General features: G+C 48.7%; 4 protein-coding genes, 2 long non-coding RNA genes, 13 other non-coding genes and 1 pseudogene across 29 annotated transcripts; 3 read left to right on the top strand and 17 right to left on the bottom strand.

Annotated features, from left to right (window-relative positions):
* Positions 1 to 471: 471 nt before the first annotated feature.
* LOC128352740 (5S ribosomal RNA) lies at positions 472 to 590 on the bottom strand. The gene has a single exon (XR_008320634.1). It is a non-coding gene; the product is annotated as a 5S ribosomal RNA (ribosomal RNA).
* A 776-nt stretch (positions 591 to 1,366) lies between these two features.
* On the bottom strand, positions 1,367 to 1,485 carry LOC128352564 (5S ribosomal RNA). Its single transcript, XR_008320494.1, has one exon. It is a non-coding gene; the product is annotated as a 5S ribosomal RNA (ribosomal RNA).
* A 783-nt stretch (positions 1,486 to 2,268) lies between these two features.
* On the bottom strand, positions 2,269 to 2,387 carry LOC128352739 (5S ribosomal RNA). Its single transcript, XR_008320633.1, has one exon. It is a non-coding gene; the product is annotated as a 5S ribosomal RNA (ribosomal RNA).
* A 776-nt stretch (positions 2,388 to 3,163) lies between these two features.
* Positions 3,164 to 3,282, bottom strand: LOC128352563 (5S ribosomal RNA). Its single transcript, XR_008320493.1, has one exon. It is a non-coding gene; the product is annotated as a 5S ribosomal RNA (ribosomal RNA).
* A 785-nt stretch (positions 3,283 to 4,067) lies between these two features.
* On the bottom strand, positions 4,068 to 4,186 carry LOC128352579 (5S ribosomal RNA). The gene has a single exon (XR_008320508.1). It is a non-coding gene; the product is annotated as a 5S ribosomal RNA (ribosomal RNA).
* Positions 4,187 to 4,972: 786 nt separating this feature from the next.
* Positions 4,973 to 5,091, bottom strand: LOC128352568 (5S ribosomal RNA). The gene has a single exon (XR_008320497.1). It is a non-coding gene; the product is annotated as a 5S ribosomal RNA (ribosomal RNA).
* A 783-nt stretch (positions 5,092 to 5,874) lies between these two features.
* Positions 5,875 to 5,993, bottom strand: LOC128352591 (5S ribosomal RNA). Its single transcript, XR_008320520.1, has one exon. It is a non-coding gene; the product is annotated as a 5S ribosomal RNA (ribosomal RNA).
* A 778-nt stretch (positions 5,994 to 6,771) lies between these two features.
* On the bottom strand, positions 6,772 to 6,890 carry LOC128352744 (5S ribosomal RNA). Its single transcript, XR_008320639.1, has one exon. It is a non-coding gene; the product is annotated as a 5S ribosomal RNA (ribosomal RNA).
* A 786-nt stretch (positions 6,891 to 7,676) lies between these two features.
* LOC128352732 (5S ribosomal RNA) lies at positions 7,677 to 7,795 on the bottom strand. The gene has a single exon (XR_008320627.1). It is a non-coding gene; the product is annotated as a 5S ribosomal RNA (ribosomal RNA).
* A 783-nt stretch (positions 7,796 to 8,578) lies between these two features.
* LOC128352589 (5S ribosomal RNA) lies at positions 8,579 to 8,697 on the bottom strand. The gene has a single exon (XR_008320518.1). It is a non-coding gene; the product is annotated as a 5S ribosomal RNA (ribosomal RNA).
* Positions 8,698 to 9,475: 778 nt separating this feature from the next.
* LOC128352593 (5S ribosomal RNA) lies at positions 9,476 to 9,594 on the bottom strand. The gene has a single exon (XR_008320522.1). It is a non-coding gene; the product is annotated as a 5S ribosomal RNA (ribosomal RNA).
* A 778-nt stretch (positions 9,595 to 10,372) lies between these two features.
* On the bottom strand, positions 10,373 to 10,491 carry LOC128352721 (5S ribosomal RNA). The gene has a single exon (XR_008320614.1). It is a non-coding gene; the product is annotated as a 5S ribosomal RNA (ribosomal RNA).
* Positions 10,492 to 11,278: 787 nt separating this feature from the next.
* LOC128352668 (5S ribosomal RNA) lies at positions 11,279 to 11,397 on the bottom strand. Its single transcript, XR_008320565.1, has one exon. It is a non-coding gene; the product is annotated as a 5S ribosomal RNA (ribosomal RNA).
* Positions 11,398 to 12,181: 784 nt separating this feature from the next.
* Positions 12,182 to 12,300, bottom strand: LOC128352610 (uncharacterized; annotated as a pseudogene).
* Positions 12,301 to 31,563: 19,263 nt separating this feature from the next.
* On the top strand, positions 31,564 to 90,447 carry VWA5B2 (von Willebrand factor A domain containing 5B2). Of its 6 annotated transcripts, XM_053310327.1 has the most exons (23): positions 31,564 to 31,969; positions 38,649 to 38,763; positions 46,254 to 46,430; positions 49,469 to 49,630; positions 50,850 to 51,081; positions 53,292 to 53,446; positions 59,313 to 59,444; positions 61,113 to 61,237; positions 63,216 to 63,392; positions 66,980 to 67,090; positions 70,014 to 70,216; positions 72,999 to 73,113; positions 74,914 to 75,099; positions 75,997 to 76,195; positions 76,681 to 76,976; positions 79,568 to 79,793; positions 80,765 to 81,118; positions 82,700 to 82,837; positions 85,728 to 85,847; positions 86,974 to 87,048; positions 88,115 to 88,184; positions 89,258 to 89,369; positions 89,727 to 90,447. In XM_053310327.1, the coding sequence occupies exons 3-23, from the start codon at positions 46,292 to 46,294 to the stop codon at positions 90,387 to 90,389; spliced, it is 3,990 nt and encodes a 1,329-aa protein (XP_053166302.1). In that variant the 5' UTR covers positions 31,564 to 31,969; positions 38,649 to 38,763; positions 46,254 to 46,291; the 3' UTR covers positions 90,390 to 90,447. The 6 variants fall into 6 exon arrangements, with proteins under 6 accessions (XP_053166302.1, XP_053166304.1, XP_053166303.1 ...); XM_053310329.1 differs by lacking the exon at positions 38,649 to 38,763; XM_053310328.1 differs by lacking the exons at positions 31,564 to 31,969; positions 38,649 to 38,763 and adding an exon at positions 41,932 to 42,739.
* A 502-nt stretch (positions 90,448 to 90,949) lies between these two features.
* ALG3 (ALG3 alpha-1,3- mannosyltransferase) lies at positions 90,950 to 105,406 on the bottom strand. Of its 3 annotated transcripts, none has more exons than XM_053310332.1 (9): positions 104,976 to 105,406; positions 102,335 to 102,434; positions 101,604 to 101,751; positions 100,192 to 100,352; positions 98,631 to 98,751; positions 96,238 to 96,443; positions 95,026 to 95,102; positions 94,720 to 94,862; positions 90,950 to 91,359 (listed from the first exon to the last, which is right to left on the bottom strand). In XM_053310332.1, the coding sequence occupies exons 1-9, from the start codon at positions 105,175 to 105,177 to the stop codon at positions 91,120 to 91,122; spliced, it is 1,398 nt and encodes a 465-aa protein (XP_053166307.1). In that variant the 5' UTR covers positions 105,178 to 105,406; the 3' UTR covers positions 90,950 to 91,119. The 3 variants fall into 3 exon arrangements, with proteins under 3 accessions (XP_053166307.1, XP_053166308.1, XP_053166309.1); XM_053310333.1 differs by having other exon boundaries at positions 94,720 to 94,865; positions 95,027 to 95,102; positions 104,976 to 105,405; XM_053310334.1 differs by having other exon boundaries at positions 105,013 to 105,149.
* A 1,857-nt stretch (positions 105,407 to 107,263) lies between these two features.
* On the top strand, positions 107,264 to 141,745 carry EEF1AKMT4 (EEF1A lysine methyltransferase 4). Of its 3 annotated transcripts, none has more exons than XM_053311651.1 (4): positions 107,264 to 107,279; positions 112,048 to 112,153; positions 122,333 to 122,616; positions 138,396 to 141,745. In XM_053311651.1, exons 2-4 carry the CDS (start codon positions 112,099 to 112,101, stop codon positions 138,681 to 138,683), a joined length of 627 nt encoding a protein of 208 aa, XP_053167626.1. In that variant the 5' UTR covers positions 107,264 to 107,279; positions 112,048 to 112,098; the 3' UTR covers positions 138,684 to 141,745. The 3 variants fall into 3 exon arrangements, with proteins under 3 accessions (XP_053167626.1, XP_053167624.1, XP_053167625.1); XM_053311650.1 differs by lacking the exon at positions 107,264 to 107,279 and adding an exon at positions 107,455 to 107,592; XM_053311649.1 differs by lacking the exon at positions 112,048 to 112,153 and having other exon boundaries at positions 107,268 to 107,592.
* On the top strand, positions 127,960 to 129,628 carry LOC128351786 (uncharacterized). Its single transcript, XR_008320040.1, has 2 exons — positions 127,960 to 128,666; positions 129,011 to 129,628. It is a non-coding gene; the product is annotated as an uncharacterized LOC128351786 (long non-coding RNA).
* Positions 141,746 to 159,536: 17,791 nt separating the features above from the next.
* Positions 159,537 to 162,713, bottom strand: CAMK2N2 (calcium/calmodulin dependent protein kinase II inhibitor 2). Its single transcript, XM_053312579.1, has 2 exons — positions 162,240 to 162,713; positions 159,537 to 161,407 (listed from the first exon to the last, which is right to left on the bottom strand). The coding sequence occupies exons 1-2, from the start codon at positions 162,400 to 162,402 to the stop codon at positions 161,337 to 161,339; spliced, it is 234 nt and encodes a 77-aa protein (XP_053168554.1). The 5' UTR covers positions 162,403 to 162,713; the 3' UTR covers positions 159,537 to 161,336.
* A 7,542-nt stretch (positions 162,714 to 170,255) lies between these two features.
* LOC128351508 (uncharacterized) lies at positions 170,256 to 173,205 on the bottom strand. Of its 2 annotated transcripts, none has more exons than XR_008319812.1 (3): positions 172,996 to 173,205; positions 172,212 to 172,360; positions 170,256 to 170,627 (listed from the first exon to the last, which is right to left on the bottom strand). It is a non-coding gene; the product is annotated as an uncharacterized LOC128351508 (long non-coding RNA). The 2 variants fall into 2 exon arrangements; XR_008319813.1 differs by lacking the exon at positions 172,996 to 173,205 and adding an exon at positions 172,759 to 172,796.
* Between the last annotated feature and the right edge of the window lie 35,622 nt (positions 173,206 to 208,827).

Raw genomic sequence — 208,827 nt, 5'->3', positions numbered from 1 at the left:
CCACCAGGCCACCGGGACCCAGCCCGGGAGTCTGGAATCAAGACCGGGCCTCTTCTTCCTCATGCAGAGGTGGCTCGGGATGCTTCTCGCCTAACTCCCAGTGCCATCTCCTGCTGAAGCAAGCAGCCGGGCAGGCGGATGAGGCAAGCCGCCTGCCCAGCCACCTTCCGCCAGTGGGAGGCGCAAGGACACCCCACCTTTCCAAGCCTCTTCTTCTGGGGCCAAGAGAAGGAGGAAGGAGGCCACCTTGGAAGCAGAGGCGGGAGAGCGGAGTGGAAGAAAGAGGCCAGCCACACACCAAAGGCAAAGGGCTCCATCCTTTTCTCATCTCTCCCGCCCCCCCCCGAGACAGTGCTGAAAGGGGAAGCGAAGGTTGGTCTCGCGGGCGCAGGGGGTGTTGGTGTTTGGGGGGTAAGAGGGAAAGATGTTGTCCACTAGGAAGTGTGCCAAAAGCAGCAATCATGACTAAAAAGCCTACAGCACCCGGTATTCCCAGGCGGTCTCCCATCCAAGTACTAACCAGGCCTGACCCTGCTTAGCTTCCGAGATCAGACGAGATCGGGCGCGTTCAGGGTAGTGTGGCCATAGACGCTTGCTATGCCTGCTCTGACCCATCTTAAGCACAGTGGCGCCAGTGACTCCGCCTACCACCAAGGGAGACGGCAACACAGGCTCGCCTCTCCCTGCCACTCAGCCTGCTTCCACCCAAACAGGACCCACCTCGCACCCCCCAAGTTGCCTCCGCCGCTGCTGCTGCTGCAAGGGCCCAGGCACAGCCCTGTGCCAGAAAGACAGCTGCATTGGCTGGCTGCGCCTGCTGCCAGCTGCAAAGACCCTCTGCGGCGTGCCTCTGGCCCCCGGGATGGTGCTGGAGTCTGCCTGCGAGTCGCAAGCAGGACCACCGGGCCACCGGGACCCAGCCCGGGAGTCTGGAATCAAGACCGGGCCTCTTCCTCCTCATGCAGAGGTGGCTCGGGATGCTTCTCGCCTAACTCCCAGTGCCATCTCCTGCTGAAGCAAGCAGCCGGGCAGGCGGATGAGGCAAGCCGCCTGCCCAGCCACCTTCCGCCAGTGGGAGGCGCAAGGACACCCCACCTTTCCAGGCCTCTTCTTCTGGGGCCAAGAGAAGGAGGAAGGAGGCCACCTTGGAAGCAGAGGCGGGAGAGCGGAGTGGAAGAAAGAGGCCAGCCAAACGCCAAAGGCAAAGGGCTCCATCCTTTTCTCATCTCCCCCCCCCCAGGAGACAGTGCCGAAAGGGGAAGCGAAGGTTGGTTTCGCGGGCGCAGGGGGTGTTGGTGTTTGGGGGGTAAGAGGGAAAGATGTTGTCCACTAGGAAGTGTGCCAAAAGCAGCAATCATGACTAAAAAGCCTACAGCACCCGGTATTCCCAGGCGGTCTCCCATCCAAGTACTAACCAGGCCTGACCCTGCTTAGCTTCCAAGATCAGACGAGATCGGGCGCGTTCAGGGTAGTGTGGCCGTAGACACTTGCTATGCCTGCTCTGACCCATCTTAAGCACAGTGGCGCCAGTGACGCCACCTACCACCAAGGGAGACGGCAACACAGGCTCGCCTCTCCCTGCCGCTCAGCCTGCTTCCACCCAAACAGGACCCACCTCGCACCCCCCAAGTTGCCTCCGCCGCTGCTGCTGCTGCTGCAAGGGCCCAGGCACAGCCCTGTGCCAGAAAGACAGCTGCATTGGCTGGCTGCGCCTGCTGCCAGCTGCAAAGATCCTCTGCGGCGTGCCTCTGGCCCCCGGGATGGTGCTGGAGTCTGCCTGCGAGTCGCAAGCAGGACAACCGGGCCACCGGGACCCAGCCCGGGAGTCTGGAATCAAGACCGGGCCTCTTCCTCCTCATGCAGAGGTGGCTCGGGATGCTTCTCGCCTAACTCCCAGTGCCATCTCCTGCTGAAGCAAGCAGCCGGGCAGGCGGATGAGGCAAGCCGCCTGCCCAGCCACCTTCCGCCAGTGGGAGGCGCAAGGACACCCCACCTTTCCAGGCCTCTTCTTCTGGGGCCAAGAGAAGGAGGAAGGAGGCCACCTTGGAAGCAGAGGCGGGAGAGCGGAGTGGAAGAAAGAGGCCAGCCACACACCAAAGGCAAAGGGCTCCATCCTTTTCTCATCTCTCCCGCCCCCCCCCCGAGACAGTGCTGAAAGGGGAAGCGAAGGTTGGTCTCGCGGGCGCAGGGGGTGTTGGTGTTTGGGGGGTAAGAGGGAAAGATGTTGTCCACTAGGAAGTGTGCCAAAAGCAGCAATCATGACTAAAAAGCCTACAGCACCCGGTATTCCCAGGCGGTCTCCCATCCAAGTACTAACCAGGCCTGACCCTGCTTAGCTTCCGAGATCAGACGAGATCGGGCGCGTTCAGGGTAGTGTGGCCATAGACGCTTGCTATGCCTGCTCTGACCCATCTTAAGCACAGTGGCGCCAGTGACTCCGCCTACCACCAAGGGAGACGGCAACACAGGCTCGCCTCTCCCTGCCACTCAGCCTGCTTCCACCCAAACAGGACCCACCTCGCACCCCCCAAGTTGCCTCCGCCGCTGCTGCTGCTGCAAGGGCCCAGGCACAGCCCTGTGCCAGAAAGACAGCTGCATTGGCTGGCTGCGCCTGCTGCCAGCTGCAAAGACCCTCTGCGGCGTGCCTCTGGCCCCCGGGATGGTGCTGGAGTCTGCCTCCGAGTCGCAAGCAGGACCACCGGGCCACCGGGACCCAGCCCGGGAGTCTGGAATCAAGACCGGGCCTCTTCCTCCTCATGCAGAGGTGGCTCGGGATGCTTCTCGCCTAACTCCCAGTGCCATCTCCTGCTGAAGCAAGCAGCCGGGCAGGCGGATGAGGCAAGCCGCCTGCCCAGCCACCTTCCGCCAGTGGGAGGCGCAAGGACACCCCACCTTTCCAGGCCTCTTCTTCTGGGGCCAAGAGAAGGAGGAAGGAGGCCACCTTGGAAGCAGAGGCGGGAGAGCGGAGTGGAAGAAAGAGGCCAGCCAAACGCCAAAGGCAAAGGGCTCCATCCTTTTCTCATCTCCCCCCCCCCAGGAGACAGTGCCGAAAGGGGAAGCGAAGGTTGGTTTCGCGGGCGCAGGGGGTGTTGGTGTTTGGGGGGTAAGAGGGAAAGATGTTGTCCACTAGGAAGTGTGCCAAAAGCAGCAATCATGACTAAAAAGCCTACAGCACCCGGTATTCCCAGGCGGTCTCCCATCCAAGTACTAACCAGGCCTGACCCTGCTTAGCTTCCAAGATCAGACGAGATCGGGCGCGTTCAGGGTAGTGTGGCCGTAGACACTTGCTATGCCTGCTCTGACCCATCTTAAGCACAGTGGCGCCAGTGACGCCACCTACCACCAAGGGAGACGGCAACACAGGCTCGCCTCTCCCTGCCGCTCAGCCTGCTTCCACCCAAACAGGACCCACCTCGCACCCCCCAAGTTGCCTCCGCCGCTGCTGCTGCTGCTGCAAGGGCCCAGGCACAGCCCTGTGCCAGAAAGACAGCTGCATTGGCTGGCTGCGCCTGCTGCCAGCTGCAAAGACCCTCTGCGGCGTGCCTCTGGCCCCCGGGATGGTGCTGGAGTCTGCCTCCGAGTCGCAAGCAGGACCACCGGGCCACCGGGACCCAGCCCGGGAGTCTGGAATCAAGACCGGGCCTCTTCTTCCTCATGCAGAGGTGGCTCGGGATGCTTCTCGCCTAACTCCCGGTGTCATCTCCTGCTGAAGCAAGCAGCCGGGCAGGCGGATGAGGCAAGCCGCCTGCCCAGCCACCTTCCGCCAGTGGGAGGCGCAAGGACACCCCACCTTTCCAGGCCTCTTCTTCTGGGGCCAAGAGAAGGAGGAAGGAGGCCACCTTGGAAGCAGAGGCGGGAGAGCGGAGTGGAAGAAAGAGGCCAGCCACACGCCAAAGGCAAAGGGCTCCATCCTTTTCTCATCTCTCCCGCCCCCCCCACAGGAGACAGTGCCGAAAGGGGAAGCGAAGGTTGGTTTCGCGGGCGCAGGGGGTGTTGGTGTTTGGGGGGTAAGAGGGAAAGATGTTGTCCACTAGGAAGTGTGCCAAAAGCAGCAATCATGACTAAAAAGCCTACAGCACCCGGTATTCCCAGGCGGTCTCCCATCCAAGTACTAACCAGGCCTGACCCTGCTTAGCTTCCGAGATCAGACGAGATCGGGCGCGTTCAGGGTAGTGTGGCCGTAGACGCTTGCTATGCCTGCTCTGACCCATCTTAAGCACAGTGGCGCCAGTGACTCCGCCTACCACCAAGGGAGACAGCAACACAGGCTCGCCTCTCCCTGCCGCTCAGCCTGCTTCCACTCAAACAGGACCCACCTCGCACCCCCCAAGTTGCCTCCGCCGCTGCTGCTGCTGCTGCTGCAAGGGCCCAGGCACAGCCCTGTGCCAGAAAGACAGCTGCATTGGCTGGCTGCGCCTGCTGCCAGCTGCAAAGACCCTCTGCGGCGTGCCTCTGGCCCCCGGGATGGTGCTGGAGTCTGCCTCCGAGTCGCAAGCAGGACTACCGGGCCACCGGGACCCAGCCCGGGAGTCTGGAATCAAGACCGGGCCTCTTCTTCCTCATGCAGAGGTGGCTCGGGATGCTTCTCGCCTAACTCCCAGTGCCATCTCCTGCTGAAGCAAGCAGCCGGGCAGGCGGATGAGGCAAGCCGCCTGCCCAGCCACCTTCCGCCAGTGGGAGGCGCAAGGACACCCCACCTTTCCAAGCCTCTTCTTCTGGGGCCAAGAGAAGGAGGAAGGAGGCCACCTTGGAAGCAGAGGCGGGAGAGCGGAGTGGAAGAAAGAGGCCAGCCACACACCAAAGGCAAAGGGCTCCATCCTTTTCTCATCTCTCCCGCCCCCCCCCCGATACAGTGCTGAAAGGGGAAGCGAAGGTTGGTCTCGCGGGCGCAGGGGGTGTTGGTGTTTGGGGGGTAAGAGGGAAAGATGTTGTCCACTAGGAAGTGTGCCAAAAGCAGCAATCATGACTAAAAAGCCTACAGCACCCGGTATTCCCAGGCGGTCTCCCATCCAAGTACTAACCAGGCCTGACCCTGCTTAGCTTCCGAGATCAGACGAGATCGGGCGCGTTCAGGGTAGTGTGGCCGTAGACGCTTGCTATGCCTGCTCTGACCCATCTTAAGCACAGTGGCGCCAGTGACTCCGCCTACCACCAAGGGAGACGGCAACACAGGCTCGCCTCTCCCTGCCACTCAGCCTGCTTCCACCCAAACAGGACCCACCTCGCACCCCCCAAGTTGCCTCCGCCGCTGCTGCTGCTGCTGCAAGGGCCCAGGCACAGCCCTGTGCCAGAAAGACAGCTGCATTGGCTGGCTGCGCCTGCTGCCAGCTGCAAAGACCCTCTGCGGCGTGCCTCTGGCCCCCGGGATGGTGCTGGAGTCTGCCTGCGAGTCGCAAGCAGGACCACCGGGCCACCGGGACCCAGCCCGGGAGTCTGGAATCAAGACCGGGCCTCTTCTTCCTCATGCAGAGGTGGCTCGGGATGCTTCTCGCCTAACTCCCGGTGCCATCTCCTGCTGAAGCAAGCAGCCGGGCAGGCGGATGAGGCAAGCCGCCTGCCCAGCCACCTTCCGCCAGTGGGAGGCGCAAGGACACCCCACCTTTCCAGGCCTCTTCTTCTGGGGCCAAGAGAAGGAGGAAGGAGGCCACCTTGGAAGCAGAGGCGGGAGAGCGGAGTGGAAGAAAGAGGCCAGCCACACACCAAAGGCAAAGGGCTCCATCCTTTTCTCATCTCTCCCGCCCCCCCCCCGAGACAGTGCTGAAAGGGGAAGCGAAGGTTGGTTTCGCGGGCGCAGGGGGTGTTGGTGTTTGGGGGGTAAGAGGGAAAGATGTTGTCCACTAGGAAGTGTGCCAAAAGCAGCAATCATGACTAAAAAGCCTACAGCACCCGGTATTCCCAGGCGGTCTCCCATCCAAGTACTAACCAGGCCTGACCCTGCTTAGCTTCCAAGATCAGACGAGATCGGGCGCGTTCAGGGTAGTGTGACCGTAGACACTTGCTATGCCTGCTCTGACCCATCTTAAGCACAGTGGCGCCAGTGACTCCGCCTACCACCAAGGGAGACGGCAACACAGGCTCGCCTCTCCCTGCCGCTCAGCCTGCTTCCACCCAAACAGGACCCACCTCGCACCCCCCAAGTTGCCTCCGCCGCTGCTGCTGCTGCTGCAAGGGCCCAGGCACAGCCCTGTGCCAGAAAGACAGCTGCATTGGCTGGCTGCTCCTGCTGCCAGCTGCAAAGACCCTCTGCGGCGTGCCTCTGGCCCCCGGGATGGTGCTGGAGTCTGCCTCCGAGTCGCAAGCAGGACTACCGGGCCACCGGGACCCAGCCCGGGAGTCTGGAATCAAGACCGGGCCTCTTCTTCCTCATGCAGAGGTGGCTCGGGATGCTTCTCGCCTAACTCCCAGTGCCATCTCCTGCTGAAGCAAGCAGCCGGGCAGGCGGATGAGGCAAGCCGCCTGCCCAGCCACCTTCCGCCAGTGGGAGGCGCAAGGACACCCCACCTTTCCAAGCCTCTTCTTCTGGGGCCAAGAGAAGGAGGAAGGAGGCCACCTTGGAAGCAGAGGCGGGAGAGCGGAGTGGAAGAAAGAGGCCAGCCACACGCCAAAGGCAAAGGGCTCCATCCTTTTCTCATCTCCCCCCCCCAGGAGACAGTGCCGAAAGGGGAAGCGAAGGTTGGTTTCGCGGGCGCAGGGGGTGTTGGTGTTTGGGGGGTAAGAGGGAAAGATGTTGTCCACTAGGAAGTGTGCCAAAAGCAGCAATCATGACTAAAAAGCCTACAGCACCCGGTATTCCCAGGCGGTCTCCCATCCAAGTACTAACCAGGCCTGACCCTGCTTAGCTTCCGAGATCAGACGAGATCGGGCGCGTTCAGGGTAGTGTGGCCGTAGACGCTTGCTATGCCTGCTCTGACCCATCTTAAGCACAGTGGCGCCAGTGACTCCGCCTACCACCAAGGGAGACAGCAACACAGGCTCGCCTCTCCCTGCCGCTCAGCCTGCTTCCACTCAAACAGGACCCACCTCGCACCCCCCAAGTTGCCTCCGCCGCTGCTGCTGCTGCTGCTGCAAGGGCCCAGGCACAGCCCTGTGCCAGAAAGACAGCTGCATTGGCTGGCTGCGCCTGCTGCCAGCTGCAAAGACCCTCTGCGGCGTGCCTCTGGCCCCCGGGATGGTGCTGGAGTCTGCCTCCGAGTCGCAAGCAGGACTACCGGGCCACCGGGACCCAGCCCGGGAGTCTGGAATCAAGACCGGGCCTCTTCTTCCTCATGCAGAGGTGGCTCGGGATGCTTCTCGCCTAACTCCCAGTGCCATCTCCTGCTGAAGCAAGCAGCCGGGCAGGCGGATGAGGCAAGCCGCCTGCCCAGCCACCTTCCGCCAGTGGGAGGCGCAAGGACACCCCACCTTTCCAAGCCTCTTCTTCTGGGGCCAAGAGAAGGAGGAAGGAGGCCACCTTGGAAGCAGAGGCGGGAGAGCGGAGTGGAAGAAAGAGGCCAGCCACACACCAAAGGCAAAGGGCTCCATCCTTTTCTCATCTCTCCCGCCCCCCCCCCGATACAGTGCTGAAAGGGGAAGCGAAGGTTGGTCTCGCGGGCGCAGGGGGTGTTGGTGTTTGGGGGGTAAGAGGGAAAGATGTTGTCCACTAGGAAGTGTGCCAAAAGCAGCAATCATGACTAAAAAGCCTACAGCACCCGGTATTCCCAGGCGGTCTCCCATCCAAGTACTAACCAGGCCTGACCCTGCTTAGCTTCCGAGATCAGACGAGATCGGGCGCGTTCAGGGTAGTGTGGCCGTAGACGCTTGCTATGCCTGCTCTGACCCATCTTAAGCACAGTGGCGCCAGTGACTCCGCCTACCACCAAGGGAGACGGCAACACAGGCTCGCCTCTCCCTGCCACTCAGCCTGCTTCCACCCAAACAGGACCCACCTCGCACCCCCCAAGTTGCCTCCGCCGCTGCTGCTGCTGCTGCAAGGGCCCAGGCACAGCCCTGTGCCAGAAAGACAGCTGCATTGGCTGGCTGCGCCTGCTGCCAGCTGCAAAGACCCTCTGCGGCGTGCCTCTGGCCCCCGGGATGGTGCTGGAGTCTGCCTGCGAGTCGCAAGCAGGACCACCGGGCCACCGGGACCCAGCCCGGGAGTCTGGAATCAAGACCGGGCCTCTTCTTCCTCATGCAGAGGTGGCTCGGGATGCTTCTCGCCTAACTCCCGGTGCCATCTCCTGCTGAAGCAAGCAGCCGGGCAGGCGGATGAGGCAAGCCGCCTGCCCAGCCACCTTCCGCCAGTGGGAGGCGCAAGGACACCCCACCTTTCCAGGCCTCTTCTTCTGGGGCCAAGAGAAGGAGGAAGGAGGCCACCTTGGAAGCAGAGGCGGGAGAGCGGAGTGGAAGAAAGAGGCCAGCCACACACCAAAGGCAAAGGGCTCCATCCTTTTCTCATCTCTCCCGCCCCCCCCCCGAGACAGTGCTGAAAGGGGAAGCGAAGGTTGGTTTCGCGGGCGCAGGGGGTGTTGGTGTTTGGGGGGTAAGAGGGAAAGATGTTGTCCACTAGGAAGTGTGCCAAAAGCAGCAATCATGACTAAAAAGCCTACAGCACCCGGTATTCCCAGGCGGTCTCCCATCCAAGTACTAACCAGGCCTGACCCTGCTTAGCTTCCAAGATCAGACGAGATCGGGCGCGTTCAGGGTAGTGTGACCGTAGACACTTGCTATGCCTGCTCTGACCCATCTTAAGCACAGTGGCGCCAGTGACTCCGCCTACCACCAAGGGAGACGGCAACACAGGCTCGCCTCTCCCTGCCGCTCAGCCTGCTTCCACCCAAACAGGACCCACCTCGCACCCCCCAAGTTGCCTCCGCCGCTGCTGCTGCTGCTGCAAGGGCCCAGGCACAGCCCTGTGCCAGAAAGACAGCTGCATTGGCTGGCTGCTCCTGCTGCCAGCTGCAAAGACCCTCTGCGGCGTGCCTCTGGCCCCCGGGATGGTGCTGGAGTCTGCCTCCGAGTCGCAAGCAGGACTACCGGGCCACCGGGACCCAGCCCGGGAGTCTGGAATCAAGACCGGGCCTCTTCTTCCTCATGCAGAGGTGGCTCGGGATGCTTCTCGCCTAACTCCCAGTGCCATCTCCTGCTGAAGCAAGCAGCCGGGCAGGCGGATGAGGCAAGCCGCCTGCCCAGCCACCTTCCGCCAGTGGGAGGCGCAAGGACACCCCACCTTTCCAAGCCTCTTCTTCTGGGGCCAAGAGAAGGAGGAAGGAGGCCACCTTGGAAGCAGAGGCGGGAGAGCGGAGTGGAAGAAAGAGGCCAGCCACACGCCAAAGGCAAAGGGCTCCATCCTTTTCTCATCTCCCCCCCCCAGGAGACAGTGCCGAAAGGGGAAGCGAAGGTTGGTTTCGCGGGCGCAGGGGGTGTTGGTGTTTGGGGGGTAAGAGGGAAAGATGTTGTCCACTAGGAAGTGTGCCAAAAGCAGCAATCATGACTAAAAAGCCTACAGCACCCGGTATTCCCAGGCGGTCTCCCATCCAAGTACTAACCAGGCCTGACCCTGCTTAGCTTCCAAGATCAGACAAGATCGGGCGCGTTCAGGGTAGTGTGGCCGTAGACGCTTGCTATGCCTGCTCTGACCCATCTTAAGCACAGTGGCGCCAGTGACTCCGCCTACCACCAAGGGAGACGGCAAGACAGGCTCGCCTCTCCCTGCCGCTCAGCCTGCTTCCACCCAAACAGGACCCACCTCGCACCCCCCAAGTTGCCTCCGCCGCTGCTGCTGCTGCTGCAAGGGCCCAGGCACAGCCCTGTGCCAGAAAGACAGCTGCATTGTCTGGCTGCGCCTGCTGCCAGCTGCAAAGACCCTCTGCGGCGTGCCTCTGGCCCCCGGGATGGTGCTGGAGTCTGCCTCCGAGTCGCAAGCAGGACCACCGGGCCACCGGGACCCAGCCCGGGAGTCTGGAATCAAGACCGGGCCTCTTCCTCCTCATGCAGAGGTGGCTCGGGATGCTTCTCGCCTAACTCCCAGTGCCATCTCCTGCTGAAGCAAGCAGCCGGGCAGGCGGATGAGGCAAGCCGCCTGCCCAGCCACCTTCTGCCAGTGGGAGGCGCAAGGACACCCCACCTTTCCAAGCCTCTTCTTCTGGGGCCAAGAGAAGGAGGAAGGAGGCCACCTTGGAAGCAGAGGCGGGAGAGCGGAGTGGAAGAAAGAGGCCAGCCACACGCCAAAGGCAAAGGGCTCCATCCTTTTCTCATCTCCCCCCCCCAGGAGACAGTGCCGAAAGGGGAAGCGAAGGTTGGTTTCGCGGGCGCAGGGGGTGTTGGTGTTTGGGGGGTAAGAGGGAAAGATGTTGTCCACTAGGAAGTGTGCCAAAAGCAGCAATCATGACTAAAAAGCCTACAGCACCCGGTATTCCCAGGCGGTCTCCCATCCAAGTACTAACCAGGCCTGACCCTGCTTAGCTTCCGAGATCAGACGAGATCGGGCGCGTTCAGGGTAGTGTGGCCGTAGACGCTTGCTATGCCTGCTCTGACCCATCTTAAGCACAGTGGCGCCAGTGACTCCGCCTACCACCAAGGGAGACGGCAACACAGGCTCGCCTCTCCCTGCCGCTCAGCCTGCTTCCACTCAAACAGGACCCACCTCGCACCCCCCAAGTTGCCTCCGCCGCTGCTGCTGCTGCTGCTGCAAGGGCCCAGGCACAGCCCTGTGCCAGAAAGACAGCTGCATTGGCTGGCTGCGCCTGCTGCCAGCTGCAAAGACCCTCTGCGGCGTGCCTCTGGCCCCCGGGATGGTGCTGGAGTCTGCCTCCGAGTCGCAAGCAGGACTACCGGGCCACCGGGACCCAGCCCGGGAGTCTGGAATCAAGACCGGGCCTCTTCTTCCTCATGCAGAGGTGGCTCGGGATGCTTCTCGCCTAACTCCCAGTGCCATCTCCTGCTGAAGCAAGCAGCCGGGCAGGCGGATGAGGCAAGCCGCCTGCCCAGCCACCTTCCGCCAGTGGGAGGCGCAAGGACACCCCACCTTTCCAAGCCTCTTCTTCTGGGGCCAAGAGAAGGAGGAAGGAGGCCACCTTGGAAGCAGAGGCGGGAGAGCGGAGTGGAAGAAAGAGGCCAGCCACACACCAAAGGCAAAGGGCTCCATCCTTTTCTCATCTCTCCCGCCCCCCCCCCCGAGACAGTGCTGAAAGGGGAAGCGAAGGTTGGTCTCGCGGGCGCAGGGGGTGTTGGTGTTTGGGGGGTAAGAGGGAAAGATGTTGTCCACTAGGAAGTGTGCCAAAAGCAGCAATCATGACTAAAAAGCCTACAGCACCCGGTATTCCCAGGCGGTCTCCCATCCAAGTACTAACCAGGCCTGACCCTGCTTAGCTTCCGAGATCAGACGAGATCGGGCGCGTTCAGGGTAGTGTGGCCGTAGACGCTTGCTATGCCTGCTCTGACCCATCTTAAGCACAGTGGCGCCAGTGACTCCGCCTACCACCAAGGGAGACGGCAACACAGGCTCGCCTCTCCCTGCCACTCAGCCTGCTTCCACCCAAACAGGACCCACCTCGCACCCCCCAAGTTGCCTCCGCCGCTGCTGCTGCTGCTGCAAGGGCCCAGGCACAGCCCTGTGCCAGAAAGACAGCTGCATTGGCTGGCTGCGCCTGCTGCCAGCTGCAAAGACCCTCTGCGGCGTGCCTCTGGCCCCCGGGATGGTGCTGGAGTCTGCCTGCGAGTCGCAAGCAGGACCACCGGGCCACCGGGACCCAGCCCGGGAGTCTGGAATCAAGACCGGGCCTCTTCTTCCTCATGCAGAGGTGGCTCGGGATGCTTCTCGCCTAACTCCCGGTGCCATCTCCTGCTGAAGCAAGCAGCCGGGCAGGCGGATGAGGCAAGCCGCCTGCCCAGCCACCTTCCGCCAGTGGGAGGCGCAAGGACACCCCACCTTTCCAGGCCTCTTCTTCTGGGGCCAAGAGAAGGAGGAAGGAGGCCACCTTGGAAGCAGAGGCGGGAGAGCGGAGTGGAAGAAAGAGGCCAGCCACACACCAAAGGCAAAGGGCTCCATCCTTTTCTCATCTCTCCCGCCCCCCCCCCCGAGACAGTGCTGAAAGGGGAAGCGAAGGTTGGTCTCGCGGGCGCAGGGGGTGTTGGTGTTTGGGGGGTAAGAGGGAAAGATGTTGTCCACTAGGAAGTGTGCCAAAAGCAGCAATCATGACTAAAAAGCCTACAGCACCCGGTATTCCCAGGCAGTCTCCCATCCAAATACTAACCAGGCCTGACCCTGCTTAGCTTCCAAGATCAGACGAGATCGGGCTCGTTCTGGGTAGTGTGGCCGTAGACACTTGCTATGCCTGCTCTGACCCAGCTTAAGCACAGTGGCGCCAGTGACTCCACCTACCACCAAGGGAGACGGCAACCCAGGCTCGCCTCTCCCTGCCACTCAGCTTGCTTCCACCCAAACAGGACCCACCACGCACCCCCCAAGTTGCCGCCGCCGCTGCTGCTGCAAGGGCCCAGGCACAGCCCTGTGCCAGAAAGACAGCTGCATGCCCCCAGTAGAAGACCCCTGGAAAAGTGTGGTTTACCTGCACCTCCCACTGGCTGAGGATGGCTTGGCTGGCTGCTCTCTTGATCCATCTGCCCCTGTTGTTGAAGTTACTGCTTTTGAAAAGAACCTGCATTCTTAGTTTGTGCAGTTGTTGATCTTTAAGTATTTTATTGTTGCTGCTTTGGGTCCCATCAGTAATAAGGTTTAGGATTTCTGTAATTGATCTATTTAGATCTACTTGTGATTTTCTTTCATTCAATGCCAACACAGTATTTAATGTTTCTTTTGGAATGTGCTGTCTCGTGAAATAAAAGCCTCCCTATCTCGACAGTTGTAATAAAGTCTTTAAAGATGCCTCTGTACACCCAGGCTTTTAATTAATATTGTTTTAACTGTTTTAAGTATTATTTTAATTTTTTACATTGTTTTAATGTTTAAACTTTTTGTTTTTGTTTTAACTAATGTTTTACGTTCTGTTTTTATTGTGTTGTAAACCATCCAGAGATGTAAGTTTTGAGTGTCATAAAGATATGTTAAATAAATAAATTAAATTAAAATAAATTATAGAAATCACTAACAGCTTAATTAACCTTCTCCACTAACTAGAATCGGTTCCATAGTTTCCCCCCTAGATGGTGCTAAGCCTTCAGCTTTCCGAAGAGTCCTGCACAAATGCATGTTTTATATATAGCATGTTCTGATTTCTGAGAGCATTTCTAGATTATGGTGGGCAGTGTTGTGTGTAATTTTATCTTGGATATTTTGTAGTACCCAGCCTTTTCCCCTTATTACTTCTCTCCTCTATATATTGAATAATATGTCTGTGTACTCAAACTATCATGTCCTGTTCTACTGAGTATACAATATCCCCTGTGGTTAAAGCCTTCGTATACTGAGATGTTTTTTGCCCTTATTTTCATGGCTTTTTGTATTGAAGTGCATAAGAAATGGAGTTCCTACACTCAGTAGTTGTTGCTGTCAGTCTTTCCCTTTCTACTTAAGTCAGTGAGTTTTCCTTCCTCATTAGATATAGGCAACTAAGTAAAGCTCTTTCCAGGGACAAGGATCAATTTACCACCTCGCCTCGGTGGGCCCACCCATGGGCCAGGGTCCACAACCTTTTTTCCCTATTGCACCTAGGTAATGTTGGTGCCTGGACCTAAAGGCCTTTGGAGCCCGCCCACACCTGCAAGATAAGCATCACCCAGCAACATACACACACATTGTGACACACGTAGTATGCTTGACACCTAGGTCCTTGAGTGCACAAATAGCAGCTGAACTCACAAGAATGTAATTATATAAAACACATATATTTATGCAAATATGCATTAGCAGAAAGATTTCAACACGCAACTTAACATAGACATATCCCACATATTTCTTTCCCCACGCCATGCTCTCTGTTTTCCATCTAAGAATTCCTGTCTACCTCATAATTGCACTTGCTGGCCGCAATCCTATACACACTTTCCGGTTAGTAAACCCATTAAATATAGTGGGACTTCCTTCCATTTAAAAACGGTATACTGTATTGCTCAGACCACCATTTCCCCCTTTCCGAGCTTCAAATATTTATGTTATATTGCTGTTTTTACACTGTTTGATTGCTAGCTGGGGGCAGCATGAACAATCTAGCACAAGGCCAGAGCCGGATTACCCTAGTTGCAAATGTAGCATTTGCTATGAGTCCCGCATTTTCAAGGGCCCCGCACTAAATGCTTACAAGTTTTTCTCTTATTCCTATAACCTCCTCTCCTGTCTGGAGATCTCTCCTCCTCTCTGCTTCTGCAATCCACCTTAGGTGGGAAAAGAGCCGTTGCGGTCTTAGTGCTCACCAGTCACCCAGCCCTCACAGCTTCACTCATTCCTGTTGAAGGGAAAGTTTGCTTTGCTGCCCAGGCAGTGTCCAAACGACGAAAAGCCCGAAGGAAATAGCCTGTCCATTTCTTGGAAATTTCTTGTCATGCTCGCTTTCCTTACGATGCCGGATGAGATGGTGATGCCTATGTCCCACCGCCCCACCCCCGTACCTGAAAGATGCCAATAGCCTTATCCAGTGTTTGCACATTAAAATAGTAGCTTTTTAAAAAGCTGATCCAAGGAAAAACCATCTGCTGTTAATATCAGAGCAAGATTTACTCTGGGGATGAATTTGAATATTTGTTTTCATTTGTTTTATTCATTCATTCATTCATTCACAACTCAAGTGAATTACTTTACTATGCAAGTAAATAATTTATGTTTTAATATTTATGTGCATTTTAAAAAATTTTTAGGGCCCCCTTATAACATATGCTACAGGCCCCACACTAGCTTAATCTGGCCCTGCACAAGGCCAGTTTTATCATTATTATATAGTGATGAAACTATTCTCCTTTAAAATAGTTTTTTAGTCTATTACTAAAACGCCTATTAGAAATCACTAAAATGCCTGTGACTGTTTTATTTAATGACAAACTGGGATGCCAAAATTTCAGGTATTGTGACCCTTTCAGAGGGTTTTGTTCCACCCATATTTCAAACAAATAATTTTGAAACCTTTTTGTTTTGTCTCAGATTTGAACAAAGGTTGAAGGCATGCTAATTATTTGGAGGAACATGATGTAACCCAAACTGCACTACTGGGGTCACTCCATCTCACAACCTTTTTATTTCTTGGCAGAGTGCTATCAAATTTGCATGCATGGGTTACTTTTCTGAGGCAATGGTGCCCCTCAAACTTTAGAGAAATAGCTCCAGTGGTTTCCATGCAGGCATACTTTAACATTTTGAGGTCTTTTGTCATTTAATTCACTGTGATCACAATAATCATTTGTTTGTTTTCTTTAAAAGTCCCACTTGTTTCCCCCAAATTCATGGTAAATAAATAGTGAATACAGAATAAATGTATTAAGTGAATTGGGGTTTTTATAGGAGTAGTGATTAAAAACCACAGGATGTGTTTGATGTCATGCAGATGGCTGTAAAATTCACCATAACAATCAGTGGTCAAGGTAATAAAACACCATCTGGAAGGGCCTCTAAAATGTTGGTACTTGACTTTTAAAGAGAGAGAGGCAATTCTCATGATCAGTGGAAAGTGGGCTAAGGGAGCTTAGCCTGCTTTCCACGGACCATGGGAACTACCGGGCCAGCCCGGTTTCCCCAAAGCAGGTAACCCGCTTAAATATCCCTCCCCTTAGCCCAGGTTAGCGGAGCGAGTGCATTCCAATCGTGTATTGCGCCATGGCAACGGTTGACGCCATCTCGTTTGGTGGCAACTCGGGACCGGGCAACTCAGGACCGGGACCAGGGCTTTGGAACACGCTCCCTGCTGAAATAAGAGCATCTCCTTCTCTGTTTGCTTTTAGGAGGACCCTGAAGACTTACCTGTTTTCCCAGGGTTTTAACTGAAATGTAAATTTTAATCTACATTTTTATCTATTGTGATTTGTATCTGTTTTTATGAATTTTAAATGTTTTACATTTTATATTATGTTTTAATTGTACATTGCCTAGAGATTTCTATATTAGGTGGTATAGAAATTCAATAGACAAATAAAATAATACTCCCTGAAATAGCTTTCTCCTGACAGAACCTCCCTCTTTAATGACTTGGCTAAAATTCTGTGTGCTCCTTCCAAGAAGTAGGCAGTGGTAAAGTGTTTGAGGCTGAGGCCTATGAGGCTTTGAGGCTGAGCCTACCCTAAAATAAATTAAATAAAAAAATATATCATCTACCAGAAACCTACAACCAGGAATCCCAAAAATATATTGTATCGTCGTATTTCCTGATTCCAGTTACATCTGCAACGTTGTCTTGAACTACAACTAGACCACACCCTGTGTTCATGAGGCTGACGAAATCCAGCCTCTATTAGGAAGCTCCATATAGTGGAGGAGCTAGTGATCAGCAGGTGGAGGCCATGGTGGGGGAGCCTTTGCCCAGCTTCGTCTGGTGCGCCACCTGCAACCTTACCTTGCTGACCTGGACCAGCAGGCCCTGCCAACTGTGACTCATGCCCTTGCCTTTGAAGATGACTCAGAAGCTTCAGCTGGCCCAAATTGCCACAGCCCGGCTGCTTATGGGCAGCAGAAAATATGACTATGTTTCAGCTTTGTTGCAGTCACTGCTTTGGTTGCCAGTTCGCTTCCGGGTCCAATTCAAAGTGCTGGTTATCACCTATAGAACCCTTCAGGGTTTGGTGCCTGTGTACCTTCAGGACCACCTCTCCCATCCAATTAGTCCTTTTAATTGATGTACAGCCCAACCTGAAAACCCATGATTCTCCTTCCCTCCCTTTCTAGAGAGGAAGTCTCGTTAACCACAATGAGGTTTACATCTGAGTAAACATGAATGGAAGTGGGGTTTTATTTAAAAAAAATAAAAATATAAGGTGGAAACTAGTAACAGTGATAATGCTGGCCTCAGTTTAAGGGGAAAAAACACTACAAAGGAGACCACAAGTAAAGGGACAAAGTTGTGCTCAGGTGCAGATGAGAGAGGGCAGGCCCTTCAGAGCCAGCTCTCTGATATGTCACCACCTAGCCATAACACCACTGTTCCTCAGACCCAGACAAGTAGCACTGTGGTCTGCTTACACCTTTGCTCATCATACAATGTATTCGCTGTTCTGACCAATAGAAAAAGAGAGGTGTTTTAGAGAGAGAGAGAGTGCAAAATGCATACACGAGATGCAGGTGATGTTATAAAGACAAGTCATGGAATTCCCCCTCACCTTCAGTGTTCATGATGGAATACATACACCGATGTCTGGAAAGGCCCTGAGTTTACTCAAATACTGATGAATAAAACTTGGATGGAAAAATGGTTGTTTCTTTAAAGGCATTCTGAATGAAAGGGTGCAAAGAATTTCATCTTCTGCTGCTTAATTTGCAAATTAAGTATAAAGGCTACCAATACTTTCCAAACATGTCAATGTGTTTTCTTGGGGTTCTTTGTGTTCCTGGTGGGAAATATCATCCGTTGGGCGAGGTCATCAGGAGATGTTGTGCAGGGTGTTATCAGTATGCCGATGACACCTAAATCTATTTCTCCTTATCATCATCAGTAAATGGCATTCATTCCCTAAATGTCTACCTACAGGCAGTAATGGGCTGGATGAGGAATAACAATTGAAGCTGAATCCAAGCAAGACAGAGGTGCTCATTGCAGGGGATCGGAATTTGAGGGATGAATTAGATCTTTCTGTGCTGGATGGGCTTACACTCCCCCAGAAGGAACAGGTGCGCAGCTTGGGAGTGCTCTTGGATCCAGGCCTCACCCTGGTATCTCAGGTGGAGGCTATGGTCAGAAGCACTTTCAATCAGCTTTGGCTGATTCGACAGCTGTGTCCATTCCTTTTCCATTTCTTGAAGAGAACGATCTCAAAACAGTGGTGCATCAGCTGGTAACCTCCAAGCTTGACTATTGCTATGTGTTCTATGTGGGGCTGCCTTTGTATGTAGTTCAAAAACTTCAGTTAGTTCAAACTGCAGCAGCCAGACTGGTCTCTGGGGTAAATCCAGAGAGACCATATTATGCCTGTTTTAAAACAGTTGCACTGGCTACTGATATGTTTCCAGGAAAAATACAAAGTGCTGGTTATTATCTTTGAAGTCTTGAACAGCTTGGGTCTGGGTTACCTTAGAGAGTGCCTTCTTCTGTATGATCCCCATTGCACATTGAGGTCATCTGGAGAGGTCTGTCTCCAATTACCACCGATATGTCTGGTGGCGACTCAGAGCCGGACCTTCTCTGTAGCTGCTCCTGGCCTATGGAATGCACTTCTGGCAGATATCTGTAATTTAAGCTCGTTGTTGGCCTTTAAGAGAGCCCTAACGACTTACTTGTTTGGCCTGGCCTTCCAAGGTTTTAAAATGGTTTTTTAAGTATTTTAATTGGTTTTAAATGGTTCTTAATTGTTTTAAAGTAGTTATGTTGTTTTGGGCAGTGTGTTTTAAATGGTGTTTGTTTTTAGCCTACTTTCCAGTAGGCTTATGAGATCACCCGGCATTCTCTGTGTGTGTCCATGTGTCCGTCCGTGTGTCCCCCGCCATCAACTTCGCAATGCCTGGATCAATATGAACCAAATCAGGTACAGTAGTAGGGGCACATAGGGACACAACAGTGTAGTTTGTGATGATGTCAGCCAGCTCGATCCAAGATGGCGGACACGTAAACGTTTGAGGCGCAAGTGGGCTAAGTTGTGAACCAGCTAACCAATTTGAACCAAATTTTCTACAGCTGTAGGGACACGTAGGGACACCTCAATGGCATAGTTTGTGATGATGTCATCCACCCCAATTAAAGATGGCGGGGCACAAGTGGGCTAACTTGTAAACTGCTTAACCGATTTGAACCAAATTTGGTAAAGCTGTACAGACACATAGGGACACCTCAATGGTGTAGTTTGTGATGATGTCATCTGCCCCAATCTAAGATGGTGGTTGTGTGAACGTCTGAGGCACAAGCCGGCTAATCTGTGAACTGTCTAACCCATTTGAACCAAATTGGGTGCAGTTGCAGTGAGTGACACACAGGGACACCTCAATGGCATAGTTTGTGATGGTGTCATCCACACTGATTCAAGATGGCAGACACATAAACTTTGGAGCCACAAGTGGGCTAACTTGTGAACCACTTAACTGATTGAAACAAATTTACTACAACTGTATGGACACATAGGGATGCCCCAGTGGCCTAGTTTGTGATGGTGTCATCCACCCCGATCCATGATGGTGGACATGTGCACTTTTGAGGCACAAGTGCACTGAGGACTGTAACTGATTTGAACCAAATTTGGTATAGTTGTAACGAGTGACACCCAGGGACACCTCAATAGTATAGTTTGCAATGATATCATCCATACAGATTCAAGATGGCAGATGCATAAACTTTGGAGGCACAAGTTGGCTTACTTGTGGACCTCAATTTGAACCAAATTTAGTCCAATTGTAGAGACAGTGAAAGGAAATTAGTTTGATTAGTTCTTGCTAGAACAACTTGTTATATTTTTTAGATTTGTTGTGCAGTGCCCAGAGCTTTTGGATGGGGCGGTCTAGAAATGTAATAAATACACAAATTAAACAGTAAAAACCATTTTTATAGCAGAGTTTGAGTTGGGTAACATCTATTGTCTAACCCACACAGATATAATACAGTCACTTTGTTTTAAGCACAAAGTCCCCTGATCTTTTATTCCAGGAAGTCATGTGACCCCTGCAGAACACCTTATTCCCTTTGGTAGCCTCTGGATTAACAGATCCCTGTCAATTTGCACCTTCTGCTGCTTAATGTCAAAAGCCAAGGTTACAGTTGCTACAGCAACCTCACAACAGCTGTGTGAACCCATCTGCATAGGATTTACTTTTCCCTGATTAAAAGTCCATGAAGCAGATCCCTGGCCCACTACACGAGAGGCCATGGCCCTGTTCTGCTAACCATGCATATCACCTGCTAACTGGGCAAAGAGGCACCTTTTACTGTAGTGATTCTCTTTATTTATTTATTTATTTTATTTCTATGCCGCCCTTCCAAAAAAGGCTCAGGGCGGTTTACATAGAGAAATAATACCCAAATAAGATGGATCCCTGTCCCCAAAGGGCTCACAATCTAAAAAGAAACATAAGACAGACACCAGCAACAGTCACTGGAGGTATTGTGCTGGGGTGGATAGGGCCAGTTACTCTCCCCCTACTAAATAAAGAGAATCACCACATTAAAAGGTGCCTCTTTGCCAAGTTAGCAGGGGTTAAGAGTAACTGGCCCTATCCACCCCCAGCACAGTACCTCCAGTGACTGTTGCAGGTGTCTATCTTGTGTTTCTTTTTAGAATGTGCACCCTGTGGGGACAGGGAGCCATCTTATTTATTTATTATTTCTCTGTGTAAACCGCCCTGAGCCATTTTTTGAAGGGCAGTATAGAAATCAAATTAATCAAATCAAAATAATAATAATAATAATAATAATAATGTAAAAAGATCGCACAGACTGACTACAAACAAAGGCATGACAAGGTAGCAGGGATGATACAAGGGAACATCTGCAAAAAATACAAGCTACCTATAGCCAAAAATTGGTGGGACCATCAAATTGAAAAAGTTGAAGAAAATGAAGATGTAAAAATATTATGGGACTTCCGACTACAAACAGACAAACATCTGCCACACAATACACCAGATATAACTGTAGTCGAGAAGAAAGAAAAACAAGTCAAAATAATCGACATAGCAATACCAGGGGATAGCAGAATAGAAGACAATTACAAAAAACTGCTTTACTGGGAACAGCCTATATTCTGCGACAATATCTATAACAACAGCAACAACATTGACAATAAAATTCTGGCATCCCAGGTCCTTGGGAAGGACTCGATGTCTGTATAAAACAAACCAGTCAATAACACCTGTCTGACTGTGTAAACAAGAAATGATATTCCATTCCAGCTGTGCTCTTGTTATAACGGGAAGGTAGAAGGTTGGCAGCTTACTCCAGCATAATCCATTTGAAAGAGGAGAAATAACATACTGATGACTGGACTGGCATCATGGACAGCAACCATGGGCAGCTGCTGAGGTCCCAGGCCCATCAGGAGGACCCTCTGCTGACCTCTGAGACCATCTTTCTGCCCATAGCTCTTGGGTGATGGTGGTGGAGCAACGATCTCAGGGGCCATCCAGGAAGGAGGAGGCCCATGCAGGGCAACGTGTTGAGGGCCCCCGAAAACTGGAGCTGGCCTTGATTTCCCATGAGCTAATTCAGGAGTGATGATCCCATTCTGATTTGTCCTTCACCATAATAGGGCCCATGTCCACTGTATATTTTTTTCTTTCTTTCTTTCCATCATTTCTTATTTACACTCTCCATGGGTATTATGTCATGAAGCAAAATGTTATGTCACAAACAGATCTTAATATTGTTGACTATTGATAACCTTATCATTCTGCCCACACATGTCTTTCCCCATACTTCTAATTGGATTTGATTATTTAGCTGACTTTATCTTCAAACAGTGGATGTTAACACTGATCCTTAGATCCTTTCCAGTCTGGCTTCTGACTTGGATATGGGACGGAAACTGCCTTGGTCGCCCTGGTGGATGACCTATGCCGGAAGATAGACAGAAGGAGTGTGACTCTGTTGATCCTCCTGGACCTCTCAGCTGCTTTTGATACCATCGACCATGGTATCCTTCTGGGACATCTCTCTGGGTTGGGACTTGGGGTCACGGTTATATGGTGACTCCATTCCTACCTAGCAGGGTCATACTCAGAAGGTGGTGCTGCAGGATGCCTGCTCCACCCCTTGGTCTTTGGCCTATGGGGTGCCACAAGGATCTATTCTGTCCCCCCCATGCTGTTTAACATTTACATGAAGCCCCTGGGAGAGGTCATCCATAGCTGTGAGCTGTAGTACCATCAATATGCTGATGACACCAAGCTCTACCTATCTTTTAAGTCAGCAGACACCAGGGAGGCAAAGGATGCTCTGAACCAGGGTTTGGAGGCTGTTCTGGACTGGATGGGGGCAAACAAGCTGAAACTCAATCCAGATAAGACGGAGGTGCTCTGGGTTGGTAGAACCGATCATCCGAGTAATGATATAAATCTGGTCTTGGAAGGGGTCACACTCCCTCTGAAAGACAAAGTCTGCAGCTTGGGGGTGCTTATGGACACAACACTGTCCTTGGAGGCGCAGGTGGCGGCAGTGTGAAGAAGCGCCTTTTACCAACTACGGCTGGTACGCCAACTGCAACCCTACTTGGAGGTCGGACCTGACCTCAGTCACTCATTGGTAACATCCAGATTGGACTACTGCAATGCACTCTATGTGGTGCTGCCCTTGAAGACTGTTCAGAAGCTTCAGCTGGTTCAGAATGCTGCTGCAAGGATGCTCATGGGTGCAAGTCGCTTCACAAGTATGACATCAATCTTGCGTCAGCTTCATTGGCTACCGGTCTGCTTCCCAGCTAGATTCAAGGTGCTGGTATTGACCTTTAAAGCCCTACACGGCTTGGGGCCGGGGTACCTGTCGGACCACATTTGCCCATATGAATGTGCTAGGGCTCTCTACTCATCATCTCAGGCCCTGCTCATGACCCTGCCACTAACAGAGATCCGGTTGGCGGGGACTAGTGACAAGGCCTCTTCGGTTGTGGCCCCTCAGCTTTGGAACGCCCTCCCTGAAGAGCTTCACCATGCTCCCTCCTTCAGTGTTTTTAAAAAACATCTTAAAACACACGTTTGTAAGGAGGCTTTTAAATCCTCCATTATTATTTTGTTATATCTGGTATGTTCTTTAGCTTTTTATAATTTTCAGTTTTAATTTGAACCTAATAATTGTAATTTGTAATCTGACTTTTTTTTTAAAAAGTAGTTAACTTTGTTACTTTTATTGTATCTGTGTCTATTCTATTGTTGTGAGCCGCCCTGAGCAGTAGTGCACTGGAGGGGCAGGGTATGGCTGCCAGGTGCACTGGAGGGGCAGGGTATAAATATTTTAGACAAACAAACAAACATACATACATACATACATACTGGGTATATGCACATTACAAATTTGAGTTTAATTTAAGTGCAATACAATTGTCTGAAAAGGCTCCAAATGTTTGGAAAGGAATGAACTTTATGTTAAATTTGGGAGTTCAGCATAACCTACCAATTGTGAGCAGAAAGGGCAGGTATCAGCTTAAAACAAGCTTTTAAAAAAAATTCCAAAAGTTGCTTATGCAACTGTTGAACAATACTAAAATGTGTTTGCATGGTGAATGCAGCTGCAAGGTTTCCACCTGGAGAGAGTACCTCTATCCTTTTAAATCTGCCACTGACATGAGATCATTCAGCTGCAGCTTTTCCTACCTCGGCCTCCCTGGCCTTCCCATCCACCCCTTCACCTGCCCGCTGTAATTAACAAACAAACAAACAAACAAACAATTCCATGTGTGCTGTACAGCAGGCAGAGGGGTGAGTGAACCTACTGACAGGAGAAGCTGTGACTGCGTCCTATTCCTGGTTTAAAGGTACAGGGAGAATCTCTGAGACCTGCAACCCTATTGTCAGTGAAATGCACTGCAGTAAATTCAGTGCATTTCAGTAAATGCCCAAAGTATTCAGTGATCGATTGGATAGCATGTTTCAGCACTGGAGAAGTTGTGGGAAAGGAAATACTATAATATGGACTGACACATTCATGTCCAAAGGAGAGGGAAATACATAAGGTACAACACTCTAGGTGCAAAGGAGCAGAATGCTACGGTTTATTTTCTGTAGTGTATTACTACATTTGTAAAGCATGGTGATGAACTACAGCAGAGCCTGCTCAATGTGCCACTCAGGGCCGGCTCTTACCAGTAAGCAGATGATGCACCGCATCGGGGTGCAGTCTGCAGGAGGGCATTGAGCCAATGAGTCAGGGCGTTGCTTCCCAACTGCGAGGCGCACCTGTGCAGTTAAGTCTCTTAACTGCACAGGCACGCCTCGCAGTTGGGAAGCAATGTCGGGCCAAGCAGCAGGCCACGATATTGCTCTGATATCTTCTGCCACCGGGGGGGGGGTAGAAGGACACACACGCACCCCTGCAGCCATCCCCTCAGCTGTGCGGCGGCTCGAATTGGCGGGAGGCGGCGAGAAGAAAATGGCCCCAGGCGCAGTGATGATGGAAGAGGGAGGAGGAGAAGGAAGCGGCCGGCGGCCTCATAAAGGAGCCTGGCGAAGGGCGGGCGAAAATGGCAGGGAGGGAGGGAGCCCAGTGGGGAGAGAAAGCACTGTCGGGGGCGGGGGAAGCTGCCTCTGACAGGATGTGGACAGGGACCTCCAGAACAATGGGGAACTGACTCTCTCTCTTCTTATTGCCAAGAATGCTCCATCCTCTCTCTCTTTCTCTCTCTCATTCAAGTCAAGACTGCTCCATTCTCACTCACTCACTCAAGCCAAGACTGCTCCATTATCTTAAATACCCAGGGCCTAAGCTGTGTAGGGCTTTATAGGTTATAACCAGCACCTTGTATTTTGCCCAGAAGCATATTGGTAGCCAAATAGCTCTTTAAGTATAGGAGTAATATAATTATAATTATATTATATACATATTATGTACATAATTATATTATATACAATGCTATGTACATAATTAAGTAAAATCTTTGTGTATTAAATTTTGAATACACACTAATTGTAATTATTTTGAATTTTTATTTTTTACTATGGGGGGGGGGCGCTCAACATAATGTTGCATCGGGGCGCCAGATCCCCCAGAGCTGGCCCTGTGCCACTCCCTTACAGCAGATACAGGCGTGTGCTACAGTATATCAAGTGCAATTGGTTTGCTAATGCAAACTCCAGTAGTGAAATTGGTGTGTCTGCTGCTGAACTGCATGTGCAGATGAAATGTGTATTCATCAGGGGTGCAGCCTAAAGAAAAGCTGCTCCTTCCACTATAGTCTGCGGGATCTTTCTCATCTTGAAGTCAGCAGAATGAGTTGTGTGACCACATGGAGCAAAGTAACAGGTCAGCAGGCCCTGCACTCCCCCTTCCATGTGTACTGGAGACAGAATACACACACACACACACACACACACACACACACACACACACAGTTTTTCATAAATGCACAAACAGGTTCTGCAAGGATGGTTCCACAGCTAGCCATATTAGTCCTAAGCAACAGCAGCAGGCCAAACGAGGCAGAGCAGTGGCTGTTCTGTGTGTGTTTAAACGAAGGCCTGTCCAACACACAGTGCAGGTTCAAGGTTGACAGCAAAAGGAGTATGTGGGGTTAAGAAGTACAGAATCTTTCTCTTGGTCACATGTAGTGGACTAAAGCCTTTGACTCAGAGCAGCTCACATAAAGGGAAAAAAATGCTGAATCATCCCTGGCAAGCTGCTTGGCTTGCCTTCTCCTAAAACGAATTTATATAGCCAATAGAATTAAAATGCTGCCACCAAGCACCCTAAAGCTTGTAGAGAACTGGACCAGTGGACTGGGTGCTTTAATCCAAGATTCCTCTGTAACTGGGTATTGGGCAAATACAAAAAACACCTTCCACCTGTATGCCTACACGGGATGATGGGCGGGGGGGGGGACAAACCTGATAGCTGCTGAGTGCTTGAGGATGCTTTTGCACCAGATAACCCCTCCCACCACCACTTTTTCTTGAGTTAAAAACCAACTCTGAGAGGCTTGTAAAAAACAGTTTTATTCTATTACTACACTCCGCTTCCATTTGAGGCTTTTAGTTTTAGATACATTCAAAAATACTTAGTTGGTTACAAAAATAGGTTGTCTTAGGCTTCAGTTGCAGTTTGCATTTAGGCATGCTTAGAAGTTTATAGTCTTTTGCAACGCCTTAGGTGGGTTGAGCGTAGGCTAGTGTATCTTATTTTAATTATGTTGCAGGTAAATAATAATAGAATAGTATCAGGAATATGCAAAGCATGTACACACAATAAATAAATAAATTTCTCACTCATAATCTAACAAACTGTTCCCTATGCCGAATCCCCTTTTCCTTGAAAACTCACCCAACACCTGATGAGAATCAAGCTTCCTGCAGTCCTGTCTCTCAAGAATATGCAATTATTCCATGAGAGAACCTCCATGCTGGCTTTCACCATGAGGGAGCAAAAACTCATGCCCCTTACTAAGCCTTTCCACACACGCTTCTCTCCAACAAAGACAACCCTTCTTGTTCCCAGAATTCTCAGCAACCGCTCTCTAGGTCCCACCCACTTGGTGTACTGATTGGCTGCCCTGGAGTTCACCAGCCTGTCAGTCGAGACAAGGATTCACTCCCTGTTAACGCTTTAGAGGGAGGGGAGGCTGATCACTACATCACAGTTCAGCTCCCTTTGCCGGGCGCGTAACAATGATAGGGCAAGGGGAGACAGTTGTCTGGGGGCCCCACTGCCTGGAGGGGCACCCCAGAGGCACCTCATGTGACTCCCCATTGCCCCCTGCCCAGCCCCATAGCCTCTCAGCCAGTTGCCCTCTTCGCCGTCTCTCCTGCTTGTTCTGCTGGCCGCAATCGAAGCAGCAGACAAGCTGCAAAGAGCTCCTTTTCTCCCGCCTTTCAGCTGGTTGGCGGGTGGGCGGGGCTTCCACGGAGGCCTCCGTGTAGGCCGCAGTGAAGCCTGAACTCGAGTAGGGCCCAAGCCAGCCAGGAAGGAGGAGGCAGCCAGAGTGTTCTCTGCAGCAGAAGACCCCTTGCTGCCCTGCTTAACCCAGACCAGCATTTGCCAGGTAGAGTGTGAACTCCTTTTTGTGGTTACCTTTCCCGCCCCCCCCCCATATATAGGGATCTGCTTGCCATAGGGCTTGGATATGGGGGGGGGAGGGACCGAGAAGTCTCTGAATATTTATTTTGAAACAGCTTGGAAAATTTGCTGACTTTAAAAAAACTATCTAAAAAGTCCTATAAGTGGCTTGTTTCATGGCAGAAAATTGCAAAAACTTCTGGAACAGTATTTATTAATTTTATTTATTCATTCATTCATTTATAAATGCACTTATGTTCAAGTTGTTTTGCAACCCAGAAGGTCTGAGTGAGAACTGTGAAGCATGTGTGGTGCTTTTATTTTATTTTTCTTGTGTGTGAACTGCTCCCCAATAACTTGCAGGGACTTCAGGGTAAATCTGGCCAACATGTGAATGCAGCACCTCCATTCCAGAGGAGATGTGTGTTAAAGGGCTTTAAAAGCCTCCTGTGAAAAACCTCCTGCAATCAAACTTGACTGAATTTGTTCAGAATTCTGGGAAAACAAACATAGGTTCACCCTGCATGGTTGAAAGTCTCCTTTGCTAATCTGCAGCGAGGGGCCCATTTTAATAATTCATCTTTCTAGTGTGTTCTGGGCATTAAAAGTAATACAAATGTATAGTACTCAATGTATATCACTATATATTGTGACGTGTGTGTGTGTATTCAGTGAAATGTATTTGCAGGCAGCATACTTATTTTGGAATATCAGACTTAAATCCTTGGGGGCCTGGAGTGTGCGGAGGCCCTGGACTTTGGGGGGGGGCATTTTAAAATCTTGTCTCTGGGCCCACTCCAACCTTGCTACGCCCCTGCCCTTTGCCCTTCTTTCCGCGCCTTTTTCTTCAAGGGGAAGCTCTGATATGCAGAAGTGATGCTGGCTGAGAGAACAGCAGTTTGGAAGAGGGGCTACCAATTTCTCTTTCTGTTGGGATTTTATCACCCCCACCTTTCCCTCTTACAGGTGTCTCACACCAAATTGGACTTCCCTTTCCTCTTCACAATACGGTTTATGTGACAGTATCAACAATAACTTCATGTATTATTCATTTATTAAAATATTTATATTCTGCCTCTCAGTCAAAATTTTCAAGGCAGCTAACAACATGTATTGTTACTGTAACTAAGCCTAAGTATGTGTGCATGAAATAATTGTAAATGCTTTTCCAGTTTATCTCTACTTCAACTTCCTTTCCCTTCCTCTATTATCTCCTCTGTGTCAGTTTTAGATTGTGAGTGCATTGAGACAAGGATCTGTCTTCTTATTGCTTGTAATGCAGTGATGCTATAATATGAATAAACAAATGATTCTTAATAATCATATATAAAAACAACCATCAACAGTAGCATTGAAAAACAAAAATTAAACAATTAAAGCAGCACATCAGCAACAGTCTTACTACCAAATGCCAATAGAAGTCAGCAATAATAAAAACAACTTTTATCTTTCACCTGAAAACTCTCCGCAACAGTGTTTGTTGAATGCATAAGGGGAGGGAATTCCAAAGATGAGGCACCACCACTGAACAGGTCCTCCCACTGTAGCTCAATAGGTGAAGGGCACTCGGAGCATGGCCTCTGAAGTTCTTAGTTGTCAGGGAAGCTCATATGTGTTGTCCTTCAAATGCTGCAGTCCAAGTCATTTAGGACTTGACAGGGATGTATTGCTAGGTATCAACACCGGGAAAGTGAGAAGGTACATTATTCATAACAGTTAAATATTGTGTCTTATGATTCACAGTTTCAGGGCAGAGATAAGTCCTCCATCTGTATAGTTACATATAAGCCAGTGGCTGTTGTGTTGTGAGTGCTGGAATATGACATTTTGTTGCCAACACGGCCTCTGCAGGCTACCAGAAGCCTCCCTGCTGATGTCTGGGACTACAGGCTTGTAGTTCCCACTCTTAGCGTGCTCAGAGCCTATGATCGTGGGCTCAACAGTTTATGGGTACATGGAGACAGTTCACTTAGCAATGTGGGACAATCGAATCGCCCCCAGGTTCACCAGCTATCGCGCAAATCCAAAGGGGATTAGCCTCACACCGTTCCCTCTATTGGGAATGTCTAAGCAGAGCCAAGTTAGCTTCTAAGTTAACTTCAAGATCTCTCTGTCCAAAGACTGACCCTGTTACTCCCTGCTCCAACAAGCTAAACTAATCATCTGAGCAGGAAAGCAGATAAGGTACTGCGAATGCCACCCCCCTCCCCAGTCAAGGAGGAGGATGGCCACAGAACCTTGGGAGATGAGATGAGGTGCACTCATTAAGAAAACCTGATCAGTTTACTGGGTCTTTTCAGCTTGACAGATAAGCCCTTGCACATCCATCCAGTCCATTTATATACAGGTTATTTTTGACCTTTTCACACCATTGTGCTTACTCTAGCACAACCAACAAAGACAATGGTTTCTTTGGAGATCCACAGGAATTCCCCTCCTCAAGTCAGCATTTTGCCCCAGGGCACGTTTTGGACTATAACCGGTCCGAGTTCCATGAACCAATGTGTTTCCCTTGGTCTCTACACCTTGGAGCCACCCACTGTTTGGGTGATTGGACTGACACCCACCATAACACCAGGCCATGAGGCTCTACATACAAGTCGTGTGTAGAGCCTGGGAGGGTTCGGCGAGGAGAGGCTGCTCACCCCACAGATGATAGGTCAGGAAGCCCTGGGCAGCTGCGTCGGCTGCCCTCACTGCTACTGGCTCCGTCACTGAGCCGGTGGGGGCCGCGGGGATCAGGGAATGCCCAGCCTCCAGAAGTCCCAGGATGCCCCGTACATTCTGGGGAGACCCCTGAGGCCGGGAGGCTGCTTGTTGCCTCCTGGTTGGGGGTCTACTCGTGTGTCACTGTGCACTGCGGTGGCACATGATTAAAAAAGCTAAGGTTAACAGAGCCCTTGCTCCATTAACCTTGTTTAAGGGGAGGGGGAACCACCAGGCTCATCCGCGAGCCTGGTGGTTCCGACGATCACTTGAAAGTGGGCTAGGTTCCCTTAGCCCGCTTTCAAGTGCTCATGGGAATAGGCTCCAGGTCTTGCTCTTCACACAATTCCTGCTCTTAGCCTCCAGATCAGCCTTCTTCACTGGCCCGGTCTGCACAACACGCCTCGCTGCTACTAGAAGCTGGCCACATGAGACCAGACCCCTCTTGGATTTATCCCTGTTGCCTAATCCCCAAATGGTGTTTGGTTCTCTGCTGCTGCCTCTCGGCTTCTGGTCTGTTCCTGAGGAAAGAGGTCTTTTGGCTGCATCTGAGCCATAAGGAAGGTAGTATAAGCACTGTTCCCCTCTGGGCCTCTTCCTATCCCTTGTTCTTTTCTAAATCCAAAAATCTGTTTCTTGAAAGCCTTCTTTCTCTAGCCAGCTTGGAGTAATCTAATTCGGATACCAAGTTAAATGCCCTTTTTGCAAGCTACCTGGTTAATCTCTGTGACGCATTTTAGTAATGACATTGCCGTAATAAACTCTTTTTCCACTGTACCCCCAAACCCTTCAATAAACCAATTGTATTTGTGAATCTCAGTCTACTCTCTGTCAGTTCATTTCCCTGGGACCAGAACTTTGCACAAATTTATCCTGATGTGGGACTGCACCATTCTAGTTTGCTAATTCCCCCACACAAGTCCCAATGCAATTAGAGTGTTCGCCAGTCACTCTGGAGCAGTTCCATTAACAATCCGGGTGCTAACACAGTTCAGCAATGATCCAAATACAGGACCAAACACAAATCGTATCCCTTCCTGTCAATCTCTCAGCTCCAACTTTCTCAAAAGCCTCACCTGGAAAGAAGTCTCTCTCAAAATCCCAGCTGCCTCATCGGTATAGAGAGATTCCTTTGCTTGGAAAGATGCTGGTCTAGCATCTAAACAATAAATAAAAATAATTGTAAAGGAAGGAGGACCTTGACGATGTAAGAATCTCATTTGGAGGCCAGAATTAGAGGCACAGAAGAGGCAGAGACCTCCTATCAAAGAAGTTTACAAGAAGTTAAAACACAAGTTACTAAAGGGTTAGGGTTAGTTACTAAAGGGTTTAAATTAAAACAATTTAAAATGTAGATTAAAAAGCTTGGGCAGAGATATAAGTTTTTAGGGACCTTTTAAAAGTTTTCAGAGATGGGGGAGGCTCTTATCGCAACAGGGAGTGTATTCCATTAGTAAGTTATGTTAGTCGTTGCTGATTTGTCTTATGGATTTCAGTGGTGCATAGTCATGACTAAATCATCTGGATGTTGCCCCAGGACTTCTGCCATCTAAATCAACATCCATCACATGATCAGCCTCGTTCTAACCTGTCTGTTTTGTGATATCACATGACATGATGACTGTTTGCATCCCAAATGTGTAGACGCCACAGCTGTATAGTACAAAATCTGTTTGCTTGTTTAGACAAGGAATATAACATCTGGAGACTCTCAATTTTTTATTTCTTTTCTAGCCCTCCTTGTTGTGTCCAGCTTCAAAAAGGGACGATTGAAACAAGGCTGCTTCCCTTTACACAGTGTCCTGCAGCGGAAACTCTGCCACCCCAGTCCTTGTCAAAATATTCCAGAGCCACAAAAACCCCTACATTGTCCAGAAAAATAAACTATGCAGATTCTTGCAAAGGAGCAGAAGTATGCTGAACCCAGGATTTGCCCTTCCTTGCTGGAAAGTTTGGAGTCTTTTGGTCCAAAGTTGTTGGGGTTTGTTTTATTTGCACAGACTGTGGCCTTGTCTATAATATTAATATACCTTTCTGAGGTTTTTGCCCTATTGCTTATTTCCCTCTGGCAAGCTGTCTGCATCATACTGAGAAGAAGCAAGACAAGCCTTGCTGAGCAGTTGCTCTTGCTCTTCTCCCCACCACCCCCAGGACTGTTAGATGTGGAGGCAGCCTGGCCCTTTAATTAGGCCAGGCTTGGAGCTGCTTGGTTTCCCTTACTTCTGGCACTGAGGAAGCAGAGATGTAGATGTTACGGCACTGAGGAGGAAGCCAGTTCTAGAGAGAGTCTGCAGCAGAGAGGGAGTGTGTGTGAGAGAGAGCAATCACACAGGGAGGCAGGGGATTTGCCAGCTGTCCTCTCTGAAAAGGAAAAAGGCAGAGGCTGAAAGACTGGGGAGAAGAACTAGGCTTCTGGTCAGTCTGGATGACAGGAGCCCCGTCCAGAAATGCACTGATTTCATCCCTATTTATTCACCCCAAACCAGGCACGTTAAGACTGCAGACAGTGTGTCATTCTCCAGGTAAGCCCTTAATGTTCATTTGGGTCGGGGAACTTTGCAGGGCAGCAAAAGAGTGGGTGATGTGGGTGAGGCTGAGCAGCATTAGGAGACACAGCAGATCTATGGGACCCTGATTCTTTTGGGGGTATCCTTGCATGTGTGATCCCTATGCAAGCAGGGGTAACTTTAGCTTATCGGTTTTCCATCCTTTCATTTCAGTGTTTAAAAACATACTTGTTTCCTGACCGAGAGGCTCTCAAAAATTTGTCCTAATGACCGAGAGACATAGATTGCAGATGTGACCCACATTTTGTGAGTAAAAATGGAACATGGCACACCAAACCTTTCAGCTGTGTTGGCAGTTGCTCTTGGTGCTGCATCACAGACAGCCCTGCAGTTATGTATTGTACATGTACCATATTAATTATTTACTGTAACTCATCATAGCGTATTAGTAAATGTTCCTGCTGCTCTCTGTTGTTAAAAGTCCTCGGCTGGCGGCACATAGGACTTCCGTTCGATAAACCTTCTGCTTCACATCTTGTATCGAAGTAGAGAGGAAGAACACTAGAGGACTTCCTTTTATCCCATGTGATTGGGTTTGAGGTTCAGCTGGACAGGGGGCACCCCCCAATTTCCATATTAGCCAACTTGTATGTACAGTCAGATGTTCCGCAGTTTTACTAAAGGTAAGTCCTAGGTGGTCTTGGATCAAATTTGTCCCAGCCGCTGGCTGAAAAAAGCTCCTCTCTTAAGTCAAGCTCTGTGCAAGTTTGGCATGATGGGGGCATCTCAGCTCAGAGTGACTTCTGGGAGGAAAAATTTCAGTTTGTGGCTTTCATGTTCTTAAAAAGAAACTTCTCCTTCCTGTCCGAATAGCAGAGCTGAGGACAGATGGTGGACCCCAGCAGGAGGTTCCATCTTAATGCCTGACATGTCTATTATAACTATGTCAGTGTGTCCAGTGCTCTGTTTCATCATTTTTGAACTTCTGCCCTGGTCAGGAGGGAAGGATACTATGAGTGGGTATAAGAAATTGGTTGGCATAACCATCACCCTCAAAAGTTGTGGGAAGGAGCAGGGTAAATTGGGGTGTGTGTGTGCGTGTGCGTGTGCGCTTAGCATAGTAATGGCAGTCTCAGGGCAGCCAGATAACTAGATAATCCCTGTTTAGATTAATGCCCTTATCTCATCTGTCCGGGAAAGAAACCTCTCTTCAGCTTGTGCTGGTGACTCATTGTTCCTGATTCTACTCCATGTTTCAGTTGCCAAGAAGGTGAGCTAGAATGTTTGTGTGTCCATACATAAGCACTTGTTGCACCTGACAACTTCTTTGGGTTTGCCAACAGGTACTGGCCTACCTTCCGTACTTCTGTCTTTGTCTGTTTTCAGAGTGTTGTGTGGGTGATGGTTTATAAAGTTACAACTTATCTGAAGCCCAGATACTGGTCTGAAAGTGCCTGAAGAGGTTATGCCACTAGAACTAAACAGGAGTGGACCTAGTCAGCATCTGGAGAAGATACTATCTAGGAACTCTGTGTATGCTGTGGCCATCTGCTTGGAAGAAGGGTGCAATGCAAATTATTGTCTCCAGAGAGCGTGCTATTTTAATCTGGTAGAGCAAAAACAACAGAGACCAATGTATTTATTTGAAATTATTGTTTAATTTCAAAACAATTTTCTGTCCAGTGATGCTCAGAACAGTGAACAATAAAATCATTCATAAACATAAAAACAAATCATAAAAACAAATCTAAATAAAACTCAGCATAAAGCTCCACGCTGAAATTTCTAGGTAAATACATTCTAATGACATACCTAAAATTAAGCAGTGAGGAGGCCTGACAGACCTCCCGAAAGAAAGTTATTCCATAGCAGTGGTGCCACTGCAGAGAAAGTCCTGCCTTGGGCATATTTTTTGAAGGAAAGGTACCTGGTGTGATATAATCCTGGAAGATCTCAAAGGTCAGGTAGACTTACTGGAAAATTAACAAATTGACCATCAACTGGCCTGAGTTTTGCTCTCAAAATAGAATTCATCTATTTTTATACTTTAAAAAAAATATTGCTGGATAACACTTCCCTTGGGGCTATGTGTAATCTTTGTACCCCACCAAAAATAAGCCTGTGTGAGGAAAAACCAGATTTCCACATTCAGCAAATTGCAACTTCAGCAGGCTATTGTAACTGGGGAAATGGCTATACCCTCCTCCTTTGCCAGGTCAGTGGTTTTGATTGAATTCAGAGCTCCCCTCAGCTGCTACTAAACTTCTGGGGGGAAAGCTGGGGATCCAGTCACAGATCTCTCAATGGCCCATCTAGTTTGACCCTAAGTATGCAGGATCAGATTTCCAGAAACCTGTAAGCAGCTGTTTTTATTCTTTAAAATATATACCACTTTTAAAAAGAAGAATTCACAAAGTTGACATTATAGCAAATAAAATGGGGGCAGGGAGGGTTTCTTGTCTTCAAAAAGACACAAGAAAACAGTCACTTGGAAAAATATTATGCTGGAATGAAAAATTTCTAACTCCCACCCCTGGCTAAATATCAAAGAACCGCCACTTGTGCAAGTGATTGTGTGAAGATGCACTTGTTGAGTCAACTTGAAGAAGATGCCACTTCCTTAAAAAGCGGTGGCATCTCTTCTTGTCCCTTGGACAAGTGAGAGGTGATCTCTTGCTAAGGTGAAAGTAGCAGAAATCTAGGAGCTTAATAAGATACGTGCAGCCCCCTGTATCCCCAAGGACTAACAAGGGAGAGGAGAATCACTGGGAGAGAACCTGGGGATCTGTGTTTATTCATTTGACTGCCTCACAGCCACCTGCATAAAACATGTAAAGACCAGATGGGTCTTGTTTACTTAGGTACGATAAATGCAAAGGGTACTGATGATTAAAAAATAAAAAAATAGCAGCCAGTGGAGTCTCCATGATAAGTCCTTGGTAAACAATTCAGTGAAGCTATAGTCACATGGCAAATGGAGGGAACACATTTGTTGCACATTAACAACAACAACAACAACAACAACAATTTATATACCGCTTTTTAACAAGAGTGTCCAAAGCGGTTTACATAGAGGAATAATAAATAAATAAATATGGCTTCCTGTCCCCAAAGGGCTCACAATCTAAAAAGAAATGTAAGGTAGACACCAGCAACAGTCACTGGAGGTCCTGTGCTGCGGGTGGAGAGGGCCAGTTACTCTCCCCCTGCTCAATAAAGAGAAGCACCATGTTAAAAAGGTGCTTCTTTGCCAAGTTAAGCACATGTTCTTGAGAATGCATGGAGGCTTTACACACAGGGCTTCTGCCCCGAGTCTCCTTTGGGAGAGAGTGTGTGAGTTCACACACCAGCCAAACTTACCCCGAAATCCCGTCAAGATTCTTGGACCCACTCCACACACAAGTTGGGCTTTGTATTGCATGCTCTCTTCAGAAAGACAGATCTATCTCTGTAGGGAACTCCCCCCCCGCCCCCCGGCATTGGCTAGAAGGAAAACACTGCAGCCTGCATGTGGACTTGTTTCAAAAGAAAACCGAGAGCAGAGGGGAGGGGCTGCTTCCCTCACTGCCACGAGTGCAGTTCGAAATGGCTTCGCTCAACATTTACCCTGAAGCCAAGTGCGAATAACTCCATGGAGAGGCTTTGAGGCAGGATGTGTCTTTAATGGCCTCTTTCAGTTCCATGAAGATCTGGGAATGGAGAAAAAAGCTTTATTGTTTCCTGAGGAGGTTGAACCAAAACTCACTAGCAAGTGTTAAAGGAGGTGCTAAGAGATACTCAGTTTGAACATAATGGCAAATGGGATTCAGTGTGTACAGTGGCTTGGAGTAGGGAGTAATCTTCCTGAACCTGGTAATAAGCTTCAGCTGGTTAAAGGAGAACAAGACAAGAAAAGTGTCTGCTACATCTCCAGCCTCGACTTTATAAGGTCGTGTGTCTACCTTAAAAAGTCAAGGTGGAAGGAAACCATGTTACAGGTAATGCTCCTTATCACAACAGGAACAGTGATTCTGTACCAATTCCTTATTTCAGGACAGTAGCTGAGTGGAAAATCTATGTTTTGAAGTTCAATTTCCTAGAATTCTCTTGGAAAGGCATGCTTGCATATGCGTTGAACTAATCCACATATTCATCTTGCTTGCTACTATACCATGTATTACAAATGTTTCATTTGTTTAATAGTAACAACTTTATATAGCTGCCCCATAACAATTTTTCTCTGGGCAGCTCACAAAGGAAAACAATAAAACAACAGTAAAATAAAGCATACAATTAAAAACACATCGTTCCAAACAAAAACAACAATAAAATGCAACTAAAAGCAGGAGAAACACATTTTTAAAAGCCCGGATGAACAAAAGGTTCTTCACCTGAGTGCTTTCCAGATTAAACCATACAACAGTGTTACTACGGACCTGCCAAGTGTGCTTCCGTACTTCCTGTGTTGTGATACCACAGTCCCTACACTGTCAGCAAGATGCCGTTCACATTCCCAATGCCTAATTTTGGATTTCACCTTTGCATTGTAGTGCTACAACGTTGCATGTGTGTCGCAGAAAAGTAGCTGTATGTTCCCGTTTGAGATTCTGAGGGTTGTTTTCAATATGATTCCGCCAAGCCAAAGCATTTTACCCCTGTTGTAGTGTGTAATCTGGAAGGCACCCCAGCCCAGAGTGAGCATCATTAGGGGGTGGCCCATGGGGCACAGGGCCCCAGTGAATGGCGCAGAGCCCCAAATCCTATCAGCCACCTCCCTCCTCCATAACCTCTTCCAGAGAACAGGTGCAGCAGTGGAGGCACCTGCTGCAGAGAGCTGGGGAGAGAGAGCACAGCCTCACCTAGCTTTCTGCTGCTTCCATCTTCATAGATACTGTATTATAATATTAGATACCTATTAGATAGCTTAAAAAAACATATTCTATAGCAGGGATTTCAACATTGGGTCCCCAGATGTTATTGGACTTCAACTCCCATAATCCCCAACCAAAGGCCACTGGGGCAGGGGATTGTGGAAGTTGAAGTCCAATACCATCTGGAGACCCAACATTGAGAATCCCTGTTCTATAGTATCCCCGCCAGTGTTCCCTCTAACAGGGATTCCCAGATGTTGTTGACTACAACTCCCAAAATGCCCAGCTGCAATGGCTTTTGCTTGGGGATTATGGGAGTTGTAGTCAACAACATCTGGGAATCCCTGTTAGAAGAAACACTGATCCCCACCCCAAATTACTCTTTGGGAGGAATATGATAGAGTTTAATGATCAAAAGGAAGCTGAGGGCCCAGGCCCTGGATCTTTTAAGCACCTAGCAACACCAGCGCCACTGGGTCAGGGCATTTGGAGCTGGGCCTCCGTAGAGAATTGTAAAGGCTGGTTAGGGGCATATGGACTAAGGTGCTCTTTCAGGTCCCATTTTGGACCAACTGCAGTTTCTGAACCATTTTCAGAGGCAGCCCCGGTGCAGTAATCTAAACGTGAGGCTACCAGAGCATGGGTCACTGTGGCCAAGCTTTCTCCACCCAGCTAAGGTTGCAACCAGCATATCAGCTGAAGCTGATGAAACGCGCTCTGAGCCACAGAGGCCACTTGAGTCTCTAGGTCTATGAGCACTCCCAGATGTCGAATCTGGTCCTTTTGGGGAGCGCAACAGGCTGAACATCACTCACCCGGACAGATGAACCACCAGCCAACAGTACTTATTGTTTGTTTGTTTGTATGATTGATTTCTATGCCACCCTTCCAAAAATGGCTCAGAGCAGTTTACACATAGAAATAATAGATAAATAAGATGGCTCCATGTCCCCAAAGGGCTCCCAATCTAAAAAGAAACATAAGATAGACACTAGCAACAGTCACTGGAGGTACTGTGCTGGGGGTGGATAGGGCCAGGACTATGCCTTGTCCCCTCCACCCCGCTCAGATTCATGTCTTGTTTGGATTGCATCTCAATTTATTCATCCTCATCCAGTCCATTACTGCACGCAAGCACTGATTCGAGACAGTCACTGCCCCACCTGCAGCTGATGAAAAAGAGAGACGCAGCTGGGTGTCTTCCGCATCGTGATAACCCTTCAAGCCCAATCTCTGGGTGACCTCTCATGCAGTTTCATGTAGATGTTAAACAGCAAGAGTGAAAGAATGGAGCCCCACCGAACCCCAGCCCAAAGCATAACTGCCATAGTTATAAGCATAACTCCTCCAGCACCACATTCTGGAAACGGCTATCCAGGTAGGAGCAGAACTACTGCCAAGCAGGGCCTGCCACACCCAGTCTGGACAGCCTGTCCAGAAGCATACCATGGTTGAAGGTACTGCATCCTCTGAGCAATCTGATGGAATCAACAGGGTTGAAAAACAAGTTTGTCATATTTCTTTCTCTCAGATATTGGAGAGTTGCAATTTCTAGCATAAAGAACAATACCAGAAAGGAGAGAATCTGCTGTTGCCCATTTCTACTAGCCTTCAGGAATTACAAAACGTATAATTGCAAAGGTTTATAAAAATTTAAGGCTATAAACATGGTTGCCAACCTACCAGGAAAAATAGTATCAATTCCCCAGTCGTGTGACCATATTTTTTTAGGGGAGAGGGATGTTGCTTTGGAACCGTTTACCAGAAGAGCAAGGATCAAGTGGCCTCTCCACTTAAAAAAAAAAAAGCTGTGCGCCTCATTGAACAGTCCTCTTTTTCACTAGACTCTGCCCCCAGATCTGCCAAAAACTGCTGGACTTGACCCCACCTCTTCTACCTTCAGACCTGCTCTGGACATCTCCTCCTGATTCAGAGGATTCCTGTTAAGACCCTGCTCAGGTACCAGAATTTTTAATTTCACACATTGGCAACCTTGAATACAAGAGCTGTTAAGGGGGTTTGCCAGAATTGTGGTTTGTGAATCCTCTTCCACTTGGAAACATACAATAGTGAGGCATACAGAAACTCACCTTTGCAAGAGGGCATGAGTATCTCACCTGTCTACTTGCAAACTGCCATTGCCATTAGACGAGTGACTGTGACAGTGTAGGATATTCACAAGCACTCATATTGCTCAGAAAGGAAAAATATTGAAAAATATGAGTCAACAACAGAACTTTGGCAAACTACAAATTAATTCTGTCAAGGGGGTGAAAAGCCAGTTTGGCTGGGAAACTGAGTGGAAGGAAGGCCTAAGAGGTATGAAACAGATATGAACTGGTGTCTTGGGTTCTCAGTGGCTGCCAAAAGTATATGAAGGGCTGAAAGCATGCAGCTGAGGGCAAGGTAGGTGAAGGGGGTAGAATTCTAGGAAAGGAATGCATGGAACTGAGTAAACCTAAACTGGAAACCCCTGGATTAACCAGATAGGTTTGTTTTCAGCCTGTTAATCCAGGGGTTCCCAATCCCAACCTAAATTGGGTCCCCAAATGTTCTTGGACTGAAATCCCCAGCCATTGTGGCTGGGGATGTTGGGAGTTGTAGTCCAAGAACATTTGGGGACCAATTTAGGTTGGGATTGGGAACCCCTGGATTTACAGGCTGAAAACAAACCTATCTGGTTAATATGGTTAGTTACCATATACCAAAATTTCAATACTAGTCTGCTTTGAAGAGAGTGCAAAATAAGTTACAACTTAAGAAATAAAATTTGCCACTCTTTAGAAGAAAAGATCATCTTCCAGTATTTCCCCTTCCTTATCACCATGTACATCAGAACTTAAATATCCTTCAAAAACAAAAAAGCTTGCCCTTAACTTGTAGCCCAATCAATTAAAATTGCAGCCCAATTAATTAACTAAAGGTTTAGTTGATTAATCTACCAATCAAAACTTATAATTCTAGTTCCTATAACTTGTTTCTCTAACTCCATTGTTTTCTATTGTTAGACCTCATACTTTCCACTTATGCTTCTATATATCCTCTTTATTTTGTTGCACTTACGAAACGTATCTTCTGTGACTGTGCCTTATAAAACCAATTGTTTGAAAGGGAACTGGCTTGGTCGTTCTTCTTGTGAGAGCAGTTTCTAACCATTCTAACGGTGCTCTAACAAAACAGCAGTCCTCGCAGTCTGTTTCATCGGGTCACAGTTTACCCAGAAAAGGAAGCGCATACAGAATCTAAGCATATTCAGGGTTGATTAGTTGCTTTGCACAGTATCTCTGTTTGTTTTTCCATGCCACTTTTCACATGAGCAGCAGCTGCTCGGAACCTCTCCAATGTAACCAGTGCTAAATGTATGGCTGTATACAAGGTCACCAGGAAACGAAGAAGATTTATTTCAGAATATGGATCATCCTGCAGTTCACTTGAGCTGTCAATGGGGCCCAGACATTCTAAGAGACCAAAGCACAGAAGGTTGCTTGTTGTCAGAGGGCAGCACCTGATGTTTCCATCGCCTACAGAGGTTACCTGGGTGACTTAAACACACACTATGTGGGGGAAACAATCGAGAGTAGGTTGGAAAAGGGAACTGGGCTATTTGATGGGGGACTAATAATAATAAGAAATGTAAAAGGTGAGAGACCATCAAGTGAAGAGTTAGTGAAGGTGCATGGATACCAGCAGCATCTTGGATCATGGATGACAGTCCACTTCAGATCACAGGTGGATCACTTCAGATCACAAGTTCTGTCTATGTTCTCCTTGTGGACACTTAACCCTGAGAGTAGATTTACAAAACTATTTTCAGGTGGACTTAGTTAAGCTTCTTGCCCCTCCCTCCTTTATTACCTTGGCAGTTGATCTTTTGAATGCTCTAACACCTTTGGGAGATTTTTAATATCTTTCATCTAATAAATTAATTTCCAGGTGTGTGAATCATCTTCTGTCTTTAAAAAAGTGCTCAAGGTGATGGACAGTCTTTAATAGTTCAAAGCAAAACATAAAAGATTTGCACTGAAAATCCATCCTCCAAAAATTCAACACCAGAGAGAGAGAACGCATCTGCTTAACCACCATGTTTCAGATTAAAACGACAAGAAGACAAAAAAGGAAAGGTCTTTGCTGAACAGTTAAAATTAAGTGGACATGAAGTGGACTGAGGGCGCTTCATTGTATTTGTTAGGACAAGATCAAGATAAAGCATCTTAACCTGGCTCAGCCAACGTTTTGAAAGCATCTGGGTGGGTAAGCAGACTGATGACCAAGAAAGCCACCACCTGATTGCATTTTTGCAAGATTGCTTCAAGAGGGCCTTCTCTGTCTATGAATTCTTAATTAAGAACTGGGAGATGTTCTAATTATTCCAGCAGCTGGTACTACACTGCTTTAATCCATGTGCTGACATGGGAAAATTCCCCAAAGAGCATAGATAATGATTTTTGTGCCTTTTTGGTAGATGAATATGACTTCAGTCTTGTGTCCCTTTTTCTAGAATACCTGTGGTCCACCAATGTGTTTGAAATTAACAAAGCAAGAGTATGAACGCGGCACCTCTGCATAGTTAAATATATAACTAATCTCTGTTAAGTGATTCTGAGCATTCTTAAGAATTATTTATTTATTTATTTATTTAACATATTTTTATACCACCTAAAACTTAATGTCTCTGGGCGGTTTACAACAAGATAAAAACAACATTAAAACATTAGTTAAAAACAAAAACAAGAAATTTAAAACACAACAATTTAAAAATTGTAAAACAATATTCTAAAACATTAAAAACAATCAAAACAGTTATCAGTTAAAAGCCAGGTGAACAGATGCGTCTTTAAAGACTTTTTAAAAATTGTCAGAGATGGAGAGGCTCTTATTTCACTAGGGAGTGCATTCCAAAGCCTCGGGGCAGCAACGGAGAAGGCCCGTCCCTGAGTAGCCACTAGACGAACTGGTGGCAAATGCAGACAGACCTCTCCTGATGATCTCAATGGGCAGTGGGGCTCATAACGAAGAAGACGTTCTCTTAAATACCCAGGGCCCAAGCTGTTTAGGGCTTTATAGGTTACTAGTATTTTTAAGCCCGTTAAAATAACGGGTGCTAGTACCTCCCCCCCTTTCTTCCTTCTCCCTCTCTCTTGCCCTCCTTTCCTTCCTTTCTCTCTCTCTCTCTTTTTCATTCCTTCCTTTTCTCTCCCTCCCCCTCTTTCCTTTCCTTCCTTTCTTCCCCCTCTTCTCCTTCCCTTCTTTCTTTTTTCTTTCTCTTTCCCTCTTTCCTTCCTTTCTTCTTCTCTCTCTCTCTCCATTCCTTCCTTCTTCCTCCCTCTCGCCCGCCTTTCCTTTTTCTCTCTCTCTCTCTCCCTCTTTCCTCCCTCCCTTCTCTCTCGCTCTCCCTCTCTCTCCTTTCCTTCCTTTCTTTCACCTCTTCTCACTCCCTTCTTTCTCTTTTCTTTCTCTTTTCCTCTTTTCTTCCTTTAACGGGCTCGCTCTTTGGGGCTGGCTGCTCCTCCCTCCCTTCTGTTTTTCTTTTGTCCTTCTTCCTCACTCCTTTCTCCTTTTTCTTTCTCCTTCCTTCTGTTTCCTTCTTTCCCTTCCTCCCTCCCTCCTTCTTTCTTTTGTCCTTTCCCCTCCCTTCTCTTTTTCTCTCCTTCCTTTTTTCCATCTTTCTATTGTCCTGTCTCCCTCACTCACTCACTCCTTCCTCTCTCTCTCTCTCTCTTTGCCTTCCTCCTTGATGAAGTAAGCATGCTAATTGGAAGCTTGATAATATAAACTGTTTGTTGGCATCCATTATGGGGTTGCTGTCTTTTAGCAGCATTAAATCATTGCATGGGAGCACTGTCAAAGAACCTCTTCATTTCCTTTTAGTGACTTCTTACTGCCCCCAGTTGAAGTTTAACAGAAAAGGAAGGACATGATGTAGTTTTGATGACAGGTAACCAATGCCTTCCAAATGAATAAATTCCATCACTGGCTGCCACAAAGTGTGCTAATTATTTCCTCTGATATATTTAAAGCCATGAAAGTCTCTCTCTAAAGCGTGCAGCTTACAGTCATAGTCTGCCCTACTGCTGTACTGAGAGTTGATATAAAACTGTTTATTTTAATGTAGTAAACACTCCTTTATTTTTTTTAGCAAGTATGTCTTCTGTGTTTATCAAATACAGTATGTGTTAATTCCCCCCCCCCCCTTCTTTTAAATATATGTGTTTGGATTCTTCCCACCCCCCCCCCACCCGGATTTTCTTTTCTATTTTTTTCTCAAGTTTTTTTTCCTTCTCACCTCAATTTTGTGAGGAGCTTTATCAACTCTTATCCCTGCCACCTAGCCTAAGTGCCTGGAGCCAGGCTCATTTATGTAGCTGGGTTAGATCTAATTAGAATGGCCAGCAGTCGTGTTGGGCTGTTTTGTGCTTTTTCCCTCACTCGCGGCTCGGCTGGGCGAGCGCAGCCAGCGATTTCCTTTCCTGGCCAGGGAGTTCTCTCTTCTCTGGCTCTAGAGTGTACTCTGTGCTTGAGGGAGAAGAAGGGTTTTCTCTTTGTGGAGGACACAGGGCTTTTCGCAGTGGGCTTTTTCTCCCGCCTTTTCCCCCAACTGAGAAGGCGCTGTGGAGAAAGAGCTTCTGAGCGGCTGCTCCTGTGTACTGTTGGTCTCGTGGCGGCCGTTGGTTATATCGTTTGCGGCGTGCATGCCACCGCCGTCTTTCCCTGCTCCATTCTCCAGCTCTGCTTCCGACCATGCCATCCCTCTCTCAAGCAGCTCCACGGCTGAGGAGCCGCAGAATTTGTAGAGGTACGGCTGCTCCTTCCCGCTGTTCGCTCTCCTCCTCCTCCTCTTCCTTCCGTGCGGTTTACATTGTGTGCTTTTTAACCGCCTGGTCCCTGCCGCTGGGTCCCTTCTCCATTCTGTGTCCGCCGCTTTTTAAGTATTTGCGGCTGTTTTCCGTTGCTCCCGCTGCCCTCCCAGTTCCCTCGCAGCCGCCTCTGCCTCCAAGCGGCTGTCGCAGCCATCTTTATCTGCCGCCCATGGGTGGTCTGGTCCCGCCGCCGTCTCTGCCTCCCAGCGGCTGCCGGAGCCGCACCTGTCCTCCCCGTGGCCAGGCAGAGTCAGAAACATGGCCGCCTGGTGCCTGTCTCCGTTTCTGCCTCGGCCGTTCTGCGCATGCGGTCCACGCATGCGTAGAACGGCCGAGGGAGGCACGGACACACGCTTGGTTGTCCACGGACGGACACCAAGCCTTTTATTAGAGAGGATAACTAACCTAGGTGGCTTTCTGGATCAAAGCAAGATCCACCCAGTCCATCATTCTTCTCAAGAATCCCAGCAACCCACAAGCGCTAGGTGGTCCACCAGAAACTGGCCAGTGGACCATAATCCATCCTCTGCCGCTCCCATGAGCTATAATGCCTGAGCTCTGAGTACCAGTTGCAGGAGAGTAACAGCAGGAAAGTGGGCATGCCCTCAACACCTGCCTGTAGGCTTCCAGTGGCATCTGGTGGGCCACTATGTGAAACAGGATGCTGGCCTTGAGCCCGATCCAGCAGGGCTGTTCTTATGTTCTTATGGTCTAATGCCAGGTAGTTTCTTTACAAGAAGACACGTTTCCTGAGTTTCCACTCCTACAGTGTATGAACTGTCACTGACTTAGAGCTCTCTTTGTGCAGCCTGTCCAACTGACAAACGTCTGATATTATTGTACTGCCTTTTCAACAATAAAGTTCTCAAAGTGATTTCTGTAGCAAAATAAAAGGAAAAGATGGTTCCCTGTCCCAAGGGAGCTCACTGTCAATAAAAGGATACAGTGGAGACACCAACAACAGCCCCTGGAGAGGCACTATGTTGGATTGGACAGCAACAGTGGCTCTCCCCCTGCTAAATATGACAGCCACCACTTTGAAAGGTGCCGCTTTGCCCAGTGGTGTTATCTTCATAGCACAAGAAATGCTGCAGTGCATGCCGCTTTATGCCCTCCAGAAATGCTGGGAGATCTAGGCCATATGGAAGGAATCTCTACAAGGCCCCTTGCCACCATTGCCCAGGAGTTTTTCACTCAGGGCTTTTAAAGCCCTTTAGCTCGCATCTCCTCTGGAATGGAGGGTGTGGGTTCACATATCAGGCAGATTTACCCCGAAATCCCTGCAAGCTATCAGGGAGCATTTCACACACAATTTGGGTTTTTCACTGCACCTTAAGTGCAGCCCAATTTATATCTGGGGTTTTTTAAAAAATCCACTTTTTGTGTTGGTTTTTTGGGACAACTTCAAGTTCTCAGTAAAGACTCTCAAAAAGCCTGCTGTGTGAAGAACTCCCTGGCTTCTAGGAAGAGCAACACTGGGAAGGAGGCTCATTATGGGCATTTCCTATGTGACTTAGACGATACTGGAGCAGAATAGGAGTAGCATCACACTACAACAGCTACCATGCTTCAAAGCTAACATTAGGAAGGTCCCCCAAGGAGTATTTAATCTATTTTTTTTTTGTATTCAACCTGTTGTTTAAATTAATCCTAACACATTTTGTAGTTGATGGTGGTCATTGCAATTTTGGAATTTATATTGTTGGTTTGCTACCCTGGTTTTTATTGTCTGGGCCACCGATCTTTGGAATTATACAGGTAAGCAAAAACAAAACAAACCAGCAGACAAAAACCTTCTGGTGGCACTCACTTCTCAGATGTCGGCTGGGCAGCTTGGCACCCCCTCAGGCCAGACGTGAACTGTGCCAATCAATCACTATGCTGATTGCTTCTAGTTCAGAGATGCTAACAGGATTGCTATGGGAAATGGGTGTGGGGGCAGCAGTAGCTTTGCAAAGACAGCAGCTGTACCTCAGACCCTATTGCAGCTCAGATTCTAACTTGATCATTGTAATAGCAGACAGGCCATTGTGCAACATTTCCCTGCCGGATATGTGAATGAGGCTTCAGGCTTAAGATAACCTGGTTATGCCCTTGCTCTCCACCACTAGGTCCTGAATTTTTTTAAATTATGTTCCTGCCTTTATTTCTATGGCAAGCTGCAAGTTCTAGCAGTTTAAGTGGGAACATTCGCACAATCTTCAGCAGCACACAGGCATCATGAGTGTGTCTCAGTTCTTATTTAGGCTGATAATGTGGCAAACTGGTCACAAATTCAGTCAGATTTGCTGTTTGCCCTGGGGCTCATGATAAGGTTTGTACATTTTCAACAACAACAACTAGTCATTTCAGGCTGATGAACCAAAAGAGCAAGTGGTGTAACAACCGCTTGACTAGGCCAGTGCATGTTTAAAATAAGGATCACATCAACCCATGCATGCAAAGTGGTCCAGTTTTGTAAAAAGCAAGTGATCTAAATTAATTCTAGAGGCCGTTTTAGGATCTTGACTGCTCCCAAAGCTAATTTTTCACTCTGAGCTGTTTCTGCCCATGTCTTCTCCATCAACCTAACTTTCCCCCTTATCTCCTTAGCTGGAGGTGGAGGGGCTTGATAATTGCACCTGAAGATCATGCCAGGCTTGTACTGCCTGCCTGCCTGGACTGCCCTCCCTCTACAGAGCTCGTGTGTGAAGGCCTGTGCCAATGGGTATTCTCTGGGACTCACTGCTCACCTTACTTACATCAATTTGGAGCCGGAGCCTGTGGAAGGTATGAGAGCTTTTTGGAGCTACAATAGCATGTTGTGCTTGCATGGATGATAAATTCTGTTTTTGATTTAAGATCGTGGTTGTCCTTGACGTTTTTTCCTGTGTTGTATTCTGCCTAGTAATCTTTTATGTTTTGTTGTTGAGAAGTTTGGATCCTGTAGGGGGGGGGGTGGAGTGAGAAAGGAAAAGAGAGGGAAAGGAGAAAGAGAAAATGGAGTTGTTTCTGATAAACCTTTAGCTAAATCTACAGTGAAGTAACTTGCCTAGGGAGCAAGAGGTTGCTGGTTCGAATCCCCACTGGTATGTTTCCCAGACTATGGGAAACACCTATATCAGGCAGCAGCAATATAGGAAGATGCTGAAAGGCATCATCTCATACTTGCAGGAGGAGGCAATGGTCAACCCCTCCTGTATTCTACCAAAGAAAACCACAGGGCTCTGTGGGCGCCAGGAGTCGACACCAACTCAACGGCACAACTTTACTTTTTAAATCTACATAGGGGCCACCTAATGGTGCAGCAGGGAAGTAACCTGTCTAGAGACCAGGAGGCTGATGGTTTGAATCCTTGCTGGTGTGTTTCCCAGAATATGGGAAACTCCTATATTGGGCAGCAGCGATATAGGAAGGTGTTGAAAGGCATCATCTCATACTGCACAGGAGATAGCAATGGTAAACCCCTCCTGTATTCAACCACGAAAACCACGTGGCTCTGTGGTCGCCAGGAGTCGGCACCGACTTGACTGCACAACCTTTCCTTTCCTAAATCTACATAAGATTTATTTGTGTCTATGAGGGAAGCCGCTATAAAGCATCCTGCTGCTTCAGATGTGGGGCTCCTATATTCCTTTATCTATAGTGTATAGTCTGTCATATGGGTGTGGTAGTAATAAGTATAGATACAGGGTGGGTGTGCATGACACAGAGAACTGGTGGCGAAACTGCTAGAACGCACATGAGAGCCTGATTTCCGGTGTCAGGAGATGCTGACAATATGCGTGTCATTTGAACCGCATATTCTACTCTGCTTGTGGTTCTGAGCTCTACATGTGTAGCCTAGATTTAAAGGAGGTTACAGATGAGTGTGGAAACACAAGTAGGGTAGAAAATGTGGACATTGCCAGGTGCAGATGACACACTCCATGTCGGAATCTCCTTCTTGACACCAGAGGCCGGGCTCCCGTGCATGATCTGGGAACTGGTAGTTCATCCATGCTGCCAGTTCTGCATGACATGTGAACCTGTCTGTAGTCTAGTTCAGTAGTTCCCAACCTGGAGCCTCCAGATATTGCTGAACTATAATTCCCAACACTGCTCTAGTTCATTGCTGACATAGATCAGCCACTACTTAACCCTTTTCTGAGCAGTCTTGTTTCCTGAAGAGACCAACAGAAAGTAAACGTTTTAGCAGCACCCTTTGTTGAGGTAGAGTTCAGATGAGTTAGAAGGCTATAACGTTTATTTATTTATTAAACATTTCTTGTATACCGCCTCCTCCAAAGACTCTAGGTGGTGAACAACAACACCAATAACAATTTTAAAAAATTAAAGGGCGAAAGCCTGGCGAAACAGGTAGGTCTTAAGAAGGGCCTTAAAAGCAACTAAAGTTTAAACAGGGCAATTGACATGCAACAATGGGAATACCAATGGAAAGTGAACATTAAATTTACAGCAAATACTGCCTTAAAGGAAAACTGGTGCAAAATTTATTTCCATTGGTATATTACTCCTTTGATGATTGCAAAGATGGATAGCCAGCGTGGTGTGGTGGTTAGAGTGTGGGACTAGGACCGGGGAGACCTGAGTTCAAATCCCCATTCAGCCATGAAACTAGCTGGGTGACTCTAGGCCAGTCACTTCTCTCTCAGCTTAACCTACTTCACAGGGTTGTTGTGAAAGAGAAACTCAAGTATGTAGTACACTGCTCTGGGCTCCTTGGAGGAAGAAGGGGATATAAATGTAAATAAGTAAGTAAGTATATAGTCATTACTCTGGAGATTGTTGGGAGAGCCATGCGGCGACATCTTATTATATGTGGTGGATGTGTGGTGGGTGCAACAATACTGGAAAAAAATTCACCATAAAATGCAAGAAATTTTCATTATAAATTTCCCTTATTCACTAGAGGCTTTTTTTGTTGTTGTTAAATATGACTAGATCTTATATTTCTACCAAATATATGGAGTTGTCTCCCCCCCCCCATGATTGCTGCAGCTAGGATTTTATATGCTGCTAATTAGAGATTACAAATAATTCTGGCTCTAGATGATTGGCTATTAACGCTATGGGAATATGCCTCCATGGCTAAAATTACTGCTTATTTATGAATACTCCCAATGAAACATTTGCTTTGATCTGGGAACCTTTTATAAATTATAACATAGCACATGGTCAACACCCGCATCCAAAATGTGGTTTCTCTTTTTAGAACAAATGGTTAATTAAAACATTATTTTTTTTAAAAATTATACTTGGTATAAGGGTGTTTTGTTGATAACTGAGGGTTGATACCTGAGGGCTATTGAATTCCTGATTGATATATGTAATCATGAGATGTCAATGTACGGTAACTGCAAAGTTACTTTTATCTTTCTTTTCTTTCTGTCTTTTTATTCTTTCTATGGTCCCCCCCCCCATTTCTGTTGTTTTGTTGGAAAAATAATAAGATTTTTTTTAAGCAACTAAGGAGTGGGCTGAATGAATCTGGTGGGGGGATAGTATTCCAAAGAAGAGGGGCGGCCACAGAGAAGGCCCTTCTATGGGCCCAGGCACTACACCAAGGCCCGAGACACTAAGGAGGGCCAGCTGAGAAGACCTCACAGGTTGGGATACAACCGGCCAAGAGAGGTGACCCCGGAGATATACAGGTGCTAAGCCCATAAGGGGTTTTTTTGTGCATAAAGCTGAGGTCTCTTGCCCTTGCTACACCTGTATGGGATTGGATGACACAGTCTGTCACTTCTGCATGTTACAAAAAGGCAGGTAAGCAGAATGCAAGGATGGACTACCTGTTGGAGATCAGCCTGGTTTCTCTCGCCCAGGAGTATTTGTTTATCCACTGGAGGAGTCGGAGGTGATAGCAAGCTTTGAAGCGGTGACTGGAAGCAGAACATCCACCTTCCAGATTCAGAACCGGCCGCGAGTCGAGGATTGCTGCCTTGACTGCAACTCCAGCCTGCCCCAGCCCCTGCACTGCAGCAATGGTGGGTTGTGGTACCGATATAGATATTCTTGTTTTTTTTTAAATCTATGAGGCTTCTTGATATAACATGTTTGACTGTGAGGTGACAGCAACTGACATCCAGACGAACGACACGCACACGTGCAGCAAAGGAAGCACTGGTGTGGTATGGTGTGGTGTGGTGTGGTGTGGTGTGGTGCATTGCAAACTTAAGCAGTGTTGCCATTCATGCACGGGTGGGGGAATTTTTGCTGCTGTCCCCTCCGAAGCACTCTGTGCCACCCCAAGGGTCATGCAGCCTCAGGGACACATTTTAGGGTGCTTTGGAGGGAAGGGGAGATCGGCAAAAATCCCGCCAGTGCTGCTTTCGTCTCAAATGCTGCATGCTGCACATCGGCTGCATTCGTGGACATCAGCCACTCATTCTTGTCTTCCTTCCCACACCAGTCCGGTGGGACTCTAGGTGGCTCAGTCAAGAATGTGTGTCTTCTCAGACCACCTAGGTTCAAAATCCCACTTTGAGCATGCTTCTTGGATGGCCTCAGCTAAATCATATAGTCTCAGCCTTAAGTCTTCGGCTGTAGAATAAACCACTGAGTTGATGTGGGGGGTGGGGGACCAGCAATGGCTGTAATGATTTTTTACATGATAAAGTGGCATTTGAAGTTAGTTCCACTACTCTTTTGATTTTAATGATCAAATAAGAACATTAATTATTCTGTGTTTTATAGGGGGTAAGATCACATACAGACATCCATACTAGAAATGTAGACTGGTTATTACACTTGCAAGGCTTGCAGATTGAATGTCCGTGAAGTGCTTTTGAGCTCTTAGGAAATGTGCTATAAAAATACTCTGATTTATTATCTCATGGAAGTTTCCAAGCTCGCATTTATGTCCCGCCTATCTATGCAGACACTGAGCAGACTGCGAGGTGAGTAAAGCTGAGAGGCATAGCTTTGCAATGGCCATCCCGTGGTCTCCATGGTGAGCTCAAAGCAAGCCACCATCCCAAACCCAGCTACAACTGCACACGCCAGCCAAGCCATTCCCTTCGGATCTTATTTCATACATGGGAACCAGAAGTGAAGGCTGAGTGTCACTCTCATTTTTTCTTTGCTCTGTGAGTTGCTCAATGGGAGGCATGGCTTCAAGACAGCAACACAAAGAGGCTACCTATCAGCACTCTCTCCCTTGAGGGTAGGGAAGGCGCCTCACCTGACTGCCTCCTCTCTGTGCAGGTCACTTGCTTCTTGATGAAGACTTGGCACGCTCCACGTTCATCATCAGCACGGGCCCCGTTGGGCCCTCGGAAACGTTGACGGTGGTATTCAGCAGCAGCCAGGAGCTGGCGACCCGGCCCAATGGTGCTCTGCAAGTCCTCTTCCCCTCTGTGCTCACGCCCTTCGTCGTCTCCATCCCTGAAAGTGAAAGTGAGGCGAGAGGCTTGTGTGACGACAGGTTGGCCCTATGGTGATTTTCATGGCTTTCTCAGAGTATATGCCATACAGAGAGAAGGGAGGAGAACTGAGAGTATGGGGACCCAACCTTTAAGAGCCAGCAGGCAGCTGTAAAAGATGGGCATTTGGAGCTCTCCCGATTGCTCATTCCAATTCTCCATGTGCACTCTAGTTTCACTAAATATAAAGAGCCTCACACTGTAGGACCTTCTTCCCAGTATGGCCTCCCACATTCTAGGTAGCTTTCTTTGTTCTTCCATCACCCTGGGCAAAGCTTCCCACCGATTATCTAGTGCAGGTCTGCTCAATTTAACCACCACCCCCTGCTCTTTTTGGACTACAACTCCCATGATCACCAGCCACAGTGGCCAATAGCCAGGGATTATGGGAGTTGTAGGCAAACATCTGCAGGAGGGCTGAAGTTGAGTACCCCTGATCCAGTGGGTAAATATAGAAATGAAGAAAGATTTGGGATGCCTCTTCTTTTAAGGAGGAGGTAAGGAGCTGGGCAGGATCCAGAGATGTCAAAGGCCTTGAAAATAATAGAACCTCGAAAGGGGCAGAAGATTCTAATTTTGCTTGCTGTTTTCATGGTGCTCGGTGAGCTGAAGGGCAAAGGAATTGTGCTCAGAGCTGAGCAGAGTGCCTGGATCCACAGTCTGGATATAATGGCATGCTGGCCCCGTTGAAAACTTGTTGGTAGCCATGTGACCCTGATTCAGCATGTTCATTAACGGAGTCTATACCGGGGCATCCCTTCCATGTGGCGAGGTGAGATGGTTGCTTCAGGCAGCAGATTATTGGGGTGCCAATGAGGGGGCAAGATGTCCTCCTGCCCTCCCCCTTTTTTTAAAAGGGGCAGTGCGGAGGGCATGCACAAAGGGGAGTGGTGTTTGGTGCCCTGCCTCAGGTGCACAGAGGTCCTGAGCTGCCACTGGTCTGTACAAAGACTAGACTGGTGGATTTTTGCACTGTAAATCATGACCCGTTGCCACAGCAGGAATGAGAAACTGGACTGCTGACCAGTGTGCAGACCTGGCCCCACCATCTCCTCTATGCCAACTCTCTTTCTCATGGAGCCAGTTTACATGACCAACCTCGTGTGTTTGGGAATGTGGACTGAGTAGACATCTGTGCTGACTTTGGCATGCGGTGAAATAGCAGGGCTTGTAGTTACCACAACAGAAATATGCCTCACCCGTGTTTCAGTTCGTATTTGCTGTGCTTTTTCAGAGTTGCCCAAACAGGCCCTTACCCCGCGGGTTACCTGAAAGCGTGATTTGTCCCCCTAGCTAAGCAGGGTCTGCCCTGGCTGCATATGAATGAGAGACTAGAAGTGTGAGCACTGTTAGATCTTCCCCTCAGGGGATGAAGCCGCTCTGGGAAGAGCAGAAGGTTCCAAGTTCCCTCCCTGGCAGCATCTCCAAGAGAAGGCTGAGAGAGATTCCTACCTGCAACCTTGGAGAAGCTGCTGCCAGTCTGTGAAGACAATACTGAGCTAGATAGACCAAGGGTCTGGCTCAGTATATGGCAGCTTCCTATGTTCCTGTGTAACTCCCTGTAAGTCTTCCCTGATTAATTGTGCTTCTAAATGCATCCTCATGTGGTGGATGCAACCACAGAAATTATCCCACTGAAAACAAATACATGCTCACTCTCTCTCTCCACGTCTTTCTTTTTCATGATGTTGGAAATCTTCATTTATATGGAGGAAGGGAACAATGGTCGATTTTTTTTTTAAAAGCAACAAACTTGTAATGAGATTTCTCTCTATAAATTCCTCTATAAGAATTTATAGTGTCAGTCAGGGGCGCAGATTCCCCCCCCCCCCCCCAAGCATTTGAGGAGCTCCCTTCCCTTTAATTTTACTGTCTTTCTTCTCCGCCCTGCCACAAAAAAATAGAGAGAGAGAGAGAGAGTAAGTGAGGAGTTGCTCCCTAAACTTTCCCTCTGGCTGTACCCTTGGTCTAAATTTATTTTATAGCTCTAGCATTCCCTGCCCCCTCCTCCACGCAAGCTAGGAAAGAACAATTGTGCAGCTTAGACCTATCCATGAGGAGGCCTCTTCGGGGATCTTGTGAAGCAAATATACTCCTTGCCACAGAATGGACCATTTGCAGGTCTTGCAGGATAAGGCCCGAGATCCAGCTGAGCCCTGCCCTGATGCATGCCAGGCAGCCCTCGTTTGTGACTTTTCTCTCTCTTCTTCTTCTTCTTCTTCAGTTCCACCAGTTGTTTTGGATCCTCTGGGGTGAAGAATGAGCACCCTTTCCTCATACCTCCCAAGGACACCGACATCTTCAGGGGCGAGGTCTACAATCCCTTCCCCTACGAGTTCAGCTTTGAGATGCTGGTTAAGGGACCCTGTTTGCTGGCAGGTATGATGGTGGGACATCTCCCCCCCCCACATTCTGAAGGGTCAGTACCACTGACAAGGGCACATCCCCATGCAGATTTGGAAAGAGTGTAGACATGCAGCTAAAGAGTGTAGACATGCAGCTAGGGACATAGGGACATCAACTGAATCAAACCATTGGTCCATTTGGCTCAGTGATGTCTACTCTGGAAATGGCTCTCCAAGACTTCAGGCAGGAATGTTTCCCGCCCCCCCCCCCCCAGTCCTATCTGGAGATGCAGCCAGAGAATTGAGCCTGAGACTTTCTGCATGCAAAGCAGAGGCTCTACCACTGAGCCCCATCCCCAATGGAGGAACTTCCCAAATGTCTGCAGTACCCCTTTCTTTTCTGATCCGGGGGTGGGGAAGGAGTCAATTGCTTTTTTGGTGTGGCTTGCCAGGAACGGAAGGGGGGATTTTGTGCCTGGCAACCTGCACCTCTAAAGAAAATTGATCAGGGACCAACTGCACAACTGGCTTTCTAGTCCAAAAGCAAGAAAAGGGTGCCTGCTTTACCTGAGAGGTTTTGATGTCAGCTTTTGAGTCTAGTGATTAATAGAAGAAGAAGAAGAAGAAGAAGAAATGCGGAATCTGCAAAGTTTTTTGTGCAAAGTTCCAAGTGCACTCTTACTCACCATACAGATGTTCTTGTGGACTTCCACACCCCTTCCTGGTGCAGTTTTACCTTTTGCCAAGCAGGGACCTTGCACGATTTCTGCAGTGCCACCTGCTGGCCAGCTCTTGCATTCTGAGAAGAACACACCCCTTCCTCCAGTCTCTGTAAACATAGTAATGAAAAAGAGTGAGTTCTTCTCAGAATGCAAGAGGTGGTCAGCAGGTAGCACGGCAAGGTCCCTGCTTGGCATGTGTACAGGGGGCAACATTGCGCCAGGAAGGAGCATGGAAGCCTGCAGGAGCATCTCTACAGTGAGTAAGATCATGCTAGAGGCTTGTGTAAAGGTTTTGCAGACCACCTCCATACCTGATTGCCATCTGGAAGCCACTCACCCCCCTGGTGGCAAATGACTGTATTACCAAAGCATATAGCAAAGACAGAAACACACACTCTCTCTGGCTGCATTCACACATAACGCCAAATCGGAGTTAAACGTGGCCAAGGTTGGTACTCCAATACACCCGAATGCGCCAAACTGCAGTTACGGGCTGAAAGTGACCTCCGGTTTGCCACTCCAAATTGAATCTTTGGTTATCTCTGAAGTTCACTGCTGAGACCTGAGGTTTTGTTGCCGAAGCATTATATTCGACTTCTGGAGCAGCTATCACTCTGGTTTTGCACAGATTTTCGAACCACAGTCACAGAGGCGGCAACGCTGACCTGCCTGAGGACATGGCTGCCACCTGACCATCCCTTTCTGATTTAGTAGCAGGATGTTCCATAGAGCAACGCCAGCTTGGCCCTTCTTCCTTCCAGGTTGAGGGGAAATGCAGTTTGCTCACCTCCCCCCCCTTCATGTCATGCATGATCTCAGAAAATTGGATACTAGGATAATAGAAGAGAGATCTTGTACCAAGGAGAGCCAAAGCAATAAGGCAATGAATGGAGCAATCACAGAAGTGCTTTCTGGATAACTGCAGCATGTGAAGGATTGATGATGTCGCTTGTTGAGAGTAGTTAGGGTGGGGTAGAATATATTCTTTTTCTCTCATGAAAGAATGATGGATGTGGGGGCAAAAGGAAGCCAGGGGAGAGCAGGGTTGGGGTGGTCGGAAACAACTTTGGAGAGTCTGGAGCATATGCTCGAGGCAGACAAGGGAATTAATCCCATTAGGAGCTGGCTCAAGGCCCACCTTCCTTGAGATGCTGCACTCCTGGCCTCGCTGTGCTTCAGATCTGTCAAAACGTCATTTGGTGCTGGGGAACGGCTTCTTGCTGGCCTGTGCACCACGTGAAAATTCTGTGCAGAAAATCTCCCCCGATCAATGAAAGCAATACAAAGATGCTGGCGACGTGAAAGCCATAGCGGCTTATGCATTTTTTCCATCAATGTGCTTGATTAACTTGCTGTGTTGCAAACCTAGAATTTAATGCTTAACCAATGTTGGTTGTGGGAATAACGGAAGAGAGCTATGGATAAAAGAGGGGCGATGGGTGGTATTTGTGGGGGAGACACAGTACCTGGGCTGTGTCTACTTGGTGCATGGCTAACAACACTCACACACACAGACACGTACATGTGCATGCACACACCCCAAAAATTATGTGCCAAGGAAATGGCCTGTGTCAGTTACTCATTTATTGATATCCCCCCTTCCACCAAAGAGCTCAGATCAGCATACGTGGTTCTTCCTCCCATGCTCCCATATTTTATTTTCACAACAACCCTGCAAGGTAGGTTGGAGAGAGAGAGAGAGAGCGAGAGCGAGCGCGCGCTCACATGGAAGTGACCCAAAGTACTCCAGTGAGCTTCAGAGATTTGACACCATGTCTCCCCAGTCTAGCTCTAATTTTCTAGCCCCTGCACCACGCTAGTTTACACTACCGCACTCCATAGAGTAGGGACCTCGGAGGCCTGTGCATAGATAGGTACACAATGTATGTCTGCATATATTTACTTTTCCTTATGCAATTCCTGGCGAGGGATAGGAATCTCAGCAGAAGGCTGAAGCCCCACGCTCTGGCCACTGGAAGTTCTATAGGCCTGTTCTGGCTTCTGATTTTTCACCGAACACTGCCCACAGCTGTGGGGCCATTAACATGACCTGGTGGGCAGGAAGGCAGGGGGAAGGCTTTGCAAACTTTGCCTTCCACCCACACCGCCCAGGCGATCATCCTGTCCTTGGTGGGAGCACGCTCCACTCTGCGCTCCCACACAGTCTGCACTGTTCCATGTAGCACAGAGCAGAACGGATTGCTCTGAGGGTGGGACTTGTGATGCCGGCCTCCGGGTATCGCACAGTGCGCCGAACGCGGTGCACAGTGGGGTTCTCCCAGGGGACGGGCACTCTAGGATGCAAGCAGGCCCGCGCTGGCACATGATCCCAAAAGGTTTGAGCCTTTCACCTTGGCTAAGGGCCAGGCTTCGGCACTGGGTTTGGTGCCGTGGGGCTGCCGGGATCTGCTGCTTGAGCTTGGGCTTGGATGCTCATGAGAACAGCCTCCATCTCTCTGGAGCCATAGGGGCTAGAAACTTGCTTTGTTCTAAGTGAAAGCTGAGAGTCCCAAGCTGCTGAATTTTGCATCCAATATCTGACTCTTTGTTTTTTTCTTGTAGTTTAGTGGTATTGTGGCATCTATGCAGCCATGAAGTACACCTCTCATTTCTTAGGATTCAGCGGGGAAACAGAAGGGCTCTCAGTTACCTCGGCAATAGCATAAGCCATTTACACTTGCAAGTTTAGTTTTCTTCCAGGTGTTGTTGCGTGTTGTGATTTCAGAATGGAGTTCTGTAAGTGAAATGAACTTCTCTTGGCAAACTGAGAATCTCATACATTACTGTGATATCTTTTATTTTAGTAAAGTTCTACTGGCAAATAGCCATCCACTGCAGCTGAGAATTAGACTGTATGATTTACAATATCCTAACACAGAATGTTATTTCTAAGGGTTGATTCACACATGCATGTTTACCACTTGGTGGCTACAACATCATGACTTGCATGTGTGAAATAGCCATCACAAGTTAAGTACCACAGGCAAAACTTTGATATTTTCTCCCATTACCTCGGACATAATGCTATTAAATAGATGAATAGGTGAATTGCCTCCCTGAGACATCAAGTGATTAACATGCATAACATGAACTAGCCCTACGAACCCAAAACAATCATATCATTTTATAGAAAAATGCAGATGCCTAAGAGAGGGGCATGAATCTCTATATTATTTTTTTATATTTTATATATTTTACATGCTATAAGACCTGTAGATGGTATATTAACAAAATTTAATAGAATAACTTCGCTAAAATTGCAATATGAAATAGTACGCATAGAAAACAATAATCATAATTAGTATACATCAAAACCAGAGCACAAGTGATTCTGATGTAATATAAACCCAAAATGTCCTCCTTGACTTGCGTCTTCAAAGTAAATAGTGATGGAGAAGGAGTCTCACACTTGTAATCCAATCTCTTACAAGAGTCCTTTTGAAGTTCTAAATGTCCAGATTAGCAAATGGGTAATCCAATAGATTTTTTTTTCTTGTAGGACCAAGGTTCAACCACAAATCGTGCAAGGAGATAGTTCTTCTGAACTTTTCTTAAAATGCCAAACACGTTTTGGTCTTAACATGGACATCTTCAGTGGCATTTACCCACACAATAGGTTGTCCTATTGAGAACAGGAAGTATCGGCTGATAGTCATGGGAGTAAGACATTAGTGGTTATAAGACCTTGAAGACTACATTTAGTATTTTTGTTTAGTTATCATTAGAAGACTTTCAAGGATTCATTGGGTGAATGACACTGAAGACCTTCTTCATATACTACTTTATATTGCTACTTAGTAAAGTTATTCTGCCACCTCACTGAAGCTCAGCTCATGAAGTAAAGAAATATTAAATGAGGCTGAACAGTGGTAACAAAAAGCATAGTAAAATTTATATATATAAAAAACCCTATGTGCCACAATAGAACATCATCCTAAATTATTTTTTAAAAGGTTTTGTAAATTGTGGACGATGCAAGTCATTTAATGGTACTAGAGAAAGACATGCTGTTCTGGTCACTCGGGGTCTTCACACTCACATCCATTTCGGAGGATGAATACAACTGAAGGAAGCCCAGGCGGATGCACGGCTGGGGGAGTCAGTCATGTGACTTGCCTCTGGGGGCCCGCCAAGGCAGTTGGCCCCCAGACAACTGTCTCCCCTTGACCTATTATAGTTACACCCCTTCCCCACACACTTGTGTGAGGCATCCTGGAACTTCCGGGGGCTGTGCAACCCCTGATCCCCACAACCCCTGCCAGCTCCGTGACAGAGCCGGCAGTTGTGTGGGCAGCCGATCCGGCCACCCAGGGCTGCCTGAATGATCATCTGCGGGGAGAGCGGGCTAAGCCCTATTGATCGTGAGACTCGCCTCAAAGACTTCCAGCCAAACGTGTGAACTGTCTCCCTTTATACATTTAAGTGTTTGGATTTTGACATTTCTGCTTGTGATTCTCGTTGACCCACTGAAGTCCTCACATGATACCAAGTCACTGGGTGAAGAACAGCTGTGTGAAGCAATCCTTGATTGATTGATTGATTGATTGATTGATTGATTGATTGATTAAGTGCCGTAAAGTTGGTGTCGACTCTTAGCGACCACATAGATAGATTCTCTCCAGGATGATCTGTCTTCAACTTGGCCTTTAAGGTCTCTCAGTGGTGCATTCATTGCTGTCCTAATTGAGTCCATCCACCTTGCTGCTGGTCATCCTCTTCTCTTTCCTTCAACTTTCCCCAGCATTATGGACTTCTCAAGGGAGCTGGATCTTCACATAATGTGTGCAAAGTATGATAGTTTGTGCCTGGTCATTTGTGCCTCGAGTGAAAATTCTGGATTGATTTGTTCTATGAGCCATTTATTTGTTTTCCTGGCTGTCCATGGTATCCTCAAACGTCTTCTCCAGCACTAAAGTTCAAAAGTGTCAATACTTTTTCTATCTTGCTTCTTCCAAGTTCAGCTTTCGCATCCATAGAGTGTCACGGGAAAAACCATGGTCCGAACAATTCTAATCTTACCCAACTTAAAAAGCAAATGGAACTGTTTGCAACAGAAAAGTGTTAGAGAGGTTCTAACACAGAAAAGTGTTAGAAATTGCTGCAAGTTAATGTGCAGTGTGCAGAGCAGACAATGAAGTCCTGTCTTCTCTCTCCTCCCCCACTCTTCTTTCCTTGCAGGGTTGGAAAGCCCATCCCATGCTTTGCGAGCTGATGCCAATCCATATGCCAACTCTGCCTCAACAATATGCATTACCTTGGCAGAGAGGCACAGGTGTGACAGGAACCTGGAGATTATCTTGTATCCTTGTGGTAAGATAAACCTTTTCTGCTGGGAATAGCTGCAGTGACCACAGAACCCTCTAGTGCATATCACAAGGAAAAGCACAGAGGACCCTTTAGTTGGCGACCCAAACTGGTAGGGACGAGCAGTTAGATTGTTCCAGATTTTGCCACAAGATGCCCACAGAGTCTTCCAAGTCAGAGCCATTGGCTGACATCCAAACTAACAAAGTACTTGCGCCATGAACCAAGTTGTGCTAGTTGCGCAGCTGCATGACATCATTAGGATGCCTGCAAATCATACAAGGCACGCCACAGGTTGTGGACCTTGTTGTGCATGCACAAACATGATTGCGCTTATGCAACAGTAGTCTGGACGACAAGCTCCAGATTTGGTGCAATTAGCTAGTGCAACACACAAGCACATTGTTAGACTGGATGTGGCCTCTGGACTTCCAATTATAGCTGAGGGGCATTGGAAGAGGACATTGTAACAGATGCCACACTGATTGGGTTGCATCAGAAGGGAATCTTTCTTTAGTGCAGGGGGAAAGCAGAAGGTCTTTGGGATGCACTCCACAGAAAGTTAGGTATTCCAAGGGTTGGAGCTCACACAGTGACCATAAATGGTCTTAATGACTTAAAACGGAAGCTGGAATGACTGAATTTTTGAAAACAAAATTGCTCTGCATGGTGTCTGCTGCTGTAGAGTGTTCTTGGGCAGTAGCTGTGCAGAAATTTTCTCCCTACCATCACAAAAAGCAGGGCTTTCTGAAGAGAGGGACTAGAAAGGCAGTTGCCCAGGACCCCATGCATACAGCCCCCCCCCACACTCACTGCAGCACAACAACAGCGATTCTAATTCTAAGATATTCTTTTCTAGTTCTAGCAGGGCTGGAACAATATTTATTCATTGGATGGGCTGTAAAAACTAATAGCCTGCAAACAGTTCCAGCCCCCACCTCTCCGTTTTATTATTATTATTATTATTATTATTATTATTATTTTACATTTTATATCCCACTCTTCCTCCAAGGAGCCCAAAGTGGTGTACTACATACTTAGGTTTCTCCTCACAACAACCCTGTAAAGTAGGTTAGGCTGAGAGAGAAGTGACTGGCCCAGAGTCATCCAGCTAGTCTCATGGCTGAATGGGGATTTGAACTTGGGTCTCCCCGGTCCTAGGCCAGCACTCTAGCCACAACACCACACTGGCTTTAAATGATTTCGGGTAGCAGAGTTGGGAAGAGACCTCTCCCTGAGGTCTTGGAGAGATGCTGCCCATCAGAATGGATAGTACTAGGCTAGATCAGGCCTGCTCAACTTAGGTCTCCCAGATGTTTTTGGACTACCATTCCCACAATCCCCAGCCCCCAGTGCCTGATAGTCAGGGATTGTGAAAGTTGTAGCCAAAGTCTGCAGGAGGGCCCAAGTTGAGCAGCCCTGGGCTAGATAGACCAGTGATCTGGTTTGGATTCTAGGGCGGTTTCATGCCTTCATTACTGCTCTGTGGGAAAAGGTGAGTCTTGCTCCTTTTTGACATGTAGTGAACTGTGGCTCAAATAGCATGAGTCTTCCGAGGCCACCCACTGAGTCCATGCACAACGAGGGCTTTGAACCCAGGTCCTGGCAGCCTGGTCTTCTGTGCAGCGGGCCACTCTGATGCTCATGGCTCTCTACAATTTCTCTCTCTCAAAGAACCTCACCGTCCACATCTCATCATCGAAGAGGGTGCCATGACGTACCAGGAATACGAGGCGCACATCAGGAACCGCCGGGATTATGCTCGTATTGCCAAAAAAGATAACGATGGGGAGAGACAGGTGACCAGCTGGGGAGGAAAATGGTGGTGGTGTTGTTTTTCCCACCCTGGATGGGCTAAGGATGGATTTTAGTGATCAGGACTGCCAACCCAGGAGCAGCTTCAAAGCTTGCCACTTGACACCTGTAAGGATATGGGGGGAGCAATAGTTTGTAGGCTCCAACCAGATGGCTAAGTACAGCATTGCTGTGCTGTAGCTCCACAGCCTTTGCACTAGCAAAGCAGTAGAGCAGCAGCATGTAATTATGTGGCTGGAGGGAACAGATGACCACCTCACAAAGTGGTTACAGATGCCAAGTGGTAAGCTTTTAATCAGGACCAGCCATAGGATAAATAGCGTCCTGGGTGAGGAGTGACTTCGGCACCACCACCACCAGCCTGTGGTGAGTTGATCAGTGTCCCCAAGAGATGTGACATGTGCAGGTTGCGAAACCTAGTGGTGTCACACGCTCTGCTGCTGTTCCCTGAGGTGCATGTAGAAAGGGGCCAAAGCAACTTCTCTGTATCCTGCTACTTTGCTGCCAGTGCTCTCCTGCTCTGCTGTTCCTGGATCCTGTTGCGGTCTCACAGGCCTTCTGCAACTGCAGCTGCTTCCCTCTATCCAGGGCGCTTTCCAGATTACACGCAGCAACAGTGTCACTACGTGTCTGTTAAGTGTGCTTCCATACTGCCTGTGTTTTGACATCATAGTCCCTGTGCTGTCAGCAAGGTGTCGTTCATATTTCTGATGCCTTCTTCCCGGTTTTATCTTTGCAGTACTGTACTACAACCTTGCAAAACAAAACAAAAAACCAAAAAAAAAAAACAAACCTGTATTTTTCTGTTGTAAGAGGTTTGTGCAAGCTAGAAAAGACTTTTCCCCCTGCTGGTGGCTTTGTGCAACACCCTTTATTTATGGTTTCAATACGATCCTGCCAAGCCAAAGTAAACTACCACTGTTGTAGCATGTAATCTGGAAAGCGCCCGGGGTTTCCTCTCCATCTTCTTCCCAACCTAGCTCTCCCCCTCTCACTGTAAGAAATAAGTTAGGCAGAGAAAATTCTTTCCTCGCTCTACTTTATTTTCTCGATAGCTCTCTGCAGACAGTACACTCAACAAACAGCAAGCCACCAAGTTCAGTTTGGTGACCTTCCAGTCGTCCGAATCCACCCCTGTTGAATGTCTCAACAGCAGCGTGCCTTACTCCCCCTTTATTTCTATAGCAGATCTTTGGGAGTGCTTCAAGTGTTTGGGGGTGGGGGAGGGATGGAGATCATTTTCCTCCCGGACCACTTATATACCCACCATGGAAAGGCTGATCATGGAGATTTGCTCAAATGAATGAAAAGATGACATTTTCTTTATAAAAGACACACAGGGTGTGGCTAATTTATGGAGTTCTCTGCCACTAAAGAGCAGCAAGGATACTTTTGAGCTGGCAGGGTCATCTGGTTGAATGCTGGTATGGAGGGGCAGTCAAAAGTATGTTGCTGCTTGAGGCAAAGGACAATATCATGACACCCGCTACCCTCTGAACTGCAGGTGGGTGCCTGGCATTCTCAGGGCATACTGCCAAGCGAGGCCGTGGTGACAGAGGCATGCCATGCTCTCACTGGGGGAAGGAAGGCAGGAAAGAAGATCTTTGCCCCAGCAGGGCAAGGGGTGGGGAAATGAACAGCATGTCCCAGTGGGTGGCAGTGGGTACCCCCGTGGGTGGCCTGCAGGGTGGTGCCCTTGGTGGCAGGGCCTCAATAGCCATCCCTTGCGCCTCTTCTTACACCTGTGGCTGAGGCAATTGCCTCCCCTCGCCTGATGGAATTGCTGCCTCTGCTGTTTCAAACCAAGTGCTGGACAAGATGTACTCCAGACTCCTTCAGCAAGGCAGTCCCTGTAGAGCTGAAGTGCTGAAGCTTCAGAAGGGCCACACGCATGAGGCTGTGTAAGGATCAGAGGAGAAAACGTGGCGGCCTTGGGTTTTTTCCTTCTTCTTCACTTCTTAGGTAGCTTTTGTCCAGAAGAGGTTCCACAAGGACATCTTCCACAATCCTGTGCTGATGCTGAATTTCTGTCCTGAGGAGGGCATCCTTCCCACTGATTTCCAGACAGTCACTCGGGAGATGCTCTTCCTCATAGACCGCAGTGGGAGCGTGAATGGCCCCAGCATTGATGGGATCAAGGTAAATGAGCCAGCAGACTAGTCAGTGTGTGGAGCGGGCAGGCTGAAAGGAGAGAAGACACGTTTCTGTGGAAACTTAAGCCAGGGAAATCACATGAGGCCTTAACGGGTGAATTCTGTTTGCCAGAGTGCTCAGCGGATGTCGCCTGGTGCCTGGTTCTTTATGTGTTCATAATGAGTTCAGACAGATAGTCTCCTTATGCTTTGCTAATCAACAGGAAATTGGCATTGCAGATGAAGCAACATTGCAATTCTGCAGAAAAAGGCACAAGAGATGTTATCGCCCCGATTACCTTGTTATTTTCAGAAGAGCCTTATGTCAGATTTTCCTTGTAAAGTGTCTCCCGAGAACTGGATCAAAATGGCTCGCTTCCTCCATTTAAAACCTTTTGCTCCACTATAGGCCCATTCACATGTTCTGTTCAACACTCAAACCATGGGTGTACAGTGTGCACACGTACAGATCTGTTCACAGGTGCATTCACTCACTTGTTATGCTGAATGCAGGTATAGAAGTCCTCTTCCTGTCTATACCATGCATTTGAATGGTCTGTATCCAGGTTCACATTTATTTGATTGACTGATTGATTGATTGATTGATTGATTGATTGATTGACTTCTATACCACCCTTCCAAAAATGGCTTAGGGCGGTTTACACTTTTAAAATGAACACACAAGTACAGTCATTCACACAGACACACGTACAAGTGTACAGACATCTGTACACTCATGGAGCATTATGTCTGAATCAGGCTAATATCTTCATGATAACCAAATGGGTGCCTGGTGCCAATGCCATGATGGGAGCAGAGGTGAATGAAGCTAGTGAGGGTTGGTCTGCAGCTGGCAATGAGATAGTTGGCACAGTTTGGAATGGATCCCTGTGGGTCACTTGTTTGCAAAGGCAGTTACCAAAGTTTGGGTGAGCAGATAAGTGTGGAGGAGAGCTGGTCTTGTGGGAGCTAGCATGAATTGTCCCCTTTGCTAAGCAGGGTCCACCCTGGTTTGCATTTGAAAGGAAGACTACACGTGAGCACTGTAAGATATTCCCTTTAGGGGATGGGGCCACTTTGGGAAGAGCGCTTGCATGCAGAACGTTCCAAGTTCCTGGCTCTCTTCTGTCCATCAGAGAAATCATCAGCCCTACCTCTGGAGCTAACCGGCGGGATATATGCTTTGCAGCAGTGCTCTGCACTTCCAAGTTTTCCAAAGCCTCCAGCTGACAATCACATCAACTGCTATTACGGATATTTATATACTGCTTATCAACAAAATTCCTCAAAGTGGTTTACACAGAAAAACAAATAATAAGTACATAAGATGGTCCCCTCTTCCAAATGGGCTCACAGTCTAAAAAGAAACACAAGGTAGAAACCAGCAATAGCCACTGGTGGGATGCTGTGCTGGGGGTGAATTGGGCCAGGTGCCCTCCCCCTGCTAAACATAAGGTGCCTCTTTGCTTAGTTGACAGGGGTAACTGATATTTTTCAGATGCAGATATTAGAGCAGTTTGGAGCAGATGCAGATATTTGGAGCAGATGGTGGAATGAAGCCAGTCCTGGCTATAGAGAGTGTACAGCAAGGGACTTTCCCTCAACTAAGGGAGAAAGTAGGAAGAGAGCCCGTCTTGCGGTAGCTAAGCAGGGTCCACTTTAGTTTGCATTTGAATGGGAGACCACATGTGTGAGCACTGCAAGGTATTCCCCTTAGGGGATGGGGCCGCTCTGAGAAGAGCACCTGCAAGCTTGCATGCAGGAGGTTCCAGCTTCCCTCTGTGGCATCTCCAAGACAGGGCTGGGAGAGACTCCTGCCTGAAGCCTTGGAGAAGCCGCTGCCAGTGTGTGCAGACAATACTGAGCTAGATGGACCAATGGTCTGACTCGGCATAAGGCAGCTTCCTGTGTCCCTATGTAACTACTGCCTAGGTCCTGAGAGGGGATAATTAATACTTTGTGCCAGTGTGCACAATATTTTGTGCATGAATGTGCACGAAAGCATCATTTCTCCCCATCCTTGATGAGCAACAGTTGCAAAATGTTTATCAGCAGCTGCAATTTTGCCATATGCCACTTTTGTTAAAGGCTATGTGCAAATACTGTGTGTACTATGCAGATTGCCAGTGCCTGTCCACATTATTACATTTATCTGGAAGACCCTCTAAAAATATCTGCCCCTGGTGTCAGAGGGAAGATGCTCCAGTTTCCCCAGGAGTCCTGGATTTTATTCCTCCCTGTGAGCATGGCCTGGGCAAAGGCATTCAGTACCTGGGCCCTCTCTGCTTTCAGTAGATGTGGGATGTAAGCTGAAGAGGAGCCCCTGTTTGACTGCCCAGATCCATTCTTTCCTTGCAATTTGCAGTGAAGAGCAGATGACACTCGATTCAACCTCTTGTAAAATCTTAGGAAGATAGGAAGCTGCCGTATACTGAGTCGGACCATTGGTCCATCTAGCTCAGTATTGTCCACACAGACTGACAGCGGCCTCTCCAAGGTTGCAGACAAGAGTCTCTCTCAGCCCTATCTTGGAACTGCCAGGGAGGGAGCATGGAACCTCCTTCTTCTTCCCAGAGCGGCCCCATCCCCTAAGGGGACTATCTTACAGAGCTCACACATGCAGTCTTCCATTCATATGCAACCAGGGCAGACCCTGCTGAGCAAAGTCATGCTTGCTTCCACAAGACCAGCTCTCTTCCCTTAAGACCAGCTCTCCTCCTCTTGCTTACAGCTGTAATTCAAGGATGGCTTGGATGTTGGCCAGTCTTGCTTGATTAATGGTTGGAGAAGCTGGTGGATGTACTATAGAGGAGGGGCTTGGAGCCATGCAGAGTTGTTTCCTGGAATTGTCTGCTTAGAGAGAAGAGGCTGCCGCACTCTTGAATCATCAGTTTGAATTTGCACTTAAGTCCGATGGATTTTCCCGCGCTGGAGATAAATGCCAAGCAAACACAGAACCTTAAACACTATATATATAAAAAGAATAAAAATAAGAGAATCTACCCCCCTAGCATGGGTGGCAAGAATGGGTGTTGTGTCACTCATCACTAAAGAGGTCATGGGTCTTGTGGTGCCGGAACAGCCACATTTAAAAAGATTATTATGGACATTGATATACTACTTTCAACAACAAAACGTTCTCAACACAGCTTACATAGGCAAATAAACAAGATGGTCCCCTGTCCCCAAAAGGCTCACAATCTAAAAAGAAACATAATGTAGACCCCGGCAACAGCCACTGGAGGGATGCTGTGTCGGGGATGGATAGGGCCAGTTGCTCTCCCCGTGCTAAATGAAGAGAATCACCACTTTTAAAAGGTGCCTCTTTGTTCAGTGAGCAGGGGTTTCCACACACAAAGGCAATATTCCCACAGCCTAAAGATTACAGAAACGTCATCTGCATATACCCTGCAAGAATATATCTTAGTTCTGATCTTTTCTTTCTTTCTTTTTTTAGCAAAATGTATACGCATCACGGTGTGCATGCCAGGAACTCCAGGGTCATGAGAACTGACCTTGTGATGAGCCTTTACTTTCCACAGTTTTGTGGACACTACCCATTTAATCTTGACTCTTTCCCCCCTTCCTGTGCAGGATGCTTTGTTGGTGGCTGTGAAGAGCCTCCCTTCCAGCACCTTGTTGAATGTTGCTGGCTTTGGCTCCAGCATCAAGCCCCTCTTCACTGCAAGCAAGCCCTGCAACAGTGTGAGTACTCGCTCCGTGTACTGTGGCTTTTCATCCCACTTTCTACCCCCTGGCTGGACTGGCTCTTAACTGGATCTGGCCAGAATTCCATGAGCCCACAGGGATGCCATGGGTCAGTCCAGCGGCATAATTAGCCCCTGGAGAGCTGGCCTTTTGGTAGCAAGCATGAATTGTCCCCTTTGCTAAGAAGGATGCACCCTTCTGGGAAGAGCACCTGCACATGCAGAAGGCTCCAAGATCCCTCCCTGGCAGCATCTCCAGATAGGGCTAAGAAAGAGACTCCTGCCTGCAACCTTGGAGAAGCCGCTGCCAGTCTGGGTAGACAATCCTGAGCTAGATGGGCCAAGGGTCGGACTCAGTATATGGCAGCTTCCTATGTTCCTGTGAAACTGTATGCTCAGTTAACCCAAATTCTGCAACAAGGGAAGCTGGATTCTGTGATCTGTGTATAGTGTGCAAAACTTGCATAGATTGGTTTATTCTGTACAGTTTATTTGGCTAGTCATGGGCCAGTGAACTATGCTGAGTGCTGAAGATCTGTCTCATGACCCCTTGACTCTTCCTCAGACATAACCGTTTCCTTTGTTTCTGATTCACCAGCCATCCCTACACATTTTCAAGCCTGCACATGAGATAAATGCTGGGAACCAGCTTCTCTGTTTCTGTTGCAGGATGGGACTCTGGTCAAAGTGGAGCAATGCTGAAAACTGAACAAGGCTCATGAATACAGAATTTAATGTCTTGCTCATCCGCCTCCTAGAAACTTCAGAAGTTCCTTTACCTTTATGGCTGTGGAGATTAGCTTGTAAACCTATCGACATTGCCTGACAAAATCTTTCAGAAGCTAGGGAGGGAGAGAGCCAGAATTTCCTATGGGCTTCAGTGCTGTCCTTTCCCCATAGGGCTGCCCTATGGAAAAGCAGACAGGTCTCCTGTATCTTTAAGGGATGCACAGAAAAGGGACTTTCAACTGGTGCAGCTTGTCATGCATGGGAAACAAAAGCTGCACCTGCTGAAATGCTCTCTTCCGTTCATCTTTTTTTCCAAAAAAAATTTTTTTAATTCAGTTTTTCCACAATACAAAAAGGAAAACACAAATAGAACAAACAAACAAACAAACAAACAGAAAAAGGAGGAAAGAGCACATAAGGACTTTCATCTCATCATTGAAACAAGTATCAATAACAATACCCAGGTCTTGCCTGTAGTTTCATCGTTCTCCCACCAGTAAATCATACAGAAATCAGCTCAGACGTTTTTTAAGCATTTGTTGTTACCCCTCGAAGGCCTGATAAAAATTCACTTTATAATGTGTTTTAAAATAAACAAGAAGAGGGTCCGAATCCCTTTTGAAAACTTCAAATTTATTTCTTAATAATGCTGTTAATTTTGCCATTCCTGCCAATTCTAATATCCAGTCCTCTTTACATCTTCCGTACATCTTTTAAAGGTTCACCAGACCTGTCTTCTTTTCCATAAGGCAATTCCATTCACCCATGACTAGCAGGTCTATGAGAGTATGCAGACCATAATGCATTCAGGCCATGGAATCCGGCTCTTCAGGTACAGTTGAGCGAACCTACCACAGAACTGGAAGGTTCACTGATTGCCAAGAAATGTAGATTGCCAAGAAACAAAAGGAAGTACCTTTTCATCAGCTTGTGGAATTCTCTGCCACAGGATGTGGTGACTGCCAGCAGTCTGGATGCCTTTAAGAGGGGTTTAGATACATTCATGGAGGACAGGTCTATCAGTGGCTACTAGTCTGGTGGCTGTGGGCCACCTCCAGCCTCTGAGGCAAAATGCCACTAAATACCAGTTGCAGGGCAGCAACAGCAGGAGAGAGGGCATGCCCTCTGCTCTTGTCTGTGGGCTGCCCAGAGGCATCTGGTGGGCCACTGTGTGAAATGGGATGCTGGCCTGGATAGGCCCTGGGCCTGATCCAGCCGGGCTGTTCTTGTGTTCTTAGAATGTATGGGTTTAGGTATCTGTGGTGTGGAGGTGGGGAAGACCCCTCATGGCAAGCGTCTGGCTCAGGGTCCACTTGCCTAGCAGTGTTCCTTACCATCTGCCCGCCCTTGTCCTGTCCTGTCTCGGTTGCTTACGAGGCAAAGGCGAAAGCCGTGGAGGTGACCGTCTTCAGAACCTTGGAGATGCTGTTTACTCTCTAAGTCAAGAAGGGGACAAATTGGCTCAGCGCAACTCAGAGGCAGACTGAACCCTTAAGTATATCCGCGTCCAGACTACCCTTCTGAGCTTTGCCTCTCTGGAAAACCTCAAAGGGGCAGCCCACTGGAGCCTGGTACTTCTCTGCCACTCGACCAACTCCTGCCAAGCTTGTTGATCGTGCTGGCATGCAGACGTTTGCAGGGGGGAACATGATGGTGTGGGAGAGGAGAGCTGGTCTTGTGGTAGCAAGCACCCCTTAGCTAAGCTTGTCCCCTTATCTAAGCAGGGTCCACCCTGGTTGCATTTAAAAGGGAGACTAGAAGTGTGAGCACTGTAAAATATTCCCCTCAGGGGATGGAGCCGCTCTGGGAAGAGCATCTAGGTTCCAAGTTCCCTCCCTGGCAGCATCTCCAAGATAGGGCTGAGAGAGATTCCTGCCTGCAACTTTGGAGAAGCTGCTCCCAGTCTGTGAAGACAATACTGAGCTAGATGGACCAAGGGTCTGACTCAGTATATGGCAGCTTCCTATGAGAGGACAGTTCTGTAGTGGGCTCAGGTTATGGGGGTGCTGCCCCAGGGAGCCCAAGGCCCTGAGGAGCTTCCTCAGCGGGACCCCAGCTGGCTGGGGCTGTCTCGAGTTCCAATCTGGTGTCCTGATCCGGGGCTGGGATGGGCCCTGCCTCCTCAGTGCAGCTGCAGTGAGCAGAGGCTGCAATAGGCTGGCCCACATGACACTCACCCCTTATCTCTGCAGGAGACTCTCAGGTTGGCCTGCGAACACATCCGGAAGCTCCGAGCTGACATGGGTGGGACCAACCTCCTCGCGGCTCTGACTTGGCTCTTGGGGCAGCCTCTTCACCGCGGTTATCCACGGCAGCTCTTCCTCTTCATGCACTCTGGCATTGGCAACACGGGCAAGGTCATTGAGCTGGTCAGGAGGCAGGCAAGCACCGTCAGGTACGGATGGATTGCTTTCAGCCACACACACATCCTGCCCCGGGCCTTTTCTGATGTAGGGGTTTAACTCTAGCTTGGTGTGTGCAAGAGGCCCCGTTTATGGGCCTTGATAGGGCAAAGCGCAGTGTTTGGGTTAAAATCTTGGGAAGACCAGGGTCATCAGAGCATAAGAGTGTTGGATCATCTAGACCAGGGATTCTCAACGTTGGGTTCCCTGATGTTATTGGACTTCAGCTCCCATAATCCCCAACCAAAGGCCACTGGGGCTGAGGATTATGGGAGTTGAAGTCCAATAAACATCTGGGGACCCAACATTGAGAATCCCTGATCTAGACCAGGGATTCTCAATATTGGGTCCCCTGATGCTATTGGACTCCCATAATCCCCAACCAAAGGCCACTGGGACTAGGGATTATGGGAGTTGAAGTCCATTAAACATCTGGAGTCCCAATGTTGAGAATCCCTGATCTAGACCAGCTTTTATAATGGACTGAGGCTCTGTGCCTTCAATAGATTCATGACTGGCTCAAATCAATAATACTTAGCATTTAAGTAGCACTTCTTAGTATTGGCAGCACTTCACACATACATTGTCTCAGAGCCAGCATTGGGGGGCAGCATTGTTGGGCAGCTGCTGAGAGCCCGGGGCTCTGAGAAGGTCTCCCTGCTGATCCCTGAGACCTCCTCTTTGCCCAGAGCCTTCATGAGGTGGTGATAACAGAATGCCTCTCTCAGGGCCTACCCAGGGTAGAAGGGGACCTGTGGTGGGCAGCTGGCCAAAGACCCCTTGAAACCTGGCCCTGGCCCTTATTTTCAGTAATCCTTACCATGATCCTGTGTCTCCATATTGCTGATATAGAGGCTGATGCAGGGCAAGAGAGAGAGTGGCTCACCCAAGGCTAACTACAGTGCAGTCCTATGCAGGGTTACTCGGAAGTATGTCCCATTGAATTAATTGGAGCTTACTCCCAAGTAAGTGTGCACAGGATCGCAGCAGCCCTAGAGAGTTTAATGCTAGGCATGCTTGTGCTCTGGTGAGTTTCAGCTCTAGAGCTGTTAAGCTCTATATGGCACTAGCTGTCTGTGACTCAGTCATGGGAGGATAGTCTTCATGTGTTGATTTCTGCCTGTCATGCCGTGTCGAGGGCCCAAAATCTCTGTCCATAAAATTCCCTCCAAAGTGAGAATAAGGAGGCTATTCAAGGAGGATATATAAGGATATTCAAAGCTTTTGTACAGAAGCATTCCAATTAGGATCAATCACTAGGGTGGGGGTTGGGGGGAGTGTTACTTTCATCTCCTATTGACTTCTCCCTGTAACACAGGGCATCATTCTGTACTGACAGAGTGGAGGGGCCTAAATGGGAAGAGAGAGTGCATCTACCTGTAGCAAAGCTCATGAAAGAGAGACTGTGGATAGCAGCCAGACTAAGTTACTCATGAGTCGTCCCACTGAAATTATGGGACAAATTACTACTGCTGCAACTACTATTTATCTACCACTTTTCAACAAAGTTTCCAAAGCGGTTTACAGAGAAAAATAAATAAGATCCCCAAAGGTCTCACAGTCTAAAAAGAAGCATAAGGTAGGAAGGATGCTGTGCTGGGGCTGGATAGGGCCAGTTGCTCTCCCCCTGATAAATAGAAGAGAATCACCACTTTAAAAGGTGCCCTTTTGCTCAACAATTAGTCATGACTAACTTGTCCCATTAGATTTAATGGGACTACTCATGAGTAACTTAGTCTGAACATCAGCCAGTGTGGTTTAGGGTTAAGACAGATGTAACATTTCAGCAGTGGCCACAGCTGACAGCAGGTTCTTCTCCTGTGATGTGATCCCAACTTCACAACTTGCCTTACCTACCAACAAGTCAAGTACTGGATCAGCCACCCCCCTTGTTCCTCCCCTCACGCTTGAGGCAGGCTATCTGCTTTTAAAAACAATTTTTGGAAGTGGCATATGTGTGTATATACACTTATGTGTTCATCCTCTACTTTATCAGAAACAATTACAAACATCTTAAACAGTTGCAAAAGTGCTCTAGGAACTGGGTGTGTGTGTTGATGAGACCGTAGGTACTAGCCAATGTGTGCTGATGATATCATAGGTACTAGCCACTTTTCCTCCTTATTCAAACTGATCCACTCTGTAGACTTGCAGAGCCAATTTTTCAGACCTTGCCCTGGGAGAGAGAAAAGTTATGTTTGTACTGAACAGGGTGCTTTCATCACGCTGCCTCCACTGCTCTTAAAATGTTACAGCTGTCTTTCTGCCTAGAGGATGTAGTGTTTGAACTCAAATGTGCATGTTTGAACTCATTGATTGTTTGAACCCTGGACTTCTGGGCCAAAGTCCAGGGCCTCCACACCCCCTGGCGGGCCACCAAATCCTTTTTAGTCTGTCCTGAGTGGTGTGGTTGCATTAAAAATGTGTTAAAAATACTGTGTAGGGCCTCCAAAAGCCTTTAGGTCCAGGTTCCTAAATTACCTAGATGCAATGGGGCCTGCGAGATCTTGGTGCAGATCCTTCCTCAGCTATGAAGTGGCTGAAGCAAGTCTTGGCCTCAGTTCCCCATATGGAAAATGGGGATTATAGCAGTCACCCTATATATGACATTTGTGAAGTCAAAAAAGGCAAGCAACATAAGCACTCTGCATACTGAGTGCTGCATTCAGAATGACTTGGTAGTCCACCTCCCAATGGGATGGACTCTTGCCCTGAAAAAGGCTGGGTGGCTCTGTGTCCACATGTCTCTGAAGCTCGGGGACTTGTTTCCCACAGATGTTTCACCTTTGGCCTGGGCTCTGGTGCCTGCCGTAGGCTCTTGCGGGGATTGGCGAAAGTCAGCAGAGGTCGGGCTGAATTCCTAAGCCCGGGAGAAAGGCTGCAGCCCAAGGTATGTGTTTTGCTTCAGTGCTAAGCCTTTGCTTTTGGTAATGGGTTCAGAAATGACAAATTGCCATCGAAACACCTTGTTGAATATGTTTCCATGCTAGTTGGGAAAATGATTGAGCGGTTTCACACAGCTGTACACATTAGCTACGAAGGGTCTACACTGCAGCTTGGGAACTCCAGTTATGGTGCTGGCTTTTGCACAGGGATCATGGACCAGGCTGGTGTCAGGTCATCCCTGTAGAATCCAGAGTGAAGACTTGTGGCACACAAAAACAAGACGGTGGAGTTGAATCAGGAATATTAGCGGTTTAATGAGAGAGATGTTGTTTACAGAGAGGCAAGGGCAGTCTGCCTTCAATGCTCTTGCTGCTGTTTGTTTGTTAGCCCTGCCTAATGAAAGTAATTAAAGCACCATTCAAAAGCTGGTCTGGATCAATGAATGGATTAACCAAAAAAAAACCCCACCACAATCCCTTGCCTGACCGTGTCAGGATCACCTTTCCCTAGTAACCAAGAACTTGCCTGCAGCAGCAGCAGGAGGCGAGAGCAAAGGTGCAACAGAGACATACATTTATTTATTGTTCGATTTCTGTACTGCTTTCCATTGAAATAATCCCAATGCGGCAGGGAAAATCTCTGGTGCTGTTCGCCTCTTCAGTTTTAGTGGGGATGGTTGTAGTTATGACGAATGGCCACTATCCTAGTGTTGCGCGTGTGCATGGCTGCGCAAGTGCTAGCACAAGACTCTTAGTTGTGCTAAGTCTGGAGCTTGCATTGCAGACTCGTGTTGCACTGACACACAATGTTTGTGCAACAAGAGGCACAACCTGCGACATGCCTGCCTCACGTGTTTTGCAGGGAACCTTTGCACAATCGTGCAATTTTGAGTTCCCTGAGATATCATGCGCCTACGTGAAGATGCACTAAATATGCACTAGTGCACTAGTGCAAAGATGCACTAGTGCATCTGTAACTTATTATTTAGTCACTGCTAATAATGCTTCAAGTCCTATTCTGTTGGTGACTATTTATTTATTTAACACATTTCTATACAGCCCATCAGCAAGTCCCCAGCCGGGTCACACTCCAAAAACACAATTAAAACATAAACACAATTAAAACAGCTTAAAATACAGATTAAAACTCTAAAACTTAAAGCTTTAAAACTATAAAATAAATGCCTGACTACATGTCTTCAGGTCCTTCTTAAAAACATCCAGAGAAAGAGAGGCTCTAAATTCATTAGGAAGTGCGTCCCAAAGTCCTAGGTCAGAGGTGTAGCTATAATTGAGCAGATGGGTTCAAAGAACCCGGGCCCCCCAACTCCTGAGGGGCCCCCAGCTCCACCCCTCCCTATTTTCTTCATTAGCTCCCTCACTCCTAGGGGGTGCCGGGGAGAGGGATGGACACGGGCCTCCTCTCCCCTAGCTATGCCCCTGCGTCGGGTAACCCTAGAAAAGGCCTGGTACCAAGTCACCACCAGCTGAACTGGTGGCAACTTCAACCAGACCTCCCCAGATGATCTAATAGTCAGTGGGGTTCATGAAGAAGAAGGAATTCTCTTAAATACCTTGGACCCAAGACATTCAGGACTTATAGGTAATAACAAGCACTTGGTATTCCGCCCAGAAACTTATTGGCAGCCAAGGTAGTTCTTTTAAAATGGGTGTGATATATGATCTCTTCAGGCGACCCCGGAGACCAACCAGGCAGCTGCTTTCTATGACAATGCCATAAACTATGACAGTACATGCCTGAATAATCTGACCATGAGTCCGGAATGTCTCTGGTTTCCCCGCAGCTGATAAAGTCTTTGAAGAGAGCCATTGAGCCGGCCGTGAGTGACATCACCATAGACTGGTATGTGCCTGACACCATGGAAGCCCTGCTGTCGCCCAACGAGATCGCAGCCCTCTACCCTGGAGATCGGCTCATCAGCTACTGCACCCTTTACCACATTGCCAGTTTCCGGGACAAGAAGGCAACAGTTGAGCACCCTTTTCCCTTAAGAAGTGCAACCCGCCCCCTCTGAAAAGCAGCGGCCCACCTTTACTTAGCGGCCAACTCCTCCTCTGGTTCCTTGTTACACGCGTTGCATCCGCTGCTGGGTATATTGGGGCCAAGAAGGCATACTACAAATGCCCAGAGAAGTGTGGGCTTCTTTTCCTTCTCATGTATATTGGTCTTCTTTCGACCCCATCACTATGACCACTTCATTCCTCTCTTTTGTGCCTAGTCCACACAAAACGCAATTGAGATGGGGAAACGGTTCCAAGACTGTACAACTTGGGGAGGGGAGGAGTGTCACAGGATTGAACACTGCCGAAGGGCAGCCGAGAGAATTTGCGTTTTGGGCAGTATAAAAATATGCTACATCATAAAATAAATAAATAGATGGCCAGAGTGGCACCTCTGCTTTGCACCTATGGGAGTCTCAATTTAATCTCTGTTTCAAGGGTTGTTGGGTTTTTTGCTAGCTTGATCCTCAGTTGAATAATACAGGGATTTCACTATAACGACAATTGTCCTCTGCACTCTGTTGGTTTTGCCTCCCTCATCCCCAGACTGACTGGTGCTATAATGGAACTTTCTGCAGTCATTTTACAGCACATTGGGAAGAGATGCAGTGTTCCCTCTAGCAGAGATTCCCAGATGTTGTTGACTACAACTCCCAGCATTCCCAGCTGCAATGGCTTTTGCTTGGGGATTATGGGAGTTGCAGTCAAGAACATCTGGGAATCTCTGTTAGAGGGAACCCTGAAGTGCTGACCTTTGTGCTGGTGTTCACTCCTCCCTTTCATCTGGCACCCGTCATAGAGGCTCTTTGAATGCCTGCCGAGCAGTATGTCTGTTTGCTTATATGGTCATCTTCATTCTCTCCCAGGGCAGAGAACAGCTATGCCGTAGCCTCTCCAGGAGCTCTGCAGGCTCAGTGTTCCAGTCCCAGGATGAGGCGGTGGGTCAGGAAGGAGCCCATCCACCCCCGGCTGGAGAGAGCGAAGACATTTATAGAGCCCTTCATGAGATTTCCCGTGAGATATCGCTAGAGTTTTCGGCTGGAGGCACCGAAGAGTCTATGAAGAGTGAGCAAAGGCCTTGGGGGTGGGCATCCGGTTTGGAGAAGGAAGTGACTTCTTTGGGCCTTTCCCCTCTTGGACTAGGCAAGATGGGAGGTGCAAACTTTGCTCCAGATCTACTGCGAAGGAAATGGTGGTTCTGCCCTTTAAGTTGTGGGCGTTGATTAAGTGCTGGTGAAGGGCCTTAACGCACTGGCAGAGCACTGCTTTGCATGTGGCAGATTCCAGATGCAGTGTTTCCTCTGACTGGGATTTCCAGATGTTGTTGACTACAACTCCTAGAATCCCCAGCTGCAATAGCTTTTGCTTGGGGATTATGGGAATTTTAGTCAACAACATCTGGGAATCCCTGTTCGAGGGAACACTGCCCAGATGCAATCCCTGGCACTTCCAGTTGAGCTGAAGATGTGGGGCGTGTTGGCTGTCTACGAAGTTCCCATTTCTTGCCTTGCCTGCTCCGTGCCAATCACTGCACATCCTCTTCCTGACAGGTGGGGACCCTGTGTCCGGAGGAGACATCTGGAAGCGGATTTACCAGCCCTCCTACATCCAGGAGCAGTACATGCTCACCCACTGCTCGGTTAGCACCGACCGCAGCCAAGGCTTGCTCTCCCACAGCTCCACCAGCAGTGAGTCCACCGGCTCTAGAGACGTCCCTCCAGAGGGAGATTCCGTAGCACAGACTCTTGAAAGCAACTCTCAGCAAGGCCAGAAGAGCGTGTCCCTGTGCAATTCCTCCACCAAGTCTGCTCCAGTGGCCCAGGCTCAGCAGATTGCTGGTGCTAAGGTGAGGCATGCTGAATCTGCGGATGAGCCTTTCCCTTGCTTAGTATGGCTTGGGTATTCTGCCCCGCCACAAGAGAAGCTTCTACCAGAAATGTAACAGGAGATCTTTTGCAGCTGGAGACATCTCAGGTGGAGACATCTGCAAAATGAATTTATCCAGCCCATAAGCCCCGAGTCTCAATCTACAAGCTGTGTTTCCTCTAACAGGGATTCCCAGATGCTGTTGGCTACAGCTCCCACAACCCCCAAGCAAAAGCCATTGCAGCTGGGGATTCTGGGAGTAGTCGTCAACAACATCTGGGAATCCCTGCTAGAGGGAACACTGTCTACAAGTTACAATAATCCCGTGGACACCACATGAAATGGTCTCCACCTGAAGGCTTGCCCACTGCCATAATATGCAACACAAATCCTCATGATGCTCTTCCAAATCCATGTGGAGCATCTCCATGATCAGTACCAATATGATGACTGGCTCCGTGCATTTCAGTGACTGTGGAAATGGTCCTCATGCAGAGGCCACTGCAAGTGGTGTCCACATGAGAGTCATTACTGGCGGTCCAAGCCTTAGCCCTGAGGTTCTGGAACTTGGTTGTCCAGATGTTGTTGAGACTACAACTCTTATCATTCCCAGCCGCTGTAGCCAAAAGCCACTGTGGCTGGGGATGATGGGAGATGTAGTCCCAACAACATTTGGGCACACAAGTTTGAGGACCTGCCCTGCCTTAACGTCTTCACATGTAATATGGGGCAGAGAAAGAGGAGGATGCATGAATGAGTTAAATGTCCCTTTCTAGGCTCCTTTTGTCTTGTGTGAAGGGACAAGAGAGTACTTGTGTGCACCCTGCTAACTGAGCAAAAAGGCACCTTTTAAAAGTGGAGATTCTCTTTATTTAGCAGGGGGAGAGCAACTGGCCCTATCTAGCCCCAACACAGAAACCCTCCAGTATTTCTGTTGCTGGGGTCTATCTTATGTTTCTTTTTTTCAGATTGTGAGCCCTTTGGGGGAGAGCAGCAATTTTTTTATTTTATATATATGAACTTTTGTTGAAAAGCAGTGTGAAAATATTTGTTGTATTTATATACCTCTTCCTGTGAGAGACGTGTGTGCTCTTGATCCTGGTATATCTCCTGCAACTTCTTGCAGTGGGAGAAATACATGAATTCCTCCTTCATCTAAGGCACAGGAAAGGTGGAAAGAGAACGCAAGCTTCTCTTGCATATTCTTTCCCTGCATTCTTCCTTCCATCCTTCCTCTTACAATTTTGCTTTCATTCTAGTGCCTGAAGGGCAAAGAGGGAAAGTCCTAAAGGACTGAATTTGTTCGTGCCTCATAATGAAATTTCATTCACTAGAAGGCTTTGGGGCGTTCCCAGTGATTGATTTGTTTACTTTAGAATGTGACATCCTACCTTTCTTTCTAGAAAAATCAAGATGGCATACTTAACAAAAATTTAAAAACTATATACAATGTACAGCAATATAGAACACAATAAAGGTATTCTACCAGACAACAAAAACAGGGAGAAAAACAAAAACAAATATCAAGCAAACTCAGGGAGAGCCAGTCATAAAAGATGGGTTGGGCATGGAGTTCAAAGTGGGCAGGAAACTGAATTTGCCAGCATCCAGTTGTCCTAAATGAGGCAGCTGGGTTAATGTACTTAAGGGTTGCTGTCTCATCTTAGCTGATCCACACAGTTCTAAAGAAAGGTATCTTAAGATCCCCATCTGGCGAATGCCAATTTTATGGCAATTCCACACCAAGACCAAACTTTTGGGTAACCATGCAAGCCTCCAGAGCAGAACAAGATCAGGACATCTGGTTTGCATGTATCGGGCCTTTCCAAAATACTTTTGATTAGAATATCTCCCTAATTCTATAGCACTTGGGAAGGGAGGTGTGCTTAATAAGGCCTTGCTTGTCTGCTAGGCATAATGGGTATAACTACCCAAACTACTCATTGTGAATGGTTTAAAGTAGCTTCTGCTTCAGCCAGATATATAACCTAAATCCCCCATTGAGCAATTTTAAGCTTCACATGTGAAAACTCCCAGAATCAGGCAGTAAGCTCTCTCAGCCACCTCTTGTAGAATATTTAAAAGTGCTTTTCTTAAGAGAGGGCGGCAGTGGAAACACACACCCTAGGGTAGGGGCTCTCAAGCTTGAATCCCCAGATAGTGTTGGCCTACAACTCCCATCATCTCCTCTGTCCACTGTGGCTGAGGATGATGGGAGCTAGTCAACAACATCTGGGGACTCAAACTTGAGATCCCTTGCCCTAATTAGTTCCTCAAGTATGGGGATGACCAGCTGCAGGGGAGTAACAGCAGGAGAGAGGGCATGCCCTCAACTCCAGCCTGTAGGCTTCCAGCAGCATCTGGTGGGCCACTGTGCGAAACAGGATGCTGGACTAGATGGGCCTTCTTGGGCCTGATCCAGCAGGGCTGTTCTTATGTTCTTATGTTCACTGGCCCAGTGATGGATGTATGAAAGGGAAAAGACTCTGCTAGTCTGAGCGATCTTAGGGTTGGTTCCCTAGAGTTTTCTTGGCCTTGGCTCACCTCCCTCTCACCTCCCCTTCCCTTAAGGTGTCTGTGGCCCTGAGCTCGGAGGAGCTGGTGCGGCGGAAGAAGGCGCTGGCCCGAGCTGCCCTGTCTGGACGTAGTTTCTCATCTCCACATGGTGAACTGGATGCCCATCGGCTGCGCCGGGCCCTGGAAAAGGTGTCCCAAAAATGGAATCGATCTCTGGAAGGGAAGCTGGATGAGATCGGTCCTGAGCCACAGAAGATGCGCAAGAGCATTGCTGATTCCAGTGAGTGATGGATGGGGAGGAAGGAGGCTGAGGCTGGCAGCCCATTGGGAGATCAGAAGGGGCAAGAAGCCACCCTGAGATAAAAGAAAGCAGGCATAACTGAGACCAGCAAATGGGGTGCATATCCATAACCACTTATTAATTAATTAATTAATTAATTAATTAATTAATTAATTATTGTTGTTGTTATCATCATCATCATCGTTATCATTGTTCTTATTTATGTTACGTTAATATTATTTATTGCCACTTTTTAATGACAAAGTTCTCAAAGTGGTTTACATAGAAAAAGGAAACAACCCCAAAGAAGAAAGTTCCCTGTCCCCAAGGGGCTCACAATCTAAAAAGAAATACAAGATAGACACCAGCAACAGCCATGTGCAGAAACACTGTGGTGAGGCTGAATGGCGACCATTGCTCTTCCCCTGCTCAGTGTAGAGAGAGAATCGCCACTTTGAGAGGCCCCTATTGGCCCAGTTAGCAGGGGTAGCTATGCTCAGTTCCCTGGGGGTGTGTGTGTGTGTGAATGCACAAGAGAGGCAACTTGTCTGTTTTGTCTGGCCAAGCCGTGGTGCAGGAAGCCTTGCTGTATCTCTGCACCCAGCTGCAACATGCGGTCCTAGCACGATGTGATAAAACACACCTCGCCACTTGGCCAGACGGACTCCCCCCCAGTGCCCTATGGTGAGTTTACAGATGGCCACCGTGCCATCAGTGGCCACTGCATGCTTTCGCAATTGCTTTCATTCTCTGATTGCACAAGTTCTCGAAGCATTTAGCCACTGTGGTAACACAGAGAGCCACTGTTCATTCCATGGACCAGTTGCCAGGGACAACCAACCGCCGCCTCCTGACTGTGCTTCCAGAGATGCTTGTGTGCCTATAGTGCAGCGCTCTGTCCTGTTGCACGCTCTGACCTCTCTCTCTCTCTCTCTCTCCCATCCACCCCATCATGCCTTGCTCCCTCCTAGGCAACTTGCTCTCACCAGCCCACCTGGACTGGGACACACTTTTGGAGCCCCCATACCTTTTCAGCCCATCGCCAGCAGCAACTGAGCGAGGAGAGTGTGAAGGCAGCGCCTGGCCTTCTCTCCGGTGCCAAGTCGTCATCCACGCGCTCAGTGCAGGGAAGCCGGTCTCCTGGGAAGTGACGGCCACCCTGGATTCCCTGCTCCTTCTTGCCACAGACAGCCCACCCAAGGAGGAGCTGCCCCAACAGCAACCACAGAATAAGGTCTGGGATAAATTGCTTCACCGCCTGACTGCTGGCTCTGTCATCCGGGATAATGAGAATGTGGCCCAAAGAGAAGCTGAGCTAGAACATGGTGAGCTTCCCCTGCCCTCTCTTGTCCCTTTGTAGCTCTAGAGATCCACTTTAAAAAGAGAATGGAGGGGAGCAGGCTACCCTCCCCATCCCCCAGTTCACACAGTGGGTGGCCCTATTGCCACAACCCCCCAGGGTTCTGCATATTTCTCTTGACTCTGTTTCTGTTGGGAATTCTCTCTGGTAAGAGATACCCTTCTATTACAGCAGAGTGCACAGAGGCAAAACACAGCGGAGTCTGCCTAGGCATGCGTGTATGCCGAGAGTAAAAGAAAATTGGATCCAGTTCATAGCTTTAAATCAATATAAGGAGTCTTTATTGGAGAACTCCATTCTAGATAGCAAAGTGGAGAGATAGGATCTCTAATCTAGCTAGGTGGATACAGAAGGATGATTTCTGAATCTCTGCACACATGGTGCAGGGAGCGTGGGTGTTGCAAGGGAGAAGAAAGTGAAGAGGAAGTGGCAAGGCAGGCAGGCAGGAAGGGAGGAAGTCCCTGAGAGTAGCAATCTACATATCGAAGGTATAGTGTCAGAGCAGTACAGAAGGGATGACCAATGTCTTGACCCCTCTAGCCCTCTGACTCACTAGTCTGTCCCTCTCTGTCACTGAGACACGAGACAACACAGAGTCCTTCACTTCCAACTGTTTCAGCAGTTTGGAAGGTCAGCTGGGGACCCCCCAGGATGGCTTGATTTGGATCTGGGGACTACATTTGCCAATCTCCAGTGGTCAGACTGGTCGGAAGGAAGGAAGGAAGGAAGGAAGGAAGGAAGGAAGGAAGGAAGGAAGGAAGGAAGGAAGGAAGGAAGGAAGGAAGGAAGGGGGGGGAAGCCACTCAGATTGATAGCAATACAAGTCGGATTCCACACCTTGCATCAATTAAATTGGGACATCTGGGGCTTAGTTTTTGTGCAATTTTTCTTTTGTTCCTGTTACCTATGGAGGATGACAAAAAGTTATACAGAGCACTTAATCCCCCACTTCTCTGATTACTGCTATTCTCGGTCAACCCCTGCTGGATTCTGAGATCTTCAAGCTTATCTTTCAAGCCATAAGGACTAGAAAACTGCTCTTTTAAAAAATGGAAACTGAGGCTGGCTATGCTGAATTCCAAGATACATACCAAAGCTACATGCTTGTGTGGTGCAATTACCTACAAAGACACAGTTCAGCTCTCCTATATCCAGGGGTGTAGTGGAGGGGGCTGGTTCAAATCCCCGTAGGTACTATATTGGGCAGCAACAATATAGGAAGATACTGAAAGGCATCATTTCATACTGCACGGGAGATGGCAATGGTAAACCCCTCCTGTATTCTACCAAAGAAAACCTGATGGCTCTGTGGTCACCAGGAGTCGAAATTGACTTGACGGCACACTTTACCTTTAGTGGAGGGGGGACGCGCAGGGATGGAGCACTGGTACTTCTCAGCTTCTCTGGCTGATGAGGTGAGCATGGCCATGGAGCTGTCATGGAGAGCACCTGCACTTCCAAATTTGCAACTACATCACTGCCTATTTCGCAGATCCATTTGCCCTCCTAAACCTTAACCATCAGAGTGACTGTCTGTCTCCTGCAGGTTTCTCACGAAGGTTCCGCCTTAAAGCTGTCCAGTCCAGCAAGGCATGCAATACACCCTCCATCTATACCTCCATGGTGCCTGTGGACTCTTCCACTCAGGAAACTTTGCCTTCTGCCCTTGAAGTTCGCAGCAGAGGTAGGACTCTTCTATCTTGAGTAGATGTTCACAGCCCTGTTTTTAGGTCAGTATCAGAATCCCTGGGGTTTGCTGGGCATCTGCTGATCACCATTTATGAGAGATTCTATCACAGAGCTAGAGATCCGATGTTTTTTGTTTGTTTGATTTCTTCCCACCGTTCTGAGAATCCAACAGAAATCGCTCAATAATAACACTTTGCTATTTCTTCTTGGAGTTGTTGCAGTTTTGGAGTAGCCTTCTCTTGGATTCTTTTTCTTTGGAGGAGAGAGAGCACTTGGTATTTAGGATGCCCAGTCTGTTTCAGTATAAATAGTTTGAGGAAGAATGAGGGCTGCCTGCACAGGATCTCAGATAGGTCCCCCAAAGACTCCATGCTATATGATTGAAAGTTCAGGGCAAAACTAGTTGCTTTTGTCAGGAGGTTTTTCACACATGGCTCTATGCCTTGGGATATCTGAAGAGCGAATCTGCTTCGCAGAAGCCCTGGAGTTTTTTCCCCCCAAAGCTGCTGGAAATAGAGGATTTTTTTACCCTGTACATAACTTGGGCTAAGCCAGAACTGCAGCCTCCATTCGGGGAGAATCAAAGTCTTGTCTGTCCTGGTCCCTGATAGCCCACAGGGAGGTCAGATTAAATCCAGCGAATATTTGGACTGGCACACGCCAATCAGGACTGGATTCGGGAGTGGGGGGAAGCCCTGTTTGTAAAACCTCCAGCTTCTCTTGCTAGCAACTGCTGTGAGCAGCCCAAGTTTTTGCTGACATGGTAGGTCTGTGTTCTTCATTATATTTTAAGCAGGGGCCACTTCATTTATTTAATTATATTTATTTAGCACCTTTTTATACTGCCCTATAAGCAAGTCCCTGGGCAGTTCACAATCTAAAAACATGATGATTAAAACCTTAACCCAATTAAAATGGTTTAAAATACAGGTGTGTGTGTGTGGGGGGGGACCTCTAAAACTTTAAAATGAAAAACAAAAAGCCTGACTAAACAGGTATGTCTTCAGATCCTTCTTAAAAACACCCAGAGAAAAGGGGAGGCTCTAATTTTGTTAGGAAGCACGTTCCAAAGTCCTGGGGCAGCCCAGGCGCAGTTTCGAGTCGCCACCAACCAAGCCAGTGGCAACTGCAACTGAATCTCCCCAGATGATCTTCATAGGCCATGGCGTTCATGGAGAAGAAGGCAAAGAAAACCCCCAGACCCTGCAACGTGGGAACCACAGTGTGAAAGACCTCCACACAGGACTGTACTTTTTTCAGGGCTGGGTGGTGGCAGGGAGGGCTTTAAGACCAATGAAGCCCTTCAGAGGCCCAGCGCCATCTTGGAAGGGGCACACGGAGTCCTAGGAAATGTAGTCCTTCCCAGGTGTTCCATGTGTGCTTTCCAAGACAATACTGGGGCTTAAGAGGGCCCCATTTTCCTTACAGGAGCCCTCTTAAGCCCAGAACTGGGCAAAGTGCAACACCGCGTCGTGGGAAAGTCACCTGTAGGTTTTGCCAAGGGGGATGTGTGGGGTATTCAGCTTCCCCAGACTTCACACAGATCTAATAAACAATCCGTCTGGGAACTGCAGTTCGGGTTGAGGGGAGCGGCTAATGGCTCATGGGCCTTGCAGTGAAGACCTGCTGTAAGTGGATACACATTTTAGATAAGTCCAGTATATTCTGGGTATGGTCTAGCATCTAGTGTCAAATATTGAGGCAATCCTCACAATCAACAGAGTGGGTGGGTGGGTGGCGGTGGGAAAGGCAGGGTATACCTTCCCTTCCCCACAGACGAGCAAGGTGAAGGTCGTTGGAGTGCAGGCAGCCCTGCTCTGTGAAGCTCCGTGAAGCACATAGCAGGGCGGAGGGACCTGGGGCCGGAACTTGTTGTTCCGGCCTCCGGGCATCCCACAATGCACCGTGCGGCACATGTGTTGCATTGGGGGATTCCTTGTCAGATGGGCACTCTATGTACCTGTCTCTGTGTCTCCTGAGGCTGAACTCAGCCCGTGGAGACACACGATACCCGGCAGCTGGGTTAAGGGTGCGAGTGCACCCTTAACGTCGGCTAACAGCTGGGTTATTTAGGAGGGTTAGGCAGGCAGGAAGCAGAGGAATCCGTGAGGATCCTGCTGCTCCTTACAATCAGCCTAACCCAGGCTGGGCTGTCCCAGGCTGGGTTAGGCTGGTCATGAGAACAGCTGATTTCTCTTGCTGCTGTTAATTGCATCAGCTCTGGACCAGACTTGACTGGAGGAGGGAGGATTTCAAGTGGCAGACAGGAAGGCCGCATTCGCACGTAACGCAGAACTGAGGTTGCAGGGCCAGAGGTTTCCCTACTGATACATCCGAATGCATGCGACTCCGGCCCGTTCCTTCAGCAACCTGAGATTTCACTCCAGAGACTCCAGTTTGAACCCTGGGTTTGTAGTGGGTTTTGCTGCTCACTAATGGGGTTCCCTTCTGGGAGTGTCACATGTGAATGCAGCACTGTAGGCTGCATTCGCTTCATTGAGGAAGCTCCTTCCTCTCTCTGGGCATGATTGTCTGTGTGAGTTGTCAAGCAACAAGGGAGCCCACACAGCCAGTTCCCCCTCTTCTCTGTAGTCTCTCTGACTGCAGAGAGGGTGCTCTCCATTTTGTCCAAATGTGGACAGGAGAGTGGGGTGGGGGGTGGGGGGGTGGAACTGCGAGTCTATTGGACCTACACTTCTATGTTACATGTGAATGCAGCCGAAGTCCTCTGTGCTTATAGAACAGAAGTTGCATTTACTAGTCGTACAACTACTACACTATGCTTTAATGCCATGAAAGGAATGAAGGGTTCTGCAAATTCACCTGTGGCACAGTGATAGCCAGTCTGGTATCTAACCATTCTAACTCAATGTACTTTCTTCTAGGGGGCTTATCAAGCCACCAGCAAGAGTCCCGATCTGGCAGCCGGCGTCAACGTAGTTATTCAGCCGGTCTAGGACAGAGGCAGGATTCAGAGGAGCTGGACGATGCTCCTCTTTCTGCAGGTACCAGCCAAGCTTCATCTGTCTAATTTTCATCTGTCTAATTTTCATCTGTCTAATAAACCCTTCACCTGCAACTGCACTTGCAAAGGGATCTCGGTGTCAGTGGACTTTTTCTTCAAACATGCTATTACATGTTCACCACTTAGGAGAGGTGCCATAGGTCAGAAACAGAGCATATGCTTTGCATGCAGAGGATCCTTGGTTGGCCCATATCACAATTTCTGGGCAGGAATAGCTGTTTCCTCGCTGCTGCAAGGGGCAGTTTGAGTGCTGGGAATGTGTGATTTCCTGACAATGGTGGGGCTTGATGGGGTGTTGCTGTCTTGGTGGATTAGTGATGACTGCACAATCTGCCTAGAAAAAGGCAGCAATCCTCTGCAGCAATCCAATACAGTTCCTCACCACTTTTTAGCCTACTTTCCAGTAGGCTTATGAGATCACCCAGCATTCTGTGAGTGTGTTTCTGTCCACGTGTGTTCCCACTCCCCATCAACTTTGCAATGCCTGGACCAATACGAACCATATTGGGACACATAGAGACACCTCAACAGTGTAGTTTTTTATGTCATCACCCCGATTCAAGATGGTGGACATGTAAACTTTTGAGGTGCAATTGGGCTGACTTGCCTAACCAATTTGAACCAGATTTGCTACAGATGTAGGGATACATAGGGATGCCTCAACGGCGTAGTTTGTAATGATGTAATCCACCCCGATTCAAGATGGTGGATATGTGAACATTTGAGGTGCAAGTAAGCTAACTTGTGAACTGCCTAACAGATATGGACCAAATTTAATCCAATTATAGGGATAGTCAAAGGAAGGTAGGCAGATTAGTTCTTACTAGAACAACTTGCTGAAGACAAGTTGTGCACACCTCTGAATCATTTGAAGAGGTCTTTTATCATACACTTCTTCATGTATCAGTAGCAACCTGTCCTTTCCAGTTTTGACTAATTGGCATGTGCTTTGTACCTCCCAATTTCAGTTTCTGGTTTGTGGCTTCTAAGATCTGCTTTACTTTTACAGGTAGCCTGCTAACACAATAAAGGACCAACTTCTTAGATGTCTTCCAGTTCTCTACAGGTTGTTTTAACCATCATATCTTTCCTTTCTTCTTTCCCAGAACGAGAAGAAATGCCTCCGGCATCTCCTGTTAATCTCATTTCTGCCAGCCAAGAAAAGCCAAACTGCCCTGATGGTAAGATAATGTAGTCCTTGAAAAAAGTCCAAAACCTGCACTTGACACAAAGTGCTGCAGCAGCTAGACAGCTGACAGCAGCTCAGTGGTTTGATCATATTGTGCTGGTCGAAGGTGGACAGAGCAGGGTCACGGGACAGGACCTTCTTGTCAGTGGCCCCCAGATGGCAGGACACTTTGCCCTGGGAGACTTGGCTTGCCATCTCCCCGGGTGCCTTTCAGCAGCAAGTAAAGACATTCTTGTTGAAGCTTGCATTTTATGGAAATGCTTGCTTTGATTGCCCTGGGCAGTTGATCTGGCTGCTGTTTTGGCTTTTTCTTATCGCTACTGGTGATAAGATGGTTCCCTACATTGTTCTGATGATTTTAGTGTGTGATACCTGAATTGTAAGCCACCCTGAGGGTCCTACAGCAATGGAAGAGATGGGATAAAAATGTGTTTAAAATATATAACAGAAATTAAACGTGGAGGGACCCTTGATAGCTGGGCAAAGAGGCACCTTTTAAAGTGGTGACTCCCTTATACTAAGCGGGGAAGTCTGCTAAATACAGGTTGAACAACCTGTCCTTGTTCAACCCCAGCACAGTATCCCTCTCAGTAGTTGTTGCTAATTGTCTCCCTTGTGCTTCTTACAAGACTGTGAGTCCCTTTTGGGTGAAAAGCACAATACATATATAATAATATGATTATTATCAGATTTATCATAATAGTAATACATAAAAATAAATATAAGGCCAGTGTAGGCCTGACATTTAAACAAATAAAAACTACATGCCAAGGTGATCCAAATACTGCACCAAGAAAAACTAGATTTGCAGTGGATGACACCAGACAAAGTCAACATGTCTGCATGCGTTTGCTACTTTGTGTAGTTTATTCTACTTTTGCTAAACAGAGAAAGGGACCAACAACCAATGCTGTGCAGAGCACTGAAGCCTCTGCTGGAAGATCCTTGGCATCAAGGTGCAGCTTTGTGAATGAAACTGCAAGCATAAATAGCCCTGTGTGGTCTCAAACTCTGCTATTTCCCAACTCCTAGCAAAGCTCTTTCTCTCACTGCTGCAGGTGCCGATTCCAATCCCTCTCCTGTCTCTATGGGCTCCCAAAAGTCGATGGAGAACTTTGTAGGCTCCAGGTGACTCTTTCAAGATTGTTCTCTTGGAGGTGGTGAGGGGGACACTGAATACCCAGGAAAGCCGTTCTTAGATCTACAGTGCAAGGACGCCACCCACAGATTGCAGCTGCCCATCTTTCCAGGATCCACTCTGCCAACAGCGATAAGTTTGACGGCTAAAGGGAACCAACCGCCATACCTCTGAGTCCCAGAGAGAGCTCTGGTCTTTGTGCTGCTCTGCCTGGGCATCCAGCGGAAACAGAACTCTAGACTATAGCTCTCTTCAGATGTTATCCAAAAGCCACTTCGACATGAGTAGAGCATCTAAAGCCAGGCCGGAAGTCCCACCCCATCCCCGCCAGTCATGCCTGTGTCTCGCTCACGGTTCGAGCAGCGTTCCTCTGAAGAGAAACCTGCATCTGTATGGCAGGCGCTTCCGTGATCAATACGGTCATGTAGAGCAGGGTTTATCAACGTTGGGTCTTCAGATGTTATTGGACTTCAGATCCCACAATCCCCAACCAAAGGCCACTGGAGCAGGGGATTGTGGGATCTGAAGTCCAATAACATCTGGGGACCCAATGTTGAGAATCCCTGATGTAGAGCAGTGTTTTTCAACGTTTCTGGAGTCATGTACACAAAGTACAGTCTTTGTGCACATTTTCCCAGACTAGCAGTTAGTAAAGGGGTTGCCCCCACTCAGGCACCACCCAAAACAATTTCAAGCCGGGGCGGGGCGGGGCACCACTGCTGGGAGCTCTCCAGGGCTCATTTCTAAGCAGGCAGCCCTCGCTGCTGGGATAACACTCATTTAGCTTCCTCAAAATGAATGTTATCCCAGCAGTGAGGGCTGCCTGCCTAGAAATGAGCTCTGGAGAGCTCCCAGCAGCAGTGGCCCCCACCATCTTGAAATTGTTTTGCGGGGGGATTAATTCCTCATGGACCAGCATCGGTCCATGGACCGGTGGTTGAGAAACACTGATGTAGGGTGTAGACGGCTTTTGGATAACGTCTGGAGAGAGCCCATGTAGACCTTTGAGATGCAAGGCAGTTCTTGCATCTGTGACATCTAACTGGAATCTTTGTCTCCGTAGGTTCAGCATCAGCCGGCGGAGGGGCCAAGTCTTGGCGCTACGCCCACAATGCCTGACCCCTGAAAGTGAACTCGCTTCTTGCGACAGTGCCATTCATGACTACCTCCCACTGGTAAGGACCCCCAGCATCCACGCCCTGCCCTCAGAGCAGCCATACTTTTTAGCCCCAGGAATGTGGGAAGTAGCAGAAGTTGCCTCGTCTCCCTGGTTGCCCTTAGCAGTGCGAAGTGGGGATGAACTACGCGAGATCAGTTCCTGCCCTGTGATGGTGACATCCAGATGAGGTCATGACTACGGTTGCATCTTCCTCCGAGTGTGTCTGATCCTCATTTGAGAGTCCCGGAGTCAAAATCTATAGGAGACTCTCTCACTGAAATGAATGGGAAAATGGGAGCTCCCCACTGGGTAGGGTCCCAGGAACCCAAAGTTAAGTCTAAACACCCACTGTCCGTTTCCCCCATCATGGCAGGTGCGTCTGCAGCAGGCCCCAGGCATGTTCCAGCTGACCGAGAGCTTCTCTGAGGTTGTCCAGATTCCACTGGACCGCCTGTGTCGGGCCTCTCCCTACACCTCCCACCGCGCCAGCCTCAGTCCGGCCTCCAGCACCTCCCCTTGGGCGCTGATTGCCAAGAGCAGCCCCAGGCCGACAGCAAGCCAACCTGCCCCCGGCGGCGGCGAGGAGGGAGTCGGAGCAAGCAAGGAGGCGGTGATGGAGCCCAGCTCACCGCACTCGCACAGCACCTGCTCGGAGGTGCTGAGTGCGGCTGTGTGGGCGCAGGCGGACAGCGGGCGGGGCTCCGAGACAGACGCCTGCGACCACTCGACCGATGCCTCGGAAGCCAGCCTCAGCCTTCTGGAGGCGGGCCTCGAGCCGGAAGACGGCGAGCTGGAGAGCATGAGCTGGGCCACGGCCGTGGCGCTGGCCTGGCTGGAACACCGCTGTGCTGGCTTCTTTGTGGAGTGGGAGCTCCTGGCAGCCAAGGCGGACGCCTGGCTGCGGGTGCAGCAGCTGCCGGAAGGGGTGGACGTCGCTGCCCTTAAAGGGGCAGCGCGCCAACTCTTCCTGCTGCTGCGCCACTGGGATGAGAACATCAAGCTGAACATGCTGTGCTACAACCCAAACAACGTGTGAGAGAGCAAGCGGGCGCACTGGCTGTGTGGGTGCCAATAAAGAAGATTGGCTCAGTGTCTGAGTAGTGTTCGCATGTTCTTTCCTAGCTCACCTCTGCTGGTCACCCTTTAAATTCACACTGGCCATTTGGGGTGGCTTTCTTTTCTTTTCCCCCTTAAATTTCCCAGGATACAACCTAAAGCACACTAAAGATAGCTCACACTAAGGGGTGTGTGTGCGAGAGAGAGAGAGAGAGAGAGAGAGTGTGTGTGTGTGTGTGTCAGGGCCAGGAGGGAGAGCGTATGTGTGTGCATCAGAGCCAGTCTTGGATTCCCTGAAGCATGTGCCCATCTGAAATTCTTGCTAGCTTTATTTATGCAGGGAAGTGGTTTCCAAATTGTGCTCCATGGAACCCTGAACTTCCTGGATGAAAAGGCCCTTGTCCGCCACTGCCAGGCAGAGCACTCTGAGGAGATCTCTTGGTCTCTGTAGCACCAGCAAGCATGAGCTGCCCCCAACGGAAACGGAGCACATCCAAGACCAGCCCAAAGGGTAAAAACACAAACTAGAGAGGCCTCACACCAGGCCCTGGCTGCTTTATTAAAAGTGCTCCACCACTGCTGCTGGCAGGTACGTGGACCACACACTTTCTCACCCCGCTCGAGGAAGAGGCTTTGTGGGGGCAAAAGGCCGTGGCTGCATCTGAGTAACAGGTTCAGGAGAGATTGGAAACTGACCATGAGCAGCTGCCCTAAAGCAACCCCATCCCCGATGAGCTGGTTCTGGCTTTCACTGTGGGAGGCTGCTTTTGTCCAGTCCTCACGCCGCCTTTTTCGAAGGCTGTTTTTCTTCCGGAGGGGCAAGGGAGGACGTTGTGCCATACCAGAGCTGCAGAAGGATGATGCCATGACATACGTGGAGGGAGGCTGAGCTGTAAACTGTCGAGGGATACGTGTTCCACGAGAGTTCGATCAAACCTAGGATAAGCACCCTGGAGCGGCATAAGGAAAAGCAGCAGGATGTAGGTCAGCACTTCACTTTGACAGTAACCAGTCAGAAGGTCACACAAGGTTGTGCACAGATGGACCTGCCAAGGGGAGCACTGTGGGTTTTTCTAATTCCCTCCCCTTCGCTCCTAAATGCACATATGTACAGCTTCTGGAAGTAATCTGCTGCGTCCCTATCCTCACGCTTCAGGTTTCTGTTTTCAAGCATCTTGCAGGTCTATCTGCTCAAACACTTCTTAGATTTGTTTAGCAATAAAAAAAAAAGCCCCCCCACACACAATACTTTAAAAGCTACTTTGAGAATGAAGGGGGTGGGGTGTGTGGCTTTGCACTTGGCACAAGGGTCAGCCAATCAGTGTGCAAATCTGGTTTTTGCAGAAAAACAGGTTTCCACTGAACTTGATCTGAGAGAGAAGGTTGTGTGTGTGCGCTCAAAGGGCAACAACTGCACTTTTGCTGCAGACTTACTGCTCAAATGGTGTGTGTCTGTATGCACCAGCAGAAGTCCACAACACTGGACCGGTGCACAAAATGATTTATAAATCCAACAAATAACTAATGTCCCAGGATGTGTTTCAACTATACAAAAAATAATAAAACTGCATCAATCACATGTAGTAATTTTAATATAAAAACTAGGGTTTTCCCCTACGATATTCCCTTGAAGCTCCCACCCCTTGATCTGTTTTCTCTTCCTTGAACTTTTTGCTCTGTTCACTCTACAGCCAACCCTGCTCTATATCATAGTTACAAATAGAGGGCTTTTAATTTGCTAAGAGATGAAAAACCCCTTTCCTTGTTTTGATCTTCACAACCACCCCATGTGATAGACCACTACTATTCCCATTTCACTAACAGCAGACTTTACTGTGGGTTTTCTGCTAGACTTTACTGCGAGCTCAAAGTGATTTTTTTTGCTCAAGATATAAATCAGGCTACACTCTAATGTGCAATTTAAAAAAATGCAAATTGTGTGTGAAGTGCTCCCCAATAGCTCGCAGGGATTTGGGGGTAAATTTGGCCGATACGTGAACGCACACCTCCACTCCGGAGGAGATGCGAACTAAAAGCCGGATGTGAAAAACTTCCAGAGAGGGAGATGGAAACTCAGCTGGAAAGAAGACCATACTGCTGTAGGAAGGATGGCGGGAATGTATAGGAGACCCTCCTGAATATTCAAGTGCTATAGACATGCTACATTTTATTACCAGCGTCAATTAACTAGACAGGCTCACGGCTACGGTATCAGTGCAATCCCAGGCATACTTATGCAGATGAAGATTCCACTCAATCTAATGAGACTTACTCCCAAATAAGTGTGCATAGACTTAAAACCAGAGGCACACCTTCAGCTATGACTGAGCCACAACAGCTTTCTCCATCCTCAGGATTTTAGGTAATGGAGGATGTCTCTGCAATGTGGAAATCCAAACTCTGAACTCCATGGCATAAATGAGATCAGCATATTGGAGGAAGAGATCTGCTAAAACTGCTTCTCATGCTCCTTGACGGAAACTGTTCAAGCTTTAAACAGGCAGCAACGATTAGATCCTAGGGCTTGGGCAAAGGCAGGGTGGCTGGGGAGATTTTTGCATTTAAAAAATAATAATCAGATCTTCCCGGATTCTTCAAAATCAAGGAAGACTGCATCTACCACTTAGGTTTGCTGGATGGCATTCTGGCTGCAAAATGCACAGTTCTCCTACGTGTCCCTAGTCGGCCTCCTGCTGAACCGCTATACCGTGTTTTCAGTGTACAGCCCAGACTACAGCTCTTCATGTAAGTTACCTTGCCATCATTACAACTCTGCAAAGGAGGTCAGTATCACCACATTGATAATTGAGGGGTGAGGGGGCAGGGCTTGAACCTAGAGAGCTCACAACCGAGGTAAGATCCAAACCAGTTGACTTCCCAATCCATAAATCGGCTAACCATTATGCTACACCGGAATATTTTCTTCGCATTCTTGTGTCAAGGACTATACGGAGGATTGGCAGAGGAGGCTGTGCCTTGTGGAATATTAGCTTCTAAGCAGTATCTTAACTTTCCGTTTCATGAGGACTAGAATCTTAAAGACACAGGCACATGCCCTTGTATGCACTACAGTACTTGGATTCAGATTATAAGTCACATTGAATAGTACGGGTGAAACTCGGAAAATTAGAATATCGTGCAAAAGTCCATTAATTTCAGTAATGCAAATTAAAAGGTGAAACTGATATATGAGACAGACGCATTACATGCAAAGTGAGATAAGTCAAGCCTTAATTTGTTATAATTGTGATGATCATGGCATACAGCTCATGAAAACCCCAAATCCACAATCTCAGAAAATTAAAATATTACATGGAACCAAGAAGACAAGGATTGAAGAATAGAACAATATCGGACCTCTGAAAAGTATACAGTGTACTGTGCTTGATTGGCCAGCAAACTCGCCTGACCTGACCCCATAGAGAATCTATGGGGCATTGCCAAGAGAAGGATGAGAGACATGAGACCAAACAATGCAGAATTGCTGAAGGCCGCTAATGAAGCATCCTGGTCTTCCATAACACCTCATCAGTGCCACAGGCTGATAGCATCCATGCCACGCCGCATTGAGGCAGTAATTGCTGCAAAAGGGGCCCAAACCAAGTACTGAATATATATGCATGCTTATACTTTTCAGAGGTCCGATATTGTTTTATTCTTCAATCCTTGTCTTCTTGGTTCCATGTAATATTCTAATTTTCTGAGATTGTGGATTTGGGGTTTTCATGAGCTGTACGCCATGATCATCACAATTATAACAAATTAAGGCTTGACTTATCTTGCTTTGCATGTAATGCGTCTGTCTCATATATCAGTTTCACCTTTTAATTTGCATTACTGAAATTAATGGACTTTTGCACGATATTCTAATTTTCCGAGTTTCACCTGTACTTACGGGAGGAGGGTTGCTAAGAATTATCCTGAGCAAGGCCTTTTCTGTAAATGTAATAATTGCCACAGGAGCATGAGTTGGCTGAAACTTGATGCACGTGCCAGATAGCTGTTTGTGTTCTCCGTGTGATCCCTCCCTTGTATGGCATCACAGGAAGAAAGCCAAACGTGTAAGGGGCTCTACATACGTCCATCCTGTAGCAGTTAAAGCCATTTCAGTCATCACAGCTGCCGCATCAAGTGCCATTGTGATCCCAGGGATACAGCTACCTGCTACAAGCTGTCTCCAGCTGCCGCCTGGTTCACAATGACACTTCCGCACTGAGTGCACAAGCAGCCGGCTGGCGTGTGCAGACTGACACTCACACACGGTACCTCCTCTTGGAACCTTCCCCTCCCTGATCCACGCAGGTACCTACCTGAGCAGGTGAGCGAGCTTCTTGGCAGGTGTGGACCACAGCAAGTAGGGCAGAGTGTGGAAGTACCAGACATAGAACTGGTAGTGCAAGGAACGGCTGAAGCAAACGCCGATGAAGTTGGAAGTGAAGAGGGCGAAGACCACCTGTGACCTTCTGTTAAGGGAAGCCTGCACTGCTCAGAGGGCATCTCCAAGCCAACAAGACCCTGGGCCACTGCCCGTGGCCATCACGGGGGTTCTTCCCACGCCATCCCTTCAACCAAGCAGGCCTCGGGTCGCCCGCCACCTCACTTCGGTAAAAGGATATGGTTGGCTGAAAGGGGCCGGGCAGGGCTCTTCCTCTCTGCTGGATCCTTCAGCAGCGACAGAATGCTTTCGTCAGACCTGGGAAAGGGTGGGTGGGAAGGAAAGAGGCGGAGAGCTGTGGATGGCCACTGAGAAAACAGGCATCCTCCCTCCCGCTGCAACAGCCGCCAGGATGAGATTATTGTTATCGTCAACTGCCCCCCCCCCACTGGAGATGCCACGTGCGCTTCAGTCCCACCTCCCTGGCAAAGCAGTCCATAGATAGGTTTGCTCAAACTCTGGCTTATCTGATCCCCACCATTCTGGCACCCAGAAGGAACACCCCACAGCAGCTCACTCTGAATCTTTTGTGCCTTTCCTCAAAGTGGAAACTGAAGCTGTTCTGTACCGCCAATTTAGGGCATATTTTGTATGGCCAGGTCCATTTCGTTACCACTTAAACCCAAGTCCTATAAATACCCTTAAGCCAGGGGGGTCTCCAATGTGGGTCCCCAGATGGGGCTGGACCACAACTCCCATCATCCCCAGCTGCAATGGCCAAAGGCCATTGTGAGTTGGGGTGGCCCAACATCTGGGGAGCCAAGTCGGGGAACCTCTGGATACAGCTGTTCTTGGGTTATATTTGGATCACGAGAAACCTGTGAAGTGGCCTTCCACGATGAAAGACAGCCGTTAGTAAATCATGATTTTAAAAAGCAGAATTTCCAAGGCAAATCTTCCTCTCTCTGAACACCAGATACTCAAAATTAACCAACAGGGGAGAGCAGCTGCATTCACGCCTCACTTGTAAATATCTGGCTGACCCCTATTGGAAACAGAACACTGGACTGGACGGACTTTGGCACTGGTCCAGCTTTCTTAGGCCTGAGCTTGGAACCCCGGACTCCCTGGCTCTGCTCCCACATCCCATGCACTGCACCACACTGAACCCCCTCAATGCCAGTAGGACAGGATTGCCCATGTTCAGCCCTCCCGCACATGTTGGACTCCAGTCCCCATCATCTCTTACAATTAGCCGCTGTGGCTGGGGATGATGGGAGCTGTAGTCCAAAATCAGCTGGTGGGCTGAAGTTGTGTAGTCCTGCAGTAGGTACTTGTGCGACTACAGCTGGAACATTACCAAGGAAGGGATAAGCTCTCCCCCCGCCCCAGACCTGGGTCCCCCCTGTACCTCCTTCCTCTAAGGAGCCAAGGAGCCATGTTGACACCTCACCTGTGCCACCGATTGAGTGCAAAGAGTCCCAGGGCAGTCAGGTGGGCAAACAGCAGTGCCATGTGGAACGCCCGGTGCTGGAAAACCTCCTCTGGCAAGAATCGCCAGTTCACGGTCCACTTGAAGAGGAACTGGCGGCCCAGGTCGAATGAGCGGGTCAGGTACCCAACTGGGTTCACCAGCAGGAAGGGCATCCCCAGAGCGACCTGCAAGACAGACCAGGACCTTGAAACGCCTTCCCTGAGAACTTCATGGGCAGGACCTTCTGGTGAGTGCTGGGTGGGGTGGCAGAGCTGTGAGCGAAGAGAGGGGTGTGTGGACACTTGGCACAAAATTGGAAGGTACTGGCAAGGGGAAAGTTTGCACTGGACGTTCCTGCCTGCACCACTGTCAGTTTTCTGAGGAATGTTTAGTCAGTGAATATGGGCTACTGGTCCTTGCAGCTGTCCTTTCCAGAGGGAAATGAGGGAGCTGAGATCATTAGAGGCTCTGGTTTTTCAAATCCTAGCAGGTGGAACTACCAGTGACGATTTCTGTTTCAGGTAGGATTCAGCAGCAACCAGGTTGAAATGTGGGGTTCTATTAATGCAGCCTTGCCTTTCAAAAATGCAGGCAGACACAATACCATAATTCATATGCCCCACTGCACGTTCCTCCAGAAAACGCTTTTAATACCGATGGCATTCTTGCAGTACTGGGCACATACTCCAGGAGTTCTCAGATGTTGTGGGAATACAACTCCCATCATCCCCAGCCATAGTGACCAAAGGTTGGGGACAAAGGGAGTTGCAGTCCAACCACATCTGGGGGCCCAAGTCTGAGAACCCTTGGTATGAATAGTTCACAGCTTTTGCTGCCTTAAGACTGCAGAGCAAAAACTACTGTGCAGCTGTGAGGAAAACACGCAGAAGTGAAGGCACTGCACACTCGTATACCTCCAACTTCCGCCAGTTTTTGGGATCGTCTGTGCTGCTGCTCAGCCCCACACTGTGTCTGTTCAAAAGACCTGCTGCATTTATTGTTGGCAGCTGACCCTTAATTGCTGCGGAACTGTAAGTGAACCCTCTGCTTACATCGCAGTGGGCTACTCCCCTTGCCAAAAAGGCTTTTTCCAAGCTTTGCCAAAACAACTTTCTTATCCAGTTTTTGCTGGAGGGCGGATGCAATTGCTTGCATCCTTCAGCATCACCTCTCTCTTCCCCCAACCCTGCCGTTTATGCAGCTGAACGTTATTCTATGCATCTTGTGCAACTGCTCATAGGAACGTAGGAAGCTGCCATAGACTGAATCAGACCATTAGTCCATTTAGCTCAGCATTGTCTACAAAGCCTGGCAGCAGCTTCTCCAAGGTTGCAGGCAGTCCTATCTTGGAGATGCTAGGGAGGAAACCTGGAACTTTCTGCATGCAAGCATGCAAGTGCTCTTCCCAGAGTGGCTCCATCAACCAAGGGGTATGTCTTACAGTGCTCACGCATGTAGTCTCCAAGGGCTGGCCCATGCACCACAAACACCGCAGCAGGGGTTCTTAACTTGGGGTCCCCCAGATGCAGTTGGATTACTACTCCTATCGTCCCCAGCAACAACGGCCACATGAAGACTGTTTTTAATTCTTCCACCGGCAACTGTGTGGAGCTGTTTGAGAGCAACCGTGAGCATGGAGCAAATTTTGTCATGCCAGCATGAATGAGCAGCAGAAAAGTCTGTGCTGCAATTTGTCCCTACAGATTAATGCAAATAAATAGTTTTACTGTGAGATAACTGCCCACGTGAAACAATTTAAACAGCCCAAGGAGAGGAGGTCAGCAGTTCATGTGGTTTACAGTGCAGTGGGGAGCAGAACATATTGTGCTCAACGCTGTCGTATGCTCACTACACCTGAGAATATGCAGGTGCCTTCGACTGAGTCAAGCCATTGATCCACCTAGCCCAGATCTGTCCACTCTGAGTGGCAGCGGCTCTCCAGACAGGGAGAGGGCCTTTCCCAGCCCTGGGCGTTTTTCACACAGGGCCTTTAAAGCCCTTTAACTCGTATCTTCTCCGGAATGGAGGGGGTGCATTCACATATCAGGCAGATTTACCCCGAAGTCCCTGTGAGATATCGGGGAGCAGTTCACACACAAGCTGGGTTTTCCGCTACGTGTCAGCGTGTAGCCTGATAGATATCCAGGGTTAAAAAAAAAATCCCACTTTGTGTGTCAGTTTTTTGGGACAACTTTGAGTTTGCAGGAAAGCCTGGCAGTAAACTTGCAGGAGAGCCAGCTGTGTGAAGAACGCCCTGCTGCTAGGGGGCCTTTTCACTGGGGACGATGGGGGTTGAACCTGGCCATGGCTGCATGCCAAGTACACACGATTCTGCCACGTACGGCCCGGCCTGGCCCCTCCCCTCCGCTTACCTGTAGTGCTGCACAAATGGTGAGCTTGGGGATGGCACCCAGCAGGCCAAAGCGCCGCAGGAGGAGGTAGAGCAGGCCTGGCGCAAAGAGCAGGATATTCATTTTAACAGATACAGCCAGGCTGGAGGAGGAGGAGGAGGAGGAGAGAGAGGTGACATTAGTGCTCCGTTAGCAAAGGATTTTCACTGGTGGGCTCTCAGTGGAAACCAATGATTAGGCTGCACATGCCCAGGTTTCCTGGGGTGGGTAACCTTGGGAAACGTGTCTTCTAAGCCAAAGCCACAAATGAAAAGCAGAGGAAGCGAGCAGAGGAATTGGACCAACGACAACGATGACTATTTATATACCACTTTTCCACAAAAAGTTATTTCCTTTTTATCAGAAAAGAACAAACAAACAAGATGGGTCCCCGTCCCCAAAGGGATTATAATTGAAAAAGAAACGTAAGCAGCAACAGCACTGGAGAGAGACTGTGAGAGGCTGGATAGGGACTGTTGCAGGGAGGCAGGGAGAGGAGAGCTGGTCTTGTGGTAGCCAGCATGACTTGTCCCCTTAGCTAAGCAGGGTCTGCCCTGGTTTGCATTTGAACGGGAGACTTCATGTGTGAGCACTATAAGATATTCTGCCTAGGGGATGGAGCCGCTCTGGGACAAGCATCTAGGTTCCAAGTTCCCTCCCTGGTAGCATCTCCAAGATAGGGCTGAGAGAGATTCCTGCCTGTAACCTTGGAGAAGCCGCTGCCAGTCTGTGTAGACACTACTGAGCGAGATGGACCAATGGTCTGACTTGGTATAAGGCAGATTCCTATGTTCCTCTCCTCCAGCTATACATAAGAGAATCACTTTAAAAGCTGATGCGCTGCGCAAGTCAGCATGGTTAAGAGTGTTGGACTACAACCGGGGAGACCCATGAGATTCACCGGGTGACTCTGGGCCAGTCACTGATTTCTCAGCCTAACCTACCTCACAGGGCTGTTGTGAGGATAAACATAACTATGTACACCACCCTGGGCTCCCTGGAAGAAGAGGAGGATAGAAATGTGTTTGTTTTTTTAAATTAGCAGGCGCTTTTAAAATGTGCCGTCGAGTCGTTTTCGACTCCTGGCGACCACAGAGCCCTGTGGTTGTCTTTGGTAGAATACAGGAGGCGTTTTGCCATTGCCTCCTCCCACGCAGCATGAGATGATGCCTTTCAGCACCTTCCTATATCGCTGCTGCCCGATATAGGTGGTTCCCATAGTCTGGGAAACGTACCAGCGGGGATTTGAACCGGCAACCTCTGGCTTGATAATCAAGTCATTTCCCCACTGTACCCACACCCCACCCCACCCAAAAGGGTGCGGGGAGATGAGGAGAAACACAGTGGGCCAATTTGCAAAGGGGAAAAGTTGACAAAGCCATGATTTGACATGCATGTCTGATGCCCCATGTGGAACAAAAGCAGGACTCTGCAAGTCCCCACTTTGGACCTTACACCCATCGTGGGAAGTTATCCACGCTTCTATGAGAAGGGTGCGCGTCTGTTTGATTCAGCAGGCGGACTGACTCCAAGGAGACCTCACCTGAAGCAGAAGCAGCCCCAGGCCCAGCGATCCTCCAGGAAGAGGTTGACCGCTAGGAAAAGGATTGCCATGGCGACGGGGTCATTGAAGAGGCGCAGGATGAAGATGGAGTGGATGCGGTAGGAGGCGCAGCACATGAAGAAGAAAACATAGGGGGGGACCTGCGGCAGAGGGGGCAATCCATCATCAGACCCATCTCCCATGGGCACACTCCCAGCTCCATCTGCCAAGCTGCTCCCATCCTACCCAGGCACACCCAGCAACTGCACTTAACACACAGCCCTTTTCTTGCTATGTGCGCAGACTGCTAGTGTGGATTCACAGAGCCTCCCTAGGGTGGAGGCTAGGAGCTGCACCGAGCAGAGAGCACAATCTCTCCCACAACTGGGAACAGAGCCAGTGTGGTGTAGTGCTTAGAGTGCTGGACTAGGACCGGGGAGACCCGAGTTCAAATCCCCATTCAGCCATGACACGTGCTGGGTGACTCTGGGCCAGTCACTTCTCTCTCAGCCTAACCTACTTCACAGAGGAGGAACTTAAGTATGTAGTACACCAATCTGGGCTCCTTGGAGGAAGAGCGGGATATAAATGTAATGAATAAATGAATAAGTAATAAATCTGTACACACCGAAATGGTGGGACCTGTCCTCACTTATTTGGCAAGCACTCCACACAATATGCCAAAGCTTTCCTCTAAAACTACAGAGGGGAACAATTCGCTCTTCTCTTAAAATGCAAGGTCAGATTCCCAGGATTCTCAACCCCCAAAGCAACAGGTAATTGGCAGAGGAACCGTTCAGCTCACCCAGTGGTGGGCTCTCCTTTGCTGCAGGCCTTCAGATGTGGCACAGGCATCAATCAGGGATGCTGGAGCAATCTCCTGCACCGATGAAGGTGCTGGACTACTAGAAGACTCCAGGGTCCCTTCCAATTCTAAATGATTCTAGATGAAAGAGAGCTACAGCTCCGGAAGTGAAAGCCTGGAGCCACATGAGAGTGCATTTAATACAAACATTCATCTCAAACCAAAATCTCTTACATCACCTTGTAAAGGGCCAGACGCATGGATAGCTCTACTTTAGGGTTGCAGAACTTGGACCCTCCAGCTCTTTTTGAACTTCAGCTCCCATCATTCCCAGCCACAGGGGCCAATATTCAGGGATGACGGGAGTTGTAGGCCAACATCTGCAGGAGGGCCAAAGTGTGGCAACCCTGCCTACCTGAATAGTGGATGATCTGCCCCTTCATCTGAACCTGCAGTCTCTCACCCTCCAATCTTTGGTCCTCAGTTTCAGGTCACAGTGGTTCTGCACAGGGACAGATGTGCTCGGGTGGGGGTGGGGGTGCCCTATATGTGACAGGTAAAGAGGTGTGTTTTCCTGCTCCTTTGGAGGCTGCAGCTGGCTACTGACCTTACTGGTGCGGCTGTAAATACGGAAGACGAGCAGCAGTGTGATGAGGTACAGGGCAGCAAAGAGGTACTGGGCCAGGCGGAGGTTGGTGCCATGGCCAGTGGCATAATACAGGCCCAGGAAGATGTAAACAAAGCCAGCGGGGTAACTGCAGGATGAAAGGAACAAAAGAGAATGGGGGCATAAGTACAGCCCTGCTGGATCAGGCCCCAGTCCTTATTCTGTTTCCCACAGTAGTTCACCAGGTGCCTTTGGGAAGCCCACAAGCAGGCCATGATGAAGGCACGCCCTGCAGTTGCACCCCTGCAACTGGTAGCCACCCAGAGACCTAAGTTTGGGTGCGGTATACATTTAATAAATAAATAGATAAATAAATAAATAAATAATTTGGAGGCATCCTGCCTCTAGAGGTACCCTACAGCCATCAAGACTATTAGCCATTGATAGACGTGTCCTCTAAGAATTTATCTAACCCTCCTTTAAAGCCATCTAAGGTAGCGGCTACCACAGATTAGCATGCTGCATGCAAGAGTGTTCCCTTTTATCAGTGCTAAATCTCCTGGCAGTGGTTTTCATAGCATGACCCTTGGGTCTAATGGCGAGAGAGGGAGGAAAACTTCTCTCTATCCACTTTCTCCACACCATCCATAATTTTTGAGCTTCAGTTCCAGCCCTCTTGACCTATCGCCCTTTCAAAGCCTTGTTATGCCAGAGAGGTCACTAGTACTTACACCAGGGGGCCTGTGTCTCCCTTCAGTTGGGTGTAATCCAAGGTCCCATTGACAACTCCCTCCACCTCATCCATGTAGGCCTTCCAGTCGATCTCTGTATCTGTCAGAAGAGCACAAGAGAAGCTGCAACATCAAATGAGAATGTGTGTTCAGTTCGTCTTATTGAAAGGTTTGAGCCCAATCCCTGCTATTTGGGCAGAAGGGGTACACTGTCCCTATTCAATCACACAGCATCCATCCTGTGGCTGTGGCTGGCATCTCCCTCATGTTTATTTTTAGATTGGGAGCCCTTTGGGGACAGGGAACCATTTTCTTATCCCTTCTCTTTGGAAACTTATTTTTAGACTGCATGAATCTGTAAAAGCATGAGATTGTTTGCCATGCGTGCAGGTCACAACTGCACACACACTGCAAGGCTGCCCAGATGTGGGTTTACACTGATGGCTAAGCTAGGCATTAAGTTTTACTGTGAGCTGAGAAGGAACTGAGAAGTAAAGCCAGTCTTCATTGCAAACACTTCCATATAGTAGGGACATCACAAGGAGCCCATACCAGTGTTCCCTCTAAGGCGTGCGTATGAGTGCACTCTCATAATGTCTGCTCAATTATAGATCCCGCTCGGGTTGAATTGGGAAGGCCCCACTCTGAATTTGCATGCACATACACTGCCTTGATACTGCATCCCAGAACAAAACATTCCGCACACAGATGAAATTTTTTTTTAGAGAGAACACTGAAATTCTCTGAAAATCTCCTTCCAAAATGAAACGTTCATGCTGCCTGAATCATTTAGTTTTTATAGCTCATAACCACCATTCCAGCTCAGGACCACCCTGCATCTGTGTTCATCCCCTTTAACCTAGGAGCATAGGAAAGTGCCATATACTGAGTCAGACCCTTGGTCCATCTAGTTCAGTATTGTCTTCACAGACTGGTAGCGGATATCTCCAAGGTTGCAGGCAGGAATCTCTCTCAGCCCTATCTTGGAGATGCTGCTAGGGAGGGAACTTGGAACCTTCTGCTCTTCCCAGAGTGGCTCCATCCCCTAAGGGGAATATCTTACAGTGCTCACAAATCAAGTCTCCCATTCATATGCAACCAGGGAAGACCCTGCTTAGCTAAGGGGACAAGTTATGCTTGCTACTACAAGACCAGCTCTCCTCTCCAAGACCAGATCTCCTCTCCTGGATGTACAGTCCTATTCTATCTGTCCCTCCCATTCCTCTTGGTGCCTATCAGTCATCATTTGTGGCCCTCCTCCCCGGAATCCTTTTTATCCCGCCCCCACTTCATCCTAAACTCTACCACCAATAACCCTAAACCCAAGCAGCCCTGCCGTGTACGCAGCTATCAAGCGCCCGGAGCTACCTTCCAGCTGCCCTCTTAACAGCAATTACTTTCCAACAGGCCATGCCTTATAAGAACGTAAGAACAGACCTGCTGGATCAGGCCCAAGAAGGCCCATCTAGTCCAGCATCCTGTTTCGCACAGTGGCCCACCAGATGCCGCTGGAAGCCTACAGGCAGGAGTTGAAAGGGGCATGCCCTCTCTCCTGCTGTTGCTCCCCTGCAACTGGTACTCAGAGGCATCCTGCCTCTGAGGCTGGAGGTGGCCTATAGCCCTCCGACTAGTAGCCCTTGATAGACCTCTCCTCCATGGAGTAATCCAAACCCCTCTTAAAGCCATCTTGGTTGTTGTCTGTCACCACATCTTGTGGCAGGGAATTCCACAAGTGGATTATGCGTTGTGTGAAAAATGACTTCTGTTTGTTGGTCCTAGATTTCCTGGCAATCAATTTCATTTAACCCTCCCTGACTAGATTCTCTGCAGCCACCTCTTGTTGACCTGAAAATCCCTAACAATGATTCTGTGTTTGAGGGGCAGGGAGAGAAAGTGCTGGCTGTGTCACCCATTGAGGAATGGAAACCACTCTGTGTAAGCTCAAGGGCACTCTTAGAACATAAGAACAGCCCTGCTGGATCAGGCCCAAGGCTTATCTAGTCCAGCATTCCACTTCACACAGTAGCTCTTAATACTTCAGCTGCCCAGGATTCAACTCGCACATCGGGAAGTGTCCCTAGCGCAAGCCCCAGACTCAGATCAAGCCCTTGCCCCACGTTAAGGAAAACCTCCCAGGTCTCCTGTCCCCACTTGCTAGCACACCTCAACCCCAACTCACAGTCTCAGCGTTCCCTCTAACAGGCAGGGACTTCCAGAGGTTGTGGACTACAATTCCCAGAATCCTGAGTTACAATGGCTTTTGCTTGGGGGTTCTGGGAGTTGTAGTCCACAACATCCGGGAATCCCTGTTAGAGGGAACACTGCAGCACAGCCCCCATCTAGCCAGTGTTCCCTCTAACAGGGGCTCCCAGATGTTGTGGACTACGACTCCCAGAAACCCCAGCTGCAATGGTTTTTCCCTGGGGGTTCTGGGAGTTGCAGTCCACAACATCCGGGAATCCCTGTTAGAGAGAGCACTGCACCTAGCCCGTTCCCGGTCACTCTCCCAGCTCCCAACACACTAGTCATCAAGACCGGCTGGTCTCGCCCAGGCGCCCAGCGGCCCCTCCGCGCTTCCCTCCCTAGCTGACCCTCGCCCCCCCACGGACCCCTCCCCACCGGCGGGAAGGAGGCCACTCACATGCCACCCTGTGGATGACCCAGTGACAGACGCCCACCTCCGCCAGGCAAAGGCAGGCGGCCACCAGCGGCGTGTACTGCGGCTCAAAGAGCAGCAGCCGCTTGTCCTGCCAGGCCCGCCGCAGGAGCGGCGGCAGCCCCAGCGGGTTCAGCCCCGCTGCGGCGCCCTTCTTCCGCAGGAGCCCCCCCGCAGCAGGAGCCATTGCCTCGGCCTGGCCTGCCCACCACCGGGCCCAGCTGCTGGTGCGGCGGGCAAAGCGCTCCTCTCCCTCCGGCGTGCGCTGCTGCGCACAGGCAGTTCCGGCTCTTGCCCGGGCCCGCCGCTGCTGCTATTGCTGCTGGTGGGGTGTCCTGCTCGCCCAGCAGGGCTGATGAGTCGAAAGGGCAGGGCTGAAAAGAACGCCGTGGAGAGATCCAGCCGGATCGGGACTGTAATGGGGCGGCGGAGATGCCTCTAAGGAAGAGCGGCCGGGGAATGCCGCGCTGGAGCCCTCCGAAGCTTAAAAGGCCCCGCACAGCATTGTTGATTATGTATCGTTATTTTATTGAACATATTTGTATACCGCCCAAAAACACAAGTCTCTGGGCAGCTTACAACAAAACAATATAAACAAGTAAAAAGGTTACAATAACACGTTACAACAATTTATTTATTTATTTATTTATTGAATGTATATACCACCTAGTATAAAAATCTAAATTAAATTTAAACAACGTTAAAACTATTAAAATCCATCATCAAATTATTACATTACAAAAATATTATTAATTATATTATTATTATATTTTATTATTTTAACAAAGAAGTCAATGAAAATAGAAATAATAGGGCTTTATGCTTGCTTGGCAAGATGCAGTGGAAGACTAATACCGGTAATTGACAAAGACAGTTATCTTGCAGTAAGTCCGGTTGCATTAGAAATCCCTTTATATGAAAATATATATCATGGCGTACAGGGCTGTAAATGGCTACTAGTCTGGTCGCTGTGGGCCACCTCCAGCCTCGGAGGCACAATGCCTCTCAATACCAGTTGCAGGGGAGCAACAGCAGGAGAGAGGGCATGCACATACCTCTTGTCCGTGGGCTCCCCAGAGGCATTTGGTGGGCCACTGTGGGAAACAGGTTGCTGGACTAGATGGGCCTTGGGCCTGATCCAGCAGGGCTGTTCTTACATTATGTAAAACTTGGGATTTAGTTGTCTGGTACTCAGAGGCCGGCCCCCTGTCAAGGGAGGTCCTTGTTGTTGGAAGTTGCAATGGTAGCATGATTATTCCACGAAAGTGACGTAAAGGGTTAATTTCATCTCTGGAGGGGAAGGGATGTGGGTGGGGGGTTTCATGTCTGAATGGATTCTCTCCATACCTGCTTTTGTGTCAGCTAGGCACACAGACACAGACTCACACAGACTTCTTTCTCCAAATCTAACTCAACTAAGCCTTTTCTTACTTTCTTTTAAAGTAAAGTTGCTTATGGTCATTAACTCCTGTTCTGAGCAGCTGTTTCAGAACTCAATAGCCCTAAGCTGTCGCTTACATAGCTTGTGCCTAAATCCGGCCCTGGAAAGGAGACTTTCCTTCTCTTGCTGACACTGGGAACTGGCAAGGAGGAGACGCAGGTTCCTCCCTCACAGAGCCTGGCTGTAGATGTGGGGTTCCATAACTGAATACTCCTTGGTATGAAATGCACACACAGAAGCTCCCCACGGAGCCAGGGGGAAAAGTTTTTCGCTTAGACTTCTCCCAAAGTACCTTAGGAATATAGGACGCTGCCTTCTACCAAGTCAGACCCTTGGTCCAGCTCACTCAGTATTGTCTACACAGACTGGCAGCGGCTTCTCCAAGGTTGCAGGCAGGAGTCTCTCCCAGCCCTTCTTTGGAGATGCTGCCAGGGAGGGAACTTGGAACCTTTTGCCTACAAGCATGCAGGTGCTCTTCCCAGAGCGGCCCCATCCCATAAAGTGAATATCTTCCATTGCTCACACATGTAGTCTCCCATTCAAATGCAAACCAGGGCAGACCCTGCTTAGCAAAGAGGGCAATTCATGCTTGCTGCCACCAGACCAGCTCGCTTCCCTTTCGGTGAGCCATTTTTGTACAGAGAAGGGCATCTAATCCTGTGAAGCCCTGACGAATTGCGGCCTGAAACAATACACAGCCCAGACATCCGTTTTCTGTAAGGACTCCGCCGCAGATTCCCCCATCATTCGCTTCGCAGACAGCTCAGGAGAAGAACCCACAGACAGACCTCAAAGGATTGCGTTTCCAACCGGGAGCTTTTCATTGTCACATCGGTCTCGACCAGGAAGTAGGGACCGGAAGGTCCACGTGGGTTTTGCGGGAACACGTGTGGCGGGAGGAGTGTGGAGGCGGGAGGAGGTCTGGCTGGCTTTTCTCCGCCTTCTCCGGCAATGGCTCTGCCCACCTTGCCTGGTGCAGCATGGAAGAGCCCCCGCGGCGGCACTTGCCGGATTCCAACGCGCGGTACCGGGACAGAAGCTTCTGGGACTCGCGGTATCGAGAGGAGGGGGCCCGCCCGGCCGAATGGTTTGGGGGCTTGGACAGTTTCCGCGAGCAGCTGGAGGCGGAGCTGAAGCCGGGAGAGCGGATCCTAGTGCTGGGTGAAGTTCCCTTCCTCTCTCTCTCCCTCTTATGTGTGGCTGTGGACTTCGAGGCTGCATGTTCTCATGATCCCTTCCTCCGCATTCTCCTCTTCTATTTATTTAGGAGTATTGGTGGGGGGAGAGCCGTAGGTTTGCTACCTTACACATCGCCTAATATAGGGGTTTCCAACCTGTGGTGCTCCAGAATGACAACTCCCAACATCCCTAGCTACAATTTATTGTGGCTGGGGATGATGGGAGTTGTAGTTGGGAACTGTGTTCCCTCTAACAGGGATGCCCAGATGTTGTTGACTACAACTCCCAGAATCCCCAAGTAAAAGCCGCTGCAGCTGGGGATTCTGGGAGCTGTAGTCAACAACACCTGGGAATCCCTGTTGGAGGGAACACTGGCTGGGAACCCCTGGAAGGGCAGCTAACTTGGAAGGGCTCTCTAGCTATACTACAACTCCCATCATACCCACCTGCAATAAATTGTGGCTGGGGTTGATGGGAGTTGTAGTCCAGCTGGAGAGCCTCGGGTTGACATCCTTAGCCTTACAGATGATGAAGGCAGTCTCGCCTGTTACCCATGTCAGTGGGGCAAAACAGTCATCACCATCCAGGGCTTGGCTATGCTCTTTCCCAAGCAGCTTCCACTTCTGGAGCAGGCATGTCAGGGAACGAGCTCGTGGGGTTCTGATTCTACAAGACATCAGGTCTTTTTTCCTTTCTTTTTGGAATGGAGAATTCTTGTTTCATCAGTGGCCAGCCTGGCTCTCCAGCTGTTATTGGGCTGCAACTTCCATCACCCCCTGCTGCAGTAAATTGTGGAAAGGGGTGATGGAAGCTGTAGTCCAGCAACAGCTGGAGATCCGCCGATTGTTTCACCTCTGCCTTTTTCGGAACTGCCGTTGGAACTGCCTGACACCTACGCCATTGTAGGAAGATAGGAAGCTGCCATATTGAGTCAGACATCTGGTCCATCTATCTCAGGGCTGCTCAACTTGGGCCCTCTTGCAGATGTTGGCCTGCAATTCCCATAATCCCTGGCTATTGGCCACTGTGTCTGGGGATTATGGGAGTTGTAGTTCAAAAACAGCTGGGAGGCCTAAATTGAGCAGGCCTGATCTATCTCCACGTTACTGACACTTGACTGGAGAGTTCTCCAGGATTCCAGACCCATTCAAGCCCTACTTTGGGGTGCCCAGAATGCAACCTGGGACCTTTCTGTATGCACAGCAGAAGGTCCCAGCCCCAGCTCTACCACTGAGCTGTGGCCCCATCCCCAACTTGGAGGCTAGTGTCCTTCTCAATAGAGTGAAGGGACAGGTTGTGGTTGCTGTTCTTACCCTCTCTCAGGATTACTTTTATTGAGGACCAGTTCTAGGTTATAGGAGCTCAGCTCCTTTGATGGATTCCCCATCAGTGTTCTCTCCCTTGTAACAGAGACTCCCAGATGTTGTTGACTACAATTCCCAGAATCCTCTGCCAAAACCATTGAAGCTAGGGGTTCTGGGAGCTGTAGCCAACAACATCTGGAGATTACAGGGAACACTGCTCCCAGTGTTCCCTCTAACAGGGACTTCCAGATTTTGTTGATTACAATTCCCAGAATCCTTAGCTGCAATGGCTTTTGCTTGGAGGTTATGGGAGTTGTAGTCCACAGCATCTGGGAATCCCTATTAGAGGGAACACTGACTGCTCCCCATCCTCCTCCTTGCTCTCACCTGTCATTCTAGTCCTCCCCACTGCCAAGACAGAGGATGAACCGGTGGTTAGAAGCAGCAGGTGTTGTTTGCTGTTATAGACAAACTTTCAGCCTATTGGTTGTATATTATCTTTTACTTCCAAGAGCTTTGCTGAGATACGAAGACCAGAACTATCCTGAACCAGCCTGGCAACTGCTGTGCTCTCCAAGAAGACTGTGAAATATCCTTTGTAGGGTAGAATACTGTATGCAAGTCATAAAGATGGCATGCAAATGCTGCCACTAGAGGGCAGCAGCAACACACAGTTGGTGGCTCCGGTATTACAAACGCTGTAGGAATCAGTGCTCTGGCCAGTCATTATGGGATTTTTGCTTCTTAAAACTAGTTTACAGGCAAACCTCCATCATTCAGACCCCATTCGACGAAGCACAGTGCTCCTCCAAAGCCAGTTTCAAGCTGGGTAAAACGTAATTGCCTAAGCCAGGGGTTCCTAACCCTGGTTCCCCAAATGTTGTTGGACTACAACTCCCACCAGCCACAGTGGCCAAAGGGATTATGGGAGTTGTAGTCCAAGAAGATTGTGTTTGGGGGTGATGGAAATTGTTGTCTGACATCATCTGGGGACCCAAGGCTGGAGACCCTTGACCTAAGCTGAGGATGTGGGTAGAAGTTTTGCCTTGGTGCACTCCTTTCTGCTAGCAAGATGCCTTTGCACATCCACTGCACATACTTGCTGCACTTGAGGCATCGTCTCAAAGGGGGGAGTGTGTGTGTCAAAAGCAGGCCTGCACAACATGAGGCCTGAGGGCCAGATCCCGCACCCAGAGACTTTTTTCCTGGCCCCCAGGTAGGAATATTCTGCAGCATCATTTTTTTAAATTTATTGATCATATTTGTATACCCACCTGATAAGTAAATCTCTAGGCGTGTACAAATCCCAGCACTAAAACCACAGGTTAAAATACATAAAACACGGTAAAGACAATATAAAACAAATTATTAAAATGGTTAGAATTCTACTTAAAAGCTTGCGAGAACAGGAAAGTCTTGAGGGTCTTCCTGAAAACAAACAGAGAAGGAGATGCTCTTAGTTCAGCAGGGAGTATATTCCAAAGCCCTGGGGCAGCCACAGAGAAAGCACCTGGTTGGCCCAAAATATGTGGTTGGTGGACCATTGCATGTAGCAAGAGTTGCCACCAGACGAGCCAGTGGCAACTGCAACCAGACCTCTCCAGAAGATCATAAAAGGTGGGCAGGTTCATGACCGAGGAGGCTCTCTCCTAAATAGCCTGGTCCCAACTGAACTGCCTTCCAGTTCCATCCTATGTAGCAGGGATTCTCAACGTTGGGTCCCTAGATGTTATTGGACTTCAACTCCCATAATCCCCAGCCCCAGTGGCCTTTGGTTGGGGATTATGGGAGTTAGTCCAATAACATCTAGCGACCCAACGTTGAGAATCCCTGCTATGTAGGTTCACACATCCCACGGGATGTGGGGAGTAAACAGCAGTTTAGGGAGAGGAAAGGACGAGGCATTTGGGGGGGGCTGGCATGCATTCCAGGTGCCCCACCTATTCGGCAGGGATATAAGATCTTTTTTCTGGCCAGTATTCTTGGTTAAAAATTGTGGGTCCCTTCATGGATGGTGAGGGTGGGGGGTGATGGACAATTAACTAAAATGGCTTTCACTTATAATTATAATGTAATAGTTAATCTGCTGAAAATTGACCTCAACCCCCCCCCCCACACACATATCCCAGGTCAAAAGGAATACAATAGAAGATCCTATCCTGCCAATGGTTGAGCCTGGCTTATAATATGCAGTTGGCAGAGTGGGTTGAATAGTGCAGACTGCAGGTGGAAATGCAGTGTGTGTGTGTGAGTGTGTGTGTGTGTTTCTCTCCCTCCCTCCCTCTCTCAAACACCTGCAAGCAGAAAACCAGCACAGCATGGAGTAGGCTAAGCAGAAGCTTTTAAATATGGGGGAGTGTTGGGAAATGGAATATTGCGCTGGAAATGGTACAGTCCACGTCACCCCCTCAGGAATCTGCCACCTGATAGATGTGTAGAGACCAGACCTGGTCTGTGTATTCTGCAGTTTGGACGGAGATCAAGCGTCAGCTACCGGGATGAATGGTGCAAAATAGTCTTGCCAGCCACACAGGTCTTTTAGCTTTGCAGCAGTCAATCTTCGGGTTTTAAAGTGTTTTGATCCTTTTGAGGGAAGGGGTGATTGGGAAAGGCACGGAGATAGTTTCTGCCTCTCTCCTACAACCCTGGGGACTAGGGACATCTTTTTCTTCTAAATGAAACGGGGTGGTGGTGGTGGGGTGCGTGCGTGTGTGTGTGTGTGTTTTTAATGGATTCAATTTGGAAGATTTGGTGCTTGTCTGGAAAAGACAGAAGCAGAACTTGGCACCTGCTGCCTTTACAAGAGAGGTGGTCTCCCTCTGCTTCTCCACCCCACATTTCCCCATACCTAGAGGGAGGGTCTTCAGTCCTCTTGGACTGCTGGAGGATCATACTTCCCCAGCCAGACTTGCAGTGATGTGCACAGATGCCTCAGGTCATGGAGAGGAGGCGAAGGAACTGAGAATCTTTATGTTTCTGCTGCAGGGGTGACTTTTTTTTTGTCAACAAGCAGCCTCTGGTTCTTCCTGGCCACCACTGGGGGGCATTGTGGCACCCCGGAACGGATGCTCTAAGGCTAAGCTAGCTTTGCTTGCCAGCGTTCGGAATCTCAATGATGTTCTGTCCCTTTTAGGGGCTGTTCCTGACGGAGGTACAGCGTAGGAGGCGCTTTTATCAATATTAAATGATGGAGTCGGTCTGCGCTGTGGTGAGCCAGTCCTTCCTGGAGTCTGGCAAAGGTTAGCGGCATCTTCCTTAGTATGGGGAGCCCTCTTTTCTCTATAGAGGCTTTTATTTGGTAATTTCTATCCTGCTTTCAGCATCTCGAGATCTCAGATGGACCGTTTAGAGCAGGGCTGCAGAACTTGAGTTCTTCAGCTGCTGCTAGACTACAGTTCCCATGACCCCAGCCGTAGCGGCCAACAGAGATGGTGGTGAGAGTTGTGGTACAATATCTGCAGGAGGGCCAGAGTTGTGCAGTCCTGGTTTAGAGAATCACAACAACAACAACAACAGATATTTATATACTGCTTTTCAACAAAGTTCCCAAAGTGGTTTACATAGATATAAACAAACATAAATGGTTCCCTGCCCCGAAGGGCTCACAATCTGAAAAAAGAAACATAAAATAGATTATGATTAGAGTACCAAGAGTATCTAATCAATAGATTAGAATATGAAGGGGAATAACAAAAACTTCTTTAAAATTCTCTGCCACAAGATGTGGTGACAGCCAACAACCTGGATGGCTTTAAGAGGAGTTTGGATAACTTCATGGAGGAGAGGCCTATCAACGGCTACTAGTCAGAAGGCTGTGGGCCACCTCCAACCTCAAACGCAGGATGCCTCTGAGTACCAGTTGCAGGGGAGTAACGGCAGGGGAGAGGGCACGCCCTCAACTCCTGCCTGTGGCTTCTAGCAGCATCTGGTGGGCCACTGAGTGAAGCAGGATGCTGGACTAGATGGGCATTCTTGGGCCTGATCCAGCAGGGTTGTTCTTATGAAATGGAAGGGGCCTTGGGCAGTGCATACTGACTCGACCCCCTGACTGCTGGGCAGTCTGAAGGAGGCCTCTTCCGTACTAAGAAGCATTGGCAGACAGAAGCCTTCAGTGGAACCTAGGAAGCTGCCTTCTACAGAGTCAGTCCGTTGGTCCATCTAGCTCAGTATTGTCTACACAGACTGGCAGCAGCTTCTCCAAAGTTGTAGGCAGGAGTCTCTCTCAGGCCTATCTTAGAGATGCTGCCAGGGAAGGAACTTGGGACCTTCTGCATGGAAACAGGCAGATGCTCTTCCTGGAGCGGTCCCATTAAGGAGAATATTTCACAGTGCTCACACCTGTAGTCTCCCATTCAAATTCAAACCAGGGCAGACCCTACTTAGCAGAGGGTCTGGCTACCACAAGACCAGCTCTCCAGTGTTTGCATACTTTCTCTGTAGAGTCAGGAACAGTGTTCCCTGTAACAGGGATTCCCACATCTTGCTGAATACAACTCCCATCATCCCCAGCAGTGACGGCAAACACTGGCCATGAAGGCTAGTCGCTTATTTGTGTAAATCCCCTCCAGGATTCTAGATTCTCAGATATTACCAGGCTCTGTTCTCCATTGTGCTGGTGGTATTACTGCTAGATGGAAGACAACCCACTTAGCAGAATCCTAGCTTTCATTTGCCCAACAGTTACTTTTCTGATCCATATGCCTGCAGGGATTGAGGTTGAAAATATAGACATGGATGCACAAGAAAGGTTGGACATCAAGAAGCCAATTGAAAAGCAGCCCCGGTCTCCTTGTTTTCCTGGCTCTTGAGAGCTGAATCCATCTGTCAGGATTTTTCCGAGGCTGACTCAGGCTTTTCACACTGTCGGTTAATCGTAAGAATATCAAAGAGTAAGAGCAGTATGTCCGCCAACTCTGATTTAGCATCTGCCATGGAAATGATATGCAGATTGTTAATTGCATGTGCCTTAAATATGCACGTTGGCTTTGGCTGGCTGTCTCAGGTATATTTTTATAACTCTTTTAATATGTATCGACAAATGGATATCTGTTTAAATATTTATGTTTCAAATTTATATCCTGGCTTGAGGCCCAACCAGGATTCTCAAGACAGCTTAATCTGGTATAGAAGCCACTCTGCCCTTGAACATAGCCTTGTTTATGAAAATCCACCCTCTCACACTCACCGCCTCCTTTCTCCTCCCAAACACACAAACACGCATACCACTTGGGGGATTGTCTTTTTGGAACCCATTCCCACGGTGACAAGTTGGCGAGGCATAAAGAAAGAAGTAGTCACCTGCAAAAAACTCTCACAGTCCCAGTTCACCCCTTGTTGTGACTGTCAACCTGAACCTGCTAACAAGTGTATGGTCAGATCTGAGCCCCTTATTTGTTTGCTGACATAACAGAAGTGTGTGACTTTGGCCCTGTTGCACATGGCTGCATAGACCTGCTAGCCAATGCAGGTTGGCTTGCTAGCTTGAGTCTTCTCTAGTTGTCTGCCGTGTGTCTGCTCTGTTGCATGCTGCAATCTGAACTTTGTGGGCGAGGTGGGCTTAAGTGGCTGGTGCTCCCTGGCAGCACGAGCTTGGTCTAGATGACCTCTTGGTCTCTCCCGGCTTATGTGCTTATGTATGTCTTGGTCTCTCCCGGCTTGTGCCACCAAAATGCATTGTTGAGGTTCTTTTTGGTGGGGAGGGGGACAGTGGTCCCTCTTAATTTTTTCCATTTCTGTGTGGAATGAGTTTTGTTCTGGGCGGCAGTATCACGGCAGTGAGTGCGCATGTGCATTCAGAATGGCGCCTTCCTGATTCAGCATGAGCGAGATCTAAGATTAACTAAGAGGACATTAAAAAAAACTTGTGAGTGCACGCACATGCGCATACCTTAGAGGGAACAGGGGAGGGGGAGAGAGAGGAAGAGAGCTGGTCTTGTGGTTGCAAGTCTGAATTGTCCCCTTTGCTCAGCAGGGTCTGCCCTGGTTTGAATTTGGATGGGTAACTACATGTGAGCACTGTAAGATATTCCCCTTAAGGGGATAAACCCTCTTCCAATGTATTGTGGCCAGGGATTATGGTTTTTTTTCCCCTTCAGCAGCAGCTGAAGGGCAAAGTTTGGCCACCCCTGCTGGAGACAATACTGAGCCAACCCCAGGTGGGCCAATGGTCTGACCCGGGTTAATCCAGCTTCCAGTGTTCCACCAAGTACTGGACTCTGAACGAAGCGTCCAACTGAGTGAGCATTCCAGCACGATAAGCAAAGAGGCCCCGCTCATTTCCTGTGCTGGATTTGCAGCGCTTGGATTGTGGCCCTTGGATTCAGTGCTGCCCGGTGGGAACAGCTCTGGCCCCACTAGCTATGCAGAGCTCCGTGCTGGTCAGCCCATCTCCCCCTCTCTTGCACTAAGCAATATCAGTGCCCCCGCCTTCGGCCCCATGCTCACTTCACCGGAGCTCAGCAGTATTGTGCACCCGCCTCATCCCCCCAGCATCATTGTCACTGTCAAATTAACAGCGTCCTGGTGGATTGGTTGGGAAAGTGTACTGATGGAGAGGAGAGGGCTCTGAGGGCCCCGTTAATCCCACCTGATGCTTTATCTATCTCCCTGATCTGACTGCTGCCGCAGTAGCTTTTAACCTGGTAGTTCCTTAATCTGATCTAGGGAGGGAGGCTAGAGCTTCCAAGCAGGTTGGGATTAACGGGCTCTAATCGCCTGATCCTGTTAGAGGACCCGTCTGCCTGATATATGATTAACGGCGGCCAGATCTTTGGCGGGCTGGGGAGTGTGGAGCTGAGGGGTGGGCGAAGGTCGCAGTCACGAAGGACCATTGGGTTGGGTTTGTGGTGCTTCCTCTTTTGCTCGAGGCAGGAAGAGTGGGATTTTGTCTGCTGCACTATCAATAGGAGGAACATAGGAAGCTGCCTTCGACAGAGTCAGACCCTTGGTCCATCCAGCTCAGTATTTTCTACACAGACTGGCAGCGGCTTCTCCAGGGTTGCAAGCGGGAATCTCTCTCAGCCCTGTCTTGGAGATGCTGCCAGGGAGGGAACCTGGAGCCTAGATGCTCTTCCCAGAGCGGCTCCATCCCCTGAGGGGAATATCTTCCAGTGCTCACAAATCAAGTCTCCCATTCAAATGCAACCAGGGCAGATCCTGCTTATCTAAGGGGGCAAGTCATGCTTGCTACCACAAGACCACCTCTCCCCTCTTAAATGTGATGTGGGAGCCAGACCACTGGACTGGTGGTTTTGAGGCGTGTGCGTGCTCTCACACATTTTTTTTTTGAAGGTCCCACTCTGAACGTACCTGTGCAGACCCTGCCTTGATACTGCCGCCCAGAACAAACCTCATTCTGCACACAGATGAAGAAGGTTAGAGCGAACACGGCATCTAGCTCAGTGCTCATGACTCTGACTGACAGTACCTTTCCAAAGGCTCAGGCAGAGAGAGGTCCTCCCCAGTCCACTGTCTGCCATCCCATGTAACTGGAGATGCCAGGGATTGAGCCTGGGCCTTCTGCCTGTGCCCTGCCACCTGAACGATGGCCCCTTACCCAGATATATACTCTGTGGCCATGATCCACAGCATCCCTTCAGGTGCTTGTGCCCACCTTTTCCTTTGCCACAAAGTCTCTTCTTGCCCTGCTTTGGAGGTCACTTCCGGAGTTCTTCAGATTTGGAGGGTGGTTTGCAAGGCAGCATTGGGTCCTCTGTGGGTGCTTTTTTTTTCTTTCATAAAGGAATTTTGGGGAGCCCTGCATGTGTAGAAGTCACCATGCAAACCTTTGGATTGGGACCTGGATGTCTATCATGGAAACCTCTATAACTGCAATGGTACCAAACCTCTCTTATACAAAAATCGTCCGAAGCGTGAGGGATAGTTCAAGAATGAGGAATGTGAAAACGGGGGTCAATTTGTGACAAATATGCTATCTATATTCAAAAATATAATTGCTGTTTCTTACCTTTTATGGACCCTTTGCAGAGTAACCCAGAGCTTTGGGATGTAACACTGAGTCATGGTGTGGAGAGAGTGGTTAGGGAGACGTTCCTCTCTCGCATCACTAGAACCAGGGATCATCCCATGAAGATAGAGAAATAAATAATTTTCAGGATTGCCATCATAGAAAAACTGTGTTGTTGCAATCCCATTTCTTCCCAAGACTGATGCTTTTGGAGTCCAGTTCTTCTTACCTGCAGGGTCGTGAGGTGAAATGGATAATTAACTTTGTATACTACCTAAAAGTGTACTGTCAAGCCGATTTAGATTCCTGGCACCCACAGAACTCTGAGGTTGTCTTTGGTAGAATGCAGGAGGGGTTGACCATTGGCTCCTCCTGCGCAGTAGGAGATGATGCCTTTCAGCATCTTCTGATATCGCTGCTGCCTGATATAGGTGTTTCCCATACCAGCGGGTATTCGAACCGGCAACCTTCTGCTTGTTAGTCAAGCATTTCCTCGCACTGCCACTTAAGGTGACTTGTACACTGCCTAGAGATGTCTATGTCAGGCGGTATAGAAATATGATAAATAAGTGGTAATTCCTGGCCTTTCTGGAATAACATGATAATGTGGGGCTTGACGGATCCCAGGCGCAAGGGAGCCTTGGGGTCTAGAGATTTGACTGTGGTGCCTAGACTAGGATAGTCAGAGCTAGAGTTACTTAATCTATTATATTAATTCTCGAAGACGTGCCTCTGTGGGGATGCATCCCGGCAACGCAGCAGATTGGCTGGGTGGTGGGAGCGCATGAGCGGCAGGAGGCCGTTAATTTGAGCTGCTGCGGGGGGGGGGGTGGCAGCGGCCCCAGCGAGGACACAGCGGTGGCCCCAGCCGGGCGTGAGCTCCTGCCGCCCAGCCAATCTGGCTGCTTATTGGCCCGGCTGCTGTGAGGAGGCGGCGGCGGCAGCCGCAGGCCCAGCCCAGCCACGGTTGCAACCGTCGGCGGCCGTGGCCTGGGCTGGGCGGCGCCGGGAGGCAGGAGGACAGACTGGCCCTGGTGGCGCTGGCAGGGGTGAGCGGGGAACAGGCGGTAACGGTGGTGACGGGACCCTTTTTGGCTGCCCGCCTCCCGGTGAAGCTCTGTGTGAGGGGAGGGGAGAGGAACGGAAGGGGGGAGAGCTAGAGAGTGTGGGGCAGGAGTGGGGGGGAGAGGAGAGACTGGGGCAGGAGGAAGAGGGAGGGGAAAACAGCCGGCCCCCAAGTGCACAGATGCTCTGTGCAGGGTCGGCTAGTACAAGCTCTATTTGGCGTCTGTTCTAAGTATGTCATTTAAAGGGCATGTTATGTGAAGGGGAGCAATTGAAGCTCATTGACCCTCCCCCTCCACAGTGGCTGTCACCAAGTCCGATAACTTTGTCAAGTGCCCGTTATCTGACTCCTAAATTTTGGGGACTGACTCCGAGACCCAAAGAAAAACTTGTCAAGGTCTGAGATAATGGTGATTCCCTCCAGCATGCATGTAGGTTCTCCACGTTTTCTAAGGGCTGCAGGGAAAGCAGGCGGCTGTGGCAGGGGTTATCATGCTGCAGGGTGGCCACATTCCTTGACACTCGTAGCTGGTATGGGTGGTAAGCTTTAAAGTGGATTACCCGGACTGCAGTTCCCCATTTCAACCCAAGTTGACTGTACGCACATGCAGGCACACATCCCTCCCAACCATTGAACAGTAGGAATTCCTGCACTCTTTTGCCGTGACAACCTGTTTTTTCCAAGCTGGGCATGCAAGAGCTCCTCTCCACATTCATAAGGTCTAGGAACGTGGAAAGAACATTGAGGCTCTGAGCTAAATTCCACACAGGCTGCTCTGCTTCTCCAGTGTATCTGAAGAGGCAGTCTACCGCAACTCTGCCTGCACCCCACTCCCAGCATAGTACATTAGGACTGGCGGGAGGGAGAAAGGGCGAAGGCTGATGCAGGTGTGCATCCTGGGTTGCTCCCCTGGCCTTTCCTCATGTGCCAGGCTCTCAGTGTGTTTCCCTCCACATTGTATGTGTGAGTGCCAGGCTTACGAACACCAAGCCCAGGGTAAATGTAACGGAAGCGTCTTTTGCAACCTGCTCATTAAGCACTGCTTCCTCTCTAATTAAGCTAATTGTGATCTGCAGCACCCACTCGGCCCTGCTTTCCTTCCCCCACCGCCGCCTGTGTTTTCCGGAGTCAGTAGGCTGCCGAAAGGGGAACAGTCTGCAGGGCCGGTTCCTAGGGTTATCTGGGTTGGAGTTAGGAAGGAGAACTTTGGGTTTCAGGGTCTTGTTTTTGGCACGAAAGAAGTGCCACAGCTCAAGCCTTGCTTGGAGTTGCATGCAGCTCTGCTCCCTAAATGTATGCACACGCTTCACATGCTCGGAGTGCTCTTTTCACGTCCCAAGGCTGAATCCGGCTTCAGAGCCTGGACTAGTTTCTTTTTTTTGTAAAGAGGACACCTGGCACTTATGCAGCGCATCATAGCATTCAAAGCACTTGGCATATTTTTATCTCAGAAAGCCTAACAGCAGCCCTGTAAGGTGGTCCAGCATTCTTCATATGGCCTGACAGAGAGAGAGTGGTTTGCCTGAGGCCAGTCGATGAGTTCATGATGGGTAAGATCAGAACCAGGGACTCTTACCCCCTGTGTTATGCAAACACACACATTTTACTCTCTGAACCCATGGTATGCACACTCTGTGAAGGTTGTCGACTATTGTGGCTTCCCAGCAGGACTGAAGAATAAGCAATCAGTGGACACACAGTTCCTACCCAGAAGTGCCCCCTGTGTCGATGGCAGAGGCAAGATTTGAACGGGAGACTTTTGGATCACCACTCAGTCTCATAGGCATTATGCTCAATTCTTTTTTTCTTTCAACAAAACAACCACAAAAACCCCGAACACTGAATGCTAGTTCTCACTGGGGTGATAAAACCTGTGTTTGTCTGTACTACTTCAGGTGGGGATTCATTTGACTGAATGCTCCTCCATACAAAACATGACTTGCATATAGAAAGCTAGTATGTCAAGGAGAAGGGTTTTTGGAGGAGGAATCCTTGCTCTGTGTGCTGAAGCTCCCAGGTTCAACCCCGGGCAGCAAATCCAGCCCGAGCTGGGAAAGACCCCTGCTGAAACCCCGGAGAGCCACTGCCAATCAGGGAAGACCATCGTGAGCTAGATGGACCAAGAGTCTGTCTTAGTAGAAGGAAGCTTTGGACACATGACAAATACATTCCACGCACTGCCTTGTGTGAGCAAATACACAGTAGGAGAGGAGAGCTGGTCTAAGGAGAGGAGAGCTGGTCTTGTGGTAGCAAGCATGACTTGTCCCCATAGCTAAGCAGGGTCTGCCCTGGTTGCATTTGAATGGGAGACTTGATGTGTGAGCACTGCAAGATATTCCCCTCAGGGGATGAAGCTGCTCTGGGAAGAGCAGAAGGTTCCAAGTTCCCTCCCTGGTAGCATCTGCAAGATAGGGCTGAGAGAGATTCCTGCCTTCAACCTTGGAGAAGCCACTGCCCGTCTGTGAAGACAATACTGAGCTAGATAGACCAATGGTCTGACTCAGTATATGGCAGTTTCCTATGTTCCTATGAGATCTGAGTGCAACTGGCAGTGACCTCAGGGAAGCAAGGAGATAGAAGCTTGCACACACAGAGAAGGGTTGCTTCCTCCACAATCTAGTGAAGGGCTGCTCAACCTAGCACCGCCCGCCGCAGCTGTTTCTGGCCTACAACTCCCATAATTCCCAGCCACAGTGGCCCATAGCCAGGGATAATGGGAGTTGTAGGCCAACATCTGCCGGAGGGCCGAAGTTGGGCAGCCCTGGCCTACTGCGGGGGTTCCCAACCTGTGGTCCTCCAGATGTTGCTGAACTACAACTCCCATCATTCCCAGCCACAATAAATTGTGGCTTAGGCACTGGCCTTATACCACTGGTCCATCCAATTTAGTATTGTCAGCATGGGTAGGCAGCAGCCCTCCTGGGTCCCAGGCAGGGGTCTTTCCCAGCCCTAACGGAAGATGCTGCCGGGGAGACAACCCGACGCCTTTTGCATGCCAAACAGATGCTCTTCCACTGAGCTATGGCCCCATTCCTGAGTTTGTCTTTCCTGATTTTACGGGGGAGCTGTTGTGAAGCGTCTAAGAAATCTCAAGATCCCTTGGAATAGAGCTGGTCTAATGGGTGAAAGCCTCCAATATCGTATTGGTGGAAGGGGTGATGGGGATGGAGAATGGGTACTGGCCTGCTTGATGGACGTGGAGAGGAACTGGGGATGGGCACCTGCGCTCCCCCGGCAGGTATTGAAGCTTGGGTGGGATCTTTGTGCTTTCTGCACCTTTGCTTCTGCCTGCTTTCCAGGGCGCTGTGTTTCCGCAAAGGGAACATTTCCTTCTCTCTCTGCACCTGTGCAGATCCAGTAAACAGGGCTTTTGATACTCTGCATCAAAGATCTCTTTATCCCCGCACAGCCTGAGATTATCAAAAGCGTTAACGTCAGTTAAGCCTGCAGCAAAAATGCTAGATATTTTCCCTCCATTGGTGTTCTTGTTTGTTCAGTTTGTGTCTGGATATCCTACCTTACCCCTCCATCTTCAGGTGGTTTGCAAAATGCTTCGCTATCTAATTCTTACTGCTAAAGGAGAATTGGCCTTCTGCATACAGGCAAGACGGCACTGTTTTCTGCCACAGGGGAGCAGATTTCCTTAAATTACTCCATCTTGAGCAAGGTTGTGTTTTGTTGGTGCATGGACCACACATGTCAGAATTCTGCTACAAGAGGAGTTGAAGTCTGCACGCCTGTATAAAATATGTAAACATGTATACATCTGTGGCTTTATTCTGCTGCTTCTAGCCATAAAAATGTGCTCTCTAGGCTTCTGAGTTGTCATTCCATGACTACAAGGAATGCTCAGACCCTTATCGCCCCCTTCTGAGTATTGTCCACACACGCTTAGGCCTATCTTTGGAGTCCGAATAGCTACAATTACGCTGCTGCTTCTTTTTAATGAATGGATTGGAATTCTTAAAATTTTGACTCGGGAACATAGGAAGCTGCCTTATACCAAGTCAGACCATAGGTCCAGCAATCTGGCAGCATTCTCTCCAAGGCTGCAGGCAGGAGTTTCTCCCGGCCCTATCTTGGAGATGCCAGGGAGGGAACTTGGAACATTCTGCATGCAAGCAGACAGGCAAGTGCTCTTCTCAGAGAGGCCCCATCCCATGCAAAGGCCATTACAGCTGGGGATGTTGGGAGTTGTACTCAACATCATCTGGGAATCCCTGTTACATTGGGACTGGGAACACTGCTTCTAGCTACGGGGGAGAAGCAGAGGACATGGGTGACTTATGCCTCCATGTAGTTGCCCTAATATGCTGCTATATATATATGGGAAATGGCTAGTGCCACTTGAGTATAACTAACCCAAGACTTCCATGTGTCTCGCAGGCTGTGGGAACAGTGCTCTGAGTTACGACCTCTTCCAGCTTGGTTATACAGACATCACCAGCATAGACTATTCAACAGAATGCATCACAAGCATGCAGGACTACTATGCCCACTGCCCGGGCTTGCGTTGGGCAGTGATGGATGCCCGCTGCTTGACCTTCATGGACGAGAGCTTTGATGTGGTGTTGGAAAAGGGCACCTTGGATTCCATGATGGTGGAAGAAACTGATCCATGGAATGTATCTTATGAGGCAAAGGTACTCCTGGACCAGGTGTTAAGAGAGGTGAGTTGTACAATCTCCTGCCGGCAGATGTATGCATGGCTTGGATTGGGTGGCACCCTCCTCTACCATTTACACATATACAGTAGCTGCTGGAGCCCCAGGTGATTTCCTGAACCACAGTCCAAAGGCATTAGGCATCCCTGCTTGTTTTCCCCCTCTCACTTGCTTCTTAATGCTGCTGCAGAATCTCAGTATAAAAATGTGCTTCCAGTCCTTGTGGTTATGGCAGATTTTAATACCATTGGCATTGTCTGTCCGCAGTTGCATCTGTTTTGAAATGAATGAAATTTAAGGTCATCAGAGTGTGGGCTGGATGGGAATGGGACTGCAGCTCAGTGGTGGACCATCTGCTTTGCATGCAAAAGGTCCCAGGTTCAGTCCCTGGGAGCATCTCCAGGTTGGGAAAGACTGCTGACTGAAACCCTGGAACACTGCTGCCAGTTAGAGTAGATAACACTGAGCTAGATGGACCAAGGATCTGACTCAGTACAAAGAAGTTTCCTGTGTACCCATGATTTTGAGCAGTGTTTGCAAAGCTTCTGATTGGTGTCTCAAAGAGAGAACTGTCCGTCCCTGGTGGCCTACCATTGTGTTTTTTCAACTTGCCCATAATCGGGGCTTGGGAAATGCACACGTCTGCTCGTCAGTGACAAGTGCAAAATGAAGTCAAGACGGGTGTAAATGCAGCCTTCCCACCTTGCAGCCTCAATCCTCGTGCTATCCCTGAGGGAGGAGGCTGGGGAGAGCCCAATTATTCACGGAGGCAGCCCCACCCCCGCTTCCTTCCATGGCTTGGATACAAACCGCATCGGAGGAATCCAAGCATCCAAGCCGTGAGACAGGAAAGCAGAGGGAAAGGAGGGATTGCCTCTGCGACTGGACTCTCCCTGTAGGCAGCAGAGCTTCGCCTCCCCCTCCTTCCGAGAAGAGACTCTGCCTGCATGACTGGTCTCTACCTATGGAGGGAGCCCGATTGCCAAGGCAACTGCCTCTGACTGCCTTTCCTCCAGGGTGGCTAGATGCTGTGCTGCGGAGGAAGCAGTTGGCGGGGTTGGCACTTGCCTTGGTGACTGGACTCTCCCCTTGCAGAGGCCTCCTCCTCCTCTCTCCTCCTGCTTTCCTCCATGGCTGTATGCATCCCCACTTGCAGAAAGAAGCTCTCCCCACCAACCAGCCAACAATGACATTATCATCATCATTGACTGGGGGATTGTAAATTGATTGCTTCAGAGTAGAGTATGTGTGTTGTTTACAGCAGACTCACTGGAAGAATAGTACTCACATTGCAGTGCGATTGTATGCATGTCTGCTCAGAAGTAAGTCCCATTGTATGTAATGGGGCTCACTCCCAGGTAAACAGATACGATTGTGTTTATGCAACTTAGCAGGCTAGTGTAACTTCTTCCCAACAGTCGGCATGCACCAACATAGCTTGAGGAACCATCTGACCAGTAAGATTTTTGTCCAGCTGGTGAACTGAGTCAACATTTCTTGACCACTGCCCCATGTATACATAAGGACATTATGCATAATGTCTTCTCTGACATGAACCCCACCGCCCAATGAGATCATCATTGAGAGCCAGCGTGGTGTAGTGGTTAGAGTGCTGGACTAGAACTGTGGAGACCTGAGTTCAAATCCCCATTCAGCCATGATACTTGCTGGGTGACTCTGGGCCAGTCACTCTTCTCTCAGCCTAGCCTACTTCACAGGGTTGTTGTGAGGAGAAACTTAAGTATTTAGTACACCGCTCTGGGCTCTTTGGAGGAAGAGCGGAATATAACATGTAAAATAAATAAATAAATAAATATAAAATCATCAGGAGAGGTTCTTCTGCAGTTGCAGGGGTGGGCCTTCTCCATTGCTGCCCCGATGTGCTCCCTGCTGAAATAAGAACCTCCCATTTCTGACAATTTTTAAAAGGCAGTTAAGACACACTTGCTCACCTAGGCTTTTAATTAGATACTTTTAAAATAGTTTTAAACATTGTTTTAAGTTTTAAATTATTGTAAAGTTTTAACCTTCTTAATTTTTTTTGTTTATATTCTTTGTTGTAAACTGCCCAGAGACATAAATTTAGGGCAGTATACAAATATGTCTCCATTCTTGGGGACCACCATCCTGCAAAAGTCAAAATATCCAGTTTAGAGCAAGGAAGCAAAGTGAGTAAGCTCTGGCAGAATAGGAACATAGGAAGCTGCCATATACTGAGTCAGACCATTGGTCCATCTAGCTCAGTATTGTCTACACCGACTGGCAGCGGCTTCTCCAAGGTTGCAGGCGGGTCTCTCTCTCAGCCCTATCTTGGAGATGCTGCCAGGGAGGGAACTTGAAACCTTCTGCTCTTCCCAGAGCGCCTCCATCCCCTGAGGGGAATATCTTGCAGTTCTCACACATCAAGTCTCCCATTCAGAATGTGCAACTACTTTTTTGGTGCTCATGAATTCATTTGAGTGTAAAGTTTGAGTTGTTGTAGGGTAGAATGTGGATTGTGGCTTAGCCTGACTAGCCCAGCAGGATTTTTTTTTTTAATTTGCCCTTCATTCATCGGTACCTTCTATTTCACCAAAGACCAGTGCTGGAGAGGACCATGCTCTCTATGCCTGGTAGCTGCATTGCTGACTTGGAAGTCCTGCTGGTTAGTCCTTTGAGAGTGGGGGACAGGAGGTGGCTCTGGCTGCTCATTCATGAGGGGGTGGCACTCTGCATATGCTCAGAGAATACCTGAACGTTATTTCAGTGTGCATAATAATAATACTCTTTTAGGAGCCCTTACCAGTTGTCCCTTTCTGGTGAATGTCAGTTGCCTGGGGGTCGTCTTCATCTTTCAGATCTCTGTTTGGTTTTACCAGAATGCATCTTACTTAAATGGGATTGCATATCCCATATTTTCAGGGCTGGGCTCTAGCACTGAAATCAGCTTTGGGGATGATTCCTGGGGCCCCTTCCCACAAGAACCTCAAAATCCACATGAACTCTGAGCCCAACGCATTCCCTGCCTGTCTTCATGGCAGATGGGAGTCATAGTGAAGGCTGCCTGGCCTAGGCTTAGCCCCAGCTATCCACCCAGAGTTATCCTGTGTGCCTTCTGGTCTGGGGGGACAGTTCTCAAGGAGATGCCCCTGCAGTGGTCTGCTCCCAAAGTTACTGGTTGGCATGGTTTGTGGGGGGCAAATTAGTCTAGGTATTGTGGAGGTTGGATGGAAACGGAGAGGTGCATCTTTCCCAGGCAAGCTTTTTTTTAGGGCAGGGTTTCTCAAGCTTGGATGCCCAGATGTTGTCGGACTACAACTCTCATCATCCCCAACCAAAAACCATTGTGTCTGGGGATGATGGGAGTTGTAGTCTGACAACATCTGGGGACCTAAGTTTGAGAAACCCTGTCCTAGGACATGACAAGAACACGCAGCCAGACAACTACTGAAGAGACTGCAGAAGTGATCGCGTCCGTGGCAGGCCATGCTTGTTTGCAACCTCTAAGGCCATGCTCACTTGCATCCTGTTTGAATTTATGAGCACCAAAAAAGTAGCTGCACATTCTGCCAGAGCTTCCTCACTTTGCTTCCTTGCTCTAAACTGGATATTTTGACTTTTGCAGGATGCTGGTCCCCAAGTAAGGTGATGGGCAATAGCAGGAGGAGGTTAATTTATTTATTTGACATATTTATATACTGCCCTAAATTTATGTCCTTGCTTGCTTGCTCACTGTCAGAATGGCGTGACCCCTTGGCTCTCCTCATCAGCATCCGCGGAAAGTTAAAACACTTCAGTGCCTCGCACACTAAAGAGTGAAACTTCTCCCCTCTCCTCTCCCCACGCCAGAAAAAACATCCAGTTTAGAATCCAGCTTGAATGGCCCTGGTTGCCATGACGATGGCTGGGTCCCTGTCAGAAATGGCGGCTTGCAGATGGCACACTTTCAGTCAGTAAAAAAAAAAAAAAAGCTCTTTTTATGTTGCTTGATTAAGGCTGCAGTCCCAGGGAAGTACCCTGCAGCACTGGCAGGTGCACGCAGGCCGAATCCTCAAAAGGCCGCTAGCCATGGCCGGCTAGACCTTGGAAGCCTTTGCTTGGAAAAGGGGGTTGTTGCTCTGTCCACAGTGGCTTTTGTGTTGTTTTGTATTGCTCTCACTCTCTCTCTCTCTCCCCCCCCCCACCCTTTGTCTGACTTTCCCACTCCCCCTCCCCAATTCCGTCTCATTAGTTTAGTGGTTCTCTTCCCCCCCCCCCAAGAAGATTTGACCAGCTAGTTCTCCCTGTTTCCATGGAAACGCTCATCCATATTGACTAGGCCGTGGTGTTGCCATGGGGACAGGCAATGCCTCCAGGCCATTATTAATTGGCATGATGTGTCCAAAGCAACAGGAACCATATTGAATTTGGCTGCGTGTGTTTTCTGGCGGGGGGGGGGGGGGGAAGCAGGGGTTAGGAATCGCTGCTTATTATGGCATGTGTTGCGGGGGGAGGGAGGAGGATGGGAATGCTGCTGCTTCTTTCTCTCCCCCCCCCCCCCCGTTTTTTCCACTGTCCTCTTTTGCTGCTGCATTTAAAGCCTTCACTTTCCTTGTACTTCCAGCTTCCTTTTTGGAAGGCGTAATGGCAGTTGGGAGCTGGCTTGCAGGGAGCCCCCACCTGGAATAGCATCCGCTCGGCAGAGAGAGAGAGAGAGAGAGGCCCTTTCCAGAATTTGCCTCTGGAGCAGCAGGAGTCATTTTGCAGGCCATTTCTCCCTTCCATGCTATTTCCCACCCTGCCAGTCCTCTGCTTGAATGCATTGAGTGGGTGATTCCACGGGTCAGTCCCTCTTACCCCACCCCACCCTCTGCCCTTGGGGAATCCTGTCCCATGGGCCCCTCGTGGGTCTGTGCCAGAAGCACACAAGGGATCAATCCTTGCAGCTTCCCTCCCCCAGAGGAAAGGGGACTTCCTCTCCCCAAGCCCCAACTTCCCTTAACTGAACCCTGGCTGCCACCCACTAGCTCCCGACTGCCTCCTCCAAAGGGACTAGGAACCTCCCTGTAGGTGGAGTTAATGCCTCTCGCTGGCTGCCTGGCGGCATCCCCAGCTGACCTCTGCTGCTGCGGGTGTGTTTGCTGGCTGTGCTTCTGTTTTCTTTGGTGCTAGACAACTAAGCTGCAACAGCAGTGCAGGCTTCAAAAACGACCCTGGGATCTCTGCTTCCGTCTCTGGAGCTAATTGAAAGGGAAATGGCGGAGGGGGAGGGCAGTTTGCTTTCAGCTGGAGGCGCCTGAGACTTGTTACGAGAGCAGAGGGGGTGATGAAGTGGTACCTGCTGAGCTTATGCACTAGCCCCTCCCTACATCGTGGTGCCAAAGTGTAAGTGCATTGAAGGAAAGTGCCTGTGGAACTCCAGGAGACTAGAATGTCTGATCTAAGCACCTAGGAAAGATATAGGCTGATATAGGAATGCTCTGCTCTGAAAAAGGAGTTATTCAGGAATCTGGTGACTTCCCTTTTTGAATTACCTTTGCATGTTACTATGGGGGCTGCCCGTTCATCCACGTAGCCTCCGATTCATGTTCTGCCCCTCATTTACTAATTTTAATTTGCAAAGTACTTTGCAGTGTACGAAGTGCTTTGGGATGATCTTATTTTTCCTCATGAGAAGTAACGACGACTCTGGCTTGGGCATGATGGGAGTTGTGGTCCAATAGCACTTGAGAAGCCTTGGGTTAAAAAGTGGGGCTGTAGATTGTGTCTGAAGGATACTGGCAGGACTTGGAGAGCAGGGAGGAGATGTGTCAGCTTGAGACTGTAAGGTGTCCTGACCCATGTGGAGAGAGATGAAGCCCATTCTACCAGACTGGACATCCGCTATCATCTTTGGCTGTGGCTCACCAATCCAATTCCTTCATTAAGAGATCTTTTCCCCTTTAGCTTTGCTTCCTGAAGTCCCTGCAGTAAAAATGTTTGGGTTCAAGGTCTGGGGCCAGGTAGAGATAATTGAAGGAGTGTTGGCAGAGAAATATACCACAAAATGCATGTCGCATAGCGGTTGAATCTCTGTTCAGAAATTACACACTATGAGTGTATAGAGTGTTTGTATGAATGACTGTACCTGTGTTCATTTAAAAAGTTAACCTGGGTACAGGTCCCCCAAATGCACAGTACAATTAGGAAGTGTACTGCTGTTTCTCTGTTCAACACAACATTAGAATAACTGTACCTGTGTACTCCGTAAACTTGTATGAGTGTTCAACATAGCATCTGAATAGGAGTGTTGTGTTGAACACTTATATGACGAGTATACAGTATAACCAGGTACAGTTATCCACATGTTATGTTGAACACAAGTACAGCAGTAAACTTCCTATCTGTCTGCACCGTACATTTGAGGGACCTGTACCCCGGTTCACTTTTAAAATGAATGCAGGTATAGTCATTCATGTGAAAACGTGTGAGTGTACAGATATCTGCACACTCAAATGGCATAATGTCTGAATAGGGCTTGAGTGGGGAAGTTCCCAGTTCAGCCCTTATCTCCATCATGAATTTGCAATGTGACTGGGTATCTTTTAACCTCAGGCCCCCTTCAGCAACAGTACAATATGGTACAGTTGCACCCTCCAAACTGAGCAAAGCGGCACCTTACAAAGTGGTACCTTTCAAAGTGGTGATTCCCTTACCGTATTTACCTGGATAGAACATGACTCTGAATTTAAAAAACCAGAGGTTAAATACAGGATATATCTGTATTTACTCCAAAGAAAGAGGACTCTGAATTTAAGACACACACACACCCCGATTTCTCACATCAAATAACTTAGAAAAAAACCTAGTCTTGGATACAGCAAAGTGCTGTATTTAGTAGGAGAGAGCAGCTATCTCTATCCAACCCCAGTATAACAATGTCTTATGTTTCCTTTTTAGCTTGTGAGCCCTTTGGGGACAGGGAACCATCTTAGTTATTTTTCTGCGTTGCACTTTGAGAACTTGTTTGCTGAAAAATGGTATATAAATATTTGTTATAATAAAAGCCCTACTGACCTACCATATAGGATTGTTTGTAAGGAATACTGAGTTAATGTTTGCTAAGTGGCTCTAAACGCTCTAAAAATGCTATATAAGTGCTCGAGGGTGGTGGTGTTATTCAACAGGGAGGGGGAACACAGAGTGCTTATGTGGGTAGCAGCTGATCTTACCTACTTGTCACTTTCACAGATGTGTGGGTGGGAGCAGGCAGAAAATGGCCAGAGGCAGAAGCCTTTAATGTCTGAATGATCCAAAGCTGACGGCCAGACGGGAGGCCCTTTGCCAATTGCCCTGTGGCGGGCTGGTTTTAACTCCCTAAATCTGCTGGAAAAATCTATTGGGATTGACTTCTGTGTTTAAACATGGTTGTATGTGAATTTGTCTCCAGTCTTAAGAGGTGAAGGTGGAACGTTTTCTGTGGGATATTCAGGTAGGAGTTTGGGAGGCTGAACTCGGACATGGGTTCTCAAATTTGGGTCCCCAGAAGTTGTTGGACTACAGCTCCCATCATCCTCTGCCACTTTGCCCATTGTATCTGAGGATGATGGAAGTTGTAGTCCAACATCATCTGGGGACCCAAGTTTGAGAACCACTATGATATGCTGCTTTCTAATCCCAGGCCTCTTAATGAAATGGGATCCTCTTTACTGAGAAACAGGAATACAAAGGGTTTGTCAGCATGTTAGATGTATTCAACAGTTATTTCATGTGCTCTGTTATATATTTCATGTGCTCCATTGCAGCACACTGCAGTTAGCCCCAGTAGTCCACCTCTTGCTTCTAGCACAGGACTGCTGAACTTCAGTCCAACAATTGTTGTTGGACTACAATTCCCATCATCCCCAGCCACAGTGGCCAATTGTCAGGGATGATGGGAGTTGTAGGCCAACATCTGCAGGAGGGCAAAAGTTGTGTAGCCCTGTTCTAGAGGATTAATCAAGACACTTCTTAAATTTGGATTACATGCAGGAAAATGGGGTAGTAGAATTTTAAGGTGGTAGACTGAACTGTACCGCTTCAGGTGCGGATACACTTGTTGAATTTCCCTGCAAATTTCCCTGCAAATTGAATTTCCCTCCAAATTTCCCCTGCTAACTTGGCAAAGAGGCACCTTTTAACATGGTGATTCTCTTTATTTAGCAGGGGGAAAGTAACTGGCCCTGTCCACCCCCAGCACAGCATCCCTCCAGTGACTGTTGCTGGTGTCTATCTGATGTTTCTTTTTAGATTGCGAGCCCTTCGGGGACAGGGTTCCATCTTATTTGTTTGTTATTTCTTTGTGTAAACCGCCCTGAGCCATTTTTGGAAGGGCAGTATAGAAATCGAATGAATGATTGAATGAATGAAATATTTAACCAAAAAAAATCTCTAGCACATCAGCATAGAGCAGTTGCCCAACCCATATTCTGCTGTGCTGGTTTTCTGCTTGCAAATTCTGTGTTTGGGATTCTTTCTTTCTTTTACATGGGGAGCATTCAAAAATGTGAACTCCCACCCTGCTGCCTGAAATGGTACAGTCCAGAATTGTACCACCTCATTCCCATCAGCTGCATCATCTGTATAGTCCAGACCTCAGAGCCAGTTTGCAGATTGCACAGAATGAGGTGGTACAACTTCGGACTGTAGCATTTCAGACTACACATGGGGAGCTTGAAAACCAGCATTTCAGAGGGAAGACTAAACTGCAGACTTTTTCCTTGACATGCTAGTCCTTTACCTGCAAGGATTTTTTATTTTTTATTTTGCAAGGGGGAGGATTGAACCATGTTGCTGTGCTGTTTGTGGTTTCCCGCACCTCCAAGCTGCCTGAAGTATCAGTTTACCAGCTTGGTGAAGAACCAAGTCTCTGTGTAATGTGTCGCTTGACTCCTAAGTTGAATTAAATGGATGAGGCCTCTCGTGGTGTTTTACCTTTGGCTTCTTTAGCATATATGGAGTCATCTTAGCCCTCTTCAGACATGATAGAGCGCAGCAGTGCTCATGTCATGGTTACAACTCGGAAAGCATGGAGGAAGTCCCGCCCCAGAGCTGCCACTCACCCCTGGCCACTCAAGGTTATGGCTCCGTTTGTCTGAAGGGAGAAGCACCGTAGCCGTGATGGCCGGCACTTCTGTGAGCAGCAACCTCAGGCAATCTAGGTTGCTACCCATAGAGGCTGTTCTCACGGTCATACCAAATGGGGCTAAGGGAGCCTAGCTGGATTTGGTATGCCCGTGAGAACCACCAGGCTCGGCTGTGAGCCCAGTTGTTCTCAAGCGGGTCGCCCGCTTGAATACCCCTCCCCTTAGCCGAGGTTAGCGGAGCAAGTGCTCCGCTAATCCGGCTTTTTTTATTGTGAGTTGCCACACCGCAGCAACTCACAAGGAGACCCCCGGCGGGGAGGCTAAATGGAGCCTCCCAGCTTGGGGGGTCTCTCCAGTCGCGCAGGACATGCTGGAGTTGCACAGGAGTCGCGCAGGGCATGCACTCACGCAGCTGGAGGCGCACTGGAGACACGCAAGGCATGCACTCACGCAGGGCATGCTGGAGCTTCCAGGGGCCTCACGGCCCCCGAACTCCCCAGCCTCCGCCAGCTCTCCTTGCAAACCCCATCTCGGCGGTTCCCACTGATCGTGGGATACACCTCACAGTTTCCCCCCTTCAGACAAATGGAGCTGTAACCATGAGTGGCCAGCTGGAAGGAGTGAGTGTCGGGTCCGAGGCGGGACAGCCTCCCTGCTTTTAGAGCTGTAACCACGAGCACCGCTGTACTCTGTAATGTCTGAAGAGGGCTAAAGTTTTGTAGGTGTAGGGGTGTGTACACACATACACTCCGGAGTCTTTGCCCTAGGAGCAGTGCCTTATTTTACTCCCCCCCAACCCCATCAAGCAGTCCCCCCAGAGACTCTGCTGTAGCTGCTACTCGGCAAAGCTCCATCCAGCTGTCTCCAAGCAACAGCCTTTCCTGTCCTATTAACTGCAAGCTTTGCAGTTAACTTTGGGGTGGGGATATTGGATCCTGTTCAGTGAGTCCTACTTCAGCTCTTCCGTTTTATTCCTCTCCTCAGTTCTTGCCTTTTTGTGAAGCCTGGTTCAAGATTTCGTCAAGACCAACCCTGAATTTGCTTCTAATTCCAGACTCGTTCGTATATGTCCAGTTGGGAGAATCAGAAGTTGAAATGCATTGAAAATGGCAGGAGCGTTTGGCAAGGACAGAGGGCTGTTGGCCCTCTTTTGTTTTATCTTGAGGGTAAATAATGGTGTAAGTTGGCAACGACTAGTTATCAGCCCAGCAGAGCAATATGTTCTGGCCCCTTGCACACCCCACAGGTGTGCTACAAATAGATAAATTAATAAAATGGTGCATGCTGGTTTTCCCCATAAGGAAAAGGAAACCCTTTTCAGAAGGGAAGGGTGGGTGTGTTGCCTCTCTCTTTGGGGTTTAGCCTGCATTGCCTTGTCAGTAGCTATGAGAAGACTATATCATAGACCCTGCTTGTACATAAGCAGGGTCCAGTTGTGCAGTAAGGGATGAAATGGGACCATGGCTCATTGGTAGAACATTTGCTTTGCATGCAGAAGATCTCTGTTTCATTCTCTGGCAGCATCTCCAGGTGGGCTGGGAAGGACTCCTGCCTGAAACTTTGGAGAGCTGCTGCCTGTCTGAGTAGACAAGACTGAGCTAGAGGGAACAATGGTCTGTCTCCGTATAAAGCAGCTTCCTCTGTTCCATCTTGGTCCCACGGATTGCTGTTTGGAAAATGCTTCCTCCTCCATCCCCAACTCCCCATCCAAGATGTTGAGCACCCTGGCTATAAACAATTGCAGGACAGTCTAATCTGGTGGGTGGCCCAAGACTGGAAGGGATTGTGGCTCCTGAAATGTTTTGGTTGTGTAAACAGCAGCAAATTGCATTTTGACCGTGCAAACAAGCTCCGTATTAGAAGCATGATTGCCGCAATCTGTCTCCTGTTGCCCCCATCACGGGGTTGTAAGCAAACCTCCTGTATTAACGGGGTGAGCAGATTTCACGCTTACAGGATCTGGTTTGTTTTTTCTGGGAACCTCAGGTGTGCCAGCCAGTGCCAGATGCAAAACGACATGCTGGCTTCTGCATATGGAAATGGCTTCCACAGCTTTTCTGTACTGGTGGAGAACACACACTGGCCCACAGCTATGGAGTTCCAGGAGTGCCCTTCCTCTTGGTGCAGCAAGGCGGCTGTTTTGGGTAGGCTTGGTTTTCGAAAAGGACAGTTGAAAGGGGAAAAGGCTGGGGTGTTGAGTCCGTCTCTCTAACCCCGTGAGATGCTAGAAGGCAAGAGGAGGGGAAAGGGCAGAACTCAAAGGCCAAATGTGGCAATGTCTTTCTCTCTCGCTGCCTCTCCGTTGCCATAGTACTCCCTGTTTCTCTCATGCTGTGTTTCTCCGGCTGCTCCTTTCCTCTGTGGCCCAGGTCTGATCTTGCAGCTGCTTTTCCTCCTGAAATCCATCCCCAAATGGGTCGGGTGCATTCCCCTTTTGCTGGCACCGAGTGCATTCCAAATCATGATGACACAACGCCCACCCCTTGGTCAACCTCTGTACAAGTGCACTGATGTCAGTCCACCTTATGCTGCCAAGGCTCCAGTTTGCCCACCTTCCCGTAATCCCCCCCCCCCAATAAAAATCTTCTTCCTGCTAGGTCATTCCCTTGTAAAGATGGAAAGAGAAAAGATCGCTTTTGCTCCCATGGCTTGAGAGCCATTCTCTGATGGTCTGGGCTTGTGAAACCTTCCTTGGCATGCAATGTCTCTCCTTTTGGCTGAGCCTCCTGTGCTCCCTGCCCACACTCTCTCTGCCTTTGGCTTTAGTTTTATCCTCACTTGATCCCAGGGCTTCATGCAATGAACCTGCCATCACTCGCTTCTTTTCCTCCCCTACCCCAGCACCTCCCTCACCAGGTACCAGGATTGTTTGTATTCCATTTACATATCAAGAGGGGACACTTTTGCAATCCAGCACAGAATGTGTCATACTGGGAACCTTGATCTCTGTTTTCTAATTTTGGCCACACACGCCAAAGCATGATGCTAGCCCTCATTATGGGAAGTGTCAAAGCCAGGAGAGAGACTTCTTCACACAATGCAGTCACTGCCCCACATTCCAGTGATCGCCAGTAGCTGAACTGGCTTTTTTAAAGGATTAGAGAAATGCATGGAGGATCAGTGTGTCAGCGGCTAGCCACAATAGCTTTATGAAACCTCCATGTTCGGAGGCAGTATACCTTGGCATACTCATTGCTGGAGAGAAACGGGAGGGATGTTGCTTTGACGCCTTGCTTTTGAGCCCTCCACAGTCTCTTGCAGGCTGATGTTGGAAATAAAGGCTTGAACTAGACGTGCCTTCTCTTGGTCTGACCGAGTAGAGCTGCTCTTATGCCTTTTTGAGGGATCAAATCAGTATGTGACTGGAGAGGGCTTCCATAAGGTGGGAGAGAGGGAGGGGGGTCTGGAGGGGGAAATGAGGAGTGTGTGTGTGTGTGTGTGTGTGTGTGTGTGTGTATTCACATTTATATATTGTCCTCCCCCAAACCCCGGGGTTGATTTGATTTATATCAAATTGATTTCAAGGAGCTCAGTACAGTATATGGGGTTATTCCCTTTTAGCCTTCCAACAGTCCTGTAACATAGGTTTAGACTGAAAGATTGTTCCCATCTTGAACAATTGTGGTGGCAATAGTCACGTGCCAACCCCCCCCCCACCATATCTTTAGCCCTATTCAGACATTATGTTGTATAAGTGTACATATGTCTTCAAGCTTGTTCATGTTTTTGTGTGAATGACTGTACCTGTGTTCATTTTAACAGTGAACGTGGGTACAGGACTTGCAAATGCATGCTACAGATGAGAAGCGTACTGCTGTACCTGTGTTCAACAAAACATGAACACCTGTGTACACTGGACGTACAAGTGTTGAATATAACGTGTGAATAGGGTGTGTGTTCCCAATCCCCTATTGTTTCCCCGCCCTGGGGACACCCACCACTGACCATACACCTCCTTGTTGTTTTCTGCCCTGTATAAATTCCCTCTTCAGCTGATAGCATCGGAATAGATGGTGCCTTCCAGACAGTTGGCGGGTCTGATTTCCAAGGCTCGTTTAACCACTTTGCTAGGTACTTGGCAGGGAAGGGTCTGGAATCAGCTGGAGTCCCCGTGTGATATTTAAACTACCTGAAACTTTTTCTCTTAGTGGAAATCTGCACTTCTTGTTCTTCTTTCTCCCATTAGAGGCATGTTTAAAATTCCCACAGCATATAATGTAGTGTCTGTTTGCTTATCAAAAGACAGTGGAGTGGTGGGATTTTTTTCCTCCTAGGGTGAAGAAAATGTAGAATTCTATTTGGATGCTCTCTGGACCAAAGAAGATGGTACAGGGCAGGCTCAAACCAATGCAAGTGGATGTGGCTGAATGCATAACTTTATACTTGCACAAGGGGGAGATGTCTGATTTGGGACAGAGCCCCCCAGAATATAGTAAAGCAAGGACCCTCCAATCCTTTAAATCTGGCCTTTGAAATACAGCATGGATTTGTGTGTTGGGGTGATTAAGGCATCTGTCCATCCTCTCTGCTTTAGCAAGCTCCCTTCCTCGCCTAATCCTCTTCCCCCCGCTGCAGAAGCACTCAGCATGCGCACGCCTTTCTCCCCTGTGAACCATTCTGAGAGGGCTGTTCCATCCTTCCGCTACAGGCTGTTCTGGTTAACCGGTGAGTCATGAGAGATGAAGGGCATTCAATTCCCCACCTGTCACGGGCCCGAGTGCGGGGGTGTTTCCCAGCCCTGCTTGCATCGGCAGGAGCTGTGCAGCAGCAGACAGTGGGGCGAGGGGAAGGGACGCGGCCAAGTGCCGGCTGCCGAGAGCCAGCGGCGGAGTTAGTATGCCGAGCACGCGGGCGCTGGCCGTAAATGCCTTTGACTTTGGATAAAGCCAAGCCAGAAAATTGATGTTCTTTTCCATCCTATTAGCAAGAGCTTAGTTCTAGCGAGGAGAAAATGATGATTAAAAGGGTCAAGTCCACTCGGCTTCAAACAAACTGTACCTTGGACACCATGTCTCTTTAAGATCTTGGCGCGGGAATGTTCTGGTGTGCGGTTGAGGACAGGAGGGAGTCCTGGAAGCTGAGGAGCCTAGTGGCCACCCCCCCACCCCAGAAAGGGCTAGGTGACTGCTGGACACTGATCTGGTTCACACAGATGTTCAAATCTTGGTTTAATGTGGGTTACCAACATTAACATGATTGTGTGAACCCACACCGAGGCAGATTCATCTCAGATTCATCTTGGTCCATTAACTACCTTGGCATGGGTTCACACAATCACACAAATGTCAGTAACCCACATTAAACCGAGACTTGAATGACACAATAAAATTAGATTTTGTGAACCAGGCCATTATTTGTGGGGAGGTCTCATATTACATTGGGTATAGAGCACACACCTTTAATGCAGAAGGTCCCAGGTTTGATCATTGACCTCTCTCCAGTTGAAAAGGATCTCACCTCGTAGGACTGGGTGAGGTTTCTAGGCACGTTGCAAGCAGAGCGTGAGGGGATGATGGCCTCCTAGTACCTGGTATTCAGAGATATACTGCCACTATGCATGGAAGCTCCACGGTGGTCTCTGTGTCAACGTGAATATATTCCAGGGACTGAACAGGGGACCTTCTGCATGCAGAGCAGATGCGCTTCGGCTGAGCTATTGCTACTCCCCGCTGGTCCTCTAATGTTGTCTCAATCAGCCTTGTAAGACAGGTGGGTCTTGGAATATCCATTTTGCAAATGGTGGGGATGGAGGCTAAGAGAGAGAGTAGCTTGCCATAAAGCAGGGCTGCAGCGCTTCGGCTCTCCTGCCGCTGTTGGACTACAGCTCCCATCATCCCCAGCCAGAGAGGCAACTGAACAGGGGTGAGGGGAGTTGCAGTTGAACGGCAGCTGGAGATCTGGAGTTGTGCAGCTCTGTTCTAAGGCCTCCTCCTGGGATCCCAGGAGAGGTAGCTTTTGAACCGGAATCATCCTGGTTGACAGCTTGAGGCATTGGGCCGCTTCGACAGTGGCGTGGTTCCGTTCTGCATGCTTGGATGTCCTTGCTGTTAGCGATGACGAGTGAAGGGTGCCATCTTTGGTGATTCCCTGGACCTTCCCTTGTCTGCTGATGTGTGTACAAACACACACACACACTCCCTCCCTCCCTCCCTCCCTCCTTCCTGGATTCTCTCATTTGCCCTGTGGCAAGGCCAGCTGTGATCAATGGGTGACCTGGGAAAGCTGGTCTCTTTCAGCGCTGGCTACTGGAATAATGGGCTACTGTCAGGACAAATGTGACTTACAGAACAGGGGTTCTCAACCCTGGGTCCCCAAATGTTGTTGGACTACAACTTCCATCGCCCCCAGCCAAAATGGCTTTGGCCATGGATGATGGGAGTTGTCGTTCAACCTCATCTGGGGACCCAAGGTTGGGAACCCCTGTTGTAGAAGATTGTACACCAAAAGAGCGGCATACATAATAGCAAAGGTATCTGCGGAGGGCCGTGGAAGGGGCTCCAGGATCCTTCCCCCCGATGTCCTTCCTGTGGCGCACACTTGTGCAGACGTGCACGTTTAACGTTCTCTCTCTAGTCATGATGAGAACTAGAAACCTGGACCGGTTTGTATGCCAGCACTGCTTTAGGGGACCGAGTGGGAGGTGTGCGTGGGTGACATGGGGGAGCAGAGCAGACCCCAGCCCAGCCGAGAGCCCTCTGTAACGCTGTCCTTCTTTTCTACCAGGTCAGCAGAGTCTTAAAGCCTGGAGGGCGGTTCATCTCCATCACCTTTGCCCAACCACACTTCCGCAAGCGTCACTACGCCCAGCCTGCGTACGGCTGGTCCGTCCACCATGTGACATACGGCAGCGGCTTCCACTACTTCCTCTACGTCATGAGGAAGGGCGGGGAGCTTTCCCCTCCTGAACTGGCGCTGGGGCAGAGCCTCCACCTGCGTCCCAGCACCCCGGCCCCCGTATGCTACCTCCAGGACTCGGACAGCGAGGACTTTCTCTCCACCATTGAATTGTGACCCACTGGGAAAGAATGAGGGCGGGGAGTGAGGCACCCCACGGGCTTGCGGGGAGGGATACCCACAAGTATCGCCATGTGCCCGTTTGCCCGATGTTCGAGACCCACCGCCAAAATGTCTCCAGGTCGCTTTGGGTGACTCCTGCATATTTGCAAAAGAAAACACCAGTGCCGCCTTTGTAGTTGGCAGCAAGAGTCCATTCTCCGTGGAACTGGATAGGAATGGTTTCTGCTGCCAACTCTGTTGTAGAAAAGAACATTTCCCACCCCCTCCGAATCCTCTCGTCTGCTGCTGCTTGCATCTCCAAGCTGTGAACCTCTTTGTGGAAAGGGGGTGGGGTGCTAAGAATCTCTGGAACTGCTTTTTAAAATCTTCTCTGTCATCAGTGTTTCCCCCCATCTGTTCTAGGACAGGAGTTCTCAAGCTCAGGTCCCCAGATGCTGTTGGACTACAACTCCCATCATCCATAGCCACAATGGCCAAAGGCCATGCAGCTGGGGATGATGGGAGTTGTAGTCCAACACCATCTGGGGAAGCAAGCTTGAGCATCCCTGTTCCAGGATGATCTAAGTGGGCTTATAGTTTCCCAGCAAGCCTCTGAAGAGGAAGCTCTAGAGGTGGTCTCACTCTCCCGCCTTCTGAGCTGGGGATGGCTTTAACGGTGCTTCACTAGTTTTTGAAATAAATGGCACTGCCAAATGTTGGGTACCATCTCGACTTTTTCCTTCACATCTGGCCAGTGGTTGCCCCCAGCTATGATAAAGGCAAGATAAGAGCCCAAGGCAGTTCTGTTGGATTCCTGCACCCTGTGTTGAATCCCTGCCTGCCGGTTCTCCTAAGTAGGACATTAAAATATCCCAAATTCTGCCACCTGAGACCAGAGCTCACTGTTTTCTGAATGCATTATGCAGATTAAGCATACACTTGCGAATGTACTTGTATGCTTTGTTTGGGGCATCCTTTGTGTCAAATCTAGGGGTGGGGCCGCTGTCTCATATTAGGGGAGGAGTATCAAATTCGGGGTAACCAGCTGCAAAAGAGGGTGGGGCTCGTGTATCTAATAATTGTGTAGAACAACTTCAGCCCTCCTGCTGTGGCTGGACTACAACTTCCATTATCCCCAGCCACAGAGGCCAGTAGTTGGGGGTCATGGGAGTTGTAGTTCAGCATCTGCAGGAGGGCCAGAGTTGTGCAGAAAATGAAATTGTAGGGGCCGATGCTTGTAACATGGGTGAAAAGTGGCACCTCCCGAAATTCTCTCAGCTCCACACCCATTAAAGGTACAGTAACTTCACAAAGCATTATTGCACCAAGGAATTGAGGATAAAAGACAATGGGATAGAAACTGAAGCTGCTGTTTGTTGACTTGGAATGGGGAGAGAAGCTCCAGTTACCAAAAACTACCTTTAAATCCCTCTGTTTTCAGACTGCTTAGTGGGAGATACCTCTGTGCAATTAGCCTTTTAGTCCTCGTTGGCATTGACAACAGAGGATAAATTATGCTTAAAACGAGAGCATAAACATTTGCTGGATTAATATCGGGAATTCCCACTTTGGGTTCCCAGATAGACGGCAACTCCCGTCATCTTCAGCCACAACGACCTTTGGCCAGTAACATCTGGGGACCAGCGTTGGGAACCCCTGACTTGTATGCTTTATACAGGTTAGAAGGTAAATAAATAAAATGGCTCCCTGTCCCCACTAAAGGGCTCACAATCTAAAAAGAATCGTAAGACAGACATGAGCAACAGCCGCTGGAGGGATGCTGTGCTGGGGATGGATAGGCCCAGTTGCTCTCCCCTGCTCTTGTTCAGTTATCAGAGGTCAGCTTCCTTGAACACAGAACTTAAAAACCTTAGTCCATGGCCCACTCTGCTCTGGATTGAGGATGGAATCCGATACCAGGCAGAGGCAAGACAGAATCAGTCCCAGCAACAGGCTGCAAACCGGATTTCAGGACAGGCTTGTGCCAGCCTTCAGCTGTGGCTCAAGGTAGGTAGGTCCCTTGACAGGTGAGCCAGGGAAGTTCAAGGCAACGGTTTGCTGGGAGGTCTAGTCCAGCGACTCCGTAGAGAAGCAGCTAGCCCAGCTGCTGGTGGCAGGCTCCCTTCTCCAGCTTCCTCTTACCAGGGCTGTGCCCAGGGCAACGGAATCTAACCCGACTCTGGCTTCTGCCAGCTGTGTGCTCAGCTCCAAGCTGGCCGGAATTAAGTGGTTCCTGACAGGTTGCAGCTTGCGAGCTACAAGGAGGCAGAGCGGCACCTGCAACCCCACGGCAGCTCTGCGGAGGCCCAGGGCAGGCCAAGCAGAGCGGCTCGGCAAGCAGGGCCCCCCGCCTCATTACCTCTGTGCCCCCCACCTGCCTCCCTTCGCTAATTCTGGAGGAAGTCCAGCTGTCTGCTCTTTGTGGCTGTTAATGAAACGGCCAGAGAACCTGTGAATCATTCTAATTCTCTCCATCCATCTTGGGCGAGGGAGAGGCGAAGGGGCCAGAGCTGCCTCCGTATCTCTCTCCTGCTCCCTGATGCAGATCTCGCAGGAGCGTAGAGGGCAAAACAACGAGCAGAGATGGGGTTTTTATTTTTTATCCGCTGCCACAAGCAAATTGCCTTAATCCTGTTTCTGTCTCTTGAATAATTGTGAAGACCAGCAGCAGGGCAGAAAAGGGCAGCACAGGGTTCCCCGTTCTCCTCTCGGCCTCCTCTCAGCAGTGATGCTCACTTAAAGGACTGCCCCCTCCCCCTGATATATCCCGATGAAATATTTCTTCCCAGCAATCTAGAAGTGATTTAATGGGTTATTTCTCTCTCTCTCTCTCTCAACACACACTGAGCACAGTCATGGCGCTAATGATGATCTTTGCAGAGTTCACAGGCTCTCTCTAGCAGAAATAATGCCAGTAAAGCTGTGATATTCGCAATGGAATCCATGGTCCCTTTTGCAGGCAGGGCACAATTGGTACCCCTTGCCTGCTTCCAGCCCTCCTTTTGTACAGGGCTGCAAATGTTAATTGACATAACACCTGCCTTTAATTGCAAATTAAAAGTGGATTTTTAATAAGATCTAATCAGAGTTGTCTGCTTCTTTCTGAAAGGGTGCCCACGGTTGTTAGCATAATCTGTGTACCTCCCTCTCTCTCCCTCCCTCCCTCTCTCTCTAAATGTTACAATTATATAAATGACACGGAGGTGCATTTAAAGGCAGAATTTGCACAACCCAATTTTTCTGGACTTGCAATTGAGAAACAAGTTACTGTAAAGTTGTGCCCGGATGGAGCTGCTTAGTAGATGAGCAATTGCTTTGCATCCAGGAGGCCCCAAGTTTCATACCTGGCATCTCCAGGAAGGGCTGGGGAATATCTGCCTGAAACCCTCACTTGCCAGTTGGTTCAGGCAAGCATGACTTGTCCCCTTTGCTAAGCAGGGTTCACCCTGGTTTGCATTTGAATGGGAGACTACATCTGTGAGAACTGTAAGAGATTCTTCTTAGGGGATGGGGCCGCTCTGGGAAGAGCATCTGCCTATTTGCATGCAGAAGGTTCCAACCCTTCCCTGGAACCTCCAAGATAGGGCTGAGAGAGAGACTCCTGCCTGCAACCTTGGAGAAGCTGCTGCCAATTTGGGTAAACAATACTGAGCTAGATGGACCAATGGTCTGACTCTGTTTAAGGCAGTTTTCTATGTTCCTAGATAGGTGAATTGTCTAACTCTGTATAAGACAATTTCCCTTGTTCCTCATATATGTAACCTTTGGATGATCCATATACATTTCTTGAGTCAGGTAATGCATTCCAGAATTATTTATCAGTGAAACATTTAAGGTGCTGTTTAAGGAAGGGAAGCCCTAGTCCCCATCAGAAGATGTAGCATTTTTTATTTTTTAAGAAAAAGTAATAAATTATATTTTATTAGACTCTAGTTTACACTTCAGAGCTATTGAGAAATGAGTCATTCAGACTTAAGAGGTCTGGATTCAAATCTTGCCCATGTTGGGGATTATTGACGTTGCTTTGGCCTAATCTGTACATAACCATGAGAACAGCAGCAGTTTCCCTGGCAGAGTGAATACAAAATTGTGAAGCAGGGCTGTACAACTTTGGCCCTCCTGCAGATGGTGGACTACAACTCCCGTCCTGTCTGATGACTGGCCACTGGCTGGGGATGATGTTGTAGTCCTGAGAAAAAACTTGTAAACTAGAATTCCCTTATAGCAATCCGAGCCTTCCAAACACAGGGCTGCATACATGTGATAAAATTAAAATTAGGATATATCGAGGAGATTCTCACGATCAGCAAAAAGCAGGCTAAGGCAGCCGAGCCTGCTTTTTGTGGATCGTCTGCTGCCACGAGATCATCTATCTATCTATCTATCTATCTATCTATCTATCTATCTATCTATCTATCTATCTATCTATCTATCTATCTACCTATCTACCTATCTATCTACCTATCTATCTATCTATCTACCTATCTATCTATCTCCTTGCTGTAGGGAGCTATTAGCTACACCACACCACAGCTTGTATCTTTGATCAACAAGGGCTGTGCTTCTTTCACTTCTTTCAGAGTTTTCTTTGTGTGCCCGTCCCGTATTGGCTAATTGAATAGCATGGAGTGTCCTTTAAGGAGGAGGGTTGGTTGTTGTTTTTTTTAACATTTTCGCTGTAGAATAGAATTTACTGTTTGAAAACTCTGGATGGCGAGGCCGCTCCTTCCTTTTGTCTCTTGAGGATGGGGCTGTAGCTCAGTGGAAGAGCCGCTGTCTTGTATGCAGAAGGTCCCATGTTCAGTGCCTGGCGGCATCTCCAGGTAGGACTGGGAAGGACTCTCGCCTGTAACCTTGGAGAGCTGCTGCCAGTCAGTAGACAATGAGGCCATTCACACAACCAAAGCTGTGTTCTACCCAAGCTTGGCAGCTGCATGTGCTCCCAATTTGTGGTCGTGTGGAAGCAAGGTTAGAAGAAAACCTGGGCAGAAGTGATTGTGTGGAAGCGAGGGAGGAGGAAAACCTAGGTCGCCTTTCCTCTTACCTTGCTTCCACACAATCACTTCTGCCCAGGTTTTCCTCCCATCTTGTTTCCACACAATGAGGTGTTTCACACAATTAGTGTGAAGTGCCGGGAGGGTTGGTGTGGGGAGAGTGGGCTTAGCCCGCTTTCCCTGCACACGAGCGGAGTGCGCACTCTGGGCAGCCGAATCAGTTGCTCACACAACTACTGGCTCCGTCCTGGAGCTGGTAGGGGTGGCGGGGATCAGGCCCAGAAGTCCCAGCATGCCCCACGCAAGTGCGCAGGGCATGCTGGGGAGACCCCCAAGACTGGGAGGCTTGATGGAACCTCCTGGTCGAGGGTCTCCTCACGAGTTGCTGCAGCACGGAGATGCACCGTGGCAACTCACGACCCCAAAACCCGGGTTAGCGGAGTGCTTGTTCTGCTAACCTGGTTTAAGGAGAGAAGGTTTTAGGCCGGCTAGACGCCAGAGAACCACCGGGCTCACATTAGCCCGCTTCCGCACGGTCGTGTGAATAGTTTCAACCACTTCTACCCAGGTTTTCTTCCTAAGTTGCTTCCACACAAGTAACAAGTGGGAGCTCACCCAGCTCCCAAACCCCGGTAGAACACAGTTTTTGATCGTGTAAATGATCTCAGTGAGGTTGATGGAGTGAAGGTCTGACTTGTCGTAATGCAGCTTCCCATATAAACCAGAATGAAAATGGCTTTAATTTCTAGCCATTACATTTTGCACACAAACTCTCTCCTTACATTTTTAGGGCTTATTATCTTTAAGGCCTATTACTAAAAGCTCCCCACCGCCTTTCATCCTGTTTGGGGGATGAAACGACTAAGAACAACATATTGGCACATCAGTGCTGGCTTCATGTTTCTGACCACAGAAAACACTTGAGAGGGAAAAGCTCCCACAGTGGATCATGAGTCAACACTGTGATGAGACTTGATACACAAGTCCCTGTTGAAAGAATGGCAATGTGTCACTTGTTTTAAAATTAGAATCAGCTCAAAAACCACCCTTGGCTAATCAATCCTCTCTTTTAATTGCACATCGTAAATTAAGAAATAAATACCTGTTACCCCTGCTAACTGAGCAAAGAGACACCTTTTCAAGTGGCGATTCTCTTATATTTAGCAGGAGGAGAGCAATTGACCCTATCCAGCCCCAGCACAGCATCCCTCCAGTGACTGTTGCTGGTATCTGCCTTGTGTTTCTTTTTAGATTGTGAGCTCTTTGGGGATAGGAGGCCATCTTATTTATTTATTGTTTATTTTTCTATGTAAAGAGTGTTGGACTAGGACCGGGAAGACCTGCGTTTGAATCCTCATTCAACCATGAAACTCACTGGGTGACTCTGGGCCAGTCGTGTATCTCTCAGCCTAACCTACCTCACAGGGTTGTTGTGAGGATAAAAATAACCATGTACCATAATCTCTTCAGAGGAAGAGCGGGATATAAATGTGAATAATAAATAATAAAAAAATAACTGCTTTGAGAACTTTGATTGAAAAGCGGTATATAAAGATTTGTAGTAGTAGTGAATACCAGTGAACCCATCATGGCTAACTGGTATTGTTAGACCTATCCTCCCATGAATTTGTCTCATCCCCTTTTGAAGCCATCTAAGGCAGGGGTTCCCAACCTGGGGTCCTCCAGATGTTGCTGAACTACAATTCCTATCATCCCCAGCCACAGCTCGGGGTGATGGGAGTTGTAGTTCATCAACATCTGGCAGCCCACCAGTTGGGAACTTCTGATCTAAGGTAATGGCCACCACCCCATCCTGTGGCAGTGAATTCTACAAGCCAACTACTTTTTTTTAAAGTACTTCACTGCGACCCTCCTGAGCCTTTTGCCAGCAGAATCATTGTGTAACTCTGAGTACTAGTATTGCATATGTGCGTGAGAGAGATTTTCCCCCATTTATACATTTTTATAAATGGTAAGAGTCTAGACCACTCTCATCCGCTTTGGGGTGCAGTTATAAAGATTCCTCCACTTTCCCTGCTAGCTCTCGTCTTCTTTTCAGTCTTCTGGGCTGCACAACTTCGGTCCTCCGTTTGTTTTTGGACTACGACTCCTATCATCCCCAGCCACAGTGACCAACTGTCAGGGATGATGGGAGTTGTAGTCCAGCATCTGCAGAAGGGCCCTAGTTGGGCAGCAGCCCTGGTCTGTGTGCACCTTCTGGGGCTGGTCCATCCAGCACCTTTCCTTGTTGCTTTATGGGAGCCTGGAAAGTTCTGCAGTGCAGTTCTCTTGTTAGTCATCCGGCCATCTCCCTCATCTTTGCATTTCCCAGAGATGCCTCTGCAGCTGCTGAGCTGATGCAAAGCGCCCGGCCGCTCACGCAGGCGCCATCAGAACGGCGATGCTCCCTAGTATTTCTATTAGCTCTGCATTAAACTAAACTGAGCTACAATCTGTGTGCACAATGCCATTAGTGTCACTCATGACCTAGATTTATCTTTCTCTTTTGGACTGAGCGGGTGGTGGAGGAGATGTATGCCGCACTTTCCCCGCTGCCACTTTGGGAATAGTTGGAGTTAATTAGGTTGGTTCCTTTCCCATGAGCTCTCCAGGGGTTTGTCAATTCCATCCTGAAGGTTTGGCAGCAAAAGCCAAGGGAGAATTTGTTAGCGCCGGTGGAGATATATTTCCTGAACGATACAATGATGTTTCGGATGGGAAGCCTGGGGGCCTGGTGGGCATGCATTTGAGCCCTTGGGGCAGCCAAGAGAAGGGCAGGGCCTCTTGCCTTGATACCTCCATGGATGGTGCAAGCCGGTCCAGAGTTGGACCTGGCCCACACTTGGAAGCAAGGCCATTGGTCAGTTCTAAAGAGATCCAGGGCCCCGGGGCCCCCTTTTGAGCCCCGTCTTGGAGGAGAGCTGGTCTTGTGGTAGCAAGCACAAATTGTCCCCTTTGCTAAGCAGGGACAGTTCTGATTTGCATTTGAATGGGAGACTAGATGTGTGAGCATTCTAAGATATTCCTCTTAGGGACTGGGGCCGCTCTGGGGAGAGCACTACTGTTACTTATACACTGCTTTTCAACAATACTTCACAAAGCAGTTTACACAGAAAAAGAATTTTTTTAAAAAATGAAGATGGCTCCCTGTCCCCAAAGGGCTCACCAACTGAAACATAAGACAGACAGCCCCTGGAAGATTGCTTTGCTGGGGTTGGATAGGGCCAGTTGCTCTCCCCCTGCTTAATATCAGAGATGCACCACTTTAAAAGGTGCCTCTTTGCTCAGTTAGCAGGGGGCCAGCACCTGCCTGCTTGCATGCAGAAGGCTCCAAGTTCCCTCTCTGGCAGTTCCAAGATCGGGCCGAGAAAGACTCCTGCCTACAACCTTGGAGAAGCCGCTGCCAATCTGTGCAGACAATACTGAGATAGATAGACCAATGGTCTGACTCAGTATAAGGCAGCTTCCTATCTTTCTATAATGAATCATCCTCCACACACACTCACCAGGAATAGTTGCATGTGTTTTTATAGTCTTTAATATTAGAATACGGCACCTATGAAGATGGAAGCAGCCGAAAGCCAGGGGAGGCTAAGCGCTTCTCTCTCTCTCTCTCTCTCTCCTGCTCTGTGCAGCTGACTCCACTTCTGCACTTCCTTTCTGGAGGAGGTCAATGGAGGTGGCTGGCTGATGAGATTCGGGGCTCACTGGGGGCCTGTTGCCCCTACTTGGAAGAATCTAGGAACATAGGAAGCTGCCATATACTGAGTCAGACCATTGGTCTATCTAGCTCAGTATTGTCTTCACAGACTGGCAGCAGCTTCTCCAAGGTTGCAAGCAGGAATCTCTCTTAGCCCTATCTTGGAGATGCTGCCAGGGAGGGAACTTGGAACCCAGATGCTCTTCCCAGAGCGGCTCCATCCCCTGAGGGGAATATCTTACAGGGCTCACACTTCTAGTCTCCCTTTCACATGCAACCAGGGCAGACCCTGCTTAGCTAAGGGGACAAGTCATGCTTGCGACCTCAAGGCCAGCTCTCCTCTATTTGTGCAATCAATGCAACAACAGAGATGGGGCCTTTTGTGAAGCTGCCCCCCCCCCACACACATTCAAAACCCAATTCCTGTGCATAGTCAGCAAGCAGGAAACAGCCTAACGTTCTCTGCATCATGCTCTTCATTAGGCATTTCTTTAGCCCTACCAAATTAATAATAATAATAATAATAATAATAATAATAATAATAATAATAATTTCCATTTTATATCCTGCTCTTCCTCCAAGGAGCCCAGAGCGGTGTACTACATACTTGAGTTTCTCCTCACAACAACCCTGTGAAGTAGGTTAGGCTGAGAGAGAAGTGACTGGCCCAGAGTCACCCAGCAAGTCTCATGGCTGAATGGGGATTTGAACTCAGGTCTCCCCGGTCCTAGTCTGGCACTCTAGCCGCTACACCATGCTGGTTCAAATATGACAATGAGACAAATATTTATATCCCGCTCTTTTACAAAAGTTCCCAAAGCGGTTTACATAGATATAAATAAATGAAATGGCTCCCTGTCCCCAAAGGGTTCCCAGTCTAGAAAAAGACACATAAGAGAGAGACCAGCAACAGCTACTGGAGGGATGCTGTGCTGGGGATGGATATCAACGTGCCTGGTCCCAGAACAACACCAAAAAGATCGGCCCTAATGCCTTGAGCATGCAATCTAAAATTTGACACAGAGAGACAACGGCGGAAGGCAAAGGTGAGTGGGAAGGATATGCATTGAGTTCAGTTGCATGTCCTCAAGCCTGAGGGCCATGGTGACTGGAGCTGATGGGAGTTGTGATCCAGCCGGATCTGGGGACTCAAATTTGAGAACCCCTGGACTAAGAGGAACTCTGCTGCAGACCTGTGCTAAGAGCCCTGCTAGGGAGCTGTTCAATGCACCTGTTGTTATCCTCAAGCCCTGTGTGGAACTCAACCGGCAACACACCTGCCATGGCTATGCAAGGCCTCTATCGGACGGGACCTGGGTGTCTGCTAGGTCCATGGTGCAAAGAGCTGCTGTGGCACATCCAGGTGCAATTTGTACCCATCCTGGAGCCCTGATGAGATCACCCAGATACTCCGTTCCGGTTACTGCGGGCGCAGCATTGCTTCTGCTGGTCATCTGGCCTCTCTCCTACCTTCTGCCTGAGGACACAGCAGCGCCTGCAGGGGACGGGCAGTGGCTGGCGGCATCAGCCTTCAGCGGCAGCAAGCAGTGAGGAGTGTGTGGTAAGTAAAGAACCATGTTCTGTCAAGCCCTTTCAAGAGCACTTGGAGATGTGTATCAGGGGGCCAGCGAAAGTGTTACTATCATCCTGGCAGTTGGCAGAGACTTGGCATATCTCAGGGCACTGCAGGCCAGGGCTATCGTTTATCACAAGCCTCAAGACCCCCCCCCCCGTGCTGTGGTCCAGGAGGGCCAACTTTGCCGCAAATGGCATCGATTGTGCAGCAGGCTCTGGAATGCGGATTAGAACCATTTGGAGGTGATCTGTGCACGCCGGCAAATTGCACAGAGCGAGCAGGGCCTGTAGCTCACCGGCAGCACATTGGCATGCAGATGGTTCCCTGTTGGCATTGCTAGGTTGGGCTGGGAGAAATCCCTGCCAGAAACCCTGAAGAGCTGCTGCTGCCCCTCACTGATCACACTGATTGAGGCAAGGGAGTCTGCAGGAATTGTTCCAAGGGATGGGGCAAAGCCAGCAATCCAACACCCTCCCCCCTGAGAGTATGCCCCATTGAATTCAATGGGAACTGGCTCAGTTCAGGGGCAGGGGGCAACTGCCCCCACCTCACCCTGGATGTCCATGGACCCAGATGGACCAATTGGCTGATTCAGTACGAAGCAGCTTCATACACTCACATGACACATCTTTTCTATCCAGTGCTGATTTCAGCTTGTGTATGGGTATGGAGGAGAACTGATGTTGGGATCTCCCTCCGAAATAAAATCCCCTGCACCTAGAGAGCTAACTTGTCAGGGGGGTTAACTCAGAACTGTTCTCCTGGACACAGTGATTTTCTGTGTGTGGGCAGAGAATGCTCTGGACCAGGGTTTCTTAACCTTGGCCGCCCAGATGGTGTTGGACTACAACATCTGGGGGCCCAAGGTTAAGAAACCCTGCTCTGGACAATGGCTAATTCGTACAACGAGAGGTGCCAGAGTTAGTCTATATATGCGATTTTCATCCCAGATGTGTGCAGGCCGATGATGATTATATTTGAGGGTGAAGTAAACTGCACTTTGGAATTACGCTTGTCACGATTGTTCAGGAGCCATTCTTTCATGAGGCGAGGCAGTTGCCTCGGGTGGAGGGGGGGATTAGTGACACACCAGCAACAAGATGCCCCCTCTTGCCACGACTAAAGCAGCAATTCAGGACTGATCTGACCCTTGCAAGCTGTGACAGGAGCGCCTCTCCTCACGCAAAGCCTGCAAGAAGCACCAGGAAAAGAAGCTGATGGCAACCTTCTCTCCTTCCCGTCTTCTGCACCACTTTGCAAGCTTGCAAGGGTCGGTTTTGCCACATGCCCAACCAGGGGCATGGGGCAAGGCAGCATTTGACACCCTACCTCAGGCACAGCAATAGGAACACAGGAAGCTGCCATACTGAGTCAGACCCTCGGTCCATCTAGCTCAGTATTGCCTTCCCAGACTGGCAGCGGCTTCTCCAAGGCTGCAGGCAGGAGTCTCTTCAGCCCTCTCTGGGGATGCTGCCAGGCAGGAACTTGGAAACTTCTGCATGCAAGGATGCCGATGCGCTTCCCAGAGCAGCTCCATCCCCAAAGGGGAATATCTTACAGTGCTTACACTTCTAATCTCCCTCTCATATGCAACCAGGGCGGACCCTGCTTAGCAAAGGGGGCAAGTCGTGCTTGCTACCACCAGACCAGCTCTCCTTGTGCTCTGCCCGCATGCTATGGTCGCTCCATATTTTCCAAGGCTGAGTCCTAGCAGTGACACCAAATCCTAGGACTGAACCCCGGCAACATCTCAGCCTGGGGCCCGGCCCGTGAAAGCCTTGTTTAGCAGCCAAGGCGGAAGAGAGCAGCTGTACTAGCGAGAGTCAGAAACCCATGAAGGGCAAACCGTCCATCACTGCTGGGAACATTTCTCGGCACTGGAGAGGAGTCTTCCGTGCCCTTTCTTCCCGTGAGCATTTCCAGTCCTCCTTTGCTGCTTTGCAGCCTTTAGGGTGGGGGTGGGGGTGGGGGTGGGGGAAATGGAGAGATGGGGATGCAGGAAAGGGGGAGCCTGAGATGTGGTCGAAGCAGGCGCAGCGGGGAATCCAGGCAAGCAGGCAGGATTTTCCATGGAAAGTGCCGGAAGCCGCGGTCAATTTGATAGCATCAGTGGGTGCTCAGTTGAGCAGGAGCAGTCATAATGGGTGATCGGCTAACAGGGCTGGGGTGGGCTTGGCGAATGGGCAGGCGGGCGGGGGGGGGAGCATTGGCCTGCAGGGGACAGTGCCGTCCTAAGGATTTGCCTGAGTTTTGCTTCCTTCCCTGCTGCACAACCTTTCCTTCTCCTTCTGTCCTGCTTTGACTTGCTGCTTCCTCAGTCGGGATCGGCTGTTCTAGAAAGGCACTGAGTCGTGAAGAGAGCCTCTGTGGTCCCAGGGTGGGGAGTGGGGAAGATGCCGAGAGAAGGGCCATGTGCCTGCAACCGCCGCTCCAGTTCTTGCCCTGGGATAAACCTGGGTAATAGTCACCTGCACGGCTTCTGCACTCGCGAAGGTGATGCAGGTCACTGCTGCACAGTTTTATCCATGGGCATCCACAGGACCGTTTCTGCAAAGACTGCACTCCTATACCCACTTAACTGGGGGTAAGCCCCCTTTTATTCAACAGGGCTGGCTCAATCCAGGGCAAGGCAACCAACCCTCTCCCCACCGCCCACCCCCCACCCCGGATTTATCACAGAGCAAGTAAAGTGTGCCGTCAAGTCAATTTCGACTCCTGGCGCCCACAGACCCCTTTGTGGTTGTCTTTGGTAGAATACAGGAGGGGTTGACCATTGCCTCCCCCCGCACAGTATGAGATGATGCCTTTCAGCATCTTCCTATATTGCTGCTGCCAGATATAGTACCAGTGGGGATTCAAACTCGCAACCTTCTGCTTGTTAGTCAAGCATTTCTCTGCTGCACCACTTAAGGTGACACACTTGTAGTAGTGAGCATGAATTGTCCCCTTTGCTAAGAAGGGTTACATGTGAGCACTGTAAGATATTCCCCTTAAAGGTAAAGTGTGCTGTCCACTCAATTTTGACTCCTGGCGCCCACAGAGCCCTGTGGTTTTCTTTGGTAGAATACAGGAGGTGTTTACCATTGCCTCCTCCCTCACAGTATGAGATGATGCCTTTCAGCATCTTCCTAGATCACTGCTGCCTGATATAGGCATTTTCCATAGTCTGGGAAACATAACAGCAGGGATTTGAACCAGCAACTTCTGCTTGTTAGTCAAGCATTTCCCTGCTGTACCTCTTAATAGAAAGTGGGCCACAGGGTCCTCTTGCTGCCAAGTGCGGAGAGAGAGAGAGTGCTCCTGGCCCCTCCAGGAGACTGCTGTTTGCCTTAACCTCTCACTGCTTAGAAGTTGACCTGCAGTTGCCTAGAGGTAAATGCAGCAGTTAAGCTTTGATGCAACCGTCAACCCACAATTGTGATTGCAAGTTGGATTTGACTCAAATATGCAATTGGGAAAAAATGCATTAGAGTATATAAGCTTCATTTTTTAAAAAACCAAAAACCGATTTTGAATGCAAAACATTGGGGGTTTGGGTTGGGTAGGACTTAGGAACATAGGAAGCTGCCATATATTGAGTCAGACCATTGGTCCATCTAGCTCAGTATTGTCTGCACAGACTGGCAGCAGCTTCTCCAAGGTTGCAGGCAGGAGTCTCTCTCAGCCCGATCTTGGAGATGCTGCCAAGAAATGAACTTGGGACCTTCTGCATGCAAAGCAGCTGCTCTGCCACTGAGCTATGCCCACATCTAATTACATATTATTCCCCTTTACCCTTGTCTCAATTCCCTTCCCTTCCTGTATTGCCTCCTTTGTGTCCATTTTCTACATTGTTGTAAGCCCCTCAAGGCCAGAAACTGGCCTCTCATTCTTTGCAAAGAGCCAAGTTTATGTATGTATTTTATATGCATATTCATATTTTGTATATGCATATTAATAATTTCCACATATTTTGCCCTGGTTTTCTGTATAAAATATCCACAGTGGCTCACATTAAATAATAATGGTAATAGTAATAGTATGTATTAAAATAACCAACAACATAAAAGCCAACAGAAGAATTTTAAAAAATAGTAACAGAACTAGACAGGTCAAGGACCACCTCTAGCCTCAGAGGCAAGATGCCTCAAAATCCCAGTTACAGGTGAGCAACAGCAGGAGAGAGGGCATGCCCTCAGCTGTTGCCTGTGGCTTCCCTGAGGTATCTGGTGGGCCATTGTGTGAAACAGGATGCTGGACTAGATGGGCATTCTTGGGCCTGATCCAGCAGGGCTATTCTTATGTTCTTATGTAAGGACCATAAGTAAGTTGTAATTGCCCTTAGAAAGGCAGGAAACAATGAAAGCAGGTTGATCTCCCCTAAAAACGTGTTCACTGTTTAGGTGCCACTTGAAACGAGGGCTTCTCTGGTGCCCTTACATTTATTGCATGTATTTTGAGGTCCCCCTTTCCCCCTTTCTCTTTCCTAAGCAGCATTGTTTTGGAGTCCCCAGACTGTTTGTGATGTAACAGAAGCACCAGTGTTAATGCTGGAGGGCCACCACTCTTTCAGGTAAGCTTCTGGCTGGACTTGTGTCTCCTGAGCCAGTTCTTAGAGTTCGGGAGTTTGCATGGCACTTCTGCCTGCTCACCAGCAACACTCCTCCATGCATCAGTTCTTCTGTTCTCTGTTAACAGCCCCTTGGTTTCAACCTTGAAATGATTTGGGTTGAATCAAGGACAATTTGCTGTTTTGACCTCAAATAGAATCACCCTCAAAATAGAGTGCCCGATTAGGGCTCGAGGAGAACCACCCCCAATTTGACATGAATCAATTTGAGTTATTTGGGTGCCATTTTGTGGCCCATTTTGCTAGAAAAATGGGCCTCAAAATAGCACTTTTTTCTGGGGAGAGCTGGTCTATCAACTGGGGTCAACCTTCAGTTGGTAGACCAGATTTCCCTGGAAAAATGGTGATTCATTGAGACAGCTGGCCAAACCGACTGTTTTCAATTAATCAATTTGATGTTTTTTTATTTGATTCAATAATCGAATCACAGAATCTGGTTTATGCACAACCCTAGTGCTTATGGGAAGAATGATTTTGTCCTACCGTACAGTGCTGTTGTAAGACTTATTGAGATATTGCAGGTGAAGCACTGCGTTATGCATAATGCAGTGTTAGACTTGAATTCAGAGGTGCACAGGTAATTTTGGAGCCTGGACCTAAAGGCCTTTGGAGCCCCCCACCCCCATTGCAAGTTAAGCATCATCCCCCTCCACATACACATCGTGACACACACAGTATTGTTAATTCATGGGTTCTTGAGGGCACAAGCAGCAACTGAACTCACAAGAATGTAATATAAAACAGGTATATGTATGCAAATATGCATTAGCAGAAACATTTCAACACATAACTTAACATATTCCCATCCCACATATTTCTTTTCTCCACGCCCCACTCTGTCTCTAAAGTACCCAGTACAGGTCACTATCACTTATGAGGCAAGGCTACAACACCTGGGGCTATTTAGTTTAGAAAAAAGACGACTGTGGGGAGACACGATGGAGGTCTATAAAATCATGCATGGTGTGGAAAAAGTGGAGAGAGAGAAATTCTTCTCCCTCTCACATAACACTAGAATCAGGGGTCATCCCATGAAATTGATTGCCAGGAGATCTAGGACCTGCAAACGGAAGTACTTTTTCACACAACACATAATCAACTTGTGGAATTCTCTGCCACAAGATGTGGTGACAGCCAACAACCTGGATGGCTTGAAGAGGGGTTTGGAGAACTTCTTGGAGGAGAGGTCTCTCAAGGGCTACTAGTCGGAGGGCTATAGGCCACCTCCAGCCTCCAAGGCAAGATGCCTCTGAGTACCAGTTGTGGGGGAGAAACAGCAGGAGAGAGAGGATGCCCTCAACTCCTGTCTGTAGGCTTCCAGTGGCATCTGGTAGGTCACTGTGTGAAACAGGATGCTGGACTAGATGGGCCTACTTGGTCCCTGATCCAGCAGGGCTGTTCTTATGTTCTTATCACACTTGGCCACCCAGTGCAGTGCAGGCCAGCAGTGACCACACCACCCAGGACAGACTAAAGAGGATTTGGAGGCCTCTAGGGAGTACAGAAGCCCTGGACTTCAGCCCCAAAATCCAGGGGTAAGAGCGCCATTCTTCATCATCACTAACTGGCTAATTAATGCTGCAATCGTTCAAGGATATTTCACCAGCTAGTTCCACTAAGATGGAAGCCTGCATACTGGACTAGAGTTGCACTGCTGCAGCAGGGTGCATTTGTGGCATGCCTTCTGCTGTAAAATCTCTTCTTCCATCCAGGTATGTTGCACGGAATGATAAAAAGCTATCAGCCATCCATCACACGGGTGCAACTTCTGTGCAAGCAGAACAAAGAGTGCCAGAGACTGAGCAGTTCTGAGTATCTCTACAACTTTGTGACCTTCTTGCTTTGGTATATCTTTGTTCATTGCACTAGTGCCACATTAGCCATCATTATCACTATCACTATCACTATCACTATCATTATCATTTAACAAAGTGGTTCCTTAACACAATAATTGCCTTATTGGATCAACAACAAATACTTATATACCACTTTTCAAAAAAAGTTTTCAAAGCGGTTTACTTACTTACTTACTTACTTATTTATTACATTTATTTATTTATTACATTTATAAACCGCTCCATCCAGAGGCTCTGGGTGGTGTACAACAATTTTTTAAAAAACATAAAAATACACAGTGCTAAAAACAATATAAAAACAATTCCAAAACAATTAAAACCATTTAAAACCAATTAAAATACTTTTAAAAAACAACAACACTTTACAAGCCTTGGAAAGCCAGGCTAAACAAATAAGTTTTTAGGGCTCTCTTAAAGACCAACAGCAAGCCTAAACTGCGGATATCTGCTGCATTCCATAGACCAGGAGCAGCTACAGAGAAGGCCTGGTTCTGAGTCACCATCAGACGTACCCCGGTGATAACTGGAGACGGATCTCTACATAGAGAAAGAAAGAAAGAAAATAATCAATCAATCAATCAATCAATCAATTAATAAGATGGATCAGTCAGTGTCCATCTAGCCCATCATTTGATTTCAAGCAGAGACTATGCAGATGTCCTGAGTGTTCACAGGCAGGACATGAAAGTGATAGCTGTCTCCTGTTGCTTGTCTCCAGTATCTGGTCTTCAGAGGTAGAACTGCCTTTGAACATGGAAGTTCCACTTAGCTAACCTTGCTGTTGATGGGTCTATCTTCCATGAAATGTTTTTTAAAGCTGTGTAAGCTACTGGCAATCTGCCACAAGATGAGATGCTGTTCTTGGAGAATTATCTCTCTTCGGACTCAGCAGCTGGGTGTGAATGAACTACTAACAGAACGAACTACTGCTCAGAAGCAGAAAAACGGAGGTTACCTAACCCCTTTATGCTTCCGTAAAGATGCCAGCAGGAGCAAAATCTGAAGTACAGCTGCTCTTGATACTGTTTAGTGGTATCGGGATGCTTCAAGATGCAGGACAAACCAAAATCCATTTAAAGGAAAAAAATATATGAGCAAGTGGGCTTTCAGAGATACATTTAAAACTAAGCTATGGGGCGGGGGTGGGTGGGCATAGCTCAGTGACAGAGCACATGCTTTGCATCCAAGCAGACTCAAGCTCAGAATCTCCAGCTAAATGGATCAAGTAGTGAGTGATGGTCTCAAGACCCTGGAAAGGCACTGCCAGTCAGAGCACTGGGCATGATAGACCAATGAACTGACTCAGTATAAGCAGCTTCCTGGATTCAAAGAATGATGCTCAGATTTACAGACTCAAAAGAAAACCAATGCCTATTCCTTGCTTCTTTGGCCTTCACCACCTTTGATTAAGGCCAAAGCAATCATAGTATGATATGCACTCACTTCGTTTTTTAATTCCAGTTACCAAATGTTCTCTGTTCCATAGTTCCAGGTTTTAGGTCAAAAAGGAGCCACTGTGGCACCTAGGGGCCCGGGTTCTACATCTTGAAGCCAAAAGACAGTCGTTTTCCCCCACAGGCAGCTTCAGGGACCAGCACCAAACTTCTTCCTCAAGAATCCTCATTCCACAGTGTGGAGAGATATGTGACCTCATAAACCATGTGGTTTCCTATGTTAATTTTGACCTGTTTCCCATGATCAGGTGGGTAATAAAATGAGTTTGCTCAGGCGCTAGAAACAATAACCACGGAGAGACCTCAAAAGCCCGTTTCATCTCAGAACTAGAATTCTAACAGGCTTTCTCGGCTGAACCCCAATGAGATGCAGCAACAAACATAGGAAGCTAGCTACCTTGTACCGAATCAGCCCATTGGTCCATCTGCACTAGCTCTCTGGGGTTTCAGGCAGGGTCTTGCCCCTCTCTGGGTAGCCCCTCTCTGGGTAGCTTTGGCCACTTCCCAACGGGTGCGCTTCCAAGAAAACGGAGAGTGAAGGGATTGCCCATGCATACATGTCAGAGTCTCCAAACAAATGATCCTTGAGACGCCAGGAAGGCTAGTAACTCATTCAAATCCATGTTTCCCCAGAGAGTGTCACTGAACCAAGCAATGTTTTGACAAATGACTGTTTGTTTCAAAGCGAGCAGGGCAAATCTTAATTTCTGCAATGATTTCTACAGATACAGAAAAATCAATGCCACTCTATCATGACGCCATCACCCATATGTTGTGGCAACGCATCCCATCCGTTAATTGTGCCTCGTGTGGAGAAGAAAGTTGGTACGGGAGGGTTGGAGGTCAGGGATAACTGGTTCCCCCCTTTCTGTTGATGGGGCCGCTTGCCTTCTTCATGACCTCTGAGAAGATGTGGATGTGACTCCAGCAGGCGGGCAGCCATGATATCTGGGGATCTTGGGTGCTGGGTATTATGATTAATTAAATGCTAAGGTTCAGGAGGGGGAATTGGCCTGTGAATAAAAATGTCTGATTGTCAAGCGCATCCCCATGCAAAGCCAGCTGGGGCAGAGAGGAGCCCGAGGCATTAGGAGTAGCGTCACTGGAGACTGCAGCATGCCAGGGAAACTGGTACAGAAGACAGGGGCTGCGGGAATGCATCCCTCATGCACAAACCAAGGAGGACCCCAAGCCCCAGAACTCCTGGATCCATGGGCTTTCCCCCAAGCAGAACTCCCTTAAGCTTCCCAGGGTCTGACATTCTGTAAACCTCCCCTTGCCCTTTTGCAGGGGGTTGTTCCATGCCATGGAAGACAGTATATCCGGCTTGGTTAGAAACGAGTGTCCACATGTGTGATTCTGTATGCGTAGGTTATCATGCACATGCCCGTTGATGTGGGCATGGCAGCTGTGCATGCAGCATGTCGTGGTCGTTTGTAGGCATGTAGGGTGCAACCTGTTCGTGTGTGCATCCGTCATCCTTTCTGTGCATCTGTGGTGCCGAGTACCTGTGTTAATGACACAGCTGTTGTATATCGGTTGAAGGATACGTGCACGCCTGCATGCAAACAGTGGTGTGCGTGCTGAATGCCTTATGCTGTGTCTCTGTCTGGCCCGGAATTCATACATGCGACCACCCTCTGTGTTGTTCATCAGTGAGCATATGCATCCCTAGTCCTGCATGTATATTGGATTGCGGCATGCTGTGTTGCATTATTGACATTGGCAGGGGCTTACTGGCTGCAGCTATGCAACATGATCCTTCTGAGATCCACACCCCCCACAAAAGCAGCAGCATGCTAGTATTGAAAGAGGAGTCGATACCAATCCCAGGCTGGATAGAAAGACAAATAAACATGCCTTTCTCCTCCAGAGTCCCCTCTCATTGCATTTTCTGAGACTTTGAAGGACATTCTCAAGGCCTCCTGCTTGGAATGGTTCCCTGAAGTTTATTGATGGGCTCCATTTTGTCTGCAAGGCAGGTAACAGCAAGGAGAGCCCTCAAAGGGCCTGCGACTGATCAGGACCATTGCTCCCTGTCCCTGGGCCACCCCTTCTCCTTTGCTGCGGTTAGCCCACCTTTGTGACAGGGCGACAGACAAAATGCAGCACTGCTATCCCCTTGCTCTCCAGGACAAGGCAGGTGTCCCCAAGGCTGGCCTCTCAGCAGACTCCTGCACCACCGCCTCTCTCCTCAGAGTCCTTTCCCGCTCCCAAAGGCAAAAAGGGCAACTCCTTGGAGAGGCTCTGTTAAAATATTTAACATCCACAAGCTGCTCAGCTGCTTGAATTTCTATTTCTGTCTATAAAGCAAAAACTAGGTCATTTAGTTCTTGCCATCTCAATCAGGCAACTGCAGAGATTTAGGCTTCAATAGCGAGGATCAGTGTCCGGAAACCTGGGTCTATCTGCGCAGTTCCTTCACCCTAAGCATCTCACCCAAGAGGAAAGGAGAAGGGGTACCTGTACCAAGGTCTCCAGCTTAGCACTGCTCTCAGTGGGGTTCCAAATTATTCCCCAGAGAACATTCCGTAAATGCATTTAAGCCATCTCTCAGCCATTTCTGCCAATGGATTAGAGTCCTTGGCCAGCACTTGCTGTGACAGGTTTTGCATAGATGTCAACTGTCTTCCAGATCATACTCAGTCTTTGCCAAGGAAGACACCCAGAACTGGCTGCTTCCATTTCGGTACATGTATGTATTTATTCATTGAGTTTTGTTCACCAGTACAGTGAAAAATGGCATTAAACTTTACAATGGGTCATTCTTAGAATGTCATGACTTTTTTTTTTTTTTGCTTCATTGTATTCATAAAATGTCACTGTATATTATTGAAAAGATGACGGGGTTTTCATGCACAATGGACAAGAATAAGCTTCTTTTAAAAAAAAATTAAAGTACAAAATTAAAAACAACTCTGAACATCCCCTCCTAAGAAAGAGGCATCAAATAACCAGCAAGTTATCTGAACACATTCATAAACAGTGCAATAGCATTTTTTTTTCTAAATTCATCATGTTCCTACGAAGTCCATCAACAAAGCCATGGATCACAGTATAAGACTCTTAAATACATTTCTTGTTAACGATGATGTGTGCAAAACCTGGAACACATTCAAGAAGTCCTGTCCAATACTGATATATAATTGAGAGAGCCAACGATTTCGAAATATCTGCCTTCCAGTGGGAAATCCATCTTATAAAACCATGTCTGCCTTCCTTATGGAAAAAAAATATAAACAATCTTTTGATGCAATGTTTTGACATTAGACATTAGCAGATTGTTGTTAACAAATATTCAGATATAAAAATACAAATATGAGGAGTTTCTGTTAAAAAGAAGCGTGCCATGGTGGGATGACTAGAGGCACCAAGACGTGGCACCAAGACCAGGAAGCTCATGCAAAAAAGATGGAGCAAAAATGTCTCTCGACAGCAGAACAATCACTGTCTTTTATATTATAGTCCATCCACGTCAGAACTTCTGTCTTCCACTCAGCAATGCTGGCTTTGGGTTTGCTTCCAAACTGCTGGTATTTTGCAAACTGCTTGGGTTTTTCGGGTGGGTTGGGAGGGGGGCTACTGTGTCTTACGGAATGGTTGTTGGTTTTGAAACACAAGATGACTGCAAACACAATGAGCTGGTTATATTTAGAGACATGTGTCTGTATAGGTGAGAGTGTGTATGCGGTTCTATGTCTATGCAGGTGTCAGCTACACAGCCACCCCTTAAAAAGTGGAAGGTGTAAAGTGCATCACTAAAAGAAAAACCCCCCACCCTAAAAATGGAGAGCGCTGGGCGATCCCGTGGCTCAGGGCTCTCAGAGGAACAGCACCTTCATATCGTGGCATGGGGTCACCCAAGATCAAGTGGGGACTCTATACTGCTGCTGAGAACTGGACGGAAGGAATGGGAGGGGGCGGGGGGGGGAGAGAAGGTTCCAGCACATGGGAAAAACAGGCAGCAACCCAGCATGGGCGCAGGGAAGGCTGCTGCAATGGACAGCGGCACAGCAAGAGCATCCCAAGAGGTGGCGCCGAGATCGACGGCTCTCCAACCGCAGGAGGATGGTGCTAGCGCCGACAACTTCGCGGGGCGAGCGGCGGTGCTGAAATGGACAGCTCCCCAAGGCGCAAGAGCTCCGTCCCACCCGAGGCAGCTCCTTCTAGAAGGGTGGTTGTTGTTGACTATGCAACTCCGGGGTAGGGCGTCGTGCATTGGTAATCAGGACAGAGAGGTGGGTGACAAGATCGCGGCGTCCCTTTTCTCTCGGTGGGATGCGGAGGAGGGTGAGATGACCCCCATCAGTAACCTCTTCGGGTTGGGGTCTGGGTTGGGGGTGGAGGGTGTTGCCAGCAGCCTCATCTCCTTCCTTTGCTTTCCCTGTTGTCCACAATCCCAACAAACATGCACAGCCAAAAGTGCTTAAAAATTCAGGGATCCGTCTGCAGCTGGGTGCAGGCGCCTTCGGTTCGGATTTATACCCCGGAAGGCGACTTGTCTGTCATCCCCTTCAGCACCTCGTCTATTCTATCATCTTCGATCACAACTGCAGGGACAGGAGAAGAAACAAAAATAAAATAAAATAAAGGGGGAAAAGAACAGAGCGTCAGAAGGGGAACGGGGGCGAGCAACCGGGCATGCATGTCCCCTGCCTAGGGGGTTTGCCCCTTCCCCCGGGGGCTACTGGGGGGCTCAGTGGTGCTCTCCCTCCTTGCCCAGTTCAACATCTGGCAGCGAAAGCCGCTCCAGGAAAATGGCTCCCGGTCCGTTTCCAGATGGTTGCCGGGGAGCGCAGAGCCAGCTAAGGTGATTAAAGAGGGAGGGCAGCCAGCCGAACGTGCGAGGGGAACCAGAGAGGCAGGCGGGAGGAGACGGGGCGGGAGGCGCCGGGCAGCCGCTGGGCTGAGGAGCAGCGCTGGGGAAAGGAGTGGGGAAGTGGGACCCATGCGGCAAAGGAATCGCAGAGAAGCCCCGTTGCTGCCTTTGGAAAATGAGGATCGCCAAGAGCGCGGGGTGGGATGGGGGCGCAGGGGACCAGGGAGGACCCGATCCACTGCCCTTCTCTGCGGCAGCCCGGTTGGAGTTACAGCGCCGAGCACCCAAAACACTGGTCCCTCAACAAACCAAAGGAGGAAAGCCAGCCAACCCCCCACCCCACCCCACCCCCGCCCCCCATCTAAGGGCTGAGCTGGGGCTAGTCCAGAGAAGGCTGCACAAACATCCCATTCCCTGGGAGGGAGGGAGGGAGGGAGTGCCTGGACACCCCATCCCGTCGCCTCCCGTGGGCAGCAGACGGGCAAGGGGTGTGTGTGGGGGGGGGGGGGCGGTCAGTATGGGGACGATGCCCCGAAGGGCAGGCGGCGGCCGCCGGCGCTTACCTCGCTTGGCCCTGCCAATTTGGCCCAGTTTGGGGGGCCTCTTGGACTGGTTGCCCCAGGAGTTGGTGTCCTGGAGGCGGCAGCTGAAGGAGATCTCGCTGACTTCCGAGTCGGTGCCATAGCGGGCCACTTTCTCGTCGCTGTAGGGCAGGATCTCGGACATGGTGGCGGCTCTGGTCGGCTTCCTCGGAGTGGTACAGAACACACGGAGAGAGAGGGAGAGAGACGGGCAGTCTGTGCAGCGGCGGCGCAGCTGGCGGGGGGCGGGAGGGAGAGCGCGAGCGAGGGGGGAAGGAAGGAAGGAAGGGCGCGAGCCAGCCAGCCAGCCAGCCAGCCAAGGGAGTGCGGCGCGCAGCAGCCTCGATCAGCGTCTGAGCCGAGCGCTTGGGACAGCCCTACATCATAAAGGAAACCCGGGCGGAAGGATGAAGTCATCCATCCGGGGCTGGGCGCGCCGGGCCCCTGCTAGGGAAGGTCCTCCCCCATCCCGCGCGCCTCCCCTCCCCACCTCGCGTGGCAGGAAAGGGAGGGAGGAGGGAGGGAGGAGGTGACAGCGAGAGGCGAGGACACGGAATGACAATGAGGCTGCAGCAAAAGCGCGATGGCCGGGCGGGGGGAGGGAGGGAGAGCAGGCGCGGGGGGGGAGTCCTTTCCTCCCGCCGCCCCTGAGCCCAAAGACCCCCGGAAGCAGCGTGGCCCGCTGCAGCCCCCTCCCTCCGCAGCTCCCTTGGGGAACCCCCGCGGGCTGCCGAGCCCTGTCCCGCTCCCCCCCCCACCCTCCTTCCAGGCGTCACTGTATTCCCCCTGTTATGCCACAACGGACGAGGAGGACGATCCTCCTTCCCCTCGTCAGCAGCGGGGCTTCCGTGGAGCCAGAGGGCACAGCAGGGCTCAACCCCGCGAGGCTGGGAGTCATGTGCTGCTTCTGGGCATGTGCAGAGGGCTCTTCCCTCACCACTAAATGGCCACAGCGTATGCATTCTCACACACATACATTCCCAGGTCAGATATCATGGGAGGCGGGCAGATTTTAATCCCGCACCTCCTGGCTTTCACCATTGCACATTTAAGGGCATTTTTTAAAATACTGAGTCAGATGCTTTGTCCAGCATACAGTATACTGGCTGGCAGCAGCTCTCCAAGGTTTCAGAGAGGAGTCTTTCCCAGCCCTACCTGAAGATGCCAGAGATTGAACCTGGGACCTTCTGCCTGCAAAGCAGACGCCCTGCCACTCAGCTATGGTCCTTCCCTTTGAATTCATGGTTACTCTCTTCTGAGCAAAAATGCATGGAACCTTTCTTCTGTGAAACTCAGAGCATCATCTATGGGGTTTCCAAAGAATTTAGAAGAATTTGGGGTTAGAGGGTTCCCCCTTTAACCAAAACACAGACCTGCTTAGTTTCACAAAAATGCCTTCAGACCATGGCCCTGGGCAGGAGTGTCATTAGGCGCTGGTCTATGGGGCACTGGACCTCAATGCATGGCTCAGAGCCCCAACCCTATGAGACAGCTTTATCTTGAGTCAGGTCTTTGGGCTATCTAGCTCAGACAGGCTGTGACTCCCTGCCTCCAGTGGTTTCAGACAGGATATTTTCCAGGGGTTCAGCTAGAATTGAGCAAAAGGGCTCAAAGAACCCAGGGCCCCCGGCTCCTGAGGGCCCCCCAGATCCACCCCTTCCTATTTCCCTATTTTCTCCATTATCTCCCTCACTCCTAGGGGGTGCTGGAGAAAGGGGTGAACACAGGCCCCCTCCCCCTTAACTATGCCCCTGGGATTTTCAGTACCCAAAGATAGCAGGACTTGAATCTGGGATCTGCATGTAAAGCAGAAGCTCTACCATTGAGCTACAGTTACCATCAACATATGCAACACTTCAAAAAGCACAAGATTCATCCACAATCCACTGTCCAAAGTCCACAGTCCAAAGTCCCTCGGGTGCTCAGCCCCAAGGGACTTGGTTTGGTTGGGTTGCCTTTATATCCTACTCTTACTCCAAGGATCCCAGAGCAGTGTCCATGGTTATGTGTATCCACACAACAACCCTGTGAGGTAGGTTAGGCTGAGAAAGAAGTGAATGGCTCATAGTCTCCCAGTGAGTTTCATGGATGAATGGGGATGTGAACTCAGGTTTCCCCAGTCCTAGTCCCACACTCTAACCACTACACCACAAATATACTTTGCTTTGAGTTAGCTGTACTCGGGTTTTGTCACAGGAGGGAAGGCAGGCTACGGGGTTCTGCCAGAGGCTTCTGGTAGCTCCGTGGTGACTTTATGTGTGTGCAGCATTTCTTAATGAAATATGGATGTTTTCAAGCACCTTCTAGCCCTGCTCTCCCTGTGCCTGCTGGGCTCTGCTGTGCAGTAGATCCGAGATTCCCAACTCTGAGGTCCCCAGATGTTGTCGGACTTCATCTCTCATCATCCCCAGCCCAAGGCTGTTGTGGCAGGGGATGTTGTGGTACTACAACAACAACAACAACAACAACAACAAATATATACTGATTTTCAACAAAAGTTCCAAAGCATTTTACATAGATGAATAAATAAATAAGATGGCTCCCTATCGCCAAAGGGCTCACAATCTAAAAAATAAACACAAGATAGACAGCAGCAACAGTCACTGGAGGCACTGTGCTGGGGGTGGATAGGGCCAGTTACTCTCCCCCTGCTAAATAAAGAGAATCACCACATTAAAAAGGTCCCTTCTTGGCCCAGTTAGCAGTGGTCAACAACCTCTGGGGAATCCAGGGTTGAGAACTCCTGCAATGGATTGTGGATGAATCATAGGGTTTTAGAGGTAGACGGTCCCTTAGAGGTCTTCTATTCCAACCCCTGCTCAGAGCAGGAATCTGTTAGCAGCATCTCTGACAGAGGCCTCTCCAGCTCGGAAACCTGCAATGAAGGAAAGCCCATCACCGCATGAGGCACCTCATTCCACTTCAAAGAGTGCTTCCTGTTAGGAAATTCCTCCAAATGTCTTCTCTGAACTTGCTTCCTTGTAATTTCAACCCACCGGACCTTGTCCATCTCTCAGGAACAACGAGGAACAATTCCTCCTCTTGTCTGGAATACCTTCTCAAGATCTCTGTGTGAGAAGGTGTATTGAGAGGGTCTCCCAGTGGTTGTGTTGACACTTTGGGGAAGCATGTTTTGGTCAGCTGGTTGTATTTTTCAGTTTGGCAAAAAGGAATGTGTTCTACCATATCTAGATCTCTGTAATTGCTGTATTATTATGGGAATAATAAGTTGTATTTTGACCCCCCCCCCCTTTGTACATCACCTGGAGGCTGTTGCAAAAGGCAAGGGTAGAAAATGCCTTAGATAGATAGATAGATAGATAGATAGATAGATAGATAGATAGATAGATAGCCCTTTGCTGGGTCTCACATTAATTGACCCTTGTGACTTCCTTTCCATTCAAAACATGGCTCCTAGTGAAAATTAGTGGCCAGTTATCTTTTCAGATTTTAGGCCTGAATACTCTACATTGGGATGGCCAACCTGAGGCTCTCCAGCTGATGTTGGACTACAATTCCCATCAACCCCGGCTGCAATTTGCTGCTGTGCTGATGGGAGTTGTAGTCCAAGAACAGCTGGAGAACTTCAGGTTTGGCCACCCATGCTCTACACACACATACCTTGTTTGCGGGGGTGGGGTGTGTGTTATCCCTGTATATCCTAGTTTTTACCTCTCTATCCTTTTCTGGCGCCTCTGGTTGGAAGGATCCAAAAGTATAGAAACTTCCAGTAAGGCTGCCAATTTTTGAACCCCTCTCTGTGGCTTTAACAGCAGCTTGATCTGAACCAATTAGTAGGCAATTGTGTTCATCTCAATGGCATGAGAAGTTCCACCTGCTAATTCCTGCAGAAGATGAAACTGCTGTTGGAAGAAGCAACATTTTTCTCATGGCAATCTGGTGCAACGACTTTGGAAGGAAGTCTACTAGTCAACCAGAATTGTCATTAATTTGCCCCCACGTATCTGAGTTATTCAGTTGTGGTCTGAAAAGGTAACCACCTTTTGCCAAATAGAGGCTTCCTACCTGCTCACCTGGAGACAACTGTAACTCACACAACAGGTACCCAAGGAGGGGCTATTTACACACCTGTGCTTCAGTAATAAGACTGCTGAAGTGACACGATTCAGTAAAAGTCCACCTGACCTTACAGCTGTTCTTTCAGCTGCTGTTTCCTCATATTTTATACTCCTTTTCCCTGACAGTTTTCCAGCAGCTCAATACTGTATGATTAGATATTTGCACTAATAGATATGCAATTCAATAGCATTGCAAATAATTATAGAGGATGCAGCTGTTCTCTCTTTGAGCCTTACAGGGCTTTTGATGCTAGGAAAGGGGAAATACTACCCATGTAGTCATCAGAGTGTAGTGCTAACACACTGTCACCCTATATATTCTGCCCTGCCCATTTGGGGCTAGTACCTACCCCACTTAAAGCACTGATTTGCCCCACTGGGGATTTTTTAAAATACAGAAACCAAATAGGCCTCTGCATTTGTGGTATGACTGCTTCCACTTAAGAATAACATATTGTTTTAGGAAATGACATTTTATGGGTAGAATTCTGTGACAGCTCAGGCCTATTCACATGTTATGTCCTACACACATACGATGATTGTACAGTGTACACAGGTACAGATCTGTCAACAGGTGTAGTCATCCACATGGTATGTTGAATGCAGAGACAGAAGTACACATAGAAACAGAGGAAGCTACCATATACTGAGGCTATTTTCACGATGGAGAGAAACTGGGCTAAGGGAGCCCAGCCCAGTTTACCCCCATCGTGAGAACCACTGGGCTTGAGGTCAAGCCCGGTGGTTCAACGGTGGCTAGCCACCTAAGAACCCCTCCCCTAAAATGAGTTTGGCGGAGCACGAGCTCCGCTAACCCCATTTTACTGGCCGTGTGCCACCACGGTGCAGCTTTGCACCGTGGCGACACACAAGTAAACCCTCAACTGGGAGGCTACAACAAGTCTCCCAGCCTCGGGGGTCTCCCCAGAATGCCCCGCGCACTCACGTGAAGCCAGCGTGGTGTAGTGGTTAGAGTGCTGGACTAGGACCGGGGAGACCCGAGTTCAAATCCCCATTCAGCCATGAAACTAGCTGGGTGACTCTGGGCCAGTCACTTCTCTCTCAGCCTAACCTACTTCACAGGGTTGTTGTGAAAGAGAAACTCAAGTGTGTAGTACACCGCTCTGGGCTCCTTGGAGGAAGAGCGGGATATAAATGTAATCATCATCATCATCATCATCATCATCATCATCCTGGGACTTCCGGGAGCCAGGCGGCCCCCAATACCTAAGGCCCCTACCAGCTCCATGATGGAGCCAGTAGCTGCGTGGGCGGCCGATCGGGCTGATCAGGGATGGCACTCTGCTCGTATGTGGGCCTGCTCTCTCTGCTGGGCCTGGTTAGGCTCCACACGTTGGTCGTGTGTACAGCCTCACTGAGTCAGACTATTGGTCCATCCTGCTCAGTATTGGCTACACAGACTGGCAGCAGCTTCTCCAAGGTTGCAGGCAGGAGTCTCTCTCTCTCAGCCCTATCTGGTGATGTCAGTGAGGGGACTTGGAACCTTCTGCATGCAAGCCGGCAGGTGCTCTTCCCAGAGCAGCCCCATCCCCTAAGGGGAAAATCTTCCAGTGCTCACATGTCATCTCCCATCCAAATGCAAACTAGGGCGGACCTGTTTAGCAAAGGGGACAATCCATGCTTGCTAGCATAAGGACCAGCTCTCCTCCCTTATAACTTACGATCTGCACCATGCATTTGGAGGGATTATATCCAGATTCGCTTTTAAAATGAACACAGGTGCAGTCATTCATTCACACAAACACACGTACGAGTGTTCGGACGTCTGAATGCAGCTACAACATCATGTCTGGATAGGGCTCTAGTGCCCGCCAAAAGTGATGGCTTTCCAAACTCCACCCACTTGTCCCAAGTTTCCTTTGGTTCAAGATGGATTCTTCACCCTTATTATGCTTCCGCAATCCTTAAGAAAATCACCCTTCAGCTACTATGACTGTGAGCATGGCAGGGTGCTTCAGGGTAGCAGGGGTAGGTGAAAACCAATGGCAGCTCAAGTCTTCTGTGTGCCTGAGGCAGGGCACCCTTCTACACACCCTCCTCCTCCTCTTCTTTTTTCAAGTGTGTGTGGGTGGGGGAGAGTATCTTGCTGCCTCTCTGGCACCCCAATAATCTCCTGCCTGAAGCGACTGCCTCACCTCGCCTCATGGAAGGCCGACCTGGCAAAAGAAATGATTGATTTGTGGGAGGAGTTCATTAGAAGCAGGTAAATGCTTCTTAACCCAGGGCTCAGAAATGCTCAATCACTAGGGCCAGCTTGAAAGAGCGGGTCTGAGAGATTTGGGGGACAAATTGGGGGCGATCAAGGCAAAAGGGGGGCAAAACCTGGCACCCCTTTCCCCTGGCTCCCCTCCTCTTTTCCACCCCCACCCACTCACTGTTGCTGCCATTTTTGTCCCCCAGAATGGGCTCCCCTTGTATTGACTTTGGCCCCATACATCAAAATGCCTCGGGCCATTCCTTCAGTCATGAATAGGCCTGCCCACAAACCGGTAGCTGCTGCAATTGCTGTAGGACAGCGATGTTGTTATTTTGTGCAAACCATTTTAAATAGAAAAGCAGCCTGTAAAAGTTTGGAATAAGTAAATAAAGCTATAGCATACATTGAAGTGCCCATCTAGTTCCAGTAAGGCACCAACAGACTGTCAGCATACCATCAGCTGCATAAAAATGTGGCTGGGCCTGAGGACCTGGGGACCTGGGGACGGGATGCACATGGGAAGGTGCAGCCCACTCAAAACAAGGCAATATGGAGAGGCTGCATCCTCACGAAGGTTGTGGCCTGCTGTTCCAAACCGGCAGCTAATAAGTGCCAAGTAGCAGGCCTGTTTACACACCTAGATCTCTGCAGCTGGATCAGGGTGATATGAAATGAAGAAGAGGGAGGCATATAATGAAAAGCAATATGAATTGGAAAATTAAACTTTGATGGACAGAGGGTTAGCTCTGTGGAGTATCTTGAATCTATTTCCAAAAGAGTAGGAAATGTTATGGTCTGTATGGATGTGTATGTAGAGCACCTGAACGCAAGAGGGAGATACCAGCAGACTCGGGGTAATCTGCACATGTGTTGGTTTCACAAAAATCGGGGGAGGGGGGATGAAGAGCCCCCCCACCAATGCCACTCCAAACTGCCCCAATGTAATTCAATGGAGCAGAATGTTCACAGATGCAAAGGGCACTTAACAGACAACCAGATGGGCAGAGCTAATGGAATTCAGTGGTACGGCCGTGGTGGGGAAGGAGGACTTGAACAAAAAGAGTGGGAAGTTTCTCAAGTTGAAGAATACAGTCTGTGTTTGGGGGGAGGGGGGAGGTGTCTGAATCTCTTTAGTTTTCTCACCAACACCTTCACAATGTTGTATTTCTGCGGGGGAAGGGGTTTGACACATTTAAGGATGGCGGAGATTAGCCACCCCCAACTAACATAAAAACAACTGTTTGTGCCCTGAGGAACAAAGGGGGAAGTTCAGTTGTACAAGAAGCAAGACCCAAATTACAGCCGGGAAGGACTCCTCCTTTGCTGCTAACTTTTGTTTTTTCACCTGGCTCAGCTACAGTCAGGTAACACCTGCACACCAGGGATATACTGCAGCATTTCTGCTGTGATCCCACACACTTGTATATACCATCTCTTCTATTGTTCATTGCCTTTTAAAAATGTTTCCTCTTAATGAGGAGCCATTGAAGCTTCAAACGCCTTGGGGAACATGAAGAGCGAAAGCCCCTTTTCTTTTTCTTTCTACTTGAGGCCTTATTTTTATAAGCAAGAACAAGAGGGGAAAGAAGAGCCAGGTCTTAAAAGTATGTCCTCGCCGTTATCTCTGACGAGCCTTCTTTAGCAACTGTTCCTTTGGACAGAGACAGGACACGGGCCCAAGAAGGAAACCAACAACACTGAACTCGGGGCCATTTTTATGTCAAAGATGGATCAGCCAGCTGTTCTTTGTGAAATCTTTTTGTGAAGCATCAAATGCTTGAAACACAGAAGCAGCCCAGTGATGAATCAGGCCTTGCACAGCAGGAGGGTGGGCTGGGCGGTGGGGGGGGGGGGAGGAAGAAGAGCTCCACCATGTCAGGAAAACTCTTGAACTTGGGTCCCTGCTGTTCCCGTAATGTCCTGTTCCCATAATGTCCTCGGAGCCACTGTCAGGTGGGCAGCCTTTTGTACTGCTTCAGTCCGCAAAACGGATCCCTTCCTGTGCCGTGTTTGTTAACAGGGATATAGAAGAGGCAGACAAATGCCGGGTTGCCAGAAGAATTCACGCTGGTCCTAAGCAAAAACAATCATTATATGTTTCCAGTCTGCTCTCATACTTTCAACGTATGACCTCAGCAGGATCAGCAGGTAGGGCTGAGAGAGAGACTCCTGCCAGAACCCTTGGTGAGCCGGCTGGCTGCCAGTCACTGTAGACCACCTTGAGCTGGACAGACCAAGGGTCTGACTTGGTATCGGGCAGCTTTCTACATCCCTATGGTGGGGACCCACGTTTCAGAGCCCTAGTGTGAGAAAATGCAGATCTCCATCTTAACTCAATAAGGTATCCCACTTTGACTCCACCCTGAGTGCTCTGAATGAGGGACATTCCTCCCTTTTGCTATTGAATGTGGGCAATCCTTGCTTTTTGTCTGGAACCCTCTTTCACAGCAGGTAGCCACCTAATGGCGCAGCAGGGAAATGCTTTGCCTAGCAAGCATAAGGAGAGGTCTATCAACTACTAGTTGCTATAGGCCACCTCCAGCCTCAAAGACAGGATGCCTCTGAGTACCAGTTGCAGGGGAGTAACAGCAGGAGAGAGGGCATGCCCTCAACTCCTGCCTGTGGCTTCCAGCGGCATATGGTGGGCCAGTGTGGAAACAGGATGCTGGACTAGATGGGCCTTCTTGGGCCTGATCCAGCCGGGCTGTTCTCATGTTCTAATGGAGAACTAGCTCTTAAAGGAGAGCTGGCCTTGTGGTAGCAAACATGAGGGAGACTTGTAAAAGAATATTCTCCCGCATTATTGCACATAGGAGAGAATATTTTGGAGAATGATTCTACCCAGTCTATTAAATGTATTGGAGAATATTCTTTTACAAGTCTAGCATGAATTGCCCCCTTTGCTAAGCAGGTTCCAGCCAACCTGAACTTTGGGGAGAATTACTCATGTCCAGGCTGGTTAGTAGCCACAGTAGCCTTCACAGTTCTCTGCACTTCCACCCCCTTGCAGCCATTACTAGTACTACTACTACACTACTACTACTACTACTTCTCTTGCTACTATGACAGCAACAAATAGCTCAACTTTTTGACAAAAGTTCTCAAAGTGGTTTACATAGAAAAATAACTAATAACTGAATAAGATGGTTCCCTATCCCCAAAGGGCTCGAAATCTAAAAGGAAATATAAGGCAGAGAAGAGCAACAGCCACTGGAGGGTTGCAGTGCTGGGATTAGATAGGGACAGGTTCCTCTCCCCTGCTAATTTTTTTTAAAAAAATCTTTTTTTCCCCTTTATTGCAATAAGTTGACAGTATATAGACATATCAAGGCTGATAATGATACATGTCAATATAACTAAAAAGAAAAGGGAAAAAAGAAAGAAAGAAAATATAAGGGAGTCAGCCACCTAATGGTGCAGCGGGGAAGCAATGTGCCTACAGAGCAAGAGGCTTTCAGTTCAAATCCCCTCTAGTATGTTTCCCATACTATGGGAAAACACCTATATTGGGCAGCAGCAATCTAGGAAGATGCTGAAAGGCATCATCTCATACTGTGTGGGCGGAGGCAATGGTAAAGCCCTCCTGTATTCTACCAAAGACAAACACAGGGCTCTGTGGTCGCCAGGAGTCGACACCAACTCAATGGCACACTTTACCTTTAGTGGTCTTTAGTTTTTTCTCTGGGTCTTCTCTGATCTAGGTCAGTATGCCCCACCCACAATTCTCCCTTATTCTAGTTGCCTTGCAGTTTTCCAGAGGAGTAACGGTGGTAATCTTTTGCAGGAAAGTCAATGGTCCTGTGGCACTGTGAAGATGAACAGATTTGTTGTAGCATAAGATTTTGTGCAGCAGGGAAATGACTTGACTTAGCAAGCTAGAGGTTGCTGGTTCGAATCCCCGCTGGTACTATATTGGGCAGCAGTGATCTAGGAAGATGCTGAAAGGTATCATCTCATACTGCGAGGGGGGAAGCAATGGTAAACCCCTCCTGTATTCTACCAAAAGAAAACCACAGGGCTCTGCAGTCTCCAGGAGTCAACACCAATTCGACAGCACAATCCCTCTCTCTCTCTCTCTCTCTCTCTCTCTCTCTCTCTCTCTCTCTCTCTCTCTCATATCACTTTTATAAGGTGCCTCTTTGCTCAGTTAGCAGGGGTACCTGCCCCCACCCCTTTTCTCCACTTAAACCCAACAGCAGCATACTCATTCTTCCACCCATTCTTGCCCCAGCTCCTCTCTGCAGCTCTCATTCTTGCTAAATGCCTTCAAAACGCAGTGAAAAATAGAATCTCAGGAAGAGATTAAGTACAGAGAAAGCCACTAAATCTTTGTGCAGCTGTATTTCATGTGCTCAGTACACTCAGCATCTAAGAGTGTGGCTTCCGTTAGGGTTTGGACTGCCCCCCCCCCCTCACCACCTTGCTGCCTTTGAGCACGTACCTGGAACTACTGAGAAGAAATTAATAAGCTCTGTCAAAGCCTTGGTCACTCGCTGGCGGGAGCTGGGTGGTGGGATCCAGTCTACCGCTAGGACTTTCCCCAATGAGGCCAGCCAAGCCAAGGAGGGAAGAGGGACCGACCAGGTCTGCATATGGTACCCCAGCCTTGGAGCTGAGGAACAGAGACACAGGCTTCCCCTGGGACCCAGTGAGCAGATTTTGGTACTGGAAGGAGAGTTGCAGGGTCTTCTTTCAGCATGTTCTGAAAGAAGGAGTCTCCAGAGACCTCGTCCTAAAGCAGGAAGCAAGGGGTGAAATACGGAGCTCTTCAGCCTCATTTTGAGTGAGGAGTCAGAGCTCACTGGCACAGCGTGCATTTTTGCATGCGGAAGGCCTCAGGTTCCGTCCCTGGCAAGGGCTCTCTTGTAAGAAGGATCTCAGGTAGAGGCACTGGGAAAGACCTCCGCTTGGGAGCAGCGGCCACTCAAGGCAGACCAAGGGTTCCCCACCGTGGGTCTCCGGGTGTTGTTGGACTACAACTCCCATCATCCCAGCCTTTGGTCACTGTGTCTGGGGGTGATGGGAGTTGTAGTCCAACAATCTGAGGACCCAAGGCTGAGAACCCTCAACTTAGACTCCTGTAGCTTTAAGATTACGGATTGAATGAGGCCCTGATCCACAGTGGGGAGCAGGTGCCCTACTCCTGTGTCGGGGGCACAACTCTGTGAGCCTCAGTCTTGCAGTATTGAACTATGGCATTTCAGGCAGGGAATGTGCTCATCACTGAGGCGGGTCTCACGATCGGTGAGACCCACTCTGTAAGGGTGAGTGGGGAGGGCAGGCTTAGCCCCCTCTCCCCACACACAAGCAGACAGTGTGTTCTGGGCGGCCGAACAAGCTGCCCACACAACTGCTGGCTCTGTAACAGATCCGGCAGGTGCTGGGGAGAGCAGGGGGGTGATCAGTTCCCAGAAACTCCAGCATGGAGAGACCCCTGGAGCTGGGAGGTGGCTTTTCGCCTCCCCTCCGGGGGGGGGGTCTACTCATGAGTAGCCGTGCCATGGAGCTGCGCCACAGCAACTCACAATTGGAAAGCCCAGGTTAGTGGAGCGCTTGCTCCACTAACCCGGGCTTAGGGGAGGGCTGTATAAGCAGGTGACCTGCTTTGACTCAACCAGGCTTGGCTGAGTCTCACGATCGGTGGAAAGCGGACTAAGCACCCTTAGCCTGCTTTCCACTGATCGTCTCATAGAATAGCTCCACTGTCTCATAGAATTTAGTTGCCACTTTATTTGTCATCTTCGGCTGCAAAAGGGCTCCCTTGCTGCCCATTAGGCCTGGAATTCTCCTAGATCTCCTACTCAGTGCCAACTCTCTCTCTTCCTTAAGATCTCACCGCAACACCCACTTTTTTCTGTGATGCCTTTGGCTTAACCCTCATGCTCTGAGAAGATGCACATACTTAGGTACACACAGAGTCAGTGTGGTGTAGTGGTTAGAGTGCTGGACTAGGACCAGGGAGACCCGGGTTCAAATCCCCATTCAAATCCTGGACTAGGACCAGGGATTCTCGAGTTCAAATCCTCACTGGGTGACTTTGGGTCAGTCACATATCTTTCAGCCTAACTCACCTTGCAGGGTGGTTGCGAGGATAAACATAACCAGGTACACTGCTCTGTGATCCTTGGAGGAAGAGTGGGATATAAATGTAAAATAAGTAAGTAAATAAAATAACTTTAGCCCAAGCAAATGCAACGACATTTCCTCACACTCATCCCATGTCACCCAGGTTAACATCCTCTCATTTTGCCATCTCCCTCTCTCCCAAAATGTAAGCGGTAAGCCCTTCAGGACAAGGCCTTTACAGCAGGAGTTCTTAAACTTGGGTCCCCAGATATTGTTAGACTACAACTCCCATCATCCCCTGCAGTCCTGCCAACACCCTGCCAACAGAAAAGTCCCGCTAGGGCTGCTGCTCAGCTTCAAAGGCAGCCCTGAGAGTGCGCACAGAACATAGAACCTACAACAGAGAAATCTGCCTTATACTGAGTCAGACCATTGGTCCATCTAGCTCAGTAATGTCTACACTGACTGGCAGCAGCTCTCCAAAGTTACAGCCAGGAGTCTCCTTAGCCCTACCTGGAGATGCTGCCAGGAATTGAACCTCGGACCTTCTGCTTGCAAGCATGCAGATATTATATCCCCACGACCCCATCCCTTAAGGGGAATACCTTACAGCACCCACGTGTAGTTTCCCATCCAAAGGCCAATGAGGGCAGACCCTGCTTAGCAAAGGGGACAATTCAAGCTCACTGTCACAACACCACCTCTCCTCTCCAGCAAGGAGGCTGTTGCAGAATGAGGTTAAACCACCTGCAGGCAGGACTGCAGTGCTCCTTTCCATATCTATGGATGGAAGACTGTGGGTCATGTTGGCTAATAATAATAGTAGAAGTAGCTGACATAATGCACAGCAAGCCACACACTAAATAGAGATGGGGGCTCACTGCTTCCATGCCAGCACACACCGAGTACCATTGGGAAAGATGGGGTTTGGTCACAGCGGTGATGGCACACAGCTTTGAGGGCATGGAGCCACCTCCCCCTTCAAAAGGGGTGTGTGCGGGCTCTTGTCTAACACGGAAACAATCCTTCTTGGATGCACAGTTCACTGTGCACTATGTCAGCTGCTAACTCCAGGGGGGTTGGGGATTGGGAATGTGAACACCTTTTATACATTTATGGGGTTTGGGGGGTGCATCTATTATGCAACCATAGGTCTATCATTGGCTACTAGTTGGAGGGCTATAGGCCACCTCCAGCCTCAAAGGCAGGATGCCTCTGAGTCCCAGTTGCAGGGGAGTCACAGCAGGAGAGAGGGCATGCCCTCCCCTCTTGCCTGTGGGCTTCCAGCGGCATCTGGTGGGCCACTGTGCAAAACAAGATGCTGGACTAGATGGGCATTCTTGGGCCTGATCCAGCAGGGCTGTTCTTATGTTCCTATGTTTTGGTGTCTCCGAATGAAAGGTGGTATATAAATGTGTGTATATATAAATAAATGCAGCTTCTTGTCTCAGAATAGGCAGTTGAGATTCCTTCCAGTGCAAAGATTCTGACATCAATACTTCATTTAAACACACACACGCTCACAGAGACAGTACAATATTTTAATAATGGTAGAATTGGGAACGAGGTATCCCGCTGAGACCTGCCCTTTAACCTCCGCATCTTCTTCTATCCTGGAGCGTCTCCTCAAACAGAGCCACTGAGAACAAAATTAACTTTATTTCATTTTATTCCTTATTCATTCCAGCAAGCCAAAGCTACAAAAAGAACGAAAAAGTCCATTGTAGCCTCCTGAGAGAATCTAGGACTCCTTTGATTACAGCTTATTTTTCCCACACTTGCTGGCTGGGTTATGAAATGCACACAGGATGAATAGACGGAGAACCGGATGGAGTTCTGAGAATGAAATTTTTCTCTTTGTTTGAAATACTGATCATAAATCAAAGTGGTTTCTTCAGAAGCCTGAGCAAAGGGCTGAAGACGGAGGCGCCCCAAATGTGGTGGGCCATGGCTGCAAGAGAGGGAGGAAGGGACAATGGACCATATGGTATGGATAAATCACTGTTCCGAGCTGAAGGGCAGGTGCTAGAAAGCATCACTTTGTGTGGCTTCTGGCTGGAATGATGAAGAAGATTAACAAAATACAGGCCTCTTTTAATACAGCTTTTAATAGAACTGACAAGGCAATTGAGTTTCCTAGAAATTTCCCAGGATCAGCTCTACTTAAACAAATAAAAACAATTAAATACTTACCCCTTCTCCAGTGCATATATGTGGATCCATGAAATAACCTCCTCTTCTCTTAGGGTGCAGGTAGGCATGACACAGGGACAGGTGTGATCAGAGCTCATACTGTTTTTAAAAGTTGAATAGCGACTGTTTCCCTGCCCCCTCAAATCCAATTGGGACAGTGCCCTTCCAGAACAAGGAGTCGTTTTCTTATTTTTATTCCTTTTTGCTATGTTTGAAAACTTATTTTTTTGTTTTCAAAATAATAACAATAATACTAGGGTTTAGAAATACACCAGGAAGTTTTTACACATGGGGCTTTTAAAGCCCTGGAACTCTCATCTCCTCTGGAATAGAGGGGCCAGATTTACCTCAAAGCCCCTGAGAGTTATTGGGGAGCAGTTCACACACACACAATTCAGGGTTTTCACTGTGCATTAGAGAGTAGCCCGATCTATATCCGGGGTAAAAAATTCCACTATTTGCATTGGTTTTTGGGGGAGAATTTCACAGTAAAGCCTCCCAGTAAACTCACAGTAAAGCCTGCTGTGTGTAAAAGTCCCAGGAGTCACTACAGAACTAGTTAAATTTTGTGACTGTTAGCCAACCTTTTCTTTGTTCAGCAGATTACATAAATACATAAGAACATAAGAACAGCCCTGCTGGATCAAACCCAAGAATGCCCATCTAGTCCAGCATCCTGTTTCCCACAGTGGCCCACCAGATAGCAATAGCAATAGCAATAGCAATAGCACTTACATTTATATACCGCTTTATAGCCGGAGCTCTCTAAGCGGTTTACAATGATTTTAGCATATTGCCCCCAACATTCTGGGTACTCATTTTACCGACCTCGGAAGGCTGAGTCAACCTTGAGCCCCTGGTCAGGATCGAACTTGTAACCTTCTGGTTACAGGGCGGCAGTTTTACCACTGGGAAGCCCACAGGCAAGAGGTGAGGGCATGCCCTCTCTCCTGCTGTGACTCCCCTGCAACTGGTACTCGGAGGCATCCTGCCTTTGAGGCTGGAGGTGGCCTATAGCCCTCCAACTAGTAGCCAATGATAGACCTCTCCTCCATGATGTTATCCAAACCCCTCTTAAAGCCATCCAGGTTGTTGGCTGTTACCACATCTGGTGGCAGAGAATTCCACAAGTTGGTTATTTCTCTTTCTCCACATCATCCTAGTGAATTGTCATTTGGTTTTTCATCAGTGGGAGATAGTGGTTGGGAGATGATCTCCTGATAGCTGCAAACCTCTGTTTTAGATTAAGATACCCATCAGAGCTTGGAGAAAGTGACATGGGAAAGGGGTGTGTGTGTGTGTGTGTGAGAGAGAGAGAGAGAGAGAGAGAGAGTGAGAGAGAGAGAGAGAGAGAGAGAATCATTTTTGAAGGGACATAATCTCTTTCTGGGGATCTGATGTGAAGTAGTCAATTTGTTGCTTTGTAGGAATGCACATGCTATTTGTCTCCACTGATGCTCTGTCTACTTGTATATTTCAAAAGCTTCAGTGGAGACAAATAGCATGTGTACTCCTACAAGACAAAAGTTCGACTACTCCACATCAGATCAGATCAGATCAGATCCAAAGAAAGAGGAACTTCTCTTTCTCTGGGGCAGCGGAAATGCAGAATAACCATATGTGAAGTCCAGGTCAGAGGGCTGGTCTACCCACCAACCCCAATTGGTAGAGCAGTTCTCCCCAGAAAAAATGGTGCTCGAATTGATTCGAGGGATTCGAGGTCAATTTGTCAAAACAGCCAGCCAAGCTGGCTGTTTCAATGAATCGATTCAAGGATTTCGTGATTCAATTTGAGCTCTTCCATTCAAGCTTGACTCGAATAATAAAACTCTCTTCATGCACATCTCTAGTGTCTTTGGATCGTTGTTGTTGTTGTGGAACTGGCTTTGGTTTTCCTGGTTCTCCTGCTATGGGGGGTCCTGGTGCTGTGGGGTCTCCTAAGGCCTGGGTCATAGGCTCTCCCCACCTTGTCTCATCCCCTGACTTGTCATCCCAAGTGGGGTGGCCCCAGATTTGGGTAGTGACACCTGCTACCCAAGCAGTTCTATTTAGCTCCATAAACTTATTCTTATTTGGTGACCACTCATTGCTTTGAATGATGGCATGTTTTTTATGGGTAAAGGTTTGCTGATTCACTGTATTGCTTCAGGTAAGAAAACAGAAGCCCGCATGAGATCTGTTCCCTGCTGCGGTTCTGATCTGCACTATGCATGGCATTTGGAGTTGATAATTGGGCTGGGAGAATTCCAGCGCTGCTGATTCCACCGTGTTCTGAACATGACTCAAAGTTGTGATAATGGGGCCCAAAAGGTCAGTGCCATTTTGGATTGTGTTAACAGAAGCGTCCTGTCCGAGATGGAAGAAGTGATGGCACCATGCTATTTGGCACCAGCAAGCTACCTTGGGGTGTGGTATTTCTAAGGGGGCTGAAAACTGGTAAGGACTTAGAAGAGAGCTCCAAGGAAGACCACAGGCTATGTCAAGAAATGTTTAGAAACAGAGTACATTGACCTGCTTCAGTTTTATTTTAAAGTAAAGGAGGGACATGTTGATATGCTTTGATTACTTAACTAATGGTACAAAGAAGAGTGAGATACATTGTTTATGAGATCCAGTGTGGACTGGAAATAAAGTCTATGGATTTCTAGCTTGCTCACATTCATCTCATGATACCCAAGTCTATCCTGTCCCTGCCTTTTCAGTAGCCTTTGCCCATGTCCCCCACTGTTGACATTTAGATTGTAAACACCTTGGGACAGAGACTTGGTGGGACATTTGTTTGTTTGTTTGTTTGATGGGTTTGGGGGTTTGTTTGTTTGTTTGTTTGGTGCCTGTATTGAAGTGTCATGTACTTTAGTAGAATGCCCTCTCCAGAGAAGCTCACCAGGCACCAACTCTGAGGTCCTTCTGGTGCCAAACAGTGTTCCCTGAAACAGAGATTCCCAGATGCTGGTGACTGCAACTCCCATAATCCTCAGCCAAAGGCAATTGCAGCTGCTGATGCTGGAAGTTGTGGTCAGCAACATCGGGGAGTCCCTGACAGAATCTGGGAACATTGGTGCCATGCGAAAACTCTCTCGCTCACTCTTTTTGCCCAGTCCTTCCAACATGTGGGGTAGCTGGTATAATTAGTATTTCATGGTTCTGCTCATTTTTGTCATTCGCTGATAGCTTCTGCGGCTTCTGCTGAGATTTTGTGATGCTTTATAATTTGTACAGTTTCTGTTGTATTCCTTTCATCTTTTGGCTGTACCCTGCCCTGAGAGCTTTATGCTGAAAGGCAGCTGACACATTTTCTTAATTAATTTTTAATTAATGTTAATTAATTTTAATCTTTTGATTTGACTTTTAATTAGAATTTTAGAATCTATCACTGCAAATTGTTTTAATGTTTTAACTTTGTTTTTAGTCTGTGTTGTTTTATGTAAATCACTCCGAGGTGGGAGATTTGAGCAGTATACAAATATGCTCATTAAAAATAAAATAAAATAATAATATTAATATTAATAATGCAATAGGCTTCCTTTGATATTTTCAAGCATATCCTGGGCAGGGCAGATGTCTGCCTTGTATGTTTTAGCTCTGGAAATCCTGTCTTAAGACTGGAAGCTGGGATTGTGTGTGTGATGCATGGGGTTCCTCTTCCATCTTTATGCCTTTGAACTGTATCATTTATCCCTCTCTGGGGCCCTTCTGTTAGCAAGAGGAAGCTGTCTATCATGTGCTGGAACCAAGATTTGAGGCAGACCCATAGCCAGTCTAAGAGGCATGCCAAATAAATTAGGGGGGCAAGCAACATTCAATTATTTAAAAATTATGTCTTTGTTTAAAAAAAATGGGGGGGGAGCAGGCCTGCCCTAGGCCCCCCCCCCCCCCAGCTATGGGTCTAATTTTTGCGACAGGCTCGTTTGCCATTGTTGTTGCCACCAACGGTTGCCCCCAACTCATTTGGTGGCAACTCAGGACCGAGCCTTTTCTGTGACTGCCCCAGGGCTCTGGAATCCACTCCCTGTTGAAATAAGAGCATCTCCTTCTCTGTTTATTTTCAGGAAGACCCTCAAGATGCACCTGTTTTCCCTGGCTTTTAGCTGAAATTTTAATTTTAATCTATTTTTATCCCCTGGAATTGTTTTTACCTGTTTTATGAATTTTAACTGTTCTATATTATTTTTATATTGGTTATGTTTTAACTTTGTAACCCGCCTGGGGTTGTCAATATCAGGCAGTATAGAAATATGATTAGATAGATAGATAGATAGATAGATAGATAGATAGATAGATAGATAGATAGATGAGAGGTGGTTCAAGTTAGGCACCCAGCATCAAGGTAACAAGAGGTGCCCCAAATCTATCTCAGCCCCAGATTTATTCTTGGTTTGTGTTTTTATAGCAGATCTTGCCTTAAGCAAGGAAGCCCAGTGGGCCCCCCCTAACCTGCAAACACTGGGGGTGTGCAAACTGAGAATTCTTCCGTGCTGCTCCCTGCATTTCTTGGGTGCTCCGTGCAAAGGGAGAAAATGAGGCTGTGGGGCTTTTTCCCAGTAGGGGTGAGGAGGTGCCCTGCCATCCATGGGCACCAACTTTGGAGGTAAGCAGCAAGTGAGGCGGGGATGGGTTCTGCCAATGTCTCTGTCGCTTTTGCCTATGGATATATATTCAGATCGGGAGCCTTTCCAGTCTGTCAACCCTTGAGCTCAAGAATGAGCCCATCCTGCCATTCAGCTCTCAGAAGACAAGGCAATAAGTTCAGGATCAAGAGATGGACAGAAGGCCCAGCCCGCCTTTTAAGAAGCTGCACAGACAGCCTGCAGCATTTAAGTCTCAGAGAGCACTCAAAGATCCTGACTGAACATTCAGGACAGGAAATGCCACAACCGCTCACGGAGAAGCACTTTGCTTGTCAGACGAGGCCATCAAGTCAGTGCTGGTGGGGAAGGAGCAGCCCTTTGAAAGACATGTAATAGCATCCTGCTAGCACAAATGTGGGGTGAGAAGAAATATCCAGGAATAGACATGGCGACAATTGGCACTGCAGACCACAAAATGGATCCTTACTGCAAAAGCATGCCAGAGTTTGCATGGAGCTCTACTGTAAAAAATAAAGTGGCATTTCCTCTCATGGCTCATCAGCACCATCTGCTTAGTATGGCTGGAGTGCATGGAACACGTGTACATTGTTGGGAAAGGCCATCACTCAGTGGGAGGCCACCTGGGTGTGTGTTTGTGTGTGTGTGTGTGTGTGTGTGTGTGTGTGTGTGTTTTCCTAGTTTTGGTCCCTGGCATCTGCAGGATAGGAGCAAGGGCACTCTCCCCGCTGGACTTCTGGACCGAGGTCCTGGGCCTGCACAATCCTTGGGGGCTCCCAAATCCTCTTTAGTCTGTCCCAGGTGGTGTGGTTGCCACACTGCACCACCAGCCTGCATTGCACCAAGTGGCAGAGCATGACTGTGACCCGTGCCAGGCGGCTGAGCGTGACCTCTGTCTTAGAGACAGAGGAGGGCGTGAGGAAAGAAATATCTATCTATCTATCTATCTATCTATCTATCTATCTATCTATCTATCTATCTATCTATCCAATTTGTACAACACCCCAAACTTTCATCTCTGGGCAGTTTACAGCGACATAAAACAGGTTAAAACACAGAAAACTAAAAATCTTCAAACAATTTAAAACCAGAGTCAGATTAAAAAGCTTGGGTGACGCGATAAGTCTTCGCTTTCAAAATGTTTTCAGAGGTGGGATGGGAATATGTTAAGCTGCATGTCGAAATGTTTCTGCTAATGCATATTTGCATAAATATACCTGTTTTACATTCTTACATGATTCTTGTGAGTTCAGTTGCTCTTTGTGCCCTGAAGAACCCACGTGTTAAAAATACTGCGTGTGTTACATTGTGTGTGTGTGTGTGTGTGTGTGTGTGTGTGTGTGTGTGTAGGGCAGTGGTTCTTAACCAGTGCTGAACTACAACTGCCAGCATCCCCAGCCACAATAAATTGTAGCTGGGGATGATGGGAGTTGTAGTCCATCAACATCTGGAGGAACCCTGGTTGGGAACCACTGGTATAGGGGATGATGCTTAACTTGCAGTAGGTGGGGGAGCAGGGCTCCAAAGGCTTTTAGGTGCAGGCTCTAAAATTTCCTAGGTGCACCTCTGGGCAGGAGCTCTGGAGAGCCGATGCGAGTCAGTGTATCCCAGGGCTGCTCCACATCAGCCCTCCTGCAGATGTTGGCCTACAACTCCCATAGTCCCTGGCTATTGGCCACTGTGGCTGGGAATTATGGGGGCTGTAGTCCAAAAACAGCTGGGGGGGACAAAGTTGAGCAGGCCTGGTGTAGTAGAAAAGTGGTTCCCAATCTCAGTTTTCCAGATGTTGTCATTGTCATTAAACATATTTAGAGCCCACCCCTTCAGCTCACTATTGCTTGGACCAGCTTACATTAATAAAAGAGATGCAATGTAAAATGTAAAAAAAAAATAAGGTTTTAAAAGTTAAAAGACAGGCTAAAATCACAATTAAAATAACAAGTTTTTAAAAATGGAATTAAAAGTTATCAATGAAGAGCTAATACTAAGAAACCTATCAGATAAAAGCAGAGGATAAGATATTTAAAAGCCTCTCTCAGAAGGGAGTATGGCAAAGCACTTCTGGGAGGGCGCTCCAAAGTTGAGGGGCCACACCCCCAAAAGGCCGTCTCTAGTCCTAGACAGCTGGATCTCCATTGGTGGCAGGGCCATGATCAAGGCCCAAGATGCCAGATGGATCTCAGCCTGGAGCTGAGATGCCAAGGTATTCTTCAACTACAACTCCCAGACCCATCATCCCAGTCACAATGACCAAAGGGATAATGGGAGTTGTAGTCCAACAATATTGGGAAGGAAAGGTCAGGAACATCTGCAGTAGACTGTGGACGAGTCACAAAATTTTAGAGTTGCCGGGATCATTGCCGGTCCACTGGCCAGGCCCCTGCTCAGGACAGGAGGCTGCGCTGAGACCCTGGCCAGGTGCTCGCAGTCATGCAATGCTGAGTTAGGTGGACCAATAATCTGACTCAGCAGAAGGCAGCTTCCTATGTTCATTATCTCAGTAATTTATAGACCAGTCCTGTAAACAGAGTGGGGATTTGAACCCTAATTTCCTTAATCTAAGTCAGGCCTGCTCAGCTTTGGCCCCTTAGCTGTTTTTGAACTACAACTCCCATAATCCCCAGCCACATTGGCCAATAGCCAGGGATTCTGGGAGTTGTAGACCAACGTCTGCAGGAGGGCCGAAGCTGAGCAGCCCTGGTCTGCCCAACGCACTAACCACTGGACCAGGCTTAGGCAGCTTTCTCCAACTGTTGTTGAACCTCATCATTGACTGCCACAACCAATGCGGAAGGGGAGGGTAGTTGAGGGATGGAGTCCACTGTCAAGCTATCAAGGGGTGCCTCCAATTTATTGTGGCAGGGGATGATGGGATTTGAAGTTCAACAACAGCTGGAGCACCAAGGTCACCTGCCCCTGCTGTAAACCATGCTGGCTCTCAGTTTTACCTCTGGCCCTACCACAAGTGAGCACCAGGGAGTTATTCACACATGGCTTCATGCTGTGGGTTAGATGCTGAGCGAAGGCACTTTGAAGTACACTCACGGCATTGAGGGAAGCAGCCCCTCCCTCTGCTCCTGGGTTTTGTTTTTGCAAGTTCGCATGGCACGCCTCCATGTTTTCCTTCTGGCCAATGGGGGGTGAGGAGAAAGAGAGATTATTAAAGGGCTACATCTGCATTTCTAAAGAAAGTAGCCCTCTAATCATGCTAATGATTCTACCTCAGTGCCTCTCCCTTTTTGCTCCAGTGTTTTCAGAAAAAGTTGCTTAAAACCAGCATTTTAAAAACCCGGAAATACATCGAGATAAGCTAGAATTCACAAGACAAAGCCTGATTTGTGTGTGGAGTGCTTCCAAGGATCTGGAAGGGACTTCAGGGTAAGTTTGGCTGGTGTGTGAACATACACTCTCCCTTCTGAAGGAGATTCTGGGTAGAAGCCCTGCCTGTAAAGCCTCCAGCTGCTGCCACTCACTGAACTATTATTCCACCCATGGTGAGGGAGAATTTGTAAAAGCACAAGTCAAGAATAAACCTCGGAATGATGAAAACGTGGGGCACCCCTTCATAACTTGACACTGGACTGCTTCTCTAATGGCCTTCTGCTTCCTACTTTACATATCCCAACACACCAAGAGCTGTAAATTCACTGGTTGGTAAACTTATTCAGACCCAACCTTGCACAGAGCCTAATCTTTCTTGCTTTAAGAAAAACTAAGATGTAAGAAATCAAGATTTAAGGGGGGAAAATTGAGATTTTTGATTTGAATCTTGAAGAATCAAGATTTAAGGAGGGAAATCCTAAAGGGTATTCACACGACCTACTGGGCAGGTGGGGGGGGGCAGGTGGGGGAGGAGAGAGGCAGGGTTTCACCTACCTTCCTCCCAGATGATAAAACAAAGGTTGCCTGCAGTGCAGACTTCAAGCAGCACGGATCTCCGGAAGCCAGGACAACACATCCCAGCCTCTGGATATCCCACAATGCACCGAACAATGAATGCAGTGCATTAGCTCTAGGTGCCATCTCTAGGCACACGAGCACGCACGCACACACACACACACACGCACACACACAATCCCAGTGCTAGGGTTAAGGGCATGTTCACGTCCTTAACCTTGGCTAAAACCTGGGCTACGAAGTGGGGTTAGGCGGTCGGGCAGCGCCGGGATCCACATGGATCCTAGCCCTGCACACAAGCAGCCTAATCCAGGCTGGGTTGCCCTAACCTGGGATAGGCTGCTCATGAGAACAGCCTTCTGTTTTGTCTTAAAGCAAAGTGGGGGAATCAAAATCTTAAATCAAGATTGCCGTGTGTTTGAAGTACACAAGAGAGAGTCTGGGTGTGTGCAAGGAAAATCAGCAACACTTTCTAGCTAATTTTACTTCTACAGTACTTTCCTTGTCAAGCTGGGCTCGGGAATCTTACATCCATATCTGCCAACATGTCCCTATTTTCCCATTCAGGTGACTGGGAAAAGAGGGCCACGTTGGCCGGCATGCTTACATCCTCTCCAGAGTTGCATGATGCATTTCCAGGTTTGCCCTCTTATGTTCCGATAACAAAATACAGGTCTGACTCCTTGCCAGACTGGGAGTTGTAACCATGGGCTACAACATCCTGTGCAGCTAAAGACTGAGGATACTTGTGGCTATCCAGTCAGCTGAGTTCCGGGCCGATGCAAGACAAAGCACCTTGCCTAGGACATGTGTGGTGTGCAAGCTGACCTATCGATTTGAAGCAGATTGCTTAATCCTGCAGAGAGACTCCACAGGGACACAGGAAGCTGCCTTATACTGAGTCAGGCCATTTGTCACTCTAGCTCCGTATTGTCTCTACACTGACTGGCAGCAGCCCTCCAAGGTGGGGGTCTTTCCCAGCCCTACCTGGAGATGGCGCCAGGGATGGAATCTGGGGCCTTCGGCGTGCAAAGCAGTTGTTCTTCCACTGAGTTACAGCCCCATCTGCAATGACTGATGAATGCTGGATTATAAACGGCTCTGTTGGGGATAGCCTCCATGAATGAACACAGCAAAGGGGAGGAGGACTCTGTCCAGGGCTCCTATGCAGTGCGACTGCTCACAAGGGCGAAACGTTTTGATCAACCTTATGGTAAGGTTGGTATATATCCTTGTAGTTCAGCAATACTGGAGTGCCATAAGAACAGCACTGTTGGATCAGATCCAAGGATGCTCATCTAGTCCAGCATCCTATTCCGCACAGTGGCCCACCAGATGCTGCTGGAAGCCTACAGGCAGGAGTTGAGGGCATGCCCTCTCTTCTGCAGTTACTCCCCTGCAATTGGTATTCAGAGGCATCCTGCCTCTGAGGCTGGAGGTGGCCTATAGCCCTCCGACTAGTAGCCGTTGATAGACCTCTCCTCCATGAAGTTCTCCAAACCCCTCTTAAAGCCATCCAGGTTGTTGGCTGTCACCACATCTCCTGGCAGAGAATTCCACAAGTTGATTATGCATTGTGTAAAGAAGTGCCAACGTTTGCTGATCCTAAATTGGAGGTGCTCATTGATCCAGCACTGTCACTAGAGGCTCAAGCGGCCTCTGTGGCCCAGAGCACCTTTTATCAGCTTTGGCTGATATGCCAACTACAACCTTACCAGGATAGAGATTACTTGGCCGCAGTTCCTCACACGCTGGTAACCTCTCACTTAGATTACTGCAATACGTTGTATGTGGGGCTGCCTTTGAAAATGGTTCAGAAACTGCAGCTGGTACGATATAGGGCTGCAAGATTATTAACTGGGACCGGATGCTTTGAGCATATCACCCCAGTGCTTTGTCGGCTACACTGGCTCCCAGTCCATTGCCGGGCCCAATTCAAAGTGCTGGTTTTAACCTTTAAAGCCCTAAATGGCTTCGGACTGGGGTACCCAAGAGAGTGCCTTGCCCCATATGTCCCAACCCAGACCTTAGGATCTTCTTTGGAGGCTTTCCTCTGGGTGCCCTTGCCAAAAGAGGTGAGGTGGGTGGCTACTAGGGAGAGGGCATTTTCAGTGGTTGCACTATGTTTATGGAATAGCCTCCCCAGTGAGGTTCCCCTGGCTTCATCACGTTTTTTCTTTTAGATGCCAGGTAAAGACTTTTTTGTTCACTCAGGCCTTTTACATTTTGATTTTTAAATTGTTCACTGATTTTTTAATTATTCTTATTATTTTATTTTTACATTTTATATCCCACTCTTCCTCCAAGGAGCCCAGAGCGGTGTACTACATATTTAAGTTTCTCCTCACAACAACCCTATGAAGTAGGCTAGGCTGAGAGAGAAGTGACTGGCCCAGAGTCACCCAGCTAGTTTCATGGCTGAATGAGGATTTGAACTCGGGTCTCCCCAGTCCTAGTCCAGCACTCTAGCCACTACACCACGCTGGCTTTTTAAATTGCTTTGTATTTTATTTTGTATTTTATTTTTTCCCTTTTGGTCTGTTATGATTTAATGTGTGAGTTTATTCCATGCTTGAATGTTGTGTTTTGAGCCGCCCAGAGAACAATTTGTTGTGGGACGGCTAACAAATAAAGTTGTTGTTGTTGATGATGATGGTGATCTCTAGCTCTTTGATTCTTGTCTGTGCTGAGATCACACTCCAGTCTATCTTGACCCTTCCGGGCTTTGACAGTGATTCATGAGGCCTCTATCTGAAATGGAGGGAGGGCATTAAGAACATGGCAGCTTCTCTTTTCTTGTTCAGAGAAATAAGTGAATAACAGAATGCAACAAACATTTGACACCAGATATTACTAACTCTTCATCACAAAGGGATTTTGGTTGGATACAGAGCTGGAAATGGTTCTTCAGGTATAAGCCTAGGCCTTCAGTTGTAGATAGAATCTTAAAGAAATGCTACATGTTTTGGTAGCAAAGTCTGGGCTTTCCTTCCTTTCTTTTGTATTTCTTTATTAAAAGCTGGTTTAGCAAGGTGGGGGTAGGTATCAGTGAGAGATAGAAGTGGCTAGGAATAGAGATTTAGGCTCCTGCAAAAGAAAAGAGTTGTGAACTAATAAAAACCATTGTCTGCCCCTCCAATAACTATTAGGAATTCACTTTGACCTCCTCTAGTTGCTCTGACCCTCCATGATCTCTTCTGCCCTTATCTTTCATATCCACGAGGGCATGAAACATATGAAGATGGCTTGGGCCATACCTGCTGACTGATTCACAGGGGTCTCCATGTTGTCAGAATATTTCCACACGATTTAGAACTGAGGTTCCCAACCTTGAATCTCCCAATGCACTTGGACTACAAGGCCACTGGACCAAAGGCCATTGTGGTTGAGGATGCTGGGAGTTGTAGCATCCCAACAATATCTAGCAACTCAAGCCTGGGAATCCATGACTTAGAAAGCTGAAATCTGGTGCACATGTAGCCCAAGTCACCCTAATCCCAACAGAAGTCTAGAAAAGAGACTTTTATACAGGTGTAGGGCATGAAAACTGCCTCTCCATAGCAGGCACCGGTCCAGTGCAAAGCAAACAGTAGGAGTCCTCTTGCCCCTGCACCCGCTTGCATCTGCCTTAGAGAAGGGGATTTCCAGAAACAGCATGTCCATGCTTGCAGAATAGAAACTAGTACCGAAATGCACACTCAAATTGAGATAGTCAAGATGCAACAAAAGCTGTGATTCAAGCCACAAGGAAGAGCTTTGTGGCATTGGATGCTCAGCTGCTGTGCTGACCTCAGGCTCACTTGGATGGTGTCCGCTGCACTGGTCCTCTGCACTAGTCCCCTGGATGCTGGCTCAGTCCCACCAGGCACCAGAACAGTGCCTGCTGCATTGACCCTCCGTCTCTTAAGCGGCTGGTGGGAGGAAGGGAAATCATTCTTCTTCCCTTGGCTTGCAGTGCTGGTGTGAGGACGAACATCCCATTCATATCTAGGAGCCTCCGAAGGTTATATTGGCAGAGAATGAATAAACAGCTGCATGCCAATCCCTTCTTCCGGTTCAGATTGTGGAATTGTCTGGAAGGAGCCAGGAACCAAAGGCGTCCTCATTAACTCCTAGTGAAGGTTGGGTTAAATGCTCACCACGAACACCCACTACGGGAGCATTTGACAAAACATGCAGATAAAGGGGGTATCGGCAATCTTCTTCTCCTTTTTTTTTAAAGGACCCACAAATTATCTTTCTGTTCAGTCCCTTGGCATTGGGATTGGCGGCTCTTGCTGACTGTGTTTATTCTCTATGTAATGAATCTTGCTGTGTTGTAAGGAAGCACCGTGTTCTCAGCTTCCAGAAGGCCAGCTCTATTAATCTGTTGCCGCTAAAATGACTCTTGTGTCACTTTAGACTAACAAAATGCATTTGTTAGTCTTTAAGTCTCTGCCTCAAGAAGACTCCTTGTCTTCACTATTTGGGGTGTGAATGTGTGTCTACATCCATCCTCAATTAAAAGAAAAAGGGAAAAAAATCCTGTCCAGTACTAAAGGTAAATATTTAAGAGCAGAGAGGAAATTGCATACAAATATCTATTTTCCCTTTCCACCCATCCCCCCAAAAAAGTGTCCTTTGGGGGAAAAACACACCCCATTCATCTTTTCCTGCATTGCTGCCACTGCCTCTGCTGGATTTTAAAGGAAAAGTAATTAACATCTGCATCACCTTGACGCATAGTGAGCTGTGTGTAATGATGATAAGGGATGCTCTCCCTGCATCGCTGACAGTGATCAAAATGCAGAGCCCATTATCGCCCCCAGAAAGAGAGTGAGATGTCAACCAGTAATGCCTGTGATCTGCAGCAAGGTCTCTCAGCCACTTCGGTGGATTTAACATGCTACTTAGGAATGACGTCCGCCACGGCTAGAACAAAATGCAAGGGAAGCTCGCACCAGCGAGCTTCAACACACTTGTGGTCTCGGCACTTGCAACAAAGCGCTTCGTTTTGAAGCCCTCTCATGCTTCACCTTGTCTGTGCACTCCCCCCCCCGCCCCCCCGCCACCACCGGTTCATTCATTCATACAGCAACATCTACGCAGTGCTTTGCAGAGCAATGAAAACAAGTGCCTACTCCAAGGTTGTTCTTACAATGCAAATTTTGACAGCAGCCGAGACAAGCGAGTGGGAGAGGCAATGATAACACTGAGAGGAGGAATGGGTGGGGATCCGGAGGAATAAGGGACAAATGTGAGCAAATGCTGTCCCACTCCCACGTGTGTGCGTGCATCACTGGCTTTGCTGTAAACTGATTGCTCAACTCCTGATGAGTTGCGGCTGACTGTGTGGCCTGATTACGAAGCGAAGCATTGTTTTGAAGTGGGTATGATCTGAGATGCCTTATTTACATCTGTGCACCTGGGAGTTCTGCATGTGATATCTCCTCCCTTGGTTCCCCTTAGTCTCCTATATGATCTCTCTGTTCCATCCAAGCTTCTTCCCTGTTATTGCCTTCCATCTCCACCTGCCTCTGTGGCTTCTACCCTGTGGCTTTTTTGTTTGCTCCGTGGTCCCCTATGCAATGGAACAGCTTTCTTTCTTGCATCTATTCTCTGGGGCACTTTCCTGTCTGCCTTTGGGACCTTTCTCAAGATCTTCATAAAAGCCTTACTTGCAGCCTTCTACTTACCTGTCCTCTGGTCACCCTCCAAGCCTGCTCTACTCCATCCCTACTTCATCAAGCCCTGATCACTTTCTCTACCCCAGCGTTATCACCCAAAATAATTTGCTAAACTAGGTATTCTCCAACACAGGTTCCTGAATCTTGTTAGAGATTCAACGCTACAACGCCCATTGTCCAGAGCCACAGCGGGCTTCTACCAATGTTACCAGGGATGATGGGAGTTATAGTCCAACAACCTCTGGGTACCCAATTCTAAGAACCTCTGTGCTAAACCCTCAAGGCAAAAATTTATTTATTTATTTATTTATTTATTTAATACATTTCTATACCACCCCAAACCAAAGTCTCAGGGCGGTTCTATTTGTACAGAACCTATAGGCACTAAGTGGATTGTATAGCTATTGTCATAGGGATAGTGTTGACTTGGGGTCCAATCACTGCTTCACTATGATCTCATTGGATGACCTTGAGTGAGTCATTCTTGGTTTCTACATTTCCTTTTATAAAATGGAAATAGCAATGAATCCTCCAGCACAGCTATTTGTGAGGCTGAATAAAACAAGGAGCATTCTTAAATTACCTGAAAGATTAATAAAAACAAGGGAAGCAAAGTCCACACAGCTACCCAGTAGATCCTATCTGAAGGGCAATCCAAAATCCTAAGAAATAAACAACAAAAGCTTGACCTGAGCAGTAATGGGAAAGCCTTGCATAAAGTGAAATCTTATGCACAGTCAAGGGATCTGAGAATGGGAATCTGTTGACCCTTCTGCTTTGGGAGATGGTGGAAATTCCTTCATTTGAGGCTCTCAGGGGGAAATGAGCTTTAGTCAGATTGTAGGCTGCTTTAGTGCTGGAGTTTGGCTGGATTGCATAACCTCAGGCCTCTTCAGCTTCTTTGACTCGCCTCCCTGCAAAGGGATGCTGATGTCGCAGAGAGAGCAGGCAGAGCTGGTGTTGGAGCATTTTCTCAATGAGTGCTGTGTGGAGGCTGCTCCTCTCCCCGCCCCCTCCCCTCCCCGCTCCCCAGCCAGCCCGGAAGCAGCCGCTCCATCGCTTTGCAGAGAGAAGCCACCTTTGGCGCAAAGGGGCTGTATTAATATTCAGCACCACGGCCAGCTCCTTAACGCACCGCCGCGCGGTCTGCCGGGCTGCATTGAGAGATCCCGCTAAGGCTCTGGCAGCGACTGCAGCACGGAGCTTGTTATCTCTTTATGATCTCTGTCACAAAGAGGCAGGGCAGGAGCAAGTGCAGACGCAAGCGCGCACCCTCCACCCCCCCCCCGAGGGCAGCTGGTTAAACGAGGGCAACCGCAGCAGCCCGCTAAGCTTCAGGGCTAGGCAGGCGGGGTGTGTGTGTGTGTGTGGGGGGGTGTTCCTAAGAACCATGCGCGCCTGTGTGTCCCTCTTGCACCTGCAGAGATGCTAGTCCCTAAGAATGTCCGAGATGGAGCAAAGCCGGGATGGAGAGACACAGAGCTCCAGCAGCGGGGTTGTGTAAGGAGGAGGATCAGGGGCGGATTAAGCTTTCTGCCGCCCAGAAGCGAAAAGGCATTTGCCACCCTTTTACCTTAAACAAAAAAGGTTTGCCTTTTAAAAAAGGGGGGGCAAAGGGGGGGACTTTCTCCTCGCCCACTCCATCCTTGCTGCAGCCCCCACTGCCCACAAAGAGGGGCGGCAAAATTTGAGGACTGGCAAAAATTACCGCTCCTCAAATTTTGCCGCCATAGGCAAATGCCTACTCTGCCTCTCCATTAATCCACCACTGAGGAGGATGTGCAGCAGCATGGATGTGCAAGAGCATGAAGGTGTGTGGGAGGGGCCTACCAAGCTGCCGATGTGCAAGGGAAGGGCAGGAGTGTCAAACTTGTGGTGGTGGTGGTGGTGGTTTCTTAGGATTTTGGATTGCCCTTCAGATCTACTGGGTAGCAGTGTGGACATTGCTTGCCTTGTTTTTATTAATCTTTCAGGCACTTTAAGAATGCCCCCTACTTGATGCTCCTTATTTCATTGAGCCTCACAGATAGCCATGCTGGAGGATTGATTGCTATTCCCATTCTGTAACAGAAACTTTAGAAACCAAGAATGACTCACTCAAAGCCATCCACAGTGAAGCAGTGATTGGACCCCAAGCTGGGGTGTAGCTATAATTGAGCAGATGGGTTCCAAGAATTCAGGGACCCCCAGCTTCTGAGGGCCCCCCCCAGCTCCACCCCTCCCTATTTTCTTCACTATCTCCATCACTCTGAGGGGCTTCCAGGGAGAGGTGCAAACATGGGCCCCCTCTCCCCTAGCTACACTCCTGACCCCAAGTCAAAACTATTGCTATAACAATGGCTATGCAATCCATTTAGTGCCTCTAGGTTCTGGACAAACAGAAATGGCAGGGCCCCTGCCTATACAAGACCTAGGGAAGGTGGAAGACTGCTGTAGGTCACCTAAGCAAGGTAGACAAATCCCAGAGGGGCAATGGTGGTGTTAACCTAGTATGGCAAAGACCTCGATATTTTTGTGGGCAGAAGCTTATGCACCATCAGCCTGTTCGATCTGAAGCTGCTGCTGCCTCACCTCTTTGGGATAAGGCAGTGAAGGGTGAAGAAGAGGCTTCATGTGGAGGACTGAGATGTTGTGAATTGGCATGAAGTGTGAGCAGAGCATCACTGTGAGTGTATAAAAGGCTTTGGGGGGAAGAAAAGAGTGTGTAGATTTTCCTCCTGGATCAGCCCAAAGGCCCATATAGTCCAGCACCCTGTTTCTGACAGTGGACAGCCAGCTGCTCCCAAGACTCCTGGAAGCAGGGCATGAAGGCAGTAGCCACCCCCCCACACAGAGAGAGACTGTTGCCCCCCACCCACCAGTGACTACTTTCCAAGCATATTCCTCTGGACTTGGAGGTTGCATTTAACCAATGTGATGAATCGCCTTGCTAATAGGGTGAACCAGAGATCCCAAACTTGGGTCCTCAAGTGCTTTTGGATGACAGTTCCCATCATCCCCAGTCACAATAGCCTGGGGATGATGGGATCTGTAGTCCAACACCACCTGGGGACCCACATTTGAGAACCCCTGAACAAACAGTATAGATCTGTATAGTAGCTGAGACTCACTGTACGAATGTTCCAGGGGGCTGAGTTGGGGAGGAAACTTGACTGTACAAAATACTGAGGATGGAAGAGAGATTCCATGGCAGTGAATGGAAGTGAGCAAGTGTGTCTGTGTGTGTTTGGGTTCCTTCCTGTGCGCTCTGCTTTATGCCAGTTTGGACTGCCTGCAAGCGCCTCTCTCTAAAGCCCTGCGTATGTATGCCCATTGCAAAGCCAAGCAGGCACGCAGCCCATTTTTATTCATAAAATCTCTTGAATGAGACTGCGGCTCGAAGCCCCTCCTCCTCCTCCTCCTCCTCCTCCTCTTGGCATTCTGGAGTGAGCCCGGCTGCTGCCTGTTCTGCAGCTGGAGGCACATGCAAACTGCCCATTTTCACCCAAAGACAGGAAAGATGAGGGTCCCTCAAACAGGATGGCTGCAGTAAAGGGGAGAATTGCAGATGGGCTTATACAGCTAGGATACCTGGCCGGTCCTTCATGAGGAGGAGCATGTGGTGATGTCAGGACCAGCAAAGCTGTGAATAGTGAGCATGAATGGTCCCCTTTGTAGTGAGCATGAATGGTCCCCTTTGCTAAGCAGCGTCTGCTTGGGTTTGTATCTGGATGAGAGGCTACATGGGAGCACTCCAAGATATTCCCCGTGGTGGGGTGGGACCACAGCCCAGTGGAAGAGCATTTTGGGTGCCTGATTCCAGAGAGACAACGCTGAGCAGGGAAGCAGGCCCACTCTGGACATGGCCCCTGAGAGATTGCAATAATGGGGAATCCAATATTCCATTGGGATCCCCACCCTGGCCCCTCAAGACTTAGGGACATAGGAAGCTGCCTTATACCAAGTCAGACCTTTGGTCCATCTGTCTCCCCTGGCTGGCAGCAGCTTCTGCAGGGTTTCAGGCAGGAGTCTTTCCCAGCCCTACCTGGAGATGCTGCCAGGGAGTGAACTTGGGGCCTTCTACATGCCAAGCAGATGCTCTGACACTGAGCTATGGCCCAGCAGACAGTGCTCACATGTAGTCACCCATCCCAATGTGAGCCAAGGCAAACCCTGCTTAGCAAATTCATTTTCACTGTCACCAAGCCCAGCCCTCCCCGCAGACCAAGACTACCACAAGCAGGGCTTCCGGAGCAATGGCCATAAGAGGCCATGCCAACCCCCTGCTCTGAGGAAAACATGCCCATTGAGCAGCCCAAGGCAAAATCTGTGTGTGCAAGCTGCCTTATACTGGGTCAGACCATTGGTCCAGCTGGCTCATTGCTGTCTACACCGACTGGCAGCAGGTCTCCAAGGTTTCAGGCAGGTTCTAACCACTACACCACACTGACCCAAAGGAGATCCAGGAAGAGGCAGAGCCACCAAGGCTCTCAGTGCTGCTGGTGCATCCACAGCTGCCTGGGGAAGTGTCTCTCCTAGCTTTGGGGCTCCTTGCTGGACAGCTCTGATTACAAAATGCATAGTGGGTCTAGTGGGAGCAATGCCTGCTGCAGACGTGGCCCGATTTCAGGAGATGTTAGGTGCACCCAAGCCCTGTGACATCAATAGCTCTTCTCTGCAGAGGATCGGGCCGTAAGTGTGCCTTCCATTTGGAATACAGTTCCACCCCAGCAGAAGCTCTAGTTTTGATCTGATTTCCATTTCAGGTGGAACCCTTACCTCACTTTTTTGATCTGGTGCTTGAGGAAGATTGGATGGGGAGCTGCAAGCCTTCTCCACACGGCAGAGCGAACACATCCCACACAGTCCTGGCCCCACAGTCACACTAACACAGAGTTGCTAAACGTGCTGTTGGCTCTGTAGCCTCTCCAGCACCCCTCTGACGCTTCTCCCCCCGCCCCAGCAAGATTTCCAAGTAGTGGGTGACACACACCTCTAGAATTTGGGAACGTGGCATAGAATAAGAACTCAACACACGGGCCAGTTGAGGACAAAAAAGGCCCGCATTGAAAGAAGTGACATCAAACGGTGTGTTCATCCAGATATATAGAACTGAATGTCTGCTTGTCTGTTCCCTATGCATTCCCACACCCTTTGAGCTAACAGGACCATCTTTCAGGACCATTCATGGCCATTCCCATTTTTAAAAAGAAAACTTCGAAACCAAGAATGACTCACTCAAGGTCATCCAATGAGATCATAGTGAGCAGTGACTGGGCCCCAAGTCAACATGATTCCTATAACAGTAGCTATACAATCTATTTAGTGCCAATAGGTTCTGCACAAACAGAAATGACAAGGCCCTGCCTTGAGGGTTTAGCACAGGGTGGCCAATTCTCAGAATTGGGTGCCCAGATGTTGTTGGACTATAACTCCCATCATCCCCGGTAACATTGGTAGAAGCCCACTGTGGCTCTGGACAATGGGTGTTGTAGCCTAACAAGATTCAGGAACCTGTGTTGGAGAATCCCTAGTTTAGCAAATTATTTTGGATGATAACACTGGGGCAGAGGAAGTGATCAGGGCTTGATGAAGTAGGGATGGAACAGAGGAGGCTTGGAGGGTGACCAGAGGATAGGTAAGTAGAAGGCTGCAAGCAAGGCTTTGAACAGGACCATCCTTTGCAGTGTGACTTCCTATGACCCTACAAGTAACATAAGGTACCCGGGGACCCTGACAACCACCCTGCACAGACAGACAGATGGAGATACAGTGGGTTAGGGTTATGGCTGAAGGACAGATGTCCAGCAATATGCTCTAAGTTTCTGTACCCAAGCAACGCCAGGTACTTAAAGCTAGTTTTATATAATTGCATGATATGATATGCTTTGCTTGAAGAGCTCTGGGTGAATGGGTGAGGTTGGAATAAATCACTTCTAAGGTTTGGGATCCCTGTTCCAGGAGCTATTTTATGGAGTTTGTGACCTCAGTGCTATGGAACAGGCATCTTCATGGATAAAAGGCATGAATTTGGGCATCTTTTGCTACAAATAAAAAGTTAAGAAGTCAGTGGCTGACATACAGAGCACAGATGCAGTGGTGCAGTGAGAGAGCAGCTAATAGAACTTCCCTGCTAACTCCACCAGTGCAGCTGGGAAGTGGCAATTTTAGATGCCCTTTCCTTCTTCAAGGATTCCTCTGTGCCACCTGAAAATATGCCCATGAGAATTGTGCAGCCCTCAGGGACATTTTTTTGGGGTGGCGCAGTAGACTTCCTGGAGAAAGCTAGAACATCAAAAATTGCCCCTTCCTCACTGAAGTGGTGCATCCTTGCTCTGTATGTCAGTTGGCGAGTTCAAGTTGTGAGCGTGGGAGATAACCCAGAGGGATCTGAGAGAAGTTGTCATACCCCTATGAATGTTGTGGAGTATGTGGATGGAGAGAAACTACTCTCATAACATAGAGGGTTCTTCTTTTTTAAAAAACAAAAAACTGGCAGCAAGTTTTGTGTTAACAAAAGAAAGCAAAGACAGTTCACTTATGAAAATCATCGCCACAAAAAGTGATATTTATTTATTTATTTATTTATTTATTTATTTATTTATTGAATTTGTATACCGCCCCAAACTTCCATCTCTGGGAAGTTTACAACCATGATGGTAGCACCTAGTTTTAGATGGCTTCCACCCCCACCCCCCGCCAAAAAAGGAGGGTGGTTGGACAAATTCACGAAGCACCAGCCAATCCACAGCTCTTAGCCATTGTGGCTAAATGGAACCTCCATATACAGAGGCAGTCTGTATCTGAATGCCAGGTATTGGAGACAGACAACGAGATGGTTAGCACCTTCATGCCCTGCTTGTGAGCGTTCAGAGGCATCTGTCTGGCTCTAGCAGAAATAGAATGCTAAACAAGTTGGAGCCCCCTTTCCTTTCCCCTTCTCCACTCATATGTGATCTGCGCAGCTGTATTAGTGGTCTGCACTGTCCTAAGCAGCTGCCCTGGTGAGACTGAATTCTGGCTCACATTGCTGCCTGGTGCTGAACACCTTTTCTCCAGTGCGACAGAATTCAGCCTGTCAGAAACACCGCTTCTTTCAGAACAATTTGGGTAGGGCTGCCCTACGGGAAGGAGGACAGGTCACCTGTACCTTTAAGAGATGCACAGAAGAGGGAATTTCAGCAGGTGCCGCTTTTCTTCCCCCTGCATGACAAGCTGCACCTGCTGCAATTCCCTCTTCTGTGCATCTCTTAAAGGTACAGGTGACCTGTCCTCTTTCCCATAGGGCAGACCTAATTAAGTGAGCTAATGGTCTTATTTGCAATTCCTCTGTTTTGTAAGTGCAACATATCTGTAAATTGTGGTTTTTAAAAATCGAATCGAATCTAAGGGGCTGTTTCAGAGGGACGTATTTGCCTCTCGGTGACTACCGTTGAACGGTGACTTGCATGTGTGAAACAGCCACCATGGATCAGATGTCACGGAAAGAACTTGCAAACCCTGCTTTCAGTAGTTCACACAGTCAGCAGTGACTCATCAGATGCTGAGTCATGAAGGGATGGCAGACCGCGGGCTGCACATATTCATGTCTAAACCCACCCACTGCTTGCCTGACATCCCCAGATCAGATGCCGGAGCTTGTGAGGTCCTTTCTTCTTTGCAGCGTTGGCCTGACCTCCACCTCAGGAGAGAGAGGTTTCTGTGCAGAACGCTTTCGCCCGCTCGTTCATATTCACAAGCGGCAACCACGCCGTCTGTCACCATAACTATGGTTGCCGTGGCAACAGACTGCATGAGAGCGGGAACAGCCAGACGCGGGGGGGGGGGGGGAGAGAGATTGCCAGAGGCTGGTGGTGGCAGGAAGGGACAGATGGGTGCTGTCACAACTTGCAAGCATGGGGTGGGGGAATGGGTGCAGCAGGAGAGGATGGCAGACGCATTTCTGGTTTGCTAACGGAGGCTTTAGAACAAGGGTCCCCAGATGTTGAAGGACTACAACTCCCATCATCCACAGCTACAATGGTCTTGTGGCGGGGGGAGATGGGAGTTGTAGTTCAACAACATCTGGGGACCCAAGGTCGGGAACCCCTGGCTCAAAGTCTCCATGTGGGCTGCTCCCACTTGCGCCACTTGTCCCGTGCGTCTTCCCTCACGGCGAGTAGCCATAGGGCTGGGACCGTAGCCCAGAGCATGTTTTGCATACAGAAGGCCCCAGGTTCAACCCCATGACCCCATTCCTCCCTTTCTGGGAGAGGCTTCTCCAAGGTTAGGAACATAGGAAGCTGCCATATACTGAGTCAGACCATTGTTCTATCTAGCTCAGTACTGTCTTCACCGACTGGCAGCAGCTTCTCCAAAGTTGAAGGCAGGAATCTCTCTCAGCCCTATCTTGGAGATGCTGCCAGGGAGGCAACTTGGAACCAGTGTTCCCTTTAACAGGGATTCCCAGATGTTGTTCACTACAACTCCCATAATCCCCAGGCAGAAGCCATTGCAGCTGGGGATTCTAGGAGTTGTAGTCAACATCTGGTAACCCGTTAGAGGGAACACTGCTTGGAACCTCAGATGCTCTTCCCAGAGCAGCTCCATCCCGAGGGGGAATATTTTACAGTGCTCACACATGTAGTCTCCCTTTCAAATGCAAGCCAGGGAAGTCCCTGCTTAGCAAAGGGGACAATTCATGCCTGGTAATTCAATTACCACAAGACCAGCTCTCCCATCATGATGGGAGTTGCAGTCCATCAAGATCTGGGGACCCATCTTTGAGAAACCCTGTCTTAGAATATCTACCCTGGCTTTCTCAGCTTTAATTCCATCGTGGATTAAACAGTGGGTGGAGAATTCAGGATCAAGTGAGGAGCCTAAAGCCAGATTCAGGTAATGTCCAGGCAGCAGGAAGGGGGCTTTTTTGTCCCCTTTTTCTGGACATGTCAGAGACTGAACCTGGTGCCTCACGTATCCAAAGATGTGTGCTATTTCTCAGCTGCGGCTCCTTCCCTGGTGAGCAGCCTGGGGGAATCTCACAGATCACAGCAAAAGCTGACTAAAGCTGCCAACTTACCAGCAAAAAGGGGGACTGGGCTGCTCCTGTGCCTTCAATAGCAGCAGAAATCAGCAGGTGGAAGCCTTTCATGACATGGGGATAAACATGACCACCTACGAACATCTGCAATCAAGCAGCTGTTAAATGGATAGTCACAGTCTGGATGAAAAGTTGGCAACCCTACATCTGGCAGGTCATGGAGCAGGAGAATGATGCGTTTGTGAGATTTTCAGGCTGAAATTTTAGTGACAGAACATGGTCTACCTGGTGTTTGGGGAGGAACTTCTATGGAACTTCAACACAGAACCCTTGATTCTTAAGCCCTATTCCGACATTACGTAGTTTGTCGTTCAGAAATCTGTACACGGTTAAGTGTATGGCGTATCTGCATCCATTTAAAAAGAGAACCTGGATACAGGCCCCCTGAAATGCAGGATACAGATAGGAGGACGTGTACTTCTGAACATAATGGCCACATTTGCAAGTAACACAGAACCACAGTTGAATGGGCCTGCGGTTCCGCTGACATTATGTTCTAGTGCAGGCAATCCAGGTTATGTACAGTGACCAAACTGAGGGTTCCAATTTGGAACTCCAGTCTGAACCTTCGGGTTGCAGTGAGTTTGGTCGCAGCAACCCAAGGTTCCAGGCAGCCTGTGGTATGTCCGCAGGCTGCTTGGCCTGGAACCAGAGTTGAGGGAGGAAGTTCCTCCCTCAACTCTGGTGTGATTGGCTGTGCGGGCTGTCCTTCACTCAAGAAGGAAGCCCAAACAGCCAGCTCCCTCTCCCCTCTGCAGTCTTGCTGACGGCAGAGAGACTGCTCTCCAGTATGTTTGAATTCGGACCACAGAGCGGCGGGGAAGGACCCACGGAACCATGTTCCATGTGAATGCAGCCAGTGTGTGCATAACTGAGCAGGATGCGCACAGATCTGAACGTGTGCGCTCACTGTATGCAGATTGCATGTGCCTTGAATGTAATGTGTGACTCCAGAGAATCCTGCCCTCTTTATGTTTGCCCTCCTTTCGTGAGCACACACATGCCAAAGCATGAGAGTGATTTCTCTCCCATTCAAAGCCCACACATTCTTTCACACATCAGACGTTCACCGCCTGTTCCTGACAATCAAGCAGCGTCCCCCCCATCTGGTGTTTGTCTTATTCCTGAAATATCTTGTGCTGGAATGTAAAAAAGACTCGAAAATCCCCAAGCTGGGCTTCACCCCAGCCCCCTTCCTCAAGCAGTTTAAAGCAGAGGCCTATTTCTTGGCTTAGGGGTACTGGAGGGACATAGGAAGCTGCCTTCTGCCGAGGCAGACCTTTGGTCCATCTAGCTCAGTATTGCCTACACAGGCTGGCAGCAGCTTCTCCAAGGTTGCAGGCAGGAGTCTTTCCCATGCTGCCAGGGAGGGAACTCGGAACCTTCTGCATGGAGCGGGCCCCATCCCCTCAGAGGAATAGCTCACAGTGCTCACCCATGTAGCCTCCCATTCAAATGCAAACCAGGGTGAGCCCTGCTTAGCAAAGGGGACCATTGATGCTTGCTACCACCAGACCTGCGCTCCTCCTGGAGAGGAGATGCCAGGGACTGAACCTGGGGCCCTCTGCATGCTCTGTACCACTTAGGTACAGTTACAAACCCATCATAAGCAGCAAGCGTTTCACCCTGCCCTGTGCAAACTGCTTGTTCCCTTTTGATATCAGCCAGAAGACACAAGGGGAGGGGTTCCCAACCTGTGGCACTCCAGATCTTGCTTATTGCAGCTGGGGATGATGGGAGTTGTGGTCCAACAAGAGCTGGAGAGCCTCAGGTTGGCCATCGCTCCTCCGGCACAGAGTTTCCCAACCTGTGGCATTCCAGATGTTGTTGGACTACGACTCCCACCATCCCCAGCCACAGTAGCTGGGGGGTGATGGGAGTTGTAGTCCAACAACATCTGGCATGCCACAGGCCGGGAACCCTTGCATTAGTGTTTCTATGGTTTCCCTATCCCAGGTGGTTCAACTCGATTACCGGGAAGGCACGTTGGGTCATCCTGAGGGCTTTGTGTCCAGTCCCCCAACCAGCAATCAATCCACCCCCCAGGCCTCCTCAAGAGCATACACTCCACAAAAACAAAACAGAGATCTGAGCACTGGAAATGCTGAACAGAACACCCCGGGAAGCATTGCCTAGGCAACGGAGGTGCCACAGCAGTTTGGTCCAGCAGCGGGTTGGGGAGTGTGGCGTTGCCATAGAAACCTGGAGGATGAGCCTGGCATTTGCATCTCGGTTGCTCAAGGCAGATCCTTTAACTCTTTGGCAGCTGGACGGTGGGGTGGTGGTGGTGGTGGGGAGCCACATGGCCCCCCAGAAGCCGAATGTGGGCTGTAGTAGACCAGACAGCACAACAGGAGGACCCTGCCGACAGGAGGCAGGCTTAGTTTTAACCTTGCATTCTGACTCTTCTGGCTTCCTGCAGGAGGAAACTAAAGAATAGGATTTGAGATGCGTGAAGTGTAAAGAGGGACCAGCTGTTTCCTTTCCTCTCTGGCTAAGGAGATTTGTGTATTGAGCAAGAGTCTATTTACACTGTGAAGATCTGCAGAAGTTATTTCTAGGCTTATAAGGCAGTCTGTTAATTTCAGCTTGCTTCTCCAAATTAGCATTGTATTTTTTTTTTCCTACTTTGCTTAAGGAAAGTAAGCTTATGAAATCTCCCAGCATTGACACTTTATCGGTGCATTATTAATTATTATTATTTACATTTTATATCCCGCTCTTCCTCCAAGGAGCCCAGAGTGGTGTACTACATACTTAGGTTTCTCCTCACAACAACCCTGTGAAGTAGGTTAGGTTGAGAGAGAAGTGACTGGCTCAGAGTCACCCAGCAAGTCTCATGGCTGAATGGGGATTTGAACTCGGGTCTCCCTGGTCCTAGTCCAGCACTCTAACCACTACACCACACTAGCTCTCTAGTTTGTGATGATGTCATCCACCCCAGTTCAAGATGGTGGATGTGTTTACGTTTGATGTGCAAGTGGGAAATGATTTGGGCCAAATTTGGTACAGTTGTAGGAACACACGGGGGGGGGACGACACCTCAAAGCCATAGTTTGTGTGAACATTTGAGGCTCAAATGCGCTAACTTGTGAACTGCCTAACCGATTTGGACCAAATTTAGTCCAATTGTAGGGACAGTGAAAGAAAAGTAGGCAGACGAGTTCTTACCAGAACAACTTGCTACATTTATATCCCGCTCTTCTTCCAAGAAGCCCAGGGCAGTGTACATGGTTATGTTTATCCTCACAACAACCCTGTGAGGTAGGTTAGGCTGGGAGATAGGTTATTGTGTAACTTCCCACTGAAACCCTGTGAGTTTCATGGCAGAATGGGGATTTGAACATGCGTTTTCCCAGTCCAACACTCTAACCACTACACCACACTGGCTCTCCTCCTCCTCATCGCCACCACCTCTGGACTGTGTGCATACCCAGAGAGCTGTTTCGGACCTTAAGGTAATGATCCCAGATAAATCCCCAGCATTTTAGCTTGAATGCATTCCAACTTCAGGATTCTTTGCTCATGAAATCCAAGAATTCGGAGAAAAGAATGCTAGCTACCACAGGATATGTGGATGGGTAAATACTTCCTGAGCAACATCTCTCACATGCTAGGATGTGGCCTTTAGACGGCACACTACTGATTTGGCACGCACATCTGTCTTACCCAGTTTTCAGATATGTGAGAGGCCTCATTATATTGTATGTGTGTATAGAGGCCTGTGCAAAACATGTACATGTTTTTGTATGAGTAGGTGTACATATGTTCACTTTAGAAGTGAGCCTGGGCACACGTCCCCTCAAAATGCAGGTTAATGACAGAAAGTGTGCATGTGGTGTAGTGGTTAGAATGCTGGACTAGGACTGGGGAGACCCGAGTTCAAATCCCTGGTCAGCCATGAAATTCACTGTGTGCCCCCTGGAGAAAGAGAGGGATACAAATGTAAAAATATATAATGTGCGGATAGCTGTACATGTGTACAGCTCTGTATATGCATAACTCTACACAGATGGTTCACACATTGAACATACAGTGAAAAGGGCTATAGAGCCCTACCCCACGTTGAGGGAGAAAAATACCAATGTGTTTGGTATCTCCTGCTAACTGGGCAAAGAGGCACCTTTTACCGTGGTGATTCTCTTTATTTAGCAGGGGGAGAGTAACTGCCCCCCCCCAGCACAGTACCTCCAGTGACTGTTGCTGGTGTTTATCTTGTGTTTCTTTTGAGATTGTGAGCCCTTTGGGGACAGGGATCCATCTTATTTATTTATTAATTCTCTGTGTAAACCGCCCTGAGCCATTTTTGGAAGGGCGGTATAGAAATCGAATTAATAATGATGATGATGTCTCCCCCTTCAGGCTTTTCTAACAAGGTGTCTGTGAAAATGTTGACTTCCTTCAAAAGAGGGTTTATTTTAAGTTCCCTCTTTGGGGGGGGAGAAATGTAAAGTGTCACTTTTCGGGATTTTCCAGTGTTCTATCCTGCACCAAATCTCAAGTTTCTTGCTCACAGGGAAGTACCCTGACAACTTTAGTAACCCAACAGCAAGTCAATGGGGCCTCTGTAGCTTCATATAGTGGGGGGGGGGGTGATGATGGTTACAGCATTGTTGACGGCACACATAACAATAAGTCCATGGCCTTGCTCAAGGAAACCTGGCAGTCTATATACAAACCCAATAAATTTAAAACAACACTTGAAGGTCCATATTTTTAGGGAAGCCTTTTAGTCTTGCTTCTTGGTTTTAGCAGGTTTTTAATTTGCAACCCTGGTTTTAATTGGGTTCTGTTTTAAACAGAATTTTATTAATTTTTGTATTGCTTTATTTACTGTCTTTGTGAGGTGCCCTGGGCAGTTTTGCACTGGAGTGGTGGGATAAAAATATTTTGAATACTGGATAAAGCTTGTCTCCCAGCCTGCCCTTTAGAGCAGGAATTTCCAACCTTGGGTCTTTAGGCACTGCTAGACTGCAATTCCCATTATCCCCAGCCACAATAGCCTTGCGGTTGGGGGAACGGTGGGCGTTGAAGTTCATCTGGAGACCTGCAGTTGTACATAAGAACAGCCCTGCTGGATCAGGCCCAAGAAGGCCCATCCAGTCCAGCATCCTGTTTCACACAGTGGCCCACCAGATGCCCTTGGAAGCCTACAGGCAGGAGTTGAGGGCATGCCCTCTCTCCTGCTGCGACTCCCCTTCAACTAGGATTGAAAGGCATCCTGCCTTTGAGGCTGGAGGTGGCCTATTACTCCAACTAGTAGCTGATGATAGACCTCCATGAAGTTATCCAAACCCCTCTTAAAGCCATCCAGGTTGTTGGCTGATCTCTTATGTGGAATTCTCTTATGGCAGAGAATTCCACAAGTTGATTATGTGTTGTATGAAAAAGAAATTCCGCTTCTTGGACCTAAATTTCTTGGCCATCAATTCCATGGGATGACCCCTGGTTCTGGGGAGGGGGGTGTGAGAGAGTGAGAGAGAAATTTCTCTCTATCCACTTTCTCCACACCATGCATGATTTTATAGACCTCTTATCATGTCTCCCTGCAGTCTTTTTTTTCTAAACTAAATACCCCCAGGTGTTGTAGCCTAGCCTCATAAGAAAGGTGCTGTAGGCCCCTGATCATCTTGGTTGCCCTCTTCTGCACCTTTTCCAGTTCTACAATGTCCTCTTTTAGGTGTGGTGACCAGAATTGTACGCAGTACTCCAGGTGTGGCCGCACCATAGTTTTGTATAAGGGCATTCTAATACTAGCCGATTTATTTTCAATCCCCTTCCTAATGATCCCTAGCATAAAATTGGCCTTTTTCACAGCTGCCACACATTGAGTTGACACTTTCAAGGAGCTTCCACCATGACCCCAAGATCCCTCTCCTGGTCAGCCACCGACAGCTGAGATCCCATCAGCGTATACTTGAAGTTGGGGTTTTTCGTCCCAATGTGCATCACTTTACACTTGCCAACACTGAACCACATTTGCCATTGAACCGCATTTGCCACCCCTCCTTTAAGCAAATGAAAGGTTTTGCCTCTTCCTGCTTTTCCTTCTTCAGTTACTGATATGAAGATGCGTCCCTAGAGATCCAAATTGGCCACCTCTGCCCACCCCCTTTTTATACAAAGGCCCCCCCTGCTGGAGACAGTCAGTGCTGCTTTATGAGTCAGCAGATGTAATGAGCTCCTTCCATCTCAGAATGCAACACAAATATTAAATCAGCCTCCCCTGGGCCATCTTTCCTCACCAGTCCAGCCTGCTACCATTGGAGGCTCTTGTGCAAGTCCTGAAGCCTATTAAAAATATAAGGTGAAAAATAATAAAGCATGCTTTACATTTTGTAAGTATTATGCATTTGATTGCACTGACAATATGTTGCTAAATGCACATGAATGTTGGTGTGCAAATTATGAATTCAGTCAAGGGCAAAAAGTACACCTCTGTGCACAGATGCTGGCTTGCAAAACCAGTTGCCTGCTCTTTGGCCCTCATGCACCTGAAACAACAGAGCTTTAATAGCTGAGCATGCACAAATCTTTGCATGGGCCACATGCTTTCAGCCTGCTGAACGCAAGGATGAGTGAAATGAGGCTGTCATGTGGATATTAGAAGAGAGAGAGACCCGCTCCTAAACTCATGTCCAGAAAAACAGCATGCAAGCCTATCTGCATCTTTTCCTGAGCTCCCTTCTTCCAACTCACTTTAGGATGGGTTAGTGAGGGTGCAGCTGCCCTAAACACACATCCGTGCAACATGGATCACCAGGGGGCATTCAGTTCACCCACATTTTAACTGGTGAGCAGAGAGAAAAGCACCTCTTGTTTCAAGGTCCTGTCTCTTCCTGGAACGTCACCCCATCCCTCCCTCCCAGGTACCTCCCACCCTACAAGAATTCTAGGCAGCTACAACCCAGGGCTGAAACTACCACCCTTCATTGGGTACCAAGACAACAGCAGCTCAGTCCTTCTAGCTTGGAAATTCCATCTTCTGGCTTGGAAATTCCATCTTCTGCTCCAACTTCTAATCAACTTGTACAACAGAAACAATTCGGTGCATTGACTAACCTTGTTTAACTTGCATGCTTTACTTCACTGGGTCTTTGAAGGGGGGGTTGTTTGTTTGCCTGTGCTGGAGTTACTGGAGGCACAGCTCAGAGACGCTGAGTCAGTGCTGCGCTGGATGGTTTTTTCATAGCCAGCTGGGGACTCAGGGAGCTCACACACCCACCACAAAGCTGAATCATACGTTTGCTTCAAAACCAGTCCTCATTTCACTGCCACCTTACCTAATCTCACATGCAAACCCCACACGATTATAAACAGACGCTGTCTTGGGGCCTAAGCTTAGCCTAAAAGGCATGCAGAATATGAACAAAGTCCATTTCCCCCTTCTGTCCACAGACTCTGAAGGGAAGGTTCTGCCACAGCCCAATCGGAGGGCGTAAAGGGGGACTGCATTGCCCTACAGCAGAGAGCGCACCAGTGACTTTCACTATTTTTCAAGCTGGAGCCAGTTTGGCAAAAACCCATCTATGTGAGAGTCCTTTCCCACTGTGCTGGCCTCTTTCTTGGTGCTGGGAGGCCCTTCAAAAGACAGAGCCCTCTCTTAAGAGCTCTGTGGGGAAAGTGTTGGAAAGGGCTACATCCCCCGGCAATCCATGCACACCTTCCAAGATGGCCCGGGGCTCAAGAGGGCTCTGTTTCTTCTCAAAGATACCCCACCAGCGCTGGGCAAAGCATAGCACTGCACACTGTGAGAATGGCCCTCTCCATGTAGTGCCAGTGGGACTGGGCAGAGTATTCGGCTTTGGCTGAAGTTTCACACAAGCCAGTACAGTGTAGTGGTTAGAGTGCTGGGCTAAGACCAGGGAGACCTGAGTTCAAATCCCCATTCAGCCATGAGACTTGCTGGGTGACTCTGGGCCAGTCACTTTTTTCTCAGCCTAACCTACTTCACAGGGTTGTTGTGAGGAGAAACCTAAGTATGTAGTACACCGCTCTAGGCTCCTTGGAGGAAGAGCGGGATGTAAAACAAACAAACAAACAAAACAATTCGGCCTGGAGCACCTTCCTTATGAGGCCTGGCTACAAACTACAGCATCTGGGGCTTTTTAGTTTGGAAAAGAGGCAACTATGGAGAGACATGGCAGTGGTTTATAAAATTACGCACAGAGTAGAGAGTGGACAGAGAGAAATTTTCCTCTCTCTCTGACAGCACTAGAACCAGGGGTCATTCTCATGCAACTGATAGCCAGGAAATTTAGGGCCAACGAAAGGATGCATTTTTTTCACAAAGCACAGAATAAATCTATGGCATTCTCTGCCACAAGATGTGGGGACTTGATGGAGGGCAGATCTATCAATGGCTATAGGCCACCTTCAGCCTCAGAGGCAAGAGGCCTCCAAATAGCAGTTGCAGGGGAGCTGCAGCAGGAGAGAGGGCAGGCCCTCACCTCTTGCCTGTGGGCTTCTCAGAGGAGTCTGGTGGGCCACAGTGTGAAACAGGATGCTGGTCTGGATGGACATTCTTGGGCCTGACCCAGCAGGGCTATTCTTACGAAAGATGTAGATATTATCCAGGATGGTGTGAGAATAAGCACAGGAGAGGAGGCAGGCCCCACACTGCTCCAAGTACGGTGTCATGGTCATTGGAGAATCTCCTCTCTCCGTGGCAAACAAGGAACTAGGGCCCATTTGACTGGAACTGGTGCTTGGAGGAGGCAACGGCACCCTGACAACCCCATCCTCTCTGCGGAGGACCTTTGTTCAGCGTTTCCAGCAGAAGTGGCAAGAAACATTTTGAGGAG

The sequence above is a fragment of the Hemicordylus capensis genome, chromosome 3 (genome assembly GCF_027244095.1).
Source record: "Hemicordylus capensis ecotype Gifberg chromosome 3, rHemCap1.1.pri, whole genome shotgun sequence".
In the NCBI taxonomy this organism is placed as follows: domain Eukaryota; kingdom Metazoa; phylum Chordata; class Lepidosauria; order Squamata; family Cordylidae; genus Hemicordylus; species Hemicordylus capensis.
The sequence above is the reverse complement of the archived record's forward strand: the minus strand, read 5'-3'. Positions and strand labels throughout refer to the sequence as shown.

What these genes read in the sequence shown, in the direction of transcription:
- VWA5B2 (XM_053310329.1), top strand. Translation starts at nt 46,292, where the DNA reads ATGCCAGGCTTGTACTGCCTGCCTGCCTGGACTGCCCTCCCTCTACAG. An exon ending in CCAGCATTGATGGGATCAAG is followed by an intron (nt 63,393 to 66,979) that starts GTAAATGAGCCA and finishes CTTCCTGTGCAG; the next exon opens with GATGCTTTGTTGGTGGCTGT. An exon ending in TTCATGACTACCTCCCACTG is followed by an intron (nt 89,370 to 89,726) that starts GTAAGGACCCCC and finishes CCATCATGGCAG; the next exon opens with GTGCGTCTGCAGCAGGCCCC.
- ALG3 (XM_053310332.1), bottom strand. Translation starts at nt 105,177, where the DNA reads ATGGCTCCTGCTGCGGGGGGGCTCCTGCGGAAGAAGGGCGCCGCAGCG. An exon ending in GGTCATCCACAGGGTGGCAT is followed by an intron (nt 102,435 to 104,975) that starts GTGAGTGGCCTC and finishes CTCTTCTGACAG; the next exon opens with ATACAGAGATCGACTGGAAG. An exon ending in CCATTTGTGCAGCACTACAG is followed by an intron (nt 96,444 to 98,630) that starts GTAAGCGGAGGG and finishes TCTGTCTTGCAG; the next exon opens with GTCGCTCTGGGGATGCCCTT.
- EEF1AKMT4 (XM_053311649.1), top strand. Translation starts at nt 107,412, where the DNA reads ATGGAAGAGCCCCCGCGGCGGCACTTGCCGGATTCCAACGCGCGGTAC. An exon ending in AGAGCGGATCCTAGTGCTGG is followed by an intron (nt 107,593 to 122,332) that starts GTGAAGTTCCCT and finishes TGTGTCTCGCAG; the next exon opens with GCTGTGGGAACAGTGCTCTG. An exon ending in TGGACCAGGTGTTAAGAGAG is followed by an intron (nt 122,617 to 138,395) that starts GTGAGTTGTACA and finishes CTTTTCTACCAG; the next exon opens with GTCAGCAGAGTCTTAAAGCC.
- CAMK2N2 (XM_053312579.1), bottom strand. Translation starts at nt 162,402, where the DNA reads ATGTCCGAGATCCTGCCCTACAGCGACGAGAAAGTGGCCCGCTATGGC. An exon ending in AATTGGCAGGGCCAAGCGAG is followed by an intron (nt 161,408 to 162,239) that starts GTAAGCGCCGGC and finishes CTGTCCCTGCAG; the next exon opens with TTGTGATCGAAGATGATAGA.